This window comes from Argiope bruennichi, chromosome 2 (assembly GCF_947563725.1).
Source record: "Argiope bruennichi chromosome 2, qqArgBrue1.1, whole genome shotgun sequence".
In the NCBI taxonomy this organism is placed as follows: Eukaryota; Metazoa; Arthropoda; class Arachnida; order Araneae; family Araneidae; genus Argiope; species Argiope bruennichi.
The window spans coordinates 85,998,568-86,279,307 of NC_079152.1; the positions used below are offsets into that span (position 1 = coordinate 85,998,568).

A 280,740-nucleotide genomic window follows, 5' to 3' on the forward strand; every position below is an offset into this window, starting at 1 on the left:
GCAGCTCTTTTGAAAGATTTTCAATGTAGATTGGTCAGATTTGTAATAAGATTCAATGTAGATTGATCAGATTTGTAATAAGATTCAATGTAGATTGATCAGATTTGTAATAAGATTCAATGTAGATTGATCAACTTAAGCCGGAATTGGGTGTCTTGCAACAGCAACTCTGCACTCAGTTGCTGCAAGCAATTATTTGCCAAAGTACGCAGTTCTATCAGTTTTGATTAATTGTGAAATGGTAAAGCTATGTGGCTAGTTGACGTACTGATCATAACTTTCTTCCTGGGATTCATGTTTCTCGGCGCTAAAAAAATCTAGTGCATTAGTCTCATATTCAGTATATACATTACAGGATCAAAGGACAATGAAATATAAAGCAATATAAACTTTAGAAACTTTTAAAAACACCTTGTTAATTCTGTCTATGTTTCTCTAAGCAATTTTTCTGTCATTTGAATGTGGATAGAAATATTATATTAAACTGCTCAACCAATCTATTCACTTAATAGAGTGTTTATCTATCATATATAAAATTATTGAAGTTTTGTATATGCATAAAAAATGCTTCTTATAAATTTGATTAACTTTGCTTGAAACTTTTCTACTGTCCTGAAACTCTAATGAATGTCTAACCTTTTTATCGCCCTTGTTTTAAAGATTTGTTCTATTATGATGTTTTTACAGAACTGAACTGTAAGTTTGTTCCACTTTTTTCGTTAAATTTTTCTAAACCTAATTATCAATTAATTTTATAATTTTTTGTAGAATTCTTTTTATACATTCTAATGCCAATTCATCGTCCAATTCATCGTCTGGATCCAATTCATCGTCTGGATATTTCTTAGTCAAGAACTCCTCAAGAAAATCTAAAAAGCAAAAAGAAGCAGACAAAGAATGATTATCTGCTTCATTTTGAACTCTGGTCACATAGAGTCACTTATTTTCAGGATCATCGAACAATCATTACTGATTGGTATATAGATGTCAGCATGTAATAAACTTTAAAAGAATAGTGTAAGATGCGACCTGAGAGAGGTTTTAATTAATCTTTTAATTCTCTCAAGAAAAGTAGAGACTGGTGTTAGAAAGAAAAAGACCCATAAATTCATCCATGTCTCGCCTAATTTAGAGTCTTGTTTCTTGTGTCTTCTCATACTCTAAATATAAAAGTAAAAAAAAATTTATAAATATATCTTATTTATAAAAACGATAGGAAATCTCCAACATTCTTCGAAAAATTAGCTTCTTATGATGAATAAGTACACAAAATATTTGATTACAAACTGTTAGAATAGATTCATGAAAATTCAGAAAATATCTAAAGAACAATTTGCTTAATCATTTAAAAGTCCCTCTCCCAAATGTTGATTTTTTAAAAATGTTTTTCTTTCTTCTGAATCTAAAGGTTTTAAGTATCAATTACAAAGAATTTTTTTTAAAAAAAAGGAGGGGAGGGGGAACTTCGAACCTTTGTCCAAAATGTCATCGGATGATAAATCTATGACATTTTAAAATGATTATTTAATTTACTGTTATCCCTTGCTATACCATATACTTACAGAACTTTTTGCGTTAAATTTTGTATCACTCGTTTTACATTCATTCAGAGAGTTTCCTTTAAGCGATGAAAACAGAGTATGCATTTCAGACCACTTCCGTTTCACCAATTATCTTCAAAATTTGATTTAGATCTACATTTATGAAAGAAAGAACGTGTGCCAAATTTCATTTATTTGGATTCTTGTATCTTTAAATATCATGTACATTACTCTCGGACAAACAATAAACAAACTGTCGACTTCTTGACTTGTTTATTTCAAAACTGAATTCTAATTTACAGATTTGATAATAAGATTATGGGCGAAAATTATCCAAGTAGAATGTTTTGTTTTCGAATAATCACATTCATACGAATAGACAGATCGACACAGGCCAACAAAGAAAGAGATTTCATTGATTCAAATCTAAAAATTTAAAGATGTCTTCAATTAAAAGCAACTGTATAAGTTTAAAGGTTTATATGCTGAATTTCATGCATAAAGATTATTATCTTTTTTAAAGTATCATGTTCATAAACGGAGGTTCAAGCGAACAGATTACTTCTGGCCTATTTTATCAAACTTGGACACAGATCTAAAATTTTTTTTGTCAAGTCTGCATACGAAATTTTAGTCATCTAGAGACTTGTGATATTATATGTTGTACTACAAAACGGACAATCTTAATTCTAAAAAATAGTTTATTTTTCTTACCCAATCGAAATCATGTAGTTCCATTAAAATCTCAAAATCAAATTTTTTGACAATTATATTTTCTTTTTGCATTCTGTAAATTTTTTTTAAAATGCTTAGTATACTCAGTTTATTTCTATTCATTTTTTTTTAAAAAGAAATTAAATAAATTCTTCCAAAAAAATTTAATGTGATTCAAATTTGTACGCAAGAGAATCGTAACATGAAATTCTTAATGTACGATTTGTCTGTATTTTCTTTAAATTTAGAAAATGGGTTTTTAATTGTGTAGCAACGATAAAATGTAAACGACAGTAAACGTGTAGCAACGATAACGTGTAAACAATAGCAAACGTGTAGCAACGATAATGTGTAACATGCTTTTTATATCATTAGAACGCTTATTTGTAGAAATCCTAAATCAAACAATTAAGAGTATCTTTGTTAAATGTACTTGAAAAATATTATTAAAAACTTATTAAAATTGGAGAAAAATTGTAAGGAAATAAAATTGCTCACAGAAAAATTGTTTTTTTTTTTTAAATGCTAAAATGGGGTGAAAATGATTTTTGTACAGTAGTATGCTTTCAATTTATTGAGAAAAAAATTTAAATCCTTAAATATCATCTAATCACTATTCTAAATAACGTATTTTATTATTAAAATAAATAAAATTAAAAAAAACATTTATTATTACACAAGAATTAATTTCTTGTCAAATTTCATGGTTCTGGGCTATCCAGCCTGTCCTGTAAAGTTCTCTGCACGGCGTTTAAAATTATCCATACCAAATTTCAAAATTTATAGGCATTATCCAGCCTATAAAATTTATCGTGAAAAAAACCAGTGTTAAACTACACATTTTCTTCATGTATTATGTACGAGAAATCTTTACTTTTATTCTTGCAGAAATAAGGCACGATGTCGCTTGCGCAAGAAATAGTTACTACTTCGTTGCTACACTTTCAATGTCGCAATTCATGTTCGTGAGACAGAAAATGACGTTTCGTCAATGATAATCTGATTTTAAAATGAAGAAGAATGCCAGGCGTGATCAGAAAACCACCGGCTGGCTGTTGGCCATCTTGTGGCCAGCCTAAACTGAGGTCGTCCCGTGCTGCAGGCCAATTTTCTGCGGACATGCTAATAACAATTGTCTGCCGTAAATGGCCGGAAACATATCATAAACAAAGGTGATGTTCGTCAGGCTTTTGAGCAACAATGGGCTAAGTCCTAGTTTCGAATGTCAGCGGAGATAATTATCATGTTCACAAAATTTTGGCCCTCCTCCATGTTACAATAACATGTTCACATGTTTCACAATATTTATTTTTCCTTTAATCAAAGTGCACGCGCAGATATTTTAAAAATATAAGGATCGAAGCAATGACTGAAAAATTCTTAAATTTATATGAACAAATTTAAAATAAAGCTGTTTAACATGCATCAAAAATATTTACTTTTTAGGGTAAAGTTTTTATACCAAAAAAAAAACCGCAAATATATAAATAAAGATATCATCCATCAATACTATTTTCTTCCTTATCGAAGTAGATTGCTGAACTATATATAAGTATCGATTCTCAGATTTTCAAAGCCAGTTTGTATAAATCCTCACTCTGTCTAAAATTATTTTAACTTTGGTTTAAAATTATTGACATAAGGCAATTTTTCACATCAATCTACTCAAGCTATTTATTAAAAAAAACAACACAAATTGTTAAAAGACCAAAAAAAAAAAAAAATTCTTTCAACAACTGTCTTCTTTGTTTTTGGTCCTACTATCTCAGACATTAACATGGCTAAAGATAATTAAGTTATACAAAATAATCCATAAAATAATTTAAAATCATTAACATCTTATCTGTATCGTTTTCTCGACTGTTTGATTAGTTGAGATTTTCTTATCTGGAAATATGTTGCCGCATTGCTTTAATTATATGTTCACAAAGCACTTGAGATTTGCACGGATTGTCTGTCACTTTTGTTTCGAATTATAACGTCTGTAATGACTCAATTTTAGATAATAAATTTAAAATTATTATAATCTGATGTCCTGAACAAGACTCATTTACCACAGGAAAAGGGCTAAATTCACTATTCTGTCAAACAATTAAAAAATTCGGATACCACCTTGTACATCTGCTCTCTCAAGAAGTGTATAATTGCCCCATTGCCGGCACAATTTCACTAGCAATGATCTACTTTCTGAACTTTGCCCTATCTGTGGGACAATAAATAGTCAAATGTAATAGACTATTTAGTAAAATGAACTTTCAGGATTCTATATTTCAACTGAAAATTTAACACCTCAAACGTGAAATTTAGATCATTTTGTTCTAATATTATTTACTTTTATTGTACAGTTTTAATTATTTTATGCTTTCTATTACATTACAATGCATATTATCACTGCTAATTTCGAATTAGAAATTCATACATCAGTAATTTCTAGATTGTATGCTCGAAGATGGACTTGTTTGATGTACATATGAATTTTTTGATATGATATATAGCAGTTCTCCAGTCTTATAACATATATTTAGTAATTTTTTCTTGAGACACAAATTTTTTAAAAAGTAATTCCAAGTATCTACTGCAAAATCTGATGGGTTATGAAGCTTTAAATGTCGTTGTTTAGATGATATTAGATAAATTCAGTGTCCTTCTCGAGGAAGATTCAACAATCAAAAATGGCGATTGCTCCAAGCACTCATTAATTTGACAAAGAAATGAATTCTAAACCTTCAGATTTGGACTTAGATTAATAGAGCTGTCTTGGACTTAAAATGTTTATATATCAATAAAATTTTACTAAATGTATATATATGAGAAAACCGAAAACTGCCTAAAATGTGAATATATTTTTAAATGAAATTTAATTAATTATTAAGTTTTAAAAAAATCAGCACTGAATTTTTCGAACTAAGCAGCATCAAATATAATTCGTTGTGTCATTCAGAATGTTTTTCCATTTAAAAATATATGACAATCTCTAACAGTTTATAATCCGGTTACAGTTATTTTCATTCTTATACCTCCAACTCTTATGAAATGAAATGAAGAAATAGTAGAGGAAGGAGGATTTCTTATTTAATCCGACAGCGGAGACCGAACTTCATCATCTGACTCGACGGCCGAATTTTTTTCCCCTCTGTTTACAAAATGATATGATAGAAACTTGTTTACGATTCATTACATAAACTTTTATTTCGAAGCAGATATAGTTGCATCATTGCATAGAATCTGTTTTCAAAATAAGTTAAAATTCTAATTACAATAAAAAAAATGAATTTCTTTTTTTTAAAGCATTTTCTGCAATAAACTTCTGTGTTAACCTTCTTGATGTTCATAAATAATATCAATAAATATGCAGAAATTTCGTCTAAACTTCCTCTTTTATATTTTATTAGACAGAAACTTAAAGGAAGTAATTCACTCTAAATTTTAAATTACTTCGTATTTTATTGCCCTATAATTCTACTTGCTGAATATATTTGACGAAATTTCAATTACATTTAACAACTTTGCTTTCATATTTTTTTGTGTGTTTTTTCTATTTTGAAAATTTCGAACTTTAAGTTTGTTCCACTTTTTTCGTTAAATTTTTATATTCTTAAAACAAAAGAAATAAAAAGTGTTTTTCTATTCCTATAAAGAAAATTCTACCTTAAAAGAGCCATTTGAATTAGCTATTGCTATAAAAAATAAAAGAAGGCTTATTTAATTACTAAAGTAAATGAAATAATTGTTTGAATATTTTCAGTAATATTCCTTTTAAGATGCATATTTAATGATTCTCATGCAATTCTAGTCTCACTCTAGAGAATTTCTGTATGTATTCGTCGATAATGATCCTTTCAACCTAAAAGCATGATTGGATTTGAACCAATAAGGAATACATTTAGGAAAAGAGTTTCCAAATTGTGGATCTTAACCCATTTGTGAGTCATGAGTCAATTTTTGGCGGATCGTGACAAGAATGTATACTTTAATGTTTCGTAAGCAACAGAAGATATATTTTACATGGATTTCTTCGTTTTGAGAAACTGTCAGATGACGAGGAGGACTTCATCGATTCATCGTACTGCATCAAAATATAATATATTCAATAAAGGCAAAAAAAATTCACACTTTTGTATAAAAATATTAAATCTATTAGGTGTAAATTGTAAAACCTTTCTCAAAGCCTTATTACAAAACCCCTTGATATATCTTGCTTTGCTCAGGATTACAATCCATCCGTGTTTATTTTTAAACTAAAAACTATTTTTATATAGAATAGTATAATGTACAAAATCAATATAACATCTCAAACGTTTTTTTAACTTAAAATAGAATATCAATTGAATTAAAGAACTTTTGAAAACTGCAAATAGCTACTTTTCTCCATATTTTATATTAGTATTTGTTATTTTACTACTACAAATGTCGTATTTTGAAGCAATTAAATATAGTATTTTCATTTTGTATTGATAGAAAACATGAAAATAAACCAATCAGTAACTGTCCCTTATATATATATCCTTAATCTTTAGCTTTCAAATTTTTGTTAATGTATTCTGGCAATAGTTCTTGTTCTTCAACAATAAAAAATAATTTTTCTGCTCGCAAAAGCATCACTTTTTTTTACTTTCCTTTGAATTTAATCATCATCATATCAGTAGTTTAAAACTAATAAAAATACGAGCAAGAGACATGTAGTAATTTAAAAGAGAAATTAAATTAATAGTGGTAGAGTAGTTCATAGTGGAAAAAGCAAAATTTTGGTAAATTTCAAATAATTGAATATTTAATTAGATTTAATGTTTTGAAAAGTTAATAACATTTTTTTTCTTGTATTATGTAATATACAAGAAATACAAACTACAACTATACAAACTACAAACTACAATAATATACAAACTACAAATATACAAACTACAAACTACAATAATATACAAACTTTGGTTCATTCGGTGATGTGGAACATATAAAGATATTCATAATGACTTTTATTTATATTAAGATTATTTATTCAAAATGCTCCGTACTGTTTGTTTATTAAAAATATTTGCATATGTATTGAAATTTCTTTAATCTAATAAAAAACTTATAATTATTTTTTTTTGTTTTTAAGATTATTCATTGGCTGTTTATGTAATGTGAAATATTAATAAATTTTTGTTGGCATTTAAAAATTGGTGCTAATTTGATAATTTTTAGATCCAGTTTTTCTTTCTAAATTCAGCTTTAAATTACTAAATTCTATTTTAATATAATAGAAAATGCAAGAAAATTAGAATGAAAATTTGAGGGCAACGGATTAAGTTAAAATTTTGAAACGAAATTTGTATAAAAATTCTATTGCTTCTTGCTTAACTAAATCGTTAGCCTCTAACTGCGATACCTATGATTTATAGTGACGAAAGGGGTCGTGAGGCCATTATTAGGTGCAGAATGACACACACAGAGGATACAATTACCTCTCCTGGCTTACACCATTGTTGCAGTGACATGAATAGGAGAGCAAAGTTGCTTGATCTTTGAGAAGAAAGGTCGTTGAAAGTGAAGACTTCCAGTGGAAGATTTGAAACTTTTGAAGCGTTGCATTGCGTGCATTGTTTTGCACTCAGCACTGGGGTTAGAAAACTCTTCGAACTTTGGTATCTGGAAGATGAAATATCTTCTGTCATTACCACAGCGAACGGAAGTGGGAGAAATCCATTGGAATCTTATCTTATATTCAATCCTTTCAATTAACACTTTAGCTCATTGCTCATTAGCCAGACAATGCCCCTGCATGTCTTTTTTTATTCGCGTCTGTTAAGATGGAGAGAAGATATTTCCAGAGATAGATTCTTGCATTGGAATTTTTAGAAAAAAAGTTTGGAACGTGAGGGCTGAATAACAAATGAATGTGCTCATAAAACAAAGTAGTTACCATTTCAAAGAAGTGCAGTGGTAGGAGACTGTAAAAACTAAGACGTACAATAGTTGTCTCTGATGTACAACAGTATAATAGTGTTTCTTAATTTTTTCATTCAAATATATTTTTTATGAATCTGCCAAAAGTGTACTTCTCTTTTATTTTTTCTTATCGCAATTATATAACCGTGTAAGTATTCTGATGCTCATAAGGCAACAAAAATATTTTTAATTAATGTTGAAAAGAATAATTTGAATAACATTTGGCTGTTAATTACTTTCATCAAGGACCCTGGTAGGTTGAACAACAGGAGAGTCTAATGTTAAAGACTCAATTCCACTGAAGATTCATCATAGGCTGAAAATTCACAACACTACCTTCCCAATTGAACAACATGTTGCACAATATTGTACAATATTGTGTGATATTGTATTACATTATTGAATATTTGACAATAATACACAGTAATGCAAATATTGTTTACCCCCCCCCCCCCAGCTGCGTATCCAGCGATTTCCGAGGGTTGGCAATCAGTCCATTTTCTATTACATCCCGCGTTTGTCGCAGTTTAGAGTGTTTATTTTTACGATTACAGATTTTTATGATATTATATTATATTATTATCGTGTAACATCTAGTATCAGTTCACTTTCTTTTAAAAATATTTCAACTTATTTTTAAACATCGCATCTAAATAGTGATTTTAAAGAATTACGCAGCCAAGGCAATATCAAGCAGTATATGAATTCTGTGAAGGTCAAACATCCTTTTGCTAATAATACACATACGTTTGAAAAGGAATGGCTGGCTCTGATGGCCTTTCCATCAGACCACGTCACAAATTTTTCAGATCCGTCTGCAAAAAAAGCTCTGACGTATTTTTAAAGAGATCCTTAATCTGGCTAAACTAAATATAAAACTGATAATCAATAATCGAACTATCAAAGAAGAAATATTTTTGGTTTTTCAGATATAATCAAAAGAAATATAAACTAATTTCTCCTACAAAATCCGTGAGAAATCCATTAAAAGATTGTTAGAGCATGTAAAAGATATTTTTAAATAATTTTTCAGAAATGAGCATCTTATTTCTATGTAGAAAGCTATCAGGATAAAAGCAATCGTCTTTAAATATTTTCGAGAATTTCCACGAAATCATGTTTTTAGTTCGCATTGGTTAATAAAGCTTTTTCTTCCAAGATATAAAAATAAATTAAATTAAAGATATAAAGTTAAAAGAAGTACAATTAAAGTGCTACTTGTCAAATAATTTCTTGAGAAATCAAGATCCGTTATTTTTCATTTAATTTTTCACAATTATCTAAAATAATAAAAATATTTATGATAAAACACGAAAAAAAAATTTAATTAAAAAATATTTGCTATATTGATTTATATGGAATTAATACCATGAATTTTACAAAATAATTAAATTCATTTTAAAAAAATCGAACTTTGTTTAGTATGAAGCTCAAAGATTCTTCTTTGATAGTTCGAGCAGAGATTCTCAGTCTTAAAAATTTCAATTAGTTTAGGAAAATTAACTTTTCCTTTGAAAATATGCGAGACTCTTTTAGGATGGATTTTGACATTTGTGAAAATTGTAGTTCAAAATCTAATTTTATTGTGGAAAACAGGACTTTTTCACTGGTATTAGTTAAAGTACCATTAAAGCAGTTGTTTTTATTTATAAAGGGGATGCAGATCATGAATTTTCGTCAGTCACTGAATGTCACTTAAAGAATCTCTATGATAATTTTAAATAAATTGATAGGTATATTCCATATTTTAAACGAAAAACTAAACAAAAAAGTCTAGCATAATATTGCTAGTAGTTAGTTTCTTTTTAGTTTTATTTTTTGAACAGTATTAAAATATTTAACTGTCCTGTAGTTTTTGTGTGTTAAATCATTGATTAGATTTAATGTATATGAAGCACAAGGCATAAAATGCTTTAAGAATTATTTTTCAAAATGCTTCTTTGAGCATCAATTTCAACATCTTTCATATACGAATTATTATCGCATCCTTCTCGAGGACGTTATCAACATCTAAAGTTAGCTTTTGTAAATTCTCTAATAATATATTAGTTAACTCTTTCTCCATAACTTTGATTAACTTCTAAGTTAGAAATCGCAGAATCTACAAAAGCAGAAAGCCACAATATATGACAATCGGACATTCTCTTGCTTCTGTTCAAAAAACGAAAAAAAAAAAATTAAAATTTGTTAAACCTCACGCATTTCTAACATTAGCTTCCATTTTCTAAAGTTGTGCTTTCTTTGAAATAATTTTTAATGTATTGGTGTACCCTTAAACATTATTTACACTGTTTTTTCTTCTCAAAGACTCAACGCTTCTTTAAAGTTGTAATTGAAGTGGCCACATACTTGTTAACCATTTATACGGGCTGTAAGACTAAAAATCATTCTATAGATATCCATTATAATTATTAGTATCGTGTCTAATTGTATGTCGTTTGCTATATAATATTAAACCAAGGACATTTACAGAATATTTCTTAAAAGAAATAATTTTGTCAAATCGAAATACAAAATTTTTCTGTAAAGTTTTATATTAATAGCCATATTTAAAAAAGAATATTTTGCAGTTAGTTCTCATGTTCACATTTAAGGTCATTTAATTTTGCAATTATTATTGGCTTTTTAATATTGCATATACATCAGAAAGATGGCCTTTAAATAATAAAATTGCGATGTAGAACATTTCAAATTGTTGTGTTTTATTTATTATTTTTATAAAAAAATATTGAAAGACATATAAAAAGAAAAATGTAAAATAAAATTAGAGATATATGTATCATAGAGAAACTTTGAACAAAAATATAAATTATTGAAATTTCTTTAAATATAATTAAAAATTCATACAGATTTAAAAATTATGGTTTTAAATAAAAATTGAAAGCCAGATAAATATGCACAGATTTATTAAAACAATGCATATGTCGTTTACAACTTTTTTAACTTTACACGAAAAGTTTAGACTTACAAATTCAGCAGATAGAAGTGTGGCCAAGTGTCAAGAACTATCTTTTTATTTCCGAGAACATATTTTTTGCATGTTCAGATTTAACTTGCTCTACTCACAAGTATGATCGACTTTTTTAATGGAATTGGGGTTACCTCAAAATTCAATCTAGAAAGATGGTAAAACAGTTGCAAAAGGTGATTTATAGTTAAAACATGAGTAAACGCAGTTTCAAAGTATCGTAAACATCGAAGTTTTCAAAAATAATTCATTTATATAACTATAAAATATATGTGACCATATCTTCACATATATTTTGATGTTTCTTCTAAATGTATGGGAAAGTAAAAACATCATTACTAAAACGTCCAGAAATGCAGATTTTTTTCAAAATTATATTTTTGAGAATGTTTAGTGTTCAAGGTGAATATTACAAATCTCGTGAATGAAAGAATATAATATCATTTGTCTATTACGAGGCAACGTACATAATTATGAGCTTAAAACAGTGCTTTTGAAGCATATTATTTCCGCTGATTTTTCTTAACATAGAAAAAATACACACAAATTCTTTTCATCTCAGACGATTTTGTATAAACATCTTTTTTCCCCATGATTCAAGGCACTAAGATTTGACAGTTCTTTTCGTTTTCAAACATTTCCTAAAAGTCAATGCAATTTTTCCCTTAAATCTCCCTAGAGATACCATGGGTCAACATATGAACTACAACATCAGATTTAACAAGAACTGTATTCATAGACACAGCAAATCTTTTATAGAATCTTGGATCCTAAAGACGAGACCTATCGTCATATCATCTACAAAATAAATAAGAAAATGAGACATTCATTTTTATAAAATAAAATTAATTTCAAATCTTTATTCAGGAAATTTAATGAGATTGTCTAAGGGAAAATAAAGTTTAGTTACAATAGTTGTGAGAGGAAAAAAAAAAAAAAAAAAGGTGAGCGGGACATTGTGAGAGCAATTGTAATTTGGCATCACAAAGCACAGTTAGTTTAGTTTAGTTTAGATCAGTTATACTAACATCCCGTTTTAAAGCAACACTGGGGCTATATTGGGACGGCCCTCGTACTTTTAAACCGCGGTCAGCTGACGAAGACGACACTTGCAGTTTAGAAGCTTTTTTCTACAGCAATAAAATGGGAATTTAACTGTAATGTATTTCTGGAAAATCCATCAGAACTTTTGGAGCCGTCCATCTATTGGGGACATTAATTGTATACCTTAGATCAGAGCTTTTCAAAATATTTTCCACTTGAAAGCTCTATTTAGTGTTTTAGTGGAAAAAATATGACATTTCTGTCTTCAGAGAGCAAATGAAATTAATTTCAGAATTTGCAGTTTAGAAGTCTTTAATGAAATCATTGACTTAAAAAGCTTTCTTTACTATTTTTATTTAAAAAAATTTATATAACTCTGCCCTTTCAGTATTTATTTTTCTGTGTGATAACAGTAAACGTCACGATTAATAGATCAAATTTACTCCAGATCAAAAATCTTACAATAATTTTCAATAGTAAAAAAATGCAGTTGTTCGTTTCAGCACTAAATTGGTAAGAATGTATATTTTTTTTTAAGTTCCTAAACTCATTTTACGAAAATTAAGCTAACATGATTTAGAAAAACAATTAAGATAATAACAATATTCTTATAATAAAATTAAAAAATGGTATTTTAGGGAATGAATATTAAATTTGGAAATTTAGGTTATAAGAAATAAATTGCAAATAGACTTTCATATTGAAATATGATTGGCCTCCGCTTTAATTATTTCAAAATGCAGGAAAAAAATTAACTGAATACCTTTGTATTTCTTTGATTCTATTTTTAATTTCCATTTTAAAACAATAAACTTTATTTAAAAATGAACAAAAGAAATCAAAGTGTTAAAATGCAATTTACAAATGAATAAATACTAATTGTAATAACATCTAACATAAATAACAAATATGATTCAAAATGATTATGTTCCTTAAAAGCATTTTGAAGCAAATAAGCATATGAATTGACAGTTCCGTTTAATAGTTACCGCATTAAAATGAGTTCCTTAGGTTAAGGACTGCACTTAAAACGTACAAATGCTTTATTATTTTTAAGCCATTATTTAAACTTTTTTTAAATAACGTTAACCTTAACTACGTGAACATGGATAATGAATATCACGAATACTTATAAGGCTCAATCAATCACGTGCGAAAGATCATTCAAAGCTCTAAAGAACAACCTTTTAAAAATATTTTCTTTTCCTCTTCCCATTTAAGCCGGAAATTTCTTTTTTCTTTCCTAATTAAACAATAACAAGGTGAACACTTTAAAATAAAATTAGGTGAAGGCAACAAATTATCATTGCATGTTCAGGAAAAATCGATTTTCCGATTTATATAAAAGTTCAATGAAAGTCCTAAATAAATACTTCTTTTATCAAAAACCTTTTAGTAGTAACTGCCCTGAATCTGTGAAATTCAAACTCAAACAGACCTTGAGTCGTTTTGTTTGAATTCAGACGTTCGCACATATTTGTCTATAACACAAATGTCGCGTTCCAAAGTCTTATGCAATCGAAACGTTGTGTTGATGGATTTGCATGAATCAGAGGAAATTATTTATACAGCTGCGCGTGCTTAACATCCGACGATTTTTATTTGACCTTAACGTATTATGCTAAAACCTCTGTGGTTTACAACAGCCTTTTGAAAGAATTAAAAGTTTTCTCATTATATTTGTGAAATCATAGTTTTGTTCAGCTTTGACAGTGAATATTCTTTATGGTTGAATATATTCGGTCAAGGATCCTAAAATTTGCGAGTCCTCATGCGGTCACGCACAATAATAGAGATCAAGTGGTTTTATAATAGTGGTCAAATCTCAATATGTTTGAGATCAAGTGGTTTTGTTAAGAGCAAAACAATTTAAAAAATCATCTTAGTTTTAAAGCCGCGTTAACCAAATAATTATTTAATTTATGATTACATTTTCCAAATATCAAACAAAGAATTTATATATTTTTTTCTTTGTATATTTACTAAGGAGGGGATAAAATAGGTAACTGGGAAAAGGCATTTTTTTTTCTTAAATAGAGCAGCAAATAGAAACGGCAAGAAATCATGCACTTATTAAATTCACTTTTATTCTTTAAATTTATATCAACATAGATATTATAATTGTGAATTCTGTTCAGCTTTGACAATGGATGTTCTTTGTGATTGAATATATTAGGTCAAGATTCCTAAAACTTGCGAGTCCTCATATGGTCACGCACAGAATTTGAGATCAAGTGGTTTTATAATCGTGGTCAAATCTCAGTAGGTTTGAGATCAAGTAGTTTTGCTAATTGATTTTTTTAAATAGAAAATCATCTGTTTTAAAGTTGAGCTAACCAAATAATTTTTTAACTTATGATTACATTTTCCAAATAACAAACAAACAATTTATTTCTTTTTCTTTGTATATTTACTTAGGAGGGGATAAAGAAGAGGATTCAGAAAAAGAATTATTTTTTTGAAAGAAGAGCAGCAAATAGAAAAGCAAGAAATCATGCTCTTATAAAATTCTCTTTTATTCCTTAAATTTATATCAGCATAGATTCAGATAGCATAGATAGATATCAGCATTTGTTCATAGGATTTTGTTCAGCTTTGAAAATGAATGTTCTTTATGGTTGAATATATTAGGTCAAGGTTTCTAAAATTTACGAGTCCTCATGTGGTCACGCACAGAATTTGAGATCAAGTGATTTTATTAAGAATAAAAAAATTTAAAAAGCATCTTAGTTTTAAAGTTGAGTTAACCAAATAATTATTTAACTCGTGATTACATTTTCCAAATGTCAAAAAAAAATAATATATTTATATATTTACTAAGGACAAAGATAAAATAGAGGGCTCAAAAGAAGCATTTTTTTTTCGAAAATAGAGCAGCAAATAGAAACAGCTGAAGAAATCATGCACTTATAAAATTCACTTTTATTCTTTACATTTGTATCAACATAGATATAGAGATACGTACGTATTAGGTTCAGCCAAAAATGAGAATGATCAAAACGAAATTTTTAGCCCAGATATATATGATTTCTTAGTTTAAATAAATTGTTAAATTTAACTTCAGGGAAATGCAAGAATTAATGTTAAGAGATATATATTTCAAATTCTAACTTCTAGTTCGAAATATTATTGGCATTATAATGTATTTAGGCTTCATTCATTGCTTATTCGAACGTCTTCTTCACTAACTTAATATAAGTTCATCTGAATTTATTGGATCAGTCATTGTATTCTATGCATAAAAAAATTTTATATTAAGAAATTTACAGAACGAATGTCACCTAAAAATAGTTTCAAATGTTTTCATAAAAGTGAAAGTGGAAATTTTGCTTTTGAATTAACGTCCAAAAAATTATTTTATCATAACTTTAACATCGGCAAAAAACGAGAATGGAAGATTTGATGGAAAAATAAAAAATAATTTGAATTTCATGAAAAATAATAATAAATCGATGCCACGAATGGTTCTTAAAATTAAATTTGAAAAATTATTAGAATTAGAGAAAATCCCGCTGAAAAATAAAATCTGTGCCATTGAAAAAGCAATATATATATATATATATATATATATATATATATATATATATATATATATATATATATTTAATTTTAAAGCGATATAAAAATCATTATTAATTTTTTACAATATATGATTTATAGTTAATGGGAAATAATATTAGTACTTCGATTAATTTTCAATTCAATAATTAATTAATTTCATTTCAATAAAATGTTTGCAAAATACTTTCTTGGCGAGTTTAGGAAATAATTATAAGTTAAATTTCTTATTTATATGTAGATGAGTTTGTTTTGTTGAGAGAAGATTTCTGAAAGATTTGAGTATCCTGCAAGTATGCCAGCCTTTAAACCTTATCATGTTTATTCTATTTTTATATTTAAAAAAATTTAAAAAATAAGTTTTAGATTAAAGCCTTTTGAATTATGAAACAGGAAAATATTAACATTGAGCGTCTCTATCGAATTGTTTAGTATTTGCGGTAAAATTAGAAAAAAAAATATTATTTGGCGAATTTTTTTAATTGTAAATTACTAATAAATTACTAAATTCATATAATATTTCTTATTTAAATCTATACTTGAAAGGTAAAACAAATTTGATTGCAAATGGTCACAGGTTTTTAATTTTTTTAATTCAATAGTTAAAAATATTAAACGGCTCTAGTTTAGAGCATACCGAGATTCTTAAAATTTATATTTGTCTAATTCTATTCCGTTAAATTTAAAAGCTGGACATTTTTCAATCTATCATAATTTCATTTTCTTTCGTTATTTTGAGTTACTATATTTTTTAAAATTTATTTTATTAACTGATCGAATGCGATCTGTACAACGATCAGAAACGAAAAAAGACAATTTTTTAGTCTGCAAAACTGATATTTTTAAGGTTGGTATTACCAGATTATTTCATAAAAAGTGGAACTTTGTGTTTCATAAATATATTTAAAGTTTTAATTTTATGATTTCCATTCAAAATTCTAATATTTTAAATGCAAACCTCTAATGCTTTGTTGTTAAATATTTCAAGAATTATTATGGAAGCGACTGAAAATTTTGATGCTGAGTTATAAATTTAAAACAATATCATCTCTCGAATTATCTTTTGAATATTGCTGTTTTCAAATCTGTAAATAAATCTGTAATTTTTTAATCTTCAGCAGAAAATTTCTATAATTCAGCATAAAAATTCAATTTTTATAATTCAAATATAATCTTAGAATCTATATAAGTAGCGAGCAATTTGATATCATCAGATATACTAAAATAAATAAAGACTTTTATGGTCGTTTATAATTTTAATTTTATTTAGTTCTAAATTTTTATTCTAAAAACGACACATTAAACATTTTCCCTATATGCAGCAAAGTTTCTTACTTTTCTTTATTCTTAAAAAGATGAAAGATTTCTGAAAAAACAACAACAACATTTGTATTATCTTAAGAAGAAAAAAATAATCCTACAATAGCTGAAAGATACAATATTAGATTCTGTATAAATATTCAGCTATTCGAGCCTTTGCAGACATGCTAAAAGAAAAATAATAAATCTTTATGATTGTTTATTATTTGAATTTCAGATGGCTCGAAATGTTCACTGCAAAAATGATTTATAAGACATTTTTTTATAGATGAAACATAATTTCTTACGTGTTTTATATTTAGAAAGCTGAATGTTTTGTTGAAAAACATTCTCATTATTTTAAAACGTAAAAAGATCTTAAACGAAATCAATAAACAAAATTTTTATGTTGAATTCACACCGGTTTCGCTGAAAATTCGATAATGTCTGCGTTTTAGATACCTTTTCACGAAAACAGTCTCAGAAATATGGTTTCAATAAAAGTAAATGCTTCCTTTGTTATTGCAGGCTTCCATAAATCATCGAAATGTGCCTTGCCTTAAGTAAGCAGACAGTACAACTCATTTTCAGAACAATAGAAATTTGGATAATGGAATGGCAGTGAATACTGTATTCTGTTTACTAGTGTACTGAGGTGGTCTATCAAGTTATTTTTCTTAGCCACTTTTATGACTTTTATATATTCAATTGAATCCTTTCTAAATCCAACGTATGAAAAATTATTTTCGAAATTATTATAAGCAGGAAAAAAAATGCATCTAATTTATCATACATACATGTATTGTTTTAAATGAACTTCATGAAATGTGCTTGATTATCGTAAATCTTAATTGTAAGAAGACCATTTGTAATGATGAATTAAAAGCAGAAGACAGGATCTATGTGAGGTAAACTGAAAATAACTGTTTGCAAATTTTTGATAAACAAGACCGTGCCTACCATTTTTTTATATTTAAAAAAAATACTATTTTAAGGATTGATAACTTCGGAAGGATTCACAAAAGCAAGAGGATTTCAAAAGTTTTGACTACAAAAGTTTTCAATATTAATGAATAAAATTTTTATGGTTTTAATTTAAAGTATTTTTATTTAATTAACTCAAATAAATATTATAAATTAATCTTTAACTCATGTTTAATTCGTCAGTTTTATTTTAATGAGTATATTTATCCAAAGAAATGTAAAACTATGCTAAGTGCATTCGTAGTAGTCTAGAAGTCCAGAAAAACCTTAAAAATCAACAATTCATAAAGGAGTTAGGATAAAAAACATATTTTGTACAAAGAGGGTGAAAACGGAACAATTTTTTTGGGGGGAGGAGGGGGTTTGGGAATCATAATTTATTGATATAATTTATAATCTAAATCATTGTAATCTCAATCATTATAGTTGGTGAAGCGATGCTTCATATATGATCAAACCTCAGAGGAAATAATAGTTTAAGCGATCATTAATGATTACTTCATACCACGTGAATGCCGTAGCAGTAGCTAATCAATTTTTAACTCATTCATTTAAGCTGTGTATTCACGAGCATTTTACGCCATGCAAATTCTTACAGTTCAAATAACTTTCATTCTCTGAACCTTCCTCCAATTTTTTCGACGAAATTCTGGCACAGTTTTCTTCATATCTAGGAAAAGGTCACAAATGCCTCAAGCCACCTTCTCTCCCCTCCCCCTTACTTTCTCTACATTTTCGAATTGGCTTGCTACCTTCATTCCTAATAATACATAGAGTGATGAAAATTAGAACGTTTTGGATATCTAGTCTTTCGTTCCCGCCACTCAAATTCTGATCTTTCGCATACACGATCCGTCTGGGCGTGGAGTACTAGGGAATGATCAGTTTTATAAATGCTCTACACATGTGTTGTACTTCCATCTTCTGAAACTTATCAGATGTATATCGGAAGAATTTTTCTTCTAAAATTCCTCATTTTTTTCTTATTTCAAGAATTTCTTGTTGGAATGTAAAAAGAAAGAAATCTTAGTTCCCTTAGAAATAGTCTCAGTATTAGTTATACAGTTTAACTAAAATTTGGATAAATTGTAAGAAGATCCAAATTTATTATTCATACAATTCTTGCAGGCTGTAAAAGAACAGAGATCATGAGATAGTAATTATTTGCTTCTTTATTTATTTTTAGAAACATTATTCAAAATTTTAGCTCATTGTCAACCCAGAGATTCCTTATAAAATTTGTTGTATTCTTTGGTTGGCTTCTTTAAATACGTGCATCTTATTAGATGTAGTGTCCTTATGTGATGTTTCTTTATTATACTGAGTTCTAAAATTTTTTTATGAGACGTTGATTTTTAATTTAGTCAGACCATTTACTTTTTCTTCTAATGAAATCACGGTAAAAAATTATTAAAAAAAAAGAATCACTAATTGTTCGGAAAGTTAAAAATAAAAGAGATTTTCTTAGACCTCTCCAGTTCCGTTTCACAGATTTTATTGCATATGCATATAAAATTTATTATTTTTGAGGCTGACATAGGATAAAATTTATCTTTAGCTCTTTGCACTCGCAAAAGTAATTCGATACATAATTATTAACTGAATAGTGGACTTGCTTATCACTCCAAAAAACAAATACATACAATTGTTTTAAGTTGAGTTTCTCTGAAAAATGAATCTATATCTTTCTACCATTCTGTAGGTAGTTTTAACAATTAAAAATAAATAAAATGTCGAAATGATGCACCATCTTGAATGGCGAGTGAGAGGCACCAGCTGAGTACAAAGGGCTAATTTGGTCAAAACTTAGCTACTGATATTTGAATTCAATACTTTTTCTGAAAAAGAATGTATTCTACTTATTCACATGAAGTTCAATTATACAATGCTTTATATAGTTGTTGAGCGTAGGAATAAAGACATTTTAAATGCAATATCAGTTTTACAATCAATAACGGAACATGCCATTTAATCAAATATTTCTGCATTGGAAAAGATAATTTGAAAGTATATACAATTAATTACAGCATGCAATTATCTGGTACAAAGTTGGAAAACAAAACAAAAAATGTTGTCTAGAGTTCATAAAATTTCAATCATAAATACGGATTTTAATCAAAATAAGTCGATGAAAATATTTTAAATTTCTTTTTGCATATTTATAAGAATAAGTTTTTTCGATTTCAAGAAAATTAGATGATCAGAGGTTGGTATATATTCTAACACAATTTATCAAATGTATTTTGAAATATCGCATAGATCACCGTCCTTCTGGAACAACATTAATAACTTTTTTTTTTTCAATTTTTCAAAATGCCCTCCAAGAAAGATGTGACACTTCCGTGAAACTGTTTCTTATCAAAATATCAAAAATTTGAAAACACGTATCTCTAATGTGGTACGTTCGTTATATAACACGCATCCTGTTTGGACAAAATATTTCTAAACTTCTTTTAAAATGAAGTAAAGAGGTTTAAAAAAATTCTGATGATAACTGTCCGCATTCCGTGGTTCCGTTATTTCCTCTTTTCGTGATTGTATGGGATGTAGAAGTTGCATCCTTCAATAGACCACTTCAACCATGAAATAAGCTCTTATTTTCTTGGTTTTGATTGTTTTTCGATTCGCCACTACGTTTTACGCGACTTATTCTGATTAGTAAGGGCCAACCATAGCCGACAGCGTCCGTTTTCGGAAATTATGTAAAAGAAGTCAGACATGCGATTAAGTTCATGGCAGATCAAATGACATCAAAAACTGGTACTAAATTTGAATACAATTGCAACAGACGCATTTTAGCTTCAGGTTTATATTTGATTGCGATGTCTAAGTCGATGCTGGTTGTTTATTCGAAGCACGTATGTAAACGATCAAAGTATAGAATCAATCCTACGTTAGAAAATATACATTTGTTCGATCACATGTTGCCTTTCAATACAAAATGGTTTCATGTGTTTTGAACTTCAAACGTTAAAGAAAATACTAATACGTCTACAATTTTTTATTTTTATTTGCCTGAGCTTGATTTCTTCATTCTAGCACACAGTGTTAAAAGTATTTTCGTTTCACTTTCTTGCATGCAAAATATTTAAAGAAAAGGAATTTTGAGTGTGGTCTCCTAGAAGCTTTCTCGTATATTCTAATAAAAGTATTATCTCCTTTAATTGTGGGCTTTATTAATTGTAGACTTTAAACAAGGTCGTAAACAAATGTTCAATTTTTTATATTTTCGCACGTGAGCTGTACACTTCCTATTATGTTAAAGGAAACGTGTTTTATGTATTACATGACATTAGGGAGCAATAATTATGAAAGATCTTTGAGGTGATGCTAGCATTTTTATTGAACCTAGATTGTAGATTCAATAAAATTTTTGGAGATTTTATTGGCCATTAATTGCTGTTATGAGGTTCATTCACAAATACTAGAAAACAGAATAGGTACTTTGGACGACTTTTTCCGACCATTTGAAACCAAAATTTGCCATAGAATTATAATTGTAATCACAAAATCACATATTTTATTTCATTTATTAATTTAGGCATTGCGTTTATCAGTTATCGCATTTGCATGCATGAAATAGGAACGGTCAACAGATAGTCAATCCTTTGATGAGAATCTACTAAAAATTATAAAATTGATTTCATTTGCCTAAATTGTCACTTTGTTTCATTATCTCGTTTAAAAATATGAAAAAAGTAAATTATATATATATATATATGTGTGTGCGTGTGTGTGTGTAAACATAATTTTTGAAGTAGAGTCGTGGCCGAAGACAGAGAAGACACTTTGAAATTTTAACTTTGTTTTATTGATTTTTGATTTCATTTTGGCATGATTTTTTTTTTTTTTTTTGTACAAGAGGCACGGACAAGGCACGTTCGTTCACAGCTCTAAAGAAGAGAATATTAGCATAAAAGTGTGGGAATTCATTTACCCCTGGTCTTATATACCTTGATATTTTGATAGGGATTTCTCTATACGCGCCGATTTAGACAAGGGAAATACAGGGAGCTTTTAGAGGAATTTGTTTAATTCAGCAATATATTATCCCTTCACTCTTGGGAACCACTGATGAAAGCATTTTACAAAGCTTCTCTTGAATTAATTAAAAAGAAAAGGTGAAATGGGATCAGGAAATAAGAAAATATTTTAAAATGAAGTTACTATGGGCTAATTACAATAAAACTAAATTACAATGAAACTTTTGAAATTAATTAGAATTGAAATTAGAGTTTAAAATATCATTACACACACACACGTCTCTCTCTCTCTCTCTCTCTCTCTCTCTCTCTCTCTCTATATATATATATATATATATATATATATATATATATTTAAGCATTATTTTAGTTGAAGCAGAATGCAGTTTGAAGATAGTGAAGAGACTTTTGATTTCGTGACGTCGTTTTATTTCATTTTGAAGAAGCAGGCATATGTACAAGCAGGCATATGGACACAGAAAGGAATGAGGAAATAGCTCTTGAACATTTTATCCCTGGTCTTATATAACCTGAGATTTTGATAGGGAAAATATTGCTTTACAGTGCTAATATATTATTAAGATTTCAATATGGATTTTTGCTACACGCGTCGAAGAGGCAGGGGAAACACAGGAATCTTTTAAATAGAATGTGCTTACTGGACAGTTTTCTACCACTTCACGCGGAGTGGGGGGAAAGTTAGGCTTTTAGCAGATTCAGCAATTTTATAAAGCTTCTGTTGAATTAATTAAGTAGAGAAAGTGGAATTGGATCATTAAATAAGAGACTGTTTTAGAATGAAGAAGTTACTATGGGCTAAATTTAGATAAAATCTTGGAAATTAATTAAATTGAAATTAAGAGTTTAAAATATCATTACACACACACACACACACACACACACACACACACACACACACACACACACACACACACACACACATATATATATATTATAGTTAATCAAACTACAAACTAAGTTTTATCCATATACGTGATTTCACCCATCTAGCTCAAAGCGTTTTTAAATCATTTTCATAGACAATTTAATGAACGTAATTTCCTGATCTAGAGAGGTCTGAAACGTAGTAATTCATCAGAATCTTTCCGGCGGTTAAAAAAAAAAAACTTATTCTTTGTATATTTCAAAACTAAAATGGCTGGACGATTGGTATTTGAGATTACATTGCTATTTTCACATCATAATTTTAGGTTTCCATCAAACTTTAGGTGACATTTATATGAATATAGTTTATTTGCTTCTGAAATTCAATAACAATAATGTTGTTGATCGAAATTTGACATGCAGAGTTGGAAAAGAAGAATTATTGATTTGCATGCAGATTTAAATCTGATCCATCAATAGGTGTGACAATTTTTTTATTGAATGAAGATTTAATCCTAATCAGCGGTGGCCTGGTGGTAAGGTATCGACTTCGGAACCGGAAGGTTTCAGGTTCGAGACCCGATTTCACTGAAGACCCGTCGTGTAAGCGGGTCTGGTGCACGTTAAACGTCCTGGCCAAACGTTCTCCCGCTGGTGTGGGTGGTGTGGAGAGGGGGTGCCAGCTCAGGTGTCGTCCTTGTCATCTGAACTCTGTTCAAAATTACGAGGCCCGTCCCAAAATAGCCCTAGTGTTGCTTTAAAACGGGACGTTAATATAACTAAACTAAATTAAACTTGATTGCATGTTTAATTAAAGATTATCAAGATTGATGGAGGTATGACATCTATCTGAATGTAGTATATTTGCTTCTGGGATTCAATAACAGTAATGTTGTTGATCGAAATTTGACATGCAGAGTCGGAAAAGAAGAATTATTGATTTGCATGTAGTTTTAAATCTAATCCATCAATAGGTGTGACAATTTTTTTTATCGAATGAAGATTTAATCCTAATCACTAGGAATAGTTTAAAACAATTAAAGATTGTTTGTATGATTAAAGTTTACCTCTCGTGTTTGATTATATTGTTGGGCCCCGGTGGCCTGGTGGTAAGGTATCGGCTTCGGAACCGGAGGGTTTCAGGTTCGAGACCCTATTCCACCGAAGACCCATCGTGTAAGTGGGTCTGGTGTACGTTAAACGTCCTGGCCAAACGTCCTCCCGCTGGTGTGGAGAGGAGGGTGCTAGCTCAGGTGTCGTTCTCGTCATCTGACCGCGGTTCAAAATTACGAGGTCCGTCCCAAAATAGCCCTAGTGTTGCTTTAAAACGGGACATTAATATGACTAAACTAAACTGGATTGTATTGTTTAATTAAAGATTACCAAGATTGATCGAGGTATGACATCTATCTGAATGTAATTTATTTGCTTCTGAAATTCAATAACAGTAATGTTGCTGATCGAAATTTGACATGCAGAGTCGGAAAAGAAGAATTATTTATTTGCATGCAGTTTTAAATCTAATCCATCAATAGGCGTGACAATTTTTGTCACATTCTTGCCATTTGAACACAATATTTCAAAATCATAACAATGCAGGTGAATGAATTTTGGAATATAGTCTTGCACCATTTCGAATTTTGAATTCATAACTAAAAGAGAATCGGTCTAAATTTCATGTAATTGTACTCATTGTATAAGTTGAACACAAATTAGTTAAGTATAGGAAAAAGTTAAAGGAAGAAAGGTTTTTGATAAAAATTATGTTAATGGTTTGTTCAACTATTTACATAATTTCTAATAAGTCCGAATCAGAATTCTATATTCTCTATATGTTGTGAAAAGTTAGGACAGTAAATTAAAAGAACAACTTGTTTTTAACCATTTATAATAATGATGGTGTATTATTATTATAAACAGGTAAAATTTCTGGTGAATGGCTTAATTATTTTAAATATTATGTTTTTCCACAAGTAATGATATAATATTTAAAATAATTAAGCTATAGAACTGTGATTTTTTCTTAAATTTTATAACGATATTAGGTATAACAGATTTCAATCAAGAACAACATTTGATTACATAATTATTTATATTAAAGGATTTAGAAATTATTTATATTAAAGGAGTTATGAAATTTAATTGCCCTCGAAAGAGTTATGATATGAAATTAAGATTTCGATAAATTAGGCTGACTGTATCTTGGACTTAGTATAAGATAAAAAAAAGAATTATATAAAAGAAATTTTAAAAAAATTCAAATAAACTTTTAAAAAATGTAATAAAACACATTTTTTTAAAATAAAAAAAGGAAACATTTTATTTCAAACGGAAATTCGGGATATTATCACAGTTTAGAAGAAAGATGCAACATGTTGACTTTCCCGGCTACTGCATGAATTTTAGTTTATATTGGGTTTATTCAAAAAGCAGAAAATGAAAAAAATTATACAATATCTAATAACGTCGTTTTTAAAGACGTGCTTTTGAAAAAAATTTTAAAGTGTTTCATTGTCTTTAGTCGCTACAACATAAAATACTTTAAATTGCTCATAAAAGTACCTCGGAAAGTTAAGATATTTTTACTGAAAGGTCAACTATACAATATTGTTCCAGCGATACAATTTTTTATTAATTAAAAGTAGGTAATTTAATTAGAAGAAATTTGTAATTTAATAAAATTTAAACTACTGTTTTTAAAGTTTCTTTTAAAGACCTGACATGTGGTTTCCTGTTCTGGTTGTTGTTTACAATGCTTTGAGTCTAGATCGATCAAATATTAAATCAAACTCTTTTTATTTGAATGAAATTATACAAAGTTAATTTAGATAATCTGAAAAACCTATGTTACTACTGGTTAAGAAAATAATAATTATTAAAATAAGTGTTGGACAATTCATTATTTAACATTTAATTAGAATTGTCTGAAAATCATTATAATGTCCTAATTTACAGGGGTTATGCTTTGTAGAATCATCAATGTATGAAATATTTATTACTCGCAAATTTAACAGCTTCTGTCACAATATACTGAAATATATATTACGTTTTAATCGGCTTAAAATCAGATACACCAGTTTATTAACAAAACAAATTGAGATATGAAGATTCAGAGACTTAAAAAATACATTATTAATTAAAATATTTATTTACATTTTTTGTTTATCAGTAGTACACTGCAAGTGTTTAAGGATTCATGTATAAGAACAGTTATAGCTATTAATTTTTTTAATCTAATACTGAAGCAAAAACATTGTCAACCTTATACTTGAAATTATATTTACTGAATTACCATATCCCAGCTATGAACATTTTAAACTAATCAAAATAAAGGTCACAAATACAAAACATTTTATTTAATAGCGCAGGAAACACCTAATTTATATTTATAAATTCATTTTGCACTTTTTATTTTGAAATCTTAGAATATTTGAAGGAGTTATTTGAATTTTAGTTTTGAATAATTAACTCCATAAAAAAATTTATTATTTTTTAATTTGTATTATTTATTTAAAATTTTCTTTTTTTATTATTTTATTATTTATTATTAATTTTTAAACCCTGATGCAGTACAGTTCTAAATTTTCTCTGTTTTATACAAAAGCTATTGTTGCCGCAACCCAAATGAACAAATAAAATTTTAGATTATCCAACAAAACTACTAGAAAAGGAAAAAAAGACAGTAAATCTTTTATAATTATACGAATTATCCAATTAATCCTCATAGTGACATTGATATTAAACTTATAGACGCTGAAGATACCTCGCCGGGTTGGGAAATGTAATAAACAACATTACAAAAAAAAAAGAGAGAGACAGAAAAGAAAACTAACGCCGAAATTAATAGTAATAAACCGAAACAAAAAGCGAAAAAACCGCGTCGCGTCCGAAAAGCAAGTTTTTATTTTTAACAATGAAACAGGTTTTCCATTCTGGCGCATGCGCCGCGAGGAAGATGTCTAACTCTTGGAGAGAAAACTATGCACGTGTGTTCACTTCTTCAGATCGCGACTGTAAAGCGGTTGTTGCGTATTGTTTACTGTTCGAAGCCGCACGACTGCGCACAATTGCAGCATGATTTTCTTCAGTTTCGTGATCTCGTCGCCGGAGGAACTCGACAACTATCCAGAAGAATGACAATATTCAAGTACAAGAGAAGACGTAGTGATATTTGCCGCCATTTCAGTGATGTGACATGTTTAAATTGCTCTACCTCGTCTTGTATTCTAAAATTTTGAATCGGTAATTACGTTTTGTGTCAAGTCTGGATATAGTGTCAGCTTGAGCATAAGACAAGTGAATATTACTATATATTATCATATATAGATATTCTTTTTCTGAACTAAGGTCTCTAACTCGTCTGGCATTATAAAATTTTGAATCGGAAACTATTATATCATCGAAATCTAAGATATAGCAGCTGTTTATGGGCAAGACCGGTGATTTTGTTACTGTGTATGATCAAATGTTGATATTTCCTCGAAAAAATAGGAATCTAACTCACCTGCTATCCGTAAATTTTACTATATTGTTTATAGTGTTGGATATAACAGCTGCCTGCTTATAAGACAGACGATATTGTTTTAGTACAATATTAGCTGTTAAAAGATTTTCCACAAGTAATAGATAATAAAGGTCATAGAAATATGCTTCTATAAAATAAGCAAAGTGTTTAAATTAACAGACTACTTGGATTTGCATACACAACAAATCCAATAAAATTTTGTTTATGGTAAATATTTCTTTACCAATTTAACTGGCCAGTTTATTTTATCTTATCTTCTACCTTGTGCAGCATTCGTTGTATATTACATGTGGATTCTTATAACATATTGGTGTCGGTGAATGATTTAAATTCACCAAACTTTATTAGCTAAGACCAGTATTTTACCAAGTGCTAATTTAAGCTGGATGTTAATGCATGAAATGCCATATCGGTAAACCATGTCGCCGTCACAAAAATCGGTTTCTAACAAGCCAGACACTAACAAAGTACTGCTAAGCAGGGGTTTGGCCATAGTTCTCAAAAGGACTGGAACTGTCACCAATGAAAATACAAAAAACAATAACAAAAAGAAAAATCGTCGCCAAAATCGCAAGGAATTGGAGATAGACAAACCGTGTAAAGGATGCGAAGAAATCGCCGAATATGAGTTTGGACCAGAAGTGTTTATGGACTGGACCCGGGAAAACGGGGAGTGTTATTGGAACCCTTGCTTGGTGCAGAGTGTGAAAAGTTTGGAATATAAGGGTTTCGTGAGACCGACTACTTTGTTGGTGGGGGGTACAGATTATTCTTTGGAAGTAGTTAGGTCAGCATGGGGTCGAAGAATGCTAAGGCCACCTAATGGATACGATATTGTTTTATTGGGTAAGTAAATTTTTATTTACATATATTTAGTTCATAAAAATTGTTAAAATATATGATATTCAAATCTTTGCTTCAATTTATTGTTTGACTCTTTATTTTGCACGATTTCTTTGAAGCAACATGGAATAACTAATATTTTACATGGGTATTGTAAGCATACCTTCATATATAAATTTCAGAATAAAAATTGAAATTAATTGATTAATTAAAATAAATTTCTAAGAACACGTAAATATATTATATATATCTTATTACTACTAAATGTTTTTTTATAATTTTTTACCTTGTGCCAATTAAAGGTTTTTAAAAGATACAATTCCAGAACTTTAATTTTATATACTAATGAACAGTATAAATTATTTCTTAAATTCTAATATTGTAGTTTATGTTGTTCATTCCTTAGGTTTATTTTACAAATTAAATTGCGAAAATAACGGATAATCATTTATTAAAATGTTTTTATTACTTTAAGTATTTTTCGGTGGTACACATTAATATAATTTATGTTGTCTTTAAATTACATTCTAACATTCTTTCGCGGATTTTTTTTTTAAATTTAGAAACATCTGAAAAATTCAGTGTATATAAATTTTTAAAATTTTAATGGCATTGATGGGTTTTATCCGCAGATATATTTTGTTATATTTAGGCACTTAAATTCTCATTCTTTTTGAATCTTTACATTAAAAATGTTGTCAAATATGTTGATTAAATTATATAAATATATCATGAACACGCAGAAATAAAAAAAAATGTAAAAGGAAAGCAAAACTGAAAAGCTGATGCAAGTAAAAAAATAACATATCAAACGTTGTAAAATGCATCTTTCTGAATTTAAAATATATGTATATATTTAAACGAGAAAAATAAATCTGTAATTTAATATATTAGTTTGTCTAATGGCTTTTTTGTGATGAAGAAAAATATTTTTATACTGGATATTTTACATTCAGATAAGAGGTTATTTAAGAATTTTTTTTTTTTTTTATCTTTCTCTGAATGTTTATATTGGATGTTTGAAAAACTTCGGTTTTATATTCAGACAAAAGGATATTTAAGAAATTTTTATTTTACAATTTTTATAAGAATATTCTTTTGTTTGGTGTAAAACTATGAGTATTTCACTTAATTATTCTTTTATAACATATTTAACGAAAATTTAATGGAATGCTCATGATTTCGTTCGAGGGATTTGGAACTGATTTCACAATTGCATATTTAAGGAAGGTGTGCTCTAAAAATGAAAGGCGAAGCAGTTGAAAGTAAGCACAAGCAAACTAGTTTTTACCATTAAATTTTTAATTTTCTATACAGAAAGAGTTATGTTCAATAAATTAGTATAGTGACATGATTTTTAAATTTCCTAACGGTGATGAAAAGATAATTAAGAATTACATCTTTTGTACTTTGCTACCGGTAACATTTTTCAACAAGTATTTGACAATGAGAATACAAACTAATTTTTTTTCCGCTGTAATATAAATGCTGAAACGTCCTTGATGAAATTTCCTGATACTCCCAGATGTCAATTGAAGATCATTAGCCTTGATTTCCGCAAGTGCCTACAATGTAAATATTTTTTAGTCGCATTGCTTAACCTTTTATCATCCTGCTTACTCTATTGTATATTTAATATGAAAGATATTTTTTTCCTAGAAGGAATATGCACTTTCAATGCAATATATTCTATAGAAATGTATATGAAAAAAAAATCCATTGCACTTTTAGCTTTCATTTCCCGTTTAACAATTTATTTATTGCCAGAAATGTGTTCTGTTCATGAATGTGAGGGTTGTTTTATTAACCTCTATGTCTGATTCAAATTTCGCTTGCATTAGTCATTCTACTTAGTAATACTTAGACTGCATTTCAATAAAGTAATCATAATGAACTGACGGTTTATAATATTTGATTACTGCGCAAACATTATGAGAACTGAATAAATATACTGTTTTTGTATAGAATTTCAATATTTTCTGTATGAGAATTCGGTATTAAAATTCAAATCCAAAGATCTTCATCGGAAAAGAATGTTTATAGAAATAAACAAGACATTCAGCATTGTTTGAAGGTACTAGATATTTTGAGCTTCAAATAGGAATGCTCCAGGTAATAAGAATATGGATAAAGCTGGGAGATTCTAGCAATTTGTTTTACTATTGATAATAGTGATAGCATCAGAACGTATACAACCTGCAAGTAGCATACATTTATAATGTGAATGTGATTATTTATATGCATATACAATCTGAAGATATAGATCTATGCAATTCATGAAATGTTATCTTAAAATTACTATATTCGAAGTTTACAAGTAGGAAAAAGAATTTTTGAGAAATTAAACTATGTTTAATCTTAAAAAATATATTTATTTCAATTTGTTTAATATAAAAAATATTAACTATTTTTTTCAAAGTAAAAGTTAAAACAACTTTAGAACGTTTTATTCAAAACTGAATAAATTTGACACAATTTTTAAGAGCCATAGATGGCTATTTTCGAAAGTAACGTATTCAAACAGAAGTTTTAATTTTGTGTGAATTTTAACTAGATAAATCATGATAAGTACAAAAAGAAAAACAAATAAAAAAAACCCGGAATCATTGCTATTGAAAGTTATATAGTATTTATAAGTTTATTGAAAAATCAATAGTGCTCACTCTTCGACTTTCTAGCATTATTTTCTATGGATTTTAAAAAATAAATTTATTATAAATTATTATTTATTATCTTTAGGATCAAAAATAATTTGTAATGCATTTGACTTATGAGTTTTATAAAAGTATGAATTTATAAAGTATCAAAATATTATCCGTTCTTGGACTTAAATCAAAATTTGGTACGTATCAATAATTTTAATACATTTCAGTAATTTAATATTAAATTCCATTCTTATCCAGTAGCTTATTCCAATTGTTTATAATTCTTTTAGACTTGAGCAGATATATAGGCATCTTTAATATCATAATCGCGTTTATTGCACTGCCGGAAATCTAAAATGTTGATAACAACAAATTCTCAATAAGTCAAATTCAGTGACGATTGCAAATTATCTTCTTGTATGTTTAATATTAAAAGTTACTCTAAATTTAATATATTTTTCTAATGCATAATGAGATGATGTATTACCAAAATTTATAAGTTAAATATTGTTTGTAATTTCAGTTATCCTCAAAAGTATTGCAACTTCTTCGACAGTTTCAAAGTTTATGTAGATAATATAAGATTACCATTAAATCTAGCGTAAAAGTATTTAATGGAAATCTATACATTCTTGCAGCAAGCAAAACAAAAAGGAACAGAAGGAGAGAAATAAATTTCTGTAATCAATACAAAAAATACTGAATGCATAAATATCTTACTTTAATTATTATATTATAAGGTTATCCGCATAAAACTTATCAACGCGAAAAAGGAATAATAAAGGCTCTGTCAGTAATTCGGCAGATATCAGAACATAATTAATGAAAAAAAACCTATTTGTAGAAGTTTATTAACGCAAACGCATTTTCATAGGTAAACGTATTTTTATTACAAAAAAATGTACAACTTTTTACAGAAAATTATATTTTTTTAGTGAATGTTACAACTATTTCAAAATACAAGCATTCTTGTGTTTACATCTCCCACCGAACATTGGCATGTTGTTACTTGCTTTCTTTTTAACTCTCTTCCTTCTGAAAAATGTCAGACTTCTACAGAAATTGGATTGCAGAAAGGACGGATTTCGAAGAATCCTCAAAATGAAAAAAAATGATTGACGTATTTCAAATATATTGGCATCTAAGAAACTACAGTTCACTGATGAAAATTTCGCTTTCAAGTGAAAACATAAATTTTGAAAGATAAATGCTTTGATTTTTAAATGAATTTTCATATTAAGTTCTCTTATCTGATAATTTACGAAAATGCATCGCAATGAGAAATCTCCAATTGAGTGTGACCATCCATGAAATTGAAACTGGTCGCTATGTTCTAAATTCCTTTCGACTATATTAAGTTAACGCTTCAACAGGATGCCTTCTTTTAAACTCGAGTGTCTTTTGGAATCAAATGGATTAATTGTTTAATTTCATATTTTAATTCTAATATAGGTGATTCATTTTGTTTAGGAATATATTGTCATTTTGCTTTTAAATAACAGCAAATAGAATTATTGAGTTGTACATAGATCGATTCCATGTGTTTTTTGCATCCTTAACGTTGTGAATGTCAAGTTTAACATATATCTTTATACATACTATATGCAAATCTCACGAGGTTTAAAAATTCAGTACCAACATCAAGGAACACACTCGGTTGGAATAAACTTGTAAATCCAAAATAAATCATGATTTTATTTTAATATTAAGGTTGATTATTAATATATTGTAGATTAATTTTTTTTAAAAAAAATTAGCTGTGTTTAATTGAATATAATATCATTGTAAATTAAAATATGTAAATAAATCAATTATAAACAGTCTTGGTAAAAAGTTTCCAGATTAAGAAATGATGTACTAATTAATAATAAAAAGAATTTACAGGAAAATTATTTTACTTTAAAGTAACATAAAATAAATATTTGAAAATTAATCATTTAGATTTGAAAACTAGTCATTACCCTTCACGAATTATTCAACTGGCAGGCAGTCAACTGCATCACTAGTTTAAAAACATTTTTGATTTTGATTTGTTAACCATGGATTTTGCAGTAGCCTCAGACATTTTACAGTTGAAACACCATGATAGCGCTTGTTGAAAATTAAACCATTCTGCTAGCTCTTTTTATAATTTAAAATTATTTTACATAACTTTACTAATATTGAAATGCCGCATATCTTCACCGCAGTTCTCAGCTTGCTCCAAGCCTGCTGGAAACTAAAAGAAATATTTGGTGTGCCAATACGACCTGCACAATTTTTAAGAAGAAGAATTTAAGCATTTTAAATTTCCTCATCTGATATTTTAGAGCAGAGACTTTAAAAAAAAATTCGCACCATATAAGTAAAATGTAAACATAAATTTAAACATTTTTTCCTTACTAATTAGCATATCTTAAATGGAATTTTTCTAATTAAAGAATAAATCATTTTTAGTTTGAATTATTCCGGTAAATTCGCAAATAAAACTTTTATATCTTAATAAAATATAAATATATTATAGCAAACAGTTTGAAATGGTATATAACAACTAATATTATGAGTTGTTATTCGTGAGAATTTTATATAACTGAGATTGTTTCATTCCGAGCTCTGTCGATATGCCAAATTTTATATTCATTCATTAATTTCAAGCACAAAGTTTGGATTAAATTGCGTGGCATATATTTAATTTTAGAAATTGCGAATTTTTAAAGGCAGAATGTGTTGAAAATTTTGACTTTTTTTCTGAAATATATTCATTGACTGAAGCTTGAAAAAGTTATTTTTTTAAATATTTTATAACATGTTTGGACACGTGAAAAGAGCTTATACCTTTCTTGAATTAAAACATTATCTAGCAGAGCATCCAGGCATATATAGTTTGTTTAGCCGCTGCAATTGATGTCAGTTTTAGAGGTGAGGCGACAAAATAGTTAAACATATATGGTTATGAGTAATAAATATTAGTATAACAAAATCATAAAATAAGCTCCATTTTACATTTATTTTGAACATTCCTTTACATATATATGCCGATTATAGTATCAAAATTAATGTAATATACTACTAGTGATTCATTTAGTTGAGACTTTCTGTTATAGTGATGAAATACGTTTTACTTCAATGAAATTTTCACTTTTCGACTAAAAATACACGGCTCTCAACATGAGTTATATGTTTTTCCTGGATGTAACTCTATTTTCGAAATCTTCAGAGGGAATTTTTGAGAGACTTCTTTTTTAAGCGCACTCCTTCGTAATATCAAATTTCAGAGTACGAGGTTTCCCTCACACATGGGTTCAGAGTATTTGCATCATCCGTTAAGAGTAGATTATTGCATACTTTGAAATACATTCATTTTTTTAAAGTTTTTTTTTTCAAAATATAAGGCTTTTAAAATATTAATTCTCTGGAAATCTTTCACTGTGACCACTCTGATCTTGTTTTCAGACTTGATCTGAGTTTATTAAGTGAATTTATAATTATGATTTGTCTAAAAACAATGCAGGATAAAAAAAGTTAATTGTTTTTCTGTAATTTCAAATAAAACAAAACATCATATTTTCAGTAATTTTTTAATCTTTTTCGGTTGTAAAAAAAAAAAAAAAAACAAATGTATGCTTCTTAGATTAAGAATTTATAGAGGACTTTTTTTATATAACTGGATGGCGGATTTTAATGATGATTTTCGCTTGTTGAATTCACTAAAATATGATTATTGTGCAATTGTTATTCAAACTATGCATAATTTGAAGTAATATTCCGGACAAATGGTAAGCACGTGTGATTGAGGAAATATGCCCATTATTTTTTAACAGAATTTTTTTATTTCAACATTTTCATCCAGATTCATAAAACGTTTGTCAAGAAACGTGCAACCATGGCCAGAGAATAAATTGTTTAACGTGTTTGAAATTCACGCATTTTATGCATTTTTAAGGCATTTATTAATCTTTATTAAAATTATAATCATCAACCAATCATACATAAATACATTGATGATATCGGCATACATCGCATTTACACTCCTATCGTTTACTAGGTCAGATCATGTCCTCAGAACACTTGTGTAGTGATTATTCGCTTTTCAGTATCCTACACTACTATTCACCTGATTCCTAGAAACGTGTAAGAACACTGTATTTGTGAAATTATTCGCATAATTTATGTGCCATTGTCCAAAACTTGGGAAATTGATTAATTATAAGCTTTTAATACGCTTTAAATTTGAATTTTTGACATATTTACAAATATTATTAGATTCACATTCTCAGAAGACCGAAAAATTGCTACTCTATTAAATTTACATTGGATCCTTGAGTTAGCTTGGCTTTACATAATTATGAGATTACGGAGTGCAATAATAAAATTATGTGTTCATTAAGATTGTATTTATCAAATTATAACATCGCTTATTTTCATTATTAAAAACATAAATGATAATCAAACATTTTTTTTAAATATAACTTCCTGGAATTTCTTTTTGAGGTCCACCTTTTTCAATCATGAGACCAATGCCTTATATTATCTTACAATTCATGCGGTGCAATTAATTGGACTACTTTAGTCGATCTGTATCTGGAAAGAAATCTGCTGTTTAATTAGGTGCGAATGGGTTCCCTCAGCACACGCCTAAACGTCACGGACTTTCTGAAATAAGGGTGAATTAGCAACGCTGATGAATGAAGACTTTTTTCTTCAACAATAGATGGAGCATCAACTCTTTGAAAAAAATATCGCCAGGGGCTACTTCTTTTCTAAACTGAGTTGAGTACTTAAACTTTAAGTGGATCAAAAATAGGTGCAGGTTTTGATTTTCCACTGGAACTAGTTTCGAAAAACGGATGATTATTGTGAGAGCAGTGACCAAGAGAGGGAGATGGTTAGATCTTCTGGGTGTATGTTTGTGCAATCGTTGTGGGGAAACTACAGAGAGGAATTATAGCAAGTTGCTGTAGGTCAAATAACGCAAAGGTCACGCTCTGCCAATCATCCCAAATCACCGCTATATAGTGGGACCACGCAGCTGTAAATGAATAATGATGCATGCATAAAAAGTTGTTTTGATGAAATTTCTGCGGGTGAGGGCGTCCTGAAGATTTTGCGAGGTGGCTCGGATCGTAACGTGATTAGGTGTCCCATAATAGCCAGCACTTACTCGATTTGAAACATATTTCATGTTTAAATGAAAAGTATCACATTTCTTTCTAAATAAATAGCCTCTTGTCAAGGATCATTGGTTGTTTGTGCATAGGAACTGCAAAACTGAAGCACCCTCAGTTTTTTTTTTTTAAAAATTTATCAAGACAATCATTATTTTATTTTGTAAGTGATATCCAAATCTATCAAAAACACAGTAGTATTCTTTTAACCAATTTTATAGTTTGGTTACTATGTGAAAGAGGAGAAGAACTATCCATAATACAGCACTACTTCCCTACTATGTATTAAAAAAATAGAGGTTTTAATGTGTGTGTTTTTTTATGCAAAAATAAGAAAAAAACTCGTTTGAAATTTGAATTTGAATATGAGAGTAATCATTCAGAGATAATATTAAACTATTTACTTTTTTTCCTAAAAACGAAATTGACAACCCTGTATGTGTATTTAGTTTAAACTTAATTTCACGGTTTAATATTCATCATTTGTATTTAAGTGCATAATTTGGTTAATGTGATTTATCGGTTGTTATTAATAAAAACTTTGTATCAATGATAAGCGATTAATCATGTTTGCCGTAATATATATTTATAAACAAAAGTGAGGAATGCAAGAAAATTTATCCAAAAAAATTCTCATGCTTTTTTTGTAATGAAATTAATTAAAAATTAATAATTTCTTTGTTAAAATTTACTTACGTCAAGTTGAAAATTTTATAATCATTTGTTATCGAACAATAAATAATTTAAAATTAATTGGAAAGTTATGTTGAAAAGATTCATGGCTTTTTATTTCGGCACACCCATGGCTAAAATTCACAAAATGCCATTATTAAGAAACTGAAATACTTGATAGTGTGAAACCACTTTTATTCATTCATCGCTTTGTCATCTCCCTATACACCACTATATATTTAGAATTAAAAAATCTTAGCTGCATTATAAATATTTGACATTGCACCGACTATTCTAAGCTTTCAAAACATTATTTTTTCTGATTTAATTATTTATAAATATGAAGTGTTAATGATTTATTTAGAATCGAAATTCAAACGGCACAATCAGAAAAACTGAAATGTCTTTTAATGACTTTTTTTTAAAACTTAAAATTTGTTTCCAAACATCTTTAAAAAGAAGGACATGTAAAAATAGCTTTTGAAAGGAAGGTCATTTTTTTATTTCGAAAATAAAATTATTTTTATAAATTAATCTAAAATAATACATTATATATCGAATAATGATAATTATATTTTATAATTTCTGTGATACAAATTGCATAAGGAAAAAAGTATATATATATGTGAATACTCGAAAGGGTTTATTACATTAAAAGTGGTAAGTATTAAAATTTCTGCAATAAATTTTATTTAATTTGTGATTTTATATTCAATTTGATTGATAGTCTTTTAACTGATAAACATAATGATATGAACATAATAAATCAATAAAGTGATCTTACTATATATGTGACTTCTGAAGAATTTCCCTTCTTTATTTTTATTTTACGTAGGACGTGATAACGTCATTTAACTGAAAATTAACAGTTTAGTATTATATTTCTTTTGAATATATAATTTCTTTAATTATAAGTAGTACTATTATTAATAAGCAGTGTATCAATTAGAATAGAATCTATGCAAGTATAGAATGTATGGAATCTATTGCTGACTCCAGAGAAGAGATACGTAATATAATGAAAAATGAAAGATTTCTCAAATGCAATAAAAGCTTAGTTACTGTATGGGTATATTTTCATTATATTGCTTTGATTTAAAAACATTGTTTGTCCCTAGCAAATCTAGAGGGTTCCAGATATGAGACCGTTTATTGAAACTCAATATACATTTTTAATAAATAGTATAACTGAATGTAAACCCTTACTAAGCAACCTTGTACCCTTATTAAGTATTTTATAAATTCTATAACGCTTAAAATGTTTTCATCTTCATAAAAAAGCTCTCTTAAAAATATTTCATTTCAGTTTTTATGTATCATTGAAATATTTAAAATATCGATATGAAATTCATTCATTCATTCATTACTTATTTTTAATTAAATTAAGCCTCTGCTTTTCCTTCACATTTATTAGACTGTAAAACCGTTGTTTTTTTTAATGTGAGTTTATTGTGAAATCCAAAATTGAATTCTTCATTCAATTTTGGGTCAATCATTTCAAATTTATTTGCATTTTAATTCATTAAATAACTGCATTGAAAAAGGATTTTAAATATTAAAATTATTTTTCAAAAAAGAAACTTTTAAGCACCATTTCCTGAAACGTATTAAAATTGAAGTAATTAAATATCTTGCTTTTAATTCCATGTCCTATATTTACATCCACAAAGATTTCTCTCTTCTATATGTTACTTTGTGATAAGGATAAGGAAGTAAGGATAAGTGATGAATATTTTTGAATTGTTTCTTGTAATAATGTAAAATTTTATTAGATTAAAACAATTGAATGATTTGTTATATTTGCCTCCAAACAAGTTCTTACAATAACACGATGTTTTCAAGAGCAAAATTATATTTCATTACTCATAAATGAATATTTTCATATTTTGATTGAAATGATGTTTTCAAGTTATAACTAGAATATTCTACTTTACAAAAGCGAACGAATCAATTACTTTAGAAATTGGTCCCATTAAATAAATCTCGTTATTAAACAGTCAGATTGAAAATCATTGGTTGGAATACATTGATGAATAATATATTTCAAAAATCATAATATTTTCGTAATTTATTATATAAACACATAATCATATTTTGTATTACTTTAATGACATGAAACTTTGTTATGGCTCATTGTTCCATATCAAATCGGTAAAAAAAAAAAAAAAAAAAAAAAATGTTTTTATTTTCAACTAATAAAATGCATTAAAAAAACAATTTGGAATCTTAGTATTCTAGTTTCAATAAATTGAAAAGAAAAATAAGTTATTTATAAATAACTTCATAAGTTAATGTGAATCACTGTCCAAAATTCATTGGTACATAGGATTCATCTCAAACGATCGAATTTTTGCAGTTCATTTAGAATTCTTTTTAAATTTTTAAAATGATACAGTTTTTATCTTTTTGTTATGCATTGATTTTTAATATGACTATCATTATGGCATATCCTTTTCACAAAAGAAAAATAACGTTTGTTTCATATCGAAAACTAATATTTAATTAAGTGCTACTATTTACATAATCTTAGAGCTTTATCTAATTAAGTCAATCAAATAAATTATTATAAAATTTATAAGCAAGCTACAAGAAAAAAAAGCTTCGCATTGTGAATAACTGACCAAAATTCAGTGATGTGTGCTATGCTTCACAAATCGTAAGCTTGGTCAAACATCGTTTGAGACGTTGCTCAACCTTGACCTCCGAGTCAGAGCGAGTCTCCGTTATTATTATCTTACACGAGTGAATAACTACGAACGAATCCTTGGAACACGATCGTAAATCATTTCCGGAAAAAACCTTGCATTTTCTCTGGCACAGGATATTTTGACAAGATGAATTATGCAGACAAATCGTATATTCACTAAATGACCTGATCCAAGTTGTAAATTGCATCAAAATGCTGTTACAATCTAATTATTTGAAAATGGTATATGAATGCTTGTATCTAAATAAGGATAGGGTTACTTGTATTTGACAGTAATTGTTGTAATGAATTAAATAGAAAAATATACTTTTTTCGTATTCGATATACAAGTCTGTAGAGTGCAGGAAGATAATATAACCTTGGTTTTTAAAAATGTGTAGGATTTTTTATGCAGTTTTCGCTGTTTATCAACAATTAATTTCATTGAATAAGGAATTAAATCTGATATCATCTCAGAGCAGGTGTTCTTAGAAACCAAAACAAAGAGAAAGATATGAAATTATATATAAAGAAATAATATCTAAACAAAGGATGTTTAAAGATAATTAAAAACAATAAATAAACGAGATGGCACAAATGTTTTGCTTTAGAATAATTTGCTCACGTTTTTTTACAAGATCTTGCGGAGTTTATTTAAAATACAATGAAACGTTTAAGTACGTCTTTTTGCCTTGATTCACTTGCATTTCTATCTTTCTTTTTCAGTTCTTAAAATAAAGCCTTCATAACGTTGGTACTTTTCGATTGATCGTTGCCTAACTTGGGAGATAAGGTCGGAGAATTAGAAATTCAGTTTACCATGATTTAATTAATATTCGAAATCAAATATCATAGTAGTCGGAATTAATATAATTTTTTTTGAAATAAACTACTAATTTTTCAAAAGTCTATAGAAAGAAATAAAAACTGAAAAGCCTATTGCAGAAAAAATAATAAATTTAATTTCTATCTATTGCTAATCTAGCTTCCCGACAATGAAAGTTACAAGATAGTTGATTTTTCCGGTTTAATAATAAATTGTTATAAAACTTTTTTTCTTGATAAATGCTTTTTTTTCTAGCCCCATTTACTTGTATTTCTCTATGTTGTAATCACTAAATGTGGTCTTAAAGATGTTAAAATAATATTATAACGATAGTAAACGAACTTTTTCAGATGAAAAATATTTTAAAGTATTTTTAATTAAATTGTTTATTAACAAATTTATTTGTAGGAAGTTATTTTAGGAAATATAAGTTATACTAAAGAATTTTTTTTGCAGCATGTAGTTTATGAAATAAACTACTATTTTCAAGGCAACAATATTTGTATAGATTTAGTTATTTTGTGAAGTATTGTGAAATAGAATGCTAGTCCCGTAAAGATTCGTAAAAATAAAAATCCTTAAATTTTGCAATCAAACGAGCACTTTCAAATTTTCCATTTGTTTTTATTTGATCCGTGCATGAAAAAATCAAAACTTTACATCTTTAAAATAAAAATTTAGGTAACATTATATCTCTTTAGTTAGACATGAAAATATCTTCTTCTTATTTTCAATTTATTTCGAAAATTTTGTTTCGAATACAATTTTAAACAATGTTTTAATGAAGCCCAAAAACATTAAATTATATTATGATAATGTTGAAATAAAATTTTCTAAAATTCTTTTTAAACAATTTCAGCGATGAGATTGAACTCAAAGTGTTTATTCAGTGTTTAATGTTCGTCTCTCACAGTTTTGTATTTATCTCCGGTCATGCGAAACCATAATAAACTACTAACGGACAGAAGTTCCACTTGGAACAATAGAGGATTTTTTTTTTTTGCTTAATATTATTGTGATCGGTCCTTTACTTTTCTGTAAAACTTCTATCTGCAGTACTTAATATTTAAATAAGGTTTGGTCTCGCTTTCTCAATTGCAATAGGGCATTAAATGCAAATCACCTTAGGTGTTACTGTACTCCAAGCATGGCAATACGCTCAAATCAGTTGGAAAGTTTGAAAAAAAAAGTATTTTTAGATCTAACGGTTGCAGCTGTTTCTTGTGACGAACCAAGTGTGCGTGCAAATCAGAAATAAACATGCTGTCTTTCGGTTCTCGAATGTCACTGAACCCTTTTGCTTATGATGAATTCAAGAAAGTACACACACCTTTGTTTATATGTAAGTGCTATCTAAAATTTTTAAATTACTTTGCCATCTCTTCGGTTTGGCATTTTCAACCTGTGAAAACACACACACCTTTGTTTATTAATAAATATTTTTTTTCCATATAATTTTCTAAAATTCTTAGAGTTAAATGTCTTTGCCATCGCTTGTATTTGACATATTCAAGCTGTTAAAGCCGTTTTCTTGGATCCAGACATTTTCCTTTTATATAAGTGAATGATCTTTTTCTGTGAAACATTAATGTCTTTGCAACATTCCTGCAACAAATTAAGGTATCGCTACAGCAGGGCATATTGCATTTATTTTGACGGAATTTTTATATAATTTATTTATTCCACACTCAGAGTCTACAGTATTTAAATGACATTTTTGAATAATTATCATCACGTTTAAGAACAAATAAGCTAAATTTTGCGTCTTCCATTTATATTCAATAATTACATGTTCTTTTTCACTCGGAAAGATTTTCATAGAAATTATGCAATTTCAAGATATATCACTAAACTCATTAATGTCTGACGATAAAATAATTTATACGGAAACTCATTCCGCCCTTTATTTTTAATTTTTCATTTAAATCATAATTTTTGAGTTAATCTAATCACATGCTTCATTTGAGTTTGAATTCTTTAAATCATAAAAGAAATTTGATTTTCCTACAGAGTCTTTTTTGATTTATACATTTAAAAGAAAATAAGCAAAATATCACGACTGCTATACTTATCTTCTCACCAATACAATGTTTTTAATTTCATTTTTTATTAATTTAATTTATTAATTTTTATTAATTTAATGCGTTTAATTTTTTTAAATCGTTTCCCTCATTTGTTTCAACAATCATATCTTTTATTAAAGTGAAAGAGAAATTAATAAAATAATTGAATATATACTGCAGGGCTTTTAGATTAAAGAAATTTAAATGAAACTAGAAAGTAAAACGCAGATTGAGCGAATTACAAATTTTGAAATTGAAGATTTTAATTTTAACTTTAATATTTTATTGAATGGAAACCTGTTTTGACATTTGAAAGAGCCATTTTTCAGTTAATAACTTTTTATATTTCTACTCTTTTCCTTCTTTAAAAAAAATTAAATTTTTTATTTGTTAATTAAATTCTTTGTTAATAAACGATTTCTTTAGTTTATTGCTTTATCAGTCTGTTTCTACTGCTTTATTCAATAACCAAAAAGATAAATCTTTGAAATATTTGACCACTCACCCGACCGATATGATCTGCGATACTAAAATACTTTTTCTCGAGAAATCAAATTGGCCGTCTTTATCTCTTCCGCGAAACAATTTGTATCATCAACCCAACCCATACCTCCGGTTCTGCGGTGTCGACCTTGAACCGCATACCTGAGTCATGGCCATAGACCCAACCTTTGATTTCTCCCCTTTAAAAACCCCCGAGATCATCGTGCGAGCGTGGGAATTCCTGCAGCAGAAATAATCAGTTTCAGACTTGATCGTGGAATAAAATTACTTAATCATTTGTTGAAATGTAATCGAGTTTGAACCATTGCTAAGAAACTTTTGCACATAACTGCAACTTTTATTTTGTTTGCACTTTTAGATGGGAGTTAAAGTATAAGATGACAAGAAGTCTTAGATTTCGACAAGACAGCTTTGAGTTTCCACTTGATATAAAATAATAGAAAAAAATGAATTTGCCTCGAAGTTTGAATAATACGAATGAAATCGCTTCGTCTTTTTATTTACAGTTAAACAGTTTATATTTAAACTCATGCATGACAATAAATTTCAGTGAATTAAAATAAACAGTAGTTTATGAAGAAATCAACTTCACCTTCTGAAGAGAATACAGTTATTCTTAGTAAATAAGCTATCGTTTTTTTCTTCAAGTAATGGAATTCGAAGACCAAAATTATGTGTGATGCCAATTAAAAACCAACCAAAAGGCTTTGTTTTCTATTGTCCCAACTTACAACTTTGCCACATCTTGATAGCTTCTTATTTTAAGCTTAGAAAATTGAAACTTTAATTTACATTATTTTCTTTAGAATTAGGTATAAATACAAATAACATTATAATTGCCTTATGTTCACAGGCACGAGAAATAGAACGAGTTTTTAAAAACAAATTAAATGTAAATTATTACTTATATGGTACAAATTTACCAAATTGTGAATCAGATTTTTCTTCGTCTTTTATGGAAGTGTCGACTTATGAATTCTTCTTTTTATTTTCTCATAGCTTATAATTTAAAATTATTTAGAATTTATATTATTATTAGTATCAATCATGCTTTCATTCTGATTACTACTTCTACAAAAAATTAAACTTTATATATTTTATAAAACGTTTATATGGATAATTTTCTATTCTAATTCATATCATCAATTTTTATCATATCCATAATCTTTAAAATAAAAGTATTTAAATCTTTAGAAAAATTATATTTTTAATACAAAAGTATTGTATTTGCATATACTTTGTTTGTATGAAAATTGTAAAGAGTATTAGTATTCCTTTTACTTTTAATCTACTTTCTGTTGTTCATGAAATTTTATCTCTTTTACTATTTTGTCATTATAAAAAATCACGAGATATGCATATGGGTTATTTCAGCTATAAAATAATTTGTTTCCATATCGAAGTTAAACAATGACTATTTTGAAACAGACTATGTTATCTAAATTATGGTGACGTGATGACGATAACTATTTACAAGATAAACTCTCTCCAAATTTCTACACCACATCAGTGGGAGACCGTTTTACCCCGACGGATTTAACGCGTACTAAATAATGTGTACATGAAAAATCTCTTGCATGATTGTAAAATCTGTGATCCCTCGGTTTAGAGTTTGTAAATCTTATAACAGACCGCTATGGCCATTTATTTCGTCATATATTTTTAATCAGATCAAACTCACTTTGACTTCTGTTATCGTTTTAAAGCTATGAAAATCTGATAAAAAAAATCGTTATTGTGAAAACATATTAGATAACAAAACACATCTGAGCAGGTCTTGTCCCAGGATGTTATGTTATGCTTAAAGCGATCAAATTTACTGAGCTACAGTTCGGGAATAGAAAGTGAGTGCATTATCCAGGATATTACTAAGAGAAAAAAGTAAGGGAGTCTTCATGTACAAAATTAAGAAAAAAATACTTAAAAGGACAATGAAATTCAATTTTCAAAAATGCAGGAAGAATTAAATATTAAAAAAATATTTTTTCTGTATTTTTTATTATTTTGAAATTATTGGTTGGATTAAAGAGACCAATTTTTGTAGATTAAAAATTGGAAAGGAGGTCTTCTGATGCTAATTTATAAAAAAATAAAATAAAATTCGGTCTTTGTTTTAGATCTAACTAGATCTAAATTTCAATGTATTGATTTAATTTCAATTTTACATTGATTAATATATAAGGAAATCGGGATAATCCTGGACATTTAATTTAAATACGAGACGCTTTTCAACCAATGGTATAATTTTAGGACAAACAAAAAGTCGCGGTGGTATTCCTATTAATCCAAGATGTCTACATGTATAGCAAAAGTCCGAAAGGAAATATCCCTTTTTCTCTGCTTATTTAATTATTTTAACTCAGAGTTTATGAATTAAATTCATTAATCTTTTTTTCATAAGAAATTTGCTTTTAAATGCGTTTCAATACACCCCGGGGCATTGAATTAAAATTCGAGACGAATTTGGATTTTTTTTTCGATACAGCACAGGCCGTCGAAATTTGGGTTTTTTTCAGTTAGTTATGCTGAGATTTCTGTCCATCTTAATTTTTTGCAAGTGACCTGCTACAAATTCACGTATTCACATTTATATAATGAACTTGGTACCACCACCCACCTTTTTTAGATCAATGCAAACTAGATTTCACGATATTCGAATTCGTACCCTAAAAAAGCAACATTGAAGCTGAATTGTCCGTCCAGTAGATTGCATTTTAAATTATTAAATATCCTTTGTAAAAACGCTTAGGGGTATACCCTACATTAAAAAAAACATTAAATTTACAATTAGATAGTATCCAGTTTCCATTCTAATTTTAATTTTACTAATTAATAAAAATAAAATTCCGATTTAACGTTAGATATCGCATGAAACCTACCTATCGTAATCCTGACCGTTCTCTAAATTTCTCAAATATAATCGATTTTTTTTACAAACTTTTTATTTATTATCTTAAATTTTTTAACGAACTCGTTGTTGATCCTACAAAAAATAATGCTAATAATTTCCCCACTTACGAACTTAAAATTTTAGGAATCTGTTTTGGTGAACCATCCATCATTCGGCATTCATAAAAACCCGAGACTTCTGGACCCAAGCGTGGGAGTTCCTGGTTCGGAAGTTACCGCTCTCAGACACAATCGTGAAAGAAAAGGTTCCGCAGTCAGCTCGGCAATCGTTTGCAATAAGAGAAAAAGGTTTTTCAGTTCGTTTTTCCAATTTTCGGCCTGAGAAGTAACACCGTTATAATGACTATTTTTAAGGGAGGAATGCAGGTCTAGGCGATCTGGTTTCGTCGTAATGGACGCCCTGAACAACCTGCAGCAGCATCCGAATACCCGCCCACACGTCCTTGTCCAGTAATGAACGCCGGGTCACGAATTGAAATGCTGGTGCATGTCCATGATGACCAGATCATGGCTGGCGAGCCGATAATGCGGGTGTCTGCTTGAAACGGGTGGTTGTATATCTTATCTGAACTTATCAACTCACCCTGTCAATCAACAGCGAACATTATGGGATTCCCTAGCTGCTTTTCTTTTTATTTTTCGTGTTTGTTTTTCTTATAAGAAAGTTGAAAAACAGAAATTTCTGGGTTTGAAGTTTATGGATATGATAAATAACAAAATTTTTAAAAACTGACAGACGTTTCTGAAAATTTTATAAACAAATTTTCAGAATGTATGAATTTTTCTTGATGAATACAAATGATTAAACAGTTATTATGAATATGAACAATTCCAATACAAAATATGGAAAATAATTTAGAATTATGAACAATATATAATGGAAAATCATTATATGTGAATTCATAATTTTAAGTCAGTAAAAATATTTTTGTATTTTTCCGTAATTTTTTTCTGCCTATTACCGAATTTGTAATAAAAGTTTAAAATGTATAGAGAAACATGAAATATTTGGTTTATTTAATAAGAGTTATTGAATGGCATCAAATTTTAATGATAATAAGATGTTTTAAAATGTATGAACTATTCACTTTTTTTTTGTACTGGTGATAGGAACATGTTGCCACTAAAGCAAATAACATAAAATGGATATATTATTTGAAATTTGCGAAATCATCCATCCAAACCTGCCATGCATCTAAACAATTTAATCAGATATTTTAATCCATTGCTTAATGTTAGAAAACGAAAAGCATGCATTTAAAAAACAAATATAAATAGTACTATATACACTACTATATATACTATTATATAAACAAATATAATAGTATATATAAACGGTTGTTGAATGTAAACATAATCAGAGTTGCTCATTTAACAAACAATTATAAAGAATTAATCTGTATTCATTATAAATAGAGAGTATATTCAATTATGCAAAAAAAAATATTTTTTTTTTAATATTATCATTAAATAAAAGATAGTTTATTCGGGATGTATATTTTCAAAAGAAATATAGCTTGCAGAGGTCATTTGATAATATTGCCACTTAAACGGAGATTTCATTAAAAAAAGTTGATTTTTTTAGTGGTCGAATAAGGGTTCACGGTGCAATAACAGGATTCAAAATTCAAGTACATATTCACTAGGATACTTATTTTAATTGGATGGTTTGAAATGTGCTTCAGTGAAACTCATCACCTTACTTGAAAATCTAATTTTGATTTGTTTAATTGTTATGAATGAATTAAATTAAATAAAGATTTATTTCATGAAACATTATCTTCGTTTTATGAGTGAAATAAACCGCCGCATTTTTATTGAGCTGATTAATATCTGTTTTATTTTTTGCGCGACAGACATAGCTTATAAAGTTATTTGTGAAGATAATTTTTCCTTTGCTTTTTCTAAGATGATGAAATATTAAATTAATATTCATGGAATTATGAAATTTGTCCATAAGACTCTGAAAGTTGTTCAAAATTTATAAAGGAAAAATTTGTAACACGTTCGAGTTATTAATTACATTAATTTTTATAAATGAAGATAATAATCTGAAAGAAAAATTAATATACATATATAATTGTTCACCACTATCTGTAACACTAGGCAAAGTTAAAAATATCTCCACTCATTTTGGTCTCCGTTATTACAGAATGCAAAATCCCAACTAAGATAGGTTATTTTTCTTGCTAAAATCGATTAATTTATTGACATGAATTGACTATTTAAAATTAAGAATGAAAAAAAATTATGACAGCATAAACATCACATTTTATTTACATTTTTTTACGCCGGATTGTAGCAAAAATTAATGAGCTGAGGGTTTGCTATTTTTATTTGCAGTTCATAATATTTTCACATCAATTACAGATTATTACAGTTCTCTTTCAGCATTATTTTAAATTTATATTCGTTATTACATCTTTTTCTGTTAATGGATTACTATTTGTTTCAAATATATTTTACTTCTTAGTTTTGATTTGTGTGTTTCTTCGTGAACATTATGGATAGAGAAAAGTCTTATTGTAAGAAACAAAATTTATTATCTTATTGCACATTTACATCTAAAACGAATAATAATATATATATTTTTTGTTTTTAAGCATTCAAAAAATGCGCATAATTTTTTTTTCCTACAATTGTCGTTGTAAACTGTAATAATCATATACGAGATATTGTTAAGAGGATAACAGCACAATATCTAATACAATAAAATTTGAACAAATAAAAATTTATACAATTATAATTGATTATATTTTGAAACGATTTTTTGAAAAGCTATGTGATTTTCGTTAGAATTTATTTATTTAAACATGATGTTTGGGGTACAGTTTCGTTATATTGAATGATAGCATTTAACCTTTGAAAAAATACAAATATAATCTTATTCTTGGTCGCTATTGGTGTATTAGAGACTTCGCTTTTAAAGGGAAAACTTTTTCCATAAATATAGAAAATATGTTTAAAACTTGTTAAATCCAAAAAACATTCAATGTTTAAATACAATTGGAAATGTATATTTTGCAATCATAATGAATTGCAAGAGAAACTGCAAATTATTTGTGTTTTTACTTTGAATCAGACATTTTTTAAAATGTAGGTAAAAGGTATATTCTCTTTTAAAAAGTAAAATGACCCAATTATGCAAATCAGATTAGTTTGCTCTTTTATTATTTTGATAAGATGTTTGAGATAAATCCATCAAACATAATGACATGTTTAAGCTGTATAAATTGTTGATTTCAAATTAAGATAAAAGGTGTATTTATTTAATTTTCAAACACTTTTTGAGTGTTTGTTTTAATGCCCTAAGTTATAATGTGATAGAGTATATTTTTCTTTTCAAAATCAATACATCTAAAATTACCAAATTAAAAACAAGATTATATATTTTAAAAGAAAAATAAAGAATGATTGCACTATTTGAAATTTTTGTTGAAAAGATGTAATTTTGTATTGTAATACTAAATTGTCTAAAATAATAAAAAAATCCATTAGCTGAAAAATTTTTAATTGTATTTTCGTAATTATTTCGTAGTAGCTCATTTTAATTTAAAAATTGCTGTATCATGAATGACACGCAACATATTATAAAGATATATTTGAGATGTTTGAATGGAAATGGTGGTGAAAAATTATTTCCACGCAAAAAACGAATTCGAAAGAGGAAGTCTAAAAAGTTCTGTTTGTAATCTGTTACTAATTTTTTTTTTTTAAAGCTGTTGATAAGTTTCAATGAACGCAAACTATTTTCTGTAGAACATTCTTCTCAATTATTTCAAACAAAATAGTTTCCTCTTATTCTAAAACATAACCATTTTAAAATGAATAATTACTGCAATTAACTATTTTTCCAACTGTAATTCCTCGTGTTCTGCAGTTATATAATGAAGCATCATTAACAATTCGCATATTTATCTCCTAATCGTTTCTACATTTTAGAAAATAATTCAGATTTTAATACCTGTGAATCTTTAACAAAAACCTTCATTATTGCCTCCACGTGCATACTCCATGAACAATTAAATCTCATTTTTCAATAATAAAAGCATTCCTAACCACATCCTTGGATTTAGATTGCAACGCGTTGACTCAAAGTTCCATTTTTACTCCAGAAAGATGGATTAATTGGGGCGTGACATTTAGCAATAAATGGATTCTTAAAACATTTCGTCTCTTCTTCACTGCGTTGACCCACCGCTTGAAACATCTTCAAACACAACATAGTTGCAATCCAACGGGTTAATGCCTGATGCACGGAAGCAATTTAACCGCGTTCCCTCGTAGGATGCCCGTATCTGCTGCTTTTGTGTAGTCTAACAAAAGGCATTCCTGCATATTCTACAGCTTTCATTTTGGTCTTTTCAATTTGAAGTCAGGCTGGATGTATGTGATGTATGCTTACGCATACCTATTACTTCATTTTTCAAGGGTGTTGTCTGAGTGCCCTCGCGCTGTTTAGGATGAACCTAATTTGGGTATCTTTATGAAGTGCATGAAAATATGGATGAAAGTTTGGGATGAATCATCAGGGTTAATGGTTCACAGCAACAATTATTCACAGTTATGGCCACAGTTAAATGAGAAGGAGGCACTTTTTTTTGCATCATGTGGGATGGAACAGTAGCTTGGATCGTTCTTCAGCCTGCATAGAACATTTATGTTTTTCGAGTGCTTTCACGGTTTTATTAAAAAATAGCTTTAAAAGTATTAAAGTTTTTTTTTAATAACAACATTATCATTATTTTTTAGTTATTTTATAAATATATTAGTAATACTTATTTTAAGTAATATTGTGATTTTATTAAAATATTTATTCATTGAGGTTGGTTTTATAGAAAATATTTTTGATGTTCTGCTTGTAACAAAGCGTGTATTACAGTATGAAAATTATACTGTGGTTGCAAGTTACTATTGAAAAAATAATTAAGGATTTTACTGTTTGATTATTTTTTCTTTAGATTATTTCTTATTCTGGACTATCAATATTTTCTCTTATTTCAATAAGAATAAATAATACTATCAATATTATTCTTATTTCCGTCGTGATGGGGTTCCATTTTATTAATGAAGTCTGACAAGAATATAACAGAAATATTGGTATTTTGCTTATATTATTTTCAAGTGTGATTCTTTTTTTACAGGTCAATTTTTTTTTATTTGAAATTATCTAAATCAATTTAAACAGGATATTGCAGTTGCTTTTGGTATTATTTGTAATTTCCCAGTAATAAATATACTAAAAGAATTGTGTTCTATATTATATTGATATTATTTGATATCGATTATTACTTGATAGTGCTGTCTTTTGATAATAAAAATAATCTGATGTATTTATCTTTCAAAGATAATATAGTTAATATCTTTTATAATATTACATTATCTAAACAATTGTACATAATTGAAAACGATACTATAGTTATGTTCTTTTTTCCTTTATATGATGCGTACTGTTTTATTTTTTATTTGCATTATTTTAGTAGCTATTTAGTGTGGTATAATAAGATGTTACTCTATTTAGATATGAAATTAATGCTGAAAAAATTTTATGCGATTGCGCTACAATAAATGTTTTGTTACATAGTTTAGAATAATATATAAGAGTTGCATATTCTGAGAGAGAAATATTTAAAATGTAATAAAGTTATTTATTATATCATCAAATTAATTTGGATGATATGGCAAAGTGATATAAAAATTAATGAATTTAACAAATTAGTTTGGTCATAAAATTGATAATAATTTGTGTGAATCAAATGATTAAATATACGTTTTGGTAAATGCTTCAAATACTAGAACATATTTGCAAGTCAATGGAGAATCTGCAAAATTAACAAATAAAAATAGCTAAATGAATATATTATTACAAAAATAAAATATTCAATTTTTGTTATCTATTTAATAGTTCATCTATTTTTATACTAGTTCGTACTCATTCACAGCTCACATATTTTGGTATGATGCATGAGTTTAAATATTTGAATAATTTATTTTTGTATCTATATTTTACCCTTTTTTTCAATTTGCAATAATCGAAGCTTTTTAACATTTAAAATTTTTCTCTTTATGTAATATATCTATTTATATAAGAATAAAAAATAAAAAATGAAGAAGAGGTTTCAAAAATTTTAATAGGGAAAATTATATCGTCTTGATTCTTCCTACAACACTCTGTACTATAAAAAAAATCGAAAACATTTCAGCTCTATTTTTGGATGTTTTCTATATAAACAGCTGCTACATAAACGCAGTTCTATTACTATTCCCTATGGCTTCCTGTATTGAACAGAGTTTATTACAAAGACGCAAACATCGTCCGATCGTCAAATAAGTAAATATAGAATATAGTATACATTATTTCCGTTTAAATTTCTTTACTTGCCTTAATCTTTGGGATATTCTTTTTTGTCTTAAACAGAAAGATAAAGGATTTTTTTTTTGAACTAAGGAATTATCCTAAAACTTGTTTTTTATAAAATAAAGCTTAAAATCATTATAATTATTTACATTAAGAGTTTGCAATTGCAGCTAACAAATAGTTAAAAAAATTTTATACGTTTTCCGAATTTACAAGGAATTTCTTATTCATTCTCCCATGAATTTTTTCTAGTCTAAAATTTGAAAAAAAATATGTTTTAATCTGAAATAATCATGTCTGTAATTAAAACGCACAGTAAAATTGTAGTTGTAACGCAAATTAAAATTTATTACTTACTTAATGCCTTACTTTATTACTTAAAATACATTATTATATTTTAATTTTTGGTAGTTTAGGACAAACTTTGTGCCCTGCAGTTTGCCGACATACATGCACATACATTTTTATAATATTTGGTAATTCTTGGGCAAACGGTCTACTTTGTAGATTGTCAAAGCACACGCATATACATTTATATCAAATTTGATATTTCTAAAATAAATTAAAAGGTCTTCCCTGTAGATTGTCAACGTAAATTCATACACATTGGTGGAATTTTCTTCCCTCAACATTATTTTTTAACTCTACAAGATGGCGCGTTTTCATTGCTTAGTGAAGAAAATCGAGTATATATTTATACCAATTATAACTGGGGCCAAAATTTGAATGAAAGGATACAATAGTTAAAACTACATGAAATCTCATTTAAGTAGTTTGTTGCGCAGAGTTTTTGAGTTACCGCCTTAACACACACGTGAATGGCCTGAGTAACAGACGGTAACCCGCTGATGGTTTTGACCCAATATGTTAAAAAAATTTGCAATTTTATGATGAAATTTATATCTAATTTTTCGTCCATCTGACTTTTTTCCAGCTATTACACATATGTGTAATACCTTGCATGTTTACATACACATAAAATCAAAGACATAAATATGCATGCTTCTGACGAACTTCGCCAACAATTTTAGTATTTTGGCCACATACTCTGAATTATTGTATTATTCTACTATAATTGTACATACTATTGAATTATTGTACTATAATTGTATACACTATTGAATTATTGTGCTATAATTGTATACACTATTGAATTATTGTACTATAATTGTACATACTATTGAATTATTGTATTCACTAACAGGCATCAAAAATTTTTTCTGTTGACTTTGGGGAAGTTAAATTGTGGAGATTCATCAAAATCTATTGATCGACTTTTTTTTAAGATTACACAGTGCTTTTTCTTTGCATACTTCGAATGACTACATTTTTATTTCCAGAATTCTGCACATAAGCGTTTTAGACTTCATAGTATAGTGAAGAAAATGGAGTATGCATCTTAGACGTGTTTTTGTTGACAGATTAAAATAAAAATGTGTCACAAAATTGCGATTTTAGTAATAAGATAAGATAAGATCACATACCAAATTTTAATTATCTAAGTTATCATGTTTGCATGCATTTGGTTGCACATACCGACATACTGCCAAACCATTGACTGATTCTGTTAAAAATCTAATTCGAATCTACACTTCAGAATTTTAAAATCATGTAAAGACAAGATAAATGGCATTTGGTGCATCTTTTAATTATCTTGTTCACAGAATAATATAGTTAAATAGCATTTGATCTTGTTCACAGATAGAAATATATTTCAGACAGACATGTTTCCAGTCATTGAATTTCTTTCAACGTGTGACTATAAATTTAGTATAAACATGCTAAATGTAATTCGTTTAGCTCAAAGCGTTTTGAACTAATGTGCTCAAAAGTAGGCAGACATTAGTTCCAAAAATAAAATGTAGAAAAAGAGAAAGTAAAAATAAAATGTTACGCATAAAAAAGTGAGAAATTTTCGTCAGAGTTAGCCAACTCAGAATACCAACATTTAGAAAATGAAAAAAAAAACAAAAAAACTTTTTTTTTCTTTTGATTTATGTATTTAACAAACGCAAATTTTATGCGCATATAAAAGCGAATTTATCCACGCTTTATTTCCTTGAATTTTTTTTTATTGTGGCTAATTTAAATGCAGAATATTTTTTAATAATCTAACCATTGTTTTTCAGTACTTTTAGAGAACACTTGATTTCCTATAAAAATTTCATCTGTATCCTTAGCTATTTTACTTTCATATTTAATTATCTAATCTACATAAAATCTTAACTAGAATAATTCTTCTTTCATGACTTTCCTCTTCTCGATATATATCTCGAAGCCAATGCTATTTTTGTCATCTTGTTATGGATATTATTGATGATAAAACTTCAAAATTGAAACAATGAACCTCCCCAGTTCTCAGTAGACGATTGAACTATCATCTTAACACTCGTGATAATAAACAAGTGTTCCATGGTATCGTGAGTATAAGGTGAGCACTAAAAATGAATCAGCGTGGTCTTTCGGTAACAAATTATCATTGTGAATCAAACGATGCTTTCTTTTTCTTTTACGATCTCGTGTGCCTTTTCCTCAAAACTGTCCCAGAGCTCTCCATTTTCTATTCAGTGCACGAATATGCTTTCTAAACGAGCTTTTGGGACGCTTCAGAAACTACTCATGCATCAAAGTCCAGGAGAAAATGACCTACCTTGAAAAAAATATCTTTAGTTTGGATGCCAAGAGGTACAGACAATATTTAGGCACTAAATAACCGTGAGGCGGATGGCCATCAGAAAAGGATCGCAGACGTAACAATGGACTCCTTTTGTTTTCTAAATGATTGTGTACCGAATAGAACACGCGATCTAAATACAATAAGGTGTTAGCTATCAATTTATGCTATTAGCCATACACGGCATTCATCTAGTTTCGCTCGCATTGCTTGAAATTACCATTTCACGTGCGGCCATTCTACAAGAAGAGTCAAGATTTAGAGCATGTATATTAAGCATTCTTATTTTTGCATTGTCTTACCTTGAATCATCTGGAATAGAGCTTTAAGTAGGGTCTACATGCTTATAACTGATGGCAGTTTGTTGCTAAATAAGAGTGGGGAGATGTTTGGATCATTAAATCAGCTTTTAAGATGATACTCGCAAAGCCTGAACATAAACTCAAATGGAAACATTTAATGTGTTTAAAATTTTAATAGAAGCTGATAATCTTTGCTTATAAATATTTAGTTTAATTGGTATGGTTTTTAAGCCCTAAATATTTAACAAGTCACAATCGTCGATCACAATTTAAAAAAAACGAGAAATACCATAAAATATCTATTTGAATCGTCAATGCTAGAACAAATAGTTGAAATTATAGGATGGCAAATTACTGTCAGATCTGTAAAGCAAGTACATAAGTAAAAATAAATTAAAAATTATATGCATTTTAGAAATTACTCACAATTTAGAAAAGTATTAGAATTTTTTTTTTTTTTTTGCCGTTTAGGAAGGTCGCAGATTCGTGAAAAATGACAAATTCATTAATATTCATGTCTTAACATGTATTTCTTTTATTATTTTATTTTGTTAACACATTTTTATATAAATCTTTTGTTTATTTATAAGCTCTGAACCGGTATAGTAGATTCAATTTATATTCATATGATGCACATCAGAGACATTATGCTGAATTACTTTTTGAATCTGTTTTGTCTTTTTTTTTTTTTTCGTTTCGAATTTTGCAAAAAATGTGCCGTGAAATCATGGCACGGTGTAAAATAATAAGCAGTTTAAAGATATGTGCAATTGCTTTTTTTCATGAAGCTGTGATGTCATATAAATTGACTGCATTGGATAGGCTTAATATCAGCGGGTAATTTTAATCAATTCCAATCAGTTATTAACTTTCATCTATAAAGGCTTGAAAGAAAGAAGAAAGGCTTGTAGTTATATGAATTATGAACATTTTTTTCATTTTATATTTTGATAGTAAATTAATTGCTGTGAATTTTTGAATGATTTTCGATTGCATTAAAATCTGAACTAATTATTTGAAATTCAAAATATACTGCTGCATATAGGTTAATTTTCTTGTGAGAATTTTTTGTTGTTAATTATTATGATATTATATGTATAATGCCAGTCCTGAATTACTTCATTTTTTATAGTAAATTCAACTTGAATAAAAATTATTTTATCTGAATTCTTTATCATTCATTTTCATGTTATAAATGTCATTTTTGAAAAAAAAATAATAAATAAAAATAATAATAACAATAATAAAAAACAATGCATAATTACTCTCAGTGCTTTAAATAAATCATTCTGTGCCCAAATAAATAATTTAATATTGATAAATATTAAATAATAAATAATTATGTATTGAATTTGTTCTTTTTACAAAATCAAATGGACCTGCGATATTTTAAATTATATTTAATTTCAGAAATAATATTTTTTTATCTGAAAGTATCAGAAGCAAAGCGATATTCTGAACAATATTTTGAAATGAAAATACGAAACTAGGTCTTTCTAATACAAAGCAATATTTATAACTGCTGGACGAACCTCTCACTTCGTCGTTGTCAAACACTGAGCCTCTAGCAATTTGAGCAGATGTTCATTTCCTCGTAGACATTTACTGCCATGCCAAAAAGCATAATTAAGTTTTACTTTACCAGGAATATTCAATTACATTAGCATTTTTCTATTCCTGTAGGGAGTGGCATTTTCTTTCTTTTATTTTTTCCTTTTTTTACTTTTAATGCACGTTCCTTCGTTTTTTTCCCCTCATTCACTCGTAATTCTAGATTGTGAGAACTGTCACCGCGCTCGAGTTCATCGGCATTCAAAAAACTGAAAACCAAAGAGTTTTCTCGTCCAGTTCGCACATTTTATGAATTCGAATCCTAAGTTAATAATTTTTGACTGGTGCATAAATAGATACTTTTGACCTATAAAAACTTAATCTGATGATTAAAAAAAGTGAACTAAACAATTAAAATCGAATTTCAACTATTTTATTTTTGTTTTTATTTAGTTTGTATTTTATTTGGTTGCTTTTGTTTTTAAATTTTTATTATTTATATTTATAAATATGATTAGAGAAATAATCATCATCTTATTTTTGTTTTGTTTAGCTTGCATTTTATTTTAGTTTTTAAATTTTCATTATTTTTATTTATAAATATGTCTAGAGACATAACTGATATTCTGTTTTAAAGATGTATGTTTTTGATTAACTTTGAATATTGTATTTCTTATTAAATCTTTAATTGTTTAATTATTTTCTGCAGTTTGTTTAATAAAAAGTTTGAAGTTGAATTTTCTTGTATATTTTATATAATGAATAATGTACTAAATGTAATTTCCAATTTAAGCACTAAGCAATTATGATTTGTTTAAAATTAAAAAATTGTTGCATTTTATTACAAAATAAATTAAAATAATGAAGTTTAATCAATTATCTTTTAAATATATAATAACACATCTTAAATCACACAAATAAGAATTATTTTTTAATTGAATATATTTTTTCTGTCTTTAAATTATAATCTTGAACTATAATTGATTTTTAGCATTTCTAATTCAATGTATGGAAAACCAATAATATGCCTACTATATAATATTTATCCATTATTATTTGTCGACCTGTATGTTGATAAAAAAAATAAGTTTATTGTTGCGTAATAGTACTTTATTATTTGTTATATTAAGATATACAATAAGTAAGCTACTTATTTTTACGTGGTTATTAATGTGTGTCGTTTTCGAATTTATTTTGATTCAAGTTTCATTTTAGTTTGTTGAACATATTAAAATAGCAGTTAATCAAATATTTTTATGTAACTATAAAAATAGTCTGGAGTACTGGTGTTTATGTCTAGTGTACAATATTTGCTTTGCACTTATTTTGACTGCAAAAGTGATGTTTTTTTCCTAAACATTTCTTTTCAGAGGCAAAACGAAGGAATCTTAATTATTTCTTTGAGAAATAATACTAGCTTTGAGTCGCTATATAATTGTTGTGCCAGTACAATTGGCAAACTCATATAGTGAAAAGAAGTTTGTAGCTACTTTATTTTCCATACAGAGCTTTTATTTACTGGCAGGAATTAACATAAAATTATTTGTTTATTCGAATTTAACCTTTTATTAAATTAAAAAAAATAATTGATAGATAGAAATTATACATAATTTGACTTATTGTTGTTATTTAATTTATCATTCACATAATTAAGAAGTAAATAAACCTCAAATCATCGAACACCCGTTCATCGAACATATTAGATTGCCAGTGCAGTAAAATAGAATCGATAAAAGAGATCAATTTGAAAATAATTAAGGGAAATTGTCATATATACTTTTAGGAAAGAAAGAAATTAACTTCTTTAAGGTGTACGTACACACTTGAAGATTTTTTTTTGAATTTTAACTTTAAAAATCCAATTTTTTCACAGTAGGTTATTAATATATGTTCAAACTCATTTCAGTGAGAAAAAACCATATTACACTAATTATTAATTAATTAAATAATATTTAATGAGCTAATTAGCCTATTTTTTGAAACATGATATCTTAAATTCTAATTTGTACAGACACATAATTCTAGTTGGAAATGATGCCTATTATTAGTCTTCATGTTGTCTGCCTCAATCAAGTTATAAAAATAGATAGTTATTTTTTTACAATTTTTTCATCAACGATGAATAGAAAAAGCGAGATTTTTTCTGTAATTTTAACTTTTAAACAGCTATTAAAAATTTATTTCTATAAATATTACTTTGATTGAGGCACAAAACATCCGCTATTTCATACAGATTGTTTTGATATATAAATAACTGTATTTAGTTAATTTATTGTTGAGTTATGATTGTTTGAATGAAGCAACACAGTGGGAAAATATCATTCTTCATAAAATGAGTTTTAAAAACACCGTAACTAGAGTTTTCAATGAAAGTAATTCAAGAAAAATATTTACTCGAGAAATATTTGGAATATTGGCAACATCTTGGTATCGTTTGAAAGCTAAAGGATCAGAGAACATTATTAAGCAATAAAAAAAATATTCGATATTTTGAACGATTTTCGAAGTTTCAAGTGTGTACATACACCTTAACTAACGCAAATAAGTTTAAGTTCATAAATGTTTTATTTTAATTATTATTACTCATTTAGCGCAAGATCAAATCAGAAATTTCTCTGTAATCTGCATATATGTTTACAATAAATATTCTGCAAATCGTTAATAATAAATATTAAAAATCATATTTTAAAATTGAGCAATACCTTATTGCCTCCCTCGGAATTTTAAGTACTTCTTTTTTCCTTTAACACTTGCTGTACAAAAATTTTGAGAGCACCGAATTATAGAGAGACCACCATAATGAAAATAAAATTTTTATCTCTAGTTTTTTAAAAGCTGTATCGAAGAAAAGTAAATTCATTTGTGCAATTTTCCTTTCCAAATATTAATATAAATTTTAGAGGTTATATGCTTAGATTTTGAAGTTCAAACATTCTTTTTTAAAAATTCCCTTCTATAAAGGATAACTTTCAATGATGAGTTTTAACAAAATTACAGAATTTCTTGATTTAGGAGATGTAGTTTAGTAGCTCACTGTTGCGAATTTAAAGGGCAAGAGACAATGTGGAAAGCTTAAGTATCTTTACTTTCTAATAATATTTTTATATTAATGGAATCAAAATTATTGGACCATGCAGAGTCTACTATCTTAGTATGCAAAATTCAGGGCAGAAAATCACTCTTTCTTATAATGTTCATTCATGCTTCATTTTCCGATGAAACAACAAAATTAAATAAGCACTACAAATTTTTTTTCCAATCCACCATTGTTTCTTACATGTATTTGCATCTCATAAACTCAATAATCACTGTTATTTAGTATACAGAAAAAAAACTGAAGGTCTATCAAAGGGCTACAACAAAAGAATGGCCAATATACCTCCTAGGATGAATTCTGTATAATACCGACTTCTTGTCTGTCTGGTTCCTCAACTTTCATTCCTTTTTACAAATCTAGAAGATGACTAGTACATGTATAATCATAAACAGTTGACCAATTTTTATAAGAGTGATCTTCCCGTGTTTAGTCTGAGATTATAATACTTATCTCAAGCAACGTGTTATTTGAAATGCAACGAGCGTAGAATGCCAACAACTAGTTTCATTAATGATTGTCGCTGATAGGATCCCCTACATACCTAATTTCAGTGAGTGGAATTATTCTCACCTTGAAAATTTGCATTTTCTCCTTTGGCGCTGTTCCGATTTTAATACAATTTTTTCCAAGTATCAAAATGAAATTCTTCTTCAAATTTTTATAAGTTCAATGTCAATTGTAAATCCGTTCATTTGCCATTACAACAGTCACATGATAAATGTATTTGAGTTTATAATCTAATTGGATCTTAAGCTGTGGATTTATATCGTGACCTTTTTTCTATTGCAAGAAGGTTAATGGATTGTAAAATTTCATTGGTCCAAAGCATATGATATTTATCTGAGGATGAACTAGATTCAATGACCAATTCCTAAATTTTAATTTCATACTTTTTAGGTTGCCTTCTGTAAATTTTTTTCAATTTCATTCTGGTAAGCAATAATAGGTTAAATTCAATTTCTACAAAAAAATTTCATATCTATCCTAAGGGGTGGAGTGGATTAATATGATAAAAAAAATTGTGTATGGAATACAACAAGTTTCAAGTGAAAACTTAGTTTTTACATAACTAATTAATATGCTATTTCTCTGAAGTTCTTCAAAGTATTATAATCCTTTATTAATTATATAAAAAAAGTTCATTACATAAATGCTTTTTTTTTTGTAAATTCTTTTATAATTTCTGTAGACAGTTTAAGTAATTCTGTAAGACTGTTTTGATCATTAAACTAAAACCAATATTTTATATAATATTCATTTTAGGAGATTTTAAGATATCAGGCGAAAGTATAAGTGCAGAGCAAAGCGAATGCAAATAACTGCAAAAATGCCACGTTGAGATGGTAGAGAGCATTATCGATATTAGAAAGTTATTTTATGTATACGTTTCTTTGCAATCATCAACAACAGCTTTGATGCATGGATTTCTTGTGACATATTAAGAATGCAATGTACGGAATTGCTACCAATCCAAATGAAAATCAGATAGCTCTAGTTTGTTACTGTGTGCTTCATATGCTTGGGACCTTTCTTAATCTGTATGTACTATTAAAAGAATATTTTCTTCAATATTTCTAAGATATCTTCTCTATATTGCGTGAATTCAAAACACTGAATAATATTATAGATATATCGTCTATGTCTGTTTAGGAAAGTCTGTGTCTGTTTTAATAAAGTGATAATAAAAAAACAATAGAAGTACAATAAAAAAGTTTAATAAAGTGATACAATTGCGGCTTTTCGAACTTGATCATTTATTTTTTAAATTTAATCGAAATAATAATTTTTTCCTTTGCATTTACCAGCCTTTTTTTGTTTACTTGTTGCTTATGCATTTATTTTTCATGCCAGTACTTAGCATGGGATAGTTAAATCATGCTTTAATGCGATTAAATCGCAATAAAATTAACCAATCCATAACATTTCTTGCATTATTTCACATATGCACACATTAATTAAAAAATTGTTTAATTCAATGTCCTCTATATTTTTCACGTTTTCGTCAAATATTTAAGACGCTCATTTTATAGTTTCAAATTATTAGAAGACCTTTAAAACATGTTTATGTCTTGATAAATTCGATAGAAACAAATCTGGAAAACAAATTTGTTACGAAAGCAAAAAATTTCTATTTTTCCTTTTATTTCGCATTATTGCTGAGAAGCAAAGTATTTTCTTTGGCTCTTATGAAAGATTTATAATTCCAAATGCTTCAAATAAGTATTGTATCCACGCCTTCGTACACAGATATTTGTGGAGTGATTAAAACAAATTAAAAAATATAAATTTCTAAGAGAGAATTAATGAATAATTTTTAAAAAATTCAAAGAACACAGAAATATATTATACAGATTTTCCTTACTTATTACGTGGACCCCAAAATCTACAACTTTTCATGACTTGTTAATTAAATAGTTGAATTCTAATCCCAGGACTTTTAAGAAATATCAAATAAATTCTTTGAAGAAAAAATATGCTTAATATTTTTAAAAATGTTTGCAAAAGAAAAAAAAAATCTTAATTATATTTGAAGAAGATCAACTAATATTAAGAACACAGGTATGAAAATTTCTAGTGTTTATAATTTATATTTCAACTTCCTTTTTTTAGAGAATAATTGTGTAAAAACTTATTCTACAGCTTTTTTCAAAATTGTAAAAATTCAGTCGTAGTTTTTAATAGTGTTTTCTTATATGAATACGTTTTATTGATCAAAATAACATTTTGTACTTCAGTAACAGCAGATATCCTTGTAAGACAAACATAGATTTATTTTTATAAATATACTTACCACAATAAATAAATAAATAAATAATAAAATAGAACTCATGAGACGATAGAAAAAAATAAAAGTTAAATAAACTCTACTTTCTAGTCTGCAATGATTTTTTTTCCATATTCTCCTCTAGTATTCTGAACTCTAGTTTCGATAAATTTCCGAATCCATAAACATTAAATGGGATTCGTAATTTAAAGTACATTGCACCTATATTCGTTCAATTTACTACTCATTTTACAATGCTTTTCTTTCCAAGAAATACGGCTTTCATTTTCACAAAAGCCAGTTTCCACTTCTTTTTATGAATTTACACTAGCGAATAACTGGTATTTCATTTAACCCAAAAATGATTCGTTCCGTTTTTCCTTTTGCAAATAGACTTGGTATCGATTATCGTTTTAAAGATTTTCATCTTTACGATACAGAATTTTCATCGATACCGTAATTAAATGGAAATTTAAATCAACATCGATAATCAGGTTTCCTTATAACAAAAAATGATTTAGAAAAGAGAATTAGAGTATTTTTAGTTAAGTATTATAATGGTATAAATGATATTGGATACAAGTATACTAGAGATAGCGAAAGTTTAAAAACAATTATCTTTCCATTCTCTAATTAATATTTATTTTAAGGTTTAAAAGCTTAGCACTAAATTAAAAAAAATGATTACAGATTTCATTTACTTTCTGCATCAATTATTAATAGATTGATGATAAGGAAATTTTGGGAAATGGGTTTTGTATCATTATCGAAATATTTCAAGCTATTCTTGGATGAAATTTTACCATAAAAATAAGATAAAAAATAAATACTTTTTGCTTAAAATGAGCAGCCGACTTTAGGACGTCATTAAATTTTATTATTATTTAACTCATTAAATTTCCCTTCAGTTTAAAACGATAAAAAAATGTAGATTGTAAAAAATGTAGAAATGTGATTGAAGTTTATAAAGAAATATTGCAAATGTTTTCGTGATCATGCGTTCATTATATCGATCATTTATGCTATTTTTTTTTAAATTTCTGAAGTACATAGTTTATTGCACTTCTTAATTTTAAGGAAAAATATATACATTCAATCACATTGTTTTTGTTTTTTTTATCACTTTGTCATATCTTCTTGTTTCTGAATAAAATATCTGGTTTTATGGTCATATCTGTTCTTGAATTAATAAATTAGTTAAAATTAAATACGAACATCTCTATCTGTAAAGATAATAAATGCATAAATATATTAATATATGATGCAACTCATAAGCACACGAATAATTATGAAGGAACCATATTCCATGAGTTGTACATTATCTGCAAAGATAATAAATATGAATATCCTTATGTCGGTATACATTTCACCGTTGGAACTCTAAGACGCAGATACATCTGGTTAACGATGAAAAACATTTTGTTGTGCTGCTTTAAAATCAGGATCCAAAATATTGACTTCCCATCCTCGTATTTTAGATATTATTGAGATGGATTATTTTAATAAAAGTAAATATTCGTTTTTTCATATTTATTACTGAATGCATTTGTACAGTGAGAAGCAGTTTCCAAAAAAAAAAAGCATATTTTAATCAATATCTCTTTTTAACAGAATGTGCAGGGGAAATTCTAAGGCTATATTTCTCAAAATTAACTAAACAAACAAAATTAAACCATTTACAAAAATGAAAGCCAAAATCCAAAAAAAATATCATTTCTTTCTGTTGCCAATTTTTGCTTTATTTTAAAGTGTCTCTATCCGTCCAAATATCTGAATTTATTACAACTAATACACTAATTTATTATATAATTATAAATCTAAAATTGTATAATATAAAATATAATAAATTATATAATTATATAATATTAATAACTTAAATACACTAATTCATTCATACCGATTTTATAACACATACCAAATTAAAACTTAAAATAAAAACCTTTATAAAAGTAACAAAAAACTGCTGAGGGAAACTGATGCGGAAAAATTAATAAATCATCCATTTTATTTAATTTTTCGTATTTACAAGTATCAGCGCGCGAATGGTTCCGCAAGAATGCGATTCTGTGGCGTCAGATATCAGTTGAGGCGGCAAAAAAGGAGCATCTCGACAAATTCCGTTTCCAATTTTAGACGTGGATAGAGCGTCTTTCACTCTTTAAATTTGGCCTCACCAAACATACTTTTCGTTCACTTAGTCTCGATTCACTAGCTTTTGCTCTTGTTAGTGAAACCGCAATTTTGTTTTCACGGCCTTCTTTTTTTTCTCTTTTCCCTTACAGCCCTATTTATTTCGAAGTGTTTTTATAAAAACAGATGTAATTATTTGTCCTGTTGTTTTGTTGAGATATAAAGAGAGAACAGAATGGGTAATTGTAATTTGTTTGGTTTTGACGGCGGTATCCATTTTAAGGAGTCCATTGTTCGCGTATCTATTTGAGAGGTAATACCAATTTTATTATGGCCCATTTGGGAAATTTAGTTCTTATTGCTTTGCATGAATTTCCTCATTGGAATGAATTTTGGTATACTTCCTTGGTAAACTCACCAATTTTAATGATATCTAAAATAGATTTTCTATTCGAAAAGTAATTTTATTCTGTTATTTTGGTTAGAAATAATTTTTCATCGTTTCACTAGATCAAATTTCCCGACCAGCGAATAAATTTTTATCTAGTTTTTAGTGCAAAGATCGTTTCAAAAGCATCATATCTGCGTACGTCTATTTGTCCATGTTGCAGTGTCCATTTGAAGCAATTTTATTTAAATATAGTAAATAAAGGGTATCCCAAAGTTAACGCAAGATTTGAATTTGCCGCCATTCGTCAAGTTAAGTGTTGGCAACTCTATTAAAAAACATTTGACAGCTGATAATTTAGGGTTTGTAAAAATGGAGTGATACGCGATAGAACAACGTGTTAACGCAAGATTTGAATTTAATGAAAAGCGCATTTTTTTCTTTAAATTGTTATATTTTTATTGAATTGTAAAGTACACAGGGTAGGTTTATGTATGGAATAACACATAGCGCTTGGCTGGCACATACGCACTCTTTTGTCGAAATTTTCCATGACGATTCGGCATAAATGTGGTTGAATTTCATTAATACAATGTTGAATTTTCTCCTTCAAAGCACACTGCTTGTGGCCTTGTTGGCATAGAACTTTGACTTCAAATAACCATCTCAGATGTCGCCCTCGTCATCTGACCGTGATTCAAAATTACGAGGTCCAACCAACAAATAGAACTAGTGTTGCTTTAAAAAGTGATGTTAATATAACTAAAATAAAATAATTAATTAATTAATTAACCACGTGAATTGCCAAATAACGCCTATGGTTTACATATATTCTCTAATTGTATCGAACTATCTATCTAATTACATGATCTCTTCTCTTCTAATTTAATAAATTGAATGAAATTATCGTGTAATTAAATAATGGGCGTGAATCTTGGCAATGAACATGTTAGTGTTGAATTTATTTCATTTAATGCTAATAAATGCAGTATGAGAATTTAGCTGAAATAACTTAAAAGTAAAATTTGAATGTTTATAAATGATTTTTCTTATCACAGTGAAAAATCGAATGATGAATAGTAACAGAAACGAAAACGAAAATTTATATGTCAACTCCTGCATGGTTAATGTGATAAATCAGCAATCATTAATAACTGGTAAAAGGATTAATTTATTTATTATATTGACCGGCTATTATTAAAACTAAACGCGGGTATTATTAATAATAACAATTAATCGTATTGACTATAATATGTTAAGTATTCAGATCGATACTTTTATTTAGTTGAATTATATGAGCGTCCGTTTTGAAACAGTGCAATGGATATTTTGAGATTGACAACCTAATATTTAAATATGATCAAATGAAGCGGATAATATGGACTAGGACATACTTGAGTTTTCTTCTATGTGTTTAAATATCAATTCCACACCAACAGGATAATTGTCAGATTTAAACTTTACCAGACGCATACATAACAGAAGTTTGATGAAATCAGGTTTCGAGCCCGGAATCCTCCGGGGTCGAATCCTTTGAGAGTTTTAATAAAACTGATGAAATTTATGAGCAATTAAAATAGTTGTGGTAAGATTTTTGTTGTAAGAAGAATTTAAAAAAAAGTTTAGTTTCTGAGTTAATGAAATATTTTTGATATACTGATGAACAAAACATGTCGCAAAAATATTCTTTTTACGGCTTTAATATTAATAAAAGTAACTTTAATAGCTACTGGTTAACTTTAAAATTACGGTGGTGGTTTGACGAAATATTTTGAAAAAAATGTAATAATATTTTTATGTTATTGTACTTTTAGAATTCAATCGGTGGGTTTATATTAGTATCTAAATTCATTTAGCAACAATATTATTAAAAAAATATTTCATAGGTTCTCAAGTTCACTTATGAAATTTTCTTAAATTCAGCAATACCAAATTTTCTTGAACTCAATAATAACCTTCACAGCATTAAAAAATGAATAATTCATTACTTAGGGAATTTTTTGTGGCTTTTTTTTCATTTTTATAAGGAAAGTAGACATTCTTTCATTAAAAGTGAAATCTACGATGCGAAAAAAATGTATGTTTACATGACATCGGGAAATTTTATGCTCCAGTTCATGCTTTAAATTCCTTTAGAAACTTAACGAACTCATCCGTTAGTTTTATCCATTAAGGGTTCATCGAACGAGTTTCTTTTAGAAAAAAAAAATGGCAGATATTTCTAATAATTAATAAGCCTTTTATAACTTTGTTTAGACCAATTTAAATAATATATTTTTTATGCTTGTTAGACATGACTATCTTGTATAATTAAAAATGTTCTTTTTTATACAAATCAGTGAAGCGTATTGTTTGTAGTAATTCTTCGCCAATATGTATGTTTTAATGAAGGTGCTTGGTCAAATCTTGTTACTTTTGTTGCATTAATAATCCAGTTACTTTTGTCATTCTGGATGATAAATAATCAAAAAGTGTTTAATAAATTGTAGAAGCATGTTTTATTATTTAACTATCTATTTGAATAAATGCTTTCTAAATTTTTTTAATTAAAAGGGAAATTGGAAACAAACATTTAGAAGATCTCTCTTGCAAACGATGGATTATAGCTGGAAACCTGATTATAATATGAATTATTGAAAATAATGATATAAACAATAAATCATGCAGAAAAAAGTAGATTAAATATTTTTAATATGTGTATATATTGTTGAAATTTATATTTGTAATATTAATTATAATTAACCATGATATTGTTTTAACAGAATATTCATTAGGAATGAAAAAACGAAATGACATATAATTTAGATAATTTAATTTTATATTTATGTTTAAATCTATAAAAAAATGATAAGCAATTGCCGTAAAAAATAAGTTATTTATATTTGTAATTATTTTAAAATTTTATTTCCTTTTTTAAAAGAAATTATTAAGATATGCAAAATTTTGAGACGAGATAATATAAAATTTTACACTATCTTTTCAAAATTGCAACTATTTTCCTCTAATTAAAATATTGTTTTTCAATTCTACTAGTAAATGTGAGTGTTATTTGTTTGAAAAATTAAAACTGTTTGACCTATAAAATGAATTGAGGGGATTCCTTTACGCATTTAATTCGTTTTCCTTTGAGCTCCAGGAAATAATGCATTTTTAAAAACAAATTGCTCTTAAGCAAAATTATATTCCGGAAAAAAGTTATCTTTTCCATGTAAAGAAAAATTTTAAGTCAAAATGAAATATACTTACAGAGGGCTAATATTTACAATCTTCTGAGTGTTAGTATTCCGGTTTTTATTTAAATAGTTTGGAGCATATGGCAATTAAAAAAATATCTTATATTTTTATAGGAAGAAAACGCATGCAAACCAGTTACCGTAATTATGCAGAGGATTGCGATTGATAGTTCCTTGCATATTCCAGCTGACAAAGAATGTTTTTTAAAGATATTTAAATTAAAAAAAAATATTTCTGAGATGATTAAAAGTTAGGATAAACAATTTTTTTTATTAATGGCAATAATACCTTTTTTTATATCGAAATAAATGCTTATTTTCTGAGCGAAACTGTTTACTTTTCATTTAATGTTTGGAAATATCTGACTTAAAGTAAACCGAAGAAACTATTGAAAAAAATCTATGAAAATTATTTTACAAATATAATTTTGAAATATAAATTAGGTTAATTTACAAAGATCAAATTTATCACTAACAAAATACCAAGAAAATTTTTCTTGAAATGTTATCGATATTAAATTTCTCTTGCACATTCCAATAGATTCAGTTATACAGTCGTGTTTTATAAAAATATAGAAATGAACATATTTTTATTAAAAAGAACAGATATATATTGAAATTCATTGTTTGTTTTATATGATTTCTCTAACATTTTTTTAATGTTAGCTCGTTAAATTTTTCTTGACATTGAATAAGTTTTAGATTATTGTATGGAACGGTGAAAAAAGCAGCTTCTGCAGTAACAAAAGTTATTTTTTCCAAAATTCCATACTTCAGAAAAAAAAAACTTTTCTGTAGAATAAAAAGAATGACATTTAAACTTGCAGATTTTCGTCCTTTTTCAATTTAAAACAATTAGATATGTTTTACAGATTTTTTAAAATACAGAATTCTTCAATCTTTGGAAGGTATTACATCCATGCTGCCATTTTATATTTATATCTTTTTAAAATAAATAAAAGATTTAATGGCAACATGGGCGATTTCGGACGATTATTATTCCAAGTTATACCTAAACAAATTGAGATATTGTTATGTAAATATCTTTTTATATTTCTTTTGTATTCTGTTCATTGTATTTGTGAAGTATTGGTTACTGTTCTAAGCTGGAATTTAGCACGAATTATTTTTCTTTCCAAGATGTATTCATTTCTTAACATCAAACCATTAATTTAAACTCAATTCCCAGACGGATGGTACTACTTGGTTTAAATCAATTGCTGAAACAGTTTCACATCTAGTTTGTTTTTTCCAAATATCGTGATAAGAAATGCATGCCGAAAACTCAACAGCATTAACATAGCATCTCAAAAAAAAAGCCAGCAATTCGGTTATTTCTATGAAAGAAAAAGAAGAAAAAAAAAAGAAATCCAGTTATTCTCTTAGAAGTCTTCCTCCCTTTCAAACCTAATATCTGAAGTCTGATATATAGCTATTCAGAGATGGGGTTAAAAGATATAAAACACTTGCAACACTCCATGAAAAAAAAAAAGGAATTTTATTCTAGAAAGGGTGTTGGTTTAGTTAGGATATTTGGCCCATTTTTGCTGAATGATTGAAAAATCGGAAAAAGATTACAGTTTGTTACCTGATGTTTGTTTTCTGGTCTATAATTTCCCTATCGACGCAAACTATATTACTCTTATCCGCAAATTTTTTCCTATTTATATTTGGTCGGTCATCGAGTATTAATTTCTTTCTTTAACAATAGATGCACGCGTTTCGATTTTGCATTATTATTACTGAGAATAAGTTTTTTCCCCCCAAATATCCTGTATTTGAACATTAGCTCCATTTTATTTCCGGAAGTTAATGTAAAGATTGTGATTTATTTTTATGTGGGTCGTTTCTTTAAAGCAGGGTCATAAAGTATGTTAATGGATAAGGTCTTTTTATCAAGAGGATTCTGAAGAAGTTTTGTTTCGTGGTTTGAAGAAATTCATCATAAAATATATTTGTAAATCTATTCTGTAATTTCGAACTATTATTGAAGAAAAATATTTTTACGACCTATATTGATTGTTTTGTAAATACTGGCATTGGTTTTGAATTGTTTCGTTGGAATGTTGTTCCGTTTGGAAATATTATGATTCAAATGAATTTCTTAATCTTTATTTCATGGCAAAAACAAAAGCAAATGCATCAAAATGTTTGGAAATATTTTTTGGAGTTGGTTAATTTATTAGAGCCACGTTCTGTTTCAACGTTATAATATTTTTAGACTGACATACTTTTCATAATTACATAAAGCAAAAATCAAAACGCAACTTTTTTCAAAGTCTAGGACAAACCGTTGGACCAAGAATTACCAGATTTGTCATGTAGTTGTTCTTAGAATTGTTGATGCTTACCGTGAAAAGTTTTCATAAAATGGTTTAATTTTAATTAAAGAAAAATTGATCAAAATTCTAATGTTTTATTTAGTAACTGCTGAGTTTGTTATCTAAAAAATTATTCTTATTCCAATTAAAATTTAAAAAATTATTCTTATTCCAATTAAAATTTAAAAAATTAGCCTTTTAGTGGCATCAATTTCATTTCCAGAATTTTGTTCTAATTTTAATAATTTTTCACAATAAATTTTGATGCAATTTGTATATATGTTTATTTATTACTATAATGCCATTCAAATTAATATCATTAGTTCATCAAATCTTTCACTTGTTTCAATATTACTGTTCATGTATAAAGTTCATGGCAATGAAAATCTTTTTTTTTTCTGGTGGGAGGAGGGGGGCAGATTATTAAGAATTTTAATTTTCACTTTTTTCAACATAACATTTCTAAGCTGGTATTTGTTCTGTAAATTGTATGTGTAACTCAAATCAAGATTAAATCATTATTATACTACGGAGTTTCGAATTAGTAGTTCAATTTCGTACAATTTCATTTGGCCATTGAGGAAAGACTTCTTAATTTGGAATTAAATTTTATTAATTATCTTTTCAATTATTTAAAAATAAGTGACAAATATAATTAATTGATTTACTTAAAATTGCTTGATCAACTCAATGCGTGTAAGGCCTCTATCTTCCGACTGCAGATAATTTTAATTTAGCAAAATATGTTTATTAATTGGAATGAAATTAAGACCCACTGATCCAACAAAACCTCTTTTGAAGCCCTCCAATATGTCACCTATTTACTGTAATCTTTCAACACTTTGACCTGAATTTACTTAACTTCCTAATTAGATGACACATCCTATATCGAACACTCATTATATATATATTTTTTAATTTCTGTGATAATATAAAGACTTTTGAGATATTGAAATGTTTTAATTGATTTTTGCACTTTAAATAACTTAATGCTTTCACTTTATTGTTGATTTAAATTAAAAATGCATTAATTCGATGAGAAGATCAAACTTATTAATGTATGCTAAGCGGTTAATTAACCCTTTCTTTACAGTATTATTTTATCATCAATTTTCCAATTTTTATTTTTGATTATTATATAAGTTTTGATGCAGATTAATCCCAGGAAAGAGAAGGAAATTTAAATTAATTAAAATAACTCAATTAATGTAATAAAAAAATTTATTTTCTGTCTTTAACTAAAATCTGATTGTACTCAAAAGAGTACTATCAGAAAAAACAGCAATATTATAAAGATATCAACATGATTGAAATGTTACGTGTTTAAGTACAATCGAAATATATAGGATTAAATTACACTGCATGATTGCTAATATCTCTTCTCGAACACACTATCCTACTCTTTTAAGCCTTATCTTGCTTTGTGAAATTCTTTCAAAATATAGTTAGCATCATAATATTTAAAGAATATTCTAAAAGTATTCTCTAAAGTATTCTAAAAGTATTTTCTAAAGTATTCTAAAAGTATTTTCTAAAGTATTCTAAAAGTATTTTCTAAAACACTGCGCATGATTCGTCTGCCTTTATTTCATTTATAAAATTTATTCTTAATTAGCAGTGATAATGCACAAAAAGCGTATTTAATATCATCGCAATGTCATATCATATCAATAATTCAAAATAAAAAAAATATTTTTTTTTTTGATTTTTTTTTAAATTAAAAAAATAGAATTTCGTGAATATAAAATTGTTCTAAGTGAAATATTTATCTTTTAATTCTTATTTAGAATAAAAATTGTTTCTTTTTGTGTTATAATTTGCTTAGAAGTTATTTAGGAAAAGTTTAAAATTTCTCTTCATTTTTAAATATTTAAAAATCTAATTAAAATTTAGAAAATTCTTTTTTTTATTGAACTTCTATTATCCAAACCGTAACTATGTCCCAAATTCAGTAGTCTTATGTCGAGTGGCCTGCCGTGTTGTACATTTTGAACGATTTTATGTTGAAACAAATACAGATTGCATACCAATCTAGTAGTATTATCACATTAAAAATATAGTCGTCAAATGTTGTTGTAATGTCATTTAAACTATCGGCCCAGTGTTTGAATATCATCATCTAATATTACAATTCTTGTGCCGGTATCATGAAAGCAAATTGTCGACGATATTAAGCTCTGAAACTCCTCTCTTCACACTAATGTTTCATAATATTATCTTAGAGAATGAAATTATAGGATTATATGCAGCGTGTGATATAATCCTTGAAGTAAACAATGTAGCTAATTCAACATATCACACGCGGTAGTATGGATTATATCATATTGAGGAACCTTATATGTATTAATAGAATTAATCGAGCTATATTACTATCATTGTTTCCTGTATCATTAATCCTTTAATATCAGATGTAGAAGGCATCGCGTGGCGCTGTTTTAGCATCGTTATTAGATGTTACATTCTGCCGTTAACCTTTTAAGATATTGTTTTAAGTGAACAATAAAATGGTTGTTGCCCATTAATCTTATGGACTGTCACGAGACGAATGGGCTAAATCGTTACATGATGTAGATTCAACCCTTAAAAAATATTAATTAATTGCGCTAATTCTAAAGTATTAGAAATTAGAAGGCTTAATTTGATAACTGTTTATTTCTCTATCAAATAAATATATCGACACTATAAATTTAAATTGTTTTTGTAACTTAATTTACTTTATGCAATGAATCATTTATCCATCTCATGGAGTATAATTCTTTTGTTATTTGTGAATAAAACAGACTCTGAGGTTGATAAGTGATTTTTATGTTGTATTACAGTAGAGTAATAAATAAAAAAATATCTGTAGCACCATATTGCATATTTCTGCCATGTAGTTTTAAATAATATGTGCATTTAACGAACTATCACTTGAGATTTTGAGAACAGGTCCGTATACAATACTTTAATGATTAAGTCTAATGTCGAAAGAACTGCAATACTCAACTAAGTCAGTAACTTCAGCAATTCGGGGAAAGCATCTAATTGTAAGGACACTGATTTAAAATAAAATTACAAATTTTGGTCAGTAAGGATAGGTGGGGTGTAACTTTTAAAGCATTTTTGCTTTCATTTTCTTATTAAAAGTTTTACGAAGGATTTAGAGTAAACTATAAACATGCTTAGAACTAACCGAATTTGAGATAGCGCAATTAAGTAGAAAACAAACGTTAAAGTCCTCACGTTCTCTGCTCAAACTCTATAAATAGAATCTATGTAATAATCAAACATTGAAATTTTACTAATTATTTCTGATATTTATAATAAAAGTTCTTATCGTTATTGCGAAGATTTTTTTCTTACTGTTTTCAGACTGGTACTCAAAATCTAAAATCGCTTTAATTGCAACTATATTAATAGACATACGCAAAATAATTTATATTAAACGATCATTGGCATAAGAGATTATAGCCCTGCGGTAAACAAAGAATTATGTCAAAGTCATATAACTTGACATCCTTTTCCATGTACATCGGATATTAGCTTCCAATGAATTTTTAGAGTGGGAATCCTTCTTGCATTGTGCCTTTTCCTGAAGCATGTTTATTGCTGAAAAATCTGTTACTGTTGACGAGCATTAGGCACTTAAAGACAATCTGCTTTATTTATATTTAATTATTTTAAGATTTTGCCTTGTAATGTGGTCGGGGCCCTTGGTAACAGAACATTTTAAGCTCGAACCTTAATTTCATTTACAATCGAAATGTAGGAATGTCAGAATGTAGGTATACCTCGTCTACTGTAGATCTGATGACGAATCCAAACTCATTTCTTTACAATACTTCAAAAATTAAGAAGTTCACATCAATAAACAGTCTACATGCTGTTTACGAATGGAAAACTTATATAACTTAATCTTACATTACAGTCTTGAAATTTCCTCAATCGGCCTTATCAGTTGTACCTGGCAATGATTTCTAAAAATTTGAACAATTTAGTAACCAACAAGATTCTATGTTCTATTCTACAAGATTCTATGAGAGTTTTAAAAATTTTGATTTGCGTTTTTAATTGTTTATGTAATAGTTGCCGAGTGCATGTGCCGAGTACATGTTTACTTTTTGGCTGCTCTAGCTTATTAGTTTTTCGCCAAGTAAATTTATATTAGAAATTATGACAGTATATTGTTCTTTAACATGCTCTCCCGATTAATATCGCCCTTTGTTTTTATCCCAGTTGAAATTCAAAGCCAAAAAAATGCACATGTAATATAGTTTGTAAAAGTAGTCCACTGGAGAACTATTGTCAGGGTTATTGACAAACAAGTAAATCAGATGATGCACGCAGAAGCGTTTAATATTTTTATTGTTTTTCTTCAGTCAGGTATTGTTCTGGGCCCGCATCATTATTATGTGACGTCATTTTCTATCGACGACCTTGGTGGCTGCTGCACCACCTCAGATTCAGAGCTATAAAATAAGTTTTTATCATTGTGCTTCTATTGTGCCAGTCGGGCTTGAAGTCGTATATCGTAACCGTGACATGGAATGACCATTCCACATCGAGTGTGGAACAGCCATTTTCATTCTGCCCGAGCTTCTATGCATGTTTCGGTTCATTTCGTTCAGCAACATATTCTAAATCAAAAAAACTTAGCTGAGATAAAAATGAATTTGACAGTAATTACGTAGATTCAGGCACATAGTTTTTCTAAGTTGAGCAATTGCATCCTGACATCACAAGTACTGTACTCTATAGCAATTTGCTGCTTTTCAGATATTACATTTTATGAATTTATCTAAGATTATTGATTATATATATTTGGTGAAATCTAACCAAAACTAAATGAAAGATATTCAAACATCATTTGAAGAGTGTCGTTTGAATGATTTCCTTTTGTAAAGCTGAAAAGACACTTTCGTTTCATAAATTTTCGCGAATAGATATTTTATTACCATGGTGTTCATTAGCTTTATTTTGACATCATTAATTATGAAAGAATAAAAATAAAGAGTAAAATTCTGAAATAGTATAATACGTAAACTATTTAGAATTAACGAAAACGTATTAGACAAATTCAATATTTTGGAAAATATGGTGTGTGTTGTTTTCTAATTTTTTTTCTGAAAATTCGTATAGGCTAAAATTATACTTTGTATACCATACGTGTAGAAGTATTATCCAGTGCAAAAGATTCGTATTAATTAGATGGTGTCATTGCAGCTGTAGGGAAAGATAAAACATTCGGAAATAAGTTGTTATAAGTCTTTTAATAACTTGTTGCACCTGTGTTATTGCTTTCTTTTATGGATTTCAATAATTATTTGGTTGTTAGAAGGTTTTCATCAATCCTCGATGCCTTACACTGTCACTATAGGAGTGCTGAATTATTGCTATGAGCCGCCAATATTGCTTAATAATTTTTGCTCACCATATTATATTACATAAATACAATTTTTTTCGGTTCACCATATTTATCATATCATTCCACCTGCTTGGTTTTTTCCTATTAGCTTTGTTATGTCGGTAGATGATGAACTTCGAGTTCAAGTACTTTGGTAACTTCTATGCAATCCGGCTGCCATGAATCTTTAAAATTATTTATCTTGTGAAAATTGATGTTTTCGCCAATATTTATGTCTATTTACCATATTACCTATATTGGTTCATGTGTATTGTTTGATGTCATTGCAAACATGGAGAACTAGAACTCGTAAACTCTATTCAGTATTTAAATGCTTTTTCATAAGCGCAAGGTAAGAAGGCTTTCTAAGCCTCGAAAAGGATATTCGGTATTTACAGAGACAATATATAAGTGATCAAACTATGCTCAAAATATTTGTAAGATTCAAATGGGACAAATTCTAAATTTAAATTGACAAAACTCCAGCATACCAACCCACGGTGAATAACGGCTAAATTTTAATTACTATAAAACTTTCTCTGAATAAACTTCGTATATAAGAAAATACAAAACGTTGTCATGCACAAATAAATAGGAAGTTTTCAACATATTTAGGCAACCAGGGATATTGGATGGATTAAAAATTAAGCACTGAATGCAAACTCATTCATCCATTTAGATACAAAATTGCGTGTTTTATTTATATTCTTGAGTTACCAGGCTGATAAACAATCTGTAATGTGCTGTAAAATTATAGTTATTTAGAGGAAACATGTGTTTTCACTTGAAAAATCTATATGCATGGTGGGGTTAAAAATCTATCATTATAGCATTTATATGTTTATTTAAACATTTTATTTAAAAAAAGATACACAGGTATTATTAACTTGCTTATTTATACTATACTTTTATTAAGTCTGCCTATCCCTATCGAGAAGGCTTCTTTGCTGGTTTCCAAACAAAACTTTGCATGAAATCTATTCACCAAAATGAGGTTGATTGCTCTTTATGATCATCCTTCAGATAAAAATCAAATGAAAGCATCATCTAAAACCATGATCTGTGAGGCCGGGTGCTGTTCTCACTGCAAATGACTGAAATCGTGACTAGGAAATTGGGGATATCAGAAATACACACTGAGAGAGAGGGAGACCTTTCTTTATTATTATTATCTTTTCTCGATTCACTGGAAAAAGATTGCATTTTAGAAAGCTGTGGGGAAGCTAACTGGGCTGACTGGGTTGTCAAGACGTATGAGCAGAGGCAGGTCATCCAAAAATGCCTGCAGTGGTGCTGGTTTTCGTCTGAAAGCGATTCGGTAGTACCAGAGTGAGTAAGTGTATCCAAATATCAGGTAGATCGTCAAAATAGTGGCATCTGGACAGAAGAAACAAAAGCATTAATTTGCCCTGAATTTTAAAACGAGTTCACTAAAAATCGCATTATATTGTGCATTTCTATGAAATGGATCAGTTTAGATAAGAGATTTCTCTAATTAGAGCGATATTGACGTCACATTGCACCGAATTCCTGAAATACATTCATTATTTATTTTAAATTAAACTTAACTATTTTATGAAAATCAAAGCAGTTCGGTTACCTTAAGGGATAATAGTTGTCTTTTCCTTACTGATTTAAACAAAGGAATAATGTTAAATGAAATGCATACGACAGGCCTTTTGATAATCATTTATGCATTTCTATTAAGCAGATTTTTATTTCAGCTAGCAACAGTTTTTATCAAGTTCCATTAACTATGAGTAAAGTTCAAAATTCTTCTCGTTATAAAATTTATCATAAAGAAGATAAAGAAAAAAAAATTTTTACACTTGTTGTTAGATGGGAACCGCTGTGGCGCTATTATAGGTGTTTTAGACCGATGGGTTCCAGATTCAAACCCCGTTTCCACAAAAGAATGTGGAAATGAGCATGTGGGCTTGGTGGAAGATCAAGTAGCTTACTGTGAAAACACGGAGAGTAGGTATGACAGTAATGTATTATCCTCATCATTTGATCGTTGTTCAAGATAATGATATCCGTTCCAAAATAGCCGCACTGACTTAAACAGGCACGTTAATGCAAACAGCACTAATTCCTTTGAATGTAAAATATTTAAATTCAAGAAGTTTTAATTTTTACAAATTATTTAGTCTAAGCCTTTATTAAAATATAATTCATATTCAAGTAAATTTGTTGTAGACAGAATTATTAAATCTTCCAAAACATATTTTATGAATATGAGAAAAGGATCTTTTTTTATTATTTCTATTTTGAAAAAGTATTATGGTGTAAACAAAAATAACAACGTTTATTTACTTTATGAGAAGTTTTTGGTGCCAGATTTATTAAAACGGAATTTTTACTTCCTGAAATATATATGATAAAAAGAGTAAAGTAGTTTATTTTATTTATGCATTTAGATTGTATTATTTTCTGTAAATTTCAACAGCTGAAATTTCTTATACTGAAAAATGTTTTTATTAATGAAACTGACCAATATGAAATATATTACATTCTTTTATAATATAAACTTGCAGGTTTGAAATTTGCCATTCATTGGAATGACTAACAAAATTATTTCATTATTATTATGTGAACAAAATTGAACTTAGTCGATAATATTTGATAAAGAAAAAACTTGAGTTGAATTTCACTTAAACAAAATAATATAATTAAAAAAAATAATTAAAATAAATATTTAGCAGGGCTTTCCTTTTCCATAAAAAATTACCATATAGAAGAAATTTCTGCATTATCTTGAAATCCAGAAACTTATCTTCACAAAAACAGCAGTTGTCTTATGTAACTATATTTTAAATCTATGAAAAAGGTTTTTACAATATTCTGCTTTGTTCTCTTACAGTCTTTCTTTTTCATCAATTTTCCTTGATTACACTTTTTTAAAAAAAAAAAAATATTACCTCCCCCCCTCTTTTTTTTATCTTTTGAATTAACAAATGATTTTTTTTTCATTTTAACTTTGTAATTGTAACAACGAATAGCATGTACTACATTTTTTCTCTTGTATACGAAATATATAAGAAACAAGTGTTGTAATCATCAAAAAATTAAAACTGAAGTTGATGAATCTCCTCATTTTAGAAACTTAAACGAAAAACTTATTTCTGGAATCAAGTTTGTCCTTTTATCTGTTTACAACAAGATAGTACAAAAATGGAAAGTAGCTTATACAGTTTAGAATTTGAATTTATCACGGAAAGATCTGTAATTTAGAATCAAACGCCTTAAAGAGTTGACTCTAATTTTTTGTCAACTCGTATGCACGTGAGCACAGTAAATCAAAAACAGAACCAATTAGATAAAGTGAAATATATCTCAAATTATTGAGTCTATCAATCAAAAGTATAGAATACAAATTCCATATTCAGTATTCTTCTCTATACTGCAATGCACAAAATCATACCATATAGTGATAAGCTTCTCAAGGCCGCCGGGAGCCAATCCCGTTCCTGGAACATATGGGCCTCCCACTCTAGTATGCGGGTCTAGTAACTAATCAGCAAACTGAACGGATCAGCGAACGTGAACGGTTAAACCTGAAGTCTTTTTTCCGGTTTAACCGTTCACGTCAGATATTGTTGCGAAAATTTTGTCTAGATACGCACTATAATTTTTTTACAAATGTAGTAAGTCTTATATTAAAACAAAATAAAAGTGTAGTTGTAGTTCATCTCACATGAATCCTAATTGACTTGAATTAAAGTATTCTTTATAATGAGAAATATATATATACTCCCCTATCCTTATGGACAGATCTCATATGATTTTATCCTTTCTTTCTAACACGGCAATCTGTATATTCAAAATAATCAAGGAAAGAACATTCTTTCTGACTTAATCTTAACAAAATCTTTGCACTTAATAATGCATATATTTCTCCAATATTTGACTTTCATTTTTTTCTTCAGTAGGTCTGTTCAAAAACATAGAGGAGTCAATTATTACACATATTCTTTCCGCCATAGCAAACACTGCTATATATTTTAATGTCTGCTCAATCGTAAACAGACGAAGTGCATTATCATGTGTGTGTGTATGTAAACATATTTTAACCGTGTTTGGCCTAAAAGATGGAACTTTTGGAATCTTACATCAATTTATTTCATCCTAGGAGACATAATTTGTACAGATTAAAAGCGGTAAGAAATACATCCGTCTACATCGAGACACAAGGATAAAAGAGACCGAAATTTGTCCCTTCAGTGATTTTACTATGAGATTTTGATAGGAATTTGTTTGACACGTGCTACTTAGGAAATGCAATCTTAGGTAATTTTTTAAATAATTCTTTAAGCTTTAGGGATTTTTATTTCTTCACTCGGAGCGTGAGAACATGCTGAAGTTATCAGTTTTCTACAGCAGTATAGAATTAAATAAATAAGAAAGTGGGAACTGGATCAGGAAATAAGAGAATATTTTAGAATGAAGTTAACATGAGCTAAGATAAAAATTAGGAAATTAAGTTTTCAATTAGATTTTAAGGGATCATTATATATAAATGTATATAGTTTCCTGCATATGATTGTTTGCGTGTACTATATTTTGAAGTATTTGTATAACATATATATATATATATTTATGCATAGTTTTCTGAAAAATAGCTATTTCTTCTCCCGACTTTCTTGCATAATTATGATATTTAAGTCATTTTGTATTTATGTTTTTTAAATATAGGGCACGAGTCCTATGTTAAATATATATAAAGAGAATCTAATATGTATTTTGGATTTTTTCGCATTAACAAGGTTAGAAACTAGATATGTGATTTGATACAGATAGCCAAAACTGAACATTAAATCTCCTTTTCTTGTATCTTTGAGTTATCATTGTTGTATAATCTCAAGGTAATACTCTATTGCGCTACCAGCGCATCTATGACTGTGTTTACTGAGCAGAGAATAGCTCTAAAAAGAAACCGAATACTCTAAAATATAGCGGAAAGTTCAAGAGGAAATAAGCAGGCGTTTTCTTGCATCCATTGCGTTTACTTTTCTGAACACAAACCGAAACTGAATTCAAAACACGTTTCAATAGTTATTAGTTGCAGTTAACAAATGTTATTAGGTTACAGTTAATAAAACTAATACTAAATAAAAGTAAGTAGGCAGGACAATCATAGAGGCATGGGCATACAGACAGACAACTTATTGGTAGATGAATTTATATCGTAAATAAGCATGTATAAATAATTTTGAGGTTAAGATTGTGTATTGAAAGTTACTCATCTAATTTGCACTGATTTTACGTACAGACGGATCGACGCAAAGTCGACCAGTAGATGAATTTGGTCCAGAATTTGATACAAGTCTCCGATTCTTATAATAAAACCCAGTTTCAAATTTCATATATCTAGCTCGTTTCGTCTTTTTTATTAGTTGTTATTATATTTTAGAGATCAGAAGGGCGGAAAAATTTACTGTCAATGGATTTCCTTTAATGCTTTGGTATTATTCTATAATTTTGTTATTACTACCAAACTTTATCTACGACTACCAAATTTTATCTAGTTTATATTGAGTTGTGAGTTTCTCATACTGACAAGTTTAACTTTGAAAATAGTTCATTCGGATTTGGATAAGAGGGTGGAGTGGGGCTTAAAATATGTGGTCTCGATATCGAATGTTTTGCCAATTGCAAAACTTCTTCTTACATTTTTATTCGAGAACATTAAAACTGACATTTGAAGAACTAAGATTTCATTACCGACTATTTTACCAAGAAAAATAGAAACGGTTAATAAATCTGTATTACTTCGGGAACGTTCAAGAATAGAAAATTAAGGAAAAAATTAAAAAAGTAATTGTGGAGGTGCTTTTCTTGTCGGTCGGTGCTTTCTTTGGAAGTGGTAATACGATTAATACACCACAGACACATCAGAGACTTAAATCTGTTTTATGACCGTTGGGAGAACATTGTATTAACTCTCATTCAATCAAAGGATCAACAAATCGGCAACAGCTTTCCCAGAGCAAATGTTTGAATAGGCTTCGTTAATTTTATTGCAGTTCAAGTTAAAAGAACTGTATTGAAATTCTTGGAAATAATAAAGTTCCTTCACCTTTTAGCACTAAACCTAATTCAAACAATGCAGTTACATGATATAATTCAAACTCTTTAGTTGTTGGAGAGTATAGTTTGTTTATTTAGGTCTGGAAGAGTTGATTAGAATTTTTTTATTTGTTGCTAGAATATTTGTTCTAGGACTATAAAACGGATAAAAGTAAAATCCACTTAAATCTACGAGACATGGAATCTTGAAGTATTATACTCGATTTGTTATTGAATCTTTCCTGGATTTACTTAAAATCTTTCTTTATATTTCGAAAGATTATTTGAAACTGGACAAAGTATGTAATTGTGAACCATCTACCATTTATGGATTTTCGATTTATTACTGGAATTTCCACTTAGGTGTCTGTAGCTTGCACTGAGAAATTGTTTTATTTCTTTCTATCTCATAAGTTAACAATAAAGCAGTAAATTCTTTTGAAAGATTGAAGATTTAGGATTTTTTCTATGGATGTTTTAAGATATGGCTAATTCCATTTTGAAATGAATTTTAAAAGTGCATTTAAGAGATTTCAAATCTGGTTTCCCTCTATACTCTTTATACTTTCTTGATTTCTTCGTTGTACTGAATAGGAAATATTATGCTTATGATTTTCATTGTTCGCTTTTTTTAATTTGAATTCCTTGAAATTCTTTATTTAAAAACTGCGTGACATTCTAATATAAATATGTACGTTGTCTATTTATTTGTAATGCATTTCTTTAAAAATTTGGCCCAACTTTTTAATTAAATTAATTGAAAAGTTTCTATTGACACTTTAAATACTTAATTTCATTCCTTATTTTTAATATCTTTCATCTATGTATTATTGAGAACGATATACTGTTTAAACAATAGATAATGTAGCTGTGTTTTTTTAATGAATTTTTAGTATATTTTTATGCTTGCATTTTCTGACAGTATAATTAAAATAAAAATTTCCCTTTTTTCCAAATAATCAAAGATTATCAATAACAGAACTAACTTTTCTTTATTTCAATAATCTTTGTTTAGTAGACATTTATCGATGTCTTGTTTTTTTGATTTTTTTATCTCTAAACATTACAAAAATACAACTATCATTATTCGATATATTGCTATAATGCATATTTTGTTATCTTCAATGCAATAATCCTTCAATTTTTGTTCTTGACGAATTTTCAAGGCAATGCTTAAATTTAGGAAAAAGAAAATATTCGTTTCGATTGTCTAGATGCTTGATTTAAAAAAAATTCTAATTAGATCTTTGTGAATTGCCATACATCATTTAACCCTTATGTTCATTTTGTATAGTATACCATACATACAACTTTATAAAAATATACCACCACTATAAAATAATTTTTATAGAGTTGTATGTAAGGTATACTATACAAAATGTATAGCTACCTATATACATTTTTTTTGCTTTTCTTTAAAAAAGCAATCTTGCCACGATAAGGGTTAATGTTTCCCTCTTACTGTTCTAAACGTCTCTGTATCGAATTCCTACGAAGTGGAGTTTTTTTTTAAATGTTACATAGAAATTAATTGGAGTGTTAATAATTTGATGAAGTAATGAATAGGAAATAAAGGAACATTGAATGAAATACTTTCAACGAAAAAGGTAAATCATTAAACGATTTACTAACTACTGACATATTAAAGAGTTTTCAATTTTAAGTAGAGGTATAAAAAGTATAGGTAGGTAGGTGCCTTACATGCATTGAAATAAAATATCGCGTTTATTTGTTATATACATGAGCAACTTTATCATATTATTTTGTGTGAAAAACATTCCCCATTTCAGCTTTCTTTTACTCCTATGTTTTTTAAACCGTGAAAAACGTAACACCATAACAGGCATAGAAGGATTTTCAATAATATTAACATTTTATGATTTTTTTTTTCTTTCCTGCGAGACTGACTGACTGAATCTTTTATAAATAGATTTTAGCATTGCTACGTTTCTTATCTCTGCATCTTTTTTGCCTCAAACTAGCGAAATGTAGAAAAAAGAATCTTCTTTTTTGTACAAAGCCTTTTGTATTTCTCCTCGAGGAAACTATTAAAAGAATAAATAGCCTTTTAAATCAAGAGATTCTTCGGCCTAAATTGTGACTTTTATGTTGTGTAAAAATTGCTTTTATGGCACAGAATTCGTTGCGAAAACATTCTTTGTTGTGTTCTAATTTTCGGATTATGTAAATTGAAATAATCGTGTGTTTAATGTATTTGTCTTTTGTAGGTCTTCAATGGCAGAAGTGCATCTTTTCATATACTTAAAATAAAAAGTTCAGTGGAACGAAGTTCAGTTGAAAACTTTCAGAAAAAGTGCCGTTTTCTTGCGAATTTACGAAATGATAATGACTTTGCAAATTCAACAATGAATTAAAAAAAATTGTCATTTGATTCCTTTGATTTTCTCGTATATTTCCATTAATCTATAACACAAATTAAATAATATTGCTCGTATATTTTGTAAATAAATGTTATCGTTTGCAATTAAACCTCCTCTACATGTATCCCAAATTACCATTTCCTACTGTTAGTGAATCATTTTTACTTTTTACTTTCCTAATTTGGATGGTTCGATGATAATTTCATAAACTTATGAATAAATATTTGTGAAACGTATATTTTCGTTATCTTTTCATTTCCTTTATGGCAATGATATGTTGTCACAATTTTTTAAAAATATGTTTTCAATTTTAGCCTGAGAAACGGAACCTTAAATAAATCTAATAATATTTCATTAGATGTATAGGGAAATGGCAAAACGTAAATGAATTAATACATATTATAAATTATTTTTTGAAAAATGGAGAAATGCGCAAGCTAATAAATGCAACAAATAAGATTATTATTTTCATACAACATGAATGGCAGCACGTATATAATCTGTACTAATGTTCACTCATGTTTTATTCGAAATTATTGCAAGTGAATTCTTGTATATACTTTCTTAGCTTATAATCATTAGCATATTTTACTGAAAATTTGAAACTGATTTGTAATTTTTATATAAGAATCACATATCTAATGACATACACCTAACTAGTTGTATTTTGTATTATCTTCATAATACAGATTGCAAATCCTACAAACAAAATTCAAACTTTTTTTGGGGGGGGGGGGATCAAAAAATCTTAAAACATAGAGTTTGATTAACGTCTTAATAATTATGGCTTTGACGTATTAAAGTATTCTTCAGAAGTACAGAATTTCTTGAAGATCAGTTGACACGTTCAGTTTTTTTACAGGAATTATTTGAATTGTGGTTTGTTTATAGCGATATACAGTTTGCTATTATATTAAGTAACACTTAGGACTGAAAAATTTGGAAAAACAAAAGTAATTGCTATAAGCTTAATTTGGATAAAAAAAATTTAATTAGTTTTTTAATCCCATCTTGTTTATGCGTTTTCGCTGAGCAGTGTAATTTTTAAGTTAAAAGTATTAAAAGTCTTTTATTAAGTTAAAAATATTTAAATCTTGCATTGTCTGCGAAGATACACGTAGCAACATTGAATTAAAATTCTCTAAAAGAGAAAAATAGTTTTAAAAAAGCTTGCTTTTACATTAATAAAAGTATGTTATTAGAAACTGCTTTTGATTTTATCGTTAATATCTATTTCATAGCTTTACACTTTTAAATTATGCGTAGTTCTTTTTAATGCACTGGCTAGAGAAAATACAGAGTAATAAATGTGCCAAAAATGTTAATTCTAGTTCAGCCATTTTTTTTAAATAAGTAGAAGTAAAAAATTGTTTTTTATAAAGCTTTTTCTGTAGTGTTTTCATTTTTTAATACATAAATTACTAGCGTGCATCAGGATAAAATTTGGCTGTAGTATTATTTTAGATTCGGGTTTATATAAGCAATGTTCAGAAAATGAATTTTAAACTATAAAAATTTCATATAATTTCCAATTCTATCTTTAAGCTATCTCATGCTTATAAATATCAATTTCGAAATTTGTGAAGTGATTTTTGTTTTAACCTGATATTTGTTTCCTTACCAAATGATTGATGTGTGACCTGCTTTTACTTTCATCACTAACTACGCACAAGAGAAATGGCTTATCAAATATTAATAGTACTACTGTTACTTAGAAATGGGAAAAAAATCATACTGATACTTTTGTAATTTTTTAAAATTAAGCTAAAAATTAAAAAAAAATATTTTTGCAATAATTATTTTTCATATTTATCCAAAATAGTATTTATAGCTGAAAATACTTATATGCCGTATATAAAATGAAAACGTATCAGAGGGAAAGAAAACCTGGGATCTCAATAAAAAAAGTGTATTTTAAGCTTAAAAGCTTAATTTTTTATAAATTTTAGTATTAGTATTTAATTTAGTATTTTATGAAGAATATTTCTTTGACTTCTCTCCTCTATGGGACATTTCCTTAGCTTGGAAAGCTTTTTAAAAGTTGTTTAACAAATTACAGTGATTTTTTCGACCTTTTATTGGTTTCTTAAAAGCTCTCTATTCCGCTTGTATTAATTTGTATCTAAAATCGTTGTTACTTTGTATAAGGTAAAATGCTAATTTAAATGGCAGAAAAACTTATTAAATGCAAATGATTTAACAAAAATAAGACAAACCCATTGAAATAAGGAGCGGTGTTGATTAACTCAGAGAGATTTTGAATGTATATCTTATTAACGTAATAGACATTATCAACAAATCAATTCAGTTCAAGATTAATATCTATTGAACTTAATCTTTCATCTTTCTTGATTTCCTCTTTTTCTTTTTCTTTTGGCCAGGTTCACCTTTTCAGAACTCATTTTAATTGCAATCATTATACACCGTTTTAGGAATACTTTAATAAAAAAAGGCTAAAAAATTATTCGCAAATTCTTACGTGTTGAAGTTTTGAACTCTTTTTGAAAGCATTATTTTTTGATAGATCATTAACTATCAAGCAAGAGAAAGTTATATATATGACTGGATAACCAACCAATGATGCAAACCTTACTAACAAATGACGCATTTGATTTGATTGATTTTAGGCTTAACTCTTTTTATTTAATAACCGAAAACACTGACCAGTTATTTCAAGTTTACAAACTGAAAATATCTATAGTTATGATGCCTTATAGAAGCGATCTTAAACACATTAAAACCTTTGAAACTGATCCACTTTTCAAAACTCGTTTAGTTTTCTATTTTGATTTAAAGCCTTACTATTTTAATTAAATGAATCTAGTTTCATCTTTGATTTGGCTTATTCTTGCACATTTGGGAAAAATTACAAATTTGTGAAATACTGTTGTTTACGTTTTACAATACCTCTCAACATTGTAATATTCTAGGTTTTATATATCAATATTATTTTTACTCTTAATTATAGTAACTTTTTCGGACGTACAAAATAATGTATTGATTATCTTCGCATGTGCATAAAATTATTCCTGTAAAACTTACTTTAAAATATTAAGGAAATAAATTTATGTCGATTAAAAGCTAATCATTATAGAGTGGCGCAAAAAAGGTTTTTATGATACGTTCAGAAATAATAGGGCGAAAAAGTTGCTATTTTAATTATTTTTTAATTAAAATTTTAAAAAAATTAAAGAACTTTTTAGCCAACCTTTGCTATCTGAGAAGTAACTATGTGCCATATTTAGTAGCTCTAATTCCAACGATTTGCGCCATAGAAAATTATAAATTATGTTTGCTGCATGTATTACAGATGTCACGTGATACATTGCGTAATTTATTAATGGGATTCTACCTATAAACATCATCATTTAAAAATCTGTTTCATATATGAAATAACAGCAATATTAATCAAAACAATCATTCTCCTCCAAAGTTGTCTCTTGTCACCATCTTAACTGTTTCTAATAAAGACAGTTATATCGAATTCTATAAGTAATTTCTTAAATCATGTCTTTAGCCAGATACGGATTCCCCCAATTGCAGCCACTTAGGACAGTTTAACTAAGGGAGGGTCACAGACAGTTCAATTTAAAACACGTTGTTAGATTTATTGCCGAATGAATAGACTTTAGAAAATATAAATTCTATGAATTATGCGATGTTCAAATAAAATTAACTTTTTGTCAAGTGTAATCGATAAGGTTCCTGTCTATTTCATTAAGTCCACTTGGTTATTACAGTGTTTGAATACACCAGGTAAATATCATTCTCGAACGTGGATATTACGAATCAGGAATCATTATAAATAACATTTATATGTTAGATAAAGTTACTGAAATACAAATGCTATATAAAATAAATCAGAAACATATTTGATTAATTTATAAATGTCTTGAAATTTGAAATTAAATTGACCATCTTTTAAAAGAAGGCTCACAATGTGCAGTGCTTAGGACCGCAAAATGCCTAAATCCACCACAATTTTCGGCTTCCTTTTTTTTTTTTTTTTTTTTTTTTTGCTGTGCTTACTTTTTTTTTTTTTTTTTTTTTTTTTTTTGTAAACACATCTAATAATATCTAAAACACTTTGAAGGAAAACAGATTATAATCATATTTTTCATTTATTGGCATTGTAAGCACTTTTTATAATTTGCTTATTCTTATTAATTGCTTAAATGATCACGGTAAAAAAAATGTATTTCGATTTCTGATCAATTCATTTGTAATTGTCACCCATGGGTGTGTGTTTCTTCGGCCTATTTGAAATTCTGATATAATTTCCTCTTCGTAATTAAAGAGTTTCCGATTCTAGCCTCGGCTCCACTGAATTTACCCCCTTTGTTATGCCGAATGAAATATTCTGGAGAACTGAAGGGAGCAAAAGAAGTTCAGATATTATTTTCTTCATTTAATGATTCCTTTAAATTCACCATATACATATGCCGGAAACTATCCAGTTTAAAAACTGAATTTTAAAAAAAGATAGTGAATTTGCTTTTTGTCAAGGAAACGGCTTCGAGAAGCATTAATATTACCACATATAAGAAAATGTCTACCATTCTTCAGTATTTTATAGCTAGAGTGATATTTTTCAAACCTGAATTGTTATTTAAAGTCATTACTTTTTGAAAATAAAGGCTTGGAGTTTGGACTTTCAAAATATAAGCAAGTTTTTACTACCATTCTGAATCTTTTTATTTGATGTAGCAGAATAATAGATAATATTTTCTTAAAAGAAATTGTATTCTTTAAGAAAAGCAAAAGATATTGCACTAATTATAACTACTTTGACCACGCTTCTGTTTGTTTTTTCTCAACTGTCATTATAACAATCACTGACAAAAAAAAGCAAAAATAGTGGTCATAGAAAAGCAATAAGTGCAAATAGAAAAAAGTTGAAAAAAAAAAAAAAAACTTCGAGCTTTGAGAAAGTGCGAGTTCTTTTTAGTCAATTTGATAGATGGTTTCTTGCGTTATTTTTTATACCATCATCACAATACCTCATTGCTTAGCAAATCTTTTAACTTATCAGAATTCATTACTTCAATATCTCCATTTAGCCCATGATAATAAGGAAGGGCCAATTAACTTGTCTTCATAGAACAAAGATCTAAATTGTGTATGTAAAAAAATAATAATTTGAGCACTTTCCCTATCCGTAAGAAAGTCATAGGAAAAGTAAATACTTTTTGTTCTGTAAACGTAGATTATTGCAAATGATTATAATCCTTTGATAGTGCATGTATCCATAAAAAATGATCATTATATGCTAAGAAAGTGCTTTGGTGTCAAATGAATTTGTACTTCCCTGAACTCTATGAGCATATATTGATTGTTTGGAAACTCTGCTCGGCATTTTAAATGTAAATTATTTATCATTCAGCCACCCGGAAATCTTTTATGACCAATTAAATGTCCAATGGACAAGGAAGCGATTGATTGTGAAAATTGTTTGTTTCTGCAGTCTGTTCTCAGAATATGGTTTTGTCGGTGCTTTACACTTGCAGTGCTAAGGAATTTCCTGTTATTTATTTTCCATTGACTAAAGGATTTCTAACGATTAAAATCTGATTATAGTATTCTCGAGTCATTGGACATTAAAAAAAATTATTTTTTTCGATAGTGCACATTAGGTTAATGTATAAATATGCGATTACAGCCGTAAAAATTGAAAATGAATTCAAATAAAAGAGAATTTCTGCTAAATTGAGCTGGGAATTAGCATGTATTTTCATTTAGGCAGTTGGAATCAAAAATGTTTTAATTGTTCTAACTTAATCAGTAGTATTTGTGAACGGTATATTTTTAACTTTATTAAATAATTGAAAGAAATTTGTGATTTGGACTACTATAGATTTTGGTGATTGAAATGCGTGTAATATTGTCATCTACGTAAGTAAGAACATATAAATACATAAATATGTGGAATATAATATGTGGAATGCCACAAATCAAAAGAACAATTTCATGATTTTTTTTTATTTACTTATTAAAAGTATTGATATGAAATAGATTCGAGAACATGGATAATCTTTTTGTATGATAGCTAGCATATATTCCAAATAAAAATCAGTGCTAATAAAGCATTGTATATCTCTAAGTTTGCTTTTTTTATTTTTGTACGTAATGTAAAGGATTAAAATAATAAGAAATTTATAAAATTTCACTTATTGTTACATATAGATATTTAAAAAAAAGCCCAAAAATAGTACATTTTTTAAAGAATGTTGAATTTATTTTTCAATGCATGCTGTGGGTCATTAAATGGTTCAGTAAAAAGTCCGAATTTTAGTGTAAAAGTTATTTATTGATTGGTCACGTTACACACAGACAATTTACATAAAAATAATTTTAATATAAAAAATGTTTGGTATAAATTTCAGATTTTTTTTTTAATAAGAGCAAGGATTGAAGATTGCAACATATGTCATCGCCTGACCAACTGAGTCATATCGCCCCAAGATTTCAGAGGGCGCTGTCTCTGACGGCATCAGTTAGTTATGATTAGTATTTCAAGAGTAGCTGCAATGCTAATTCAGCATTCAAATCCTTTTATAAATTTGCAGTGTTTCTCCCGTTTTGAATTAAACTATTTCAAAGCGTCTTAAAATATTTAATTTTTCTATTTGTTGACTGCATTAGCAGTAAAAAAAAAAAAAAAAAAAAAAAAAAAAAAGAGGAAAGACGGGTAAAGTCATTTAGAATGTAATTTTGTCTTGTGACAAATTCTTAAAAACAGTTTGCTTTTTATATTATGTTATTAATTACCGATAATTTGATAATTACGAACATTCTAAAGTATTAAAGATATCGATTCATCAACAGTTTAAGAACTGCTAATTATTATTCATTCTACTCACATTTCGAAGTCGATGGCATCACGCCCTTAAATCGACCTTCTCTACTAAGCGAGCATCTTCATTCCTCGAAGTTCAAGGTCGAAATTTTCTGTTCCCTTACCTCGGAAAGTATTTTCGAATTCCGACGAAAACAGAGGGGAGACCTTCTTTTCCCTTTTAACCTCAAGACAGGTGCATCGTGCATTAATTCATTGGAATTTTTCGCAAGATTCTTGACTTGAAGATGATTAAGTGCTTATAGTGCGCAGATAAATGGTTTCTTTAAAACCCTGAACAATTTATTGTTTGGCCCTTTGATAGCCTTTAAATGCTTTCCCTTTCATATTTAATTATTTCCTGATGGCGTTTTATGTCGGTAGTTGCATAACTTAAATATGAATTCCATCGAACCTTCTGAAGTTGTAAATTATTTTAATACATATGAATTTTTTTTTAATTTGATACCCATTTTTCCGTATCAACTTTATTGACTACCTCTTAAGAAACTTTATAGTACCTGTAAATACCTTTTTTTTAAAAATCTAATTAACATCCAAAGTCTTCTACGTATACTTAACCATGTTTACAGCATTGTAAAATCGAATGTTTTAGAACTTGGGCTATTTTCTTCTAATCATTATTCACCAGCAGTTATTAACGGGAATACCTCTGCTAAATCCTCCCTTCCTTTTTAATTAAATAGCAATTTGTAATATATTTATAATCACGGGATGATATATATAAACTGATATAAATATTATAATTTACATGCATAATTAAAATTAACTCCCTCCGTCCAAAGTGATTCAATTTGCTGTTTTTTCTGGCTTAATATTAGAAGGGCGCTGTTCAACAAAATCTTATTTATTTATTACGAAATATGTATTTTTTATTACGAAATGTGTAGATATCATCACATCGTTCTTTACCTCATTGCATTGTTTTTTTTCTTATATTAGGTAGATTCCTATAGGAAGAACTTGGGCTATTTTCTTCTAATCATTATTCACCAGCAGTTATTAACGGGAATACCTTTGATAAATCCTCCCTTCCTTTTTAATTAAATGGCATTTTATAATATATTTGTAATCACGGGATGGTATATATAAATTGATATAAATGTTATAATTTACATGCATAATTAAAATGAACTCAATCCGTCCAAAGTTATTCAATTTCCTGCTTTTTCTGGCCTAATATTATAAATGCGGTGTTCAACAAAATCTTATTTATTTACGAAATATGTATTTTTTTTTATTACGAAAGTCAGCCATCTAACTCTCCGACCCGCCACGAAGGCACACGGATTTAAACCATAAAAACTAAATGACCGGACCGCCGCAACAGCAACATTGGCGGGAACTGTGGTTGAGTTCTAAGAGCTGACACTGGCCACGGTACAACCCTCCCCGAAGGAAGTACGTCCCGTCATCGATGGGAGCAGTCAGATCCCCCACCTATTAGTGTACCCTCCAGGGTGGCGAGATCCAACCACCTTGCCGGAAGCATCTCATCCTCATTCCGAGGTGCCTCCCGGGGGAAGGGGGTTATTACGAAATGTGTAGACATCATCACATCGTTCTTTACCTCATTGCATTGTTTCTTCTTATATTAGGTAGATTTATATAGGAAGATTACCTATTGCAATGGTTCTCATGGCAAGACACCAGGAAAATTTCTTCAGTTCTCTACCGATCATGGTCCCTAGAACCTAAAACCACCCTTCGTTCAATATATTTAAATGTATTCAGTATACGCATAACTTTTTGCCCATGTTATCTTGTAAATAGTATGACTAGAGTATTTTTATTTAGATTTTAACTGGCTTGGAATATGTTGTTAGAAATGTAAGAATCTCGGATAGACTCGTAAATGGCCCATCTGGCTCAAAGGGGGTGGATTGATATTTTCATTTAGCTATAACTTTCTTATTACTGAAGATAGAAAAATAAATCAAATGAGTGCTTCATTAAAACGGACAGTTTTTGCATTTAAAGTGTTTCGATAACTACAATATCTTAGGAGTTAATAGATGGAAAATGATTTTCAAATCCTTATTTTAACTATTTCTGACATCAACAATTTATATTGTCAGATAGTACCTTATATGTAAATGAATCTAACTTTGCATTCCAACTTGGTGTGAGGAATTTTTTTCCCTTTGTTTTCACAAGTAATTCTTAATAATTTGCTTGTTTATTAGATTGAAACTAATAACCTTATTTAACTGAAAATTGTGACCAATATCTGCATTTTTCAATTAAGAAACACAATAGTAGCATTTAAATAAGCTAAAAGATACATACTTAGGGATATATTAAGTCCGGATTTTGTCCGAAGAGTCCTGATTTTAAGTTCACGCCCTCCATAGTATTTAAAGATCCAAAATGTGCGAGTTCGCATAAGTCAATCAATTCGTAGTAAGAGAAATTCGATTGTAATTGTGAAAATCTGATATATTTTAAAGAGCTGCCTCATTTCATCAACGAAACGAAATCTGTTATTTAAACACTCCAAAAAATAAATAAAAGGAGATAATCCTTCTTATTCAAGGCAAAATTCACTTCAAAAATTAGAAGTTTTATTTCATTCTATATTTTAATAATATAATTATGGTAATCAGGATCATGATAATGAAATATAGAATGAATTAGACCTTGAGAATTTTGTTTCAATTCTATCATATTTCTTCCTCAAAAACTAACACGACTTTCTTAATCTTACACTCCCACCCCTCCCCATACACAACCTTGATGTGTTCGGATTTTAACTAAGTCCATAGTTAACTGTTTCTTTTTTTAAACATGTCTCTTTTTGTAGTTGTGTAAAAACAAAGTAAGTTGATCAATAAATGATGAAGGATTTTGAATATAACTTACTGTATAGAATTTAAGTTAATACTGTTAATTTAGTAATACAGACCCTACATTATGCATTTTTAATTTCTCAGCAAATGTCTTTATAAAATTTAGGAATAGTGCAAAGATATAGAAAAAAATGTACAGTAACAATGTTGCGCATGTATATTATTTAATACTTAAAATGCAATTTTTTTTACTACTGAAATTTCAAGTACATCATATTGTATTTGTATTTTTTTTTTTTTTTTAATTTTTGGCTTTTTTTCTCTAAAGATTTTGCTGCTCACAATTTTAGAGTTACTACGCTTGTCATTACTTGGGTATTATTTTAAATGCATTTGACCCATTTAAGAATCAATGAAGAAATGATTTTTTAATTTAAATTAGTTCAAATGCCTCGGTTCACTTAATATATTCACATTTATTTTATATATTTTAAACATTTAGACAGTAACATATTGGTAGTAAAAGATAATTTGGCTGAAAAGTCTTCGAATATCATTATTTTTTTAAATTGGTTGCACTTTTGTATTTATTTTTCATTTAAAATATATTTACTGGCTATAAAAATTTTCAAAATATATAATACATTCTGTTCTGTTTATATCTCTTTCTTGCAATGAACGAAAGGTTATTCTAAATACGATCAGGATAAAATAAACTTTCGTGATGGTATTTCCTTAAAAGGTCAGTGTAACTTCGTTACAAAAAAAAAGTATTATTTTTCTTACTCACTTTATATACCATATTCCTGTTGAACTTTAAGATTTAAAATTTTATTGCTGCTATAAATGTTCTTATTTAAAAGACTCTGTTGATTGGTTTCACTTCATTATTTTTGTCTTCTAGTTTTAAAATAATTTTTTTACACATTTCTGAAAGGATTTCCTTGTTTAAATCTCAATATCAGCTACTTAAATAATTTTAAATTCGTGACAGTAGTTAAATTATTTTATTATATTCTGATAATAAATAAAATTATATATCTGAATTTGGTATTTATGGAAGAAATTATAAAAACAATTTGTCAAAGATCAAAATTTTAGAATAAACTTTCGACTCGAAATTGAATATTAGTCTAACCTTTTATTTTCTATGAATTACTGTGTTTTCTTTTTAATGAACATATTTTTAATACGTGGGCTTTTGAAAAAAAAATTTTTTTTCACATAAGAAAATATTTAAGTTCATAAGACAGTAAATCATAATAATGCCAATTTTTAATTAATTTTTATTAAATTAATTAATAATTTAAATTAGCTTTTCAATTCAAAATATTCAGTACTAATTTATAAAGAGTTAAAAGAGTTCATTTTAACTTCTTTAATTTGTTTATATAAAGTGATGGTTATAAAATTTAAATAACATCCTGCATCTAATAATAAATGATGTTAACTACAGTATTTTAGTTTATCCTTAGTTAATCTGCATTCTGCCAGAAAAAAAAAACTAATGTAACACCAATTTAATTTTTAAAATATTAGCTTGCTTGAATTTTTCATTAGAATATGACGTTACATCGCATAATCCGGTAATCAGATGTTAGATGACATTCTTCTCATTTAGTAATGATATATCCCTTGAATTCCATTATACATTTTCAAAATTAGAACGATTTTTAAAAGATTCCTACAATAGCTAGTTTTAAAGCTTCTATGCATAAAGAATCTCCACAACAGGACCACTTAAATCGAGGTCATTAGTTTCTAAGAAAAATTTACTTGAGAAATTTATCCTTTTTAGAAATTATGTCTAAACATTCATTACTTTTTGTTGGTTATATAAAAAAATTATGTAATGTTCTCCGGTAGCTTTTATTATTTTTTATGAATATATTTTTAAAAAAGTCTATTAGGAATGTGCATGCATTTTTTAACATGCTAATCAGTTATGTCCAGCTTCAATGAGAGCTTTGTGATGTAAACTGGAGTTTGCAATTACGAAACTGGCACTGAAACTCGATTGGCACTTTAATCGGACAATACAGTCAGCAAATAATTGCCTAAGAAAAGTTGCGCAATATTGTGCGACAATAGACGCAACAATTAATGGGGAGATTTATTTAGGTACTCATTTAAGTTCAGAAGCAATTACGGCTTGCATCCGAAAGCAGGTAACGTTTTATTAGAGATAACTAACAAGTTTAATAATATCATGGAATTGTAATAGTGAAGCAGAGCAAGCTTTAGACAAGAGCAAATTCAAATTCTTTTTCAAAATCAAATTTACATTCTGTTGATATTCTCAACATTTACACTACGTTGAAATACTTATTTGATATGAGACCAATAAGCTTATTGAGTAAAATAAATAACGCAAATGAATTTGTCGCTTTGTCCAATTCCAAGAAGTTATATTTCTCTACAAATAATTCCCAACAAATTTGGATTTCGAAAAAAAAAATGCCCTGCAATACAGCAGCTCCTACAAATAACAGAAACAAATAACGAACTTGTGCAAAAGAATTGGGTGCAACATTAAAAATCTCAAAACCTCGTGAACAAAAAAAAAAAAAAAAAAAAGGGATAGGATTTTTTATTTTTATTATTAAGATTGTTGGTATCCATTTTACATTCCATTAGTGATGTACTATCTTCTCATATTTTTTTTTTTATTTTTACCTTGATTTTACAAAGACATTGGCTCTCTAATTCCTAATCTGGATTCAATTCTATTAATTTTTTTTTCTTGTCGGTAAATGTAGGACACAGTTTCAAATATCTCAAAAAACAAAATTCTGTGATAATTAATTTTAGACTTAGGTGCAATTTCTATAGATTTTTTACTCCCATTGATCCACTTAAACCAAATATAAGAAGTTATTAACATAATTTTTTTCTTTCGCCCTATATTTATTTCGAGCTTTCTGAAGGAAATGAATGTCAAACAAATCAAATCATTTCTTTTTTAGATTCACTTTCTGATCGGTTTATGTAAAATCGGTTTGTAAAAAGGAATGCGTAAGGTTGAATGCACTCTGAACTTGAAAAGAATAACGGAATGTTACTCTTGTGAGAAGGATTATAGTGAAAACCTTTTAAGCCTTTGTTTTGAAGCCTTCGATTGAGTTTCGGAGGAAAAAAAAAGTTAAAATAAGTAAAGGAAATTATAACAATAGAAAGAATCAGAAAAAAAAAGACATTTTCGTGGATTCGTGTTCTTATAAACTTGGTTACAAAAGATTGGAGAATTCTAAATCAATGAAAAATAAATCAATAAAATTGTGTAAGAATAAAAGGAATCGGACAAAAACCGTCGTTATTGTGGATTCAATCTTACGAACTCGTTTGTAAATGAATGGAGAATTCTTTTAAAAAATCTAAATGGAAATAATAATTCAGAGTTTCAAGTTTCTCTTGTGATTCATGAAATTTATTTATAAAATTGAGTCACTATAGTTTTCTCCAGCAGTGGTTCAAATTTTATTTACTATTCACTTAAGTCAAATTTCCATTTTTATCGACATGATGTCTTTTATATTAATTATTGCAATAATATTAATACAGTAACGTATTTTAAATGAATTTTTTTTTCAATGGAAGAATGTAGGCTTAATTTTTTTGTACGTATATTAAGATGAAATTTTATTAATTTGTGTGCTCCCCCGATAGTGCAATATTTTGATATTTTCAGTTATCAAACATATTTGCAATAACTTTTGTTTCAATTTTAATCAAGGAAAAATTACTTATTAGTAGCTTCTCAACTTTCAAAAGCAGCTATGAATATTTGTTCCAACTAAAAATAAATTACACTCTTCAAAGATCTAAACTGCTACAACTGTAATTTCTAGAAAGAAATTAAAAAAGTTATAAATATTAATATTAAAGCAAAGATTATAAAATCGTGATGTGTTGGAAATAATTCAAAAGGAAAATTAACTTTTTGTCCTCCTAGAAAAATAAAAAACTCATAACACTTTTTATCAAAATATTAAAACATTTAATAAAGGCCAATACAGTTCCATATTTACTTAAAGTATGTGTTTATGTTCGGGATGAATTTTTTTGAAAAACGTTCGAAAATAGTTCCATAAAAAGAATTTATGAAACCAAAATACAACAGGTAAATGACAAAAAGTTTTTTTTTTTTTAATTGAGTGAAATGTTCTTACTTGGGCTAAAAAGTGATAGAAAGCAAATATTCTTTTAGATTGGATATTCTTCAAATAATTTGTTTAAAATTTTGCAGACAAATGGAGATCTAGTTCTTGAATTACAAATAATCTGTATTTATATTCATTATTTAAATATTGCGGTTCGACTGATAAATAACAAGACATTTCCCATTTTCTCACATTGTAGAGCACTAAAGCAACTATAAAATATTTCTAAATAACTAGAATACTTATTCACTAGTTCACGAACTATAGAACATATTGAAAATATAAAGCAGATTTGAGCAAAAATTATTCATTAGATAATAATTTGAGATTTTTCTTCTTTCAAAAATTAGAGTTTGAGAAAGTAGCATCTAAAAATGAGAAATAGCATTAAATCATATGTAAATGCAAATTTAAAAATCAGAAACTTCCCAAAAAATAGGCTTAGAATCAAAATTCTAACGGTTTAAAAAAAAAGAATCTTTTTAAACATTAAGAATATCAAATAATAAAAAAAATTCATAATTTCGCAAAAAAAATCTACTTTCGGAATTTTAATATAAAAATTATTTTTATTTTCTAATAATTTGATAAGACCAGGTTTTGTAAGTTTTTTTTCTTTTAAGTTTTTAAAATTAAAGCAATAAAAGAATTTAAGAGAATCTTTATTGGAATTTACTATATTAGATAAAATTAAAAATTGTTACGTAATATTTCGTGTTAATTATCCTTTCTTTTGATCAAACTGATAACTGTGAAACTACTGACACTTTCTGTTTAAAGTTTCTTAGCTACTTGAGCAGCAATTATTTTAATTGCGTATAAAAGTTATTAATTATACAAAAAAGTTGTTAAAAAAGCCTAATTATTTAAGATCTAGAAGATTATATAATGAAGCTTGATTTAATAAAGACGAAATCAAATAGCCCAATAACTTAATTTAATGGTCAATCATTTATTTTTCCATTCACTGACATATACAAAAGAAGAACAATGAAACAAAATAAATGAATCTTTCAGCCTTTTCATAACGCATTAATCGGTTTCTTTTATCTCTTAATAAGCAGAATTCCCACTGAACTGATGTGCGAAAAATTTGAGGAACTAATTAGAAGCAGCTGTTCACCTTTCTCAACGTTGCTTTCTGCGCAGTGTCTAATAATGGTATTTTACGCAATAATGGACTTCGTGACTTTCTCAGTCATCCGCAGTATCGTCTGCCTGCTGAATTTTGCATGAAAGAAAGGAATGTTTTTCATCTGTGGAATTTTAGCGTGAAATTCTGTGGTATGAATAGAAGTTTTATGTCAGAGTATGTTATTGTGGAATAATGCAATTAAAAAGAATAATTGATTGTTAAAGTTAAATGTTATTTTTTAAAGTTCATGAATTCCTTGGAATTTAGTCAGTAATAATTATTTCATAGCTCACTACAAAGCTATTGCAAAAATATGAAAAACAATTTTAAATTCTAATAATTATGAAAGTTGTAGGGGAAAATAGTTTTATTATTTTATTGGAAAGATCTACTAATAATTTATTCAATATAATTTTTAATTCATCTTTCTCAAATAAAATGCCATTTATTTTAGCATACAAAACATTTAGTATATAATAATAATTGTGAAATGAGAAAGGTGAATTAGAAAGCCATGTTATAATTTAAAAATTATCAGATTTTGCGCAAGAATTTCAATAAGATTTCATTTTTATTTTGAAATGCGCTTGAAAAATTCAAATAAGAACGGAGTCAATAGGAAATTTTAAATCATTTTGTATGTTAAAGTTGTTTTTTTTTAAATTTTTTTTTTTTTTTACAAATAGTGAGACATTTGTTGGTTAAGTGATAATTCCCTTCGCTGTTTCTTATATTTTTAATTCTAAAAATTTGGAATTTCATCAATTTATGCACAGTGTTTATTACTGAAGCATCATTGTTCAAAATACGAATGCACACTTGATATTTTTTTAGTAATAAATAAAATCCAAATATGAACTAAAATAAATCTCTTGCAATTAATAAGATAACATTCTAAATAATTATACCCGAGACGATTAAAAAAAAAATTAATTGTAAATGTTCAGTAAAAAAAATATCAACAAAATTTTAAACTATTTTCTTTCAATTATCTTCTCAAAAATTGAGGAAAACAGTTTTTATATCATTTTGACTTTCTTTTCTTGTTTATCTTATCAACCATTTTCTTCTTTGCCTTTTTTTTTAAATCTATTGAATGTAGTGAATATTCAATTGAATGTAATACATTTAACGTTATCGGAATTACGTGGCTTGACTTCAATCTGATTGTTCACACCCGGATAAACAAATTTATCTCATCATATTTGCATATGTTAAAATTCTTCGCAAGGGAATAGCATGTTTCGATTCCATTATTTTTATTTACTGAGTGTAAATTTATTTAAAGATATCTTTATCACAGAAATTATTAATAATCCTCTTGCGATGATTATTAATAATTAGAAAACCTTATAAAATGGAAATTAGATGATCTTAGAAAAATGAAATGGAATCATTTTTATGCACGTTTTAAGCTTAAAATAGTGTCTTTCCATTATTTTTCTTTAATTTGCCAACCATACTGTATTTTGAGATTAAAAATTAGTATTCAGATTACGAATAAACGTTTTATAAATTCTAGGACAATTTTTATTGATTTTTTTTCTTGTTTTCTCACCTAGTTTCCAATTCCATGAAAGAATAATATATTCAGCTTGCTTTATTATCTTTTGAAAATTTATAGAACCTTTGTGTTTTCTCACTTCTACTTTCCTTTAAATTTATATATTTTTTTTATTCCTCTACTTCAAAACAATAATTGTTCAAAGCATCTTATAACCTAACCATGATATTTCCTGTTTTGATTTAAAAGGTTTGAGAGACCAGATATTCTGAATCTTATTTCGGGACGCTCTAGAAACTCAATTCAATCACCACAGGCTAGAAGAAAAGAAAAGGGCATTTTGTAAAAAAAAAATCCCAAAAAAGTCATGAATAAATTTTAAAAAGATTAGAGTGTCATAAAATTGAAATCATGATTGTAGCATAATAAGGTTTTATTCTCTAATCATTTTCGTTATTTTATTTTTAAAACGTAGTTTTAATTATAGCAAAGATAATGCACACACAAAAAATTTCGAATACGTGGAAACGTGCGTTTTCTAATCACGCAATATTTAAAAAACGAAGTATTATAAAATTTAAAATATTTTTTAACAATTATTAAAACTAGAATAAAATAATTGAAATTGGTATCTCTAATCTAATTTTTGTTTAAAATCTTGCAAGAATGGTGTTTATGTGATAATACTCGAAGTTACTGAGGAAGATAAAAGAATTAATACGCTATATTTGCATCTCTAAGTCTTAACAGTCAAATTTTTTCCTTTCCTTTTTTTTACAGCTAACAAAACTACGCATATATATTAACATACATTTGTTAAGTAACACGAGTTTCAGTTTCGTCTTATCTTCGCTTCTTCGATCTGCTGATTCAAGTTTTCTAAAATGATTCTGTCCCATGTAGCTTAACGCTTTTATATGTACATATTTGAAGAAAAAAATTAAATGTTTTAAATTTATAACACGTTTTCTTACAAAAGTGTAATGCAAGATGCTACACTATAATAATCCTACTCAATACTTGCGTTTCATGATACCAAACCTGTATTCTCACATTTTATTTTTATCTGGAATGGCATTTCGATTCTCAAACGAAGAAAATCGCTTGAATTCAAAACAATACCTTCAATACAAAAGAAGCCTAGGGTCATTCCCAAATAAGGGCCTGGCAGTCCGGTTCGACTTTTAGCAGCAAGTAAAACATCTTTTCCCTTCCTTAATGTTAGGTAACAACAGCATAAAAGAAAGAAAGAAAAAATAAAGTCAACTAACATTGAGACAGGTGAGGTTCAGTTTCCGCATCCTGATTCTTGCGCAATTTATTGTTTGTCTGTTTGGGCTACAGACTGCGTAGGACGGCAAGTGTCGAACGGTATTTTAACGACCACACTAACTATATTGTCCCGCGATGTTGTAAGTGCTTTATGCTGCACCAATTGTGACAGCTGCCCTTTGATGTATAGCTTATTAACCTTTTGGCGATTAAAGGTTAAGCGATCATTGTTTAAGAATAATAGTTACTTCATCGGGCTAATTGAAAATTCTTTAGGGAATGTTAGCCACACCTGTTGCACACTATGGTTAGGCTTTCCTTTGAAATAATTTTATTCAGATATTTGAGTCAGATTTATTATACTACTGGCATACAAAAGAAGCATATTTAAATGCATTTTTGTAGTCCATTTATTATATGAAATAAATACACATGTTTCAAGCTTTTATTATAAATGATACTTCGAGAAAAATTATTGAACGAAAAATGCGTTAAGGTTACATTTCTTTCCTTAGCAAAAACAGCGAATAACTAAATAATATTTGCTTTAACATGTGTTCCTGCTTCGATGTGTGAATCTGCTTCGATTTATTCAAAACTTGTTCCATATTTTTCATTGATATTTTATTAATATCCACTTCATGTTCAAATGAAATTGTTAAAAAATTTTTTAAAAGCTGCCATTTGTAGAAATAATATATATATATATATATATATATATATATATATATATATATATATATATATATATATATATATATATATATATATATATATATATATAATATGTTTCTCCAAAATATTTCGAAGTTGATAAACAACCCATTCTGCATTAATACATTTTCTCTAGGCATTCTTAGAATTCAATACAATTCGGTGAATACTTTTTAATCATGCGATATCTTAATACGTGAGATAGTTTTCGTATCCTTTTATAATAGGATTATATATCCGTTATAAACCATATCATAGTCTTTATTTATCAAAGAATAAACATCCCCCACCCCCCTCCCAAAAAATTTTAAGAAAAGAAAACGTCCTATTGGGAATTAAGCTTTTACATTCGATATTCATTATGCAGTTTATTTGATTTTGCAGTCATTAATTTGTTATTAATTTAGAATTCAATATCCACCTGTTCACCGTTTTTTACAAGTCAGTGCGACTCATTTATGTTTAGCTTCATAAAATAGTGAAAAAAAGCTATGCATGCATTTTAGAGTTCTTTCGATTGGATGATTGGGACCTAAATTTGATATTTCTGTGACAAGAACACATATGAAATGTTATTATTTAAATTTTGTTTTTTAATCTCGTTCACATAAACACGGAAACCCAAATACTCATTCTAAAAGTTTACGAATTTAGTCGAATAATTGACAAGTATTTATAATTATGATATTGAAATCATATATTGACGATCATCCATTTATCTTATTGCGCTTTAGAGATATTGGTTAGCAAAACCACATTTAGAAAAATCATTATATAATTCTTCGGCGTATATAGTCTAACATTTAATAGAATTCTGTTTGTAAAACTATATATTAAATATCATCATCTAGCTCATTTTGAGTGAGTAATGTCATTCCCATATGATTATGAGTGGACACAACTGACTTACGGACAAACAAGCTAACCACGACAACTAATGGATTTCTTTCAAAATGAGCCACACACTAAATTTCATTCTATTTTTCAATCATAAATTCGCTAATATACACAATTTTAAAAGTATTTTTTTTTCGGACTTCGCTCTGAAATCTCAAGAGTCATTAAAATCTAAAAGTCGAATTTTTTAACAATTATGTTTTTAATATGTACTATATTTCGTAAACAAAAGTAAAATTCTGTTGTAAGCTTTGTGTTGAATGTCATACAATTTCCTTCTATTGGAAATCAGATTAAAAAATATTTGCAACTTTAAACTAGTTTTTTAACTTAATACATGCATTATTTTAGCCTTACAAATACTATACTCTTAAAAATTGAATATTTTTTTCATTATTATTTTATTTCAAAATAAATTTAGCTTCCCTATTGATATTTCTCAGGAAATAGCAAAAAATAAGCACCGTGGACTTTCGAACGATTATGTATTATTACTGTAATGACAATTGCCGTTTTAGGATTTCCGAGTATGTCGCTGCAGTAAAAGGAGAAGAGGTCATTAACGCTTTCACACAATAACATTCAATATTGTAAGATTTCGTAAACATCAGCCGCAACACGGTCCTACTTTTAAGTTTCTCATAAATTTCTTTAAATTGCTGGAAAACATATTCTGAAAGATGTCGAGGATTACAAAAGCCGGATGTGGTTGGCAAAATTCATCCTTCTTAAGCTATGACATAATCTCTGATTAACTTCCATTACGACTCTGTCATGGTCTGATTTTGAAGGTAGAAAGATTTGTCCTTGAAAAGTTACAAGAAGAATAAAGATTTCGATGAAAGCCAGATTGCAAATGTATTCCGCGATGTATCGGATTGTATATCTTATCAGTGGTTTGAAGCGTTTCGACTGTAAATAAATATTTTATGCTTCTTCGTGTTAAAAAATTGAGTGATATCATTTTCGAAACTTTTATCGCCTTTTAAGATTGAGGGATTATTTATTGTAAGATTGAATTTCTGGGAACTGTTGTTTAATGGTCAGTAATTTTGATTCCTTGAATTTTTTTGTTTGTATAAGAATAATTATTTTCTGAAATTAAAATACTTCGACATAAAGTGATGAAGTGGCCACGCGATTTTTATTTTATGAACTTGTAACTTCGCTGTGCAGTAAAAAGCATTGAATGTGCATTTTGATTAATAATTACTTTTAAAAAATTGGGTTTAACAGAAGCATTCAGATTTTAAATAAATCTGAATGTTTTGTTTTTGTGGATGTGCAAGCCATTGCAAATACTCCGCTAATTTAAGCAACATTTGGTACCATTATTTTCTGCGAATGCTTTTCCACTGTTCTACATAATTGGCCAGAAAAGTTGTAAATATACATTTATATTCTTCTGTTATCTTTCTAAAATTCCATTAAAAAATTTTCCATCAAGAGAGTTTTTTATTGCCTTTGCGGAATGCTTTTGTAAATATGCATTTATATTCTTCTGTTATCTTTCTAAAATCCTATTAAAAAATTTCGTTGAAAACAGTTCTTCATTGCCCTTGCAGAATGCTTTTGTTGTAATATGAATCTCAAAACAGAAATAAGAATTTTTAATGCATCCCTATCAAAAACCTTTTTTTATGATATTATAAAATAAAAGAATAATATTTATCTTTGCCATCTAAATGATTAGAAATAACGCAATAATAAATTGAAATGTATATTTATTTTATTTATTTACATATTAGTATTTGTGTTAATCTGAGAGTTTCAACTTTTTGCACTACAAAAAAATAATGAAATGCGTTATTACAAACATGTAAGGTTTCCTTTTAGTGCTTGGAAACCTCAGAAATAGTTGTCAAATGTCAAAACGATCAATCAGCACAATGGCAGTCAGACTGGATATAGGAACGTAAATGGTTAACATAAATTTATAATTTCTTCTCTCCAAATCCATCTTAATATTTAGAATTCTTCTTAGAATTTCCGTTTAATTCCTAAATAATGACGTATCTACTTCAAAGAACTTAGTGCTTTAGTTCAAACCCATGTTATTTGGAATTGTATTCAGTTTTTAAAGAAAATGTAATATTTCATAGCTGATCATTGGACTAAGACATAAAGGTATTTCAAAATGGAGTCTGAATGAATGTTATTTGAACCATTAAGTTGAACTATTATTCGCAATGTTTAAATTTGATTTTTGGTTGAAACAAATTTTTGAAATTTGGATTTTTTTGAAAATGACGCAATTTAAATATTATTAATAATAATATAATTAATTGAAATATTACAAATAAATAATTTAAAAAGAGTTTTAGATGAATAATAAAGGATTAGAAGTTTATTAAACCATTAAATAAGAAACTGATATGCAGTGCATTCCATCCTGTATTAGAATATAAATTTTATTATATTACCAACCTGAAACACTCGTGCAAATATTTTATGCGAGTTCAAAAAAAATTTTTTTTATTATTTTCACAACTGTAGCATCTTTGAGAAAGAAAATATTGTTTGTTGCAATTTAGAATTTTCCAAAAATTTTGATTATTAAACGGAAATGTTAATTGGCATTCTTGGGAATTTCTTCCTGAGAAATGAGTCTGTTTTCAAGCAATATTTTGAATGAAATAAAATGAATTACTTTACGCGTTAATGAAAAAATACTTTGTTCTTAAATGGAATTCTAAAGATAATTTCAACAGAAAAATAATCCAGTTCATTTGCAATGGCAGTAAATATTTTATGCATACAATTTTTTTTAATTTTAATTATTTTTCTTTAAAATATATCATTATAAAATGATTGGATATTATATATAAAAAATTTCGATGATTCAATTTATATGATTTATTTATATTATTTGTTAATTTCTAATAAAGATAAATATATTCATTGATTTTGTTAGAAGTGTAAATTTTCACATTCCAAGTGCATTTTCTGATTTATGTTTATTTAGTGAATTAAAAAAAGAAATTACTTCAGTCAATTAAAATTATTATTCTCTAATTGAAGGACAATTGCAAGACAACATTCCATAATACTGAAGATAAATGATAAAATAAGTAATTCAGTAAAAAATTGGAATATTTTGTGGATATTAAGGTGTTGGAATATTAAGGTGATACTTCCCCCTTTTATTAATATTAAGGTGATATTTTCCCCTTTTATTTCGAGTTCTTAAATTTTTCAATTAAATTTTTACTTTAAAAAAAATTATCGAAGTTCTTTTTGTTGTTGATCGACGTTGACTTTGTTTCTGTAATGACAGAAATTTTTGATTTTGCAAACAAAAATTCAAATTCTAAATTTTTGTTGACAAAAAAAAATGCAGCTTTTTATGTAAAATAAATATTTACTTTCATTTTTTTCATATTTTGTTATTTATAGATCAACTGAATCTAATTGATCCCTAAATTTCGAAAGTAATATTCTTATCCATAAACATTGAGACATCTTGGTTCTAGAATTTTGGAAATCGTGAATTATTAAAAAAATTATGTGTAAGCTGTAGAAAAATAGTGCGAAATATCATGAACAAAAATATGTGGACCATAACATTTTACTATTTTCTAAAGAAGAATGAAAACCAGTGAAAGGCATATCATTATAATACAAAAGATTTCAAAATTATGAAAATTTAGTTGAATTTTTTAAATAAATTTTAATATTTATACAGAAGAAAAAAAGTCAAAATCCTGTTCTATTTCTATCCTGTTCTATTCACTAAAAAGCATAATTGTTGCAAAGTTTGTTAAGAATTATTAACGTAAAATCCTAATAGAAAGCGTTTATCAAATGAAAATTAGATTAATATCACGAGTCCGCTAAATTTCCGCAGTTCCGGTAAAATTTACTTTTGAAGAAATGAATAATCCAATGCGATAATTATAAGGTAATGTGAATCTTTAAATCTGAAATGGCGCAGTATTGCATCTTAATGACGAACACATTTTTCTTCTGTTGATTGCAAATCAAAGTTTGAAGCACATGTTAATCAAAATTCTATTTACTTTTTTCTCCCTGTAGAAGAAAATAATTCTTTTTTTAAGAGGCAGCTATGATTTGTTGATAGTATGAGAATCAAAACTAAAAAAATGGAAAGGTAGATGTTTGAGTCGATTGAAGATCCGCAATATTTGCTGATTTAATGCTCTATAAATCTGCTTCCATGAATCAAATGTCTTCACTATGGGTTTTTTTAAAAGGAAGTTTTAAGAATGCCTTGCTGATTAAAGTATCACTCTCAAAATTTGGCCACGAATAAAAATTAGACGTCTTTTCCTAAATATTGTCTTATAAAAATTGCTATGTTTTATGATTTCAAGTATTGTTAGAATGCTCAGTATTTTTCTTGTTTCAAACTTCTTTGCTCAATACATAAATTAATAATTTTTTTTTAATTCGGCACATAAATAAATAAAATTTATAAATTAATATTACTCTTATTTCTCATTCAATGCCTGAAATAAAATTCAGTTGCGTCTTATTGTGCATAAAAAATATGTCTTTCTTTGCATTTATCTGCTTGTGCATAAACTGTAAATAACAATCAACCTTCAAAGTGTTTTATTCACGCGTTAAAAATTGATTCATTTTTATGACACTGAAGGAATTTTAATGCATAGAGCATTTGTTACATTATGCGTTGTGTACAATCAACTGTAAAATAATTTTTCCTTTTTCCATGCAATTTGTAGTGACTTACGGTTGTTATGCCTGAATATAAAGTAATACTAAGAAGTTATTACGGATTGTTTTAATTCGTTTAAAACTATTTTTTGTCACTTCTATTTTTTTATTTTAAATAGTGTGTAGATAGAATGAATTTTTATTGACCCAATTTGCAAATTTATCGTTTACTCATTCCAAAGCGAGTTCATCTGTCCGTTAAATTTTCTTTTCATTTCATTGGACGTTAAGTTTCGCCAAACGTAGTATATTTCAATGATAACTCAAGCTTTAATACATTAATTCTCTCCTTTTCGTATTTAAGCGCTCGTAAAATTCAGATATATCTTACTATAGTTAATGACAATCCATGCTGACAGTATAAGAAAAATAACGCTTACTGTTTTTGCTTGGTTAATTGTAACTGATGATAGTCTTAATATTTTTGAATCAATTATTGTATTTGCCAAAAATTTAAATTTACGCGTCAAATTTTGTGCATTTTAAACTATTTAAATTAATGTAATTTAATTTGATAGAGCTTTTTATCTAATATCAATCTTCTGGGGGGGGTACCTCGTAATTGAGGATGGAAAAGCTTTTGGGATGGTGGTTGATTCTCGCCACCCTGGTGAGTACACATAAAAGTGAGCGTCTGGTTCCTCCCATCGATGACAAGATGTATTTCCTTAGAGAAGGATTGTACCATGGCCGCTGATGGCCTTTAGGACTCAACTACAGTTCTTGCTAGTGTTGCTGTTGCGGCGGTCCGGTCATTCAGATTTTTCCGTGTGGCTTCCGAAGGGTCAAAGTAGCCAGTTTAAGATTATCTAATATCAAGATGCCTTAATATCATGCAGTATATCATTTATTAATGATTTTTTCAATCGCTGGGTGTTTTCTATATATTGTCAGCAAGAGTTGTTATTAAAAGTAAACTTTTAATTGTGGCTTCGAAATCTTATACTTACATTTTTGAAATTGAGTCTCGGTAAAGACATATATTAAATACTAGCCAAGAGTATAGTTTTGAATGTCACTACTTTCGGTAAAATATTTTTTGCATGGAAATAATTTTAAATAAAAAATATTTCTTATGAATTTTTTTCATATTATTCTTACTAATGCAACTAAAGTATGAAAATAATTAAAATATTACTATTATCCACTTTTAAATCTTATGTCAAAAATAGCATTAATTCTCCGCCCTCCTCTAATATTTTTGTTTTGAAAATTCTATTATATTTTTAAGTATTAATCTTAAGCAAGACTTTTATATTTAATATATTATTTTTTTAGTTTGAGGGTTCTCTCCAAGCAACACCATTAGAAACGAAAATACTTCTGATTTTTGCTTGCAATTATTTTTTTAAAAAATAGTCACCCTGCTGACCCATTCCATTAAAAAAATTATTTTCGTATCAATTTTCTTTGGATATTTTCCTCCCTTTTTCAAGTTTTCCAATGTACTGTAATAAGTAGAAACTTGTAAAAGCCGTTTTGTGCGTTATTTAGAAGTTAAAACCTTCTTCTCAAACATAATAACTGCTCTCCGAAGTTCAGTGGGCCAACTGTTTAGTCTACCAATAAACAAACACAAAGATAAAAATTACTACAATACGGGCTCACGCCTGCGTGAATCCGAAAGGCGGTTTCAGGGGTTTAAGAGCGAAGCTGTCCATAGGTGAATGCCCAAAACCACCCGTTTGGAGTCACTGTTCTAGAATAATTTCGTTTTGGAACCTTCTATTCTTTTGCTTTGTATGTCTGGCAGGTGAAGCATGCATTTCTGGGGAACCAAAAGAAAAAAAAAATATATGAATAATGTTTTTGATCAAAAAATGTTAGTCTTTATGAGAGATATTTATTCTTTAGGTAATCTTTTTTGCATACAAGAAGAACGTTGGCAAATTGATGGATTAAATCAGATTTATCGGATATATTAAATGAAAAAGAGGTAATTCCTTTGGACCGTTTGAATAGAAAATTCTTTGTTAAGCCATAGAGTTAATAATACTATTTTGAATTGTAAATTTGACTAGGTGGAGAATTTATTTGTGATAGCTTTTGTTCAGAATATTTTTCAAAGCTCCTGCCAATGCATTTAAATTGTTTATTTTCTTTTTTCTCACTGAAGCCTATTTGTATTCAGTTTCAAGTTTCTTTCGAATTTCCTAGGAACAAAATAATATGTTTTATCATTTATTTATCTTATGTTATCAACAAATCATTAAACATATTATTTATATTTTTTATTTAGTCAAATAAAAAATATATTTATTACACTTTTTGTAATGAAATAAATTGCTTTTAAATATATAGATTTATCTTTTCATAAATCGGATATTTTCTGCTTTTGAAAATTATATGAAGGATATACATCGTATATTTCATAACTTCTTACCATTTATGTTTCGATTTTATTATATTCCAGTTAAAACAATCTAATTTTTTTCCGAATAAACGAAGAGTGAGAAAATCCAAATATATTGTTTGTTTATAGTTATTTTTTTTAAAAAAAGAAGTATCTTTATTATTTTACTGAATCAAAAGCGTTCCCAATTGATGATAATTAAAACGATTCATATCGAATATTGACGATATTTTCACAATAATTTTAAAATTTAACATTTAGTACCATTTCTAAGTAATTAAAACGGAATTTCTGCGACATAAAAATCTTTTTTATTTTATGGTCTTGAATATCTATATCGTTTATATTTGTGTATAGTTAGTTCAATATAATTTAAAAATTTATGTTACCGTATGTAAAAGGAAAATAATTACCTTTCCTATAAATACATAAATAAACGACAAAGAATTAAAAAAATTAATGTAATTTTAATCAAAATAAGAAATTACACATTCTGTTACAACAAATATAATATCAGTCTTCTATGCTACTAAATAAACATTAAAATTAGTTTGTATTTAAATAAAATAATTTAATCCATGTCTTTCCTTTTTAATTCTACATTCAGTCCATATCATTCATTTTCAGTATTTTGAATAATTCAATAGAAAATATATTTTCTATCACGTAATCTAAAGTAATTTTTTTCATAATTTCATTGAAATTTGGAAACATTTCAATGAAATTAGGAAATAAATTGCTTAAATGAATTTTTTACTATTTCATTTCATTGAAACTATTATTCACAAATAATGTTTTCAATTTTCGCTTTATCACTTCTGACTTAACCGAACTCAAGTTAATTCATTTCAAAAGAGAAGGTGAAATACCAAAATTGATGAGGAAATTTGGATTCCTAATGCCCACAGACTGAGAACCACTGTTAGTAACAGCAAAGTAAATTTTGCTCTCTCCTGTTCAAGAGCATTGAAAACCTAATCTCGGATTTAACTACAGTGAACCCACTCGTCGTCGAATGAAAGCCTATTACTTCAATAATTATATTGACCTTAAAACCACTCCTTTACTGTTATAAGATTATTTTGGTTTAAAATTTTGACAGCATCATCCTACGTACATAATTGAAAGGATATCGTTCAAACTTTGAACGATTTCAAAGGCGTTAGAATCAATAAGTGAAATTCACAATCGTTAATATATATCCTGTTATTTGAACTTATGCTAATTTCGTCCTCGGCAACAGTCTTATACTCAAAAATAAGAATACGAAGGAAGGTTAAGAATATAAATTATTCTCATTTAAATCTATTTCCTTATTTTGAAGAAGCGGAAGCTCTCTTCATTTGCTATTGAAAATATTGATGACTTTGTTTTGAATGTTTTTATAGTCTGGCAGACGAAATATATCTTTTTATTATATATTACATTTTATTATTCATTTTTTATTTATTACATTATAACGATTTTATATATTCGTCCTTAGTCAAATTCAAGATAAAAACATGCTAACTAATAGCTTCCTGCATAAATTATTGATTTTGAAGAGTTTAAATCAGCCAGTTGATGAATTAATTTCATTTTCACCAAACAATTTATTTGTTACATTCAATATGTTTATTAGATAACTATTAAGAATCGCAGGTAGCATTAATAATAACCGATTATTATTAATGGTAATCGGTTAGTCTAATAAATCATTTAATCATTTTCATCGGTTATTATTAATAATAACCAATTAATAACAGTGACGGAAACATGTATGCAAAAATATATATAAAATTAAAGATGAAATCATTTGCAAATTTGAAAATACTGAGCAAATAATTTAAGCATATTGCATAATCAATCAGTTAAATCTTTTTATTTTTTGAAGTTCATATTATTTTCATTTATTGTTTAAAATATTATTAATTATGATGCTATTACAGAATTATGTTGAATACAACAGCAATAATTTCAAGCTATTCATTGGAAAGTTTTAAAAAATGAGGCCATCTACACTGCAATTTTTATGCTACAAATTTTTATGCCAATATTCTTGTGAATTTTGATGAGTTAGCACTGGATAAATAGCGGACCATTTCGAAATTGTTATAATTCTATAAAATTGAATATTAAATTCATTTCAAATAAATAAATATGAAATTGAATTATAATACTAATTTGCATATGAAGTTTTTATTTTAGGGTTAATGACATAGAAGCGACACGACACTCACAATAAAACAACTTCAGACATTTATGCTTATTTTTTCCATCCCAACTTACTTAAAAATGAAAACTAACTAAAGCAACTTAATTTGTAATTTAATTTTTTTTTATTTAAATAAGTTACATTTTCCAATTTTAAGACTTCACGCTAGATGAGTACGATGATGATAGAATTACAAAAAGATCATCGACCACTTATGAATAAGGTTTTTATATTTGTGAAAAGATCATACCTTTAGATAACGAACTTATAGCTGAATAACACAAGACGAAGTAATGCTGTATCTAAGATTTGTGAAATTGCATTTAATTGCCTTCTGTTGGAGAGATGACGCCAAACGCCAGTTGGATATATAAAGGATAGCCCGAATAGCAGCGGACTCACCAGGCGAACTTGTGAGAATACAAATCATAATGATAAATTAAGTCGAAAATATTAAGCATGGAATGTTATGCATTTATTTATAGTTCCTGCATCTAGAATCTCTGACGTTTGTACAAAGAACCTTTTTTTGTGTATTGGATAGTTGTTTTCGGTTTCCTAAATTTTCGGGAATACAAAAAAAAAGAAGAAAAAAAGACTAGAGTGTCAACAACTGTAGTTATTATAGAATCCGAGTAAGAAGAATGATTTATTTTTATTACATATAAATAAACGATTAAAAATTTCATAAGTTATTCGATTAATTTCGGAACGAATTATTCAGATTTTGATTAATATCTATAGCAAAGCCATCGATTTACCAGCGATTAAAGTAACGAGCTTAGTTTTTGAATCCATTAACCGATCATCTACAGCATTTTATAACAAAGCAATTTCATCAGAATCAGAAGCGTTTACTTTGTGTACCGAAGTCATTTGTATAGGAAGCATGTTTCAAAATTTAATCTATTTTATTCACTAGAAAAGAAAAATATAACTTAACGTTACTTTGTCCTAGTTGCGATTTCAAGAGGTATACTCGAAACCTCTAAGGATAAAAAGAAAATAATTAAAGTAGTCTTAGGGAACCTTTATAACATCGTGTTTCTTTTAAGAATGAATGCAAATATTTGACTAAAAGTGTTGACATGGAAAAACCGCCTACTCACAGCACATAGGACATTTTGAAATACTTCCTGTTAGCTTAGTAGAATTTAAATGCTTTTAAATATGACTTTGCACTTGTTACGTGAGGACTAATTACATAATTCTTAATAATATTAAATTGTGTTTATGTTTTACATTTACATTCGACCGTTTTTATATGAGATATTTATTTAATAACTTCAATCTTAAGGTTGTTTTCTGTATTTAACTGTTTTATTTTGACCTCACTCTTGATAAAAACTTCTTAGTTATAAATTTTATCTGTACATCAAAATATGAGAAAAATGTTGAAACTTTTTAAATTTTGTTTCAAAAAATTAAAGTTTTTATAGGAAAAATTTTTGCGTTTGTTGCAGTAAACAACAATTTTAATTTATTAATTTTTAATCCAAAAATATTTCAATTCACATGAGGGAAATTTTCAAAACTCTTGTTTAATGTCTCCTTATAAACATGAAAAGATAATACTGAAAAAAGGTATAATTTGTTTTAACCCTAGCGAAAATTCAAGTTGTTAATATAGGAAAAGCTACTATATATCTTAACGTCTATATCTAGAGTCTTGAAAATAATTTTATGGCATTTAAAAGTATTTAAAATATCCGAAGATAAGAACTTTAGAATTTAATTCTAAATGCCTGTCGTTGATACTTATTGATTGTAATCTGTTTAATGAATCAATGTGTGAAACAAAAGTTGTTTAACTTCATGGAAATCTATCTATAAGCATAATTGTGAACAGCAACATGGTATTAAATGAAATGATGCAGCTGTCTTCATTTTTGTATTCTATCAACTTTTTGTTTCCAATTTGAATTACTTGTTTAAATGTTAAGGCAGATCATATATGATTTGCTATACCTAAGATCTTCAATATTTACTTACTTGTAGATGTTAAAACTTTTAACGAAGACAAAAATAAATAAATAAAATGCATGAAAAGGTGTTAAAGTTCTTATATATTTTGATACGTGCAAAAGCAAGTAGACCAGTTTTGATTCATAATTAAAACACTGGGAATTTATGTATAATTAATTTTTTTTGTGTTGAATGCTATAATTAGATAGCTAAAAATTGATTACTAATTATGGGCAAGTGTATAAAAAGTTCATATTACATTAAATTCACAATATACGTCAGTTAGGTAATTGTTGTAGATGATCGCTTGATGCTGAATATAAATTAATTCAGGTTCTTACATGAGCATTGTAAAGAAACTTCCATTTGCATTTTCTCTAAAAATAACTAATTTGATGAAGCAGTTAAAACATTCAGTAAATATTATAAATAAACATATAATTTTTGGGAGATTGGTTTCAAAGTTCATACAATATGATGCCTAACTAAGTCTATTCGTTTCCTTATCAGGCCTCTCCTCCATTATATCAATGTCCATGTACAGTTGAGTATATTAAGGTAGCATATACTAAATCTGTTGCGTTGATAAATTAACTACACTTTTTTGAAATTTTTTTGCAACTTCGTAACTGATATAACACTTTATAAACTTATTTTTATATATTCTTAGTACATTTCCGCAATAAGGATCAAGATCACTTAATGAAAAAAAATGATTGGTAATGGAAAAAAATATTATTTATTTCAGAATCCAAATTACTTAATTATATTATATAAATCCACCAACGCATGCCACGGTATGCCGCATTGTGGATTTTTTTCTGTGTTATTTCATCACAATAACATAAGCGAAAGAAATTGGTCACTTAAATTCAATTGCAGCAGAAATGGATTATTGAACAATTATTTTCATTTTATACGTTATTGTTTTTAGAGGATGTTATACTAAGACAAATGATACTAAAATAATTATTTAGAAGCGAAAAATGATGAATATGTTGAAAGATTGATGTTATTGTTTTTTTCACTTGCGAAATCAATTAACTCCAGCTTCAAAATTTTAAAAATAATATCGATAATTCCAAAAAATATCTCATTTAATATATTTTAAAATCCATTAAATTAAAGCTATATATGCAATAAAATATTCTACAATATTTATTTGAATTTCTATTTTAAATGGAATTTTTAAAAAATGCGAAGTGTATTATCAATTTTAGTCGATTAGTCAATTTTAATCGATATGGCTATTTGGCGATACTTTAAAAAAAATCTTCGTTTCTTTTTTCTTTTCAACTTTTTATTAAGTAATCGACTACGCTGCCTTTTTTTCCGCCTTTCATCTCACAGAAAATCAAAATTTATCGTTTCTAGTTAACTTTTTAGCATAACAAAAAGAATGTACGCAAACATCTGGTAAATTAATGAAGCAATTTGTTTTTACTAGTATATTCGTTATGCTACTAGTTGTTGTATAGTAGTATTGGTTGTATAGTTTTTACTAGTTGTTGTATAGTACTGTAGAAAAACAGAAAAAATTCTAGTAGAAAATACTACTGAATATTAATGTATTATTGATATGAATTTTCTAGGATTTTTTTCCATCGGGTTTACTTACTGCAAATTAAAAAAAAAAAAAAAAACGTTTCCAATTTCGTGCCTCATTTAATGTCTTCAAAATTCAATATTTGAAAAGTTCTTAAAAAATAATTATCGAATTTCTTGTTTAGAGTTAAATACATGTGCGTATAGCTGCTGAGAAAAAAGAACGAAACGTTGTTTTGTTTTTCGAAATTATAATGGAAAATTCTGATGATAGAATACTGATTTTGGATTTAAAAATTAATTTTCAGCGTTTGCAAATGTGTAAGTTTCAGATGAACAAATCTTTGGTATTCACAATAGGAATGATCCTCAACAGTGGCGATTTATCAACTAGGCAGCTACCTATTACCATACCAGTGGAAGGAGGGGTGAAGATTTAAGAGAAGTCGATTAAAATATTAGTATCCTAATTTTCGCATAAACACTTTGTCAACTGCAATTGATCAGATTCCTATCTGTTTGTTTGCATTCTCATAGTTATTAAAACATTCATAAATATGAAGTGTCTGCTTAAATGCAATTGTATATAAATGTAAATACTGCTCAATTAATCATGATTCATAATAAAGAAATAAAAACTGTACACTTTCACAAAATTAGAAAAATCTAAAAAATCTAAAGGAAATCATTTACATATTATGTTTAAAATGTATTGAAATGTAAAACTAAGTTGGCCAATTTATTAAAAGGGCAGCAAAATGTCTAAATCCATCACTGACGTTGTCTAAAATTTATTGTTATATATTCTCAGCAGTTTACGAAATGTAACTTATAAACTGCGTGTTAAAAAGAATTTCTAAATCTACGTACTATAAATAATGCAATAATTCCGGGAAAACTAATAAAAGATACGAACCCTCTATATAATAGCACCCTGTGAACTTTCTTTGAACTTTTTGTTTATCCCTTGATTAGATGACTATTAAAGATCTAACTATGTCATTCTCATCCGCCCTACTGCAATAACGTTCAATTTTCTCACAAGATAGTTTAGTACTACAATAAAAATTCTCGAGATGTTACTGATAGCATCTTTTGTTCATTTGTCAATAGAGAAATCTCAAAATCATCTTCTATTTCAAGCACTGTGATTTGGTCTTCCAGAAATACACCTTTACACATTGTAGGGTTGGACAGGAATTACCTGGAAAAAAACCCGTCTTCATTCTTTTGTTTTAAGAAAAAGATGTCACTACCAGCGTGGATGCATCATTTCAACTGTATCAATTCAGGTTGATGAGTGTCCATAGAAACTTTATGGCCCTTAAATAAGTTTGGAAAAGAGATCTTTCTGACCTATGTTGAAATATTTTATAATGCGTTACCTTTGTTGCTTCTATTATATGTAAAATATAGAAAATGCGTTGAATGATTGTCCGATTTAGAACAAAGTAATTTAAAACTCTTTTATTTAACTTTATATGCTTCACGCTTGTTAAGATAGAATTCAGTAATCGATTTCTTGTGGTAGAGTTCTTTTTTACACACTATTTTAATATTTTTAGAATTTAATTCGTTCTTAAGTAAATCTCCTCAGATACAGTGGCATATCTGAGATCGCCATTCCTGAATTTTTAATTTTTTACCTGAAATTACATTAAAATATTAATTTCAAATGCGAAAAATCACTTAGAAACGCTTCAATATCGTAAATGCACTTTATATCATTATAGGAATTTAAATAACAATAAATGTCCCACATAGCATGTGTTATCCAATTAAGAAGTAAATTTGTGGGTCAAATGTTAATAAAAATAATTAAATTTAATAATAATAATAATAATTAAATTTTGATTATATACATTGAACTTGCTGGTAGTGAATTCTATCAAATATTGCACTATACCATAATATTTATATTAAAAAATTATAAATTACAGATTAAAAATAAAAAAATAAAATAAAAATGCTTCTTTTTTCAGCGCTAATAAAAATGTGTTAATTTTTTTTAATTATAGAAATTGTGGAATGACTTGATTGAAATTTTAATATTGTGGAATTACTTGATTGCTATGCGTGAATTCGAGAAAATTAATAATAATAAAATAATTTACGAAACTATTATAATAAAATCATTATTATAATTATATTAAAAATATAATTTACACTCAAAATGTCGTCGCTCTTTACCATAAAAAAGTTTCTTAAATTGAATGCAGTAGATTTCTGGTTTCATCATATTAGAATAAGTCGTGCGGCATTGTTAATCATGAAGTAGGAAATTGCGCGTATGAGATGAACATTTTCTTTTTTTAGTAGTTAACGTTTTAAAACTATTTTTGAGATAAATCAAAATGTTTGCAAATTCAGAATAAAACCTGTCCGAATTTATTTGTATTGAAATCAAAATTTATTATCTCTTGACCCCAAATTTTCTCTAGAAATATATAATTTGTAATTGTAAGCTATAAATTTGTAATTTTAAGCTATTAATATTTTTTAAACCCAGCCTTTTTATATAGTTACCATTGAAAAATGCAAAATTTGCTGTTTATGAGAATTACTTTTTTTTTCAGTTTTAAGAACTTGTTGTTTTAAGAGTAACAAAATCAGAAGATGATTCGTTCGAATCTCGAACTTAGATAAATAACGATAACTCAACTTTAGATAAATAAGCTATAACTACCTATATTATCTACCTATTTTTTAATTTATTATATTTCCGTCATTATTGAAGTTTGAAGTAAATTTCTGAAGTATTACAAGAAATATCAGATGTGCAGTTAATGTATATACTTTTATTCTAAGAAACAAACAAAACAAAAAGCACTCTATTCTGAAATGAGAAAACCAAAGACCAATCGATGCATATTAATTTGAACCACTTTAACAGTTTCATCATACGCCATGTACATTAATTTATCGCGTTGTAGCACTTTTAAACTCAAGTAAGATTTATAAGTGGTATAGTTCTACATAATAATTATATGGAATACTTAAATAACCCAAGTATTCTCTGGATTTTCATTTAAATTAAAATGACAAAATATTTATAAAATAGAATGATAATGAGTTAACTTAATACTTTGCTGCACACTTTTAGCTCTTCCAAATATTTTTTTCTGTAAAAAATTGGACAACTATAACGGTCTTTTGTGGCAATGTATTAAGCCATTAGAGAAAATAAATAAAACAGATGATCAATTGATAAGGAATCAACGATCACACTACGGATATCGGTTTAACTAATTTATATTGTATCTAAGATTATATAGTTGTTTGATAAAGTGGAATTAATTGCGAAACTAAAAGGATCCGTAATTCTAATTTAAATTTATATCAGGATTATTATATTATTAATTTTTTACTCTAAAATAATTCTGAAATTTTTGATTTTCCATTTATAAAGTCCGCTGAATTATGAAATATTTTGATTTACTATTTTATATTGGCATTATTTTGATACCTGAATAATTTCAGAATAAAACACTGTCTAATTCCTCGTAACTGACTTGATATCTGTTTCTAGAATCATATCTTAACTTGTACATCCATTTTTATCAAATCTTAATTTTTTAATTTTATTAAAATATGTTTCTTGTTGATTAACTGTTTATGCATATTTTCGAGAACAAATGGCAGTCGTGTTTAGCAGACTCGGTGAACAGGTGTTACGAAATTTTGTTTATTACTTGGGGAACTTGCGCAAATCTAAGCATTGCCGACAAAAGCAAAGATCTGTAATTAATAGGTTAATCGTGAGTCTTTGTGTGGTCGGAATATAATCAAAACTGGATGATTGATGTTTTTGTTTTATTTGAAGAAACAAAAACTCAAACCACGCTATTATTTATTTGTCAATGTTTTCTTTATAAAAATATCGTCGAATGCTTCTGGTAGAAACACGATTTGTTAGAATTATAGTCTCAAGTATTCTACGTTGTCTTTTTATTACTTACATTAAAAAAAAAGATATTACTTGAAAAGGATGAACAACTTTAATCAGTTGTATTTAAAAACAAGATCGGAATCATTCTGTAAATGTTTTGTAACTTATGCAATGATTTTACCAGAAATGAAGGTACAATAAACTCGTTAGATAACAAACATCACTTGAGTGATTGCTCCTTTAGATTGTCATTATATTACATGCACTTCTCTAACTGTATCATTTGTAAAGAGGAATGAACAAAATGATTCAACAAGTGATAAATATCAATGACCTCTCTGTATTCTGAATTATAATCAATTGAACTAATTGTTATGCAACCTGCAATACCTTTGATTTGTGTTTCTTATCGATTGATGGTTTGTTTAATAGTTCGATAGGTAAAAAGGTTTCTTGATTTATTGAAACATAGCAATTTTTTTTTATTGCAAATGAATCCGACATAACTTTGTATGACCTTCGAAATAAAAGAAATGTTACCTAAAAACCAACAACGTTTATATATATATAAAGCATTTGAGGTTCTTTAATAAAATCAAATGTAAATGAATGGAATTCTAATACTAAACATTTAAAACATCCAACATTTCCGCATATCATCGAGGAAGTTTTAGCTTACCTTCACCTGCATATTTGACTTATTTAAAAATGCAAATGTTTAACAGGTAAAATTTCGTTATACATAACTTTATATTATATATAGATCATAATTATGGAATTTTTACTCGTTTCACATTTTTAGAAGATGTAGTCTCTTGTTAGAGAAACTACACTTGACTACTATACATTCTATATATATGAGATACTTCTACTGAATCAATTTTTGAAAGATATAAAGAAGATGTAAAAATCGTGCAGAAAAATACAGTATTTTGATATTATAGAAATGGTAAATTATTTGAAAAAGGACCATAGTGGTCTCAATTTGAAGTTAAAATATTATCATTTACTCTCATAACCATGTTTAGCAGGGCCGGGGTATCCTGGTTGGTAGAGTGTTGGATTCGCGTCCCTTGGTTGCGAATTCGAACCCCGCCGGCCGAAGATTCCCCGCGTGCTTGGTGGCTGACGCGCGTATAAATCTGTCGTGGTCGCCTCGTCATCTGTTATCAGTCCTCGATGTCGAGAATAATACCACTGGGGGTAGTGGATCAGGGGCGATCGTTCTCTGAGTTAGGTCTAAATTACGATCTGTGGATAAAGGAACGAAATGCGTGAATGAAGAGTAAAAGTATAAGGGGTTGTGACGTAAAATGGGTTGTGACGAGTGCATAACTAAGTCGTTCTCTTGGCCCTAGATGGTGCAACTATATAAACAAGAGACGCTACCTCTCCGGCTTAAAATCGCTTGCTTCGTAACAGCGGACTTGTTGTTGTTTTTATGGCACTTGCCATTGACAACAACCATGTTTAGATTTGATTCAAAATTATAACGGCATTTGGCTGATCAATTAATATAGAAGAATCATGAAACATCTAATAACGTTATCATGTATTAATATTTTTCAAAATCAACAGTAGTTATATGACAGTACAATAAGCGTTTGGGTTCATTTTCACTCATTTTCATTTCATCATATATTTTTCTATTCTAAATATGTAAAAAAAAAAATTAAATAGGCAATGATTAAGATAGACTATAGATAGCTTTAGGACTTTACTTTGAAAGGTTATAGACAGCTTTAAGGGAAAATTGAGGAGCTCTTCGGTTTGGGGGTTTTTCAGTATTTTTACATATACACAAAACTGTTTTTATTAGAATCACGCATCAAATTTGTTTAATAATCATAAAGTAAAAATGCTGTGCATTCATTTTAAATATCTATATTTTCTCATCTGTGGAATAAATAAAGTATTTTATCCTCAAAGGAAAATGACTTCGATGATATTTATATGGATATCCATGTTTTAGACATCTGTCAGTATGGAAGAGTTTGCTCTGAATTTTGTTTGTCAGTCTGCATTTCAATTCAGCAACCCAAAAAACGAATGGAGTTTAGCTTATGATTTAATGACCAGAACTGTTGAGTTATATGGAATTTTGGAGCTAAATCCAAAAACGGAGGAACTGTCTATTTTTGTGCATATGATCGTGGAATTCAAAGACACAGTAAGTTATAAAAATGAAATCTGATAAAGGGTACCAAATAACAGATTTAGGTGATCTAGGTACCAAATAACAGATTTTATATTTTGAAACTAATTGATTAAGAAAAAGGGATTCAAAATGTATACTTGATTTTGTTTTAATATCTCAATTGATGCTGTTCGGAAAATTCTGTAAGTGTAAAACACGCGAAGAAGGCACTCTCATTGGCTTCATGTAGTGGATATATTTATATCCCTAGTTTTCAACTTTTCAATCGCCTGCTTCGCATTGTTTTCTTTATTTGGATAAAAAATTTTGTAGATTACCTATTTTTATGAATTTTATGCTCTTTATTGATAATGGAACTTAACTATGTCTAAGTTACAAAATTTAACCAATTCTTATCGGTGGCATAATTTTAATATTGCTACCATTTTTAAAAAAAATGGTAGCAATATAGTTTATTTCTTTGAATATTTTGTAAAAAAAAAAGATGCATTTCAAAATATTTTTGTTTTGTTCGTGTTTAGTTCGAAATCACATAACAGCTCTCATTTATCTTCTTGTAACAATGATGTCAATGCAAAATATCAAAAAATAAATTTCATAAATTCTACTCGTGAAAAAATAGCCTTTCAGATTAAATTTCTTATTATTCACGCTTCAGTTCTTCGTTCAATGAAAATGATAAGAATGAAATTTCAGACTGAAACGATTTCTCTTAAGAGGAAAGAAGAGCAAATATGAGACATAATCAAGCGTCAAAACAAAAACGTTGAACGTCACACTCTGAGGAGATCTAGGGATCAGATAAGTTCAATCCTTAATCCTGTTGACTCAGAAGCTTACTTTTCTTTCATCATCATTTGGATATTCTGTTCGTTTTTTCAAGTTCATCGGCCCATCGATAACTTGAGAACACACCGCAGACGTAATCTTAGAAAGTACTATTACTGAACATTGACATGGTTGATAGTCCCCGTACTTTCAGTTTCTTTGCGAAAAAGATTTGATATCTTTTCCAAATTTAGTATGATTATTTTTTTTTCTATTATTGAATAATATTCTTATTTTCAGGGTTCTTTTGTTTAAAAGGAAAAAGAAGAGATTTTGTTGAAAAGGAAAAATTGAATTCACTATGGTAAATTGGGTTATACGATTCTAAAATTAATAAAATGTAAAATTAAGTAATTTTTGAAACTAATTCGTAAGAATTATAGTAATATTAAATTCTAGCATTAAGATAATTTAAACGTTGTCGTACGATGATATAAATATAATCATGATATATATTAACAACGAATTATATATGATATCGCATGTTAAAATATGCTTGCAGTTAGTTCTGCTTGATATCAAGCTACATTATCTTCAAACATTATGTATTCGTGGAACAATAAATTCTCTTATATTAAATAATGACTGAATTTCTATTTTTAGAACAATATTAAGTATTTCAAAAGAAAAAAAGATTCTCATAATCATTTTCAGACTACGAGAATTCTCATCAGTTTAGTTAATGCTTATAAGATAAAAATTACAATAATAAAAAAAAGAACTTTTACAGTTTGAATGATATTTACTCAATTGTAAACTTTTGGTCAAAAATAAATTAATCAATGATCTTACTCATTTTCTTCTCAAATTATTTGTTAAAAGAAATATTCGGAGCATATTAAAGATATTATGTAATGATTTTCAGAAATTTTTAACAAAGTTTCTGAGATGAAATATATCAAAAGCTTTTATTTTAGGTATTCTACTTTATTATTTATCTATAAAAATTTCAGTAGAAACTTTTCAGGGATACTTTTGTCCAGTTATAAATGTTTTTACGCTTTCTGTGAAACAGCACAATTAAAATTTATAGAGTATGATTGAAAAAAACTCAGATCTGATAATTTTAGTATAGAAAAAAATCTATAAATATAAAGGAAATATTTTAACCCTTTCTAAGGCCGTGGGAAGTATGCTTCCCACCAAATTTATCAATCTTTGTATGAAATTATGTAGGCTGGTATAAGTTCTGACAAATTTTTTTAGAAAGACAGAAACTTAGATGATTCAGTTCTTTATCTCACACAAAAGGATGTGTCTTGGCTTGTCACTTAATTATTAATTAACTAAATTAATTAATTTAATTAAATTTATCTAATAAGCTAAATGAATCCCTTTTCTTATTCTAATTTCAAGCCTAAAAATATTTTAACATAATATGACTATAAAAATAATGGCCCTTTAAAGGGTTAAACAAGTTCTTTTCAGGTAAATATTATACCTAACTTGAATATTTCAATTTTAATTTCAGAATTCTGTTGTTGGATCATAGGATTTTAGTGTTTAGTATATGGCCAGGGCCAAATACACATTTGAATACTCATTATTCTAAACTTGAGCTACCAAACATTTTGGGTAGCATGTATAACCGTAAATTCTTTAATGATTTTACAAAAATTGGAAATTTTTTTCATAGTTTTTATCATAGTTCAAAAAATAGATAATAAAGTAATTAGTTAGGGAATTCTATTGATAATTGTTTAAATAAGCAAACACTATTGATCAAAAAATACTCAGTTTTGTACAACAGGAATATTTAAATTTAGATTGAGACAGTCTGCATAAATTTAACTTGGAAAGGTCTTCTAACATCATGTGTCAATATCGAAAAACATAATTAAAATCTGTATACTGATTGCATTGATTTTCAAAATAGCTGAAACCACTTCTTGTTCCACAAGTATTTCCTTTTAAAGATGCGACCTAAATAACGCAGGAACGCAGACAGGTTATGTAGAGAAAGAGAGAGAATCGCGCTTTCACAATTTGCATTTTATTTTTTTCACAGTTGTTGCTTAAGCAAGGTGTATGGAAATTAGTTTGATTAATAGCCTACGTCGCTACAAGAGCTAGGAAATCTTAATGAATGGGCAATCGGAGAGCGACTTCGGGATGGTTTATTGCTTCCACAAGGCCGGAACACGCCCTTGCTGGAGAAAGTGACAAGAATCTGATTAAGTAGATTGTGCACAGATTGGGCCCTGTTCGTAAAAGGTGGATGACATGCCAGCTATGCTGGAGTTTGTCTACCGAATGTATGATTCTAAATGAGATATCCAGCAGCTGTTGGGGTACAAAAAACTGTCACATCGCTGCGTAATTGACACCTGCTCTGATGAATGCATTCATTTTACTTGGGAAAAACATGCAAAAATTGAACTTTGAGTTTATTTTAATGCATGTATGTGTATTTAGAGTTTCGGCACTGGAATTTAGTATACATTATTAATCTTATTTAAATTATGTGTTCTGATAAATGTGGAATGCAGACGGGTTACTGAACAGGACGCAGATGAGATGCCCTTTTGCGAATTGCGAACGAAAAAAAAATTACTATGTAATTAGCACCTACGCTTTTAAATCTTGATGCATTCATTTTGTTTTTTCATTTTAAATAAATATGTATGAAAGTGTAGTTAGTTAATTATCTTTCCTTACTTGAATTTTTGTATCTCTGTCGTAATTGTTTGTGATTATTTAAGTCAGACTAGAAAGTTTATTCTTAATGAGACTTTTCTAAGTTTTCATTCTCTGAAATAGAAATGGGATTTAAAAAAAAATATTTTAGACCATATTTTTTGAAAATTTAACTATCGTTTTTATTATAATAGTTTAGGTGTAAAAATGTTTAAGTAAATAATAAACATATATTTTTTGCGTATGCACACATTACTGAAATTACGCAGTGCTATAAATTTCTTAGTCTTTTGGGGTTTTTTTTATTTTATTTATTCATAAGAACTATTTCGTAATCGACAATCTTTGCAAATGTGAATTGACAACGGACCGAATTTTTTTTTACCCTACAGAACTTTCTAACATTATTTGTAAATTAATAGAAAACTATTTTGTAATGTAGTAATTAAGAAAAAGGTAATAATCGTTTAAAATAATTAAATTAGACTTTAAGTTTTATTGAGTATTTCTGTAATTATTTAGTGAGAAACATTTTAAAATTTTCTTGCAAAATATTATTAAAAAATTGGAATCTATAAAGGTTAGCATATTACTACTTTAAATAAATATTTAATAATTATTGTTGTTTATGATTTAACAAGTATTTCAAAGAAATTTTTAGTAATATACTTGGATCCAATTTGCGATTTAATAAGACAGTTTGCCTTAATATAGTTGCTGCTTTCTTAAAAAAAAAATGTGCTTTTCTAAAAGTTAATATTCTTATTTAAATTTAATAAGATATTTTACTTAATACATTTATTTTTTAACACTTTATTTATGTGGAAAAAAATATGAAAGTGGATGAGTAGAATCATTGCAAGCTCAAAATATTTTGGTGTTACCATTCGATAGAACGAAAAGAGGATTTTTTGGAGATCGAATTGGACCTAAAACTTCTATGCGAAATGTGGTAATTTTGTTCTCTTTTCCACTAATGCTAGTTTGAATTCTTGAACTAAATCCGGAAGAAAACACTTTCATGAATTTATTTGAACTTTTATCTGCACTTACTATTGTCTTGTTTGAATTATTTAAAAAAAATCTTATTTGTGAGTCACCAGCATGATATAATTATCATTGTGTAAATTTGAAATATTGATAAGTCACGTAACATCCTTTTCTTGGTTGACGAATCACCTCTCAATTATCACACATGATTATTTCACTTCAATGATCTCAAACAAACGCAAATTTGAATTTCTTCATTCTCTCCCTTCCTGGTAGACTTTTCTTCCTCAAATAATTAATTTGGCACCTGGAATGAAGATGGATAAAGTGAAGATAATAATTGCTAATTTTTTGACATTTTTTTAGTTTTGAAAGAATGCGGAAACTATTATATCACTGTATTGTTCGCATATATTAAACTTGAATTATAATTCTACCAACCAAGTATAATTGCGATTGTTTTTAGGGTAACTAAAAATGAATGAAAAAATAATTAGAGGTGAGAATTTATTAACAGTGGAAAGTATATTTCTTTTTAAATATTTTAAAATTCTTTTTTTAGTGAAATATTAACAACCTATTTCTTCTCAGAATTATAGTACATTATGTAGATGAACATATCTATAAGAATAAATTCAAATTTTATAAATTAACTGAAAAGCATATTATTTCAAAATGCTATTTTCCTGACATTCTCATTTTTTTCAATTATTACTAGTTTATATGTATTTTACATATCTAAATAATACGTTTATTGAATAAACATTAATTTTATTTGGAATTTGAGCAGTAATGTATTAAATGTGTTTAATTATTTTTTTTTGGAATTTTATTCATACAGACTTTGCCAAAATTTTTCTTTTTGTGTATTTTAATATCTTTTAATGTATTTAAATGCATTTACTAAATAATATATCGTTTTGTATATTATTTACTATATTAAACGTGTTATACCCTTGAAGAAAAGATTTTTTAACAAGATTCAAATTTTTTTAACGTAACTTTTATGGTCGTAAAATGATTTACGAACTGTAAAAATAAATTATGCTTTGAAATTCAGTTGAAAATGTGATCCACATTGAATCAAACTCTTTTCGAATATTTTTAATTATTTGTTACTTAAAATTTTTGTCATATTATGATGCTTTTAGAATTAAAAATTTAATGTTTAATTTTTTTTTTTAATTTTGCGCATATTTTTTTTCTTACCTACACATATACACAAAATATTGTTTAATTGAGAATTAAATATTTTAAGCGAATTATAAGGAAATAAAAACACATAACATGACAAAGTGTTATGGAAAATACTATGGTATTCCTTTATTTTTAAACTTTAACACTCTTTAAATTATAAAATTCCCATATTGAGTAACCTTTAATTTTTATTTTAAATTAAATGCTGATATTTCATTTTATTTTAAATTGAAGGTATTGAATATGTTTCTTTGATTTTTTTTTTTTGTTGCCCTTTTTCTTTTATTATTCCTTTTTATTTGAAATACAAGATATTAAATAATATATATTTTTATCCTTATTTTTCGGGAAAAAAAAAACAAATTAATTCATGCATGATATGATAAATTAAATCTACACGAAGGCTGATAAATTAAATCTACACTAAATTAAATCTTGAATTGGAGCAACACTTGCCAATTAATTTACGGAAATGTTGCTAAAATGATTCTCAGTTTTACTACAGGAAACGTTAAAATAACACTATTTCCGTTCAATTCTATAGGTCAAGGAAACTGGAAACGGCGAAAAAAAATTCTTTCAAATAATCTTTAACTTTTACCAAAGAAGTTCTAAAAGACTAGGCGGCGAATTTTAAGTAGAATGATAAAGACATTAAAATAAAATAAAAGAGAAGATAACATTTGTGGACAACGTCCGCTTTATATCGTGCGCGACCAACAACTGGAAACACCCGTCAAGGGTGAGTAGTGAAGTGAAATGGAAAAGCGGATGTGTCTTCTCAAGGCCAAGGTGGGGTCCATGCCCCAAATTGCGCAGCGACATCTTCAAGAGAGCACTTCGTCCACCTTTTGGTCAGCAGATTCTCATTAAAATTCTAGTTGAATAAAAGAGGAAAGAAAGAGATAATTTCCATTTTAAAAGAACCTTTCTATCGAAAAATTGTAATAGTTGCAGGAATTGTCTGCAACAGGTTGCTATTGTAAACAAAAATAGGTCTTGATATGGGTGTCGTATCAGTTCAAATCTGAATAGCGAAGAGAGATCGGCAATTTCTGAAGATTTCCGCGGTCATCTTGAAAAAACTTCGGACGGTGAACTTTCGCGTGTCTTTTTATGTAGTGAATGTCCTCTTTCAAAGATAATTATCTTCTCATTGTATCGGTATTAATTCCTTGGAAAGGTGAATCCAGTCCATCCTGTGTTTTAGATGATCTTGAATTTTTAAGTGATAAACATTGCATCTGTGGTTAAATACCAAATCATCTATATTTCATAAATTAACATATTTTGACCGCGATAGTATATTTGATATTAAAAATTCTTTTTAAAAAATAGTAGAATCTGTTTATTTTGGGAGGCATTTCGACGAAGTCTCTTTCAGATTAGAATTAAAGCAATTTAATTGAATGAAAATTAAAATGTTATTTCAAAAGGCGTCCTAATGCATTAAGATGCATTTGTTAAATATTGTCATAAATAAGAATTGGGAATACATTTATTTAATTCTTTTTTTATTTATACTTAGTAAATAAATTATAATAAATCACAAGAATTTATTATAAAAATTTGAAAAGTATAATTATACTTGTATTCACAGTACAATTTTTTTTAATTAATTGAAAAATCAACCATTATATTGTTATAGATTGATTATTAATGTAAAAATGATGATTGTGCTTAAATAGTTAGTTCTTCATACATTTGTCTGCGACAATCATCTGAATATATTTAAATCAGATTATAGTTTATTATTTAGAATTAATTTTGCATATATTTTGTTTAAGTTTTTAATATCTATTATACAAAATATACAATATATTTATTATATATGCATACTAAAGCAATTTATGGTGTGAAAAATTAAAATAATTTTTAATTTGAAAGAATTTTGCATTTGAATTTAGCATCCTTATTCTTTTATCTTTATAATGAAAAAAATCAGAAAGTTAAAGAATTTTTAAATATATATCCATTTGTTTTTTGCTGATTTTAATTAATCAAATTTTAATTTGAACGACATATTTCTCGCATTTGTCTGTAATGTTTTGAATAATTTCTATTATCAATTGAAACAATTTCTGTTTTGATGAAGGAACGAAACGTGTGAAATTTTTTTTATTTTTATTATTAATACATATTTGAATTAAAAGTTTTTATTCAACTTTGGTAAAATGTGCAGTAAGTGGATTTCATTTAAATCACACAGAGTGCTGAATTGCAATTTCACACACACATACTCACACAAAACCATTTGCATGTTTTTAAAAGAATTTTTTTTTATTTTTATTTTTAAAATAGAATCTTCATTACTTACTCATCAATTTTGTTCCATTACAAAGTTTTCGGTTGCCCTTGAAATTTAGTTTACAAACTATTTTCAAAGATTTATTTCCTTTATTTACTACTCGAGAGATTTCTCAGCATTTATTCCACAACAAACCTTATTGTCAAATGATTTTTTTTTCTTTGACTTTCAAACCACCCAAATGTATTCTTCTGTTAAATAACATCTGTCTTGGCGATGTTCGAAACCAGTAATTTAAAAACCACGCCGCATGCAACCGAAATTGGGTTTTCTGTCTTTTAAATCTGTTTTTAGTTGTGCTTTCATGTTACAAATAGATAAAAAGAAAAACATTACAATTCAATCCGAAGAAGGACAGCTGCTCATGTACTTCTGGAAACCTGTGACATCACGCTTCAGCCCGTAACTCACGCTTCTATGGGAGGCCTTCATTGATATCCAAGCGACCTCGGAGAGGAAATGGTTGAATCGTGTTTTGACGAGAATTTCGACATCGTACCTACTGTTCTCACATGAGTAGATTCACTAATAATTCACAGAAGAAACGATTGCCGTTTATTAAGTATATCAGGGTATTACGAGTAAGTAAGTGTCCTATGCGGAACTTCTTTTAATTTTACCTTTCTCGTTGTATCTGAGAGAGGCACACATAGAGAGAGGTACTGGTACACATGTATTTACAACCCGATTGGAGAAACAGATAGGATAGTGTAATGGATTTGCGACTTTCGTCTTGGAACTGATCTGTCTCTCTGTTGATCACCCGGTAGACAATTTTACTTTCATGTCTTATTGTATTACCGCATGTGTGATTAGTGTATTTATTGGAAAAGACATAAGAACAGTGTCTCTAAGTAAGAACAATAACTAATGTAAGAGAAGGACATGATGATGGCCAGATTGCAAAGTTTCGCCTTTGAATTCTAGTTCAAAACATCATTCTTCGAACATAAACCGTATGAGTGAGTCTTATGTTAAAGCTACTTCGAAGGTAGAACGTCCTGCCACTTGCTTCGCAGATGTTTGACGCGTGGAAGTAATTATTCAAGGGTCGTTCTTATAGTGTCAACGGCCATATAACTATAATTAAAAATGACGAGATCTTCTAAGTATCGATTTAAAGTCTGTGCAAAGCAAGACACCAGTATTTATAAAATGGTGTGTGAAATTGAATCCATTGTGTAATCCATAGATGAAGATTACTCTATTGGAATTCGTTTGCATAATTCTGCAATTTATATCAGTCGTAATTCCAAATTTTCTCTTTGTTTATGTTCTGGAACAAATGACAGGCCAAAAAAAACATTAAAATTCAGTTACCCTATGGAACAAATCTATAAGTACTTCTTATTACTCTATGGATAGTTTCCTTCAATATCATATTTTGCCTCAAAATATATGTTCCGAAATCTTTAGATGTAAGTTATGCATTTGTAGAAGTATTAATATTTATTTTAAACTTAAAGTGACTTTGAAAGAGATGAAATTATCTGTGTATCTCTCTCCCTTCAAACCATTAAGCACACAAAATAATGTCTGATATTATAAATTATGATATGATATTGCAAATTTTATTAGATATCTTTTGATATTGTACAATATTTTTTTTACTGAGGATATGAATTTTGATTTAGTTTTTTGCTATAATAAAAAAGTGAACAAATGAATGGAATAAATTTATGCGTTTATACAAAAGCACAATCGAGTCCTGTGAATTTTTCTTAGATTTTCACTTGTAGATTCTGTGACTGTAGTGACCAAATTTATCGAAATTTCCTAGTAAAATAAATTTGCCAAAATTAGAAGAAAAAAACATGGTTATTCCATTAAATGTGCATTTAATCAAATGAAATATCAGAAATCTAATATTAAAATGATAAAGAGGAAAAATGGAACATATCTAAGTTATAGAGCAGAATTAATTTCTCATGTATAAACTCAAGAATATAAATTTATATGATTTTATAAAACTGATACAAATTTGAATGCTTTCTTTCAGTTGTTTAACTCTACTAGAAAAGATGTTTATGACATTAATTGTAATGTTTTAATATCTCTCGCAAGCATATATCAGCATGAAAGTCACATCAAAATTCTAACTTCAGAATCTTTCAATGTGAATATCTAAAAGACAGTGTACCTCTGCGATAAAATCAACTTCCGGGTTCCTTGCCAAAGAGTTATATCAGATAAAATGCAATGACGAGCATATTTTATAACAGAAGCCATTGAAAATAAATTTATTCTGAACCACACCTTTCATTGGTGTTCGGTTACCACAAAAACAATACAGCCATAGATTTCATAGGTGTTAGTTTTATACTGATGCATAACAAGTAGCTCTATTGTATCGATAGTTAAAGTGTCGATGGTTCTGATAATCAAATACATAGATGTGCGAATTTATTGGAAGATGATTTTGACCTGTCCTGCACAAAGGAAGATTGTTAAGATAGTTTTGACATAAATAATGAGTCAGTATGTCGAAATAGTAAATGTCGTGTTGTAATCAGCAATAACCATAGAAAAGAGCTGCTTCCGTTGTGTCTAGGCATGCGGAGTTAACTGAATGATCATAACTATTGGGTCATTAACACGACAACCATGGTTTGATACTTAAGGGCTATCCTCGACCATGGCTAGACCCATCTCACATAAGAGAGGCCTCGTCATCGAAATGGAAATAATTTGACCCTTAAATCTATATACCTATCAAGGACGTCAGCTGAGATACAATGGTTCTCAGTGATGAATCCTCCTTTGAAGCATGCAATTAGTAATAAGAATTACACTTTATTGCTTTGTGTTCTGTGGTTAAAAAATGGTCACCTAAAAAGGATTATTACAATCAAATTGTTGTAATCATTATTTAGTGTTGTTTAGTTATCTTTAAAGTGGCGCCTTCTTTTATATTTAAAATATTTTAAAACTTAATGGTATTGTCTGACATAAGTAGTATGATAATATTAGAAAGATATTATAATTAATAAATAGTAGTCAAATGTCATTATGTTATGCGATTAGGTGACTAGATAATATCATTTTGAACCAAGTTTTGATGGTTTGTCCTTTACGTTACGTCAAGAAAATAAGAACCATCAAAACTTGAAAATAGGTCGTTCAAATTCAAAGTATAACTTCAATATGTTGTTCAAAGTCTTTTGAACAATATATTGAAGATATTTTACTGTTATTTTTCTCTTTTCTTGAATGTCTGTCCAAATTATTAAACAATAAACTTATTCTGTCTGAATGAATGGCAGAAAGACACTGAAAAGTAATAATCTAAACACTTTTAGGTCATTCAATATTTTTCTCTCACTAATCCCAATGGCATCGTGATTTGCTTTTGTGCCAAGTGTTGTTGAAATTTTGTGTGTCTGAGAATGTCTGAATTCTTTTTTTTTTCACCAGTTAAGTATTTACATATGCTCCTAACTCAAACCCATCCCTAAACCAGTCGCGAACAGGTTTAAAAGTCTGCGTAAAGCCACACGTGTGCTTCCAAGTTATCTCATCGGAAATATATGCCGCGTTTCTGGTTGTGCCTCGGCAGAGGCTAATGGGCAATAAAGAATCACTTGACAAATAGGCTCTCTGACAGAAAAGAACAGAAATTAACATATTTCAGGGAGAAAGGTCCTAAAAGGAAAGAAGTCAGTCCAGTTTTCTTGCACATGACTACGGTACAAGACTGAATTCTGAAGATCAATGAGTTCATCATCCGATTTAGGTTAGAACGCAGCATCCTCTTTTGAATTTCAATCATGTTCATTCACAGAAGAACAAAACTTACGTCTGTTCTTAAGGAAATGTATGTGAAAGATTATTGTTTTGTAATTGCTTTTTTTTATGTAAAAATACGCGATATGATTTAAACTGAATAAAACAATCTATTAGGAAGCTTTCTTTGTTTCACTGATTCATGAAGTAGGCGGAATTACAGATTATTATAAATTATCTATAGTTATAACTCATTAACTTCAAAATATCTATAGTTATAACTCATTAACCTTTGTTTAAAATTTATGTAAAATGTATAGAAGTTATATACGCAAACAATATGTTTTCATCTAATTATGTCAATTAACTTATTGCCAACTATATTCTTACCCAATTCACTTATTATTAGCACAAATTGATTATTTTTAATATTCAACTATCAAAATTTATCGTTTCTCTATCGTCCTGGTATTCAATTAACTTACTCAGCTCGCTGTTTATTTACATTTCAGCCAAATTATAAATAAATAAAAAAAAATTCAGTTTATTTTGTATTCGACAAGCACAACAATAAAAGGACCTTGGTCCAACAACATCACAAGCAGTCTAGCATATTGCTTGCATACCCAATCAGTATGATAGAAATAATAAGAAACTACATTTATTTATTGCCTGTTTTTAAGATATTCCAAAAGCACATTTTTCTTTTCTACATTTAAACTTACTCTATCACGTGGTAACATCTAAAAAGCAGAAAAGAGTAATAAATTTTTCATATTTATAATATTATTATTTAACTTATTTTGATTTTACATTTATTAAGTGCCATTAACATGACGTTCATGAAATATAAATACAGATTGAAGTCCGTTAAAAGATCTGCTAATTGCTGTTGCTGTTCCTATTTGGCACCATACAAATTATTCCTGAAAATTGTTAATATATTTCTTTAAGAATTTATCGATACTTGTTTGCACTATATTATGAAAAATAAAATGAAGGATGTTAAGATTCTTGTTTCAAATTGTTAATCTGAACATTTTAAACAAAAACATCATTTTTAAGGCAATCTTTATTATTTTAATTATATTATAATATACTTAAAATTGTAAAGAGAAATAACTTTTGGTTCATTTTGTTTATTTAATGCTTTTTTTAAAGTAAATAATATTTCAGTGTAAAACAAAATATGTAACACTGGATTAAAGTATATTGCTTAAATCATATTATAACACCGAGAAACTCGCTTATTCTTTACAAATAATGTCTGCAGCTATTATATTTTAAGGGATTTCCAACAAATTTGTTGTAATAAATTTTCGAATATCTATCAAAACAGGAAAATTTTATTTAATTTTTAATTTTCTGGTAAATTTCTAAGAAAGGATTCAACGTGTTATCTATTGTTAGACCTGTATGAGATTAATTTTATTCTGTTACATTTTAGAATTTTTTTTCTGAATGAGGATTCTAGCTTTTCTATCAACATTTTATTGTTATTTTTTTCATACAATCAATAGCTGAATTATATTTAAAGTTGAATTTGTATTCCCATCCTAGTCATTCTACTAAAACCCAAAGTGCATAATACTATCGTGAATTAGCAGCAAAAGTTTAAGGGAAAAGGTTTGATATCCACATGGAATGCAACATAGTTTAGTTTGCTGATTCAGTTATTGGCTTTAGACAATCAGAGCAAATAAGGAAATCGAAACAAATTTAATTTCAGCATTGAACAAATCGATGATGAAAAATATTTATTTTTATAAATTTAGTATGAAATCCTGATGGAAAATTTGCATACCATTGAGATGCTACGTAATCAAATTGTATTACATGAAAAAAAACTTTTTGATTAATGATATAATGATTTGATATTAAAAAATAGATTTTCGGCTATTTCTTGAGCAGAAATATTCATTTAATATTTAGAGATGTTCTTGAAGCGCACAGAATGAAATCATATCTACTTCGTTAATAACTTAATATTTTAAATTATGGATTATTACCTCATAGATATTGCAATGTTTTTTTTTATACAAAATTGCGGTGCACTTATTTTGTTCCCCTTTTCACATGTATTTATTTATGCTAGATATCGCTTTATACTAAAATCCTGAAATATTGTATGTTAGGTTTTTGCAATTGCAGTGAATTCCTATGCTATTTGCTCGGAAAATTAGAAAAATTATACGATATTGCTTTGCTATTGTATTCTGTGAAATTCGAATGACTTTTTAACATTCTGGCACGAATAAATATTTCTTACATATTATTTAATACAGCATTCATATATATACCAACATGACCCCCAAAGCTTCTTATTATATATCAATTAGAATTCATTTACAAAGACCAATTGATTGCATCAATTTTGAAAAAAGCCGCTCCATATTTACCAAATTTTATGAAAGATTAATTAATTTTGGCTATTAAAGAATCCTTGGGATGGATTTAATTCTTGGTCACATGATAAACATCAAATATATCGTCAAATCTACTTTTTCAGTATGTTGAGTTTCAATCATTTGTTTCACGCTACTTTGATTTACTGCTCACTGTAAGACATTGTGTAGTCAGATGATAGGCGTATTTATTTTAATCATGCGATTGATGTCTATTGAAAGTTAACAATGGGGTTAGTTCAGGCGAGATCATGATTATATATTAAGCATCACTACGCATGCCATCAACATCCAGATTGTCTTTGTTACATTCTACGATGTAAAGATACAACTAGTGAAAAGTTCAATAAATTTCAAAATTAAACTTGTACAGCGTGCTTGACACACATTACCTGTGTTTGAGAAGTGAATATCGGAGGCGTCGTGTACGAAAATATTTTAATTACATTAGCATAGATTATAATTTGAATAACAACTTAAATAAGTGAAATATTGTTAGTACGTCGCTCATTGAAACATTGTTTAGTAGGGCGGAACGAAAAAACGAACTTTTGATTTTTAATTTGTAATAGTGCGGAAAAGTTGCCTTTTGGCATAGAGGAGATAAATAAAAATTATAAAAAAATATTAAAGTATATCTTGAGGTGTCGCAGTGGCGTTAAAGTTCAAAACACACACACACACTTTTTGTAACTTTTTAAAGATTTCTGCGTGTCTCGATTATGAAAAAAAAAAAAAAAAAAGCTTTCATTAGGCATTGTCATATGAATAAAAGTATAAACACAGTTTTACTATTGCACTGAGTCGTCGCTGGAGTGGTTGTTATTGAGGTAAAGGCGGAGATTTGTCTGCGTCTGGTGACAAGGACAGAGTTGATTGCAATTCAGTAGCATTGCCGTGTTCGGTTGAGTTGGCGACTCCCCTCAGTCTATTGTGTAACTGATTTGTTAGTTTGTGCTTGTGTGTACTTTGCTATCAGTAAAAATGGCTCAGTCTAAATTAGTGAAGACAAGACAAATATCGGAGTGTTCTACTTTTGGGAAATTTAGTGATTAGCTTGAAGTTGAACTCACTACTTACGAATCTGTTATGAAGTGCTACTGTTATATTAGACATAACCTCAAAATTATTTCAGAGAAGGATCCTTCTGTAAGTGAAATATGTGATGCTTTAGTTCTCATAATAGAACAAATACGGTCAAGAGCTTCTATTCCCGTTCGTTCTAGCAAAAGAATTTCACAAATGATAAAAGCGTATATTGCTAAATAAATTTATTAAAGTCTAAAAGCAGAAAATGTTTAGATAAGTTTAATTTCAATTCCACAGAATTTGGAGAACAAGCTAGACGTTTTGATATTGCTGTCTTGTATAAAAAAAAGTGCCAGTTATGGAATAGAAGGTTCTAAACGATCAATGCTCTAACAGGAAAATTTGTATAGGTAATATTGATATTGCTACCGCAAGCGCTTTGAGGAAGAAAGAAGCAAGAAAGAGTAAAGAACTACAGAGAATAGTTAAATTTAATCAAGAATAGACATAAAATACTAGTGCATCAGAAAGATTACTCACGACAATGACAACGCTAAAGAACAATGATGTTCTTTACAAAAAGAGGCAACCAGATCCATTAAATAGACAAAAAGCGATAAAAAAAAATGCCTCTGCGGTTTAAAATTAAATTAAAACTTTATACAGAAGGCATTGAAGCTGAACCAAATAATATAAGGGACTTGGTTATCCACTTTCCCTGGCTTCCTTGTCACATACAAGCAGTGGAAAGAGCTGTGAAACTGGTGGCCAAATCGGCTCAAAATGTCTGTAATTCAATCGCAAGAGAAAGATACATAAGAGCAAAAACTGACTCACGTGTATATGCCAAAATTTAATAGTTAAAAAAACTGTTTAATGTGGTAATGAAGGAGAAACAAACATTTTGAAGCTGTATCACTTATAATCATTAAGGATACAGAAGCAAGAAATGCAAAATTAGACATAAATAATATCTTTTTATTATTATATTTTGTAATTAATAATTTTTTTCCACTCTTAATACTTCTTTATGTATTTAAAATCATCTTTTGTAATATTATATGAACGAAAAATTCATAAAAATATCAAAGTTTATCTCTTTACAAACAGGGTCTCTCTGTGGCTCCTCGAAATATCGTTGTATTGCAACCAGAATTTTTAAAAATTCTTTTTGAACCTAAAAGCTGACTTTTCACCACTATTGCCAAACTAAAATCTAAGAAAAACTTTTAAAGGCCCGTTTTAGAAACTTCCATTTTTTCATTTTTTTTTTTTTTTTTTTTTTTTTTTTTTTTTCAAATTTCAAGCTTTTTGCGGCACGTCAAGATAATGTAATATTGCAACCAAATTTTTAAATATTGTTTTTGAATTTAAAAAGCAACTTTTCTGCACTATTACCAAAATAAAATCTAACAAAAAAATTTTTTATAAAAAATTACATTTTTTTACAAGTTTTAGGTTTTTTGCGGCATTATTGCAGCCAATTTTTTTAATATGGTTTTTGAACCTATAAGGCAACTTTTCCGCACTATTACCAAACTAAAATCTAAATAAATAAGTAAATAAAAAAATTAGGACTATTTTCGTTCAACTTTATTGTTTAGTCATGAATCCTATTTCTTTCAATGTCCAAAGAAGACTTTTTTATTGTTGCACATATTTGACAGTGTGTCACCTACGTTGCATTTCTAACATATCCTTTCTTTAATATAATTTAATTACAGATAAATTTAATTAAATACAAAATCAAAGACACGGCATTTAAAACAAGCAGAAATTTTTCAAAACAAAATTAAATTTAGAAACAAATTATATGTATAAACTTCTCTTAATTGAGAGAAAAAAATAGAAAAATATGGAATTTCATTTCTAAATGTTGTGATTAAGTTAGTTAAAATATTATGAAAGGCTCAATAGTGATGATGCATTTGTTTTCATTTTATGCTCCATAATAAAAAAAATCACAAAAAAACCTGAACCTCCCTATGATTAACCAAGAAGCGATATTGTGGTAAGTGTTATAATTACCATAAATTTAATTATTTGAAGTTAAAACCTTCCAAATTTCAGAATTGTGTGGAACTTTTAATTTAAATAATTCTCATAAATATTTATTAAAATATTAATGAAATCTTCAAATAAATTTATAGTATTTACCAGATGATGCCTTTAAAATAAGTAATTTCCATTGTTTTGGAAAGGTTTGATGATTCATTCTTTTGTTTAAGACTCCGTTTTTGAGCAGTTTCTTGATTAACAAAGTTTTATTATTTATTTTACAGTTCTTAGTTCCAAAATGTGTGTCAGTTTATCATTTTTTCTTACTTTTTATCTTTTTTTATGTAGATTATTAATACAATAAAAATATGTTTGCTTTGTTGCTGATTGCATTTTGTAATTTCTTTTTTACAAGAAACGTCATTTTATTTCTAATATAAATATAATTTCCCAGAATTTTTAAACTCATTTATTTTTCAGCAAAATAAAAAAAAAATCCTTTTCATTATTTTAAAAATAACTAGAATTAAAATATATTTCTCGCAGCGTCTTTAATTATCACAGTAACGTGTGAAACCCATTAACCTTTTAGAGAGACCTACCTTAATAACACTTCCGGACGTAGCCTGGGACAGCAATGAACCATTATTTAAAATGACTTGCTACATAGTCATTAAATCTCGGTGGGGGTTCATTCAACTTTTATACACATAACAATTTTTGCAGAGCTGATCTAAGTTTAGGAATGGAAGCGGATTGATAACGGAACATTGAATAATAAACATGTTCCTTGAAGCGTGGCAAAAGGCGGGAAAGTATCCTTGAAGACAGAGCTTTTATGTTCGCATTCTCTGTCTTCGTTTCGCTTCATTATCAATTAACGGAAAGGCGGTCTTTTCTTGGATGTCATTTCATTACCATTAAAAGAAGAATCCAATCCCACGGATTTAACAATCTGGATTAGGAAATAACTTATTCCAGTGACTGCATCTATTTGTATGAAGTTTAGGTATGTTATAGTTGAATATAGAGTAGAACCAGTTTCAATTCAATGTTTGGTCATTTCTTAATCGAATTTTTACTTTTCTTTTTAAATGTTTCAGTAAACAAATAAGAGAAACATCCTATTGCACAACTTTCTTATTACATGGTTCTGCTTGAATCAGTGAAATTGTAAAATCCTCATGTTGCCTTTCTTAAGGGTTTACACAATAGTATGGCATTGTTAGAATCTTGGGTGTTTTATGCGATGATTGCTTATATTAAAACCCTAATGTTTCTTCTTCATTCCGCTTTATAGCATAAAATTGCATACAAGTTCATTCAGATGCCCGTTATCACACTTTTGCCATTTAAATAGCTGTTGCAAATGATCCAATCTTTTATTGAATTAATCTGTATAATACGGTATATAACTTAAATTTAACTGTGTTTAATTTGAAATTCTTTTCCTTTCTTTTGCAAACAGCATGAAATAAAATATGTAGTTTAAAGCAACAGTTAATATAAAATTTAAAATAGAAATAATTTTGCAAGTATCTATCCCAAAACTGTTTTTTTTAAAAGGAGTAGAAAACATGGTGCATTTTCGTATGGTGTTTGTGATTTAAGAATTACTTGATTATCAAAATCAATACTGATCGATAGCTTCTAAAAGAGAAGATAAATACTTCTCTTTTATTAACTTCTTTTATTTTTTTAACTACTGGGATATACAATTCTTGTGTGGTGCTTTTTTTCATATATTGCGTCCTCTTTTCTATTTGAACAGGAACCACATTTGAGTTGTTCTTCTTGCGAAGCCATGTGCAAACTAATTTCTGAAAAATGAGTGACTTCTACGTTAGTAACTTCCTCTCGTTTTATTTTTCATTGACATAAAGACAGTAAAATGAAAAATAACTGTACAAAAATCTGAAATCTTAACTTGTTATTGGTGAATTTATTAGTGATTTCAAATTGTAATGGTTTTTGCCTTTCAGCAGTTGTAATATCGGGGGGAATTTAATTTAATCATTTGTTAAAACATACTATATAAAATTAAATTTCTAAAAATATTTATTTAAGAAAAAACTAATGGTTATATTGTGCTTTCAAGGCTTTTCTTATGGATTATTTCCTTCACAAACTTTCAAATTTATTAAAAAAAAAATGTCAGTCATAAAGTTTTAATTTTACTTGGGATTTATTGGATGTTATCATCTTGATCATGGTTTAATTTATTTTGACAAATTGTGAATTTTGTGTTAATTTTTATGTGTTACTCGTATTTTTTAATGTATTAACAAAATAGTTTCTTATTTGGATTTGAAGAATGGAATTTCTTTTAGAATTTATTTAGAAGAATGCCATTTAGAATTTACTGAAATTGTAACTTTATGTACTAGTTAAATTTTTAATTTTCTATTGCATTTCGAAGAATGTATTTATTTTGTGTAATTGTACTTATGGCGAAGTTATACGAAAGTTTTTTTTTTCATAGAAAAACATAAAATATTGTTAAAAAAAGAACAAATTATTTTTATTATGAAAAATTTTGAAAAAAGAATCTCATTTTTTTAACCACGTGCTTATAGGTGAAAATAATATTTTTTAAAAAATTCTATAATATTAATGTTCTATCAACGAACTACTTCCTTTATATGATTCATTTCGTTTTATAATTAATTATACGTAAACAAAAAAATATTATTTCTTTATTGATGTGCTTGATATTATCTTACATGCTTAATTCTCCTATTATTGCAAACTTATCTCAAAAGTAATTGCATTTCTTGACAGCATTATTTCAATCTCTCCATCTTACAAAATTTTGCATAGCGGTTGCTAATAGAGTCCAAACATCCTCATATGAATCATAAATTATCAAAAACATTTATAAATATAATACACGAATTTGATTATTTAAAGGTGAAATCTATTTACATGGGTCAATTCCTGATATTGCAGGTAAATATTTACACACACTGGAACCCAAAACTCTTCAGATAAAAGCTATTATTGCATCATTTAGGTCTCCGCTTTCTCTGTGATTAAGTGTATAAATAAGTTTAGAATATTTATTCTTCCCCGTTATCTGATAGACCACCCCCACATCAGTTACAGTCACGGAAAGATGAAAAAAGATGCCTGCTTCCATTCAGTAGCTTATGATGCCTTCTTGGAATGGCCGTTTCATTAATAGATCATTTTATGATATGAAGGATCGTTTTCACTTATGAACAGCCCACACTCGCTCTTATCTCCTGGAAGTAAAGCATTATGGATTATTTATATAGAATATATTTTTTTTTCTTTCCTTGTATAGTATTTCATTCAGAAGGAAGTTTCATTAAATCAACTCTGATCCAAGTTGCAGTTGGAAGAAAATTGAATCTTTAATTGTGTTTTATTCATCCATTGTTGTAGAGAAAAATTCTTTTTTGAGGTGTATTATTGTAAATAATATTCTGGTGATATAAATAGTGTTGTGTTAAATATTCTTTAAAAATTTGAGAGAATGTTTGTAATAATTACATGAAAAAGAATTCGTGTTTAATATATATATTAAACACAAACTCGCCTAGTACCCCATCAATATTTATCTCTTATAACTCGGCGTTTTTAGCAGTGAGACTAGGGATTGCAATACCGAACCAAAATTTCAATACCGGTATTCGGTATTTTTTAGATCTTAATACCGGGATACCGGTTTTAATACCGGTATTAGAAATTTTAGAAAAAGAAAGAAAACAAGGTGTTTCTTTGTTTTATTTGCCAGTTTTATAAGAGAGTGTAAATATCACAAAAAATAATATGGAACTTATAAATTATAACAGTATATAAAGAATCACAAAAAAGTAAAGGAATAACTTATTTATTTAAATCACAAAAAAAGTGTAAATATCACTATTCAGTCTTATCACTATATATATCACTATACAGTCAATTACAAATTTTTGAAATGTGATCTTAAAAAACATGAGGCATCAATTGTACTGTCATTAAAGCTGAAAAGTAATTTTGTGCAGAAATTACCAGCTGTCGAAAACGCGCTTTCGGCATCTACGCTAGTTGGTGATACTGTTAGCAATACGCGATATACTTTTTCCATGCATTTACCTCTAAATCCCTCATCTTCAAATGAATAGATTTCTCGTCGGATGGTTTTGGATATAGCTGATTTCTGTATTGTATTTTGGTTCGTTGAAATTTTTTTATTTATCGCTAATTCTAATTTTTGTTCAAGAGACAATTACTTTTCACTATCGACATTAGTGTCATCATAATCTTCGATAACTGAACCGAATTCTTCTGAATGTGGATAGATTTGTGAGTAAAAAATTGTAAGAAAATTACTTATAAACTAAATCATATTTGAATTGATTATTTTCTTTTCTTCTTTTTCATTTTCATTTTTAAAATCCTTATAATTATGTAAATACCTTAAGACATTTTCTATTTCGGTATGCCTTTCTTCTGTGCGATTTTTCAATGTAATATATAATTCTTCAGATAGTGATGTGTGCTGTTCTTTCATGATTGCAACATGAAATTTATTGTTGCATTAGCTGTTAATAAATTAAAATCTCTCCGACATAATGCCTCTATAGTCAGTTTTATTGGAAGTAGAGCTGATATAGTTCTGGATATTAAGTCGAATTCACTGTCTGAAAAATTAATTTGCAGGTTTAAGTCGATTATTGCTTTTTGGATTGGATTTCTCAGTTTCAAAAACCGTTCCATCATTAGGAGTAAACTGTTCCAACGTATTTTAGAATCTATTATTAACATATATTCTGTTTTATTTTCAGTTAGTATATATTTTAATAATATATACTTTTTATAGGGGAACGTTTAAATATTTTAACAATTTTTCGAACTTTATAAATTGTAGGAAGCAATTCTTGATAGGTTAATATTTCATCCTCATTAGCAATATCTTCTTCAACAATTACATTGCCATTATCTTCATTGTCAATATCACTCTCACTCTTACTCTTTTCAAAGTTGGAATCCGAAGTGTCTATATCCACAGTATTTGGATTCTTCTGTTCTTTATTTTTTTGGTATAATACATCTATTACTCCTAATTGAATTCCATGTGCATAGCACAACTGCCGATTTGCACCAATCAACTTTCCAACTTTTTTTATAATTGTTGCTCCATCAGTCGTTATGGATACAATATTTTCTTTCAGGGATAATCCATGTTTCGCTAATTTAAATTTAAGCAATTAATTAAGCCATTCATTAGCTAATTAATTTCGCCCGTTAGGGAGACATAAAAACAAAAACGTATACTATATTGCTATGTTCGCGATACCTAAACATATAGTGGAGACAATTTAAAAAATTTCTATTAAATACCGAAAAACCGGTATTTAAACTTGTGAATACCGGTATTACGAAATTGTAAAATGGCTCAAAATACCGGTATTCGGTATACCGGTATTGCAATCCCTAAGTGTGACTATGAAGCATTAAAATCCAAATGTGTTAGTGACTTAAATTATGAATAATATTATTTTATAATATTTTTAAGAGTAGAAAATAAAATTCTTGCTATTAGAATGCGGTTTTTACGTAAGTTTCCACTAATCCGGCATTTCCGTTTGTATTTGTTTATTTTTACAGCATTTTATTTACTTGAAATTTTCAGATTACTCCAAGAACATCAAAAATACTCAATTTTCTCGACGATTTTCAGATTGCGCTACGGCCTAATATGCATAAGATGCCAAGATTTCGCCGGGATCTTTCTTTTCCCCGGTTTATTTGGCAATTTTCAAATTATGTCAAGATCGCTTGTGCCGAGTTACCTACTCCAAGATGGCAACAGTTTGCATTTTTTAACGATATATCACAAGGGCTACAAAAATAAACAAGCACCATTTCATTAATTCAATAGCCTTCTACTGAGCCTTCTAAGTCTCGTTTTAGAGTTCACAAAAAATGTCTGATGTGATATAGATTTGACTTTAATGCATTGCAAAGAAAAAACTTTACGGGTTATATGAAGTAAGGGGGGGCGGGGAGCTCAATACATGAAATACCAAACTATTTTATTTTAAAATATGGAAGGCATGACCTCGCCTAGAAAATCCTAGATTTGCATAAGTCCGCAATCAGAAAAACAAGAAAATTGTAATTTTCTTGAGAGCCTTAATCCCTAACCTACGCATTCCGAATTGGCATAGTCGAAAAATACAAAATGGTCTACAGGAAACGGATTTTTTGTAAAGAAGTGCCGCTTCATTAATTTTTCATGAATATTATCAGCAATTGCTAATTATTTCTATGATAATAAATTATTAGGAAGTGCAATGAAAATTTTGTCATTGCTGATCACTTTTATGACTAGGCGCTTGGAGTAGTCTTTGAGAGCGGTCTCTTACTTTTTCTAAAGTTACTACACGCTAGTTAACGTTACTTGTTGCTTTCTTCATTTTTAATTTTTATACAGATTTTCGAATCTTTTATTATCCGATGCTTACTTGAGCACGCGTACAAAAAGAAAAGGTTGTACGAAGATATTTGTTGCTCAAGAAGTCTTCAAGATATCGCTATAGCCTGAAGTTATTTGATTGTAGAACAAATCTGGGAAATACTTGTGGAAATTATATTACAGTTATACAAAAACAACTGTTGTATAAACAATTTATACAAATTTGTTGTAATAAAATAGCTCTTTTATCGATTATTTCTTTGGTTCGAAAACATTTTAAAAGTTTTCTATGCGGAACTGAATCCGTAATTAATATTTTACCAACTTCTTAGGGGGGGGGAATTACTCAGAAAACGCCACACGATAATATAACGTGCTATCACTGTCTGTTGTTGTTTGGATACTGTCCGATGATTGCAACTTTATCCATCATCTACCTAATTGGTTCAATATGGAAATCTAGTATCTCTATATTAGCAGAGAGATACTAGAAAACTTGTATGTATATCTTTCTTTTATTAAGTGAATCGGAAGTGGATACCTTGTCATATGGATCTCAAAATTATGGTATCGGCTATAATTTGGCAAAAGATTGTTCTTTAAAGTTTTTGCCTCAAATATTTATGAAGTCTCTAATTCCAAATATATTAAAAATTTTAACCGGGAGACCTAGATAGACCTAGATAATTTCTGTGGATTATTTTTGGAATCGTTCTAATAGAGATTTTCCTCTGTTGTATGATACCATTTTTCGATTCTGTAGATTTTTGCATAACCTGAGCAACTTCTGCAAATTAATTTATAGCACAAGTAGTAATAACACATAGCATTTATGGTGAAATTGCATATTGCCACCACTGAAGAAGTTTTATGTTAGGGAAATATGCAGAAATAAAGCCAAATATTGTCATAATTAAGAGTGAAAAATGAAGTGAAATATTATTTGAAATTTGTTAATAACTTCCTAATAAGTAGGTAAATGATACAATTACTTAAAAAACCATGATTATCGCTTGGGGGAATGATTATTGCAACTATTCGAAAATTTCGTGTTAAAAGGTTCTGAATTTTTCAGTACTTCTAATAATGTTAACTTCTGTGTTAACTTCTTTTTTCATTTAGGTCAATCTATTTTAAGAAATGAGATATTTACTGTGCTTTTTAAGAAACCGTTTGCGAAGTTCTAACACTTAACTGAATCTTTTTATTATAATCTCCACCTCTTAGCGTCTTTTTGAATTCTCGCCAAACGAGTGGCGATAACGTCGCCAATGTGGCAACCTAGACGGATTTTTTTTATTTATTGTATTTATTCTCGATTTTCTTATAACTTAGTTCCTAGTAAGATTTGAAGCTCCTGTATTATTTTTCAACATATAAAAATTTTTAAATGATGCTTATTTTATTAACTGTTTGGTCATCTCCATTTTTCTTTTTGCTATGTCATATTGAATTTCGGTAATTAAAAGAAATATTAAAGGGGTGGATCCTAACACAGACCACCTCTTGGCGTCTATTTGAATTCTCGCCAAACGAGTGGCGATAACGTAGCCAATGTGGCAACCTAGACGGATTTTTTTTATTTATTTTATTTTTTATTATATTTATTTTATTTATTTATTTTATTTTTTATTATATTTATTTTATTTATTTATTTTATTTTTATTATTTTTTATTTTATTATTATTTATTTTTGTTTTATTTTATTATTTATTTATTTATTTTATTTTTTATTATTTCTGGCCTTCAAGTATCATTTTTTAATTGAAAAATAATAATAACAAATATTCAATTAGTAGTCAACTTGGCGAGATTTCAAATAAGTCGCCAAGAGGTGGGCCCATCTAGGATTTTACCTATTAAAGCAACGCGGCATACTATTTTTGAATGAAATTCTGATATTGGGCTGATATCTTAAATGGAAACAATTAAGATAACACGCCATGCAAAATTACATTATGTTTATACCCGGCAAGATTTTGCTGTAATATCATTTTTTCACACATTACTGTGTATTTCAGTATGTCTTTTTTCATGCTTTTCCTTTTGGTTCAATGTGATTAATTGTTGGAGAACCAGGATACTCTTACTTTCATCATTTTACTGTAATAAAAGCAATGTCCAAAATACTGATCAACCACTCAGTCGTACTTTGCGCTTTGATTCTGAAACCATAATAACAGTGATCAAAACTCAAAACCAACTAAGAAATCGTGACGACTTTAGAAAATAAAGTGTTCTCTAATTGCCCTTCTCAGAGATTTGACGATTTCTGAGATACGTGACTTAACACACTGAGAAAAGAAAAGAAGAAAAAAATCGAACGTAGAATCACGATTCTGATTAAATAGCGAGTCCTCAATGTAAGAAATTTTATAGAACGCCGATTTCTTTATGCAGTTCCTATTATATCAGGGTTTGAATTAATAGATGCAAGTCAATCTTTCTTTTGAAAAATAGAACGCCTATTTTCATTCATTTTTAAATATGAGTTTTCATTATGAATGATGGTGTTATGTTTTATAGTAAATTATTCTGTCATGAAAAACAGGAATATTCAATTCTTAATGGGGAATAGTTTAAATCAAAAGTTTTTCTTAGAGATTTTTTTTAGACTATTTCACAAAAAGAATAGAATTTGAAAAATATTTTAATGTTTCTAGATTTTTGTTTTAGTTTTAACTTTTTTGATTGTTGCGTCTGTTATACAAATTTATTTATGTTTTTTTTTTTTTTAATTTTTTTTTGTTTGTTTTGATTTTTTGATTTAACGACGAAGTATTCAAATTCTATTTTATATATTTGATGTTTAGATTAAAATATCATATAAACTATTAATTTTATGTCACAATTATATATATATAAAACTTTAGCGCACAAAAAAAGAGTCTATAAATTTACTTTCGAAGAAAATTATCCTTTTTAAAAAAAATAGATTTAGAATTATAAACAGTTTTGAATAAATTTTCAATTTTCTACTTTTTTTAATAATTGATTAGAGAAAGAATAGATAGATTACAATCTTATCAATTTTCATCTATTGCAAATCAATTCAAAATATTGCAATTCCCTTTCAGGTATTGATATTTAATCTCAAGATCAATGAGTGTTACCATTTCTATATTAATTTTTTTATTTGAATCTAATATTAATTTGATTTTAACTATTTCATTCAATTGACGTCATGGTAGATTTTTTAATGTTTTTCTTTTAAAAAAGGAGCAGCTATGTTTAATACTCGTTAGTGATTAAATTAATTAGAAAAATTTTGCATCAATTTTTTTTGCATTAATTAATTTATAAAAAGGATGCCATATCGAATATCTCTTCAACAACCTCTATCTATTAGCAAAACATCCTTTCATAAAGAAGATTTTGTCAGGAAAATGGGAAAATACTTTACTCCTTTTTAAATAATTTAAGATAAAATACCTTTCTTTTGTCTGTCACTTTTGGCTTTTTTTGCTTTCTGTCATAAGAAAGAAAAAAAAAAAACTAATCATAACATACGGAGTAATATATTACATGTGCGTGTATAATTCTCTGAAGAATGATTACTGGACAGGCATTAGATTTTCTGGGGATGTGAGATCTTAATGCTTTGATAATTCAGTAATTATACTAGCTCAAATACAAAAAAAAAAAAAAAAAAAAAAAAAAAAAAAAATCTGTTTTTGGAAAATGTTAAGACTGGGCAAATTTTTTGCTTTTTTTTTTAGAAATACCTAAAATATAATACACATTATTTTCTAATCATTCTTCTCTGACTTTATTCAATCATGGTAACCTACACTGGTATAAATCTCTTTATTCTTACTTCAAATAAATTTCCTAATCTTTGGAAGATCTCTGACCTGTGCACCTGCTCTGCAAATATACTGTCACTTCAAAACAACTTAATTTGTGATGAAACTTCAATTAAGTAATAAATGATTTTTGTAACAGCACCAAAGATTTATAGAAAGAAAACTAGCGCGAAATACATACTGCCGCTCTATCCCTCCAGTAATTCACTTCATCTGACCTATCTAGCATCATCCTGGCCCGAGGCAGCTGATTTACGCACCTGGTGCATGTGTGTGAGCGTACTTCGGCGATGATATCTCCTATAAGAATAATGGCCACCTTTAACGATCACGCGAAGCTCTGTGAAATCGTACTCGGCGAGATGACTTGAAACAAAGGTTTGGGGATTGGATTCTGGCTTGCAGAACAAGCAATTAAAGGGGTGTGAAACGACATACGTAGAGTTCCCGGATTCTGAGATTTAAGATTTATCACTTCAAGGCCTTATTTAGTTAAATGCTGCTTGGACCATATCATTCTAATCGATAAAAGTTGTAGTAATCTCCCGAAGACAAAGTTTTAATTGCTGTTTCGAGGAATGTTATTCGCAACTTCTGTTAAAAACAAGTTCATGCACGCCATTTGTGTGAACCTTTGTCATCACTGAAGATTAAATTCAAGATAGATTTCATCAGCTTCATTAGATAGCACAATTCTTCATGCGATTTGAATAAGATGTATCCCATTATTTTCTGCTTATGAATACTTTTGTAGAAGCAGGAGTAAAAGAGTTTCTTAACAAAATGTATTGAGGGGAATATTTAATTTTTTGCTTTCCAAGTGTAATAATATTTGCTTTTCAAAAATAATGATATATATAATTGATATATTAACCCATAAATGCCAAATCTTTTTAAGTTTGGCAGATTAAGTTATACATATATGCGCAAAAAGTTATATAGCGGTATAATTATGTCCAAATTATGTTTTGTTTCGAAAATGTTTTTTTTTTCAAAAATAGCAGAGTATCATTATAAAATGATCAATAAAAAATAAAAGTAAGTAACATATCGTTATTATAATCTCTAAATTGCATATTTATGCATGTATTTCATTATAATATAAAAATTAAACCAAAAATATAATGTTTCAAATATGACAATTCTGTTCCGTTCAACTTTCAGACGAATTTCAAATTTATTCGCTTTTTGTAAAGAATCGAAACACAAAATACACATTTTCTGTTACACATGATATTGATTGATATATATATAAATGCAACTAAACTGTCAGGCCGTGCCAAAATATATTTTTGGCGTCGAGTGGTGTACGTAAAATTCCAAAATCCTCAAATGGAGATCGTGGCAGCAAATGAGTTAATATGTACAATTACTACATAAAAGGAAGCAAATTCTGTGTGAAGTAAACTTTAAATGCTTTGAAATGTTTGCTTTATTTTGATTGCAAAGAATACCTTAAAATTTCATGAGACAATTTTCTCTTGGTAGCAGATTTTTGTCTTAGAATTCCGACTCTACTGTTATTGTTGTTACTTACGGCGCTTGTCATAGAAAAACCCGCGGACGAAATCGGCGATTTTAAGCCGAGTTTGTGTAATAGCTTCTGAAGGTAAAGGCCCTTGAGCACCCTAGGTCTGAATTCTACCTCATATGGAGATGACACTCACACACTCGCTTGCACAACCCCGTTTTTAAAAGGGACTCTTTCGCACACCTCACAGATAGAACACATTGTAAAGAACAACCTTCCCCGAAAGTCGCCTGCTTTTTAGTATGGTGTTGAAGAGACCTACTTGTTTCTAAATGTCATTCTCAGCATTTGACTTCAATATGTAATTTCTAAATTTGTTCCAAAGAAAGCACTTACGTAACTCCAAAATTGATAACTGATCTGAATAAATTAAATCAAATTAAACTGAAAAGTTCATAATAGAAACAGGTAGATGTTCTAAGTGTTTTCTTTATTTTTTTGGAGTGATTTAAGGCGTTTAAATCAAACAAATCGACCCATTGACTATTCAAATTCCTTAGTAAACTTTGTAGTTTATTTCATTTTGATCTTATTGCAAAACGGAAGTACTTTTTTTCTAACATTATTTATAGTTCTTCCAATTTAACTATTTTTTTTTCTGTTTTGAAAATAAATGAACCTGTGAGAAAGAAAATGTATTGACCGTTTAAAGTAAAGTTCATTTCAATATTTTAACGAATGTAATTATGTGATTTAAAGAAGTCGTGATAAATTAACTATCAAATCTTAGTTTTTATTCGTTGAACAAAGTTACTAAATGGAGCAAAAAAAAAAAAAAAAAAACTTTTCACTTTAAAAAAAATGAGAGGAAATGTAACAACATTTTTTCAGTATGCCAAATTATCGATAACTATTCATTTTGATTATAAGTATTTTAAATATTTTGATTTTCAGATTAAACCAGGCGCTCTATTCTGTCACATTATTTTACAAATAGTAAGAGATTAAAAGTATTCACTTTACGTGACTGTACATGCATCTTTTTTTTTTAATCTTTTTTTGTGCAAGCAACGATTTTATCCTTATTTTTGGAATTTTTCTTAGGGAAGTTTTTATTTCACACACTTCAGTGATCTGTTAAATACTAAATTCGATTAAGTTTTTCTCATAAAGAAGTAAATTGTTATTCATGTGTTTTTTACAGCTATGCATACTTCCTGTTAAGGTGATTGACCACAATAAAGCATACTCACTTTCACTTTAGAAATCAAGTATAAAACCTCATATAATTTTTCCACAGGTGAACTAAGTTCGAATGAAAGTGCATTACTTTCTTTCAATCGAAATCACGCGTTTATGTTAAAGAAATACGGAAGTTTAGAAAACACCGAAAGCTTTTATTGAATCAGAAATAGATCACGTCTTTGAGTCACGAACACACTTGAAGAGTGCTTTTTTCTTGCGTTATAGATTTCTTTTTTATGTGGGTGGCGAATCAATTTCTTTCATTCAATAGCCAAACGATTTGTATGGAGTTTCATTAAAATTGCTTGTAAGTAAAAATGTTGCAGACGATAGAAATAAGAGGTACATGGATTTTGATTTTATTGTATTCGTATAAATTAAATTTTAGATGTTTTTACTGCTCTATTTACTATTGAAAAGATTTGAATTGTGTAAAAGTTAAAGAATTTCGGAACTTCAATATTTCTCTTTTTTTCACTTCAACAAGCTTAAAATATTATTTGTTTTCACATGGTGCAGCTTCTTGCCATATTGTCTCACGTGTCATTAACAAAACTTGGTCAGAAGTCGATTATTTAATGTCAAAGAACACGCGTGAGCAGAAAGAAAAAAATTAGGGACAGGGGGTTATATAATTCACTTTCCAACTTTGTCCATTGACCTAAGGATAGACGCATACATGCTCTCCTTGATTCTGGGTGAGTGTGCCACCTAGTATTACATTTGAGCAAATTTCTATCGTGTGTGTATTTTATTTAAGCTATTCCAGCTAGTTTCATGTTATTGTCCAAATTAAGTAAATGCAATTTTAAAAAATCACATCGAGTAAAGTTAATACATTTTAAAAAGCGAAAGAAAATGAAAATGAAACTCGTGCTGTTTAATATATTGCTGAAAGTGGATTTCTAATCTTCCAAACATCCACTTACTTTAAGGTTTTTGCTTTCAGGTTAGAAAAATTATATAAAAAAAATAACCGATATTTTTTGTGTATTTAATCATTTATATTTCTGGCTTCTTAATACACAAGAACTGCTTCTAAAGAACAGAATATGAAAAACAGAAGAAACCAGTTCTGCCATTCAGAAAGTTTAAAATTATTTTTAATTTAATCTATATTCCATATATTTATTGAAAATTTCTAAAAAATATCGCTTTCTCGGTGTGTGTGTGTGTGTGTGTGTGTGTGTGTGTGTGTGTGTGTGTGTGTGTGTGTGTGTGTGTGTGTGTGTGTGTGTGTGTGTGTGTGTGTGTGTGTGTGTGTTCATTATAATGCCTTAAACTTTATAGTATAATCGTAAAAACAAACTGTTCATTATTCTCTTATTACAATTTTTTTTTTTTTTTGAAATTCTTCTTATTTTTATTTCTAGTGAATTTTTCGTTATATATACGGTTGTAAGTCGCTGTGAAGAAGGGAGGGGTTAGTAGGCATAAAAATGTCTGATCTCTTTGATATATGTTTGCCAAAATATGCAAGAGTGAATGGTGGGAAAAAAAAAAGAAAAATAATAAATCCAAATATCCAAAAAATATCCCAAACTGAACGACATGGAAAGATAGGCTAACAGTCGCTAGTATAAATTTAAATCAGCTGTCGTCGTATAATATAATCACAGTCGTGATGCATATTAATTACGAATTATAATGGTATCAAAGTGCAATGGATACTTCAACAGAGTGAAGAACTGGGAAAACGCCCAAAAGTTGAAACTCGCACAACGTGCACAAAATATTCATACTCATTGTTAGCTGTAAAAAAAGGAACAAAAACTACAAAATAAAACTTTTATATAAGAAATAGTGTTTAAAAATGAAGTTATAAATTCACTGAATGCTATAACTTTTTTTAATTGTTTCTCTGAAAAACAAGTGTTTTGAATAACTAACTTCTTCAAACTGTTCATTCAATTATCTCATATAAGCAATTTTCAACTTAAATAATGTATGTAATTTTGAAAATTCTAAGAGAGAAAACAATTGATTTATGTCGTTGTATCCTTCCTCTACGATTTCTTTTCTTTCCTTTCTTTTGGATTATTCGAATTTTAATGTTCTAAAATGCATATTATTCAATATTCGAATTCTAATGCATTTTTTCAATGTTTTGAACAAGAGTAGTTTAGCCACATTGCATACTTAATAAATATTTTTTATTTTAAAAAATTGAATATTTATATTAAATAAAATAGGAGTTAAATTAATTCAACTTATTTTCAAATTGAAAATGAATTTTTAAACTATTCTATATTGGAAATAATATGCTTTCCATGGCGTTGCTTAGTATGAATATTACGTCTTTGACTTGAGAAATAGAAGGCTATTATTTACAGAAAATTTAGCCCTATATAAAATGAATTGCCCTCCATTTTAGATTAAGTGGGTTGAACCCTAACTGTTCGTACATCTTCCCACGATCTATATGGAAATCTAAATACACTGTGCAATACTTTGTCTTTCTATAACACTGCATGCTTTCCATTATCTGATGTGATTTTATCTTTTGTAAAAGAGAAAGACAATAGTTTCTTTTTGTTCTTTGATTCTTAAAATGTGACTGAAGTATGGTATGAAATTGTATGCTATTAATCCGTAACAGATTGTTTCTTTTTATGGATTCGTTATCTATAGAATGTTCTATTAGAAATTTTCTCGTCCTTCGAAATACTTTGGAAAAGTCCATCTTTTATATATATATATATATATATATAAATAATATGACAGCTAGGGAGAGGGGTGCCTGGTATAAATTTGTAAAATTTATAGTATTACAACATTTTTTCCCCTTTTATATCGATTGGATTATGCGATTGGTTTTCAAACAGTTTTGAGTCTCATTATTGTATAAAGCGAATAAAATGAATTGCAAAACATCATATTAATATTTCTCGAAACAGCTTTTTCAGTTGAAAATTTTCATACTATTAAAATTAGCATTGTTTAATAGCTAAATAATAGCATTATACTAAACAAATGCGATAGTATCAAAAAATATGACGATGTATTATGCAAATTAACTTATAGGAGGAGCTGTAACTATTTATTAGTGAATAATCAGCCAACAACTTTGTGTGTTTACAATTGTTTTCATATATTATATTATGCTAAAAGATATGTCCATTCTAGACAAGCTCTTATCGTATAAACAATATCTCAGATTTAATTTTCATAGATTAATGAACGAAAGTCATAGTAGAAAATCTCATGAACACTGACAGAGTGCTTAAGAAATAAAAACAATTATAATTTTTTTCGCTCATCAGATGTAATTATATAGTAACATTAAAAGTAAACATAAAAGAGCGTAATTCTATGAACTAAGAATTGTCACGAACTTTTACCTTAAAATTGGATCGAAGTAAATGGTGATTCACTAACAGAAATAAAATGTAATGCTACAATATATTAAAAACAACAATAACCACCACCTCTGAAAGAAAATTTGTTACAGTTCCAACTGGTAAGCGGTGGAAGAATGTAAAGAATCAACATAAATATAGAATAATTAAAAATTGTAGATTTCAACTTAATTATTTTTGTTGCAATCAAGCCTCAAATAATGTAAATAAAATATGAAGTTTATGATTTCATAATTCACTTTGATTCACATATCTATAAATCAGTCATTTTAAACATAATAACAAACTCTCTGAGTTACTTGATGCCTAAACAGTAGTTAAGATTTGCGTATCTGATAATGGCGCGATATTTTTTCTCTCCCTAACGTTACAGATTTTTCTGACTTTAATATAATATTGTAGTGATATGCCCTAGTAGGAACACAAATGTTGTGCAATATTATATGACATTGATCAATTTTCGCAATATTGTATAATATTGATTAATATCATATAACATCGAACAATATTGTACAATATTGTTCATATTGAATAATGTTGAACAATATTGTACTAGGTAGTTAACATCTATGTAATTAACATTGAAAATTTATTTTAAACTATTTTGCACTAAAATGCATTTTATAGGAAACCAATTCCAGTTAAAATTCTATTAAACCACGGAGAAGGCGTGAAATCGCGTGAGCGAAAACGCTGAAAGCCGCCAATTTAAATCCGATAATTAAAGTTTTCTGGTTAGTGGTAGCCCGAGAGGAAAGAAGAGACATGCATTAAAAGCGAACAACACATGTCATTTCTTTTGAGGTCAAGTTCTGTCGCCTTGGGTAAAAAAGTAGCTCAAGAGAAACAATTAACAGAAAGGATTACTCGTTATTATAAGATACAGTAGGCGAAAAGGAGTAAATAGACGAAAAGAAACTCGGCTTATAACACTTTTTATTTTTAACCTGCCAATTTTTCGTTTATTTTTTACTTATACTTGACCTGGATGGATTAGGTATCGCTACGACATGTGCCTTAAGAAACATATTTATTTGATATAAGGTCAAAAACCAAATATAAAGGCTTATCTTTTTGAGATAAGAGTGGATAAATAAAATAATTAGATCAGAAATATTATCTTAATCCTTAATTAATGATACTGCTGGTTCATAATGTAATATCTTTATTATCTCATTTATATATAATCTGATATAAATTTTATAATAATTATACTATGTAACCGGGAATATAGGAAATTCAAATATTTTATACAGGAATATGCAGAAGTGGTCAATAAGTTTAGTTTCGAAATAAAACATACTTTCCTAAGAGTAGAATAGAATCCACGATACTTGACATTTTTCCTATTTCGGATGGAAAAAATTGTAACATTTTCTTTCTTACTCTCTAATAAAAAAATTATAATAATAAATGCTAGAGAATGCCTTGCATAGCATTGATGTGCAATAGTTACAAAGCATTAACTTTTAGGATGAATTCAGCATTTTTACTGGATCTTTCATATGATCCTCGTTGAGTGTTTTAGCGATTAATCCAGTGCATGAGATTAATAGTATCCGAATATCGAATTTGTGCTTAGACACGTTTTTATCTATCGATTGGAATTAAGATTTGACACAAAACTGCACTTGTAGTCACAAAATTCCATACTTAAGTTGCATATCTTCAGCACAAATATTCACAAAAGTTAGAAGAAATATAGAATAATAATATAGAATATATAGAATAATAGAATAATAATAGATAGAATATAATAGAATAATAATAGATAGAATATAATAGAATATATAGAATAATAATAGATAGAATATAATAGAATATATAGAATAATAATAGATAGAATTATAGAATAATAATATATAGTATTATTCTATTATATTCTATATATAGAATATAATAGATTAATCGGATTAATTGGAATTCTATATATAGAATATACAGAATAATAATAGAGGAAATATAGAATAATAATAAATAAAAACATATAATGAATAATAGATTATATCTAGAAGAAGAAATATAGAATAAAAATAAAGTTAGCACAAATATTCACAAAATTCCATACTTAGTTTGATATATTTAAGTCATTGCGTTTTTGAATGATCGGATTTGCATGTTTCTGAAAGTACAGACAGGCAGTCAACCCGTTGTCGGTTTTGGCTGAAACTTTGATAGGTGCCGCCGCTATCGATGTTAAATCTGTATACCGAATCTTATCTATCTAGCCCCTTCATTTTGTAGTTATCGCGTTAGCTTTTATATTGACAGACGGACTTCCCCTGAGCAGATTTTACTAAAACTTTGACAGAAATCTGCGAAATAGGTGTAAAGACCGTATACCAAATTTTCAACCGTCTAGCTCAAAACGTTTTTTGAGTTATCTTTGTCACAGACAGACAGAAAGACAGACATTTTCCAAAAATGTGTTTTTCAAACTCAGGGAAATCTAAAATGCGGAGATGCATCAAAATCTCGAGTTTGAATTTTTTTAAGGTTACTATACTTTCTTAATACTACGTATACGAAAAAGTAAAAATGAAGCATTACTTGAAATGCAGCTAAACAGTCGAGAACTTAACATTTTATGTAATTTGAGTTAATTATTGAAAGTTTTCTGTATTATTCTATGTAAAATTATGCAATAATAACAGACCAATTAAACTACGGTAATGTTCTTTGAAAAATGTAATACTTGAAGAAACTTGAATACTACAGCGGTAGTAGTAGTAGAAATCTTGCTACTACTATTAGAACCATAAAAGAATTAAATTTAGAAAGATTAGTTAAATTTCTTTCAATAAATTAAAAGCCTTTCTTTCCAGAACCTTACCAAACTATTGTCCTGTCATTTCATCTTTCTTTTGACTTGTTCTAAAAATTATTTTTAGTTTATACTTATTTGTTTGTCTCACTTCCTTTTGTAAGTCGAAAACCTTCATCGCTTAAAATCTAATTTATTTCTATTTTGTCTCCTGCTGGTGTTTTTCATTTTGGTGGAATAAAAAATTTAAATTCTGAGCAGATGAAAAAGTCATAGTAAGTTATGAACACAATGGGGAACTAATTAGATGAATTTTATTTTCATTTCAGTATTTATATGGTTCAATTATAAAATATAAATCTATGTGATAAGAATTTAGAAATGAATATTTTTATTTCTGAATAAAGTAAATTATTTTTTAGTTTTTTTTTTATTAATAAGAAAATTGCAAGGCTTGAGAAACTTTTTTTTTGTTACATTTTAAAATAATTACTTGATAAACTGAAAAGAGAATTATTTAAATGTTTATTAATTTTATGAGATATATATCTTGTAGTTGAATTTTAAAAATTAAATTTATTTCATATAGCAGTCTAGTGAGCGGAAACAATATTCTAATGTACTACACTGCAAATTCTAGATTTAAATTTCCGGCAGTACTGTCATACAAGGCGTTGAAAGTGCATTTGTAAATTAAGTATATCAGTTTACAAAGAAAAATATTTTTTTAATTTGTATGAGATGTTTTTCATTTTCTATGGGATGTAGTATGAATTGTTTGAAGAAGGATTGAAACCGAACATCTCTCCAACAAAAACAAGTTTTAAATGGCGATATTTTTCAATTTATTGTTGTTTTTATTTCTGTTTTTCTAATCAGTTGATTATTTTATTTTTTAATAGGAGATTTGGACCCGGTGACTATGAACTTAATTGCGCAGACGCAGTTTGCACCTTTACCAGAAGCATTATGCAAAGTGGTTTATGACTTAACATCAGAAGGAATTATCGCATCCATGCAAGTCATCAGCAAGAGACTAAAGACTACCTTTCCAGAACTGACTGTACCATCAGATGACATTCTTTATAAGACTCTAGGTGAGTAAATGATGTAATTGTACATAATCATCAGAAAACTGGTGATTATGTATAATTACCGGTAAGTATCCATAATCACTGGATTAATCACATTTTCCGTAACATATATATAATAATTATTATTATATTGCATAGTATAAAGTATAATGATATTTGGCTTAAAGAAAACCTTTTTCTCCATTATTTCACAAATTGAAATCATGTTGTTGTATTTTATTTACATTGCTCAATGCTGCCCTATAGCTGAAAAAAATATATCAAGAATATGTTCCGAAATTTTCGGAAATGAAAATTTAAAATATTCATTTTAACAATTTTAACTTGAGTTAGAACTTGAAATATCTGTTTCGACTTTTCAGTGGATAAATATATGAATATATTAAAGTTATTGGCGTTGACAATCTTTGAAGAATTACGATCATTCTGGCTATTAAATATTTTTAACCATAGATTTTGCAGAGAAGTTATCAAATGCATCAGTGAATGGAAGTATTCGTGTTGATGCTTTTAGATCTAAAATATGTAATTGTATAAGCTGATTTATCTCCATAAATTGTTCTACGATTTCTTAACAAGTCTGAACACATGGCCGGCTTTAGATGGTAGCGTTAGTTTGCGACCGCTTTAACCACCATCACCGCTTTAACCACCAATTTTTTTTTTTTTTTTTGGAAAAAAAATCCATTAAAAATACTCAAATACACCAATGGATGTTACAATAAGAACGTAACTCTAAGAAAAGCGAGATAGTTTTTTTTAATTATTATTTTTTTTATTTCCAGAAAGGATGGAACTTCAATGCACGTATTATAGAAACTGTTTTATTGACAATTATATTTTATTTACAATTTTATTGTTATTTTTTCATGAAAATCGTTGATATCAATAATATCAGTCACACGTTTCCATCACTGATATTATTTTGATTATTTAATATCATTTCTGTTGTATTAATTTCCGCGACGATACATTTTTATTAAAAATTTATCGGGATCTTATTCAAAATATCTTTTTATAACTATCGATATCAGTACAGATGTAAAATAATTTAAGCTTATTCAGAAAAAAATTCTTAAATTGATATCACATCAATTGTATTCTTTCAAGACCATTCAACAGAGATTAGTTTTAGGTAACAAAATTTTTATTTCCGGCTTTATCAGTTTGTAAGTTTTAATTATTAAAATTTAAAAAAAATATCAAAATTATGTATCGCCAGAATGGTACCTGACAATATCCTCCACAATATAAAGACTTACAATTTTTAATGGTCATTGACTGGAAAGCAAAATTTAGCTGCCCAGTCAGTGGCCATTTTGAAATGTTGGAAGCTAATCTTTGTGACTGTTACGCGATACTCTGTTTCTATGAATTGGTATTATGTAACTGACACCTTGCAAGTAGCGGATTTTTTATAATTTTAAGATGAGAGGTTCTGTTTAGTGGAATTGAGAAAGAGCTTGTTCAACATAGTGGTCGAAGAAATTCATTAGCAACAGTCAAGCAAATGAAGATACTGAAATTAACATTAATTAGAAAGTCTAGAAAAAGCAAATTATTTAAAATCTATATATTGCTCTTAGCATTTCTATTTAGTTTTAGACGATTAAACTTCTATAAAATTTGAAACAAAAACAATTTTGTGATTCATTATTTACCAGCTTGATTTCGTTTATTTGTGTTACGTGTTAGTGATGGGGTGTGTTAATGATGTGATAAGAAAACCTTAAGAATTGTTTCTTAATTCAATATTTTTTAATAAATAATTATTAAAAAGTAATAATTATCAAGTAATAAGTTTCAAGTAATAAATTAACAAGTTTCAAGTAATAAATTAACAAGTTTCAAGTAATAAAGTGATAAGTTTCAAGTAATCAGATTATTTACTTTCAGTTTTTTTATTTCTTAATTTAATGATGAATCAAATATAAAAATGATTATCGTGCTTGTTTGATGCTTGAATGATTTTAAGAATCACAGAAGTAGTGTTATTAATAGTCTTTGCAATGATTATAACTATCGATTATATAGAAAAAAAACAAGGAAAAATAAATGTAAAAATTTTTATATTTGCTTCAAAGAAAAGATAAAAAAGAAAACATATATTGAATAAATTATATTACTTTCATTTTTTTTAATATACTAAAAGGAGTTTCATTACTAAATATTGAAAAGTGCTAAAAAAATACCAATAAATGTAAAAATAATATTTATCAGAAAAAATATTATCAATTATTTATTATCAACAAATATTTCATAACATTTTTAAATTTTTCCAAATATTTGAAATAAAAACCACAAGTTTAATAAACGCACCTTTCAAAAACATCACACAGAAGCATGAAAATTCTTTTTTATAATCAGATAAAAGTCTAAAATATAAACATCTGCATTCTCTGATAAACTGCTTAAGTTAATAAATTTGCCATTTATTATATTTGATATGCTTTCTCAAATAGCATAAAAGTGGACATCAGATGCCCATTCAGTTAAGACTAAAAACCATGAATCAGAGTAAAATGATTGAATTTTGTCTCTACCTGTAACATCATTGTAAAATATAAAAGTGGTATATCAATCTGCTTTTGGCATGAATTACTGATTGCTAGATTTTTTTTTGCTGATTTTCCACCAAGGAAAACATATGTGAGTCATTTTTTTTGAAAGTTTCACAAATAGCAACTTATTTCATTTATTGAAGCTCCATCGTTTTTACTTATCACAGCCAATTACTTTTTTTCTGATTCAAGATTTTTATCCCTGCCTGGACCTTTGATGACCACTTTTTAATTAGTTCCATTAATCAAAGTATTAAATGGAAAAATTATGAACAAAAAATAATTTACCAAACAATATAAATACTTACATTTTTAACTCAACTGTTAAAGCTGAACGGGGGAATGGTTTTCTGGATATATTGACGCTCAGTCAGATGTGACTCAGGAGTCGGATGGTTGTTTTGTTTAATAGAAAATGCCACATTTCTTTTTTAATGTAACTTTGACACGTGAATTTGACAAGATGAACTAAATCAAGTTGGATTAATAAAATGACTCAATAAGCTCGGCTTTTCAATCCAGTGTAGGATGAAATCAGTTTAGAAATTTGAAGATGATTTTTTTCTTTTGCATTTTTTTTATATCGTCTTCTTAAATTTATAACTTTATTTTCAGGTACCCTCATAAAAGAACGGAAACTATATCATACAGGATCAGGATATTCAGTAGTTACACCTGATACATTCCGTCTACTAGCCATGTCACCTCCGCTAGAGCGACAGATGCTGTTAACTAATGAAGAAGCTATAGTCCGGTTACACGGTACAGCGTACGCAGTGGACGATGGAAGAACAGCTTGTACGCAAACAAAGCAGCAGGAAATATTAACAGCCTGGTCCTCAGCTGAAAGAATAGTTGAACCTAGGAAAGGTACGAAACTAACTCAAACAAGATGCTTAATACATAATTCTAAATCAACTGATACTAATTTTCTTACTGAAAAAGTGTCATCAAAAGTATAATAATGTACTAAATTAAATGAAACAATACATTAATTTAAAGCAAGGCAGTGAACTAAATGTGAGTTACTGAATAAACAAAATGAAATTAACCATTTAGTTTATTAATTAGTAACTAATAAATTAACTCAAATAAGTAACTTACAAAACTAATTGAAACAAGGCTGTAGGAGATGTGAACAAAAAGATTGAATTGTTCTAATTAGGAATTGTTCATCTAATTACTTCTTTTGTTTTGTATTTAAGCTTAGGTAATGGGTGATAACTGCTCGTGTTGATACTAAATTTTTATCTAACTTTTATTCAGCATTATACACGCTTATTTTGTCAGATTATACGATTTCTTTATACAGCCATCTGTCAGCACATCCAAATATTGTAATTCAGCATTTAAGGTAAGGTTTTGATAATTTTACTTACTATATTTTGATTATGCAACAAATGTATTAGAGAACTGAAACAAAGAAATAACCTACATCAAGTTTATTACACACATTATTTGAGACATTGATTGTTATATCATTCTGAAAAGAACTCGTGAGATACTTAAGTATGCTAGATTTGTATCTTTTAAATTAATTGCTACTTTTATTTAATCATGTATTTGCATATCAAAAATTCGCGTATTCTTTTTATGAATCAGTCGTAGTACTGCCGGAAACGAGGTAAACTGATAGGTATTAAGCTAACTTAATAAGATAAGATTGAAACAAAGTTCTTAACTGATAATAATCAGTTACTTGTTAGTTTTCTCTGGTACCTTGAGTAATACTAAGAACTCTTTTCATTGTCTTAGTTTTAAAAAGGGAAAAGGGAGAATGAAATTTAACTTTATTTTAACTTTTAAGAAGTTAATTATAAAAATTTTATCATTTTAATGAAGAAATTCTTATGTTTATTTTTAAGTATGTTATCGAAATTTCAATCTTCAAGCCTACGGATAACAAATTACCAACCTCCTTGAAGTAACAGGAAGTAACTTTTATCAATGATGCAAAGTAATTTTTTTTTCTGATTGCTTCCACTTTTTAATTTGATTGTTCTTTCCCATTAGTTTTGTAATTAATCTTGTTCATTGTTTCTCTGTATAAAATACGCTTGTTATTATTTCCGTATCTGAGATCATGTTAGGTGGATTCCTTATAGGAGAACTACCAATTCCAATAGTTCTCATGACACGACTTCAAGAAAATTTCTGCAGATCTTTACCGCTCAAGGTCTTTAGAACCCTAAACCACCCTTCGTTAAAAAGTTTATATATACGTGAAACATTGTGCCCGTGCGTTATATTGTAAACATTATAACTAAAGTAATTTAGATTAGATTTTGACCAACTTAGGACTAAAACTCTTGGATGAGATCGTAGAAGATCCAACTAGTTCAAAAGAGGTGGAAATAGTGCGGGGGCTGAAATATTAATTTTTCTATAACTTCCTTAGAATTGAAGACAGAAAAATAAATGGAAATGAGGAATTATCGTCTCATTCTTATGAACAACTTAAGTACTAAAAGCTTTTCAATAGCTGCAGTTGCTTAGAAGTTAGAGGCTAAAAAGTGATTTTTAAGTCCTAACTTTGGCTACTATTAACTCTTTGCACTTGGAGAAGTAATTCGATGCACAATTATTCACTTAATACAAAGGCGTGTTAATTATTCACTTAATACAAAGGCTTGTTCATTGCTCCGAAAAATTATATATAATTGTTTAGGTTGAATTTCTCCGAAAAATTTATCTACGTCTTTTTACCGTTCGTTCTATAGGTGTTTTTGACAGTCGAAATTGGAAAATAAATAAATAAAACTTCAAAACGATGCACTGTCTTGAGAGTCACCATTCGAGTGCAAAGGTTTAACATTAACTATTTATATTACCAATTTTGAAAAAAAATAAAATAAAACTTCTATCTTCACTTAATTTACATATTTTGAAATTATTTTAATGTACGTGGATTAAAGTTTAGTGGCTTGAATAAAACTAATTAAATAAAAATAAAAAGGTGAAAGATTTACTGGCAACCTAATGTAAAAATGATCAGCTTAAAAAATTCCAGAATCTTCGTGTGCTTTACTTCTTTTGAATCCATTTTATTCTAATCTTTATCTTAGAAGTGACAGCATGAATGTTTGCTTTATTCCATCTTTTGCAATAAGCAAAATTATTTTCTAAAATTGTATTTTCTTCATGACAATATATTTAAAAGCAAAATTTCACTCACTCACTGATAACAAAATCTCCTTAAACTAATAACACACTTGAACTTAGTCGTTTGTTTCTTAGTTGAAAGATTTATTTTTTAAATATAATTAAACTACTTGAAATATAATTAATATTTTCCTATGCAAAGAAAACACTTACCAAGTAGCATACCATTGTAATGATCAATCAATTTAATAACTGGTTGTCCTTTATCTTGCCAAAGCGCAAAAATTAGATTGCTGCTCAAATTTTGAATTATATTTTGTAATATACATTATATGAATATTACAAAGAAGAATTTTCATATAATTTTGCATGTTTTTACTTAATGTAAATTTTGTGATTTAAATACCTTTTTTTAAATGAACCTTGTTGATCTAAAGCTTTTGTTAATTTGGCAACCCTTTGTTTCGTGTCTCTCACATTACTGAGAATATACTACATAAAAAATTATAACCCTTGATAGCTTTAATAAAACAGTGTTTAGTCCCCGCATAATTTCATATCTTTTTAATTGCTTAATTTAATGCAATTAAAATAAATTAAACTATTAAAATAGTGTTTAAGCGTATAATTTAACAATGTCTTTTGAAAATTTTCTAATAAAAGATTTGTTTTACATTTCAGAAATATCGCAACATTTAATATTTCCAAGTTCCGTCATTTGAGATATAATATTCTTCTAATTAATTATTCACTTAGAGTTTTGAGTATTAAATTTTCCTTCCGAAATAATATGTCAATAAATTGATTTCTATTTTGATTTTTTTTTTAATATTGAACGATTATTTTATTTATACGAAAATAAAATAAAATTCGTATATGATAAAAGTTTTTAATGTTAAGCTATTAATTATTACTTTATTTCGATAAACATTCGATAAAGTATCCTTTTTTTCAAGAGCATTCCATACTTATATGGCAAATGATTATATTTTAAAAAGAAATTGATGGCATTTTTTACATAAGTCTGAAATGTTATATGAGCGCAATTTGACAAAAATCTGAACGTTTTTATTTCAGAGATAAATAATAAAGTATTAAATTCAATGTACTATTTATTTTGATAATTTTAAACTACCATACTAAAATGTTGATTTCTTGTAGACTTGGTCATTATTTTATTCTTACTAAATGTATCAAGGTGACGGTTCTGTTTAATATTTTAATTTCAAAATCTAACAATTAAATAAAGCTCGATCATTTTAGCTAAGATATTAACAATTAAGTCTAGTTCGTTCATTTTAGCAGAAAAATTAATTTACAAACACTTTTGCTGTGTATAAAGAGATAATCCAGAATAAAAAATATTGTTTACATTTTCAACAACTGTTAAATTGTTGTGTAGACGACATTCTGGCAACTCAACTTATTTGTTTACAAACTATTTGTATTGTAATGATTTTTTTTAAATTTCTTGGCATGTAATGATGTGTCTGATTCGTACAACAAATTTGACTCTTTTCAGTTAAAGTCCCCTTGACTTTAACAAAACTGCTAACACTACCTGGTGTGGCGTTGACGTCAAGGAAGGATTTCCTCCTCCTCTAGTGCGTGTGTGTGCGTGTTTTGTGTGAAAATGTCTTTTATATATTTCTTATAAGTATTTCTATGTTGTGATGTATCCGTGTGCTGTGACCCCAAATATAAGAGGGTTTTAATTAACCTAGATGAGAGTATCTTCATCCAAATGCTCAAAGGGCATTTCACTCACGCATGCGACGTTAGAAATTAACTTAAAAATCAAAGTCACTTAGACTGTCTTAACCCTTTCTAGGGCCGTGGAAAGTATGCTTCCCACCAAATTTATAAATATTTGTATGAAATTATGTAGGTTGGCATATGTTCTGACAATTTTTTTTTTTTTTTACAAAGACAGAAACTTAGATACTTCCGTTCTTTATCTTACACAAATTGATGTGTCTTGATTTGTTACTTAATTATTAATTAACCAAATTAAATAATCAAATTAAATTTATCTAATAAGTTAAATGAATCCCTTTTCTTATTCTAATTTCAAGCCTAAAAATATTTTAACATAATATGACTAGAAAAAAATGGTCCTTTAAAGGGCCATTTTTTTCCTAGTAACCTAAGTGCATTTCCTAGTAACCTAAGTGCATAAGTAACCTAAGTGCATTTTAATCTGACTCACTGGCATTAGGGGATGACAGCCTTTCTGCTAAAACCCCCAGATTTTGCATTTAAATAAATCAATGAGTGTCTTTTACTATCTTTACGGACTGAAATAAACAATAATTATCCAGAATCGAATCGATCATTCAATTAGAAAGTTAAATTCTTCCATCAAGGGTAGTTGATGGAAATAGAACTATCTATGAATTCAATAATAGGAATTTCATAAAAGAATGAGAAGGATTTGAGAAAGCTTATTCTATTCATGTCATCAAAGAACAGATGTTGCTGACTTGATGAAGTTTTATAGCGCATGAGCCGCTTATGAAATTTCCATTCAAAAGAATATTTAAATTATGCTATTCCCTGTAATAGTATCTTTCAATCGGTTATATACTAAATGACACTTGAACAATGGTGGGTGTCTCTGGTCATCCCATCCTCATTTCTTCTTGACTTTGATGCACATTAATATGCATGAATGTATAATATCAACTTGGCTAACAATGTTTTTTTTAGAACTCTTTATTAAAAGCTTGGATTTGTGTTTCTATTTTTAACTGATAGATGTGTCACGTTTTATGATGACGATGATCAAATGTCTATGATAAACATTGCTTGAATTGTTCTGATTGTAATTGTTCCAGGGGTCGTAAATGGTAAATTGAAAAGGTGCCATTCTTTGAAGCTCCTGAGGAGCAGAGACAAGGAAAAACTGTCCAGAAGTAACTCTTTCAAGTCAACTGGGACAAGCCCTGGGCCTCATCAGGATTTCAGGAGTGATAACGAAAACACTGAGAACATTAAAAGTAAAAACTGTTTGCAGGATTTTGATGAGTTTTCCATTTTCGTGGAAAATGGCATTTATTATTAGAGCAAAATGATTTTTTTTAAATTGTTTCTTTGCTACATTCTAAATATAATAGAGTAAAAAAAAAGTCTGACATTGATTTTCTCGCATACCTTTACTAAGCGTTGAATACATTTTTAACTTTTATTATATGAAAACTTGTGATGACAAGTATGCTTTCGCCACAGGGTACTATAAATTAAACCCTTTACTGTGTAATAATGAACTTAAAATAGCTTAAATTATACCTTTTTCAAATAATTTTGTGCAGTTTAATAATTAATTTATAAAACTCATAATTAGATGATTTTTGACTTGATGAAGATTTTTTTAAAACAGGAAGTTTAATTTAAAAAAATAATTATTTATAACTAAAAATGTCTTTAAAATAGTTTTCCACATTAATTTTGCTGTGTTAATTACGCTCGTTTGTGAAGACTTAGACAATTGCATCCTAAAATTTCGTGATATGTAGTATAAACCTGAAGACATATGTAGAAATAAGAATATTATTATTTTCTAGTTATAACGAAAATCACATAAAAATGAAATATACTCTTTTCTCTTCTAGTTTTATTTCGAGTGAAAAGTTCAATTGCACTTTTCTTGATGTTCAACATTTTACTAGTTATAATTACAATTCAGAATTTTCCTTGGTGTTAATGTGATATCAAAGCCCGCTAAGATGCACGCATATCGGTAAATAGACAAAATTCTCTTTGATGGATCTTCATTCAGAATTTCATAGACATCCACAGTTTTACTATTAAGATCTTGTACCAAATTCATTTCTCTTGCTGACTCATTTTTTGAATTATCATGTTCATACACATACTAACAGACAGTAATAAATCTTTTGAGAATAAGAGTTTTGAGAGTTCTAAAGCGTGGTGATTCATCATAATTCAAAAGTCAAACATTATGGCATTCACAATGTTTTATTTTTGTATCTTCAAGAAATGAAAAAAAAAACCCTAATAATTTATGGTATATCAAAACTATAGGTGCGCAGCGACAATTTGCAATATGAATACATTTACTGAAGTGTTTTGAGAAATTTTATTCATTCCATTTTTTTAACATTTTTTTAAATATGAATAGTTTAATATGCGGCACTAGTACCATCATATTTGATACTTTTTTAGAAGTTGTGTACATTTAAACTCGCTTTAAGTACTATAAAATATAATTTTGCATTAAAGCATGGCAATTCGATCTTGTGTTATGAAATAAGCAAGAGTTATGAATTTAAAGGTATTAAATACTTGGCGTAGATGCTTGTAAAGATAGAAAGCATCCCACGAATAGTAAGAGAATATTAATAACTAATTCATGTTTCTACAGAGGATATTGTCATATTTATCTTCTTGTTAGCATATTTGAGAGCGTGGTCACATTTTACTTTTTTATTATATTATTATGTATATATCACAACAATTTTCATGGCTATTCATTCAGCATTTCTAGTTTTCGGTATTAATTTAACCCATATCCATTATAATTTGAAATTGTCGCCCAACTTTTTGACGGTAATCTAGCATCAGAACCTTTGGAAATTAAGTTTAATAATCAACGTGGAAGGCTTAGTGAAATTTTCTTCGTAAGTCGTGATTCTGTTTTTAAAGGTAAGTACCTTGACCGAAAATTCTATTAGCTACTTAGCTGTTTATAAATGAGAGCCGTGAGTCAAGTGTTCTGTATTTGTAGATGGATGACAGTCATTGTGTCTGAATGATGGATTCATTTTTGTATGCCATTTCATCATATATAGATTTAACATCAGGTATGATGAAATGTATAGTTTACTAATGTTCGCGGCCTCTTCGCCTTCTACTGACCTCGAGAATGATGTCAAGATAGTAGCTGAGTTCATCCTCGTACTGAAAATAGGATATTTTGAGGTAGTCGGTGACAGTTTGAATTAATCTGTCATAAAAAGTTATAATTGTAAAAATGATGAGTGATGCGATGGTTATTTTCATACGTTTTAAAGTTGCGGTGAATCTTCCTTGAAACTATAATGTATTTTCATTGCTCAGATTATCGATTTATGGTGTTTAAATTATGATAAAATTTAAACTTGAATATCTGCTCTTTCAAATATTTTGCTAATCATTTTCATTTATATTTTACTTAAGGAAGGATAACAGCTAAAATTATCCAGATAAATTTTGGAAAAAAAGAGAAAAAAGATAAAAATTTCAAAATTGGTAAAATAATAAAGTGCAGTCAAAAGATCATGTAAATGATATAAATATTTACAATCATAAATATTATAAATATTTAGACTATTAGAAAATCTTCAAGCGTTATGCATGATTTTCATGTATTTATATTTCATAATGAACTTTATGCGTAATTTAATTTGATTTCTTTGTATTTAAATCTTGCAAATTTCTGTTCCTAATATTTGTTAAATACTTTGCGAATAAAAATTATATTTTTTATGTGTAACGTCTCTTTTCCGGATTTAATTCAATCATTCAAATTTATACAGATCCGATTTGGTTTTATCCTCTCTTTTCCGGATTTAATTTATTCATTCAAATTTATACAGATCTGATTTGGTTTTATCCTCTGTTTTCCGGATTTAATTCAATCATTCAAATTTATACAGATCCAAAATATTTATCCTCTGTAATAATCATTGAAACAGTTTCAGCGATGTAGTTAATTGTTGTACATTTCATCTACGAATGTAAATTAATGAAATGTTACTTACGTTCTAAATATGATTTATTCGTTAAATGCGCATGCCATTAAATAATGCCATTAATAATGTTATTAAATAACCATTTTATGTTTTAGAAGAGAAATCTCCTTCGATGTTTAGTAAGTGGTTCCGCCGTGGTCGTTCTGATAAAAGTCGAGCAAAATTGAAAGGAACGTCTTCGTCGACTCAATTTCCGCCAAGAGACTGGAGTGATCCTGACTATGTCATTTTCAATTCCAGAGCAACGCAGACATTAGATCGCAATGAAGTCGAACACAGGAGTAAAGTATGTATTTATTTTCTAAACAATACTTGTCTCTGAATTGTATTTACTTGAATCTTCATATACAAAACCATTATTCTACGTTAATGATTTTTGTTTTGTTTTTTTCCTTTATTTTGAATTTTTTTTATTATTATTATTATTGCTGTGTCATGTAAAATAATATCGATATCAACTTTTTGGTTTCGATATTTGAATCGAACGTGATTATTCTTTTTGTGTCATTTTTTGAAAGTAATAGACATTACATTTTTATTAGTTAGCTATTGTACAAGGTATAAACGTATTGTGCAAGCACTAACTTTTTCCAAGCTACCTCGTCTGTAAAAGACTTTTCATCAACTGGCTATTGTTAATTGAATTAATAAAAGTCAAGACTATAATCAGTATTTATTAAAAATTTACTTAATGAATAAATAAGGAAAGGTTCTGTCGTATTTCGTGATACAAATTTGTGTCACTTCGAAAATAATGATGAATAATTCATTGGCAGATTTCCTACTAGGCTCAGTTTAGGGGGGGGGGGGTTGCTAAGTTAAGAGGATGTCAGAAACAGGTCGATTTTGAAAATCTTTATTTTTCTGGTTACAAAATAAATAAATTATCAAAACATGTAATTTTTTATTAATCACAAAAGTTATATTACTACTACATCAAATATAATTAGTCACGTTCTTGGGTGTTTCATTACGTCTACTTAATTTTTAGAATATTTATAAAATGGAACATCTTCTTCGATAATATTTTGTACAAACGCGAATGCTAAGCAGTCTAATATCGCAATCGGTTAATAAAAACTAATATGTATTCGCAAAAAAATTAATAAAATAAAGAAAAATATTAATATGAAATGTATATTTAAAATGGGATAAAATGAGAATCGAAATTGAACATATTATTATAAAAAAAGTTGCAGGCCTTATATTGTGTATTACCTAGGGCCACAAAATAAAATCCAGCAATTCATAAATTGATACTTTATTATTTAAATAGCATATATCTAAAGTACAATCATTCTTAAATTTAATTCTAAATTGTATTATTTGTAATGTAAAGAAAATACTAACGCTAATAAAATTCCACAAATTTAAAATAAAGACAGCATGCAATGAGAAGGACGAAGAAAAAAATAATGTCAGTGAATTAATTTTTTTAGAGAATAAATCGCAAAATTAATGATTTTATATAGTTCAGAATCTTTCTTCATTATATAAAATCACTATTATTTCATGCAAACAAAGAAGTTCAGATTTTGATTTTGAAGCATTTTTTTAAATTTTTAAATGGAAATTAATTTATTATTCTTAAAACACGAACTAATTCGGCTATTAAACTTGATCTTATAGTCTTGAATTGTGTATTTCTTCTTTTCTAGTTTTAGAATAAAAGCGTCGGAAACATGACTTCGATTTTTGTACGAAATTCCATTTTTACAAATTCTTATCAATTAATTAAAAAATACAGTACTATCAGGATTTCAAATGGATATGAGATAGCATATTTGCCATCTGTTACGACTGATTTTTCAGTCTCTTTTTACTCAAGAATTTTTCAAAAATGCATGCAAAAAAAACAAAGAAAACACGCAAATTACTATTCACATTTCTCTTGATTTCCGCAAACAGAAATACAGCTAAAAAATTTTAAGTATACTTGAGCTAGAAACTTTAATAAAATGGAAAACCCTCATTCCCCAGTGCATAAAAACAGAAAATATTTATATCTGGGATATCAACAGACGCATTGTTTCTTTTGAAGACGATGATTTTTTTCCCATTGTTCCCCTAAACACCTACCATTTCAGTCTTTTGAAGAAGTGCTAACGCGTTTTTCAAAATGTGAGGAATTATCTTTTATTGTTGTGGATTTTTCGCACTACAGGAGTGGCAACAAATAACAGTCGTGAGTTCCATCTTCCATTGAAGAACTCTTAAAATGCCTGAAATATTTCTGACAATTCGAAGACTGATTACGCTTGAGAACATAGCGTTTTACTGATGTTTCGTCTCTTGGGTCAATTTGAATACGTTGACCGTTGTTCTCCTGACCCTTTTTACAGTCGAATGTGGAAAAAAAGCACGTTATGCGGGTTCGGTCTAAATTTACACTGTTTTCAGTTATTTAGGAAGTAACGCTTCATTTATTGTTAATGTAGGATGACTGTCATTAGAAGAAATTTGTATTTTTGTTAATTTCTTGATTAAGCTTGTTAATACTTTAAGCCTTTGTTTTGCTTTTTACTGCTTCTAGATCGTGGCGATTCTTAATTATATAACGTTAATATAAAAAAAAATTCTATAACAGAAAAAAAGTTCGGTCTAAATTGCCCTGTTTTCAGTTATTTGGGAAATGACTCTTTTATTGTGAATGTCGGATGGCTGTCATTAGAAGAAACGTTGTATTTTATTAATTTCTTGATTAATCTGGTTAATACTTCAAACATTTGCTTTGCTTTTTACTGCTTCTAGATCGTGGTGATTCTGAATTACATAACGTTAATATAGGAAAAAATACAGTAAAAAATTATTCGATAACAGAAAAAAAAGTTCGGTCTAAATTCACCCTGTTTTCAGTTATTTGGGAAATGACTCTTCATTTATTGTGAATATTGGATGACTGTTATTAGAAGAAATGTTTTTTTTTTGTTAATTTCTTGATTAAGCTTGTTAATACTTTAAACCTTTGCTTTGCAACTGCTTCTAAATCGTGGCGATTCTTAATTACATAACGTTAAATAGGAAAGATAAAGGGAAAAATTATTTTGGACCAAAAAAAATGTTACATGGTTACATTGGGGATTCAATAAATTGTATATATATATATATATATATATATATATATATAATATGACCCAAGAACTCTTTCTAGTTACAAAAGAAATGAGGAGTACAAGTTAATTCAAAACTCCATGATAATTTTTTAATCCATGGCGTCGAAGATTTTTTCACCCTCATTTAGACATTTTCTCAATTTTTCTTAACTCAAATTCTTTATTTGGAATTTGTAGTTTCAACTTATATTAAAGAACATTTTAAAAGTGGACTTGATGCAGGGATCAAGCTTTGTTACGAATCCTAAATTTTGATGTTTAAATGTTTAGGGTTGTTGTAGTCAATCGATTACACATAAAATTTTACTGCATTGATTTTCATTTTGAAGCAAAAAAAATTAATTTAATCATTTTAAATATTTTAAAGGAAAAAATAACTTATTCCTTAATAAATAACTTATTTTGTAGAGCTTATAAGTTTTAGATATTGTATAGTTGGTATCTTATCGTTAGTATTCGTATAATTATATATTATCAGTTATTAGAATTTACATACTTTTTAATTATAAAGTAGATAATTGCAATTGATTGATACCTTAATATAACAGTAATGTAATCAATTTAATCTTTTAACTACACTGCGAAGTATCGTGTTAAATAATGTTTTATGTTTAATTATTTGCATATGTAGTATGGTTTCTTTAAAACTATAATACTGCTCATATCGTAATATATGAAATTTGGAATTATTTAATTGGCGTACGAAATCATATTTTCAAAAAGCACCTGATCTGCATGACGTTGATCTGAAAATAAAGTAATATTTTTTTATTCATCGATTATTTTATTAGATATTTCATTCAACCATAATCGTTCAAATTTCTTCTGGTATAATTCTGAAGGAACGCTATATTACTCTATTCCATGAAATTCAAAGTCGGTGAAATGGCCTTGACTATAACAGGCTAATTTTTATTGCCATTTTTAGTTATCGTATTCAAGTATACATAAATATATTAAAAGGGCATATATTGACCATTTCAACGAATTTGATACAGAACTTGGTATAGATATCTTTAATTTCGGTGTAATAGGCACATTCTGCGATTCGTTTATTTAGTTTGAGTTTTTGTTTCTTTTTTTTTAATCTATCTCGTATCACATGCACGCTATAAGAAACATTTTTAAAAATTCTCTTTTTTATGTATTTGGGCTAAAGTTTAATCGAAAACTCTTTCGTTAAAATTATATGCCAAATTTCACTCATCTAGCTTGTTGCTTATTTGAGTTGTATTCACATGCATACATCGAAAAAACACATATTCTTTTCATGCACATACATCGTATAAATTTTGATGGAAATCTACAGTTTTAATTTGGAAACCAAGTCTTAAATTTCCTCCATCTGACCCGTTAAGTAGCATATTCAAAGCTAACCAAGATAAAGACATAAATCAAAAAGTAGTTTCTGCGGTTAAAAGGAAATCTGAAATATTTATCAAAATCTCAATATCTAATTTTTTGATGGTTACAATAGTTTTTTATTTTACTTTATAAACGGGAAAGAGAAAAGAAATGAAAAAAAAGAGAAGCTTGCAGAAATTATAATTTAATAGGAAGTAAAAAGTAGAAATCAAAATGTTCCTTTATTTCCAGTCAGCTTTAAGTATTTGGCTAATTAATTTAAAGGAATTTGCGCAATGCCTGTTATTTCACAAACCATTACTGATAACCTCATTATGAGTAAATAGGAACTTTTTAGAAGAACAGTAAAAAAAGAGTTAACTATTTCAAAACAGACAGTATTTTATTTCCCGTTCGTTCCTTGTTTTAAAGGCATTAATCCTTATTTAATTAAGGCGTTTCCTTCTGAACAATTGAATACTTTTTAGAGACTTGCTATCGCTCTATTTAATGTTTCTATTTATTTCATAGACAGTAAATGTATATTTTAAGCATGATTTTTTTTTTGTATGTGATGTGTTTTTTTGTATGTGATTTTTTTGTATGAATTTACTGATATACAGGTGACAGAGTATGACAATTTCGGTCTTACGTTTCATACAGATATCTAATTTGAAATTTTAATATATGGTGTGTAAAAATTTATATTAAAATTTCATTCGTTTACCTCATCACGTTTTTGAATTATCTACCACACATATACGCGAATGGACAGAGACAAACTTTCCATTAATGGATATTGTCTATAATTTGATATAGATTAATAATGTTCATATAAAGATCATTTATCAAATTTAATCTATGTACTCCGATGTTTCTGAGCTATCGTTCGCACAGAAAAAGACAGATAAAATTCTAAAAACTTATTTTTTTCCCTTCCAAGCTCAAGATATTTGAAACATGGAGATTCAAAATAAACAGGAATTTATTTTTTATAATTACAAAGTATGTTTCCTGCACAAGCGAGCAAAAGCTTTCCTCGATTAATTTGAATAACCTGACTGCAATGACCTCAAGAAAATGTGTGCTTCATTTTATCTGAGTAGTACATACTACACTGACACACGTCACCAATAAGACGGGCGTCATAATCAAAAGCATGACGTCGGTATTCTTAATTAGTATATCTTATTGCTTTTCTAGACAAAAACTTAGCTGAAAAATTAAAACGTGTGCTTTCTAAAATGATAGTAGAAATGATGTAAAAACTACAGTGCTTATAAAATTTCATGAAATAACGAAAATTGAAAATCAAATACTTCTTTAAAGTTTACTTTCCTCTTTAATTTTTCTTTTTAACACAAATTTTATTCTATTCAGGTTCATATTTTTATGATTTTAATCTATTACTATAAAAAAAATTTAAAATATGATGAATAAAAAGTAATTGCAAAGTAATTTTACTTCTACAGTTATTTTTATAAATTTCAAGTCTGACGCGGAATTTATAATGAAATATTCGCTGTCAATGACCCGCACTTGGTTAAATTGCCGTCATTTTTTTCTAATCTATGCTTTAATTCAAATTTTTTGAATAAATAAGGCAAAGGGTGAATAAATTTAGTGTTTTGAATAAAATTTATAAAATTAAAAAAGTAAGAACATGTATGGTTTTACGTAAGAAAAAAAAATAAGTGTGGCTTTTTTAGTTACAGCATCTGCCCGTGTGCATAAAAAGCAATTTTTTCATCACAAAACATTTTAATAGATGCATTTTTGGATGGCATGTGTACATAATACTTATTCAAAACATAAAAACTTTTTATTTTCTTTTAAATCTGTTTTTTTACAAATGAAGAATTTGATATTTGCATTATATAGCTGCTTATCAGTTTTAAGAATAATTATTATTCAAAACACTTCGTTAAGAACAAAATTGTGATACAAAAAAAAAAAAGAAAAAAAACCTTTACATTTTTTTTGTGCCATTTTCTGATTTTTTTTTTAAACGTAGGAAGGCATTTTTCCTATTAATGCACAAATGTCTATAAAATTATTAAATCATGCGAACTAAATATATTCTAAATTTTTCCATACTAAATTGAGTAATTTTCTTTCTGACCAAAAAAGTAAGCATTAAAAAAAAAAAAAAAACTTGAATATAACGATTAACGTGATATAGAATGTAATGTACCGTGTGATGATAAATATTAAAGGATAAATTGAATAGTTTATTAATTGATGAGATATATTTCTATCTAACAATAACAATTAAATAACATTGGATAAAAAAAATAAATTGGATTAGGATGTGACAATAAATCTATATTTACGAAATTGATCCGATTTTGATCAAAATACTGTAGCATTGCAAAGAAAAAGAAGCAACAAATCGAAAATAATTGCTTGAGATTTCTATATGACTCCTCATAATTATAAAGCGACCATTGTTATGATCTGGCTCAGTAAGAGAGGAGAAGGTAGGAGGAGCAAAAGTCCCAGTCCCAGTCCCAGTCCCAGGGCAGAATGGTCGCTTGTTCGGGATTATTGAAAATATTTGTTCACGGCAAATGGGTTAATAGAATTAAACTATATTTTTACATTTATTTCCTGAATTTCAGAATCGCATATTCTCATTATAATAATCTAGATCTCAGTAGTAGTTATACATCACATTTTCATAACGATATATGACTTGAATGGGTATCCAGATGAGACTATCGTCATTGGAGACAGTTACAAGCGAATTTAGTATATTCTCTATATGCCTTAGGCAATGGAAAGTCCCCCATCAAGTGCAATTATTTTGTATTTTAAATTAGGTTTTAGTAAGTAATTAGCATTTAACTTACTCAATTAATATTGTACTTATTTCTAAATGTAAATCATACATTTAGACAAATATTATTTCAAGATATGTACCATTTATTGAAGTAGATGTAATATGCATAATTCATTAAAATTCCGAAATCTTCTGGAATTATTAGATTTTTGGACACGAAAAACCAGCAGGAAAGTAACTTAAAAACTTTAAATATTCCACTTCCGGTATCATTAACTAAAAGGAAATAACATTTAATTTGTTCTAATTTCGCTTATGTTTACCGTAAGTTTAAAAATAATGCAGGTTTGAAATTCGTATAAATGGCCCTTTAAAATAAAACAACTGAAGAAATTAAAAATGTTTCTGTTATTTTAATGCTGATAAATAACTTTGAAAAATTCCGCACTTTGTTTATTTACAAATCTTTTATCTTAAATACCGGGAGGAAGTGTTTTGTTCGTATATTTTTCTGACCTAATATCTTTATTTAAGAATGTATATAAAATTGCATCTCAAGCTTTGCTTTCATTTTTTAATTTTTTTTTTCGCATATTGAAATTTAAAGAAAAAATGTATTGAGATATGTTTACTTTAAAATAAACTTTAAACTTCTAGTTTAATGCACGCTAAATTGAAGTTATGTGTATTTGAAACAATCATTAATATAAATTTTGCTATGCTGAAGAAGTAAAAATAAATTCCAAAAATTCAATAGATCGTAAATTCTTTAGCAGACGACAATTTCAATATGTTCAAAATATTACGCTAATAAAACGTTAGAATGATAGTAAATATATTGCAATTAAAAGTTGGCAATGTTTTGAATTTGGAGAAATTTTTATTTATTAAAGTGATGAAAATATTCCTTGTAAAAACAGCAAATTCTAAATTTTCTCTTTTGAATTTTCTGCATACTATTTTTTTTGTTGTTGTTGAATATAATGTTAACGTTAGACAGTGTCCAATTAGATATGAAATGATATGCTGAAATACGTTCATTATCTGAGTATGCCTAATTCTAAAGACGAATACGTGACGCATTATTTACTAAAATTTAATCATGATATTTATTAAACAAACTAAAAATTTTTCAGCAGTACTACATTCAGTTTCAAAAAGATCATTCTAGTAGATATATTTATTAAGATTTTAATGCAGTAATGCTTAGTTTGACATATTATTTGTATACTGCATGATACAACATGCATGAAGCAAAAAAAATCATTCTAAACACTCCACAGGATGTATCGTTGTAGCCAGAACTATTACACTTGGTATATAATTACTTGTTGTGTAACAGGTGTGTTCATTAAAATGAATTGTTACTTGGAAAAAATAAAAATCATTTTTAATTGCAGTGTTAAACTTTTTTTCTCAATAATTATCAAAAAATTATCTCACAAAATCTAATTTTAGATTATATTTAAATTAAAAAAATTAAATTTTTAGTGATAATAATTTTTATTTCTGTACTCTGTTTTCTAGTTTTATTGCTTTAACTGACTTTAAACTCAAACGCGTTGTGATGATATTAAATATATGTGTTTTATCGTTGTTGTATAGTTATTAGTAACTTTGTAAATATGGTATCGACAGCAATTTCAATTTAAAATAACCAAAGCATGAGAAAGAGAGATATTTAAATAAGGTTTATTTTACTTTACAACTATTGAAAAATTTGGCTTTAGCTTGAAAATTTATTTATTTTTTTTCTTACTGAAAATGCAATTCAAAATTCGACTAATTGCTTTTAGCAATTAATAAAAATTGAAATTCATTGTTGAGAAATGACTGTCTTCATATTCCATGTTGTAAACACTTATTAAGTCATCACTTATTCAGTTGCTTAAATAAATATCGATTCATTTTTTAAAAATGATTGACATTTTATTGAAACAAATTAGCTTTCTGTTGTTTCTATAAATTGCTTCGGACAAATTTTTTTAAAGAAATTCGAGATATTAAAATTTATAGGTGTAACTGGTTTTTTTTTCTTTACAAATGAAACAAAATTACAGATGATAATTTTGAAAGAAAGATTTTGTCTATTTAAACATTTTATATAAAATCATTGTTTTATATTACATTAGAATAATTATACATATTTAAACAAACTTTTGTATGTGGGAGTGTTGGAATGCCAGCAATTTCTAACATTATATTTTTATTTTCACGCGTACAACGTTTACACTAAGTAGTTTTCCAAAGCTTATTTGAAATGTGATATAAAATTTGGTCATTAAAATATATGAAAAGTTTTAATAAAAAGTTTGTGGTATTTCGTTGAATAATTAATTTTTCATCAAATACAAACATGAAAATAGTATTATCCGAATCAATACTGCCTATGTCAACAATTTTATTATAAAATCCAATAAGGACTCAAAGTTGTGATTTTATTTCTAAAAATTCCTCATAATTCGATTATACTCGGATTGTGTTGATGATACTATGATTTTAGATTAGTAATATATTGGATTGTGTTGATGGTACTATAATTTTAGATTAGTAATCTATTGGATTGTGTTGATGGTACTATAATTTTAGATCAGTAATGTATTGGATTGTGTTGATGGTACTATAATTTTAGATCAGTAATCTATTGGATTGTGTTGATGACACTATAATTTTAGATTAGTAATCTATTGGATTGTGTTGATGACACTATAATTTTAGATTAGTAATCTATTATTTTAAATCTGCGACGAGTTTGATAAAATTTCTAAGCAGGCCACTTCTAGCCTTCTGGCTATGTCTTGCCTACAACTGCACATAAATAATCTAATATACCATCTGATTTTATTCTTATATAAAAAAAGAACTTTATAATTTATGTCTTTCCCTCTGCAAAAAAATAAGAAAAACTGTAAACTTGAATGAAGCAGCTGATAAGTGTATCCTTTTAAAAAAAAATGTCTCTCTTAAACTGAAATTTTGTTTTATTTCTGATTAAAAGGGTCAAGAATAACATCCTCAGAGTGCAACAGCTCTGTCTCACGTGCTTTATATTCTGTGGGAACTATCACACACTTCCATTTTACGAGATTATCTCACGATCCGGCGATATCTGTCCCATTCTCTTTTCTCAATGACAAAAAGAAAATGTTTTTCACCCAATCTCGAAAAAGTTATGAAAAACAAGAGAAGAAGCGTGATAAACGGTAAAAGTTAAAAAGCTTGCAATCAAGCCAAGCGTAGGACGAGTTGTTTGATGGCTTTATGGGCTTATGTATGCGAGACATCGCACATGCTAGGCGTGGGTAGCGTGAAAAAAAAGTGCTTTCTTGGGCGATAACATTCATATTAAATTCTACTCATTTCGCTTTGACTTGATTTATAGAAGTTTTCTTGTTTAAAAAATGATTGGAATTTTTTTCTTTATGTTTATGTTTTATGTTATTTGTATCAAAACTGAATTCATCAGATAAGGGGGAATTCGTTTCTAAATTGCACTGAAAGGCTTGAGTTTGATTTTATGCAATTATTATCTGAAAAAAGTTCAAATTATGTGGCATGTTTTGTAACTTTTTAATAACATGTTAACGATAGGAAAAAGGTGTTTTACTTAATTTTTGTGAAATATCGCTTTCTATATTTAAACTGGAATAATTGCTTTTTGTTAAAATCCTCATTGTGAGCTTAAGATTGGAGATTGGAGAAAAAATGAATCACGGTAAATTACAAAACGAGTTATTTTTCTATAATCATGCTTATTTTTATATTTTAGTAGATGTCTAACTAGTCAGCAATCTCTCTATTTTTAACGGAATGAGGTTGAAAGATCTTAATTATGGCATGAATGATATTACTTTTTGATTAAAAATTGTGCAAAACAACCGAGAGCACAAATCGTTGAACCTAGACATACCAAATTTGGCAGGTAATTACTTCTTGGGTAGTAGATGTTCCCCAAAGTTTTTTTTTAAATATTTTAATATTTTAATCAGATTTTAATATTTTAATCACATTTTTAATTAAAAACTAATTTAAATGTTAACGTTCTTTCCTCTATAAATTCAGAACATTTTATTGCAGAAAAATCATTTTAAAAAAACTTTGGTTTTTAACAACAGTTTTATGTTTATAAATTTTTCTCCAGTTTTAATATACTTTAAAAATAATTTAAAATTTTATAACAGTTATTTTTTCATTGTTTTCGTAACAGCGCTTATACACAATGATATTATATGCATTTAACTACAAAAAAAAAGGATATAATATCATTGTAATGTTCATTTTTGGTAATTATTATTATCAAAAATGAATTTTGGAAAATATTATAAAGATAGACGAATTAAGTCTAAGACCTTTTCATGCTAAGATGTTCGAATCTCCTTTATTTTTTTATTTTTTTTTCGTATGGTTCTGATTTTGCAATCGAATGCTTCGTTGTTGCGATTACGGTAGTACTATTTTGAAAATCGTGTTATCCAACAGTTTCTTTATTTCAAAAGTTTTTAAATGGATAAAATTGTGAAATGCAGAATTTGGATGATGCACAGGGGAAGAAAATGTCAGAAATTTAGATATTTTGAAATTAAAAAGACGCAGAATATCAGTGACTGTAAAATGAAAAGTAAAACAAGATGAATGTTCGAATAAAATTGTATCTCCTTTTTTTTTTTTTTTTTTTGTCCTAATTTGAATGTAGCGCAAGGATTATATTGCATTTCTCAAATTATTCTTTTTCTTAATCTCCATAGTTAAGAGCCAAAAATTCTTAATTAGTACCTCTTTAATTAGTAACTTCCCCACAAGATGTGGAATATTATTTTTTTCTAAACTTTAATTTATTAAGTTTCCCTCCCGATGACTAACTTCTCAATTTTATTCGCATAAACGTCTTCTGAACTTCATCAAAGCTATTTTTATTGCAAGATATTCCATTTTAAAATTAATTCATTTCTCTTTGTCAAATAAAAAAAGAGTATATTTAAACCTTCAATTCGAAACATCTTAGTTTATCTATCAAACATTTAATAAATGTTTTAGGCTTGATTTATTTTTTTTCTCTTCGTCTAGTTTGATTGTATCAATTGCTGCATTCTGTGAATATAATCTTTTTTCTACACCATTCAATTTACACAAAGGATGCTATCCTAAAAACATTATATTTGAAAACATCCAGTGTTTTAAAATATGTTAAAACATTTGTTAATGATAAAATAAGAAAATTTAATATTTATATTTTACTTAGTCACATGGGAATTACTATAATATTTAAGTTGTTTATTGACAACTCTGCTCATTTGTTTTACACTGACATATGATAAAAAAGCATTATAGCAAAATTGTATTAAATCTAATTTTGAAAACATTATTGAAATTTTAAAAAAAATATGGAAATAAGATTGATGTCTTCGAAAATTCAATATAATTTTTTAAATTTTTTTAATTAAGTAACAATTATTTCTTTGCAATAATATGTTTCTTAATTTTTTAGGAAAAGCGTTAAAATTTTGTTTAGTTATTAATTAGTTAAAAATGTAATTAAAAGTTTGAAAGCACTTCTTATTAGCAACTATTCCCCTAGATGGAACTACATTCGAAATGTTGGACTTTTTGGTCAGAAGATCTGCGGTAAATCTTAAGCGTTTCTTGAATGATTTTTTTTGTGTTATGCGTGTCGCATGACTTATCAAAGTGTTTTCAGGTTTTACGTCAGCCCATATACGTTCTAAAGTAAATATACACATTAAATTCGGTATATTCTTGACGAAGAGGTGAACAAAGTTGTCAAAAATACTATTTCCTAGTACGGAGCCTTGGGAAATTATAATTTTCGTTGAAACTTACAATAGGTATTTTGCTTTAAAAAATAAATATATTGCAAAATATTTCTGTATTAACTTTAGATTTAAAACTTCTTACATCATGTTTTTCAATTATATTAAAATAGGTTTTGCTCTAAAATAAACAGACGTTTTACATATTTTCCGAATAAATGCTTTGGATTTTAAAATTTATAAGCTAATTTATTGGTCGTATATGTAATTTTATAATTATTTAATCTTGCACCATTGCCATTATGACATATATGGCTCATTCAGATGACCTTATATTAAATTATTTATCATTCAAAGTGTAAACAATTAATTCAGGACAGCGACAAAATTAATTTTTATATCTTGATTGTTACTATACGCCACTGTTTTTAATATTGATGGATATTTTTAGTTAGTTGAGAAGTGGTAATTAAGTCATAATTTGTATTTCATGTTTGTGTTCATGCGCAGAGTACTTAGAATCTTTTAAAATAGGTCCCCATTCCGAACTACTGATTCAGTATCGCCAATTTTTATTCACATGAAATTTTTATGTTGCATGAGAGCTAACAACTCATAAGTATGTCACAAAGATTTCTGCCTTCTACCAATCTTCAGTTTTTGAAGAAACCTTATAAACTTTACTTCGCTAAGCATTCTTTATGAGGATAATTCTCGGCGAAGTCCTCCAGCTACAATTAGTACACTGATTTCGTCAATATATATATATATATATATATATATATATATATATATATATATATATATATATATATATAATGTTTTTCGTATGGGAGTTCTTCACCCCCAGGTATGTTATCAATGATCTCTTCTCCCCTGCGCCCAACGCCTTCCAGTTTCGAGATATATCTCTAAAACACCACTCCACTGCGCATTCTGTATGAATAAAAGTTTCAACAGTTTCCTCTATCTTCAACAATTGAAGCAATATCGCCTGCTAATTTCACAACTTTGTAAGCATAACTAATTATGAATAACAAATGTTTATTATCAAGTATAAATGTTAATTATCAAGAATAACAACTCTGTTTATTATCAAGTATAACAACTCTGTTTATTATCAAGTATAATTTAAAATAGAAATTTCATGCTTTGTTATAAGATTTGTTTTATCAAAGTCGATTGATATGATTAAATTAATATTATTAATATGATAGACGAATAGTGGGCTGGCTTTGCTAAGCGAAATCGGTTAATATAATATTAAATTACTTATTTTACAAAAATATATAAATAAACATTGAAACCTCCAAACTACACTACTAAAAGTAAAACAGAAAGCTATTATTTACAGAATTTGTAAAGATTTGAGGAAAGAAAAAGCAATAATTTTAAATAGTGAGATAATTTAATGTTTTAAAAAATTATAAATAACTCATAACTACTAATAATAAAGGTGTGAGCGTGCGTGTGTTGGCGCTGGCTGTACAGGTCAGACCATTTGATCTATTGGTACGAAACTGAAAATAAATATATTTTGGAGGATAGAAATATGTATCTTGGGGCGATTTTTAAAAAAATTTAAGCTGATTCTTGGCGTTTCCTCGCAATAACTTCCGAAAATACTGTAGCACAAAAATAAATTTTATACCGTTTCAAAATTTAAAAAAAATTATCTTTTTAATGATACCAATTTAAAAATATGTGAATTTTTCTTGAATTTTATAATTTTTTTTTTTTTTTTTTTTTTTGCCAAATTTAGGTTACACGTTTTTCTGAATTTCTGACCGTTTTAATTGTTTCCTCAACTATTTGATGATTTTTCTTCTATTGCTAAAAGCTAAAAAAGAAGGATTTTCTTAAAGAATATCCGTGTTGTTTACGAGACAAAAAAAAAAAAAAAAATGAAAGTACAATACAGTAATTTAGATGAAACTTTAGAAGACAGAAAAATCTAATATTTATGTTTTTAACAGAATAATGATGCATGGGATTTATCTCTATTAGAAAGGTTCGCGTACACAATAAATAAAGCATTTTCAAGACAGTTAAAATAAAGCGGCTTTAATGTCTTAATAATTTTGTAAAATCATGAACATGAAATAATGTTTATACGATTTAAATAAAATTAAATATAACCACTATTCCCGGCGAACCAGCTGATCGTCAAAGGCTGCTATTTTCAAATTTATTTAATATTATTGTTTTAAAATATTATATTTATTTATTGTTTAAAAAAAATTTGAGCTTTTTTTCTATTAGCAGAATAGTATTTTTTGCTACACACAAATATGAATGTAAGGAATTTTTTACACAGATATGGCAAAGATATATTATAAGAGTTGTAAAATTATGAACGAAAGGCCGCTGAATTCCATATCTAAGAGTTTCTTCTGGCACAAATTATGGATAAGAGATAAATCGAAATAGTGCTTAAGTTTGCCAAGATGTTTTATTATTTTGCATATTTTAGTAATACTTATTCATGATTATTTATAATTTTTTTTCGTTCATATAGGGTCGCTCTAGTAGTTTGAGCAGAGCATATAACAAAGATCGTCATTCACAGCATCTTTCATCTACTCCTGCAACACCTCGCCCAACCAATCGAAATAGCAATCGCCAACATACATCCGATATTTATCATTATCGCTCATCCAGTTTAAGCAGAAAGCCATCTCCGTCGCCAAAACAAGAAATACCGTTGCCTCCAAATTCTCCATCAAAATCTCCTCGCCAAGTAACATCACCGAAAGCCTCGGAAGATCGTGTCAAAATTAGGCCAAGGTAAGAGAAAGGAGTCTGAAATTTGAAATTTATCGCCTATTTTCACATTTGAATTTATTTTTGCCATAAAGTATGCAAACAGAAAAGTAGCATTGTTTATCTATTGTTCTTCTTTGTTTTATTTAAATTTATTGAACAAAACAAGTTTCAGTGACTGAATAAGGTTGATGTGGCCTTTTGTGAATGAAAAAGTTGTAATGATTAAATTCTATATTGGTGTATGTGATGCTCTTCAGAACAAAGAAGTTGTATGCTGTATGAAATTTTCCAACAATTCGACCTTAAATGTTCAAAAAAAAAAAAAAAATGCCGCCGAACCTTAGTAATTTTATGGTCAGAGGATCGTCATTTCGTGACTCGATTTCACTGAAGAATTGTTGTTTGTTTACGGAAGTGTACAGCAAGTGTGGAATTTTAAATTTCCGAGCCAGGTTTGTCCTCTGTGTATGATCGCCATTCATAAATGTGGGTTTCATTTCCAGTAGGCCTCCTGTAGATTTGAAAAGGAACATTATTGAGTCAGATATCAAAAAGATAGAGAATGCTTATTAAATAATTTATTCAAGTTTAGATTATCTTTAAAATTCTTAAATAGTAGTGAAATTAACTCTTTTTCCTATTGTTCACTGGAAAAAAAATGAGGTAATTGCGTTTTGTAGATCTTCGGCGTGTTAGTGAAAGCTACTTTCTTAAAGTGATACATTTGGGTATAAAATGACGAAAATGAAACCATATTGGCATTAAAGACTGTTTTTTACTAACATTATTTAGACAAAATAGCAAAATATATCTTTGCGGAATCAGGATTACAAATGCAAAAACGGCTCTTACGGTATAAAAATTAATGGAATCAGCCCCATGCAGAAGTGCGAATATAACATTTCAAAGAGCGGGGAGTCTTTACAGGAATCTAGCTGATGAGTAGGTTGCTGATCCTAGGATAAAAGTATAGTAACAAGATGCATTCAAAATAGCAATAATGGTTATGTAGTTGCATTAAGTAAAAAACATCGGAAAGAAGTTTTATAAAATGCTAAATAACGTATTAATATGAAAAACACGATTTTAAAAAAATTAGCAAAAGGACTAACGCATATAGCAATATGCCTGACTGATGCATCGGATTGCGGAATTTTTGATATTTATTATTAATTATAGTAGTCATTACTACCGCACATTTTTAGTTCTTACTCGTATGTCTTCTACAGAAAACTGGAAGGCTAAAGCAGTTGTTTGAGGTAAAAGGTTAATTTAAAAGACAAAAATCATTTAGGTAACCTTAAGTATTTCAGATGTTCTTTGAGTTTAAATGATTTAAACGAATACTATGCGTTCGAAATATGCTAAGTCATCTGCAGCATGTAGATGATACAGCATAAGTTTTATTAATTTGTTCGATTAGTGGTTATGGTTGTTATTAGTTCAGTATAACTATCGAAATTAAATTTAAGAATTATGAAAAATAATTGTATTTTTCAGATATGACTTGTGCAAGCATATTAATTTATGTGCATTGTTTCCTAACTACGAAATAGATACTGTTGATATTTTAATATAAAATGTTAATGTTTTTAATGCCATAACTATTCCTAAGTGCTGTTAAAATACTTGCTTTACGGGAAAGTTTCCTTTAATTTCTGTTTCATTATTCTTATTATTTATAAGATTGCCCATATTTATGCTCTTAAATGTGATGCCATAATAATAACAATTCATTTTTTAATAATAATAATAATAACAATTCATGCAAATCTAAAAATAAAATTTTAAAATTCACTTAAATCTAATATATAAAAATCTCATGTCACGGTGTTTGTGTTCGAACTCCTCCGAAACGGCTCAACCGATTTTCATGAAGTTTTTTATGGTATTAGTAGGTATGAGAATAGGTCGTGAAATATATTTCACAACGCTAGGTAATTAAGGTGTTCCTATCCACGTTCACCGTACGATGAGGAGATCAACGCTTGCTTGAAATCATCGCCACTGTGGCGTAATGTTGAAAAAGTCCAGGTAAAAATAAATACGCGCGTCCAAATGCTGCAAGATCCATCTGCTGACACATTCTCGGACCAATTGTTAGATATCGGTGATTGAAAAGTTGCTGTCTATAAAAATACTGGATGCATAAAATTGTCCGCTAATTTCTGCACTATCATTGATTCGCAAAATGCTCTCATTGACCGCATATTTCCCGATGTACGCACATAATACATAAATCAAGCGTGGTTGGCAGAAAGAGCCATTTTGGCAGCAAAAAAATGTGGACGTCGACGATTTAAACTTCAAGATACAGCAGTCATTGCCAGGCGACTTGGTATCATACAAATTGATCGATACAGTTTGCGATGCTAACGAAGCTGTAAATTATCCTACAGAGTTTTTGAACTCACTGGATTTGCCAAGCATGTCACTACACCTTCTACGACTGAAAGTTGGATCTCCGGTTATTTTACTTCGGAATTTGAACCCATCAGGGCTGTGCAATGACACGCTATTGGTCATTAAAAAAATTGATGAAAAACGTTATCGAAGCCACCATTTTGAATGGTAAATTCCGAGCCGAAAATGTTTTGCTACCACGAATTCCAATGATTCTCACAGACGTGCCAATCGAATTCAAACGCGTTGAATTTCCTATTAGATTCGCATTCGCAGTGACAATCAAAAAGTCGCAAGGCCAAACGATGTCTGTTTGCGGCTTAGATTTGGGCACACCATGTTTTTCACATGTGGCATGTTCTCGCGTGTGCAAACTATCGAGCTTATTTGTGTTGACTAAAGATGGACTGAGAAAAAATATCGTACACTCAATTGCTCTTCGAAATAAATATTGATTTTCTTTATTTCATTTCTATACTTTAGGACAAAAAATATATTACTTTTTTCACTTTACGTTTAACTTTTAAGAAATCAAACAATGTATATATTCGCTATGTTAATGAAATACATTGTATTGAGAAAATGAATGGTTGGTGTTTTTTGTTTTTATCGGCGATCATCGTCTACAGTGCTGCATTCCTCTTTCTGTCATAGATCCCATCCCAACACACTTACAATACACTCCTCTTTAACAACCAAAATATTCAATAGAAATAATTTATAAGGCAGAGCAACGTTTGCCGGGTCATTTAGTATTTTTTATAAAAACATTATAGCAATTGGATTGAACTAAATGTATGTATCCACTTTAATTCTGGGAAAATAATTCTAGCGTTCCTCTACGCAGTTTTCACAGCTCTTAAGTAATTGAATAGAAAATTCCTTTAAATTAATTAACTCGATCTAGTTTAAATTTTTGGTAAATGAATGCTGATAATGGTATTTATCTTAAGAATTTTTATTTGATTATGTTTTAGCAGTTGAGGACGTTAAATACATACAACTGGTACAGTAAATAATTTTTAGATTTTTTAGATAACAATCCATTGATTTCCTACTTTCTTTTTATTTTATTAATTAAACTGTGTATCTTTTACCTGCTTATATTTTCCTGAAAATAACCATATTGTTCAAATGTAAATGTAAACATTTTATAAATCGAATAGAAGTTGTGCTAGCACAATTTCTACTTGCGATATCACAATGCTAAATTCCACCTGTGCAAACAGCTAATTTGAGTATAATGATATTCATATTACAGATTGAGTATCAAAATAAATCGATACATCATTTTTAGAAAAGCAGAGGGTGTTGAATGCATCCTTGCAATTCATCTGGAACTTATAAGGGAAGAATATCTTTTTGCACGTTTGTGCCAAACTATCTTTGCAGTGTTAGACACAATGATGCAAATATATGAAATCTTTAAAACCTCTTAATGAAAATATTTAAAATAATTATTTATAGGTACTTAAAAATCCCTTTTATGTGAAAAGTTTATATTATTTAACATTAGTATAAGAAACATATTAGTCAGTTATTTCATTTATTGGTGAACCATTGTAAAATACAAATATTAGGATTGAAATTGTGCGTGTTCATATTCATTATATTCCATCATGCATCTGTTCATACTCATTATATTCCATCATGCGTCTGTTCATACTCATTATATTCCATCATGCGTCTGTTCATACTCATTATATTCATGTCGTTAGTACAATATTTACGTTTCCTTTTTTTCCCCATGTAGGTATGAATCTCCATTTAGTCCTTTCTCAGCAAGACGCAAAGCGCAGTCCATGTTAATGGCCAATGAGAAGTACAATAACGTTTCTAATGGTACTCCTACAACCTTTAATGGAAAAGTTAATCCATATCAATCTACTGACATAATAAAAGCTTATCCCATGAACAATCAGCCATCTTTGAACTCGTCTCAATTGAAAAAGACTGATTTACCAGCCGGTTTGCGTCGACCTACGTCACTAGTTTCTAATTTGCCTCCGCCAAATATTGCTGTTAGTGAGCCATTAAAGCAACAACCGTCCTTGCGTGTAATGCCTCGTCTATCTTTTACTCCAAAAGAAACATCTCCGCAAAACAAAGGATTGCCTACAACTCAAACATCAACTAAATCTATTGTTAGTAATGTAAAAAGCACAGAGACTGTAACTAAGACATTGCCAGTGAATGGAAAAGAGATAAAACTTGGTACTACCGTTGATGTTGAAATAAGCTTAGGCAATAACAGAACTCTCCTCAATAAGAAAGAGCCACTGACTACAGATTTGGATCATCCAGTAAAAAATGACCTTTTGAAAATCGCCACTTCATGGAATCAGTCTATCAAGAGTAATAATGCAAAGCTCAGTGATCTCAGTAATAAAACTAGTACTGGCATTCCAAAACTGACCACAACGACGAATATCACAACCAGTCTCACCCATGGACCTGTTAAAGATGGCCAGCGCACAGTAAATAAATCAGAAACTGTAATAAGTGATACTTTAAAACGAATTCCTGCAAATCAGGGTACTACTTTACTGGACTGTGTGACCGGCAGGGATTCACCCGGGAAAGACACTGTTTTCAGTAGTTCGCCGAGATCAACGATGACATCCGATGCAAAATCGGAATTCTTCTCTGAGTCGCCAAATACTACGACTGAGGTTCACATTTCCAAGGATGATAGTGGTTTTTCATCATCTGCGTCAACTTCGAGGCCAATGAGTGTTAGTCCTTGCTGAGAATCTGCAATAATGAAAAACGGGCCATTATTGAAATTTCAATCGTCATTTTAAAGGAATTTGTGTTGTATGAAGGAAGTAAAGATTCAGGGTGCAAAATATTTGGAAAGCTTTACGTGTTGTGTTTTAGTTTTCATGACACTGAAAAATTTTTATAAGTACTTACAAGAAATTTTTGTCATTTTTTGCTTGAGCTACTAACCATTAAACTTATTTTAATCTCCTGCTACAATAGCCCCCCTCCCTTTTTTTTTTCTTTTGCCGCTGTGTAGATTTTTTTTTGTGTCAGCCACGTTGCATTAGCTTTGGTATGTTGTTGTTTGTTTGTTTTAAGTATTAAGCTATCGTAAGTGCATAGCATGGAGTCAGTATACATGTCTTTTTCTGTAAAGTAAGACTGTTAGGCTTTGAAGCCTATTCGTATGCTTAGTTTTGTACATAGCACCTCATCCTAACGAATCAGGGTTGAACATTAAAATGCTATTAAGGTCCTTCAATTTTGTTTTGCCAACCATTTCCAAGAATTGTGTACATACAATGTCTTGCTTACAAATTAAGTCATGTATCCTATAATATCAAAAATCTGTGTTCTTGTGCTTATTTGGTTATCGCATTCATATGTTGTGAATATTAAATCTGTATTTTAATTCCTTTTTTCAATTTTATGTTGACGTTTCTTTTTGATTTTCCATCCTTTTTTTCGTCATTGATTTCTTATTTCAAATACCTGATAGACTAATGCTTTGAAACTTTCACATGGCCTCTACGTATTAATACCCTCTTCTGCAAAGTGTGAGCTAAATGTTACTAAACTCTTCGACCTCTCAGCAGTGGTCTTTTACAAGGTAGCGAAACGAAATGCATTATTTTGCTATAATTTACATAAATATGTGTCCATATTATTAAAGAAATTGTAGAAAATAATGTATTAAAATGAAATTATGGATTTATCTGAACTATTAAATATAATTTTTAGATAGATATGAATTTTTTTAAAACCAAGCAAAGAATGTCTAGAATGTAATAAAATTTGTTAAGTAAAATATTCTGACGCCTTTAAATATTTTTTCTTAGTATTCATTAAATTCAGAATTACTTCCATAGTATAATACAAATTTTTTTTCTTAATTATAGCGAATTTAAATAATATTTTAGTTGTTTAATTTTTTTTTTACTTATGGATTAAAATTAGGAAAAATATATTAACTACAATAATTGAAAAAAAAATTCTACTTATCAGAAAACTACAATTCTGAGGTAATTTTATAAATTGAAAATTGAAAAATTTTAATTAAATACATCATTAGTATTATTACCTATTAATTCAAAGTGTCTCCACATTTGTAGGTAATATAATCAAATTAAATTTTATGAATTTTTAAACGTCCCTAATTCCATAAGGTTTTTTTCAACGGTAACTAGAAATGATGCTTATGTGAATCTATTAAAAAAATAGCTTTTAATTTTGTTCAGCTATCATCCCATAATTGCAGATATTATTTTTAAATCCTGAAAAGAATGAAAACCATTTAATTTTATTATTTTTTTTCTGCGATTAACATAAGAAATTGAAACAATCAGAAAGTTTTACTTTGCTTTTTATTATAACAAATATGTTTTAAAAACTCTTTACAGAAGCACTCTTTGAGTGTTAAAGCAAATATGGAGCATTCTTTCTGAACCAAAAATGTCTATTGTATATTCTATTTTACAATAATTTTCTGATAATCGAATATCCAGATGCATTTTTTTTTGCGATATTTTTAGCCAAACATTCACATATTCATCAACAAGGAACCATTTTCAGATTCAGAGATGTTTTGTTAAATGCTTTGCGTTTTTTAAATTTCCTTATTGACTGATTTTTGTTTCTTTTTCTCGCAGACTGATTTATTTTTAAATTTTTTTTTGTCAATACGCTTTTTTTACTGAGTTTTTTTGCTGACTTGACTGAATTATATCCTAGTCAATTTAATATGCATTCTTTTTATTATAATACTCTGGAAATGTATGGATCAATAAAGATAATGCTCAGTTAAAATTTCTTATAACTCTAGAAGAATTGATCTTAGAATGCAGTTTGAAATTAGTGAAAATTATTTATGCAGTTTGTAAAATCTGCAAACATATTTTTCAACAATAAATACTAGATTATGAGATAAAGATATAAAGTATGTTACTTTTTCATGTGGCAAGAATCCAGTGATGATTTCTTCTGATCATGTGTGAAATTTTATTTCTACAATATTACTTTTTGAAACAAATTAAATTTGTATTGAAATAAATATCCAGAGTATACTTGTATGTATTTACATAATTTCTCTATTGAAATTCTTTGTAATAAGTAAAGAGTAAACTGGTGATCAAATTTCCTAATGTTTAAATTATTTAAGTACCCTATTAGCACAAGATGCTGTCCACTATCTCGACGATGCTCTTCGATATTTTAAATATCGGAAGATATTATAATAATGGTTTTCAGCATTTTTTGTTGATAGAATACCATATTACTGATTTTTATAAAGTGTTTGCATCATATTAAGTTGATCTTAATGATATAAATTAACTGTAGTGATTGACAACTCTAGTTGACAGTATGACAAAATCTACAAGACGTATCATTGCGCTCAATTAAATAGTCCTACATATAAATTAAAGCATCTTAAAATTAATATATAGATAACTGAAGGCAAACTTTCATCACATCATAGTTATTCTATATCATTTTATTTTATCTCTGTAATTAAAGGTTGCTTAATTTCGTGGAAATTCTTCTGTACTCCGCAGGCGTATAGAAATTCCTAATGCGCCATTTCATGGAAATTCATTACTCGTAGCTTTTCATATGCTGTCATTTTGAGTTGTCACTTATTATAGTAGTCGTAGTAGTAGAATTGTAAGAAATTTATTTTGATTGTTTGTGAATGTAAATTATTTGTTTAAGCCAGCTGTTACCATTTTATGACATAAAATATTAAATGCAAAATCAATAAGCTTGTAAGGTTTGCTTACATTACTAATCAGTAATTAATTGTAGAGACCACTGCTTCTCAAATGTAAGTTTGGTCATTTGAGATATTGATGATGCCATGTGTCCTGAAGTTGTCACATGGTTGCCATCTGAATAGGTCGTGTGCCATCCTTATTGGAAGGGTGACGATGAAAACTTTGTAAGGAGATAGAAATGGGAATTTTTTATACAATATTATTAAATTTTCCATATTTTATTAAAGTTAACAATGAATAATATGTCAAAAATAAACCTTTGAGATAAAAAAAAATTATGGAATGTTATTTTGTGGAGATTAAATCTCGGAATGGAAACTGAGAGTTATGATAATTCCATCTTCCCACCTTCTCTAATCCGGATTCTGCCATTGCAGACAAAATTCTCATCCAATCAATGGTATATACAGATTTTAAGCATAGTGAGAATTAAGGCCATATATGTAGGGCATACTCTTTCAATATTTTATTAAAATTAATAATAAATAATATCTCAAAAATAAAGCTTTCAGATAAAAAAGGTTATGAAATGTTTTTTGCGGATATTTAATTCCGAAATGGAAACTAGAGTTAGGGTAGTTACATTTACCCACCTTCTCTAATTCAGATTCTGCTATTGTAGGGAAAATCCCCTTCCGATCCTTCCACGTCCAGTATATACAGACTTTGAACAAATTAAGGCAGTAAGTACATGTAGGGACTACTGTTTCCATTTCAACCTTTAGTTTGACTCAGGGGGTCAAATTTCTTCCAAATGAATTGTAGGAGAAGATTTAACTTGTCAAGAAAGAGAATAGGGAACAGAATTTCTGTAACAAAGCTGATTGTAAAAAATACTTAAGTCACACAGGACTGTCATAAATGACAAATTCTCTCTTGCTTCAACTTTTATATAAGATATTATTTATTAATTTTCTTTTTTAAATATTTTATTTTAAAAAAATTGTTCCAGTTTAGTTTCGTCATGCAGCATGCACCAAAACTCACAAAATACTCTAATATCAGAACATGAGTGAAGATTTGAAATCTCCGTTCAGGGTGAAGTATATGGTATATTAAGTATACACTATTATAAAAAGTCATTAATTTGCAATTTCCCTTTAATTTTCAAATTTTTATGTTATGAATTTTTTAAATATGTTTTCTTTTAGACTTTTTTATGGACCTTTATTGCATGCAATGCAGTTCTGAGAGAGAAAAAATGAATTTAAAAAATTAAAATAAACTTGTGATTAAAAACAGATGATTATCTTAAGCTTGCATCAACCTAATTTGAGTTTTACGCTTTAACTGTTCTTAGCTTCCCAACCTAACATTAAAAAAAATATTTAACTTTATCACTGGTATACTATCAGTGCCTCAAAGCTATAGGAATATTTTTTACATTACATTAACTAATATTTTTTTTTATAAAAACGACGAAATTAAGAAAAATGTATTATTTATTATTATAAAATCCCCAAATATTCAAAATGCGTAAAAAATTAATTTTATAAATACGAAACATTTTTCTTATCTCATCAAAAATCTGCTTTCTTTTACTTTCTACATTATGAAGCTTTAAATACTTAGACTATATAAGCAAAAGAAAAAATGTACAAGATATTTCAGCAAAGCTGGTTAGGTTTCTAAATTCTTTCATATTATTTCGATGCTATACATAATTGTTATTCTAAGAAATTTAAAATGTATATACTTCGTTTTCTTGATCTTAGATGGACCTCAGAATGAAAAATGAACTTTCCACTTAAAACAAAAGTAATTCTATCATTCATATTCAATGGCTTAATATTTCGAGGATCATGTTCATATTATATGCTTCTAATTTTTACAAAAGATGTTGAAAATCTTTTGCCCACTATATTTCTTCCCTCATTTCTCAAAGTCATTTTCCCTCTATATTGCAATTCTTTTTATCAATTAATTTGTTTAAAATGTTAATTTAGGAGCTAAGACACTCAATTCGGATATAAACTTACGAAATTTAACAACATTATAATCTATAATTAGATTTACATTTCACAAAAGCGACAATACCGTTGAAATTCTGGAAACATAAAAAGACTTTAAAATCAAATAAAATGGATAACCATAGCTATAGTATCTATAAACAATATGGGAAAAAATCAAATTTGGTGTTTAGGATGTATTTTCAGCCACAACAATCGAAATTAAAAGACTTCGTATTTTAAATAATGGAAATTTGAAGAATTCATTTGAGAAAAGATTCCAACGGAAATTGAAATAATACTCTAGAAATCCCAGTTTTTTTAAATTAAACAGGAAATTAATCCATAATAAAAGTACTTCTGAAACAGTGATCTCCAAAAATCTATGTTCCATTTTTAGAATTTCGATTCAAAATTTTTATAATTCTGTACAGCATTTGAGTCAAATTAAAGAATGCATAAATTAGCACCATACTTTTGAAACAATCTGCACTAAGTTTTCAGAGAGGTTTGAAGATTTGAGCAGTCACCCTTCCTTTCGAGTGCCATCATGGCTAAGCTGTTTCGTTCTTCTATTCGGACAGTAGAAGTCACGTAAACACTTGCCATTTCCACAGCAGCATTATAACTTTTATTCTTCTTCTTGTTTATTTTCACTGTTTATTTCTGTGCATATTTCCATAATATGTATTTTCTTATTCAAAGAAATGTATTCTCTTCACATTTCATATAAAATATGCATCAGTATCGTGTATTATCAATTTTCCCATGTATTCAGTTTCCATGTGAAACTGAAAACTTTGTATTAAGAATGTTGATTGTTTAAATAAATTTTTTCTCTGTTATTTTTGCCATTTCATTTCTTATGCAAACTTAAAATATCGCAGATAATATCACATTTATTTTCAATAGAAATCATTTTTCCTAAAATCATGCAAAATTGTGTCTCACCAAGATTATCGTTTCTACTGTGTTATATACAAGTAGTTATCAATGTCAAAATTAATTTGACCCTGCCATTTTCTCATGTATTTTAAGCAGCATATAAATTATAAAGAGAAGAACATTTGAAGCCATCGGATCTACCGTTAATATTTTTCAACACTACAGAATGGAACAGAACAAGTTTGGAAATATAATCTGATATTTTGAAACTCAAGATACTGCTAATGCTGCAATTTATGCATTACATTATGATTTCTTGCACTTTGGGCACTCGCTCGCTCATTTCAGAATCATAAGAATTTCTGGCTTCAGTTTTCACCGAATTATTGCAACATATCACGAAAATTTGGTCAGGAAAAGAAAGTTGAGAGAAATATTAAAAAGCAAAAAATGGCAAAAGAGTGAAGCTAGAAAAGGACTGTTTGCTCAAAAAGAATAAGTAATTAACAGATTTTATTATTATTATTATTTTGCTGTGAACAAATTTTACTTCTTAACCATCAACTTGACTTCTCATGGCGGTAAGTACCATTTCTAATAATATGATCAATGGAATGATTTCTGATTGTAGCGAAAAATAGTGTTTTATTGTTTGTCTATTGTGATGGTAAATAAAAGCTGTTAAATGTATCTATAATTACTCCATACAATCTCATATCATATGTAATGCATCGGCCCGACAGCTGCGCAACATTCTGGTGGCCTAATTTGCAAGTCCTGTTATCAGTAATTTAGCTTCAAAAAATGTCCATACTGATTTTCATCATTTCTGTTGAAACGGCATTTTCCTATCTTTCTTAACTTACGAATTATTATTATCATTATATTAACTTTCTTTGGAATTTTGAGTCATGGTAATAATAAGAAAATAAAGCTTTAATTAAAGTAATTTAATATAAATATTAGAGTAAATTAAAAGATCCAATTTAAATTAGAAATTTAAATAAAATAATTTTATAGAAATTTAATCAATTTAAACATTATGGTTTTCTTTGAATTAACTACTTTTGCTTACAGATACAGAAAAATTTTAAAGTAAGAGCCGCTGTGCATATTTTCTTTAAATTGTTCTGGAATCTATTTAAGGATATAAAATTTTCTCAGTTAATATCGAAGTTTAACAATAAAGTATTCTCCAAAATATATCACTTTATAATATTTCAATTCTTTGTTCTGCAACCTTATTCAATAACAAAACATACAATTTAGAAAGGCCTCGTTTCAGACCAAAAAAAGAAAACGGATATTCGCATAAAGATGCTAATAAATGATTAAAAGTAAAAAATGAATAATTCTTCAGTTTTACATATTAAGCTTTTTCTAAATTAGACTTTACTTATTTAATATATATCTTTTGCTTGTGTTATATTCTGTGAATGATCCATTGCCCTTTTCTTGAATAATTGATTTCATATTCGAAGGTTGACGGAAATGATGAATGAATTTTCTGAATATCGAATATTTTCTCTCGGTATTTGCTTAACCGGAGCTGATGCCTTTCAAACATCAATGAAAAATCGGCGGGAAACTAATCCTTCAACTGTCTTTTATCCCTTGTTTTTACCATTGGCACGCTCCGCTCTTATTGATTGTCGTCATTTGCCGCGGACGTCGCTAAAAATAGTCGGGTGAAAGGCAAAAGTTCAAGAATTGTACCGTTTCTAACAAATAGCCCTGAGATTAACTAACTGAGATGAAATATGAAGCATCAAACAGTGATTCAATTAACATGAAATATCAAACAATAATTGAATTAATCTATATTTCAATTTATTAAAAAATGAAATTTTTCCTAATAAATTTGAATATAAAATATGAATTTTTGTATCTCATATTAGAATTTCTGTATCAAAATGAAACAAATAATATCAAATTTCTTTGTAATTAAAGCTAAAATCAGAGACAGTTATATTTAAATTAAAAATTAAAATAATTTTAAATATAATTAAGTACTAAATTTTACACAGAAATCAGTAGGACTCGACTCGCTTCGACTTTCTCCTATATCTCCACAATCTAATTTGTGCTTAACTTCGTCATTCAGTGAATTAACGTCTAATTTGTACACAAAACAAATGAATGAGTTCTACCCTCGACTTTATCTTAAACATCCACTATCATGTGTGCTTGGTGTTTAATTTCGCAGTACAATAAATAAATCAACCATCGTGTAATAATTATCAACTTTCCACAAAAATAAAAGGGAATGTTCATCTCTCGACTTTCTCTTATACCTTCACCATTCAGATGTATTTTGTGCTTAATTTCGTCTTATAATAAATTAACCAACTGTCGTATAATAATTACCAAAACTTTACATAAAAGCCAAAGGGAATGTTCACCCCTCGACTTTTTCCTATATATCCACTATTCAGCGCGCTTTGTGTTTAACTTCGACCTTACAGTTACAAGAAGAATTAGAATGTATGCATTTTTTAACAAAACTTCTTTCTTTTTTATTTGATTGGTTTAAAACTTGATTAATAATTTTGGTAAAAAAATACCACCTAATAAAATTCATTCATATAATTTCTTACACTTTTTGTTAGCAATAGTTGTACATTCATGATCAAATACGCTGATAAAGAGTCAACTCTTTATTGGATTAGATCCAAAATTCGACACACTTCTGATGATATTAGGATGTACTAAATTTTACCTATATAACTCATTGCGTTTTTGATTTATCATGTCCAAGTGCACGACCTCAGTCAGAAAGTAAATGTTCTATTAAATGAATTTTGTCCAGAATCTGATAGAAATCGACAATTTTGACATTAAAATCAGAAACAAAACATGATTCTTCTAACTCGTACCATGTTTGAGTTATCGCTTTTTCAGATAGATCAGTAAACTGACAAAGTTACAAAAAAGTGTGTATATGTGTGATGGTGGTGGTGTATGTGAATTCAAAAACGGCGAGATTTATCAAAATTCTGAAGTCGAAAATTTGAAGCTTATCGTGCTTTCTCTTGTTATGCTTCTCATACCTAAAAATAATTACAAATCAGGTATTAAAAATTTATAAAGTGTTTGTGTTAATTTCAATAATGATTACAACATGTGTACAAATACATATGGAATTCATTTTAAAATAAGTTTACAAAGAAGCGCATAACTTTTTAATATAAGTCGCATGATTTTTTTTCTTTCCAGATATATACTCGATACCACAAACCTAAAATAAATTAATAAATAAACCAAATAAAAGCGTGATACTTGGCAATTTGATCTGCCCTTTTAGCTAAAGAACTCTACTGAAGAAAAAAAATGATTTCAGCTTTAAATGCTCTTCAGAATGTAATGCATTTTCACAAGAAATAGTATTCCGTAATATGTTAAAAGTTAAGTTGAAAACCAAAAATAAAATAAAATTTTGGCATAAAATTTATATTATTATTAGTTGTTTTCACATTTCGTATTTAATGTTTTTGAATAAAATAAAGAAATAAAAAGGTAAGTAATTATATTTTTGCCTTCAAAATATGCGTGCATTGTGCAAATTGCGCTTGAGCAGTTTGTAGCTCTAATTTCTTTTTTTCGGAGGGATAAATGTAGTTTTTTTTTTGTTTTTTTTTAATAAATGAGTCACATTGTCAAGCGATTAGGTCACGCAACCCATTTGGAACGATCATTTTAACAAATAAATATCTGCCAGTTTGGAGGGGGGGGGAGAGAGATTCCATCTGACAACTTGCTTAAAATTTAGTTAGCATTTAAATTTCGTAATAATTGTGTTCGGAAGTTATTTTTAAAGTATTCGATAAAAGTGAAATCAAATTCAACAAATTGGCTAATGCAGAATCTGGTCAAATTAATGATGAATTGATTTCATAAACAATTTTGTATTCTAAGACAGTAACATAATTATATTTTAAGTTATTGGTTGCTTTTCATTGTCTAAAAGATGTTAGATCTAGATTATTCAGTTAAAATGTTCTTCTTTGACTAATTTTAAATTAAATTTTTTTTTAATTTTCCGATTTCCCGTTATCAGTTAGTGTGCATTAATCTTAAGGGTTGATTTGTTTTTTTGGAGCAAAAGCTAATTTTCAAGGATTTTTAAAAATAAAAATACAGCTTTATTGTAAAAAAAGATTAATTTTTTTGAATAATATTATTCATCTTATGACATTATCTCCTGCGAAATCGATGTCGAGAAAACAAGACATCATAAAATAGTATCCACGAATTGATCAATTTTTGGTTTTCCTTAGAATGGAACATCTGCTCAGGCAAGTGATGAGTCATTCATTGATAGAAAGTTGTAATCGAATGGAACAATACTGGAGAATACGCGGTGTGGTTATCATTCCAATTTAGTTTCTAATGTTTCCTTGACCGCTTTCATTGACTCTCGAGCGCTATCCTGTTGGAAAAATCCCTTTTTTTAGTATCAATGCGTAATCTTACAGTTCTTGCTTTGATTCTTTGTTAATTTAAATCGCTTGTTGAAAACATTTATCCAGAGATTTTGCATCACTGTACTCCGATAAGTGAAAAATTTTGATTTAAATCAGAATTAGCTTTACAAACTACGAAAAAACCTGGTGAATTTTTTAAAAATCCCTTTTTAAGTTTAAATTCCTATTTTCTCCAAGCAAGAAGAAAACGGAAAGTAAGAAGATTGACGCAATGATGGAATTAAACGATACCTACTATACGTTATTCACTTTCTAAAGTCTACTGTGTGGTAAGTTTTATTTAACTTTTCTATTATGTTCTTCACCAATATAATAAAAATGAAATAAATAAGTAAAAAGTGTATTACAGCTTAATAGAACAAAAGTCAATGATCGATTTTAACAAACAGATTTTATTCAAGAGAATGTGTATACAAACCTTTAGTTATTAAAAATTTGTCGCCACAATTGAGTGTTTAGAAAACAACTGAAAATTAGTCTTTTTACACAATTCGAGAAGAAATTCAAATGAAACATTACTGCAAAATTTATTAGCATATTATAAAAAGTATGTTGTGCAACGAATTGCAATTTCAACCCTTTACATTAGAAAAAAACTAAATAAAGGTTCGAAATTAAACATATAAATTATTCGCGTGAATATAGTGATTCATATTTATCGCTTCGCGACTTGAAAAATAAAGTTTTATACATTCAATAAGCTGCTTCTTATAACACTATGATGAAAAGAAGGTATTGTAATCCTCAAAAAATTCGAACTTGATATTTCGAACAATTCTCCTCGTTTCATGAGTCCAAAAACAAATTTTTGTTAGTGAGCATGATATCTCCGAAGACAGAGCTAGACAGATGAAATTTAGAATTTGATCGCCATGTCAAATTTGTAGATTTCTGTCAAATTTTGAGTGATATCCATTTAGAGAGTCTGTCCAGCTGTCCGAATATAAATAAAGCGACGGCTACAAATTGAAGGATAAAATCTTGTACATAGATTCAATATCCAAAGTGCAGATATGTGATAAAATCGAATCAAATCCGTCAAATGGTTGACCGTCTATCGCTCGATAACGAAAGCATGCAAACGCTGTAACTCAAACACCCAATGACTTAAATATATTAAATTTTATATATGATTTTGAAATTACAATTGTAGTTCTGTGTCAGATTTTGGTGCCAATCCATCAGAAAAAATATATCTAAAAACATATTAGGTTTTCTGGTATTAGTGTATTAACTATATCCAAGCGATTAATCACCAAAAATCGAAACGCTTACAGACTCTTTCGTGATATTGTTGACCAAGGCACACGATTAATGCAACACAAATGCATTTATTGACAAGTATGCGAGAAGTTTCGAGTATCTGGTTTTTACTAAGATTATCAAAATCAAGTAATGTCAAAATGCAATTTCCAGAATGTTACCTCATATCTTACGAGTACAAAAAGTTAATTTTACTGCACGTACTTTGTAAAAAAAAAATCTCGAAATCCATAAATCGGTTTTTAATTGCATAGCTGCATTTAATAACCATATACACAAAGCTCGAAATGGATGTTTTTCCCATCGTGTCGTTTATCTTTTCATATGGAGAAGAAGCTAACGAAGATTGGATTTTTTCCTTTTATTAGGCTCTGACGTAATTACTTTATGCAAATACAGATGTTCTTCCATGAAGGCGATGAGATTAACAACACATTTCTCTTGGTCGATTAAAATAAATTAATATTGTGTTTGATTCTGGCACGTAAAAATTGGGTTTACTGTTGTTCCATGTCAGTATTTTTTCGAATACCTAGTCGAAAATTCAAAAAAATTAATACGAAACAGAGGCATAAAGTAAAGTAGATTTTGAAAGCTGTTCTTAATCTCTAAAATATTGAAACTTTTAGCACATCTATAATTAACCAAACCAAAACAAATTTGAAAAAAAAATTCTACAGACAGAATTAGTATTCTAATAACAAACATTTAATGAAAATATTTCAGTGGTATAATTCTATCCTTCATGAAATTTTTGTTTTTGATTATTCACATTTTTATAAATTATCACTTTATAACAAATATATACTTATAAAACCGAATATTTTCTTAGATTCTGGGTACATTGTAATACCAGATTCATGATTTTTTTTTTCTAAACTCCATTTTCTAATAAGCTTTGAGCATACTAGTAAGGTTATTTCACCATAAAAAAGGGAAATCCGTGATCCTTGAAAGACACAAGCAACAGCTTATTGCAGCTATTATTTTAAGAGAAGCTGTGATGATAATGATAAAGACATGGAAGAAAAGTTTATTCTAGCTTGTTATGAAATTCATAAAATCTGACCTTGTTTTGATCGACAACGTTTAATAAGGCATCAAACATGAGTCAAAATTAAGTTAATGCTTCTAACTTTGGCTGGTTATATGCTATTATTTCATATAATACGGAAGGGCTTAAAGCATCATATATTTTATTTGTTCTCTTGCTTAAATACAAAATCATAAAAATTATATTTTATTCAATTTTAGTTCATTGCTTGTAAACTTCGCTAAGGATATTTAATGTAAAAAATGAAAACGGCCGAGTATGAATCTACTTTATCTAGTAAAAATAAATCACGTCAGGTATAAAAATCATGAAGTCATTTATTAAATTTAAAGTTACATCAGTGTTACAGAAAAGGTTGTTTTTACAATAAAACATTGGGTCGTAAACGCTAAGGACAGCGGTTTCCTGAGGATGTTAGGCATTTGAATAAAAGGATATACCAGCTCATCGCACACTGACTACTCTGATCCACCCTAAGCCATATGGATAAATTCGAACCGCGCGACAGCATTGGTGGGAATTAAGCTGGAGTCCTAAGGGTCATCAACGGCCACTATACAGGGTTCCGCCATTGGTTGAGGATAGTCGACCCCATACCTTTTCTGCCCCCACCATACAGGACGCTTTTCATCCTTATATCTAAAGTGCCCCCCCCCCCTCCCGGTGGAAGGATATACCAGATAAAGAATGTAACTCAAATGTGGCGAAGATGCAATTTCACGTCAGTTGAACAATACATATGTGTGAATTATACTGTGTGCAAATTGTGTGCAAAATAGACGATATTTCGGTTTTGAAAATGTGCATAGCGTTTTAGAGCGGTTTAATTTCAGCTTATAAGTCGGAGAAGCTCTAATTGGGTGCTTAATGATGTACGGACAACACTATTAATGGGTTATGAACTATAAAGTTACTTAGTGTATTTCATTCTGTTTTCCATTGTATATGTCGTACTGCATATGACTTGTAATATTATAATTTATGCAAATGTGATTTTGCCCAAATATAAGATTGTTATAACTCTTAGTCAGATAATCTGAATTTTATTCAATCCACTGATAAAAAAACCCCCGCCCTGCAGCGATTACCCTTAAGCGTTTTTGTTATAAAAATGACCTATTTAGATTTGCCTTACTTACTCTTGAGGTTTTCAAAACACCTTTTGGAACATCATGCGCTGTTTTCTTATATTCAGCTATATGACTTCAAGGAAAAAAAATCTATTCTATAGCTCATAAAGAAACAATAAGTTTAGTTTCCATCAGCTGCTAGAATTTATATATATTTACTTCAGCACGTTCAATAATCATCGTTCTAAACAGATGCCCTTTGCTATCTCCTTGAATATCATCATTACGTAACCATTTAAAACAGTTGCCTTCTTTAAAAATGGCTTATAGAATTTTCATATTAATTCTCTATCATTTTATTCTAAAAGTATTCTGAGGACCCTTAATTACTGAACTTCAAAAATCCTACAATTACTTGCTAGCAAGTTATGAAACAGATTTATATTAAGCAATTATGTGAACTTCTAAAAGTTAGAAGGCAAATATAAGCAGTTTAATTTTTATTAATCAAAAATTACTTTAATAATTGTATTTGGATTGCAAAGATCTGGACTTTAAATCTGAGCTTAAAAAGAAATTATAAATCATTCTTCAATTATAAGACAGATTTCTCACTAAGATTGTAAATTAGTTTTCGAAATCTACCTCCTTTGTTTAAAATCAAGAAGTCATCATTGATAGTAATAAAAAAATAGTTGAAAAATAGAAATTTAATTTCAGATTCCTTAGTAATTGTGGGTCGTTTGCTGTATCTGAGTAGAGTTACACGATTTAATTTACGGTTTATTTCACATTTAAAATATGGGCAAAGAGAGCGTATGATTGCGAAAAATAGAACATATAAATTATCTATCATTTTACGATTCTTGCTATGAATAAGATCTATCTAAATTATGCCTGCATTCTTTTTCCACCGCTTCCTAGAATTTTCGACATATTATATACTTAAATAATTTAATTAAATTTGGAAAAATACTCTTTCCATCATATTTAAAACAATGATAGTTCTAGTATTGTTTTTCTTTCAGTCGGATGAGAGAATAGGATCTTGCTTTCCCGGGGAATACAAAACAGGTGGTGTTGGCTGGTTTATGAGCATATCACTAAAGGTGGGGCTTACATTCTTAAAGAGGGTCTAAGTAAGGGCCGCATCATATTTTGAGCTGATTATAATTCCACTTATTTCCTCTGTGTTAACCATTCATTCAGTCATTCGATATACATAGGCTTGTTGAGAGCTATTCTTTTAGTTACTTTCAATAGAATCAATTAATCTAATCTTTCATTTCATTACAATGCCCCCAAATATTTCATCTGGTCGAAAACTAAAAATTTCTGTAGAAATTCTGAAACAGCTGCTTTAAAGCAGATATATTGTCAGAATTGCTTCATTTTCAATTCCATTCCAGCGAGAACAACAATGCTCAACAACCTTAATATAATATCCATAAAACACATAAAATATTCTCCTTACAATGTATATTTAAGCAAGCAGGAGCAGACGTTTTACAAGTTTTTCGTATACTTAGTAATAAAAGTGTTATACTCTTGTACCATGCACTATAACAATTAATCTTAAGCAAGGTCACAGACTTCACGAGTTCTCAGACTTTCATTTTTAGAGCCCTACACATGAGCATTTTATGTTTTGTAGTAAGTAAAGATAAGCAAATAGGCATTCTTGAATGCACATTTATTATTATTGTTGTTATTTAAACGATTATAACTAAAATTTGACATATTAATACAATTCTTCTAAGGTGTTGATTTTTTTTTAAAGTTAATGCGTTTACTTGTATGCGAATGCATAGACTAAAAGAAGGGTCACCCTTTCAATTTATTTTTGATCAACATTTTAGATACTAAAATTGTTTACCAAATTTTATCTGTCTAGCTCTTTATGTCCTTTAGTTACCATGTTCACTTGTATTTAAAAGCCAGCCAGACACATTTTTTGCGAATGAATTTTTTCAAAATGTCAGAGAAATTTATAAATTTAGAGTTAAGATCACAAATCGGATTTCATCTGTTTAGTTAAGAGCGTATTTGAGCTCTCGTGCTTTCAAATAAACATGATTTCAAAAAATGTTTTTTTTTTTCTGATTCATGGAGTCTCAAAACGTAGAAATTCATCAAAACATGGCGTCAATTATTTTTTAACAAATACAATACTTTATCTTGGTATGTATAGTAGATGAGAAAGCATAAACATATCTCAATAGAATAAGATCCATTAATTGTTTTAAAATTTCTTACATATCCGGTTTTAATCAGGATCATGATTTTTTCATAGAAGCCCAAGTTTTATTTTTCAAAAACTATCACTAACTTTCTATAGAAAAATCAATTTTTTTTTTTCATATTCTACTTTTTAATTTAATCTTTTAATGCTAGTTTATTTACATAGAAGATATCTTACTAACAACTGTTACGCTGCTACTGAAAATCGAATTCCAATCATTACAAAAATTCGGACAGCAAGCAGATATAATTTTACTGAATCAAGTTTCAACGAGCATTCGACGAAATGCCTTTGTGTGTGTATTAGAAATATTTTTGGTAGTATTTATATTTCTATGAAAATGTTTTTGATTTGGTTCAGATTTTGCTATCCGTTTTCCCATCTGCTTAATTTTAGAAGCTTCGACATAAAACTTTTTTTATTTTGACTTTGAGTCCTTATGATATGGCAGTAGTGATTAACAGAGAAAAAGAACAATGCCTGGATTTAGATAGTGAAAAATTAAAAAGAGATAGATAAATAAAGAAATAAACACAAATATGAATAAAATAAGGAATTTTATAATTTAAGGAAGAAAGAATAAATTAGTTTATTTTTAAATTTTGCTTTTAATTATAAAGTATCTATAATATGCATACAAAAAGTGTGTTAAGGTATCCGCATTAAGGTAATACCATAACGTAACGTTAAGGTAACCTTAATACATCTTAATGATATATTAAAGTAACACATAATGTTACCTTATCAGGTTTTCCCACTATAAGCAAAAAATGCCGAACAGCATTATTCGATATCTTCCCGATATTGGCCATCGTTTAGAACATCCGACAACATCATGGAAATATCGTACAATATCTTGTAATAAAGTCCTCACACAGAATATACAACGAAGTAGTGTTTTTGAGTCTCCTCTCGAAATTGAATGGTGGTTGAAATCTTGTCTCTTGTCATAGATATATCACTTTTGATGATATATCTATGTGTCGTAGATTTTCATATGAAATGAAAACTGATGAAGTCAAAATAGCGGCTTTGACTGGCAGATTAATTCTTCACTTTGACAGACTTCATATTTTAAATACACAGATGGTGGACACCTGGCTGCCGAAAGCAGACAGCAACATCAAATTTAATTTAAAATATGTAATAGGTAAGTGCATTTATCGCGCGGGAATTTAAAATGATCAAAAGTATTAAAATTGTGAAAAATATGGTCTTACAACATACTTATAATATGTTTATGGAGTATTAAAATTACAGAAAAAAATGTACGGAAATAGATATCTTTAAAATCTTAATTTTTGAATTTTAAAATAGTGTAAAAATACGTGTATGCAATAATATGCTTCGAAATTAGTGAGGAAATATGTTAATATTTTGATTAATTTTAAGTAAAAATCTAATCAGAATTTTGAAAAATTCTTTATTGGTCAGCACCATCTACCTAAGAAGTATTAATATCAAATTTTTTAGTGTCGTAGTCGTTAGTTTTTAGTAAATCGTTTTACCCCTTATCAGTACTTTTTCACAGGTGGATATCAGCCTATAAATGTGGTCATATTAAAATGTATATATCATTCTTTCAGCATTGTGCTCATAAAAAATGTAACCGAGCTAAAAAATGAAATAAATAAACAATAAAAAAAGTAACAACTTAAAAGTAAAGAAAACCGACTTTAACATTAACAAGTGTATGTAAGTGATAAATGAGTTTAAAAAGTAAAATAATTTTAATATAACAACAAAAAAGTATTGTTACAAATTACTTTAATTATTTTTGAAAAATTATTAAAAATCAAAAGAGTATTTGTTCAAAAATGGAATTAATATTATTAAAAAGACAACTTTCTAAATTTTGAGTTGTGATGTTCTGTTTTAAAGCGCGGAAATTCAATTTTTTTTCCGTGCGATGTTTTGTTCTGATATTATGGCGGAAAAATATTAAAAATCTCTAAAATAAAAAATCGTTTCACCCCTTATGAATGCTTTTAAAGATCAAGTGGACTAATAACTTTTTAAGAGAGTGATTGGTCTCGAAGCTCTAAGGAATATACAGTGGCTCAAAAAATTGAGAGTACACCTAACTTTTACTTCATAAATCCGACCTTCAATATAAATAACACATTACCGGGAAGTGCAATCATGATTTTATTTTTACACATAACAAATAGTTTAATTTAGAGTAAAAATAAAGAAAAATCAACAAAAACTTTCTAAATTGAAAATTTTCAGAAGCATTTTAAATAAACATACGCAGAATTTTGCCTCAAAAAATTGAGAATACACCAATGAAAATTTTGCAATATCACGCATAGAAATAAAGTGTCACTATTAAATTGCTTATCTTTTGGCTCTTATAATGGCCTCTAAACGTCATGGTACCGATTTGACCAATTTTTGGTGGTATTTGAAGACATTTTACCCCATTCTTTTTGCACCACTTGTTTTAAATGGGTTTTGTTTCTAATTTTGTGTTTTTGAACCCTTTTTCGGGTATGGCCCACGAATATTCAATGGCATTGATGTCGGGGTACTGTGGTGGTGGTGTGTAACTGCTATTTACAATGAAAAAGACACCATATTTTGAAGTTGCGTGTATTCTGTTTGGGGTCGTTGTCTTACTGGAAAATGAAATTTCCATCTAAACCCAAATTTTTAACACTTTCCTTTAGATTGCTGCGAAGTATATCCAAGTAAACCGTGTCATTTATAATGCCATCTATAAAAATTAAATTTCCTACCCTGGATGAAGCCATGTAACCTCAAATCATCACGGAGTCACCATCATGTTTAATTGTAGGACGTAAATTTTTTGGATACAAATCAGTATTAGTCTTTCTCCATACAGTAAGATGGTTGTCACTGCCAAAAATGTTGAGGTTTCTTTCATTCCTAAATATAGATTTCTTCCAAAGGTTATTGGTCTTCAATTGATGAGTTTTTGGAAACTTCAAATGCTTTTTCTGAATTTGCAAGCTGGTGAACGGTTTCTCTCTAACAATGCTACTTTTATATCCAGCTTGTTTAATGACATTTAGCACAGTTTCAGCACTTACACTTCTGCCTATGATTTGAAAAGTTTCTGCAACAAGTTGGATGAACCATATGGTAGCAGCAATCTAAAGGAAAGTGTTAAAAATTTTGGTTTAGATGGAAATTCCATTTCCCAGCAGGACAACGACCCCAAACAGAATGCACGTAACGTTAAAATATGATGTCTTTTTCATTGTAAACAACTGTTACACACACCACCACAGTACCCTGACATCAATGCCATTGAATATTCGTGGGGGATACTCGAAAAAGTGGTTCAAAAATACATAATTAGAATCAAAACCCATTTAAAACAAGTGTTGCAAGAAGAATGGGTAAAATATCTTCAGATACCACCAAAAATTGGTCGAATCGGTACCATGACGTTTAGAGACCAATATAAGAGCCAAAAGACATGCAATTTAATAGTGACACTTTGTTTCTATGCATGATATTGCAAAAATTTCATTGGTGTATTCTCAATTTTTTGAGGCAAAATTCTGCATATGTTTATTTAAAATGCTTCTGAAAATTTTCAATTTAGAAATTTTCCGTTGCTTTTTCTTTATTTTTACTCTACATTAAACCATTTGTTATGTGTAAAAATAAAAACAAGTTTCCACTTTCCATTAATGTGTTATTTATATTGAAAGTCGCATTTATCAAGTAAACGTAAGGAACGTAAGGTGTACTCTCAATTTTTTGAGCCACTGTATGTGTAGACTTTATTCGAATTTTTTTATGGATGTGAAATTTTGAATTTATACAGACAGACTTCAAATTTTAATATTTATATATTTACATATGGCCTAAAATATATTTCACTCCTATTTTAAAAATAACAACAAATTCGTTAAAACTCAGGGAAAAGAAAGGAAATATTATTTTTTTTTTTTATTTGACAATGCATGATAAAAATATCATCGTTTGAAAGAATGAAAATAAACACTTTAATAAAATATAAAACGACTCATAGTAATGATGAACTCTAGTAAAATATATTCATCTCCCATGCTAATTAACTTTAGCATAGCGATAATAATATGCATTCATTTCCATGCAAATCGTAATTATAAACGTGCGTTCCGGAAGCCTAATAAAAAAAATTAAAAAAATCGAAGGAGGAAGTTTTCTTGATCCGGATAACTGCGTAAAGAGAGATGAAGATTACAGATATTACGTCACTTGCATCATACGTCACCGTTGCTAAGCAACGGGAGGCAGCTTCGATGAAAGAGAAGTGCTACAATATTTGGCATTTTTTCAATCAAATTTATTCAAATGAATATTGAAAAAGATTGAATTTAATTCAAAAAGCATAAGCTTAATTGTATCTAATAGTCCCCTTAAATTGACAATTAATTATAACCTAATTAGAACTATATTTTTATAGTATTAATTATAACCTTTCGAAAGCTCTTGGCGCTATCGCAGCAAAGATTTGTTCTGACAACTGGCAACCCTACTTGATGCAGATGGCGATTCTTGTTTAAATTCCGTGGTTTCTCATTTATTTGTTCTCTTTCATTACATCATTGTAACCTTCAGAAGTAAAATTTCTCTTCAAGTATGCTGCTTTTACTGTATACATTAATTGCAAGTGTCTCTTGCCTAGAGCCTTTATGGAAAGAACCTTTAACTCATCTCAATAATGCCGAATTACAAGATTATTTACTAAAAGTTCATAAGCAGTGCCCGAATATTACTCGAGTGTATGAATTAAGTCAACCAAGTGTGAATGGATGGCCACTTGTGGTGATTGAATTCACCGAACATCCTGGAAAACATGGGTTTCGTAAGTCATCTTATGTTTGTGTCATTCTAAAGTATGCAATATGTTTAGGTATCAGGGCTGAGAAAAAAAACATCTACTCTTTATTATTTTATCTTAACATAAATGTTATGTTTTCCGTGCCTAATACTGAATTATTTTCCATAATATTGTAAGTGACTGATTTATATTTTCATGCATGTTTACGGCAGATATGGTTTGACAGTTCTGTTATAGAATTGAATCGTTTATTTTTTCACACGCTGCCACTTAGGGACACATGTTTATATATAATTATATATAACATATGTATAATTTGCGAGAAAAAAAAAGATATTCGATTGAATAGAAAGTTTTATATTGTGGTTCATGATCTTCATATTTTATCTATAAATTTTTAAAAGCTATTTCATATATTATACAATTCTTTTTATTGTTATTAGTTTTTTGGCATTTAAAAATTAGATTTCATAATTTTTCCTTTTTTCTAGCTTAGTATGTATAATACTGGCATAATGAGATTAATTGCCGAAATTTATAATAAAGAGACAGAGATATATAATATAAGACTGTATTGTAAATGTTATTTTTTAACTGTTGAAATAAATTGCTTAATATTATTGTAAATAAAAAGTTGTATTTTTTTTTAAAAAAATCTTACTATTCATTAAAAATTGAAATAATTTATAAGTTGTATTAACACATTTAATTTACTATTAAAAATTCACATGTAAAAAATTTCACATGTTTTTAAATTCACATGTTTTTAAAATTGAGAAACTTTATACAATTGAAATAGGTGTTTTTACTGCATTTTTTGTTAACCTTTTGAGGAAAATATCTCAATACACTATCTAATGACATGTTTTTATTACTTCTTTTTTTAGTTAAACCTGAATTTAAATACATTGGAAACATGCATGGTAATGAAGTTCTTGGTCGTGTTCTGTTAACTAGCCTTGCTGGTTATTTATGTGATGAATATAAAAAAGGAAATGAAGATATTCAACATCTGATTAATATTACTCGTATTCATATTTTACCATCAATGAATCCTGATGGCTGGGATATAGCAACACAGGTAAAATTTTGCTGATTTTATAGGTTTGGTATATATAATGATAATATATTCTTTTTCTTTTCTCCCATATCTATAGTTTAGTAATTATATTTAAAACAAAAGAAAAAACATTTTTTTTTCTGTATGAATATTATTACCTTTTTCAAAATCATAATATGAGCATGAATTGAACTTTTTATAATTTTATTTGAGTTATAATTTACTGTATATATGCATTTTAATGTCAATATTAAGCTTCACTGTGCTAGTGCTTTATACAGTTCAAGAAGCCAGAAATAGTTATTATCTTAGTTGTATATATATATTATTATCTTTATATTATATTATTATTATATCTATGATTTAAGACTTTACTGTTATTTTTAGAAATTCCTCATCTGAGATGTATAACAATTGTTGAATCTGTATATTTTGTATTTAACCACTTCAGAATTATTTCTTTAATGAACTTTGCGCCCTAATTATTGTATTTTTAAATCATTCCTCTAGAATTTAAGCATCTGTCATGGTAAAAAGCATTGAATATCGAATGAATTGAATAGTTAAAGTGTGATTTTAAGTATTTTCATATTCATTGCTTTAGTTATTCTAGTTTAATTAGTATATTTATGATTGTAAAACTTAAGGACTGTACATTACTATACTGGTACTTTATATGGATACTAGAATTTGATGGAGTTTTGCTTTTTGGAACGTTGTATATTTCATATGATTCTAATCTTATACGCAGATTAAAACATTTAGTTCCAAATTATGTAATATTTTATTATTAATAAAAATATTTTTGAGTACATCTCATAAATTTTATTTTAATTTATTTATAAAAATTTACGTATACAATACAAATATGTACTTATATTTTTCTTCCTTTTAGTCTGGTGGTAGAGATTGGCTTGCTGGAAGAGAAAACGCCAATGGTAAAGATTTAAACCGAGATTTCCCTGATTTAAATGCAATTGCATATCAAGCAGAACAGCAGAAACAGTTAAGAACAAACCATCTTTTTTCAGCAGATGTTATTGACCATAAGGTAATTAAATTGTCTTAGTTAACTATATATGTTTATCTAAAATTGTTTTGTAGATTTTCTAGATGTCGAATTGGATGGGCATGGAGTTTCATATATTTTTTATTATAGATTTTTATATGAAATAAACAAGATTTTAAATTTTAATGCAGATCTGCTAAAGAAGTATAATGTAAACTATTCATTTACATACTTGAAATGAATAGTCATTTAAAAGAATTAATTGAATAATAACTTTGCTATTTTAAAATTCTTTGTAAGATACTTTAATCATCGATTGTTTTATCTTAATGTAATCCCCATTAACTTCATTCTAAATTCATATTTCCTGATCCAATTCCACCTTTTTTATTTAATTAATGCTACATGCTGTTTGTAAAACTGCTTTTTCAACATTTTCTCATGTTCTGAGTGAAGTAATAAAAGTCTCTAATACTTACAATATTCTTTTAAAGATACCTAAAATTCCTTTTCCTAAAGCTACAGCTTTCCTAAAGTCAAAGAAATCCTTATCAAAATCTCATGGTAAAATCATTGAAGGGAAAAATTTCTGTCTCTTTTGTATGATGTAGATTGATACATCTTTTATCATCATTTGTTTCCTGTTCCTGTTAGTTTTAATATAGAATTTAAATATGGTTTTAATATAGAATTTGATAATAAATTATAGGTATTGAAAACTGAATTTTGTACTTATTTTTGTTTTTCTATCCGAGGTTTACTTAATAATAATTCTCAAATTATATCAAGATCGCCAAGTTACATTATATCTAAGATAAAATTGCTCCATGGAATCAGTTATTTATAATTGATTCAATTTGTGTTCAGGATAAATAGTAGCTATCCTCATTCTGTGAACCTGAGTTGTCTCTAATATTAGTAGAAGTAAAAATTTAAATTAATCAATTTAAAGTGTGTGTGTGTATCATTATATATATATATGTGTGTGTGTGTAATGATATTTTAAAATCTAATTAATCTCCTAATTTTTAGCTCAATTCAGCACATATTAACTTCTTTCAAAAATATTCTATTATTTCTTGATCCAATTCCACCTTTTCTATTTAATTAATGTAACAAAAAACTCTGTAAAAATGCTTTCGTCAGCAGTTCCTACACTCCAAGTGAAGGGATAAAAAATTGCAGACCTAAGCAAATTTTTTTAATAGATCCATATAATTCCCTTACTAATTTCGACATGTGTAGGAAATCCCTATCAGAATCTCATAGTATTTAAACACTGAGAAAAATATTCTCCCTCTCTTTTACATTCTTCTGCTTTTGTGCTGTGCTGTGAACGGATGTGTTTTGCTGTGCTTCTTGTACAAAGAACATGCCTCCTGGATGGAATAAAACAAAGTTAAAAATTGAAAGTGTCTTCCCTGTCTTCGTCCATGATTCTGCTTCAAAAAATTATATGGTTATATATATATATATATAATTAAAATCTCATGTAATGGAAAAAAAAAAAACTTATGATAAGGAATTTCAAAAGTTGTGATAGAATATGTAAATAAAAGGGGTGTTATTATGTTCATCATCTAAGACTGCTTTACAGCTTTCTTTGTTTAAAGTTGTGTTGCAATATGTTTCATTCCATTTAGAATACTTCATTGTTCATGCTTTTTTTAAAATTTATCTAAGAACATTATTTTGAAGTTCATTTTTAAAATTTTGAATAGATCTATGGATATTTCATAATTTTTTAAAGCATATAACATCTGAAGCAAAGTTTTGTGAACATGGGAGGAGGAGTGCTCCTTCCTTCTTCAGATCTTTTTCTATGTCAACATTTTAGTCATTAGTTGATAAAATTTGAAAATGTTACCTAAGTACAATATTTTATTTTGCATCTTGATGATATTTGGGTAAATATTAGTGATATTTGGGTTGCAATATAAAGAAACAACACCATTAAATTTTTGAAATTGGTATTTTTTTGCAAATTGTTACCATTTTTTAGTATATTGAATATTGAAATAATTTCATTACGTGAAGAAAAAAATTGTCTTATACAAAGCTCTATACTTTCTGCTTAAAGAAAATGTAATAAATCTGTTTCAAGCTTAAGTCATTGAAATTATGCCCTTTTAATCTTAGATACATAAATTGACTGTTTTTGTAAGCATAGATGATTTTAATATTCATTGATTCTAATAAGTCATCATCTCTTAAATCACATAATCAGTGTAAGAAATCTGCAAATTAGAATTATGCTAAAAACAAATAATTAGAAGGAAATCAGTTGCATGGAAATTAATAATCATGCTGTATAATTCATTTGAGAAATTTTTAAAAAATCTGTTGTGAATATTTTTTTATAAACAAATGTCATTTTTATTGTCTTTAAATTATAATAGTTTTCAGATTGTATTTGCAGTGCTTGATGCATTAAAATTAGAAAAATTTCATTGTTTTCAGTTATTTAACTTTTGGTAATTAACAAAAAAAAAATCCAGATTTAATATAAGTTAGAAGAAAAAGATATATTTGCAGATTTTATTGATATTCTCTTGACAGGTACCATGAAGGGAAATGTTTATAACTTTAAAACACAAACATGCTATTAATCTCCCACAAATTCTTAAAATTTTTTTAGGGTTTTTCTGTTTCTAAAAATTATTCAAAGAAGTTTAATAGTATAGATACTTTTTACAACATGGAACATTTTTCACTTGGATTGGTTAGTAATTCAAATTTTCATGAAGTACCTTGGATCCCCTGATTTCCTATTAAAATATTGCATGCAATAGGAATATATTATTAAAAATTTTATTCTTTTCAGAATTTTTTTATTATTTAAATATATCTATATGCTGCCTTTAATAATTGTAAAATAAGAATTTTTAAATTTCTTAATTCACTTCAAAGGTTAGAAAAAATGTTGTTAGTGTTTAATAAGAATTCATTCCTGTCAAATTTCAGTGATTTTTTTTCCTCCCACCTAAATTAAATGTTCCTATTTATCGCCTTTTGAACTTTAGAATTTGATTCTGCGAGATCAGTATTTCTGTTAAACTAAAATTTTAGCAAATTTACGGTTGTCATTTTTTGATGTGCTATTCCTATGTTCATTGCTCTCACATAAAATTTAGTATCTTTATTCTCCATTACAGTAATGAATAATTTAAAATAAGATTTTTGGAGAAGTGAGTTTTCTCTCTCTCCTTTATATATATATATACAAAGTGGTGGCAAAAATTGTAGACACTTTAAAAAAATTTTTATGCTTTTTAACTTTGTATACTTATTGAAAATGTAACGTTTCACAAAATATAAACTCTTGTATATCATTTTAAAGAGAATTTTATGCTGATTCCAATACAAAAAGAAAAATTCAAATATTTACAATACAAAAAAAGTTGAGTGGCAATAATTATCGAGATACATTAGATGCTGATGACTACAGTGAGTTATCAGTACTTACTAGGGTAGCCTTCATTTTTTACTCAGCTTCATACTGATGTTTCATTGTGCTGAAGAGAGTTTTAAGCTCTTCCTTCGTTATTGCATGATGCCAGGAAACAATTATAGCCTCAATTAATCCTTTTATTTGATGAATGCTTTATATGTACAAGAGTTTTCAAACAGTATCGTAAGTTCTCAATAATTTTGAGATCAGGACTGTTTCCTGGTCATGATAACAATTCAATGCTCTTTGTACTAAACCACACTTTTAATATTTTTACTGTGTGGCAAGGGACTGAATCCTGCTGAAAAATAAATGATGTGTTGTTGGGAAAGAGATCACTGATGGAAGGTGTAAATTTTGGCTCTAGAATAGTGTCAATGTATTTTCTTGTATTTTATGTCCCATTGATAACTTGGAGAAGCTCAATGCCATCTGCTGACATGCATGAACAAATCATAATACTAACTGAGTTCTTCATAGTTGCCTGAATGCAGTCAGGGTGTAATTCTTCACCTATTTTATGTCTTGCATATTTTCGCCATCACTACTGAATAAAAATATCTTTGTTTCATCATTCCATATAATCTGTGACCACTCATCATCTGTCCAATTAAGGCTTTCCTTTGTCGACTGTAATCTTTATATGCTGCTGTAAATTGAGATAAGGATTTTTCGTTGAATTCTACCACTTAGTCCAACATCTAATAATATTCTCCTAATTGTTCTTGAACTGACATATATGCCAGCATCATTCAAGTGACTTCTGATGGTAGCTGATGATATTCTTCTATCTTGGAAACATAGTCTTTTTATTCTTCTGTCCTGAACAGATGTGGTGCACCTTTTTCAGCCATTTCCTGCTTTGTTTTTTATTGAATTTATCTTCTGATATCATAAACAAAACTTATTGAGTTCAGTGACTCCAGATGTAGTCACCGAACCACCCAACTATCTTGCAATTTTAGCATACGAAAGACCACATTCATGTAACACAATAAACTTAGTTCTATTTCTACAACCAAAGCATTTTTTAAAAGTAAAATAAGTATTTCTCTTCATTATATTTTCATTCATTTGTGCATTGCTATAAAAATTTATTCTTAGAGCGTTATTTAAGAATCTTTAACATGATTGTTACCATAAATTTTCTGTATAATTTATAAAATGTAATAATGAAATTCTTTCAGATATAGGACCAATTATATCCAAATCCAATAAAGAGAAATATTGGTATTAATTAAATGAAAATTTTTAATTTAAAAGGGTTACCACCCTATTTCTAATATAATTTGAAATTTCAATTTACATTATTATAACACTAATAAAATAGAAACCTTTTGCTATTATGTTTCAGAGATGAATTTTAAATTAATAATAATCAATATTAATGTTAATCAATAAAAATGGAATTCGTTTGAGTTCTATTTTAAATATTTAAACATATTAAAAGGACTATAAATGTTATATTCCTTTATTTTCTTAAACATATATAAATAAAAAGACAACTAAAACATCTCAAAAGTACCTTTTGCAATATAAATGTGTATTTTCAATGAGTGAAATGAAATTATAGATAGGAAATTGTTTATGCATATTTTTTTTTTTTTTTTTTTTGTATGTATCAGAATTGTTAGTAATTTTATTTTATTGGAGTCCAAGGGGAAAAAAAGCCATCTGAAAAATATTAAATAAATATCATTATTTAATATGCCTTAGTGAAGAATATCCCCTTTCTAGAATAATGGCATCACATCAACATTCAATTTTAGTGAAAATTGGGGCTGTGTTAATGAAAGAATATATTATACTATTATCATTATGTGGTTATTACTTTTTAAAAATGATGATGGTTTTTTCAGTTGCAACCAGAGACAAAGGCCGTTATACAGTGGATTTTAAACAATCCTTTTGTATTGTCTGCTAATTTACATGGTGGAGCTCTAGTAGCTAATTATCCATATGATGAAGCAAGAAAACCTCACAAGCTTCATGATTACACTGCTACCCCTGATGATGATACCTTCAGGTAACGGAAGAATTCTTAATTATTATATCACAAATTTGTTGATGTCAATTTCTTAAGTAAAGTTTAATATTTCACTAAAGGATTTTTATGAAGTTATGACCAATTTGAATATAGTATAAAACTGTTTATAGGTATTTGGCCAAGGTATATTCTGGTGCCCACAAAACCATGGCTGCTGACAAGCCTATAAGCTGTGGTGGTGATGATTTCACTCATCAAGGAGGCATTACTAATGGGGCAGCATGGTATAGTGTTGCTGGAGGTACTCTTCATTTATTTATATGAAAACGGATTATTTAAAATCTTTTAGAATTTTTATTATTATTGTTTTATAATTCTATATTGTTATTATTTTCTAAGAAAATTATTCTAATAAACCTATATGAATTTATAGTTTTGTAAATATTAAAAGCTCTTTTGTGATTGAAATAAAATTCTTTAATTAAATATTAGTTTTGTTTCTGTTGTCTTTATGAAGACATTTTAATTTTATTTTCTAGTATGAATTAAATTTTCTTTTTCACTCTTTCTGCTCAATTGTCTGCTGCTGTTCTTCATTTTAAAAATAGAAATATCGTAGAAAACCATCATAAAAATAGAAAACCATCTTTTAAACAATTCTTATAATGTTAATTAGTATAATGTTCTTATAATGCCAGCATTTAAAAAAAATTTATATATAAATTTTTAGAAAAGCTATTATTATGGAGTTTTTTAAATTTTATTTTTAAGTCTTAAGATTCTTTTTTAAAAAATCTGTTTTATCATTACACTTGAATTACTTTTTATTGCAGCCAAAACAGGAGATACTTACATTTTTACTAATAATAATTAAAAAAAAATTATATTTTTGCTTCATTCATTTTAAATCATGAAATTGTTTGAAAAAGAAAATAATTTTGATTTTTAATCTGATTATCCTGTTGAATGTATTAATACTAAGAAATGCACCTGTCTATAAACTTTTTTTGATTTTGTAATTTTCAAAACAAAAATATTGAAGGTAAATACTATTAATAAAGGTTTTAATGAATGATTCCTTTCAAATATGTATTTTAATGGGCTTACATTTCATTTATATAAAACAACATGTATAACATTAGACATTACAACTATTTATTTCTCATATGCACTTTTTAAATCTTTTATGTTACAATATTGATTTGTTAAGTAAAAAAAAGGTATTTCTTAAAAGAAGGATGAATTTTATTTAATTTAGGATATTAATTTAATGCACACACACACACACATAATTTGCTTGCCTTTGTTTGTAAATATGTTGCTGTAAATGTATGAAAATAAACTTAAATTTTAGTGAAACATTTTTATTTATTGTGCATTTGTCTGTTGTTTATTCTATATGTCCATTTTGAAATAATTTTCATCAATTCATTTTTTACTTCTTTTAGCTTAATTATTTCTAACTTTCAAAATTTATTTTAGGGATGCAAGATTTTAACTATTTGAGCTCAAATGATTTTGAAATAACATTGGAGTTGGGATGTGACAAATATCCTGCTGCTGATAAACTCCTTGGTGAATGGGAAAACAATAAAAAAGCTCTAATTGATTTTATCTGGAATGTATGTTTTCCTTTTTATTTAAGTTTTGTTTTAGAATTATGATCTATTGATTGTTTTTTATATATTTAAAATATAAAAGTTTATTGATTCTTGAAAGCATGTAAAATGCACTTGAGAATGCTGATAAATAAGTGAGGTTTGTTCCAAAAGATCTCGAGCACATCCCAAATTTGTTAATATGATAGAACCAATATGTGTGTGACTATGAAAGACAAAACTATAAACAAAATGTTGATATATCATGGGAACCATTAAATTATTTTTTGCTTTGTTAATATCTATAATATTAACATCACAACAGCAAAAAGATATCCTAGAAATGGAATTTATCTTAAATGATGATGATTAAGAATGAAGTTCCAAATTTATTTTGTAGATGATTTCTTAATTTAATTTTTTGGGGGAGGGTAATCAAACTAGTGGAAGTAAGGATGGATTTGATGAAACTGAGGAGGACAACTCATATGCTAATAATACAGGGTATTCAGATGAAAGATTTAAAGTATCCCCCCTCCATAAAAAAATAATTGTATGATTTTTCTGGATTTTGTAAAACCATTTTTCAAAAGTGATTCATGTTGGTGAGAATGAGCAATGAATAGTTTGTGTTCCTAACAAATCTTTCATCATAACAAATCTTTTATATTAGAATTTTTACCATGAGATCATTTAAGTATTTATATTCTTGGAGTTTTGACTATCATTTCATTTTATTATGTACTGATCATAAGTATTTTGACATACATAAATATATAAGATCAGAAATTGAAAAGTTAAAAATAATTTTTTGGAATGTATATGCAAAATAAGAAGGTGTTTTGCTGGAAAATTACAATAAACTTATGTATGTATTTGCAGAATATGCTTTAAAAAAAAAGTCAATGAATTTATCTCATTCACTTTTTCCTAATTTGTCATATCTATTGAGAGTTTTAGCCATTGAGTAAAAGGAGGAATATGAAATGCACAAAACACCCAATTCAATTTATGCAAAATTGCAAATGATTAACAAAAGGCTGAACAATTTATGCCATGCAAAACTGTTGTTAATATTAAATTTTTAGAATAAAAAAACTATTGAAATGTTGTTCAGTTATTTAATTTTAAACTAACCAGATTATTTTATTGAGCTTTTTATACTTGCTTTATTTTTTTTAAAAACATTATATGTAGTGATCCTGATGTATATATTAAAAAAAAAATCCATTGTGTATTAGAAGTTTTTAGTTATGGTGAATTAAAAATTTTTTACACTCTATTTATTGGGGATTATAGGTGTAAGAAAACATTTTTGAGGTTTTTGTTTTTATTTTTGTTTAGTGGTACTTTTTTAGATTGTTTTTATTAATTTTGGAAGAATTTTCTTGGAGAAGCCATTAGCCAAAAATCTGTTTAATTCAAAGGCATTTCTAAGAAAGGGATGAAAAGTTTGGATAAGCTAGGAGTAATCTTGATGGCTGTGTCATTATTCCCTTGAAAAGAACAAGAACTCTTCTAATATATATATATAATAAATTACAGGATCATCAGCTTAAAAATTGACTAGCATTCTAAAATTTCTTGTAACAATTATTTCTATTCTGGGTAATTTTTGATTAAACTTTTTTTTTTATTTTAAAAAAAATTTTGTGGGCTACTTCAAGTTAATATTTACTGCAATTGCAGTACAGATTAATAATGTCTCTTATTAACTGCTTTATGTTCAAATACTCTTATTTGCTCCTCTCCAGAAAGTTATTTGCTGGTACTTTAGTATTATAAATTAAACTGGCTTGAATAATGACATTTGTCAATAATATACTAGAACAATGAATAGATTCATTAGATCGTCTCTTGATGTTTGAATTTTTTTAAGTAAAATTTCTGTTTCATAGATCCTCTTTTTAACAATTTTCTTTTATGCTGTACTTATTTATTTATTTATTTAACACCCTGTTCCAGAAAGGCTTAAAATTGACCTTGATTCTATATAATTTGAAACTCCTTTCTAAATCATTTGTTTAAGAAATTCCTCTCTTAAATGCTTTGCTTTTTTTTTCATTGCATTTTTTGTAGTTATCAAGAACATTTTTTTTATTGTTTACTAATAATTTTTTGTAATTTTGATTATTTCAATTTGTATATAGAAACTATCAATGCTTCACACATGTGACATATTATTTTTAAAATTTGTCAAAAGCTGCTTACATGTGAAATTTTTAATAAAAGTTAATAAGGGTAAAAACAATATTTTTTAAATTATATTTTATGAAAACATCTAATCAAACAATAAAATGAAAACTTAAAAAATTTTCTGAAATTTTATTATGGGGGAAGGAAGATTTTTCTGGTTCATTTTATTATATGAAAATAATTTTGAATAAAGAAATGTAGATGAAATAAAAAGATTGTTCTACAAAAATAGCTTAAACATATTTTTACTTTTTTTTTTTTTTTAAATCTAGAGTCATATTGGCGTTAAAGGAGTGGTAAAGGATGCTGGTAATGGAGTTGCTTTGCCTGGTTCAAAAATCAAAGTTTACAATATTACAGGGAATCGTGTGATAGATCATGATATTACTTCAGGTATAAAATTATATTTATAATTTAAATAATTAATACTTGATCTTTTTAAAATTTCTGAATGTTGATATCTTTGTTAATTCAACAAAGAAGTTTAAAACAACCTGAATTAATTTGTTATATTTATGTAGACAGAAAAAAAATGGGCATATAGAGTTTAAATAATTTTTATTATTTATAAAAAAAATTACCGTATAAATATAGTTGTATTGCATATACTTAAACTTTGATTCAGAATTTCTCTCAGAAATTTTATCTTGTAACATTTGATGAATTTCTGTCTGAGATTATAAATAACTCAAAAATGGCTAATTTTAATGTTTTGCTAAACTTTAAAGCTTATGTTATATAATTTTTTTTATATAAAGTAAGTATTATAAATCATTTAAAGTTCATTTTGATTTACTATAATATGGGTGTTAATCTTTTGTATGGATCTAAGAATGAAACATGCACTTCAAAAATCATATTTGAAAAGCAATTATAGCTCTGTATATTGAAAGCAACTTTAATGTTTCATTGATCTTACTTATTCAATTAAACTTGAAAATTAATTTTTAAGTATTATTTTTAATTAAATTTTTTTATAAATCTGAGTAGTGAAATGGAAATGTATAATTGTACATCAAGTATCAGAATTTGCTGTTATGAAATTTATTCGAAATTTACTGAACTGAAATTTTCTTTGGTCATCTTCTTAAGCTTACTGGCATTAGGTATTCCAATGAAACATAGAAATTTGATGGGTATTTTTTATTGTTGATTTTAATTACTTGCATGTATATAATTTCAAATTTTATTTCAAGGTATGATTATATCCTTACACTATTTTAATTCCAGTTTATATATATATAATATGATATTTTAAACTCTTAATTTAGTCCAAATTAATTTCTAAAGCTTTATCTTAATTTAGTCCATAGTAATTTCATTCTCTCAGTTCCTGATCAAATTCTACTTTATCTACTTAATTAATTCAAGAGAAGCTTTATAAAATTGCTGAATCGGTTAAAAGCCTAAATGTTTCCACACTCTGAGTGAAGAGACAAATTACCGCTGACTTTACAAATTCTTCTAAAAGATTCCTGTATTTCCCTTGCTTTTTGATTGACATGTGTTGGAAATCCCTATTAAAACATGGCAAAATAAAGCGAACTTTAAAACTTCAATGAGTCTTTCTGTCTTCGAAACTGCTATCTGCTTTAAAAAAATATAATACTTACATATATATAATATTATATGATTGATTTCTGTTTCAGCCGTAGGAGGAGAATACTGGCGACTTTTAACACCTGGTGTCTATCGTATTACTGCTATGAAAGAAGGTTACATACCTCAATCTAAAAATGTTACTGTAGTCAATCCTCCAAAACATGAAGCTATCCGACTGGATTTTGATCTTATGCCAAATTTTGAAGATGAAACCGACATATTGTTTGATACAATGGTAATTTAAAATTTATTTTTTAAAGTTAAATAATAATGTTTTGCATCTAAATATTCAATAATTTTTTTCAAAATGGTAATTTTAATAGCATAATGCTGTACAATATGATATCTTCATGATTTTATATGTTATTCAAAATATCAAAACAACATCATGAATATATTATGCAATTGCTAACAGGGCAGATTTGCCTTGCTCAATTTTTACATGCTTGTTACTTGTTTCTGTTTATTTAATTCAGTGATTTACAACAAATCAGAAATAAAATAATACATTTTAGAAACAAATGATAAAAAAAAAGAAACATAAACTGAGCAAAATTGAAAGTTTTTAAAATTAAATATATTAGTTTTTATTGCTTGCACTAGATTATTAAATGGGAAAAGTAAGCAATTACCTAGGAGCTCTACTACTCAGGGTGCCAAAGCCATCAAGATTTTTTTTTTTGCATTATTTTTAGATTTATTTAATTTTACATTTAACTCTAAGGGCCAGGCAATCGAACTTATTCCAAATAAAATCAGATATTGCTATCTTATCAACTACCACCACATGCAAGTTTTTTTAAATGTTATTTTATAAAAGATTGTAGAATTTTATAATTTTTAAGAATGTCCAATTCTATAATTAAATATTATTTACATTGCGTTAAGAAAAGTTTTGTCATTTATTTTGTTCTATTTAGCTTAAAATTACTTTAAAATTTATTGTGCGTTTGTTTATATATGATATACTGAAACCAACTTCTTAGAAAGTGGTCTGCAATTAATTATTTTGCTATTTCAGTATGTCAAAATTTGCCACTTAAAACTACTTATATAGAGGTTAAATTAAAATCTATTAAAAAAATATTAGGTTTTGAAAGTTTGAAGAGAAACTTTTAAAGATGTGATCTAAGGGGCCGAAGTTTGAAAAAAAAAACTTTGGTCATTGTTTTGTTTTTAAACTCGCCTGATAGTATACAAAAGTTTTCAAAAATTTGTCTTGATTGTCCTTTAATCTAAGTATCTGCTAATTATTCTTGAATATGTATTTAATGCTGTTCAATTTGCTTTCTTGCATATGAAGTAGTCGCATATATCAATGTGTCTAATACTTTCATCTTAAAAATGTTTTTTTTTCCCCCAGCTTAAGCATTCCATGTTTCTTTCATGCAACTTCAAGAGGTTCTTTTTTTATATAATAACTTATATCTTTAAAATATTTTTAAGTCGCAGAACTTTAGTCACAACTGCAGTTTTTTGCTACTTTATTTTTTGATAAGGCCACAGTAGTTTGCTTTTTCGTATTTTATTATACAGAAGAGTTGAAAACTTTAAAAAGATATCCAGATATGGATCACTTACCTCTCACTTCACCAGCTAAGTCAGAATCAACACACCCAAAAGGAATTTCATCACAGTCCCTTTTCTTGAATATTAACATTGGTTCTTTTTAAATAACATAGAACCCTCTATGTGTCATTAACACTGTCATGAAATCTACTAAAATGATTGATAGCAAAACATACATCTGATTTTAATCTCAGCATTATGTACAATAAAAATCCAACAATTCCCTAGCATTTATTTTGACATTTTTCTAATTTTAAATTAGTTTAGTTGGAGTTTCTGTAAAATCTTCCATTTGAAATCTTTTTATTACATTAAAAAATACAATTTGTCTAAGAAATTATAAGCAAGCTCACCCTTTTCTTTTTTATAATTCATATTTAAGCAAATATATGTAATAATCATATATATATATATATATCAAAGTTCCCAAATCAAATTTTTCAGAAAGTTTCTACTTAGTTTTTGATTCAATTTTTATTATTTTTAGCAATCTTGAACAGAATAAAAATTTAGGTATCATTTTGCTGTATAAACTGTATGTAATCTGCCTTGGATCTCCTGTATCCTTGTTGAACCATTAAAATAGTTTTCGAACATTTTGAAGATTGCTTCAAATCATATAAGGATTTATTAAACTTGCACATCACCATTTGTCAAAAATCCTTCAAGATTGTGCGTATGAATTTCAAAATTTAGTTTACTACTAAAAAATGCCTTTTTTATATGCATTTAGTGAAACTTTAAGCCTAAATTAACTCCAACAATTGACAGTGTTCTCAGTTTAACTGTTGAACATTCCCAAAAACTGCAGAGCTATATCAAGTCTGTGAAATTGTACACCCAGAAGAAGTCCAATACTAACAATGAATTGTCATAATAAGATTCCTCCTTGGAGAGGCCCAGACAATAAGAATATGATAAGGTGAAGCTTCTTCCATAAAACACTTGGGGCAGACTTCAAAGCATTTAGAAACTTCAGAATATTTCATAATTCTAAGGTGCCCGTTGAGAAATCAAGTAAGAGTATCTGATCCTGCCTACTTTAATCAAGTCAGAGAGCCCCCTGGACGACTATTCTTATACCAGTGATATACTTGTGGGACAAATGAAAGGGTTTTATTTTGGCTTTTAGCTCTCAAGAAAATTTCTTTGTAGGTAAGAATTTCAGTAGGCACAAAGGCATCACACTAAGCACAGAGACATCACATTTAGTCAGAGTGTCCAGAATCTCATTATTCCAATGATAATTTGACTAACATATACATATGTTTTTTAATAATCAATTCAATTCTTTTGCAGAAAACCTTCTAGCAACTAATCTTTCTTTCTGCTTTTACTAGCTCTGAGCCTTTTCAGTTCAACTACTCATTTGCAATTTGTTATTAATCTTTGACACATTTACAAAAAAAAAAAAAAAAAAAAAAAAAAAAAAATCCTTTATTTTTTTTTCCCTTTGTGTCTTTTCTTTTTTTATGATGATGTCATTTTATTTTTTACTGCTTTCTTTTAATATTTGTAATCTGATCCATTTGTAGCTTCTAATTAAAATCTTCTATATACCACTTAACATTAAATGCTACATGAACCATTTTATAAGCAATAAACTAAGAGAAGTCTCTTTCCTGTACTTTCCCTCCTCTTTAATTTGGATTCCATCGATTCTATTATTTCTTTAGAATCTGAATTTTTTTGTTTTATCTTTTGAGTTCTCCAAAACTTGTTATTTCGCTATGATATTTCTTTAAAGGTAAAACAATCTTTTTCGAAAATATTATCTCTTGCCAAAACATTTTTTCTTTCTTTTGTATTATTTATTGTATATTCAATCATTACTTATTTTTATGATTTGAGATCAGCTTTATCTCTCTTAACTTGATATAAGTTATATAATCAAGTACTTTCAATATTCATTGAATTTGATGCAATCATATATGATTTTTCAGCAGGAATTTGATTTTTGATAGTAGTTGTTAGACGTCTTTTGCTATATATAAAGCACTCAATACTGCTTCACCCTTCTGAGATATTTTTTTTTATGTCTGCTTCATATAGTGTAGTTCTGACTTTTTCAACTTAAGATCTGTTCATTTAATTAGTCCTGCCTTTTGTTAAGGTATATATATTAATCTGTACAATAGTTGGCATATCTTAATTTGTATAAAATTATTCCAAGACTCAAACATGCTTTTCTTCATTGTTATAATGCAACTTGAAATTTTATATCCAAAGTAATTAGTTGCCATGGCTTCATACCTTTTAAACAATTCACAACTTGCATTTTTTTTTCAGTAGATAAATCATGATAAAATCAAGCCATCAATAAAGCATACAAAATACTTGTTTCCATTAGGTAGAAGGTGTAACATGTTAAAAACACCACTATGTTCAAGTGATTGCGTACTTGTGTGATTTATCATAAATAGCAATATCGATTGTTTTCAAGAAAAATCAACTTTATAGTGTGTTTTTTTTTCCATTAAAACTACAGTTTTCTGAATCCCTATTACCATCTTATGCTTAATCTTCTGAAATTTTCCTTCCCATAATAACCAACTTTATTTTGGATTTCATATTCATATTTCATGCATGCTTCTTCTTTCACATTCAAAAGTTATCTTTTATACAAGGTTCCTGCTTTACAAACGTCAATAATGTCACTGTCCTTTAGGAATTTCCTTTGTTTGTAGGTCGATTCATTATAGAAAGACTATCTATTACAATGGTTTTCAAGACACAACTTTAATCACTAACTTAAGTCCTGCAGATCTTATCAGATCATGATCTGTACAATTCTTGTTCAAAAATTGATATTATATATGCATAAGGCTTGATAGCTTGAGTAATTTTGAGCCGATTTTAAACTCCCTGGATATGTTGTAAGAACTGTAAAAATCTTGGGCAAGTTTTGTAGATGGATCAAGCAGATCAGTGGGTGGAAATGGTAAGGGGATGAAAACTTTCTTTAAGCAAAATAGGCTTTTGCTAAAAATAATTATATTATAGTAAAAATAAAATACTCACCTACCACAAATTATTTTTACTTTTTGAAAAATTGAAATGCATCAGCATTCTGCTAAACTTTTTTTAAAAAATATGTCACTCCTTCAATATGGCGGGAAAACAGAATGTCATATTATATGAACTGTTTTGACAGTTGACATTTGCACGTTTACAATTTGATTTAAAAGTCCAGTATCAGATTTGAAACTTAGAGCATTTAAAGATTAATTCCTTAAGTACTTCTCATCTCTTATTAATGGGTCTATTTCACTAATATTAACATATCACCATAGTTCAACATTTATTATGCAACCAGTTAACAGAAAATGCAACTGCTTTCTGTCCTCTTTTGTTTTTTTTATTTTCAAAAATTTACATTAACTTTTCTTTTCCGTATGTTTCAATTTAAATATTACTTTAATAATACTCTTAATATTTTTAAATGCAGTACTAGTAGAACTTTTGATAGTCTTATTTCTATCATTTTTTCCATTTTATTTCTATTACTTCTTTTTACCCTTCTTTTCACAGATTCTTATATGAACTTATTAAATAATATTATTTCTAATACAGTAATGACATTTTCGTAAGAATTTGTCAATATTAACAACAAATGGAATGCATTATTACCATCTTTTAATCCAGTACAGTTGATTTTAATTGATGAATGATTTCATGACATTTTACAAATTGTATTTCTAATCAGTTTTTGTCTTTTTTCGTTATCAGAAATGTCCTTCACAGATATAATTGATTTGCAACTCTTTCCTTTTAAAAGTTGTCATTAACATATTGTAGATGAGTATCTGCTCTATACCTTTCATTCTTTTTACTCTGTTAGTTGTTCTCTGTTTTTTAGTAGTGGTTTAAGAACATATTCTTTAACATCATGCTCATCTATTACAACTTCCAATCAAAATTCTTAAGTATCTAAATGCACTCATCAGGATTGTCTTAAAATATATTTCTCAGTCATTTCTAAGCTGGAGTTTAAAATCTAATGAATTATTTATTATAGTGATTTGGAACTAATGAGAAATAAAACAATACAAATTAGGAAAAGATGGCATAAAACATGCAACTGTTAAAAGTGACATATATACTTTCAGTTTAAAAGGAAATTGTTTCAGGATATAATAAATCATGATGTTTAATGATTTTTAACCCTTTTGATCATAGTTGATAATCGAAAGGATTTCGTACCATGTTTTTGTGTAAAATTTCTTTATCAATCATAATATAGAAATATGTTTTTTATTGAATATTCACCTTACTTGCGATGATTGTTTGATTCATTTTTTCCTTTGCTAAAATATAGGTACCTCATACTTTTTTCTTAAATAAAATTTTTACTTATTGATATTTATATCAAGTAAAGCATGCTAATTTAATTTTGAAAAGCAGTATGTCTTGAAGGTAATAAAAGGTATCTGAAATCAGAACAAAGCCTTAGGCTATGTGCTGCCATTTTCTACAAACTGTGACATCGCACAAATTGAATCCATTGCATTTTTTTCCCATGTATCATAATTTAACATGATTGCAATTTTTACTTTGAAGCTTTTATTCTGTATATAATATGAGTTGTCCTTGCTTTATTTTTTAGAGAACTGATCCTGAGACACTAGAGATTTTGCAGCTGTTAGATTATTTGCGATCTCGTGAACAGAATGATGACTGAATTTTCCAGCACTTGTTATAAACAAGGCACTGTATCTTATGAACTTTATAAGCATATTCCCTTTCCATTCCTTGAACATTGAAAAGTAAATTAAATGTTCATTTCATTCTTCTGTATGAAATTGTTCCTTTTAACTTAAAATTACATAAATATATTGACTTAATTCAATTTATGTGGTTATCCCTAGTACTTAAAATAGCAATTGAATAAAAGACAATTTGTAATGTTAATTATGACAGTTGCTGTGTACAATTAGCATTTTTTTTATAAATAACTGCTAATATTCTATATGAAATAAGTTTGATTTTAAGAATTTATTGTGTGATTAATGCTAAACATGCTGCAATTTTTTAATTCATTTTTTAAAATCTTATATTGTTTTATACTTTAATAATAATAAAAAAACACAATTGTGATTAAATTTATACTTAAAAACTTGATTCTGAGTTAATACTTAAATGCATTGTTTTAAAACTTACATTGTGATAGTACATGAATTTGTTTTGAAATAATTTTATTTTTTCTGTAAATATTATATTTGATGCATTATGATAAAATTTCTTATGTGTCAGTTTGTTTTGAAAAAATTTTACACTTTTTTGAGCTTGAAATCTAGTCACTTCCTGAGTCATATCTTCCAAAGAAAATTGTTTTCTAAAATGAGCACTTATTTTTTACCTGTTATTTTTATTATTATTATTTTTACTGTCAAGAAATGCAATATTTTAATTTTATTGTTAAGATACTTAACTTTTATCAAATGTTGTTAAACAATGTTGATGGACCAAAAATTTTATCTGTTGTAAAAATATTCTAATTTATCCCAAATGATATCTATACATTTAGATATATATTTATAGTTTTATGTCTGAATTTCTAAATGATGTTTTTAAATTCAACAATGTGTAAACAATTCTTAATTATTGTGGCTGAAGTAAACAAATATCAAATATGTTGACATTAGTTTCTTTCAATACTACTAGTCTTTAAATATCTCAACATGTATTAATAGTTACTGCATGAAAGTATATATTCATCTCACCTGTTTGATTTCTGTAATAGTAGATATGTATTAATAAATTGAAGAAAATATAGTTGTATATTTTATTTCTCCAAAGAAGTTTTTAATAATTCAACCACAGAAATTTTCATTTATTCTGAAAAAGTATTATAGTTTCTTTTGCCACTTTTATAGATGAGTTATGGGGGCTAAAATGAAATATAGTTATGCTGAAATGTTAAAAGTAGTAATTAAGATTTCAATGTTTATGTTAATGCCATATTTCTAGTTTGTTAAAACACTTAAAATACAACATAGATACTGCAAAAATTGTAGTGATACATGCAAAATTCTATAAGTAAATAAATCAACTGTCATGCTTATTTACTATTTGGCTTATTTACTAATTCTCAATTTACAATAAAATAATTGTTGCAATCTTCGAGAAATATGAAATATTGCCATTAAATTTTTATTTTTTGAAAATAGGCTTTTGCACTTTTTCTTTCTATTCTTACAAATGAAAATGCAAAGCCTGTTTTTATAAAGTGTAATCTGGATGTTTCAGGCTGATTGCGATCTACATGTACCAAGGATGAATAACTTTTAAATGATAATAATTGGGTTTTGCAAGACATACTAATTAAAACCGTGGGAGTGAATGTGTCTATCCTCTGAAAGAACTTGCTACAAATCGGTGTTTAGGGTTAAATATAAGTTCTATTGTACATATTTACAGTTTTGGTACATATTACAGTTTGGGTACCTCATCGTACTACCAAGGTTCACAGCCATTCAACCTGAACAGTCCGAAACACACTCTCTCCTCTCATTCAATATTCACTAGAGTTAGCATTCTCCCTAGCGCCGCTTGCGTCAGCTTGTGAAGACTGTCACAACCGCTTCTACAATACATATAACAGAAATGAATTTCTTTTTGTGTGTTCACTCAAATATTAAAATACATCAGCTGTTTCATTTGCTAGGCCAGCATATTCTAATAAAAAGAAAATTAATTTACAAAAATATCAAAAGCTGAGTCTGCATTTAAATTATTAAAGAACTTTTATGACATTTATTGTAATCTAGGAAGAAAATCTCAAATTGCTAATAAAATTCATGCAATAACCCCTTTAAAAACACAGATTCGTAATGTCTAGAAATATTTATAAAGTATTCTTGCACAGTTTTAAAACAGCATAGCAATCTATCAATCTTAATTTTTTCATAATTCGCCCTCAGTTCTTTAAAAATTGTTCAATTTGTAGGAGAAACAAAAACTGATTTTCCATTGCTAATGGAATTCTGAGAAAGTATGCACTGATAATGAAAAGACACGAATCTAGTTAATATCTTGTGAAGTTGCTAAAGATATGCAGGCAATAAACTCGATTTTATATGGGCATGATTATGCAGTTGGGAAAGAACATTTTATGTTCAGATTCATTTTTGAAAACTGCTCCTAACTATACTTCAGTTTACTGAAAATGTGTACCAACTGCAATTCAATAAATGACTAACTTCTTATAATACAATACAATACAATTTTTAACTTTTAAAGCAAACAAGATGTTAAAAGTTTAAAAAAAAAAATTTTTTATTAATTCATTAAAAAAGAATTTTTTGTACCAATTATTTTCTAATTTATTATATTGTTATAGAATTCTGAAAACTATTTTTCTCAGAATCCTATCGTATATAATTAAAATTAATGAAGTTTTGAAAATATTGAAATAGCATATCATCTAAAATACAAAAATGTGTGGAGATTCAGAATCTAGTTTTAGAAAGTTAGTGTAAAATTTATTACTGCATTCCATTTTTACAAACATTAAACATATCGTTAAATACAAGTGTGAAAAGAATATTATATATATATATATATATATATATTCTACATCTTTTTAGAAAACAGCCTATATCAGAAAATATATATTTTAGAATTGTTCATATATATGCAACTGATTGGTTACAAGTAGAAACAATTTCTTAAAATTATGTATAACAATAATTCGAACAAGATATTACCTGAAGTATTTGATTCTGCATGCTGTGTGTGAATCCTTTATTTTATGGTCCTGCCTTTCTGCTTATAATTTTCGTACAAGATATCATATTGAATTGGTTAACTGCTTAATAATATTGATGGAGAAAGATGAAAAAGAAAAACTTGATTTAAAAGAACAGCATAATATATGACATATATAGCTTACAAGATAAAATATAATTTGAAATTAGAATATTTAAATATTTTAATCAAATATGATATATTATAAATCTGATATATTATAGAATTTTTAAAAAATCTTTCCTGTAAATCATTGGTGCAGTGTATGTTATTCTTTGGAACAGATTAACAGAACTGTAGAAATGTATATGAGGCAAGCACTTTTAAATTGTGCAATAATAATTAGTTTTCCCAGATAACAAATTTTAAATAGTTAATATCAAGTAATCATGACTAAGTAGTATAATTTTCACCCATGATGAAAGGTTGATTTATTTGAAAGACATTCACCATTTTTATGATACATTAAAAGAGATAACAATAAGAGGATCTCATACATGGGCATTCCTGAACTGCAATGATCTCAGATTTTTTTTAAAACTTTCTTCTACTTTAAGTATGAAAAGAAAAAAATATTGTAATCGAAAAAAATTAGAACTCGAGCTTTTGACGAATTTCCTTGATTGATGATTGTAATGAGTTGGAAGACTGAAATTTGATATATGGACTTTACTCAAACTGGTAAAATATGTCACTGTGACCATAATTTTTACTTTCTCATATATAAGATTATACTCATTACAGTCATCAAAACATTCGAATTTGTAATTTTGACGAATTTTTACATTTCATATTTAACGCATTTTTGGCATTATATATCTCTCTGTGTAAATAGAATAACTCATTTTTTAAAATTACAGACTTTTTCTAATTAAATTTTGAATGAAATGCATTCAGAGAAACTACCGATTTCAAGTGAATTCAATATAACTACAAACGTAAAACGTTAGATAGATTAAATTTTCTATGCATCATCTATAATGTAGACTTTTATCAAATTTTGAACCAAATCTATTAAAGAGTTGACTGTCTATCGATATGGACTTTCATATCATGTAAACGAAATTATTCAGAAACGCGATAATTTAACTAAATGAAATTTGGTATGTGATCTTGTAGCTACAATAGTAGATCTATCAAATTTTGGTTTCAATTTATTGGAAAATAAATGTCCAAAATACCATTTCGATTTTTGGGTACCTATGTATTAACTGTACCAAGTATTAATCCTCAAAAATCGCACAATAGATTCAATAAAAATATTAGATTCATTATGAAGATCTATATTTCATAACTATTATCTGTAGTCTTCCCAAGGTCCCTAATTTTATGCGGGAGGAGGACGATAATACATTTATTAGAGAATTTTCCAAAACGCTTTGGTTAAACCACTCTTACTCGTTTATAAATCAAAATAAAGGTTACAGGAAATATGCTATGATTTTTAAAATTTAATTTTAAATAAAATCATTCAAACTGGTAATTGATGATAATTTCGTCATATATCTAATGTGCGTGCATCTTTTTTTGTTGTGCATTGTTCAACCACTTTTGAATCTGTTTTCCTGAGGGAGAATAAGGACTGCAGAAAAAATAATTAACAAAACTTATTTACAAATTCAACTTTTAACTAAAATTGATTAAAAGTATGTAACTGTTCCATTAAAATTTCTTTGTCAAGTTGCTTACATTAAATCAAAGTTCCAATACTTATGTTTTTAAACTAAATTATTTAAAATAAATTAAAAGATTACACAAATTTAAGCTACATCGAAATACATCACTGTAGAAAATAGTATAAGACTGTAGCATCTCAACGATTAATGTACTAGTAAAATTGGACACTGCTGAATTGTAAGCAATTTAAAAACACGAAATCTAAAATCCTAAAAATAATGTTCTGAAATTTAAACTAATTTTATTTTGCATTAATTCGAATGCTTGGTTTTCATGAATCAGATGAAAGAAGAAAATTAAATAATTCAAAATACTGAAGAAAAAGACGACATCTCGTGTATCCTCTAAAGTTTTGAGGAACTTTGGCACTTTATATTCAATTTTGCAGCTTTAATAATCCGATCTTGATTCCAAAAGTTGAAGATACATTGAAAACGGTGCCTCACTAGAAAAAAGTGTTATTTTGAACGAGATAAATTAATTACATCGTAAGATATTCTTAAAAATTACTGATATTGAAATGTCGGTTTCTTTTTGGTCAGATATTGTACAAAGCTTCGTAAATTTGTCGACTTGTAAATGTTACATTCAAAAGTTGCATTATTCTTTTCTTTTTTTTTTTCCATTTGTTACCTTTTGTTAATACAAATTTGAATTCTCGCGCATAGTCAGCGCAGATATGTCTGATTAGCAGTAAAATTTTCAGCAGATTTTGTTTTCTTTAGTTAAAAGTTAAGAATGTTTTGTCTTTTACAGAAGCAATGCCATGAAACTGAAATCACGAATAAAATTTTCTAATCCCTTATAATCTCCTACTCTGAGAGCAAATATAATCATATAATTTGAGCTTTGTTTCAAATCATTTAAATAATAAGAACATATAAAATAACATGAGGTGCTTGGAGCTCTCTCTATATATAAATTCTTTTCAACTAAATATAGTCAAAATTGAACAGATTATTCTGAATATGGAATTTCATTTAACGAAAAAAAAAGGAAAGAAATTCCAATTTCCGCTACTAATTACATTACAGTGAGAAAATACTATTATTTCTTGCTGTAATAATAATTTTACAATATTACTTGCTTCGCGCGCGTCAATTAACTAAAGAATTATTTAAATCGCAAATTCCAGGGGAAATTTTGTTTAGTAGTCATTGCTAAATAACTTTTTAAGCGATCCAGTAATAATATTTCTATGCATTGTTTATTCTATGTATAAAGAAAAATCTACATATTCCACATAATTCAACAGTACAATTAATTTTTGTGCTATATGTGTTAATGCTGCGAATTTATTGAAGATAAAACTTCGATTAATGCAAGATCTAATTAAAATTTTGAAAAACTTTTTCTTAAAAAGCACCTGCTATTCAAGAAGTAATTTATTACTAGAGTGGTAGCTTTGTTGAATATTAATTTATTGAATATAAACATATACTTCACCTTTTCCTTTATATATACAGTGGCTCAAACAATTGAGAGTACACCTTACTTTTACTTAATAAATCCGAATTCCAATATAAATAACACATTACCGAGAAGTGCAAACATGTTTTTATTTTTACCCATAACAAATGGTTTAATTTAGAGTAAAAATAAAGAAAAATCAATGAAAAATTTCTAAATTGAAAAGTTTCAGAAGCATTTTAAATAAATGTACTCGGATTTTTGCCTCAAAAAATTGAAAGTACACTAATGAAATTTTTTCAATATCTCGCATAGAAACAAAGTGTCACTGTTAAGTTGCCTGTCTTTTGGCTCTTATAATGGCCTCTAAACATCATGGTACTGATTCGACCAATTTTTGGCGGTATCTGAAGATATTTTATCCCATTTTTCTTGCAATATTTGTTTTAAATGGATTTTGTTTCAAATTTTGTGTTTTTGAACCACCTTTTCGAGTATACCCCACGAATATTCAATGACATTGATGTCGGGGTACTGTGCAGGTGTGTGTAACTGCTGTTTACAATGTAAAATACACCATATTTTAACGTTACGTGCATTCTGCTTGGGATCATTGTCCTGCTGGAAAATGGAATTTCCATCTAAACCCAAATTTTTAACACTTTCCTTTAGATTGCTGCGACCATATGGGTCGTCCAACTTGCTGCAGAAACTTCTCAAATCATAGGCAAAAGTGTAAGTGCTGAAACTGTGCGAAATGCCATTAGACAAGCTGGGTATAAAAGTCGTATTGTTAGAGAGAAACCGTTCATCAGCTTGCAAATTCAAATAAAGTATTTAAAGTTTGCAAAAACTCATTAATTGAAGACCCATAACTTTTGAAAGAAAGTTATATTTAGTAATGAAAGAAAACTCAACATTTCTGGCAGTGACAGCCATCGTACTGTATGGAGAAAGCCTAATACTGCTTTGGATCCAAAAAAATTACGTCCTACATGTAAACATTTCAGGTTGTATCGCTTCATCCGGGGTAAGAAATTTAATTTTTATAGATGGCATTATAAACCATATGGTTTACTTGGATATACTTCGCAGCAATCAAAAGGAAAGTGCTAAAAATCTGGGTTTAGATGGAAATTTCATTTTCCAATAGGAAAACGACCCCAAACAAAATGCTCGTAACGTCCAAATGTTATGTCTTTTTCATTGTAAACAGCAGTTACACACACTACCACAGTACACCGACATCAATGCCATAAAATATTCGTGAGCCATACTCAAAAAAGTGGTTCAAAGACACAAAATTATAAACAAAACCCGTTTAAAACAAGTGTTGCAAGAAGAAAGGGATAAAATATCTTCAGATACCGCCAAAAATTGGTCGAATCAGTACCATGACGTTTAGAGGCCATTATAGGAGCCAAAAGACACAACTTAACAGTGACATTTTGTTTCTATGCGAGATATTGAAAAAGTTTCATTGGTGTACTCTCAATTTTTTGAGGCAAAAATCTGAGTATGTTTACTATTTAATAACCCAGGTTGCACAGCATGTTGCAGAATATTGTACAATATTGTGCGATATTATATCATATTAATCAATATTCGAAGATAGTATACAATATTGTGAATAGCGATCAATGTTATACAATATTTTACAATATTTGTGTGTTACTAGGGAAAAGAGAAATATGGTGGAAAAGGAATGTTATCTAGATTTCTATATGAAATGAAGAGTGAATGCAAATTATATATTGAAAGAACTTTTAATAGATGGAGGTTTTGAGGAATTCTAAGTCTCAAATGCAAAATTCTAAGTGTAAGAAAAACTTTACTCTTACCTGTATTTACGGAAATTTCTAAATCAAAAGAATAGGGGTATTCCAACATGAATTAGTCCACATAAACATCGAAATCATTAATTCAAGTATTCTCTTTTTTTATTTTCTGAACCAGGGCACATGGACAGATAATTATTTACAAAGATTATTTATATATTTTCACGTGCACGAATTCTAACAACAATCTTTCGTTCCATTCTTACCTGCACTTTACCAACAAACTTAAACTTACTTATGTTTCTGTGGAATCATGGGAATGTTGGGACAAGAGTAATTGTTATTTTGGCCACTAGATGGCTGCACCTGTCAAGCTGTTGTCTGCAAATCGGCTGAATCATGTTTGACATGGTCATAATGAAATCGCATAAATTCTATTTCATAAAGTAACAAATGTCACATTTATTTTATTTAAAAGCAAGTAATTATTGTTAATTTTTATAATGATTTTCATAATTTATATTTCAGTTTTTGTATTTTTACTTTTATATCTTTTTAACTGTGATGCAAGGTTAACTGTAAACCAAACGGTGTTTGTAAAAAACGTGGGTTTTTTTGAACCACTTGCAGTCGCTGTACGAGTGTGCGAGGTGTTGGTAGCTGAATAAAGATCCAGTAGATGCTGAGAAAGTTTTGTCGATTTATTTAAACAAATCACGCAACCTAATCAATGAATTAATATTTAATTGAGTGCTAGTAATTGAGCACCTAATAACTGGTGACCCTGGATTAATTTCTACCCCCTGGATAATTCAAAATGCCCGACACAGAAGTTTTGGAAGCAAGCGGCGTGAGCATAAAAATACCTCCGTTTTGGTTTGACAAACCTGAAATATGGTTTTACCAGGTCGAAGCTCAGTTCAAGATTTGCAGGATTACATCGGAAGAGACTATGTTTAGCCATCTCGTCGCCCAATTGGAGCCAAAAGTTCTAGATGATATTTGGGACATTGTGAAAGATCCTTCCCCGAACAAATATACGGCGGCAAAGGAACGGCTATTACAAATACAATACAAACCCCGGAATTCCGGGGATTTTGAACTTCGATACCCGGAAATTCCGGGGATCGTCGTTCAAAAGGAAGTGGGAATAATAATGAATTATTTATTTTGATCTGGGTAATTTTGTTTGCTTTGAAAGCAGAAAACGCAAGGTCAGTGTGTGTGGTGAAAACTCTTCCTTTCTTTCTCCAAAGGCAGTGATAAATGCGTGAAAAGGGGGGAAAAACTTCTTTTTTGTTCTTTCCTTATTGCGAGTTATGACTCATTCCCCCGGTTCTCGGACATTCTCTTCTGGATTCTTTTCGGCAAGTAGGCGCGGCAGAAAAAAAAAGGGAGAGACTTCGTTCGACCAGATGTGCGATCACGTGACCTGGGTTCAAAGGTCTTAATTTTGCAAAATTAATGGTTATTAATTTTGCAAAAAAAGTATTTCATTGAACTTTTATAATTAGGTCATTCAATACTTCATAATTGTAATTTTTCATTTCTCCCCCCCCCACCTTCTCGAAACTCCAAAATGTCGGTTGTAAGTCCGTAAAAGTTTCAGGGGATTTTTTGGGGTCCCACAAACACCCCTGCAAATATTCGTCGAGAGTGAGAATAAAAAAATCAAACGTCTTCTCACAGGACTTGAGTTAGGTGACATGTTGCCAAGTCAACTTCTTAGAAAAATGCGTGCTCTTGCTGGTACGGACGTTTCGGAGAAAGCGTTGCGCACCCTGTGGCTGGATAAGATGCCTGATTCAGTCAAGGGTGTTATCATCGTCAGTGAAGAGAAGCTCGATAAATTAGCTACTATGGCCGACAAGATCGTAGAGATGGCACCGAGAACAACAGATGTTGCAGCGGTGCAGAAGGAGTCACCAGGAGTAGACCAACTCCTGGCTAAAATCGCGGCACTTGAAGGCCAAATTGCCTCAATGAGGTTACAGCAAAAGTCCCGGAACCGTAGCCCTCATCACCATCAGAGGAGTAGAAGTCGCAGCAAATCGAGGCGCCGCTACAACCCACAAGGGAAATTCTGCTTCTACCATTTCAAATTCGGGAAGAAGTGCCTCCCTGGCAAATGTGTACAGCCGTGCAGTTGGGATGAGTCGGGAAACCAGTCCCAGCAGTAGACGCTGCGGCGAGTCCTGCTGCCGAAATTTTAGGCCGCAAATCCCGGTTATTCGTCAGGGATAGAAAAACTGGTTGCCAATTCCTCGTGGATAGTGGAGCTGACGTTTCCATTCTTCCTTGGACTAGAACAAAAGGTGAGTGCCAAGCCTCTAAATATAAATTGTATGCTGCAAATGGCACAGAGATTCTAACATTTGGGGTCAAAATGCTAACACTAGACCTAGGCCTAAGACGCCCATTTCAGTGGCCATTCCTTATTGCCAAAGTTAACCGAGGAATCATAGGTGCTGATTTTCTTCAAAAGTTTCAATTATTGATAGATCTACACAAGAAGAGATTAATTGATGGTGTAACAAACCTTTCAATAAAAGGGGAAGTTGCTACTATTCAAGGAAATTATGATCTCAGCACCGTCAGTAAAACCTCCAAATATTTCAATCTGCTTAATTCATATCCTGATCTAACCAAGCCTAACTTGGTAAACAGAATTGTCAAGCACGGAGTGGAGCACCACATCCTAACAACTGGCCAACCTGTTTATTCAAAGGCAAGACAGCTAGCCCCAGATAAATTGAAGCTGGCGAAGCAGGAATTTCAGTTTATGCTGGACAACGACATTATCAGACCCTCCAAATCTCAATGGGCAAGTCCACTGCATCTAGTAAATAAAAAGGATGGCACATTAAGACCATGTGGTGACTATCGACGCCTAAATGCACAGACAGTGCCAGATCGGTACCCAATACCTAGAATTGAGGACTTCCACTACATTCTAAAAGACAAAATAATTTTTTCAAAGTTAGATTTAGTGAAAGCATATTATCAAATACCCATTGCTGAAAAAGATAAAGAAAAAACTGCCATAACCACACCATTCGGTCTCTATGAGTTCAATGTTATGAGTTTTGGATTGAGGAATGCCCCTCAACCTTCCAACGGTTCATTACTGAAGTACTATTTGGACTGGATTTTGTCTTTCCCTACCTCGATGATGTACTTGTTGCCTCATCTTCGGAAGAAGAACACAAGGAACATCTGAAAGTTGTGTTTGACAGATTCCAGCAATATGGGCTTAGAATTAATATTTCCAAATCAGTGATGGGAGCTGACCAAATAGAATACTTGGGATACCTAATCACTGCAGAAGGTTCTCGTCCATTGCCGGATAAAATTGAAGCCATTACCAAGTACAAACTACCATCAACTATTCATGACCTGCGGACATTTCTTGGTATGGTAAATTTTTATCGAAGATACCTGAAGGATGCAGCAAAGACCCAAGCACCTCTACATGAACTACTGAAGGGGGCGAAAAAGAAAGACCGCAGGAAAGTGCAGTGGACTGATGACACCATAAAGAGTTTTGAAAAATGCAAGACAGATCTTGCTGAAGCTGCTCTTCTATCTTATCCAAAATCTGGACTGCCCTTATCACTTTGTACTGATGCTTCAGATTTTGCAGTAGGCTCAGTACTTCAACAATATGAAAATCAGAGCTGGAAGCCAATAGCTTTCTACTCCAAAAAGCTAAATGATGCTCAAAGAAGGTATAGTACCTACGACAGAGAACTGTTGGGAATATACCTTTCTATAAAACACTTCAAACATCTGTTAGAAGGCAATGATTTCACCATCTACACTGATCACAAGCCTCTGACATTTGCATTTCAACAGAAAAATGAAAAAGCATCCCCAAGACAGCTACGGCAACTACAATACATTTCTGAATTTTCAACCAACATCCAACATATTCAGGGCAAAGATAATGTAGTTGCTGATGCTTTATCTAGAATTGAAACTGTCTCCATCATTGATTATGATGCGATAGCAGAGAAGCAAGTGCACAATAAAGAATTGCAGCAATTAATGCAGGAAAGTCCCTCTTTGCAATTTAAGCCCTCGACTTTACCATCAGGAAAGATACTCTGGTGTGATACCTCCACTTCAAATATAAGACCTTACATTCCAGAGGAATTTCGGATGCAGATGTTTCAACAACTACATGGTTTATCTCATCCTGGAGTTAAAAATACTATCAAACAGATGACAGAAAAATTCATTTGGCCAGGCATGAAGAAGCAAGTAGGAGAATGGGCAAAGACATGCATCAGATGCCAGAAATGTAAAGTCAACAGACATACCAGGTCTAAATTTGGAGAATACCAAGCTCCAGATTCAAGATTTAGTGTGGTACACATAGATCTGATTGGCCCACTACCACCTTCAGAAGGTATGGAATACTGCCTGACTTGCATTGACCGGTATTCTTCGTGGATAGAAACAATCCCCTTACCCGACATAACTGCTGAAATAGTTAGTAAGGCTTTCTACAACAACTGGATTAGTAGGTTTGGTGTCCCTGCTCAAATTATAACAGATCAAGGAAGACAATTTGAATCTCAATTATTCAGATGTCTTGCTGCTATATGTGGTGCTAAAGTATCGCATACTACCTCATACCACCCCCAATGTAATGGTAAAATAGAGAGACAGCATAGGACCCTGAAAGGTGCTATAAAAGCACATAACAATATAAGGTGGACTGAATCTCTTCCAACAGTATTACTTGGTTTGAGAGCTGCCATCAGATCTGACACAAACCATTCAATTGCCCAAATGGTGTATGGTTCTAACATCAAGTTGCCAGGAGAATTCTTCGACTCACCTACCATCAAAATGGACCAAGAAACCTTTGTCTCACAGTTACAGAGGTATATGGATCATCTGAAACCAGTACCATCAAGTAGTGTGAAGCACCAAAGAATATTTGTGCCTCAAGATCTCAAATCTTGCTCTCATGTCTTTGTTAGAATAGACAGAGTGAAAAAAGTCCTCGAACCACCTTATCAAGGACCATATAGAGTAGTTGAACGCTCTGACAAATTTTTCACTTTGTCAATGAAAGAGAAAAATGTAAATATCTCAATTGACCGTCTAAAACCTGCCTATTTGTTGGTCACGGACAAAGATGACAAGCCGACACAAGCTAAACAAACAGATGGGAATTCAGATCATAGAGACTCCCACCTTCCATCTGATACTCAAACAACTTCCAGATGTGGACGAAAAATAAAACAACCAGTAAGGTTTAGAGATTAAAGATTTTATATGTATGTGCCTTTTGCTCAATTATATTCTGTATTAAAAATCATTAAGTGTTTAATTATGTTGTGAATATATAAATACATGAATAATTTCACCACATATATTGCTTACCTTTTAAATTTTGCCAATATAATATAATTTTGCATAATATAGTTAGTTCTTGCTCTTATTCATTCTATTGAATGTAGTGTTAAGACATACTGAGTATTGCATTATATTGTATAGACAAGCAAATCAAATATTGCACTTAAAGAAGTTTGGGTATTCAGGTATATATATTTATGTATATATATGTGTGTGTGTGTGTATGTATTTACAATGATTCTTTTCCTTACTATGCTACCTGTAACATTTGTTTCATTTCTTGTAAACAATTTTTTCATTATAGTACATGAATATGTATTTTTGATAGTTTGAATTTTATTGTATTGTTTTACATCAGTATACCCATTTTCATGATTTGTCCTGTATCAACATATACATTACCTCATATATTAAGTGTATCTTCATAACATTCTTTGTCACAAATCATTCTTATATATTTCTGCAACTAGGAAGTATCTTTTATTGTGTGGTTTGACATTCAATTATTAGCATCAGATATTAAAAACATTCATCCAATTTTATTACATGAATATATTGCTGTTATGAATTATAGATTTCATCACATTACTGTTTACAAAATTTCTTGTGTTCCTTATTTCATGTCATTGAAAGCATAACACATTGACTATGTAAATATAAGCTAGAAAATGTTATATGTATGAATTTGTGGTATATTGTGTAGTATAATATTTTGGTTGTAGATAGAGATAGATATTTTTTTTTTTTTCAGCATCATCAAAATTAATGGATATCTTGAAAATTCCTTGTGTGTTAGAAATTCTCTGGTATGAGAATATGATTCAGTAATGTCATTTTATATGAAAGTTCTTAAATATATGTAGGAAATTTTGATTTAATCCTTATTACTAAATTTATCATATCTTATTTATGGAATTTATCATTTTAAGACATATTATTATGGTTAATATGAAATATCTGAGTTAGCATTGAATTTTGTATGTATTTATGTCAAACTTCTCCTACCATGGTATCTGATTATCGTAACTCAGTTACTGGTGAGGGAGTGATGTTGGGACAAGAGTAATTGTTATTTTGGCCACTAGATGGCTGCACCTGTCAAGCTGTTGTCTGCAAATCGGCTGAATCATGTTTGACATGGTCATAATGAAATCGCATAAATTCTATTTCATAAAGTAACAAATGTCACATTTATTTTATTTAAAAGCAAGTAATTATTGTTAATTTTTATAATGATTTTCATAATTTATATTTCAGTTTTTGTATTTTTACTTTTATATCTTTTTAACTGTGATGCAAGGTTAACTGTAAACCAAACGGTGTTTGTAAAAAACGTGGGTTTTTTTGAACCACTTGCAGTCGCTGTACGAGTGTGCGAGGTGTTGGTAGCTGAATAAAGATCCAGTAGATGCTGAGAAAGTTTTGTCGATTTATTTAAACAAATCACGCAACCTAATCAATGAATTAATATTTAATTGAGTGCTAGTAATTGAGCACCTAATAGGAATTTTCCTGATGTCAACAGTGTGCGCATGCGCATAAGGGTTACTTCATATTAGGATTAAGCCAGGAATCCCAACATCCTTAAACCTTTGAGTTTTAATTACAGGAAACTCAAACACAATCCTCAAATTAATATGAAAAAAAAATTTCAAAATTTTCGAACACTAACTGACAAATATCAAAATAATTGAATTAACAAAATGCTTACACTACCAAATATAAATCAAGAAAATACTCCAATTATCAAAATTTATCAAAGTCCGAAAAGTATTTCAAATAATAAAATATATCAAATTATCACTCAACTATTAAAATATAATCTAGGTTACAAACTTATACCTTAGTGCTCAATTTTCAATTAAAGTTCCTAAGATATGAAGTAAATGATAAGAAGTTCAAAAGATAAGAGTTCTCGCAAGAAAGAAAAGTTTAGTTCTCTTAATTATATGAGTCTCTTTACCTTTTTTACCTAGAGGTTGTTTCACCAGGCTCAGATTTGTCTAGAGAATCACTTTCAGTTGCACTGGAATCATCACATGTAGAGATGCATAATCCACGATTTTTTGAATAAGAAATAATTTTGCTATTGTTATTTTTAAATATTTGTTTCAAATATCTGTTATTTCAATCATATTATTAATTAAAAATTATTAATTAGTATTAAATATAAAATTTATTAATTGTAATTAATACTTCATTTACTAATTTAAATAACGTGTGATTGAATTAATTTATATATTTCAGCTTACTTCTTAAATTTGATTTTTTTCAAAACTATTTATTTAATTTCTTTATTGGAGTAAACCATTTTCTGAAAAATATGAATTAAAAATATGTGTCATTCCTTTAAAATATTTACTTTAGTTCTATATTCTACTAATAGATGGCGCAAGTAGTAAACAGAATATATGCAGTCATGACACAAGCAACTAAAAATGATCTTTATGGAACAGTGCATCATCAAATGCGAATATCGGAGAGTCAAGATCACTCCTATGAAGTGGAGCGGTGACTTCTCACTTTCCAGCGAAGTCACCGCACCGATAAATTCAGTGGTATGTAATTCAATGATACGATAATTCCAAGAATAACCGGTTAGTTCCTTTTTCAGCCCATTCACAGATCGTTCGATTGTTATCGTGATCCAAGACCTGTAATCGAAATATCACCAGCAAGATCGTATCAAGGATTTGAATCACACCCCTCTTTGAAAAATATTGATCACTAGTATTTGTGACTTTTTGATATTGGTTACGTAATAACCGCTCGTAAAATATTCGTCATCCTTAATCAAAGGTAGATTTTATCGATAGTTCGTACTTTGGGAAAAGTTCCTTATCGTGTTCACAAACTTCCAAAGGATGCAGTATCAACGTTGGACGTAGGATTTCTCCAATTTTGGTTTTCAATTTCATAAGTCTGATGTTTCCGTTTGGCGATGTGAAGACTTCGATGACTTTACCCAAAGGCCAGTCCCTTCTTTTCATATTGTCACTGGATATCAGAACAATGTCCCAGATCTTGATACATAGCGAGCGTCTTACCTTTCTTTCAAATTGTCTGAACTATTCCAAATATTCAGAGCAAAAGAGTTTTCTTAGATTGTATCGTAATCTTTGGCGATAAGCAAATCTTTTATCTAGAGATTTATTATCGAGGAGATGTAGATCAGATATTCTTACCTCTCTGACTTCTTGTAAGAATGTACTGGGAGTAAGAGGTTCTAGGTAACTTGAATCATCACTTACATAAGTTAGAGGTCGTTCATTGATGACACTTTCACAGTCACATAAGACAGTCCTCAATTCCTCAAAATTTATAGAGGTTTGCCCAAGAACTTTACGAAGTATTCATTTGACAATATTGATTAAACATTCTCAAAAGCGACCCCATCTGGATGCAGACGGAGGAATGATCTTCCAGTCAATTTTGTTCATACTTCTGCATTTGGTTACTGTCTCCCAATTAATTCTTTTGAGGAGATTAATTTCTCCAACCAAGTTTGTACCATTGGCCGAATAGACGACAGCTGGTCTACTTCAACGAGCCAGGTATCTGCAGAATGATTGCCTTGCTCTAATTTGTATCAATTGACAGTCGTTCGAATTGGCATTTTCACTCCTCAAGAGTATATACATAGCATACGCTTTCTTAGAAGCAATGTTATAGAGCTATTTCTTTCATTTTTGTCTAGACATGTAGGAATAGAAATGTCATTTAAAAAGTTGAGTTGTTCTTTCCACTTTGCAAATTTCTTGACCATCCAAGATGGCATATGGGTATCCCAGGATAATTTTAACTTCCAGCATTCTTGTAGTAGCAATTTTGTTATCAATATTGATGGACAGGTAAATCAAATGGGATCAAAAAATTTGTGAACAGTCGACAAAATAATCCGTTTTGTTACTGATTGATCTTCTGGTTGATCTTTTGTTATTTTCTTGATCTTTATTCGTTATATTCTGTTGATCTTATTTTTTAATTTTCCATTTTAAACTTAAAACAGGGACGATTTTTGTTTTTATTAGGTTAGATTCATTTTCTTCAAAGGGAGCATACTTCCACCCTCGTAAATTAAACTTTGCAGGACAAAGAATTGCTTGTGATTCATGAATTCTTCAATTTATCTTCATTTTCATTTCTATGAACACAGTTATCCACATAAAAAAGCCTTCAAAGATTTTTGAGACATTTCATTGTGAAGCCCGCCGAATAAAAATAAAACGTAACGGTCAACTAATTCCAACGAAGCCCATAATTTTAACTTTTGGTACTCCTCAGCTTCGGAAGACTATTCTTGCTGGTTATGCACGATATAAGATTCGCCCTTATATACCTACTCCTTTACGATGTTTTGTCAGAGGTTCGACCATTCGAAAAACGCTTGCTGAAGTAAATAGACTTGTTCCCATTGTACCTCTGTCGGACACTCCAGCGCAGAATGCCACGCAGACCAAATGTGTTAATTGTGTTAGACCGCACACCTCAGATTCCAAGGAGTGCAACAAGTCGAAAATGGGAAAGAAAATTCAAAATAACTAAAAATTTATCATACTTTGAGGCAAGGAAACTTGTGTATCCCCAACTATTTAATACATCAGTTTCGTTACCATACTCACAAGCAGTCAAAAATACATTTTCTGCTTGTACCCAGATAGATGAAAAACCAACCAGAATTGTTTGTAATTCACTTACAAAGTTACAACCCATTAACACCCCATAAATCACAGCTTACCGTTGTTCCCTCGGCAACTTTTTTTCCTTCTATCACCTCAACTGGAACACGTGTTTCCCAATCAGATGCAAATTCCTATATTACCATTATCACTACAGCTCTCCAAAACCCTCCATCACGATCTTCATAGCCTCTTAAGAAAAAGGCAAATCAAAAAGAGCACTAAAAAGGAAAGTAATGTGAAATCGTCATGTCCAATTAGCGCCTAATCTTTTAATACTCTTTCAGCGATGAATGATATTCGGAATCCGATACTGGAAGCGATATGAGCATTTTGAGTGTTTCAGAAAGTGACGACATTCTCGATTATAATATAACTGAATCACTTGAGGATCCAGCTGATGAAAATACGTCCTCGAAAAAATCAGGAGTCACTTATCCCTAGTCTTCAAAATTCAAACAGGGAACTAATATTTCTTCAAAAGGAAAGAAACTTTTGCCGGATATGTTAAATGGTTAGTCACATACTATTACAGCATCAAAATATAAAGTTTTCCTTTGTTCCGTTCCTAATCTGTTTTGCTTTGTTTAGTTGCTCTGAAATTTTTTGGCTTTGTCTAAATTATTTTACTCTAGTTTTTATCTAGAAATTATAGATTATACATTTCATGCTTTTTTTCATATTTGTGTGAGTTTTTATTGCTACATATTTCTTTTTATAAATTCGGTTTTAAATAATTTTTTGCTCCTCCTTATAAGTATTTATACACTCATCATATTCCAGCTCTAAAAGTCTAAATTTACGATTTGTATAATCGGCGGATCTTTTCATTAGTTTCATTTCTCTGTAATTTCATTTTTGTTTCCAAAAATTCCACATTAAAATTTTTTTTGCGTGCACATTTCAGTGTTTTGCAAAATAGCTAAAATCTTTGTATCTAAATCGATGAATTCTTTATACTTTAGTTCTAAAAAACTATGTCCTTCTAAAAAACTTCCCTTAGAAGTTCTTTTGACACCCATTTCTGATAATTCCTAACTTTTAATTCTAAATACCTCGAATTCTATACATATTTACGTAAATTCCGGCAGGAATGTCAGATTTTGGGATTTCTAAGCCTCAAATTAAAAATTCTAAATGTCTTTACTCTTACCTGTCTGTGGAATTTCTAAATAAAAAGAATTGGGGCATTCCAATTTGAATTAGTCCACATAAAAATTGAAATCATTAATCTAAGTATTCTCTTTTTTTATCATCTTTTTTTAATTTATGTAAGAGAACAAAGGCACGGATAATTATTTACAAAAATTATCTATATATTTTCACGTGTATGAATTCTTACAACCATCTTTCGTTCCATAATTACACAAACTTAAACAACAAACAAATTTACTCCTGTTTTTGTGGGATTGTGGGACATTTTTTTTAACTTTACCAGTGTGCGCATTCGCATAAGGATTACATCATCATATTATGGTTAAGCCAGGAATTCCAGCAGAGTTGTTGAATTTAATAATTCTGCGATTCAACAAATAATTAATGAAGAAGGTCTGAGCCATCGAACATCAATATCTTAACTCCAGAATATAATGGTGTGATAGAGAATATGATCCTATCTCTATGCTAAAGACTTCCCTGAGAAATTGTTATCTGAAGCTGTAAACTCTGCTGAATATATTCCAAACAAAGCAGATCCTACACCAAAAGCAGAAAAGACTCCTTATTTAATTTAGATCCATTACTGTTGATTATTTCGGAATTTTTGGTACTGATTGATCATTTTTAAACAGAGAAGAAGGAAACTCCATAAAAAGGTCTACTTTATTGGTTAATGTGGTGAAAAAAATTGGCTTTCATATTTAGATATCGAAAAGTAATGTTGTTTTCTTATTGAAAGACATTGTTTTCAAAAATGAGATCATTCAAGTGAGAGGGAAATAAGAACGAGAATTAATCAAGGTAACTGAATTTATAGAAATATTAAAATAAAAGAAAAATATCCAGTTTTGTTTTTCAAGAAGTTTTATTTTAATTCTGAGGAATAAAAGTAAAAAAAAGTACTTTTTATTAAATTTAGCTAATTTATTCCACAATTTTGCACCCCCCCTTGGTAATTTCGCCCAGGGTACTTGCCCTGCTGCCTCCACCCTAGTTACGCCACGGAAGGAAAGAAACACAGATGAGGAATACAGATGATCTAGATCACTTGTGCCTGAAATTTATTATATATAACTTGCGAAACAGATCGCAGTTGCTGAAACACTCAGAAATTGAATGGATTTGTTATGCTAGCAATAGAAAATAATTGATATCAGGCAGCAATAATTGATATAGCTGAAATATATCAGGCAGTAATTGATTCTTCCAGTAGGAATGAATTGAAAGATGACATACAGAAAGAATTGAATTTATTGAAGATGTTTTCACTAGGAAATGAATATTAGATTTGTTGCAGCTAGTCAAGTATATAAAGAAGCAGTCTGGTAGTATACACTGTTTGTGAAAATCCATCATTTACAGAGCCTTTCTGTGCTACAAGTTGTCAATCAAGGTGCAATTCGATTAACTCTTTTGAGTAGGTGAGTTAAAAAAGTATCCCGCCTTTTACTTAGCTTTTTATGCATAGTGGAGCATATTTCAACCCACCTCGAAAAATTGAAGTTATTCATAGTCATACAAATTAATATTTTATTTATAATTTTTCCTTCAGTTTGAAATGCTATGCAATAACTGTAAAGGCGTAAATAAGTGAAAAAAACTGTATAAATCATAAATTGATGAGTGAATGAATTTAGGGTTGTCCGACATTCTCAATGTCGACCAACATAGTGTAGATATCGTAACAATTACGGATTGCAATATCGGTATACCGGGATACCGAATACCGGTATTTTGAGCCATTTGTGCAATTTTGTAATACCGGTATTCACAAGTTTAAATACCGGTTTTTCGGTATTTACTAGAAATTTTTTAAATTGTCTCCACTATATGTTCAGGGATCGCCAACATAGCAAAATAGTACCCCTTTTTTGTTTTTATGTCTCCCTAACGGGTGAAATTAGCTAATTAATGGCTTAATTAATTGCTTAAATCTATATTAGCGAAAAATGGATTATCCATTATTGTATCCATAACGACTAATGGAGCAACAGTTATGAAAAAAGTTGGAAAGTTGATTAGTGCAAATCAGCAATTGTGCTATGCTCATGGAATTGAATTAGGAGTAATAAATGTATTATACAAAAAATAAATAAATAAAGAAAGAAAGAAAGAAAGAAAGAACAGAAGAATCCAAATACTGTGGATATAGAAACTTTGGATTCCGACATTGATGAGAGTAAGAGTGAGAGTGATATTGACAATGAAGATAATGGCAGTGTAATTGTTGAAGATATTGCTAATCAGGATAAAATATTAACCCATCAAGAATTGCTTCCTATAATTTATAAAGTTCGAAAATTTGTTAAGATATTTAAACATTCCTCTACAAAAAATGCCATATTACAAAAATATACACTAACTGAAAATAAAACAGAATATATGTTAATAATAGATTCTAAGACACGTTGGAACAGTTTAAGCCTAATGATGGGACGATTTTTGAAATTTAGAAATCCAATCAAATCTTAAACCTGTAAAATAATTTTTCAGATAGTGAATTCGACTTAATATCCAGAACTATATCAGTTCTACTTCCAATAAAACTGACTATAGAGGCATTATGTCGGAAAGATTTTAATTTATTAACAGCTAATGCAACAATAAATTTCATGTTACAGTCATATAAAGAACAGCACACATCACTATCTGAAGAATTATATATTACATTGAAAAATCGCACAGAAGAAAGGCATACCGAAATAGAAAATGTCTTATGGTATTTACATAATTATAATGATTTTAAAAATGAAAATGAAAAAGAAGAAAAGAAAATAATCAATTCAAATCTGATTAAGTTTATAGTAAACTTTTTAAAAATTTTTTACCCACAAATCTATCTACATTCAGAAGAATTCGGTTCAGTTACCGAAGATTATGATGACACTAATGTCGATAGTGAAAAGGAATTGTTTCTTGAACAAAAATTAGAATTAGCGATAAATAAAAAAAAATTCAACGAAGAAAAATACAATTCAGAAATCAGCTATATCCAAAACCATCCGACGAGAAATCGATTTATTTGAGGATGAGGGATTTAGAGGTAAATACTTGGAAAAAGTATATCGCGTATTTCTAACAGTATCACTAACTAGCGCAGATGCCGAAAGAGCGTTTTCGGCAATTTTTACACAAAATTACTTTTTAGGCTTAATGACAGTACAATTAATGCATTATGTTTTTGAAGATCACATTTCAAAAATTTCTAATACTACCACAGAGTGAATAGTGATATTTACACTTTTTTTGTGAAGTAAATAAATAAGTTGTTCCTTTACTTTTCTGTGATTCTTAATATACTATTATAATTTATAAGTTATATATTATTTTTTGTGATATTTACACTCTCTTTTAAAACTGGCAAATAAAACAAAGAAACACCTGTGTTTTCTTTCTTTTTCTAAAATTTCTACTACCGGTATCAAGATCTAAAAAATATCGAATACCGGTATTGAAATTTTGGTCCGGTATTGCAATCCCTAGTAACAATGCTTTTGGGTATTTTGTGATAATAGGGATACAAATTCAAGAACAATTAAATATATAGATCATTATTCAGAATATTCTAGAACATAATAGAACTTACCAAAGAGTTTTGAAAAATGCCACACCATATAAAATTCTTTCTAATGATGAGCCTACTTGTGTGTAGAAAGGAATTTTTTGCTTGACAACTGGTGTTGCCATCTCGATTGAATTGTCGCATGTTTGTCTAAATTATATTTTTGATAAAAAAAATTTCGATTCCATCTGAACTAGTGCCCATTTGTATGACTCAGATTACAATATGATTGTCTGTGTCTATGGAATTCATGTCATGGAATCTGTCATGTCTGTGTCATGGATTTTGGTTCGCTTATAAACAGACACACATTTACTACATGACAAAATTCTGAGAATATTAGGCTTTGAAATACAGATAAAAGAACTATTTTAATGCGTTTAAAAAAAGCCGCGATAAGAAAGATTTATTGTGCAGACATGACACCTTGTATTAAATACATATTGTTCTGTAAGTTTTTTTTTTGTCGTGGTCGACCGCTAAAGGATTTTTGCTATTGATTTAAGCTAAAGGATGTTTGCATTTGAGATTTAGAATTTGGGATTATTTCCCAAATGTGATATCCCGTCCATAAAAATAGCGTGCACCGCTGTTATAATCGAGATTGAAAAATTTGGCATAGTTGGCTCCGCACGAAAACGCTTAATTAACAAATGAAGAGGTAAGTAATTAAAATATTTACTAGAGAAAAGATTTCTCATGATTAATATGCTTATAAGATTTTATTGCTTGAATTGTTTTTAATGATATCGGATTGAAATTTCATTATTCTGATATTTCAAAGGCCAGAGTACTTTGTCACTTTGAAAGAATTATGATGAATTTTTGAAAGAATAACAAAAATTATATTTATAGGATATAATAATTTTTCTAATAAATTCATGCAATTCTATTTTGTTAAACCAATTCAACAAATCTTTTGAGTGATTATTAAATTAACAGAAAAATTTCTGATTATGTTGAATTATAAAATTATGTTATACCTATTCATTACATTTCATAAAACTTGTGACGTATTATACAAAAAAGTCGTATTTGGCTTGAATTTCCTCAAGCAACTCTATTGATAAGAAAAATGTACCTAATTTTTTCCGAGTGTTTGCTTAGTTATCCTCTTATATGATGGACAATTGGATTCAAAGTAAACCAATTCAGCAATAATGTTATTCGGAAGTTAAAAATGTATCTCTAGAATGATTTTTGAAATTTTAATTAAAATTTTAACCAAAAAAAACTATGTTTTTCAGTAAATAAATTTTAAAAAAAATAATCGCTCAAAAGTACATTTTACATCTTTTTAAAATAGAAAAATTATCAATTAACTTCAATTGTCTTGCAATTTTATTACCTACTTAAATGTTTTCTTAAATTTATTTTTAAACGGACTATTGCTGGCATTGTTTGAGATTTAAGTCCTTTTATGTAATATGTTTAACATAAAAATATGCTTTGCATATAATATATAGAACCCTTTCATCTCCTGCTTTTAATTAAAATTAGATTATCAATTGAATCAGACAAATTTTAAAAAACACAGATAGTTAATTTTCTCTATAAGTTTTTAATATTTGTTGATTTAGTATTGAAAATTTTGTTGACAAATGCTGAAGCAAGAGAAAGACTGTTGTCTTGAGAATTTGTTTCCATTAAAACAAAACAAAAATTTAAAAAAAAAATAGCGGTAGAGTAGTTCAAAGCATAAAAAAATTTAAAATCTTATTATTAATTAAAAACTGACTGTATTCTTTTTCATGTCCTATATGATAAATGTGCAAAATTTGTCGAATAAAGTCAAGTTGTTGTAGAGAAGATATGGAACATACATACATAGCTGCAATGAATTAAAATAGGACTTTCAACAATATTTCCATTGTTTTAACGGTATTCAAACAATTTTGTTTCCAAAAATATATCGTCACATGTTTTTCTTTTCTTTTCTAAAAACTATAGCACAGAAATAATGCTATTTATAAAATTTTCACACAATTATTTAAAAACAAAACACCTTTTTATTGAAATTTGATATTATTTTCTTTAATTTTGAAGCTATTGTAGTTAAGGGTTAGCATCAAAATTCTGTAACATTAAAATTATAATAGTTAGTATATTTCTAAACAGTGTGAAACAACAGAGTCAGTGTGAATTTTTCGAATTAGGTGATTCCTACTACCGTAGTAATATGGATAATGTGTGTGCGTTGATGCTTTACAGGCCAAATCATCTGATCTAAACCTAAGAAATGCGGCAAATATAAATTTTGGATGATGGAGATTTACATCTCAGAGCGATTTGTTTTGAAAGAGAAATTACACTGCTTTTTCACGATTTCTTATAAAAATATTTCCCGTGCAAAAATAATTTTACGCCATTTTAAAATTCAAAAATTAGCTTTCCAATGATATCAGTTAAGTTACTTGCTTCAAAATTCTTTAGTTATCCATTCTTCAGTCAAAATTCATTTAAAGAGGCTTTTAAATATATTTTATAACAATGTTTTCATCGTTGTAAATGAAAACAAAAACGCTTTCATTGTTGCAACTAATATTTCACCCTAGTTTCCATTGTTGGCTATTAGACGTATTTTTCAAAATTAAGTTCAGTTTTAAAACTGGCTTTCAATAAAATTTTTAAAGTCTATGTCAACTGTAACAATGTTTGATTTCAGAACTAATCCATGGTGGATTAAAAAAATTCGATCATTTTTAAACAATTTTTATATTATCGCTCTTTTATCTTGACATTTGCAATCTTATTAAAATGAGCTAATTTTTTTTACTGAATCACATAATTTATGATTAATCTTGAGATATAATACAAAAATAATGAAATATATTCTATAATACATCCAAAACCTGAATTATGAATTATTCTTTTTCTGTCCTTGTGTTTTTTACGAATGTGCATCAATTCAGTAAACACATCACAGGTTTAACTGAAGTTTAATAATTTTTCTTTCAAAACTTAAATTAAAATGAATAGAAGATGAAAGAGGCATACAGCACAATCAACATAACTGCCTAAGGGTTCTTAAACAGAACGAATAATATGGCTGTCAAATCTTTTACGAATATTTTGCTTTCGAAATCCAAAAATACATCCAATCCAGCAACTGTATAAGGCTGCTTAAACAGTACGTATAATATGGCTGTAAAATCTTTTACAAATATTTTGCTTAGGAAATCAAAAAGACTAAGCTCTCTACAAAAGTTTCAATTAACCATACCTAACCAATAATTCTGGAGAATCAGCTAATAGCTAAAGGAGCATATAAATGAAGTATTTTACCATTTTAGCATATTGTTACAAAATTTTTCTTCTATTACAAATACCGCATACCGCATGAAATACAATACTTAATGACGCAGCGCATTTAATCTCTAATAGTTCAGCAGCTTGCTTGCTGTCTGATCCTCTCAGACCTCTACGTGTCGGCGACTCCGACTCTCACCACACACCGCCTCTTTTTACGATCCACACGACGACTTCTTCTCGAGCTTCAGAGGTCTGTCTTTTATAGCTCCGGGAGGCGGGGCTAGAATCTTCTGAACAATCAGGGCGTACCTGGCTGTATCTTGGGTCTTAGTGGATGGATCGTGAAAGTTCTCGAACTTTCCAGTAGTATCCATTTAGTCGCCAAACTCGCCAAATTCATCGCCAACTCGCCAAACGATCGCCACATTTGTCGCCAAGCTCCGAGGTTATTGACGCGGCATCCACTCAACATGCACAGGACAGATCGTACAATTGTCTTTCTTACGATGACACTATTCGGGCCGGGTAGCAAAATTACAGATTTGTAACAATATAAACAAAGTATTTTTACAAATTATCTGTGACTGTGTTGAAACGGCGTATGAAACAAGAAACGTACAAACATTGCTTTAGTGTATATAATTATGAAATAGAATAGTTCGCTTATAAATCTGAACAAATGACATATTGCTTATTTCTTGAATTAAGCATAATGCGCATAGATTCTGAAGCTGTTCAATTTCGGAATTCTAAATACATCCCAGCACAAAATTTATACAATAATAATAGCTTGTACCGAGAGAACTAAATTTCAGTAATATTAAAGCGAAACTCCTCAAGCTTTTCTGTAGATTATTGAACTTGACTAAGATAAATATTCGTGTTTCTGTAAATGTCCAGATGTCATGTCCCAAATGCTACTCAAATGTTTAGCAACATTTGAGATGTCATTAAATATATAATATTTACAAGCTGTTTCAAATAAAATTTATAATTTACTCAGATACAATATTTTAAGGAAACTATGCACAATTTTCAATGACAGTATGTCTGGAGACTTGGTAGTTTAGCCATTGCCAGTGTGCTTATTGGTAAACAACACATGGCTGTTTCGAGAACTGACTGCTGCCGACAGTACGTATACATGACATTGATAGCAAACTTGGATGACCCGTGAGAGAGCAAAGAACCATCCATAGATAGTACACATACACAATCATCCAGAGACATACGTCATATATTCATATAAAACGCAGCAAATATATGATGACTAACAAGGCTAAATGACTAATAACTTTACTTTCCTACATTTATGAAACTAAACATATGAATGAACATTTAGAGCGATTGTATTTAATTTCCCAGTTAATTTGATTTCCAAGTCTGTAACATGCCTATATTCTATATTCATGTCTTCATATAATCAAGTCATACAATCAAAAAGCATTTGTATACAATATTATGTTTCCTCTAAATCATGTAAAAATGATCTGATTTGCATTTATCAGTGAATGGAAGCACTACTTTTTTTGCATGTTTTTTTTTGTGTAAAATAAAGTAGTGCATCTCTTCATGACTATTTACGAGCAGGTAAGTACTCGCGATAGGAATAATATATTCTGATAACGAAATGCAGGAATGAAACGCAAAAGAATAAAAATCAGTTAATTCTCTCTCACTCTCTCTTTATCGGTAAGATATTAGTTATGATTATGACGCTAAAATTAAGATTTCTTTTAAACAAAATATTATATTATATATATATTAGATTTTTTTTTTACTCACATAAACTGTCCCATTTTGGTTCTTTCTGCGTAAAAACAATACAAGCTGAAAAACAGTTAAAATAAAAATAAATAAAACCCTCAATGAGCTTGAATATTTCTTTGGGAGAAAGAATAAAAATTCTAAAAATAGTTACTATAAATATGGATTAACGTGAATATAAGGTCAATAAATTTTAACATGAATATTATAACTTTATGGGTGATTTAAAAGTATCACACACACACACACACACAAAAAAAAAAATACTATTATTGACATAAAAAGAATATTTAAATTTTACATATCTGAATATAGAAATGGTCCCTTAACAGAATCTATCGAATTTCTCCCGATGTAATCATGGTATATAAACCAAAATTTGTACTCCAGGTAATTTTTCCCATAGGGAATATATTCATGAGATCAAAAATGGCTGCCATTGCAAATTTCAAAATTTGCACAATTTTAAATATATAGACAATCACTTATGAAAAAGTTAGGGGCAGCAACTTTTAGTACTCCTTACTCTCTTTAAAATGGCATCTTTTTAGTTTTCGCATAGGATGATTGATAATGGAATAAATTCCGTGACTGTACATTTGGTTAAAAATTTGCTCAGAATCAACACTTTGGATGTTTAAAATGTGTACGAAATTTCATTTATTCGAATTTTTGTGCTATTCAGTTATTGCTTTTACATGCATAAAAAAAAATAGAGATCTATAAATGACTAACCCCTGAACAGATGCCGTACAAAATTTAATCAGGATCTACGGTATAAATGCTAAATTTGTGAACAAAAATTTGAATAGGGCCGGGATAGACTAGTTGGTAGAGCGTTGGATTCGCGTCCCTTGGGTTGCAAGTTCGAACCCCGCCGGCTGAAGATTCCCCGCGTGTGTGGTGGCTGGCGCGCGTATAAATCTGTCGTGGTCACAAAGTCCTCCATATCGAGAGTAATACCACTGGGGTTACTGGATCAGGGGTAATCGTTCTCTGATTCAGGTCTAAATTATGATCTGTGCATGAGGGAATGAAATGCATGAATGAAGTCCGCCTCGTAGAAAGGATTGTGAAGTGTGTGTAGCTAAGTCGTACTCTTGGCCCTAGATGGCGCTACTGAAAAAAACAAGGGACGTACCCTTGGCTTAAAACCGCAAATGACTTCTTAAAGTCAGTGGGCCTGTCTATGACAAGTGCCATTAGAAACAACTACAACACAAAATTTTGTCTATATCACTGCATTTTGAAGCTATTAGTTCACTTGTATTCAGAGAGACATATTTCCTCTAAACAGTTTTTTTGTTGAAAAATTGACAGAAATTTACAAATTTATATCGTATTCATAGAGAGTCGTAATTACATTATTGTATTTTTTTCACACTCATCTGTAACGTAAAGATTCATCAAAATTCATTTCGATTTTTATGACAATTATAACTTTTTCGCTTTATATAGAAACAATTGAAAACATTCTATACGACTTACGCGATTTAAAAATTTTCCTTTTCACCGTAGAATTCTATATTTATTTATTGTTTTATTTTTTGTGTATGTTGGATTTGTAGAATATTAAAAACATATGCCAATTTATAGCTTAATCCTTTTAAGGTGAAAAGCAAAATAAAAAATCCAATATAGAAATATTAGAGAGGAAAATTATGAATAAATAATTAAACGCTTTCCTTAATTCATTTCTCATATTCTTTATATAAATGCTACTCTAACATTTAATCAAAACAGAATCACAATCATTTTTAATCATAATAAAACAAATTGTATTCTTTCATGGAGTCATTTTGAAAAACAATTTTTGAAATTAAATTTTCAAATAAACACTTAACTTAAAATGGCTATATTCTGTTCTTTTTTAGAATGTCTCCTGTTAATGGACATGCAAAAGCCTGTAATAAAAATCAGGAAGACCAATTGAACTCAAAGCGTTATGAAATTAAGATAGTTTGGACCCTACTAATTTATATGGTCTTTTTCCATATAACAGCTTTATACGGTATATATTTGTGCTTTACATCAACTTGTTGGAAAACTATAATGTTTGGTAAGTTATTTATAGGAATATCAGCTTACTATTATAATTAATACAAAATGTTGCTTTTATTGAATAAGAGGTTTGTGGGTAATTTAAACTGTACGAGTTGGGTCGCCGAATTTCGGGGTACAGCAACCGTCCAAAATCGATGAAAGAACTTACGGTGCACTCCTGAGTATCCGGCAAAGTTTTTTTTTTGATCATAATTAAACGAGGACCTTATCCCTTAACTTAGTTTTTCTCTAATAAATTCTTGAAGCTTGCGGTGTAGTATATAAACTACCTGTACAGACCTATTTTAACTCAAAACGTTACCGACAACTGCTTCTATGATTCACCTGGTGGCAGGCGCAGTCACATTCTATTTAGTACTCAATAAAAAACTATGTATTATAACAATGTATTTTGGTATAAAAACTTCATCTTCTGGTATTAGTGGGCAAAGAAATGAGTTCATAGAACTCCGGATTACACGACCTGCCTTTTAGCCACATTAGGTCGGATAATCGAGAGTGTACTATATATGTCTTCTCCAAGCCGGGTGGAAGAAAATACCATTGTCCGTCATCCAAAATCTTATGTTTATAATTGCCTCAGATGGAGGAGTTTCCAACTATTGAATATGAATAAATTGTATTTATCTCTTTTATTATAGATATCCAATTATTTATTGGTAGATAGTGTATCATCTTTCCTCTGATTGAATGTTCTGTTTAAAAACATGGCAAATTATCACCAGAAATTTTCAGCTTCATCAATTAGCTAAGTGAAGCATTTGATTCAGTACAGCTATAAAAATGTTTAATGAATGCAGCGATCTGAAATTCGTGAGATGTTTTGTTTATATTTCACTATTGCCAATCGACAGTCAGTAATAAGTTCGATTTCTCTGCCACGTGATTAGTGTTTTATATAGATTTTTGATGGTTGAAGTGATGAACGTTAGAAAGAAAGAAAAACGAAGGGCTTAGATAATTTTCTACCAGGTTTGATTTTAGTTAAGCGAAAAAAAAAGTGATGAAAACATTGAATTTACTATTTTTATGATAAGAACTTCTGTATTTCTATTTAAAACAATTCAAATGTAAAAAAGTAATTAAGAAAACTTTCTTAATTTTTATTAAAAGACCAAACGGTCAAAAAATATAACAGAAAGAAAGAATATATGAAAAATTCTCAAATTTCGAAGAAAAAACAGCTAGTAGATACTACAGCCATTAGAGTCCTTATTTCTTAAACCATAAGAGATTTCATAAATTGTGCTGTTATGTAAGAAAACTATAAATGGTTTGAGAAAAATCCATCACATAATTCTAATGTGCTAAATAATTCGGATTTATTCAAAAAAAAAAAAAAAAGAGAGAGAGAGAGAGAGAGAGAGAGAGAGAGAGAGAGAGAGAGAGAGAGAGAGAGAGAGAGAGAGAGAGAGAGAGAGAGAGAGAGCAACTTGCAAAAGCAAAAGCAGATTCCCTCATCTACAGGTAAAAATTATTTAACTAATTCCGTTGGTCTTGACCTTAATAACAGAAATCCCCATATTGTCACTAGAAACCTTATATGTCCACAAAGAGACATTAAAAAGATATATGTAGCATGTATAAGGCAATGGATATACAAACTATGAGGGTTGCCCAAATGAAAAGTATACATTTGTGATTGCGCCAGAATGATTACATCTATAGCAGAACCATCGAAAAGGGATACAGGTGTGCACTACATACAACGTTCAAAAGTGAAAGCTGCTCGTAGTAGAAGAAATTCATCGAAAGTAAAGTTGCCTTACACATGGCTCGGTCCAGATCGTAACAGCGCGTGGTAGTACAGCTTCTGATTCTTCAATTGCCATGGACCACTTTTGAGCAATATCAATTCAACACAATACTGCAATACTCTGACGAAAGTACAGAAATCAATCAAAAGCAAACGGCCAGGTTTTCTCACACAACAAGTGATTCTTCTTCATGACAAAGCCCGTCCATATGTCTCCCATGAAACCTAGCCGAAAAAATTCCGTTGGGAAGTTTTGGAACACCAGCTGTACAGCCCAGATTTACCACCCTGTGACTTCCACAACTTTGGGTCATTTAAAAGAGCATTACAGGGGACACTTTTCCATTCGGGCGACGAAGTGAAGGAAGCTGTATTAAACTACCTCAAGAATTAATCATCTTTCTACAGCAAAGGCACAGACCGGCTACCTAAACGAGGGACCTGTGTTACAACAGCCACGGAGATTTCTTTTGATTTCCAATAAAGATATTCTTTTCATTAAATTTGTTTACTTTTCATTTGAGCAACTCTTATTCTTCTCATCATGAACATAATTTAAAAAAAGGAGTCCTGCATAAAAAGTGATAAAAAAATTTTTATGAACTTTTTATATTAAGGAACAGTAACGGTTTAAAATATTCAGTTTTCAAATTGATTCAATCAAATTTAAAATTATTTTGATACTTTTTTTTTAAATTTTAGAACAAATTATTTTTTATTTATATGTAATAAAGAAACAGAATGCTATTCATTTCATCCTTCGAAAGTCTATCAATTCCTAATCCGTCAGATCAAATGAATTTTGCAAATCCGAAAAGGATAAAAAGGAAAAATTTAATGAAAATGATGATATAATTCTAAGCAATTTTTATGACTTTATTCTACATTTTAAGGTGACTGCATACGTTTAAAATGATATTTACTGCAGGGTTTAACTAATTAACTTATTCTTTAGCATATCTATCTATCTCTTTTATATTATAAGTAATAAAAATATAAGCAATATGAAATTAAAACCTATTTCTGAAACAATTTAAATTATTTCGGAAACGAAACTAAAAAATTATTTCGGAATCAAACTAAAAAAAATTAAAAACTGAAAAAAAAAGCATCATTGTATTTAGAGAGCAAATGCAGCTACTATTAAAACACATATGAATCTAGACTAATTAGTAATAAATACCAAGTTAACAGGAAAAAATAGAATCAAAATTAAAACAAATAAAATAAAAAATTATTTTATTTGGTTTATATTTGGTTTTCCGGTGTGAATAGTTAAGAGTTTATCGTTTAATTTATCTTCCTTTTACTTTTTGTTTGAACAATTTAATATAAACAAACATACACAGATTCGCACATAAAATATATTACATTAGATGTAGATAGTTGATTTGCAAGTCCATTTGACCCCAACCTCATCCTCACATTCTGGGTACCACTTGCTCCCAGAAGTTGCGCCGCTGCCTTAAAATGTCCGAATGGGATTTCCTTATTACAAATAAACTCCCCAAATTCTTGATCACGTTGGGGGCCCCTCAATCGTGGAGCTCCGGTGCATAGCAACCGCCTAAAGCATTAAGCATTTTATGCATGGATAATCCCCAGCTTTAGACTACAACTAGGACAACTAACAACAGCAAAAGTTACGAAGGAAATAATTTCTTGGAAAAGCCATTGGAATTTTCACAAAGTGTCATAAATATTATAAAACCGACATGCATGAAAATTCGTGATCAAAAGTTGCTAAAGAATTTTCTATATCGAATGACTCAAGATGCCAAAAGTTTAATCATATTAGCATCCTGTTTTATTGCAATGTTAGAGCTATTTTTGGAACGGATTTAATAATTTTGAACTGTGATTAGATGACAAGGACGGTACCTGAATTGGCGCACCATATAAGCAGAAGGAAAGTTCGTTCCTAACGGATTAGGGTGCACCAGACCAGCTTACACGGTAGTTCTCTGCTGGATTTGGGTCTTAAATCTCTTCCCCATCAGTCCTGAAGCTGCGATTTGACTAGCTGGCCATCCCTGAATGTTGTTGAAATTTAATGACTTTTGCTCTGAAATATAGTTCCGAAAAAACATTTCGTTGAGGTATTTTTCTGTTTACGCTGATATACTGAGTGTACTAGATAAATTAATAATGAATATTAACTATTATATGAAAGAAGGTCTGACATTTTTTTTTTATTATGAAAGTATTTTCAGTTCAAATAGGCACTCATTGCTATTTGCAAGAGTTCACTGTAAGAAGAAAAATAAGATTTGATTTATAACTGGGCAGAATTTTAAATTATTTTCTAAAGAAAGAAATATATTTTTACAATTACTACAAATCTTAAATGCGTTTTTCTCAAAGTTATTTTTTCGAAGTAAACTGTAAACCATAATATCTCCAATTCTATTTTTCATGAAATCTTCAAGGATGTTTTGCATACTATTGTCAATAAATTGAATTAAATGTTTTGATATGCATTAAATACTTTTTATTTATAGCCTTTTTTTATTAGAAAATAACAGGAGAATTCACATAAACGTCTATATTATCTATCCGTAAAATGTTTGCATTCATTAGATCTTAGTTCATTTTGAAGATAAATATGTTTAGAATCTAGTGTCTAAAGAAAATTATGATTAACCCATTAGAATTTTGAGAAGAGTGTTAGCCGTTCTGGTTAAATTTTATTAAAATTTACTAGAAATCAATTAAAAAATAGGACAAGAATTTGTTTTTTTTATATATATATTTATTATTTTTATGTATTATTTAATTAGAAAACTTCAAAAGAAAAAGAAAATAGCTTTAAAAATGGTCTCGAACGGGGGCAGTCATCTTAAACGCTCAACAGAGCTGATAAATATTAAAACCTGAAAATCATTCAAGATTAAGAAAGGACGGAATGTTATTTAAATAATCAAGAATCCTTACAGCCGTAACTAATATAGAACCTCATCTATTGGTAATTTGCAATTACTGAATAGTTGATGATCGTTATAAAAGAGCCGGATGATCATAAAATTTTTATATACGAGCCTCTAGCGATTAGACTGTTCAGAAAACCTGAATAAAATTTTGGTTTAAAGTATAGTGTAATCTATAAAGAAGACTTCACTTTCAAGATGCTATAAACAGTACAGGCTCCTATAATTTGGCCTCTTTGAAAATCTGACAGGTCAGACATTGTACGCTTTTGAAAAAACTCCAAGAATTACAGAACTTCAATAAAACTAACACATACTACCAGAATATATACAATGCTATTTATAAAAAAAGCTAGTGGATATTATTATATTTTAATTCTTACGAAAATGTAATTTTTATTCACAGGTGTTTCCATTATTTTGATAACCACTTGTATATGACGTAATACGAATACGTTCGGCTCCCATATAATAGCAAAAATACAATTATTGTACTAACCAATTTGAATAACATGTTAAACTAAGAGCAGTCATGGTTTTTTTTTTATTTAAATGAACAACACATATGAAGGTAAGAGTTAAAAATATTCATATGTAATCAGTATGTGATTCTTGCCTCGATTTTCTCCGAAAAAATACGATATTACAAAATACAGTTAGGTGCCCCTGGTACTTTATATCATTGCATTATGAAATTATTTCATATCCGTCTCGAAAAGGTTAAGAGCATATTTAAAGTCATTTTAGCTGACGAAAAAAAATTTAAAATTTGCGTACGCATCCATCAGAATGTATTTCATTATTTATATTAAAGATTATAAAAATCAAATTGAAAAAAACTGAAATTTTAAACCATTATATTTAGTAAATCCACTTGTCTCATCACACATATTAGACATAAAAATAATACTACTAAGTTTTTTTTTATTTGCTTAGCTACATGACCATGGGTTTAAAAACGACATCACTTCAGCAGGAGTTTTTTTCTTTGTTTTATTTAATACCATGTCTTTAGGAGGTGTAATGTTTAGCAATAAGTCCTCGGATAATCGAGAAGATGAACGTTTAAAGAGCAGCTGAGAGGAAATACTTAATGAATTAAGTCTTAGATCATGAAAATACTGATCATAATAATCGAGAATTATTAAGATTTAATCCTAAGCAATCATGTGAAATCAGTGTGAAACTGAAGCAAAAAACGTGATAGTTGGTTTTCATTCTTATTTCCATTCTGAGATTTTTTATAAAAAATCCTCTTCACAGAAACCGCCACGTCTCAAAATGATACCGATTAAAGTAAACAGACATAGTAATAATCTGTATTAGCACAGTAGTGTTTTTAAATGGCGATCTATTTTTAATGACTTTATACTCTTAGTGAGTACGTTCGTAATTTTAAAAAATCTGGGTGGTTTGAATTAAAATGTTCCTATTTAGAATTCTAGGAAGAAAATCTAAATCAATTGGAATGTTTTTGCTTTGATTTTTTGTACATTTCCAAAGTAGGCTATCTTATGAATTCAGCTTTGTCATATAGTAAAGGGATTCAAGCCTGGATTTTTGCAATTTTTTTTAAAAATGTTTTCTATTATTATACACACTGAGTCTTGCAATCCTTTCAAGATAATCAATTGAATTCTAAGCGATACGAAATTAAGGTTAGTTTGCAATCAAGTGGTTTAATTGGTCTTTTTCCATGCAGTAGCTTTGTATGGTATGTCTTTGTGCTTTTCTCAACTTTTTGGAAAATCATAGTGTTTGGAAAGTAACACAGAGGAATACCAGCTATAATGTAATAATTGATGCGAAATTTTGCTTTTAATGAATAATAGACCAGACAGTAATAAGATCACTGTGAGGGCGCTGCGGATGTTTAGAACCAGAAAACGAACTGAAGGGAAGAGTGTGGAGAAGTAGTACGGCGGGAGAGACGGTGCCGAGAGAGGAGGGAGATGGATGTTCGGAGTTCTATGATGTTCTCATGCTAAATTTTGTAATAGTGTTCATATATGTTATGTTTTGTCCTACGTCAATTAAATGTTGTCAAAAAAAATTTAAATATGGTGTCATGCCAATTATTTTCGTTTACATTTATTTACTAAAAGGGCAGTCTTTGCCTTATTAATTTTTCTGATGAGAAATAAGAATTAAAAAAGCTCGGCAGCGCCGACAATCACTCTTATTTTAAAACTAAAATTCTGAAGATTGAGGCAATGTTTGAAAAAAGTGACACACGAGTTTAATAGAGCAATCCCATAAATTTTTAAACGTTTTAAATTTAAATTTGAATTTTGAACTTCTTTGAAGGCAAGATTGCGGGCGAAAATATTGCGATCACTTTCTTATTTTTCATAATAAATCCATTTCTGATAAATTTTATTTCAATTAAGCAAAAGTAATAATGATAAAAAAAAGTTTTAGGACAGAAACTTCTGTATTTCTATTTGAAATAATTCAAATAAAAAATTAAAAACTTTCTTAATTGCTGTAAAAATGTAAAAAATCCTACAGTATTAGAGTTTGAAAGATCACTAAAATATAGCGAGATAGGACAAAATAAACATTTAAGCAAGAAATTCTTGAATTTTTAAAGAAAAATAACTATTAGGTACTACACCATAAGAGCTTCTATTTCTCTACATTTATATGAATTACTAGATTCATATAAATACAAATATTTTGAGAAAATTCATTACAAATTATTGAAGTGCAAAATAAATCCTGTCAGATTCATTGGTATTTATGCTTATTAAATTTAATAATTGGTCAAGTTAGTTTGACATTTCAAAATATTTTTAACTTATTCAACATGCTAAGGCTTTATTTAATATTTTTATTTCAATAATTGTGTGAATATGCAAATGCTTCAATTTATTAATTTTAAAATGATTTATTTCAAAATAAAGTTAAAAATATAAAAAAATAACATATAAAGTAAGCATAAAATATAATATAAAGTTAAAATATAAAGTAATAAATTAAAATTTATTTAAAAATAAAATTTTTGAAAATTAACCGCAATTATTTATTATTTCCTTCATTGCAAATGTGTTTGATTATTATGGAAAATTATCAGGAAATGATAAATTTTACATAAATATAACATTATTTTATACAACTTCTGAAATGAAATCTAATAACTAATTAATGTTTAATTAATATTTCAATATATTTAAAAAAGTAACTGCTTACAATTTATTTAATGAATTAAAAGAAGTTACAGAAAAGAATACACTAGCTAAAATATACAGTGCAATTGTAGCAATTAAAAAATTTCCAGCAAACACAGTATGATGGTAGCAGGATTAAATGTATTATTCTGCAACTTTAAAAGTCGTACGCAGCATGATAGATAGGATGATACAACATCAAACCTTTGAAAACCATTCAACTAAGCATTCAAAGGACTTGCAATTCGAAACAATACTGTTATATTGTTTTGTGCTATTTGTTGTTTGTTTTGTGCTATTGAGAATTTGTATTTTATTAGACTTAAGTTGTCTATACTTTGCTTGTGTATCCTTTTCTTTTACTTGCTTCTTTTATAATGAACCTTCTCCATCTGCCGCTCTTTGTATTTTTGAATTTCTTGTGTTTATTGTAAAAGATGTTTCTTTTGAAGTATAGGGCCATCCCTAGAAGTTTATCAGTAGAGTTCTGGATTACTTTGTATAAGATAGAGCTATAAACGTAAAAGTCAATGTTTCTTTTCAATGCTTTTTTATTAATTTCCCCCTATTATTTCCCACGTTCAATGATTATTCCTTCTACAATCCCCCAACCATATATTTTAGAATAACCATATATCAAATCTTAATAATTTTTATAACAACTTTTGTAAATAAAGAAAGACTTTTTGGCCACTATAAATTTTTTCTTACATTTTACACCAAAAAGTTTCAAAGATCTAATTGTTACGTAAGCATGTTGCCCCGCCTCTCACTTGTAACGCCCTCTAGCGGTACATGTAAAAAACCATCAGTCTTTGTAACATCATCGACGAAGCAACACGCCGAAAGGCAAGGCTCAAACCAACTCCCGAAAGCGGAGAAACAATAAAATCTTTAAAATACAAAAAAGGTCCGTCATCATTATCGAACCTCTCCACTAATATGCTATTATCCACTTTTACCAATTTTAGTTCTCATATTTTCCTATATTCTCACAAGTTAAGAAATGTATAAAATCAAATTAAGAAAAGGCCGATATCAATAGCTTGGAATGTTTTAATTAAATGTGTGTCTAATCCCCTTGTGAGAAATTGCAAATGTTGTTGTTTCTTATGACACTTGCCATGGACCAGCCCGCTGTTCAAAGACAGCCGATTTAAGCCTAAAGGGGAGCGACTCTTGTTTTTATCGTAGAGCTAACTTGGACCAAGAGTACGACTTGACTACTCACGCATCACTCATTCGCTTGCACAACCCCTTTTTACAGGAGGGCACATTCACACATCTCACAGATAGAACAGGAAGAACAACCATGCCCAAACCGGGACTCCAACCCGGGATGCCCAGATCACGGGGAAGATGCGCTGGAGATTGCAAATTACAATACCATTTAATTATCCTTTTATCCTTATATTAGCAATTTTATTTACAAATAATGTAGCTTTATTAAAAGTTTACTTTTTTTTTTGGCTTTGCAGAGATTATTGATGTGTGAGAAGGAAATGAATTTGATGAAGAAAATCTCACGAGTGTATTAGCTAAGAAAACATACCCTTATTACAAAACACGATTTGAAGAAAAAAAAAATCAAATATCTCTAACACTCAATCAGACCTTAAAGGCAAAACATATCAGCAGTAAATTAACTATTTGTCTTAAAATGCAATATATGACCATTAAATCCAACTTCATTTATTTCCATGCATTTAAAAATAAATATTGTATTTTATGAATTATTTGATTTTTTTTGAAAAATTAATTTCCAATTTTAGACAAGGTAGAAAAAAAAAAAAAAAAAAAAAAAAGGAAAACTCGGAAAGCTTAAACTGAACTGGGGAAATATAGATAATTGTATGAAAATTGTTGATTTGTTTTAAGAGAAACAAATGAAATTCTGCTATTTCTTATTTATATTCCTTTACGTTCGTTTCAATAAGTTCCATAATATCACTACATGATATAAATATCATTAGAAAGAAAATATATATTTTCACAATTATTTATGAAATTGGACATTTAGAAATTATTTCATAAAAAAATAATACTTTATAAACTTCTTTATAGTTAAAATGATTTTTTTTTCTCTTTTAGCTTTCGTACTGTGGCGCATCACAGTATCTGTTGGCCTTTTAGCAGTCCATAGATTCTGGTCTCATAGGGCGTTCAAAGCCAAATTACCGTTACAGATTTTTATGTGTATAATCTCCTTTGCCCTTGGGCAGGTAAAGTTTGTTCTCTTGAAATATAAAGTGAATGAATGTATCTATCATAGTCTATAAAACGAATACAATCTTTATAGAGGAACAATTTCAGTTCCTCTTTTCAGTTAAATTTTATTGAGGAACAATTCAATATTGAAGTACCTTGAAAGAGATAAGGATAACAAAACTTGTGAGGGGTAGCAGCTTTCAAAAAAGATAAAAAAAAACTTACCACGAAAGTATTTTTTTTTGGGGGGGATGAGAATTTTCCGAAACTGGATTATCAATCTATCTTCAATAGCAAGTAAGATGCACGAAAGCAGAAATTTCATTCAACCATCACTATTTTTGCTTTTAACTTTAAAAAAAAATTAAGAAACTGGGCAGAAAAATTAAGAAATAAAATATTATTGGGGGCTTTCTAATGAAGTATCACACATGAAGAAAACGGTTAATTAAAATGGCATTTCCTCTGTTCTAAAAGGTAGCAGCTATGAAAAAAAAACGTTTTCTATTATAATAAGATAATTTATAAGATATAACAGGTTAATCGTTTAATATGAATGACTTTCTACATACAGTACTTAGAGAATGATAATGAAATGAAAATTGATAATTGTTTTGAACAGGATGATTCATTTTGAACTCAACAAATTGTTGGTTGAAATGACTTGAATGAGTCATTCTACTTCCGTAGCAATATTCCCGGTTCTGTAGCATCTTTGAAATTATTGAAATAGAAGCCTTCCCGTAATCTACTCACACTTAATCAAATGCCATATTGTTTGGAGGTTACTAACATTATTGCTGCAAGTAACCTCCATATAAATCAGTTCTTCTATGCTGTGGATTCAGATATAGAATTATGGGCATTGGCATATGTCATTATACATGAAAGAATGCTTTACCATAAACTGAAGGTTTTAAAAGATTTTATTCGAAACCCTACATTTTTATTGTATCATGATTACTCCGAACATGCAAGATGATATAAAAACCTTAAAGAGAAAAAAAAACCGATGATGCAAATTAGAAGGAGAAAACATCTGGAATATGACACTGGAATTTAGATATGGATGAGAGTATTAAGAGAAAGAAGTGAACATCTTTCTTTAGAAGACATTATTCTTTCTTCTAAATAGTGGAAAAATTGGAATTTTTTGAAAAACCATTCTTTCACTGAATAAAGCACAGATTTGTTGAAGTTAAAATTTGCCGAATTTTTGATCATCACAGTGGAAGTTGGGATTTCATGAATGTTTGAGCATCATAAAAAGATAATTATAAGGGCAACACCACTGAAAGTAAACAGTCAGAACTAAGAGTTTCTCTCAAAGTTACAAATAGAACTTAAAAGAGAATGCAAGTGAATTTCATAGAATGATGATATTTTGTCAAAAAAAAAAAAGTACTATCTGTAAAAGATATTCAGTATTGATGAAGATAAATCTCTTATGTGATTAATGCTCTTATAATTTAACTTATAGTGATATAGTGTTAGATTAATTTAAATTTTTAAATATCCGGTATCTGCTCTTTGCATTATATCATTATTTTGTATGACATAATTCAACTAAATAAATCGCATCGAATAACTCATAATTTATAAATAATAAGAGATTTATAACCATGCCTTGTGTTACGAGGGACTTAAAATAAATTTCCCTCAGTCAATACTGCATTTCTTCATTCTTTAAGTGCTAAGTCAAAAACTAAAGCCTATGATAATAAAGGCATTTATTTTTGCACATTTTTTATTTGACTGGTTTTATGTTTGTGGAGATAAAATATTACGGTGGATTTTTTACTCATTTCCTAGTATGACTCCCGGTATGATTTTTGAAATTTTGCAAGCTCGAATGTTAATGAGGAGTATATAATTTTGTAACTTATTTTTTAATCTATTAATGAATTTATAATTTGATAGCATACAGGTGGCGCTACCTTGTTATAAGTTTGAGAAAAAAAATTATTTCACGATTACATAATATTTAAAATAACGAATTATAAATTAGAAACAGTAAAGGATAATCAAAATAAAGAATCAAATTTTTAGTTCGCTCTTAAAAGTGTATTTTTAAAGGTTGTATTTTCAAATTTATTTGTAGGGAAGCATTTTCACTTGGGCCCGGGATCACAGAGTACATCACAAATATGTAGACACCACTGCTGATCCATATAACATCAATCGTGGTTTCTTTTTTGCTCACATAGGATGGCTAATGTGCAGAAAGCATCCTGATGTAATTGAAAGTGGAAAAAAGCTGCCTACGGATGACTTAAAGGCCGATCCAATAGTTAGATTTAATAGAAAGTAAGTGATTATCTGAAATTTATCGAAGGAATCATGATGGTTTTGTGTTGGTGCTAGATGCGATTTAAAAGATGTTGATCAAAAAAAAAAAAAAAATACTAGCATTATGATAGAATAGAATCTAAACTATCCGCCATAAACTGGAGGTTTCATCGTCGGTGAGGAGTGCAAATTTGAAGGGTTATCGGCTCAAGAATTGCCATTTTAATTCGATTCAAATTTATGGTATTCGTCCCAATATTCATTTCGCGTTTCTCTAATATAATCCAGACATAAAAGAGTATTTAAAAATATTATATAAATAGTTGAAAGTTAGGGATTTAGAAATTTAAGGCCTTAAGTAGTATACATTATGCAGTTTTTATTTTGATAATTTTTATTAATTCTTTATTTAGCACGGTTGTTCAGTGGCAGCATATTTTCATTGGCTCTTAGGGAAGATCTACTACTTCATATGCTTTACATGGGCATTCTAAGCATGCCTTTGCACATAAGCCTTTCTATGTAATAATTAAAATAAATTAAAAAAATTTTTTTTAAGAACTTCTAAATATAGTATTCGTATATTACTTACTAGGTATTTGCATTCAAAAATGTTTCACTACAACTTTTTACTATTTGCCTATAAAAAAGTTAGACTAACAATCGATTTAATTCCAGAATTCAATACACTTTCTAATAACATTTATTTTTAACTTTTTTTCAGATAATAAAAATACATAAGTTTTCATTTATTTATTTATTACTTCTCATGACTGCGTAAAATCCATGTTTGTGCCCAATATTTTTTAAACTAACATTCCAGCTAAATACTTTAAAATACTAAATAAATATTAATAAATAAATACTAAAAACTAAATAAATAAATACTTTAATAGTGAAGTGAACGCAATGAAACCGATAAGAATCTGACCATTTATAATTAGAAATACTACTAAAGTAGACAATTTCTTTCATAATTCATTGAATTTGGATATTCTACAAATTTATTTTCACAATAAAGCTTACAAGGAAAAAAATATTTTAATCAATCTACGCCCAATTCCCTTAGCAACTCTAAACAGTTACTTAGTTCACCTAATTGGAAATCCGCCACTATATATACATTTATATCGGATAGTTTATGCAAGTAAAACTAAAACTAATAGATAGAAATCGTAAATTGCTGAATTGATTATTTTCAAAATTGACTCTCAAATACAATGAAAAATGATGTTAGTGAAAGCTTTTGTGAGAATTAATTGAGCTTCTAATTTTTTTAAAATTAAAAACATGCCCATTGCACTTTTCAAAACATTCACAAAACTTTTCAAAACGTATTTTAATACGCATGGCTGCATAGAACGTATTAGAATGTGGATAGAACATATAAATTACACTTCAGAAAAGCGTGTATTTGATAGAATTTTGGAACCCCTTCAGCTTCCGGTTGGTACTTCCGGTTTCGTTTTCAGCTACAGTTGTTTATAAAAAATCGCATATCTCGGTTTCTACTTATCATAGAATTAATACAAACATTGATTTGGAAACCGAAATAAATGGATTTAAAATAAAATAAAAATGTGAATTTTGACCAAAAACTGCCTTTTAAACATAGACAAATAAATATTTATATCTCTTCCTCCGTACATAATTCAAATCTTTAAAATGTAAAACCAACTTGTTTTGGACCGTTCTTCTTCCTGGAGCATTTCACATCATAAACATAGAAAAGCTTATTTTTTCTGCAGTATTTTAAATCCTTTACAATAAAAAGATTATAAACTGTGTGTGTGTGTGTAAATATGCAAATTTAAAACTCATTGAGTTATATCAATGAAATTCGGTGTTTGATTTATTAATAGAATTGTACAACTGTATGAAATTTAAAATCAAATTCACTAAAGCGTAGACTATTTATCGATATGTCTGTACATGTATACGAGAAAGTGACAGCTAACGGTGCAAAAAATTAATCGATAAATTTTAATACATTCCTTCGTATCAAAATCCTGAAATTTTATCTAAATTTCGGCAAAATCCTTCAATGGATAGTTTGTTTGCTGGCCAGCGTGTATGATCACTCAAAAATCTAAAAAATTTTATAAAATGAGCTGGATGCGTCATTTTGACATCAAAATTGGATGTCTGAGGTATTTGAAAGTAATATTTTATTTCATGCCACTTTATTTTATTGGCAATTTTATTATGATAGTTATATGTAAAAGCAATTAAGAGTTTAACACACGAAATAAAGATGAAATCTCCGAAATTCAAATCATATGTATTTTAAAATTTGCTCCACAGAGCAAACAAGTATCAAGTTGACAGACAAGTATCAAATATAGAACAGCAATTGTATTGGTTTAAATTGTATTGGATATCCAAAACAGGCCTCTAAATTTGTACTCCGATGTATTATCGGATAAGGGGTAGGGAAAACGCTGTTTTTCGCTTTTAAATAAAAAAAAGCTATTTATTTGAGATGAAAAGTTTGACAGACTTATAAAGTAATTATCAAATGTTATGATAGCATTAAAGACAGGAGTAAATTGTAAAAAAGTATAAATTAAAAATAAATCTATTTTCTTTTTACTAATTTGTGCAACTTTTTTGAAAATCCACTTTAGCATGTTTTACAATGAAATTTGATGCTGGTAAAATGTTCATATAGCTATCAGCATTATGTTTTGAAAAATCAGTTTTGTTTGAAAAAGAAAATTGTGAAAAATATCTATAAATACTTTTTTATCAATCAGAATTCACCGAGAGAGAAATAATCCTATTTTAAAAGTAACATTCTTTATTTTTTCGGAAAGTATGTGAGTTTGCAAGTTTATCATATTAACATTTTGAATTATTTGAAACTATGCCAGATTTTCCAAATATGGCCGCAATTACTCATTCTATATTAACCTAACAAATGTCATTTTTATGCTTTTTAATTTCAGGTACTATTTCCCAATGTGGGCGCTTTTCTGTTTCATTCTACCAACGATCATTCCTATCTATTTCTGGGAAGAAAAATGGGTGGATGCTTTCTTCGTTGCTGGTGTGCTGAAGTACTTCCTCCAACTTCACAGTACTTTCTGTATTAACAGTGTCGCTCATAAGTTTGGATATCGCCCTTTTGATAAGAAAATAGAAGCAAAGGAATCTTTCTTCACTGAAGCAGTTCAACCAGGCGAAGGTTCCCACAACTATCATCACGTATTTCCAAGAGACTACAGAACAAAAGAACACGCATTTACATTCAACTCTTCCAGAGTTTTCATCGAGTTCATGGCAGCAATTGGACAAGCATACGATTTAAAATGGACTTCGGATGAATTGATTAAAGCAAGGAAATTGAAAGCAGCCAATGACAACAAAATGAAAGAGGATGAGGCATTCTTATGCAAAGAATGGTCACAGTGATTTTTGAAAATGTGTATTGTTTAAAAATAGTTTTAAATTAAAGGCCTTTTATGTTTTGCACATTCTTATATTGCATAGAAAAAAGATAGAAGTGAATGTAATTTCAGATATTGGAATGTTTCATTTTTTAAAACTTTTCTTAATGATCATTTTTCAAAAACATTAGGAAAAGTTGTTTTTTTTCCCACGCGAAAAAACTAAATTTGATATCCAAGCTGTATTAGTAAGGCACAATATTGTACTTTTAATTGATTTCCAAAATTAATGATTTATTGGTTTCTTATGGAAGTCATAAATGCTGATCTTAATTAGGCTTAGTTTTACTTTTATTACATATTTTTATAAAACCAAAATCTTCACGATTGACATTAATAATTTAATACATTATTCGGTTGTCAATGTTACAATATACCATTGTACATTTGACCAGAAGATGTTGTAAATTTGATTTGGATTTATCATGAAAAGAAATGAGAAAATAACCTTTATTATTGATGTAAAATGATATATACTTATTTTTGAATAGATCTCAATTTTTTTGTCCATATAAACAAGTTATTTATTTGAGTTCGTAGTTTGTAAAAGATTGATTCCTTTTAAAGAATTATCCTTATGTAGATATTTAATGAATGAAGGAAATCTTAAATAAACTTCAAAATTTCAAAAAAAAATATCACTACTTTTAACATTGATCTTTTTTATTCCCTTAGAACAGATTCGTTTCCTTTGAATATCTTTTTTCAAGTTTTAGAGACATAACTTGACTTCAATGTTTATAAGTACATTTTTTTGTAGAATTTTAAGTGATAATATTTGATTTAAAATTTGTTATTTTCTTTTCATATGCCATGTTCGCTGATTCTTAGGCTTATGGAAATACCTTAAATTTTTAAGAAGGCCTTTCCATAAGTCTAAGCCTAAGATAATTGAATAGTTCGGTGATATATTTAGACTGACAAGATTTTGTGACAGAATCTATGTAGATAAACCTGCAATATCTGAATCTGCGTGAAATCCAAATGAATTGTAATCCTTGCAGTTACAAATACAGAAATTACTCATCAGTTAAACATACTCTTATCACAGGGAAATAACTTTTAATATTGGATTCTTCTATTATTTAGAACTGTAGTTTAAGTAAGATAATTTAGCCACCCTATATACGCTAATTATTTTACTTATATGGGTTGAATAATAAGTTGTTTATTGCCTAGTCGTAATAAATTTTGAATGGGTCAAAATGCATCCTTATTAAGCGGTTACATTCAATCATAATGCAAGGATAAAAGGTGTGATTATCACCCTGCCATTTTTTTTGTTTTCTCAATGACTTAAATAATTATGCGAGTTTTGAAATTGTCAAGAAGTAACAATGTAGGGTTTTTAGAATTTGGTCGGATATGATCGATAAAGTGTTCAACCCGTAACTGGAGAGAATTTCCTCACACGGTCACAGACATGGAGCCAAAATTACTTCGTTGTTATTTCTCTATTTTATCATTTATAAACCGCACTGGAATTTACTTTGGGAACTATTTTAGAAATCATGTAGTTACCAAAAATATTTAATATTAATATTAAAAATGTTAATTATAATATTAAATGCTGGAATGATGTTATGAAAAAACCCTAAACAATCTTTTAATGAGTATTTACTACGTTCAGATATTACGGAATTACACTAATGTTAATAAATTTCAGAATTTAACAAAAAAAAAATGAAGAATATAATATTTTAAAATATTATTCTAAAAATATTTATTCATTATGTTTGCATTATTCAAATTAAAAGCTGTTTGAGAGACATGGAGTCAATGAATCATAAATAACAACAAAAACTTTGAAAAAGATTAACTCGGTTATACGCATATTACTTTTGCTAGCGTACTATTGAAAGAATAACTTGAAGGTAATGAGGAGATGATTGTATTCAAGGACAAAATACCAGGTGATAATTAAAGCTATTGAGCAACGAGCAGTCATTTTTGACTCCAGACTCTAGTTACGTGTTAAATTCCCGAGGAAAAGTAGACATTGAAAAGCAATCTATCGAAAAGTAATATTCCAACTAAAAAGTCTTAGATGGAAAGTCATTTAAAGTATAAATGACATGTAAAGTATAAATGAACAATATCTTATATCAAAGTTTAGATTGAAGTTTGGTTAAACTTAGAAATAATTTAATTTAACTTTTTTTAAGAACATATTTCCAATCCATGAATGAAAAGAGAAAAATTTACTGAAGGCTCCGAAAACCAATATTTTTATGGTTTAAATTGAAATCTCTTGCTAGAGGTCATATGATCAAGGGGCAAATAATGATGGCATATACAAATTACAATTTTCCTCGCCATTCTGAGAAAATAATCATTGATGATATATTTTCAGTTTTCTGACTTGGTCAAAGGAGAAACACATCATGGTGGTCAAAATAACAACACGGTAGAGTTTTACATTTAAAATCACTAAAAGTCATTTTTGATTGGGAATATAAAAATCAAAGATCCTAAAAAATAATTCTATTAACCTTTCTGCAATACGGGTACACTAATATCATTTCTTAATTGCTTCAAAAAGTGTTATGAGGGAAAAGATGATTGTTGTAATAATTAAGAGAAAAAATTATAGTAGAAATATTTACTTTTCAGTAGGGAAATCAGATAAACATTTTTATTTGCTATATTTTTATTTTTTATTAACAGTTTTATTCGTTATTGTTTGTTATTTTATTTGTTAAATATTACTTTAAAATAATAATAGGCTGAATTAAGTAATCGGCTGTTAACCTTTATAATAAACAAAAAGATTTTCAAATTTTGTCGCCATTGTCAGAGCATATAAAAAATGGTTAAAGGAACAACACTTTCCCCTAATTATCCTGCAAATGAAATTCTTAGTTTTCATTGTATCAGATTGTAAATAATGTGAATATTTTGATTTCAGATCTGAAATAAAGATTGTCTTGAATATGGCTTCAGAATTTATTTTTTATTAGTAATTTATTATTTGATTTAATGCATCGAAAATTCTTAACGAACTCTCTGATAAATGATACAAACTTTTAATTTTCCATTCATTGTTTCTAAAGCAATATGCTAATGAGAGGAACAATGGAATGTTAACTTCACAAAATCAATAATCATTGAAAAAAATTGT

At 28.3% G+C, this 280,740-nt stretch overlaps 3 protein-coding genes across 3 annotated transcripts; all 3 read left to right on the forward strand.

The window, feature by feature from the left end:
• Window positions 1–26,916: 26,916 nt before the first annotated feature.
• On the forward strand, window positions 26,917–193,174 carry LOC129957405 (storkhead-box protein 1-like). Its single transcript, XM_056069715.1, has 7 exons — window positions 26,917–28,275; window positions 159,592–159,786; window positions 162,960–163,214; window positions 168,284–168,445; window positions 171,295–171,485; window positions 186,725–186,993; window positions 191,129–193,174. The coding sequence occupies exons 1-7, from the start codon at window positions 27,849–27,851 to the stop codon at window positions 192,123–192,125; spliced, it is 2,496 nt and encodes an 831-aa protein (XP_055925690.1). The 5' UTR covers window positions 26,917–27,848; the 3' UTR covers window positions 192,126–193,174.
• Window positions 193,175–212,580: 19,406 nt separating this feature from the next.
• Window positions 212,581–233,129, forward strand: LOC129961730 (carboxypeptidase E-like). Its single transcript, XM_056075278.1, has 9 exons — window positions 212,581–212,906; window positions 213,770–213,963; window positions 214,838–214,993; window positions 220,262–220,428; window positions 220,560–220,690; window positions 221,872–222,011; window positions 224,456–224,576; window positions 225,833–226,020; window positions 231,961–233,129. The coding sequence occupies exons 1-9, from the start codon at window positions 212,681–212,683 to the stop codon at window positions 232,033–232,035; spliced, it is 1,398 nt and encodes a 465-aa protein (XP_055931253.1). The 5' UTR covers window positions 212,581–212,680; the 3' UTR covers window positions 232,036–233,129.
• Window positions 233,130–240,785: 7,656 nt separating this feature from the next.
• Window positions 240,786–242,148, forward strand: LOC129962238 (uncharacterized). The gene is made up of 2 exons (XM_056075979.1): window positions 240,786–241,024; window positions 241,698–242,148. Exons 1-2 carry the CDS (start codon window positions 240,786–240,788, stop codon window positions 242,146–242,148), a joined length of 690 nt encoding a protein of 229 aa, XP_055931954.1.
• The last annotated feature ends 38,592 nt before the right edge of the window (window positions 242,149–280,740 follow it).

Bases quoted from the DNA above. Each gene is read 5' to 3' on its own strand.
- LOC129957405 (XM_056069715.1), top strand. From the start codon at position 27,849: ATGTCGCCGTCACAAAAATCGGTTTCTAACAAGCCAGACACTAACAAA. The intron at 28,276-159,591 runs GTAAGTAAATTT...ATTTTTTAATAG, and splicing joins ATACGATATTGTTTTATTGG to GAGATTTGGACCCGGTGACT. The intron at 163,215-168,283 runs GTACGAAACTAA...TAATTGTTCCAG, and splicing joins AATAGTTGAACCTAGGAAAG to GGGTCGTAAATGGTAAATTG.
- LOC129961730 (XM_056075278.1), top strand. From the start codon at position 212,681: ATGCTGCTTTTACTGTATACATTAATTGCAAGTGTCTCTTGCCTAGAG. The intron at 214,994-220,261 runs GTAATTAAATTG...TGGTTTTTTCAG, and splicing joins CAGATGTTATTGACCATAAG to TTGCAACCAGAGACAAAGGC. The intron at 222,012-224,455 runs GTATGTTTTCCT...TTTTAAATCTAG, and splicing joins TAATTGATTTTATCTGGAAT to AGTCATATTGGCGTTAAAGG.
- LOC129962238 (XM_056075979.1), top strand. From the start codon at position 240,786: ATGCCCGACACAGAAGTTTTGGAAGCAAGCGGCGTGAGCATAAAAATA. The intron at 241,025-241,697 runs GCTATTACAAAT...TCAACTTCTTAG, and splicing joins TATACGGCGGCAAAGGAACG to AAAAATGCGTGCTCTTGCTG.